General features: G+C 41.7%; 8 protein-coding genes and 1 long non-coding RNA gene across 21 annotated transcripts in view; 5 read left to right on the top strand and 4 right to left on the bottom strand.

The window, feature by feature from the left end:
• Positions 1–67,790, bottom strand: part of LOC133568828 (liprin-beta-2-like) — a 183,425-nt gene extending 115,635 nt beyond the window's left edge. For 6 of the 9 annotated variants that reach the window (XM_061920986.1, XM_061920990.1, XM_061920989.1 and 3 more), the window contains exons 1-3: positions 25,205–25,384; positions 13,338–13,430; positions 8,605–8,789 (exon numbers count right to left, since the gene is read on the bottom strand). In XM_061920986.1, the coding sequence (XP_061776970.1) occupies positions 8,605–8,789; positions 13,338–13,419 (267 nt within the window). In that variant the 5' untranslated portion in view covers positions 13,420–13,430; positions 25,205–25,384. Of the gene's footprint in view, positions 1–8,604; positions 8,790–13,337; positions 13,431–25,204; positions 25,386–48,519; positions 48,724–67,520; positions 67,584–67,703 lie in introns of those variants that run through there. The other 3 variants (XM_061920987.1, XM_061920988.1, XM_061920993.1) reach the window with 3 other exon arrangements.
• Positions 67,791–71,096: 3,306 nt separating this feature from the next.
• LOC133568826 (basic helix-loop-helix ARNT-like protein 1) lies at positions 71,097–117,053 on the top strand. Of its 4 annotated transcripts, none has more exons than XM_061920983.1 (20): positions 71,097–71,237; positions 81,527–81,684; positions 84,414–84,477; positions 85,593–85,740; positions 90,734–90,754; positions 90,837–90,869; positions 92,158–92,187; positions 93,976–94,133; positions 97,449–97,528; positions 97,831–97,923; positions 97,996–98,113; positions 101,169–101,318; positions 102,728–102,974; positions 104,382–104,488; positions 106,720–106,870; positions 106,944–107,023; positions 107,098–107,206; positions 110,942–111,035; positions 111,333–111,426; positions 115,842–117,053. In XM_061920983.1, the coding sequence occupies exons 3-20, from the start codon at positions 84,432–84,434 to the stop codon at positions 115,997–115,999; spliced, it is 1,917 nt and encodes a 638-aa protein (XP_061776967.1). In that variant the 5' UTR covers positions 71,097–71,237; positions 81,527–81,684; positions 84,414–84,431; the 3' UTR covers positions 116,000–117,053. The 4 variants fall into 4 exon arrangements, with proteins under 4 accessions (XP_061776967.1, XP_061776966.1, XP_061776968.1 ...); XM_061920982.1 differs by having other exon boundaries at positions 107,095–107,206; XM_061920984.1 differs by lacking the exon at positions 90,837–90,869 and having other exon boundaries at positions 107,095–107,206.
• A 3,018-nt stretch (positions 117,054–120,071) lies between these two features.
• Positions 120,072–156,577, top strand: LOC133568825 (uncharacterized). Its single transcript, XR_009809682.1, has 3 exons — positions 120,072–120,483; positions 146,513–146,653; positions 156,476–156,577. It is a non-coding gene; the product is annotated as an uncharacterized LOC133568825 (long non-coding RNA).
• On the bottom strand, positions 127,419–175,878 carry LOC133568823 (BTB/POZ domain-containing protein 10-like). 2 transcript variants are annotated; one of them, XM_061920980.1, is made up of 8 exons: positions 175,631–175,878; positions 163,682–163,893; positions 161,811–162,135; positions 153,108–153,210; positions 140,473–140,593; positions 135,049–135,246; positions 131,122–131,232; positions 127,419–128,193 (listed from the first exon to the last, which is right to left on the bottom strand). In XM_061920980.1, the coding sequence occupies exons 1-8, from the start codon at positions 175,711–175,713 to the stop codon at positions 127,736–127,738; spliced, it is 1,611 nt and encodes a 536-aa protein (XP_061776964.1). In that variant the 5' UTR covers positions 175,714–175,878; the 3' UTR covers positions 127,419–127,735. The 2 variants fall into 2 exon arrangements, with proteins under 2 accessions (XP_061776964.1, XP_061776965.1); XM_061920981.1 differs by lacking the exon at positions 163,682–163,893 and having other exon boundaries at positions 175,631–175,877.
• Positions 175,879–183,072: 7,194 nt separating this feature from the next.
• Positions 183,073–190,449, bottom strand: LOC133568822 (parathyroid hormone-like). Its single transcript, XM_061920979.1, has 3 exons — positions 190,178–190,449; positions 183,567–183,652; positions 183,073–183,488 (listed from the first exon to the last, which is right to left on the bottom strand). Exons 2-3 carry the CDS (start codon positions 183,635–183,637, stop codon positions 183,269–183,271), a joined length of 291 nt encoding a protein of 96 aa, XP_061776963.1. The 5' UTR covers positions 183,638–183,652; positions 190,178–190,449; the 3' UTR covers positions 183,073–183,268.
• On the top strand, positions 189,781–204,725 carry eif3f (eukaryotic translation initiation factor 3, subunit F). The gene is made up of 8 exons (XM_061920976.1): positions 189,781–189,939; positions 191,074–191,144; positions 195,403–195,482; positions 198,391–198,528; positions 198,596–198,687; positions 198,826–198,962; positions 204,339–204,452; positions 204,573–204,725. Exons 1-8 carry the CDS (start codon positions 189,828–189,830, stop codon positions 204,648–204,650), a joined length of 822 nt encoding a protein of 273 aa, XP_061776960.1. The 5' UTR covers positions 189,781–189,827; the 3' UTR covers positions 204,651–204,725.
• Positions 204,726–207,945: 3,220 nt separating this feature from the next.
• Positions 207,946–214,536, top strand: dnaaf6 (dynein axonemal assembly factor 6). Its single transcript, XM_061920978.1, has 6 exons — positions 207,946–209,571; positions 209,640–209,706; positions 210,066–210,171; positions 210,259–210,355; positions 212,837–212,922; positions 214,170–214,536. Exons 1-6 carry the CDS (start codon positions 209,473–209,475, stop codon positions 214,297–214,299), a joined length of 585 nt encoding a protein of 194 aa, XP_061776962.1. The 5' UTR covers positions 207,946–209,472; the 3' UTR covers positions 214,300–214,536.
• Positions 208,297–209,090, bottom strand: LOC133568820 (MICOS complex subunit MIC26-like). Its single transcript, XM_061920977.1, has one exon. It carries the CDS (start codon positions 209,073–209,075, stop codon positions 208,428–208,430), a length of 648 nt encoding a protein of 215 aa, XP_061776961.1. The 5' UTR covers positions 209,076–209,090; the 3' UTR covers positions 208,297–208,427.
• Positions 214,537–218,827: 4,291 nt separating the features above from the next.
• Positions 218,828–252,285, top strand: pip4p1a (phosphatidylinositol-4,5-bisphosphate 4-phosphatase 1a). Its single transcript, XM_061920975.1, has 7 exons — positions 218,828–219,000; positions 227,816–228,009; positions 234,870–234,976; positions 235,567–235,672; positions 242,147–242,199; positions 247,931–248,021; positions 250,004–252,285. Exons 1-7 carry the CDS (start codon positions 218,877–218,879, stop codon positions 250,145–250,147), a joined length of 819 nt encoding a protein of 272 aa, XP_061776959.1. The 5' UTR covers positions 218,828–218,876; the 3' UTR covers positions 250,148–252,285.
• The last annotated feature ends 22,715 nt before the right edge of the window (positions 252,286–275,000 follow it).

The raw sequence follows: 275,000 nt of genomic DNA, 5'->3' as shown, positions 1-275,000 counted from the left end.
CATTAATACTGTACATTACTACTGTACATTACTACTGTACATTACTACTGTACATTAATACTGTACATTACTACCGCACATTACTACCGCGCATTACTACTGTACATTACTACTGTACATTACTACTGTACATTACTACTGTACATTACTACTGCACATTACTACTGTACATTACTACTGTACATTACTACTGTACATTACTACTGTACATTAATACTGTACATTACTACTGTACATTACTACCGCACATTAATACTGTACATTACTACTGTACATTACTACTGTACATTACTACTGTACATTAATACTGTACATTACTACTGTACATTACTACCGCACATTACTACTGCACATTACTACTGCACATTACTACTGTACATTACTACTGTACATTACTACTGTACATTACTACTGCACATTACTACTGCACATTACTACTGTACATTACTACTGCACATTACTACTGTACATTACTACTGTACATTACTACTGCACATTAATACTGCACATTACTACTGTACATTACCACTGTACATTACTACCGCACATTACTACTGTACATTACCACTGTACATTACTACCGCACATTACTACTGTACATTACTACTGTACATTAATACTGCACATTACCACTGTACATTAATACTGTACATTACTACTGTACATTACTACTGTACATTACTACTGTACATTAATACTGTACATTAATACTGTACATTAATACTGTGCATTACTACTGCGCATTACTACTGTACATTACTACTGTACATTACTACTGTACATTAATACTGTACATTAATACTGTACATTAATACTGTACATTAATACTGTACATTAATACTGTACATTAATACTGTGCATTACTACTGCGCATTACTACTGTACATTACTACTGTACATTACTACTGTACATTAATACTGTACATTAATACTGTACATTACTACTGTACATTACTACTGTACATTAATACTGTACATTACTACTGTACATTACTACTGTACATTACTACTGTACATTACTACTGTACATTAATACTGTACATTACTACTGTACACTCTGTAAAGCTCAACCAGCTTCACTAATTGTATACTTCCTGTCTCTTAAGTGTGTACTTCCTGTGTTTGGCTCTAGTAAGAAGTAGAAGACAGTGGACTACAAAGCATGGATGTCTTTAACTCTTCCACTTGAAAAAGAAATAACTTGTATTGATCACATCTTATCAGGTATCATTTCACTCTCCTTGTGTATTTGGGTACTTCCTCACTTATTGCAAAATGACTTCATGTATTAGTCGTCCGGACACCAAAAATGTATTCTGACACTCTGATACTTTTCTAAATTAAGGGGACCACAACAAATATTGGCATCGTTGTTTTGATTTGAACCAAAAAGCGTATAATACATGAAACTTATGTTTCCTCTTGCAATCCAAGAAGAATGTTGGCATGAAATAAAATGTTGAACATACTAGACAACTTTTCTTTTAGTAGTAAGTAAACAAACAAAGACTCCTCATTAGTATGCAATAACATATTGTGTACTTTATACACCTATTATTTTATACACATTATGAGGGACAAGTGGTAGAAAATCAATTATTAATCTACTTGTTCATTTACTGTTAATATCGTGGGATCACACTCCTCAGCCTTCCCGGTAAGGTTTATTCAGGTGTACTGGAGAGGAGACTACGCCGGATAGTCGAACCTCGGATGCAGGAGGAACAGTTTGGATTTCGTCCTGGTCGTGGAACTGTGGACCAGCTCTATACTCTCGGCAGGGTTCTTGAGGGTGCATGGGAGTTTGCCCAACCAGTCTACATGTGCTTTGTGGACTTGGAGAAGGCATTCGACCGTGTCCCTCGGGAAGTCCTGTGGGGAGTGCTCAGAGAGTATGGGGTATCGGACTGTCTTATTGTGGCGGTCCGCTCCCTGTACGATCAGTGTCAGAGCTTGGTCCGCATTGCTGGTAGTAAGTCGGACACGTTTCCAGTGAGGGTTGGACTCCGCCAAGGCTGCCCTTTGTCACCCATTCTGTTCATAACTTTTATGGACAGAATTTCTAGGCGCAGTCAAGGCATTGAGGGGTTCCGGTTTGGTGACCGCAGGATTAGGTCTCTGCTTTTTGCAGATGATGTGGTCCTGATGGCTTCATCTGACCGGGATCTTCAGCGCTCACTGGATCGGTCCGCCGGAAAGAGAATCAGCACCTCCAAGTCCGAGTCCATGGTTCTCGCCCGGAAAAGGGTGGAGTGCCATTGCCCCGGGTTGGGGAGGAGACCCTGCCCCAAGTGGAGGAGTTCAAGTACCTAGGAGTCTTGTTCACGAGTGGGGGAAGAGTGGATCGTGAGATTGACAGGCGGATCGGTGCGGCGTTTTCAGTAATGCGGACGTTGTACCGATCCGTTGTGGTGAAGAAGGAGCTGAGCCGGAAGGCAAAGCTCCCAATTTACCGGTCGATCTACGTTCCCATCCTCACCTATGGTCATGAGCTTTGGGTCATGACCGAAAGGATAAGATCACGGGTACAAGCGGCCCAAATGAGTTTCCTCCGCCGTGTGGCGGGGCTCTCCCTTAGAGATAGGGTGAGAAGCTCTGCCATCCGGGAGGAACTCAAAGTAAAGCCGCTGCTCCTCCACATCGAGAGGAGCCAGATGAGGTGGTTCGGGCATCTGGTCAGGATGCCACCCGAACGCCACCCTAGGGAGGTGTTTAGGGCACGTCCAACCGGTAGGAGGCCACGGGGAAGACCCAGGACAAGTTGGGAAGACTATGTCTCCCGGCTGGCCTGGGAACGCCTCGGGATCCCCCGGGAAGAGCTGGACGAAGTGGCTGGGCTTACCTGCTTAGGCTGCTGCCCCCGCAACCCGACCTCGGATAAGCGGAATATGATGGATGGATGGATGGATCTGCTTACTTTCTCTTTGAACATGTTCTATCTACACTTCTGTTCAAAGGTAATAATCACTTATTCTTCTCTTCTTTGATACTTGACATTAGTTTTGGATGATACCACACATTTAGGTATGGCTCCGCTAGCAAGTCGTTACAGGATCATACATTGGAGATATTTAAAGATATTGACATGATTAAATTATGATATCGATATTTGAAGTCATCCTGAGTCCAGGTAGAAGGACACATTGATGGTACGTGCATACAAATGCTTCAGGTTGCATTTTCCTTTAATTGTATATACCTCTTCTTTTGTGGAGGAAAAATGTTGTACGTTCTTGGGTAGCAGGTTAAAGTTTTCTTTGTGCAAAATGTTCTCTGTTTGCAAATTGAACTGTATCGTGGAATATCAATATTTACCATTCTATAAATAAAGAATTCGAATGTGCTCCATATCCAGCATTGTGTATTATTCTAACTGACCTTCTTTGTAACACAGTTAGTGAATGAAGTGTACTTTTGTAGTGATTTTCCATCTTTCTACACAATAGCTCAGATATGCAACACTTGCAAGCAGTGAAGGATATGAAGAGATTTTTGGTCCAATTCATATTAAGCTTTTTGTTGCGATATTTTAGGCTTCATAATGCACCACACATTTTCGTTGGGAGACAGGTCTGGACTACAGGCAGGCCAGTCTAGTACCTGCACTCTTTTACTATGAAGCCATGCAGTTGGAATTGTCTTGCTGAAATAAGCAGGGGCGTCCATGATAACGTTGCTTGCATGGCAACATATGTTGCTACAAAAGCTGCATGTACCTTTCAGCATTAATGGTGCCTTCACAGATGTGTAAGTTACCCATGCCTTGGGCACTAATGCACCCCCATACCATCACACAGGCTGCCTAGAACACTTTCACTCTAGAACAATCTGGATGGTTCATTTCCTCTTCGTTCCGGAGGACATGACGTCCACAGTTTCCAAAAACAATTTTACACTTTGCATAAGTCCATTTTAGCTGAGCTCAGGCCCAGCAAAGCCAGCGGCATTTTTGGGTGTTGTTGATAAATGGCTTTGGCTTTGCATAGTAGAGTTTTAATTTGCACTTACATGTGTAGCGACCAACTGTAGTTACTGACAGTTGTTTTCTGAAGTGTTCCTCAGCCCATGTGGGGATATCCTTTACACACTGATGTCGGTGTTTGATGCAGTACCGCCTGAGGGATCCAAGGTGCCTACTATCATGGCTTACGTGCAGTGATTTCTCTACATTCTCTGAACCTTTTGATGGTATTACGGAGCGGAGATGGTGAAATCCCTAAATCCCTTGCAATACCTGCTTGAGAAATGTTGTTCTTAAACAATTTGCTCGGGCATTTGTTGACAAAGTGGTGACCTTCGCTCCATCCTTGTTTGTGAATGAGTGAGAATTTCATGGAAGCTGTTTTTATACCCCATCATGGCACCCACCTGTTCCCAATTAGCCTGCACACCTGTGGGATGTTCCAAATAAGTCTTTAATGAGCATTCCTCAACTTCCTCACTCTTTTTTGCCACTTGTGCCAGCTTTTTTGAAACATGTTGCAGGCATGAAATTCCAAATGAGCTTATATTTGCAACAAAAGAGAAGCAAGTTTGTCAGTGTGAAGATGAAATATCTTGTCTTTGCAGTCTATTCAATTGAATATAAGTTAAAAAGGATTTGTTGTTTTCTCTTTTTATTTAGCATTTACACAAGGTGACAACTTCACTGCTTTTGGGCTTTGTAGGTAAAACACTATAAAGAGACATTAGCCACTAGTTATTAGCTAGCTATTATTTAAAGCAGTGGTCCCCAACCTTTTTGTATCCGCGGACCGGTCAACGCTTAATAATTTGTCCCGCGGCCCGGGGGGGATGTCCTTTTTTTTCTCTTTTTTTTTTTCTTCTTTGTCATGAAAAAGGGACGTTTTTGTCATGAAAAGGGGAGTTTTTTGTGGTTGGTGCACTATTTGTAAGTGTATATTGTGTTTTTATGTTGATTTAATTAAAAAAAAAATTAAAACCTTTTTTTTTTTTTTTTTAATAAAAAAAATTCTTCTGCGGCCCGGTGGTTGGGGACCACTGATTTAAAGCACCATTTGCAGCGTGGCGCTTTAGTGTTAATAACTCCGCCTACTTTATCGCAAGTTTTAAAACCAAAAAATACATTCAGCCTCTTCTTTCTCCACACTATATCTGCTTGCAAGTGCTGTGTGTGTGTGTGCGTGTGTGTGTGTGTGTGGACTAACAGCATTGTCACTGCGGTGCGCATCATATCGATGAAAAAAAAAATACTGGTACTTTTCAAAGGCAGTAAAGTACCTTTTTCAATTCATTGATACCGTGGTATATATATATATATATATATATTTATATATATATATATATATATATATATATATATATATATATGGTATGATCATGGTATATGTATGTGATGAACCTGATGACAGGAGACTTCTTTAGAGTGGACATGTTAATTGTGCTCTAATACTGTAAAAAAAAAAAAAAAAAAAAAAAGGACAGCGGCCTCTGCAGGACAACAAAGGAACTGGCAGCAAAAAGCGGTCATGTCAAGAAAAGCCCAAATTCCTCATTCATTCCTCTTGTAGGACTTGACTGTCTTAAAACTGAAATGAAGGGTTTCCTTTGGCAATACAACCACAACAGAATGAGAAATGAAATAAATAAAATAATATCAATAGTATACAATAACTAAACAAAAACTAAAAGTATAATCTTCAAAATCATTTCTTTATCCCTTCAAAGTCTTGTCCATCATCCATTTTCTATCCCCTTCTTCTTAATTGGTGTCGCCAGGGGAACACTGGAGCCTATCCCAGCTGATGTGGGGTCTACTCCCTCCACACAACATACCATCACTCACATGGACTATTTACCCTAACCCTCATTTACCCAACATGCATGTTTTTGGGGTGTGGCAGGAAGAAGATGCAAACTCCACACAGAGATTTGAACCCACATCCTCTGGTCGACAGTACATTCCAACCACTTCAATTGGCAAATTATAAAAAATGATTAAAAATTGATTGAGTCTATCATATTCTGATACTACCCTTGGTATCAATCGACAATTCCGATATGTGGGAGGTTCTATTATCCTCTCTCTAACTTGTATCAGGGTTGCAAAGTACACTGGTACTCACAAAGTACACTGGTACTCACAAAGTACACTGGTACTCACAAAGTACACTGGTACTGACAAGGCACACTGGTACTCACAAAGTACAGAGGTACTCACAAGGTACACTGGTACTCACAGGGTACACTGGTATTCACAAAGTACACTGGTACTCACAAAGTACAGAGGTACTCACAAGGTACACTGGTACTCACAAAGTACACTGGTACTCACAAGGGACTCTGGTATTCACAAAGTACACTGGTACTGACAAGGTACACTGGTACTCACAAAGTACACTGGTACTCACAAGGGACTCTGGTACTCACAAAGTACACTGGTACTGATAAGGTACACTGGTACTCACAAAGTACACTGGTACTGACAAGGTACACTGGTACTCACAAAGTACCGGATCAGGCCCCTTCGGGACTGCCCAACGAGGGATGGCAGTTTTCTAACTTCTGGATCAGGCCCCTTCGGGACTGCCCAACGAGGGATGGCACTTTTCTAACTTCTGGATCAGGCCCCCTTCGGGACTGCCCAACGAGGGATGGCACTTTTCTAACTTCTGGATCAGGCCCCTTCGGGACTGCCCAACGAGGGATGGCACTTTTCTAACTTCTGGATCAGGCCCCCTCGGGACTGCCCAACGAGGGATGGCACTTTTCTAACTTCTGGATCAGGCCCCCTTCGGGACTGCCCAACGAGGGATGGCACTTTTCTAACTTCTGGATCAGGCCCCCTTCGGGACTGCCCAACGAGGGATGGCACTTTTCTAACTTCTGGATCAGGCCCCTTCGGGACTGCCCAACGAGGGATGGCACTTTTCTAACTTCCGGATCAGGCCGCCTTCGGGACTGCCCAACGAGGGATGGCACTTTTCTAACTTCTGGATCAGGCCCCTTCGGGACTGCCCAACAAGGCATGGCACTTTTCTAACTTCCGGATCAGGCCCTTTCGAGACTGCACAACGAGGAATGGCAGTTTTCCGACTTCTGGATCAGGCCCCTTTGGGACTGCCCAACAAGGGATGGCACTTTTCTAACTTCTGGATCAGGCCCCTTCGGGACTGCTCAACGAGGGATGGCACTTTTCTAACTTCTGGATCAGGCCCCTTCGGGACTGCCCAACAAGGGATGGCACTTTTCTAACTTCCGGATCAGGCCCCTTCGAGACTGCACAACGAGGAATGGCAGTTTTCTAACTTCTGGATCAGGCCCCTTCGGGACTGCCCAACGAGGGATGGCACTTTTCTAACTTCCGGATCAGGCCCCCTTCGGGACTGCCCAACGAGGGATGGCACTTTTCTAACTTCTGGATCAGGCCCCTTCGGGACTGCCCAACGAGGGATGGCACTTTTCTAACTTCTGGATCAGGCCCCTTCGGGACTGCCCAACAAGGGACGGCACTTTTCTAACTTCCGGATCAGGCCCCTTCGAGACTGCACAACGAGGAATGGCAGTTTTCTAACTTCTGGATCAGGCCCCTTCGGGACTGCCCAACGAGGGATGGCAGTTTTCCAACTTCTGGATCAGGCCCCTTTGGGACTGCCCAACGAGGGATGGCACTTTTCTAACTTCTGGATCAGGCCCCTTCGGGACTGCCCAACGAGGGATGGCACTTTTCTAACTTCTGGATCAGGCCCCTTCGGGACTGCCCAACGAGGGATGGCACTTTTCTAACTTCTGGATCAGGCCCCTTCGGGACTGCCCAACGAGGGATGGCACTTTTCTAACTTCCGGATCAGGTTCCTTCGGGACTGCCCAACGAGGGATGGCACTTTTCTAACTTCTGGATCAGGCCCCTTCGGGACTGCCCAAAGAGGGATGGCACTTTTCTAACTTCTGGATCAGGCCCCATTCAGGACTGCTGGTGGGTAAAGTGTCTTGCCCAAGGACACAACGGCAGTGACTAGGATGGCGGGAACGGGAATCGAACCTGCAACCCTCAAGTTGCTGGCAGGGCCGCTCTACCAACCGAGCTATGCCGGTACCAATCGGGCCATGGTGGTTGGGGACCACTGTCTTAAAGCACCTCTTCCTGAGGTACTTTTTAGAGGCGGTATAGTACCGCCTCTAATGTCTATCTAATGTCAGCTGAATTTCCCCCAGGGATCAATAAATTACTTTCTATTCTATTCTATTCAATTTTACAGTCAACAATTTGATTGATCATTTGTTTTGAAATCAGAAGTCAAGCAGATATTTAAATACAGTATTTATTTATCTTTATTTTAACAAAAACTATGTTTGGAATACATGATAATACAATATTTTGATTTTGCTAGTATTTCATTTGAAAAGATGTGCATGCAGTACATGATTTTTCATGTCAAAAGGGAAAGAATAAAAATCTATTTAGTCAGAAAAGATGAAGCATTTTATTATTTCCTGGCTTTCGCGGGCCACATAAATGAACGTGGTGGGCCGGATTTGGCCCCCGGCCCTGATGTTTGACACCTGTGTATTAACGGAACAGGCCATTTTCCAGAAGAAAAGAAGAGCGGAGAAGGAGTGGACAAATAGCAGTGCAGTACTCACAAGGCCACCGTGAAGCCAGGCTTGGAGAGTCTCAGCTGTTCCTGCAGGTAACTCTTCTCTCAGCTGCTCTCGGGCTTCTGGCTGAGGATGAAGCTCCAGAGCTCCTCTGAGGTCCTCGGCTAACTGCAGCACCGACGCCAGCTGGAAGACGCCGGCGGAAAGTTCCACTCGTGCTGCTTTTGACCCTGGAGATGCAACGCTCATCATTTAGGAGAAAAGCATCAGGAGGAAACGCAGCTTATCACATTCTACATTCTCCGTGTCTTTCAACAATTACTGATGATTGTGTTCAATGTTCATTATTGCAAATAATTCATACAATCAATTCTTTTTTTCCCTCCATGTAGCAAACTGTGGATGCATTGACTTTGTCATAGCAGCTAGTCGAGAGTTGTTAAGCTACCTTCCTCAAGAAGAGCAATGAGAAGTTTCTTCCGATGGTTACCAGGGTTACCCTAACCCTGGTAACCCTGGTAACCAGCTTACTACAATGTGCAAAACATTTGGATGGCAGTATTCCAGCACATGTCAATGTTACAAAAAACCTCCACCAGCCATGTGTGCCATGTTCCGTCTTATGTGGGCAAGGCAGCTTAAAGGTGCCAGGCTTTCCCCTGACAGTTTGTCTATGTGTTTGTTTTTTTTCCTCCGCATTTTTCTGTTTCCTCTGTGTTTACTATCTCCTGTCTAGTGCTCTTATTTTGTCAGCTTCCTGTCTTGTTCCCCTGAGTGCTGTGTTCCTCCTCAGCTGCGGCTGATTGGCACCTGGCCACACCTGTTGCCAATCAGCCCGCTCCTATTTGTACCTCCTTTGTCTTGTGTCAGTTGCTGGATCATTGTATTGTCGTTGCCACATATCACTCTTGTCGTGCTGTTTTGTTACAGCTACTACCTGTCATGCTACATTTTGTCCCGGTCGTCGTAGCGGTAAGCTGTTTCTGTTAGCATTAGTTATTTGCTCGGTTGGTAGAGTGGCCGTGCCAGCAACTTGAGAGTTGCAGGTTCGATTCCCGCTTGTGCCATCCTAGTTACTGCCGTTGTGTCCTTGGGCAAGACACTTTACCCACCTGCTCCCAGTGCCACCCACACTGGTTTAAATGTAACTTAGATATTGGGTGTCACTATGTAAAGCGCTTTGAGTCACTTGAGAAAAGCGCTATATAAATATAATTCACTAATTCACATTATTTCCAGTTTTTCTGTTTGCTATCCACTAGCTTTCATGCTAAAGTTCCTTTTTGTTTTCTAGCTTCCAGTGCTAGCTCCCTTAGTTTGTTATTCCGCCCACGTGCGTGCTTTTTGTTTGTTCTTGTTTAGTTTTAATTAAATCATGTTTTCATATTCTACGCCTGCCTCCGTCTCTGCATCTTGAGGTTCGTCGACAACAAATACCACTGACAAAAGGCCTACTGAAACCCACTACTACCCACCACGGAGTCTGATAGTTTATATATCAATGATGAAATATTAACATTGCAACACATGCCAATACGACTTTTTTAGTTTACTAAATTACAATTTTAAATTTCCCGACGGTTTTGTCTTGAAAACGTCGTGTAATGATGACGTGTAGGCAAGACGTCACGCGTTTTTTGGGAGTATGAGCGCTGCACACACACACAGCTAAAAGTCGTCTGCTTTAACGGCATAATTACACAGTATTTTGGACATCTGTGTTACTGAATCTTTTGCAATTTGTTCAATTAATATTGGAGAAGTCACAGTAGAAAGATGGAGTTTGGAAGCTTTAGCCTTTAGCCACACAAACACACGGTGATTCCTTGTTTAAAATTCCCGTAAGTGAAAATTTACTATGGATCACAGCGGACATGGATCCCGACCGAATGTCAACCAGCAGGTTTCTGTGAGAAAATTGTGGTTAAAAAGTCGCTTCTTACCGGAGAAAAGCTGAGCTTGGGCCGTCCATAGCTGCCGTTGACTTCCCTGAGACACTGGCGTCAACACTTACTTAATTGTGGTTAAAAAGTCGCTTCTTACTGGAGAAAAAAAGTCGCTTCTTACCGGAGAAAAGCTGAGCTTGTGCCGTCCATAGCTGCCCTCGACTTCCCTGAGACACTGTGCGTCAAGACACCCGTGGACACACCCTTCCGACTACCAGGTACTATTTAACTCACTAAAACACTAGCAACACAATAGAAAGATAAGGGATTTCCCAGAATTATCCTAGCAAATGTGTTTAAAAACATCGGAATCCGTCCCAATGCAATCGCGTTTTTTTTGTTGTTTTTTTTTCTAGTCCGTCGCTATCAATATCCTCAAACATAAATCTTTCATCCTCGCTCAAATTAATAGGGAAATTGTCGTTTTCTCGGTCCGAATAATAGCACTTTTTGTTGGAGGCTCTGTCACGCCAAATTTCTTCCCCCCTACAGAACCCCCCCCCCCCCTTTAACTTCCGGGGTCATGATTAATACAGACGTTTTGTTAACGCTATATTACAAAAAAAAAATTTGAACATTTTACAAACAAGCTATGGGATGACGCATTTACTTCTGGGGTCACGATTCCTCTTATGTCATCCCATAGCTTGTGTTTGTAAATTGTTTTATAATTTTTTTTATTTAATAGCGTTAACAAAACGTCTGTATTAATCATGACCCCGGAAGTAAATGGGGGGAAGGTTTTTGTAGGGGGGAAGAAATTTGGCGTGACAGCTCCCATTAAAAACAATGTGAATATGTGAGGAGACATCAACATGTGATGTCATCGTCTGCGACTTCCGGTAGAGGCAGGGCTTTTCTCTTAGCACCGAAAGTTGCCAACTTTATCGTGGATGTTCTCTACTAAATCCTTTCAGCAAAAATATGGCAATATCGCGAAATGATCAAGTATGACACAAAGAATGGACCTGCTATCCCCGTTTAAATAAGAAAATCTAATTTCAGTAGGCCTTTAACTATGGAATAGACCTCTGCTAATATCAAACAGTGGATCGTGAGATCGACAGGCGGATCGGTGTGGCGTCTTCAGTAATGCGGACGTTGTACCGATCCGTTGTGGTGAAGAAGGAGCTGAGCCGGAAGGCAAAGCTCTCAATTTACCGGTCGATCTACGTTCCCATCCTCACCTATGGTCATGAGCTTTGGGTCATGACCGAAAGGATAAGATCACGGGTACAAGCGGCCGAAATGAGTTTCCTCCGCCGTGTGGCGGGTCTCTCCCTTAGAGATAGGGTGAGAAGCTCTGCCATCCGGGAGGAACTCAAAGTAAAGCCGCTGCTCCTCCACATGGAGAGGAGCCAGATGAGGTGGTTCGGGCATCTGGTCAGGATGCCACCCAAACGCCTCCCTAGGGAGGTGTTTAGGGCACGTCCAGCTGGTAGGAGGCCACGGGGAAGACCCAGGACACGTTGGGAAGACTATGTCTCCCGGCTGGCCTGGGAACGCCTCGGGATCCCCCGGGAAGAGCTAGACGAAGTGGCTGGGGAGAGGGAAGTCTGGGTTTCCCTGCTTAGGCTGTTGCCCCCGCGACCCGACCTCGGATAAGCGGAAGATGATGGATAATATCAAACAGACAGAGGTGGGTAGTAATGCGCTACATTTACTCCGTTACATCTACTTGAGTATCTTTTGGGATAAATTGTATTTCTAAGAGTAGTTTTTATGCAACATTGTGTTGCTATTGTGTTGCTAGTGTTTTAGTGAGTTTAACAGTACCTGATAGTCGGAAGTCTACGTCCACGGCCGGGTGTTGACGCGCAGTGACTCGGGGAAGTCGACGGCAGCTGTACGGGAGGCGCAAGCTCAGCTGATATCTGGTAAGAGGCGACTTTTTAACCACAATTTTCTCACCGAAACCTGCTGGTTGACATTCGGTCGGGATCCATGTCCGCTCTGATCCATAGGAAAGTTTCAACTCCGTGAATTTTAAACCAGGAATCACCGTGTGTTTGTGTGGCTAAAGGCTAAAGCTTCCCAACTCCATCTTTCTACTGTGACTTCTCCAATATTAATTGAACAAATTGCAAAAGATTCAGCAACACAGATCTCCAAAATACTGTGTAATTATGCCGTTAAAGCAGACGACTTTTAGCTGTGTGTGTGTGCAGCGCTCATACTTCCTAAAAACCTGTGACGTCCTGCGTACACGTCATCATTACGCAACGTTTCCAAGACGAAACACCCGGGAAATTTAAAATTGCACTTTAGTAAACTAAAGCGGCCGTATTGGCATGTGTTGCAATGTTAATATTTCATCATTGATATATAAACTATCAGACTGCGTGGTGGGTAGTAGTGGCTTTCTGTAGTCTCTTCAAGTGGGACTAAACTCCACTGATTTCTCTTCACCGGTGGAGCATCGCTGGCTCCATCAGGACAACCACGGGTGGAATTCTTGCCGCATTGAAGCGAGGTTAGCCACCTATGTTAAAAATCAGAACGCATTAAAAAAAGACAGATGTCTCACATAGGGAGTGTGAGTTATAGGCTGCAATTGAAACAGATCGTAGTCCCCTTTAAGCGCAAAAGAGCAAATAATGTTTCATACAAGCCCAAAGGAGCGTTCCTAAACTGTAACCTCTTGCTATTGTTTTTTAATCATTTATATACCAAATAATATAGTGCATGAATCATTTTGATTCTGAATCAAATCGTCAGCCAAGAATCGTAATGAAATGGAACTGTGAGTTGTTCTACGACTCAGATCCTTAATGCTCAGCACCAATCAGAAATGAAACATAAAAAAAGATGGTTGGTGTTGGTCGTCCATACCTGCAATGATGTCATCCATCTGCTCCAGGGCTGCCTCCAGCATGTGACTGGCCTCCGTTTCCATGGTAACGGTGGCTAACATTACTCCTCAGACTGAAAGAAGAACAGAAAGAATATGGAAATCATTTAATAGTGCAAACAAATTCTCGGACGCTATTTATGTGATGACTCATCAGATTTAGGCTTCACGGTGGCAGAGGGGTTAGTGCGTCTGCCTCACAATACGAAGTTCCTGCAGTCCTGGGTTCAATCCCAGGCTCGGGATCTTTCTGTATGGAGTTTGCATGTTCTCCCCGTGAATGCGTGGGTTCCCTCCGGGTACTCCGGCTTCCTCCCACTTCCAAAGACATGCACCTGGGGATAGGTTGATTGGCAACACTAAATGGTCCCTTGTGTGTGAATGTGAGGGTGAATGTTGTCTGTCTATCTGTGTTGGCCCTGCGATGAGGTGGCGACTTGTCCAGGGTGTACCCCGCCTTCCGCCCGATTGTAGCTGAGATAGGCGCCAGCGCCCCCCGCGACCCCGAAAGGGAATAAGCGGTAGAAAATGGATGGATGGATAGATTATAAATAGAATAAGATCCATTCCTCCATTTTCTACCGCTTGTCCCTTATCATGGTCGCGGGGGGTGTTGGAGCCTATCTTAGCTTTGTTGCCAATCAACCTATCTCCAGGTGCATGTCTTCGGAGGTGGGAGGGGCCTATCCCCAGGTGCATGTCTTTGGAGGTGGGAGGGGCCTATCCTCAGGTGCATGTCTTTGGAGGTGGGAGGGGCCTATCCCCAGGTGCATGTCTTTGGAGGTGGGAGAGGCCTATCCTCAGGTGCATGTCTTCGGAGGTGGGAGGGGCCTATCCCCAGGTGCATGTCTTTGGAGGTGGAAGGGGCCTATTCCCAGGTGCATTTCTTTGGAGGTGGGAGGGCCTTATCCCCAGGTGCATGTCTTTGGAGGTGGGAGGGGCCTATCCCCAGGTGCATGTCTTTGGAGGTGGGAGGGGCGTATTCCCAGGTGCATTTCTTTGGAGGTGGGAGGGCCCTATCCCCAGGTGCATGTCTTTGGAGGTGGGAGGGGCCTATTCCCAGGTGCATGTCTTTTGAGGTGGGAGGGGCCTATTCCCAGGTGCATGTCTTTGGAGGTGGGAGGGGCCTATCCTCAGGTGCATGTCTTTGGAGGTGGGAGGGGCCTATCCTCAGGTGCATGTCTTCGGAGGTGGGAGGGGCCTATCCCCAGGTGCCTGTCTTTGGAGGTGGGAGGGGCCTATCCTCAGGTGCATGTCTTTGGAGGTGGGAGGGGCCTATCCCCAGGTGCATGTCTTTGGAGGTGGGAGGGGCCTATTCCCAGGTGCATTTCTTTGGAGGTGGGAGGGGCCTATCCCCAGGTGCATGTCTTCGGAGGTGGGAGGGGCCTATCCCCAGGTGCATGTCTTTGGAGGTGGGAGGGGCCTATCCCCAGGTGCATGTCTTTGGAGGTTCGGAGGGGCCTATCCCCAGGTGCATGTCTTTGGAGGTGGGAGGGGCCTATCCTCAGGTGCATGTATTTGGAGGTGGGAGGGGCCTATCCTCAGGTGCATGTCTTTGGAGGTGGGAGGGGCCTATCCCCAGGTGCATGTCTTTGGAGGTGGGAGGGGCCTATCCCCAGGTGGATGTCTTTGGAGGTGGGAGGGGCCTATCCCCAGGTGCATGTTTTGGAGGTGGAAGGGGCCTATCCTCAGGTGCATGTCTTTGGAGGTGGGAGAGGCCTATCCTCAGGTGCATGTCTTTGGAGGTGGGAGGGGCCTATCCCCAGGTGCATGTCTTTGAAGGTGGGAGGGGCCTATCCCCAGGTGCATGTCTTTGGAGGTGGGAGGGGCCTATCCCCAGGTGCATGTCTTTGGAGGTGGGAGGGGCCTATCCCCAGGTGCATGTCTTTGGAGGTGGGAGGGGCCTATCCCCAGGTGCATGTCTTTGGAGGTGGGAGGGGCCTATTCCCAGGTGCATGTCTTTGGAGGTGGGAGGGGCCTATCCCCAGGTGCATGTCTTTGGAGGTGGGAGGGGCCTATTCCCAGGTGCATGTCTTTGGACGTGGGAGGGGCCTATCCTCAGGTGCATGTCTTTGGAGGTGGGAGGGGCCTATCCCCAGGTGCATGTCTTTGGAGGTGGGAGGGGCCTATCCCCAGGTGCATGTCTTTGGAGGTGGGAGGGGCCTATCCCCAGGTGGATGTCTTTGGAGGTGGGAGGGGCCTATCCCCAGGTGCATGTTTTGGAGGTGGAAGGGGCCTATCCTCAGGTGCATGTCTTTGGAGGTGGGAGGGGCCTATCCCCAGGTGCATGTCTTTGGAGGTGGGAGGGGCCTATTCCCAGCTGCATGTCTTTGGAGGTTCGGAGGGGCCTATCCACAGGTGCATGTCTTTGGAGGTGGGAGGGGCCTATTCCCAGGTGCATGTCTTTGGAGGTGGGAGGGGCCTATCCCCAGGTGCATGTCTTTGGAGGTGGAAGGGGCCTATCCTCAGGTGCATGTCTTTGGAGGTGGGAGGGGCCTATCCTCAGGTGCATGTCTTTGGAGGTGGGAGGGGCCTATCCCCAGGTGCATGTCTTTGGAGGTGGAAGGGGCCTATTCCCAGCTGCATGTCTTTGGAGGTGGGAGGGGCCTATTCCCAGGTGTATGTCTTTGGAGGTGGGAGGGGCCTATCCTCAGGTGCATGTCTTTGGAGGTGGGAGGGGCCTATCCCCAGGTGCATGTCTTTGGAGGTGGGAGGGGCCTATTCCCAGGTGCATATCTTTGGAGGTTCGGAGGGGCCTATCCCCAGGTGCATGTCTTTGGAGGTGGGAGGGGCCTATCCTCAGGTGCATGTATTTGGAGGTGGGAGGGGCCTATCCTCAGGTGCATGTCTTTGGAGGTGGGAGGGGCCTATTCCCAGGTGCATATCTTTGGAGGTTCGGAGGGGCCTATCCCCAGGTGCATGCCTTTGGAGGTGGGAGGAAGCCGGAGTAGAACCCACACAGTCACAGGGAGAACATGCAAACTCCACACAGAAAGATCCCGAGCCGGGGATTGAACTCAGGACTACTCAGGACCTTCGCATTGTAAAGCAGACACACTAACCCCCTCTTCCACCGTGCTGCCCATCATGTCATCACGTCATGATGTCAAATGGCAGACCGTGATGTGATCATGCTGTGCGGGATAAAAAGACCCCACAGATCCTCCTAAACATTTGTCAAATAAGCAGTGGTCACCATGACAACTGGGTGTCTGCTATTTTATGACCAAGGTCAAATTGTGGTCATTTTATTCACTTCCCAACACAAAGGTCATTGAAGAATAGTCTCTCATATACAAAATTGGTATTTTAGTCAACATTTCTTTGATATGTCATTTCTTAAAGTCGCACTCCCATGCTGTCAATCAATCATCCACACAAAGTGTGTACTTCTTGAAAGATAGTGGCGATTATCCACAATACACCGCGTGCATGCGTTTAAAGATGTAAAGTTAGGACAAAACACTGAAAAAAATAAATAGTACCACAGTTTTGGACAATTGCGCGTACAATGGAGATGCGCGGATTGCGGACACAACCACGGGGTCGGGCGGGTGACATGACGAAAAAAATTGATTTTAAATACATTCAGGCGGGTGGCGGTTGAACCAATTCGAAAAATATTTATACATAGTTAAATGTTGTTAGCTCTCACTGGATCAGTTTGCAGCCGAGTGTGAAGCGACCGGAATGAGAATCAGCACCTCCAAGTCCGAGTCCATGGTTCTCGCCCGGAAAAGGGTGGAGGGCCATCTCCGGGTTGGGGAGGAGACCCTGCCCCAAGTTGAGGAGTTCAAGTACCTAGGAGTCTTGTTCACGAGTGGGGGAAGAGTGGATCGTGAGATCGACAGGCGGATCGGTGCGGCGTCTTCAGTAATGCGGACGTTGTACCGATCCGTTGTGGTGAAGAAGGAGCTGAGCCGGAAGGCAAAGCTCTCAATTTACCGGTCGATTTACGTTCCCATCCTCACCTATGGTCATGAGCTTTGGGTCATGACCGAAAGGATAAGATCACGGGTACAAGCGGCCCAAATGAGTTTCCTCCGCCGTGTGGCGGGTCTCTCCCTTAGAGATAGGGTGAGAAGCTCTGCCATCCGGGAGGAGCTCAAAGTAAAGCCGCTGCTCCTTCACATCGAGAGGAGCCAGATGAGGTGGTTCGGGCATCTGGTCAGGATGCCACCCGAACGCCTCCCTAGGGAGGTGTTTAGGGCACGTCCAACCGGTAGGAGGCCACGGGGAAGACCCAGGACACGTTGGGAAGACTATGTCTCCCAGCTGGCCTGGGAACGCCTCGGGATCCCCCGGGAAGAGCTAGACGAAGTGGCATGGGAGAGGGAAGTCAGGGTTTCCCTGCTTAGGCTGTTGCCCCCGCGACCCGACCTTGGATAAGCGGAAGAAGATGGATGGACGGATGGATGGATAAATGTTGTTACCCACATACGAAAAACGAGTAGCACTCTTTGAAAGTCAATTATTCATCAGGCACTGCAGCACAAAAAAACACAACACAACAGAAGAAGAAGAAAAAAAGAAAAAGACAACTCCCGCAAGTGAGCGCTCCTTCAGCGCAGCAGGGCGCATTTTAGAGGTCAAGCGCTCTCGCCTGAACGCTGGCACTGTAGATGCCATTTTATTCCTGCATGCTAACAAAAAAACAAGTAATTAGACATACGGTTGGATACGTTAAATGAATTAGTCTACGTTACCTATACCAAATAAGCCCATGTCTAACCTATATTGAGTTCGGTCAGCTGAATAATTGTGATGGTTACGTGTTGTTTGGGCGCACGACAATGCAAAGGAATTAAGGCAATTGCGTTTTTTATTGTGTTTTTTTTCTATCCGAGATATACTACTGTGTGGTAATTATATGGCCTCGCTTTAGAGTGAAGCGTATCTCCTTTGGCTACAATGTCATTAAGGCTATTTAGCCTGCTTTGTTTGTCGCGATTGTCTATTTTCGTTATAATTCAAGTTTGATGATAAAGTGCAGTCTGATGGGTTTGATTTCCCCCCTTCAGCTACTTGCCTTGGCCAATAAGTTGCAGGTAATTTATAACTATTATTTGTTTAATTTATTTTGGTTTAAATAGGGATGACATACATATGTCATCAATCAATCAATCAATGTTTATTTATATAGCCCCAAATCACAAATGTCTCAAAGGACTGCACAAATCATTACGACTACAACATCCTCGGAAGAACCCACAAAAGGGCAAGGAAAACTCACACCCAGTGGGCAGGGAGAATTCACATCCAGTGGAACGCCAGTGACAATGCTGACTATGAGAAACCTTGGAGAGGACCTCAGATGTGGGCAACCCCCCCCCTCTAGGGGACCGAAAGCAATGGATGTGGAGCGGGTCTAACATGATACTGTGAAAGTTCAATCCATAGTGGCTCCAACACAGCCGCGAGAGTTCAGTTCAAGCGGATCCAAGACAGCAGCGAGAGTCCAGTCCACAGGAGACCATCTCAAGCGGAGGCGGATCAGCAGCGTAGAGATGTCCCCAACCGATACAGGCGAGCGGTCCATCCTGGGTCCCGACGAGCGGTCCATCCTGGGTCTCGACTCTGGACAGCCAGTACTTCATCCATGGGAGGGGGGGCATAGGAGAAAGAAAAGAAGCAGCAGATCAACTGGTCTAAAAAGGAGGTCTATTTAAAGGCTAGAGTATACAGATGAATTTTAAGGTGAGACTTAAATGCTTCTACTGAGGTGGCATCTCGAACTGTTACCGGGAGGGCATTCCAGAGTACTGGAGCCCGAAATGAAAAAGCTCTACAGCCCGCAGACTTTTTTTGGGCTTTGGGGATCACTAATAAGCCGGAGTCTTTTGAACGCAGATTTCTTGCCGGGACATATGGTACAATACAATCGGCAAGATAGGATGGAGCTAGACCGTGTAGTATTTTATACGTAAGTAGTAAAACCTTAAAGTCACATCTTAAGTGCACAGGAAGCCAGTGCAGGTGAGCCAGTACAGGTATATATGTATGTATATATGTATATAAAGGTATATACAGTACAGGTATATATGTATGTATATATGTATATAAAGGTATATACAGTACAGGCGTAATGTGATCAAACTTTCTTGTTCTTGTCAAAAGTCTAGCAGCCGCATTTTGTACCAACTGTAATCTTTTAATGCTAGACATGGGGAGACCCGAAAATGATACGTTATAGTAATCGTATTACTGTGATTGTATAATTAATAATTAATCGTATTATATGTGATTGTATAATTAAGGTTTGTGCGCGTGATTGACAGCCTAAGGCTTATGAGGCACATTTTTTATTTATTTTTTTTATTTCAACTTAAAAACGTATGAGCTTATGGCTACAACATAGGCTATGTGTTTATCTTTATTTTCCTGCCTGTCGTTGACAATGGAGATTGTCTGATATTTTATCATGCCTGCAGATCAATCAAGAAAGGCTCAACTTTGTTGCAAATTTGTTCACTGTGCAACCCGCACTCGTCCCTACTTGAGCATTATAACGTTGACAAGTTAATATTCATTAAAATAAATTCAGAATTTTTTTTTTTTTACCTAATCAAAATATAGGCCTAGTCTTTCTAAAACATTTTTTTAACTTCTTAAAAGCATCGTTCTACTGCTGCGCACTCAAAGTGTGAGGAACACACTCCTGATCTGAGGGCAATGGCAACAATAGTCAACACTTTCTTAATGGAAATGAAAATAATATTATAATAATGATAAATAATATTATCATGCATTAATATCTCTTGGCCCCTAATGCGTGGCCAAGAGATATTAATGCGTGGCACGCATTGAATCTCTCTGCTGCATTGGATCAGTCTCCTTTCTTTAACAGGCAAAAGATTTCTAACATCAATAAGCTTTGCATCGTCTATATTAGAAATATAACAATGGGCGGGCGTGGTTATGATTAAATGTTGGTTCGGGTGGATGACGACTTTTGTGATACGGTTGCGGATGAAATAATTGCCTATCCGCGCATCTCTAGTGTACTAGTAATCTACAGGACAGTTTTCTAAAGAGTTGATGAGGAGCATTGTGACCCAAAAAGACTTGAACACAACAGCAATGTGTGTCTGTGCGTACACACCTGGGCGCTTGTGTCATAACAATCAACAATGTGTGTGCTTTTTCTGCTGATACAACCCCACTCCATCAACTACAGTCCTCTTCTGCGGAGACCTTAGTCCTATAGGGGAACTGCACTCACTCCTATAGGGGAACTGCACTCACTCCTATAGGGGAACTGCACTCACTCCTATAGGGGAACTGCATATATCTACACACACACACACACACATATATATATATATATATATATATATATATATATATATATATATATATATATATATATTTGTATATATATATATACACATACATGCATAATAAATACATATATTTACACATTCATAAATACATGCATACATACACTTAAATATACATACATATACACATATGCATATATACATATATACATACACATACACATCTATAAACACACACATACCTATACCCATACATGCACACACTTATACATACATACACACATTTACATACCTACATCCATCCATCCATCCATACACACACACACACACACACCTATGTATAGGACAACAAATCCATACACAGCGTTTAAGTCCCGGCACCCACTGCCCACTGAGAACTAGCCGATCTCCTCCCCCAAGCCCCAGAGACAACTCCCGACAAGCCCGCCCCAGACGAAGGCTTGACACCGGGCGTGAAGGGTGGCGCAGCAGGGCGCAAGGGCACCCCTGGCCCACACCCGACAAGCCAACCAACACGACAATAAAGGACTATGTGTGACGTTTGCCAGGCATCGTGATGCGTAGTCATTCTCCCAGAATGCAGTCGGGCTCGGACACAGCGTGAAGGTAAGAACCAAAGATGTATTTAATAAATAAAACAGACTATGAAACAGAAAGACTGCTACTAGGCACAAAAGGCAAAACAGACAGAACTAGCATGGGAGCTAGAAAAAATCAAAAGCATAGCGCTGAAGCTAGCAAGTACAAAACTGGTTATCAGAATAGGGAATTAGGGTTGTCACTGTTTTATAAAACAAACTAGGCAGCAAGGTCGAATCCACGGAAAAGGCAGACTTAAATAAGAACAGCAATCACAAGGACGGTGCGTGTCAAAAAACAAGTGGCAGGTGAAACTAATATTTAACTATGGAGACAAGATCAAACAAGGATGTGCAACCAGGAACTAAGGCAAACATTAGCAGAACATAGTACAAAATGACTCCCAACCAAAACATAATATGATCCGGGCAGCGGATCATAACAGTATGAAGTCGTCAAGCTGGTCACGCTCGCGCGCTGCCACCAGTCACAACATCAGTCACCCCCCTGCACCGGAGCCAGAAGCCACCAGTCACAACATCAGTCACCCCCCTGCACCGGAGCACGCTGCCACCAGTCACAACATCAGTCACCCCCCTGCACCGGAGCACGCTGCCACCAGTCACAACATAAGTCACCCCCCTGCACCGGAACCAGCAGCCACCAGTCACAACATCAGTCACCCCCCTGCACCGGAGCACGCTGCCACCAGTCACAACATCAGTCACCCCCCTGCACCGGAGCCAGAAGCCACCAGTCACAAAATCAGTCACCCCCCTGCACCGGAGCCAGAAGCCACCAGTCACAACATCAGTCACACCCCTGCACCGGAACACGCCTCCACCAGTCACAACATCAGTCACCCCCCTGCACCGGAGCCAGAAGCCACCAGTCACACCCCTGCACCAGAGCACGCTGCCACCAGTCACAACATTAGTCACCCCCCGCACCGGAGCACGCTGCCACCAGTCACAACATCAGTCCCCCCCCCCCCCCCCTGCACCGGAGCCAGCAGCCACCAGTCCCAACATCAGTACCCCCCCTGCACAGGAGCCAGCAGCCACCAGTCACAACATCAGTCACCCCCCTGCACCGGAGCCAGCAGCCACCAGTCACAACATCAGTCACCCCCCAGCACCGGAGCCAGCAGCCACCAGTCACAACATCAGTCACCCCCCTGCACCGGAGCCAGCAGCCACCAGTCACAACATCAGTCACCCCCCTGCACCGGAGCCAGCAGCCACCAGTCACAACATCAGTCACCCCCCTGCACCGGAGCCAGCAGCCACCAGTCACAACATCAGTCACCCCCCTGCACCGGAGCCAGCAGCCACCAGTCACAACATCAGTCCCCCCCCTGCACAGGAGCCAGCAGCCACCAGTCACAACATCAGTCACCCCCCTGCACCGGAGCCAGCAGCCACCAGTCACAACATCAGTCACCCCCCTGCAACGGAGCCAGAAGCCACCAGTCACAACATCAGTCACCCCCCTGCAACGGAGCCAGAAGCCACCAGTCACAACATCAGTCACCCCCCTGCACCGTAGCCAGAAGCCACCAGTCACAGCATCAGTCACACCCCTGCACCAGAGCACGCTGCCACCAGTCACAACATCAGTCACCCTCCGCACCGGAGCACGCTGCCACCAGTCACAACATCAGTCACCACCCTTCACCGGAGCCAGCAGCCACCAGTCACAACATCAGTCACCCCCCTGCATTGGAGCCAGCAGTCACCAGTCACAACAACAGTTCCCCCCCCCCCCCCGCACCGGCGCACGCTGCCACCAGTCACAACATCAGTCACCCCCCTGCACCGGAGCCAGCAGCCACCGGTCACCAGTCACAACTTCAGTCCCACCCGTGTCATTGATTTGTGTTCATCTAAAGACGGAACGCATTGATGTCCGATTTGTGGGACAAATATTTGCTTTGCACTTTTCCTTTGGCCAGGTTATTGTCATGTTGGCACTGTGCTAATGTGTGTTGGTACAGTCTATTATCCTGTGCTAAAATGTCTCCATTCTAATACAGAGCATATGTTTTGCTGTTTACTTCATATTATCAGTATTGTTATTGTTGCCTTTTGTGTACAGTATTTGGTTTCCAGTCTTTTTTCTCTCATTTTGGACATGGTACCACAACTTTGGAAGTTTAGACATGTTGAATGTTAAAAAGCCAGACACAGGGCATGTTTCGTTTGTGTTGATTATAATAAACGATCAAACTGAGCATGTTTTCTTTTCCTATTTGTTTTGAGGAAAGTTGTACATTAAGCTGAGATATATATTGAACTATATATGTAGTGTTGATTTACTGTAGCAAACTACCTTTGATGCTTGAAAGCTAATTCTCTGTGGGGACAGCTTTTCCTGTAGCTTAGCTCCGTTTAATCGCCACTAACTAGTAGCTTAGCTTACTACATTTTTCAAGTACCTTGCCCATCACTGCCGGATTGTAGTCAGCTGGAGGCGTGTCTTAATGAAATTAAACAATGGATGTCCGCTAACTTTTTGCAACTCAACGCCAAAAAAACGGAAATGCTGATTATCGGTCCTGCTAGACACAGAACTCTATTTAATAATACAACTCTAACATTTGACAACCAAACAATTAAACAAGGCGACACAGTAAAGAATCTGGGTATTATCTTCGACTCAACTCTCTCCTTTGAGTCACACATTAAAAGCGTTACTAAAAACGGCCTTCTTTCATCTCCGTAATATCGCTAAAATTCGCTCCATTCTGTCCACTAAAGACGCTGAGATCATTATCCATGCGTTTGTTACGTCTCGTCTCGTCTCCCCATGTCTAGCATTAAAAGATTACAGTTGGTACAAAATGCGGCTGCTAGACTTTTGACAAGAACAAGAAAGTTTGATCACATTACGCCTGTACTGTATATACCTTTATATACATATATACATACATATATACCTGTACTGTATATACCTTTATATACATATATACATACATATACAGTATACCTATACTGGCTCACCTGCACTGGCTTCCTGTGCACTTAAGATGTGACTTTAAGGTTTTACTACTTACGTATAAAATACTACACGGTCTAGCTCCATCCTATCTTGCCGATTGTATTGTACCATATGTCCCGGCAAGAATTCTGCGTTCAAAGGACTCCGGCTTATTAGTGATTCCTAAAGCCCAAAAAAAGTCTGCGGGCTATAGAGCTTTTTCATTTTGGGCTCCAGTACTCTGGAATGCCCTCCCGGTAAAAGTTCGAGATGCCACCTCAGTAGAAGCATTTAAGTCTCACCTTAAAACTCTTTTGTTTACTCTAGCCTTTAAATAGACTCCCTTTTTAGACCAGTTGATCTGCCGTTTCTTTTCTTTTTCTCCTTTGTCCCACTCTCCCTTGTGGATGGGGTCCGGTCCGATCCGGTGGCCATGTACTGCTCGCCTGTGTATCGGCTGGGGACATCTCTGCGCTGCTGATCCGCCTCCGCTTGGGATGGTTTCCTGCTGGCTCCGCTATGAACGGGACTCTCGCTGCTGTGTTGGATCCGCTTTGGACTGGACTCTTGCGACTGTGTTGGATCCATTATGGATTGAACTTTCACAGTATCATGTTAGACCCGCTCGACATCCATTGCTTTCCTCCTCTCCAAGGTTCTCATAGTCATCATTGTCACCGACGTCCCACTGGGTGTGAGTTTTCCTTGCCCTTATGTGGGCCTACCGAGGATGTCGTAGTGGTTTGTGCAGCCCTTTGAGACACTAGTGATTTAGGGCTATATAAGTAAACATTGATTGATTGATTGATATAAATTATTTTTAGTGATTCCACCAAATAAAGTACATTTTCTTCCAGATTGTCCTCATTAAGACTTAAGTCCTTCTTTGCATGACAGCAGCATTTTATCTCTGCACACCTGCTTTCAACTTACCGTAAACATCGGAAATGAGAATAATAAAATTCCTTTTCATTGAAAGTGTGCCATACCTGTTACGAGATGGAGCCCAATTCCCTTGTGGGTAAAAGAAAAATATAAATTTTGCATTTGCAGAATAGTCCCTTCTAAGGAGAGTTGAAGACTATCCTGTCGCTGTCTGTTGAGTTGGATGTTGTGTGAAGAAACACACACAACCCTTGCGTTCTATGTTGTGTGAAGAAACACACACAGCAGTTCCAAACCAGGAGGTTCATTCCGGAAATACCAGTTTGTTTGTTTGACATGATGACAGCTTTCTTAAAGTAACACTCACCTGACAATTAAACATGTTTGTTATCTATGTCCAACATCTTTAAACATACCACTTAAGATGTGACTTTAAGGTTTTACTACTTACGTATAAAATACTACACGGTCTAGCTCCATCCTATCTTGCCGATTGTATTGTACCATATGTCCCGGCAAGAAATCTGCGTTCAAAGGACTCCGGCTTATTAGTGATTCCCAAAGCCCAAAAAAAGTCTGCGGGCTGTAGAGCCTTTTCATTTCGGGCTCCAGTACTCTGGAATGCCCTCCCGGTAACAGTTCGAGATGCCACCTCAGTAGAAGCATTTAAGTCTCACCTTAAAACTCATTTGTATACTCTAGCCTTTAAATAGACTCCCTTTTTAGACCAGTTGATCTGCCGTTTCTTTTCTTTTTCTTCTATGTCCCACTCTCCTTTGTGGAGGGAGTCCGGTCCGATCCGGTGGCCATGTACTGCTCGCCTGTGTATCGGCTGGGGACATCTCTGCGCTGCTGATCAGCCTCCGCTTGGGATGGTTTCCTGCTGGCTCCGCTGTGAACGGGACTCTCGCTGCTGTGTTGGATCCGCTTTGGACTGGACTCTCGCGACTGTGTTGGATCCATTATGGATTGATCTTTCCGCGCCTCCAACCCCGCCCACCTTACCGACGCACGGGGGGTTTGCTGCTAGCGGGGTGTAAAATATATTCAGGAAGTGTCATGAATACAAATTATTATGGGTGATGGTTGTGTTGCGTTTATGTTGTGTTACTGTAAGGATGTTCTCCCGAAATGTGTTTGTCAATCTTGTTGGGTGTGGCTTCACAGCGTGGCGCATATTAGTAAGTGTTAAAGTTGTTTATATCACAACCATCAGTGTACTCTGTGTCACCCAGTATGCCTTTCAATCTTGAACGTGTAATTGCTGAAGCTGCACACAACATGTTGCCGGACCAACAATCGGTTCGTACATGTTGTTGAAGGTGTCTAAGGAAATGGCTTCACAGCACGCCCATATTTTTGTCACAGGATGAACGCTATTGAGTAGTCGCGAGAACATTAGCGGCTCCAATTGTCATCATTACTCTGTGAAACAGTTTTAAATAGCTCTGTGAGTGGTAAAGGTGGCCAACCTCTGACGGGCGGGTAGAGTCCAGATAGAATGTTGGTTCGGGTGGACGGCGGGTGGATGACGATTTTGGTGACGCGGATGCAGATGATATATTTGCCTATCCGAGCATCTCTATTGCACACACTTTGAATGGAGGAAAAGAAAACTTCAATCAAGTGATTCCATGGCGTACTACAAGTGGGGTACGTACCGCGGTTTGAGAATCACTGGATTACACCATTCTCTACCAAGAGGTAAATTCACATTTTTCGCAAAAGCGACGTATCTTTTTTGCATTTCACTGTTGAATGTTGTGTTTCACTTCAGAAAGAGACAATCTGTCTTTCTGTCACAAGCAGACAAAAGCATCAGTGCATGAAAATGAGATTACATCAATCAATAGCAGCGCTCATGGTTGCTCGCTTCCTGCCTGTTTGCTGATATTGTAACTCAATGAAAGCATCAATAATGACAAACTTTGATCAAATCAGTGAGTGCGCGGTGCTCTCGCCCACTGAGACGCTGTCCTAATGAATGTGAGGGCTGCGGGAGCAAGGAAGGTGGACACAGTCAGCTGGGAAAAATGGACATTAACTGCAGAGGTCAAACTTTCTGTCCAGAGATCACCCAAAAAAGGTATTTGTTTAGAAGGAATGAATGAATTCATTACAATGATGGAATAAGCATTCCATCCATCCATCCATTTTCTACCGCTTATTCCCTTTCGGGGTTGCGGGGGGCGCTGGCGCCTATCTCAGCTACAATCGGGCGGAAGGCGGGGTACACCCTGGACAAGTCGCCACCTCATCGCAGGGCCAACACAGATAGACAGACAACATTCACACTCACATTCACACACTAGGGCCAATTTAGTGTTGCCAATCAACCTATCCCCAGGTGCATGTCTTTGGGGGTGGGAGGAAGCCGGAGTACCCGGAGGGAACCCACGCAGTCACGGGGAGAACATGCAAACTCCACACAGAAAGATCCCGAGCCTGGATTTGAACCCAGGACTGCAGTACCTTCGTATTGTGAGGCAGACGCACTAACCCCTCTGCCACCGTGAAGCCGGAATAAGCATTCCTCTGAAAAAAAAAATGGATCTGTTTTTACTCATTTTTAGAGCCGGGCAATCTCGGATTAGCAGTAGTCTGTTTTTGTTTGGAGTTATTGCTTTTTGCTGCAAAATTTGTACATCATCATCGAAATGCCATTTTGTTAATAAATGTGCATTTTTAAAATTTGGACTATGATTTTGGTTGTTGGAAACGATGCAGTTGCAAGCCACATCTTTGCAACGCCACAAAAAACATCGACATTAGAGATGCGCGGTTTGCGGTCTCATCCGCGGAGTCCGCGGATGAGTGTGTGTGGCTTCCGCAGCAACACGCACACGACTGCAAGGCATACTGGGTGACAAAGAGTACACTAATGGTGAAGCCACACCAATTAAGAACGACAAACACTTTTCGGGAGAACATCCTCACAGTAACACAACATAAACGCAACACAACAAATACCCATGATCCTTTGTATCCGTGACACTTCCTGACTATTTTATACACCCCGCTAGCAGCAAACCCCCCGTGCGTCGGTAAGGTGGGCGGGGTTGGCGGCGCGGGGGTGTAAAATGTATTCAGGCACCTCACGGATACAAAGGATTATGGGTATTTGTTGTGTTGCGTTTATGTTGTGTTACTGTGAGGATGTTCTCCCGAAATGTGTCTGTCAATCTCGTTGGGTGTGGCTTCACAGCGTGGCGCATATAAATAAGTGTTAAAGTTGTTTATATCACAACCATCAGTGTACTCTGTATCACCCAGTATGCCGTTCAATCTTCTACGTGTGATTGCGGAAGCTGCACACAACATGTTGCCGGACCAACAATCGGTTTGTGCATGTTGTTGAAGGTGTCAAAGGCAAAAGCAATGGCTTCACAGCACGCCTATGTTCTTGTAATCAGGATGAACGCTATTGGATAGTCGCGAGAATGTTAGCGGCTCCAATTGTCATCATTACTCTGTGAAACAGATTTAAATAGCTCTGTGAGTGGTAGAGGCGGACTACCTCTGATGTATTTCAGCGGGCGGTTGGCGGGCGGGTACGGTCCTGATAAAATGTTGGTTCGGGTGGACGGCGGGTGGATGACGACTTTGGTGATGCGGATGCGGATGATATAATTGCCTATCTACGCATCTCTAATTGACATACTAAAAACAAGGAAAATGGAGAAATCTGTTTTTGTATCCGAACTCTTCATATATTGTTTATGAAGTTTATTTTTGATTGAAACAAAAAAACATTTCGGTGACGTTCATCTTCAAGATTTTTATCAGTGTACATTTCTAGAAGATACAGTCTGATACTTTTGTCATGACCTCCGTGACAGTTATGGACTTGTGTTGTTTTTGTTCCCTGTGTCTTCCTGTCCAGTGCTCTTATTTTGTAAATGTAAGCGTACATGTGTTCTAGAAGGACCACAGAAGCGTACGTGTGTTCTAGTAGGACCAGAGAACCCACAGACATGTGTTCTAGTAGGACCACAGACATGTGTCCTAGTAGGACCACAGACATGTGTCCTAGTAGGACCACAGACATGTGTCCTAGTAGGACCACAGAAGTGTACGTGTGTTCTAGTAGGACCACAGACCCACAGACATGTGTTCTAGTAGGACCACAGAACCCACAGACATGTGTTCTAGTAGACCCACAGATATGTGTTCTAGTAGGACCACAGAACCCACAGACATGTGTCCTAGTAGAACCACAGAACCCACAGTCATATGTTCTAGTAGAACCACAGAACCCACAGACATGTGTTCAAGTAGAAACACAGAACCCACAGACATGTGTTCTAGTAGGACCACAGAACCCACAGACATGTGTCCTAGTAGGACCACAGGCCCACAGACATGTGTCCTAGTAGGACCACTGAACCCACAGACATGTGTTTTAGTAGGACCACAGAACCCACAGACATGTGTTCTAGTAGGACCACAGACCCACAGATATGTGTCCTAGTAAGACCACAGACATGTGTCCTAGTAGGACCACAGAAGCGTACGTGTGTTCTAGTAGGACCACAGAACCCACAGACATGTGTCCTAGTAGGATCACAGAACCCACAGACATGTGTCCAGTAGGACCACAAACATGTGTTCTAGTAGGACCACAGTACCCACAGACACATGTTCTAGTAGGACCACAGACATGTGTTCTAGTAAGACCACAGGACCCACAGACATGTGTTCTAGTAAGACCACAGGACCCACAGACATGTGTTCTAGTAGGACCACAGAACCCACAGACATGTGTTCTAGTAGGACCACAGACATGTGTTCTAGTAAGACCACAGGACCCACAGACGTGTGTTCTAGTAGGACCACAGAACCCACAGACATGTGTTTTAGTAGGACCACAGAACCCACAGATATGTGTTTTAGTAGGACCACAGACCCATACATGTGTTTTAGTAGGACCACAGGCAAGTGTTCTACTAAGACCACAGAACCCACAAACGTGTGTTCTAGAAGGACAACAGACAAGTGTTCTAGTAAGACCACATAACCCACAAACATGTGTTCTAGTAGGACCACAGAAGTGTACGTGTGTTCTAGTAGGACCACAGAACCCACAGACATGTGTTCTAGTAGGACCACAGAACCCACAGACATGTGTCCTAGTAGGACCACAGACATGTGTTCTAGTAGGACCACAGAAGCGTACGTGTGTTCTAGTAGGACCACAGAACCCACAGACATGTGTTCTAGTAGGACCACAGACATGTGTTCTAGTAGGACCACAGAAGCGTACGTGTGTACTAGTAGGACCACAGAACCCACAGACATGTGTTCTAGTAGGACCACAGAACCCACAGACATGTGTCCAGTAGGACCACAGACATGTGTTCTAGTAGGACCACAGTACCCACAGAGACGTGTTCTAGTAGGACCACAGACATGTGTTCTAGTAAGACCACAGAAGCGTACGTGTGTTCTAGTAGGACCAGAGGACCCACAGACATGTGTTCTAGTAGGACCACAGACCAACAGACATGTGTTCTAGTAGGAAAACAGAAGCGTACATGTGTTTTAGTAGGACCACAGGCATGTGTTCTACTAAGACCACAGAACCCACAAACGTGTGTTCTAGAAGGACAACAGACAAGTGTCCTAGTAAGACCACATAACCCACAAACATGTGTTCTAGTAAGACCACAGGACCCACAGACATGTGTTCTAGTAGGACCACAGAAGCGTACGTGTGTTCTAGTAGGACCACAGACCCCACAGACATGTGTTTTAGTAGGACCACAGGACCCACAGACATGTGTTCTAGTAGGACCACAGACCCCACAGACATGAGTTCTAGTAGGACCACAGACCAACAGACATGTGTTCTAGTAGGAAAACAGAAGCGTACATGTGTTTTAGTAGGACCACAGGCATGTGTTCTACTAAGACCACAGAACCCACAAACATGTGTTCTAGAAGGACAACAGACAAGTGTCCTAGTAAGACCACATAACCCACAAACATGTGTTCTAGTAAGACCACAGAACCCACAGACATGTGTCCTAGTAGGACCACAGACCCATACATGTGTTTTAGTAGGACCACAGGCAAGTGTTCTACTAAGACCACAGAACCCACAAACGTGTGTTCTAGAAGGACAACAGACAAGTGTTCTAGTAAGACCACATAACCCACAAACATGTGTTCTAGTAGGACCACAGAAGTGTACGTGTGTTCTAGTAGGACCACAGAACCCACAGACATGTGTTCTAGTAGGACCACAGAACCCACAGACATGTGTCCGAGTAGGACCACAGACATGTGTTCTAGTAGGACCACAGAGGCGTACCAGTTTCCTAGTAGGACCACAGAACCCACAGACATGTGTTCTAGTAGGACCACAGAACCCACAGAGACGTGTTCTAGTAGGACCACAGACATGTGTTCTAGTAAGACCACAGAACCGTACGTGTATTCTAGTAGGACCACAGGACCCACAGACATGTGTTCTAGTAGGACTACAGACATGTGTTCTAGTAGGATCACAGAACCCACAGACATGTGTTCTAGTAGGACCACAGAACCTTACGTGTGTTCTAGTAGGACCACAAAACCCACAGACATGTGTTCTAGTAGGACCACAGAACCCACAGACATGTGTTCTAGTAGGACCACAGAGTGTACGTGTGTTCTAGTAGAACCACAGAACCCACAGACATGTGTCCTAGTAGGACCACAGAAGCGTACGTGTGTTCTAGTAGGACCACAGACCCACAGACATGTGTTCTAGTAGGACCACAGACATGTGTCCTAGTAGGACCACAGACATGTGTTCTAGTAGGACCACAAAAAGGTACGTGTGTTCTAGTAGGACCACAGACCCACAGACATGTGTCCTAGTAGGACCACAGACATGTGTCCTAGTAGGACCACAGACATGTGTTCTAGTAGGACCACAGAACCCACAGAGACGTGTTCTAGTAGGACCACAGACATGTGTTCTAGTAAGACCACAGAACCGTACGTGTATTCTAGTAGGACCACAGGACCCACAGACATGTGTTCTAGTAGGACTACAGACATGTGTTCTAGTAGGATCACAGAACCCACAGACATGTGTTCTAGTAGGACCACAGAACCTTACGTGTGTTCTAGTAGGACCACAAAACCCACAGACATGTGTTCTAGTAGGACCACAGAACCCACAGACATGTGTTCTAGTAGGACCACAGAGTGTACGTGTGTTCTAGTAGAACCACAGAACCCACAGACATGTGTCCTAGTAGGACCACAGAAGCGTACGTGTGTTCTAGTAGGACCACAGACATGTGTTCTAGTAGGACCACAGACCCACAGACATGTGTCCTAGTAGGACCACAGACATGTGTCCTAGTAGGACCACAGACATGTGTTCTAGTAGGACCACAGAACCCACAGAGACGTGTTCTAGTAGGACCACAGACATGTGTTCTAGTAAGACCACAGAACCGTACGTGTATTCTAGTAGGACCACAGGACCCACAGACATGTGTTCTAGTAGGACTACAGACATGTGTTCTAGTAGGATCACAGAACCCACAGACATGTGTTCTAGTAGGACCACAGAACCTTACGTGTGTTCTAGTAGGACCACAAAACCCACAGACATGTGTTCTAGTAGGACCACAGAACCCACAGACATGTGTTCTAGTAGGACCACAGAGTGTACGTGTGTTCTAGTAGAACCACAGAACCCACAGACATGTGTCCTAGTAGGACCACAGAAGCGTACGTGTGTTCTAGTAGGACCACAGACCCACAGACATGTGTTCTAGTAGGACCACAGACATGTGTCCTAGTAGGACCACAGACATGTGTTCTAGTAGGACCACAAAAAGGTACGTGTGTTCTAGTAGGACCACAGACCCACAGACATGTGTCCTAGTAGGACCACAGACATGTGTTCTAGTAGGACCACAAAAAGGTACGTGTGTTCTAGTAGGACCACAGACCCACAGACATGTGTCCTAGTAGGACCACAGACATGTGTCCTAGTAGGACCACAGACATGTGTTCTAGTAGGACCACAGAACCCACAGACATGTGTCCTAGTAGGACCACAGACATGTGTTCTAGTAGGACCACAGACATGTGTTCTAGTAGGACCACAGAACCCACAGACATGTGTCCTAGTAGGACCACAGACATGTGTTCTAGTAGGACCACAAAAAGGTACGTGTGTGAGAGTCCATTACATCCTCCACTGGGAATTAAAAAGTCTCTGCCTGCAAATGTATTTTGTATCTGAGTTTGATACATTTGGTATTATTTGCACAGCTATTTTATGTAGAAAGAATATGTTTCTATTCTATTTATATATTCTTTATTTCTCTATTTGATTGATGTTATGTAATTCTGTGCTACCCTAACAGTTTCTTTTCTGTGCTGTTAGTACCCATCTTGACTAAGTGTGTTCATAAAAGTGCCACTGACTGTTTACAGTACACTTGTCCTTCACTTCAATTTTTCCGAATATCGCTCAAAAATTAATATATTATAGAAATATTTTCACTGGAAAATATACCAAGATATATAACTAATACTGAGGTTAAGTAAAAATTTATGGAACTATACTTTTCCATCCGTATTGCCCAGCCCTACTTGAACCATTTATAGATCTGTGGAGCCAAATGTACACAAAATTTACACCAAAGCATGTCCAAGACATTTTATCTAGACCACAAGCAAGTGTGTTGGATGCACATTTAAATACAATTGTTTTAGCTCATTGAAAAAAAAACCTGCCTCAGAGCCAAATATGCAAAATATAAGATGACATGGCCACACCCCCTCAGCCACAAAAAGATTACTGCTCTGTGGGAAATACTGACACCAACCGGGTTAAACTGAAAACCCCCCAAGAAAGAAGAATCTTCACTTTGTGTTTTGTTTGGCCACTTGTCAAACATCTACAGAGATATCACTGATTTACAACCTGGGAACATATTGGAAATTCCAGTTTGACCAGAACCTCCACAACCGTTTAAACGTTAACAGAGAGAACATCCGCACTTGTAGATGTAGAAGCCGCCCCTTCTTATTCCCATCAGCCTGTTTGCATTATATCGTATATTGTAGATGTAGAAGCCGCCCCTTCTTATTCCCATCAGCCTGTTTGCATTATATCGTATATTGTAGATGTAGAAGCCGCCCCTTCTTATTCCCATCAGCCTGTTTGCAATATATCGTATATTGTAGATGTAGAAGCCGCCCGTTCTTATTCCCATCAGCCTGTTTGCGTCATATTGTATATTGTAGATGTAGAAGCCGCCCCTTCTTATTCCCATCAGCCTGTTTGCAATATATTGTATATTGTAGAGGTAGAAGCCGCCCCTTCTTATTCCCATCAGCCTGTTTGCATTATATTGTATATTGTAGATGTAGAAGCCGCCCCTTCTTATTCCAATCAGCCTGTTTGCATTATATTGTATATTGTAGATGTAGAAGCCGCCCCTTCTTATTCCCATCAGCCTGTTTGCATTATATTGTATATTGTAGATGTAGAAGCCGCCCCTTCTTATTCCCATCAGCCTGTTTGCATTATATTGTATATTGTAGATGTAGAAGCCGCCCCTTCTTATTCCCATCAGCCTGTTTGCATTATATCGTATATTGTAGATGTAGAAGCCGCCCCTTCTTATTCCCATCAGCCTGTTTGCATTATATCGTATATTGTAGATGTAGAAGCCGCCCCTTCTTATTCCCATCAGCCTGTTTGCATTATATTATATATTGTAGATGTAGAAGGGGCGTAGATGTAGAAGCCGCCCCTTCTTATTCCCATCAGCCTGTTTGCGTCATATTGTATATTGTAGATGTAGAAGCCGCTCCTTCTTATTCCCATCAGCCTGTTTGCATTATATTGTATATTGTAGATGTAGAAGGGGCGTAGATGTAGAAGCCGCCCCTTCTTATTCCCATCAGCCTGTTTGCATTATATTGTATATTGTAGATGTAGAAGCCGCCCCTTCTTATTCCCATCAGCCTGTTTGCATTATATTGTATATTGTAGATGTAGAAGCCGCTCCTTCTTATTCCCATCAGCCTGTTTGCATTATATTGTATATTGTAGATGTAGAAGCCGCCCCTTCTTATTCCCATCAGCCTGTTTGCATTATATCGTATATTGTAGATGTAGAAGCCGCCCCTTCTTATTCCCATCAGCCTGTTTGCATTATATCGTATATTGTAGATGTAGAAGCCGCCCCTTCTTATTCCCATCAGCCTGTTTGCATTATATTATATATTGTAGATGTAGAAGGGGCGTAGATGTAGAAGCCGCCCCTTCTTATTCCCATCAGCCTGTTTGCGTCATATTGTATATTGTAGATGTAGAAGCCGCTCCTTCTTATTCCCATCAGCCTGTTTGCATTATATTATATATTGTAGATGTAGAAGGGGCGTAGATGTAGAAGCCGCCCCTTCTTATTCCCATCAGCCTGTTTGCATTATATTGTATATTGTAGATGTAGAAGCCGCCCCTTCTTATTCCCATCAGCCTGTTTGCATTATATTGTATATTGTAGATGTAGAAGCCGCTCCTTCTTATTCCCATCAGCCTGTTTGCATTATATTGTATATTGTAGATGTAGAAGCCGCCCCTTCTTATTCCCATCAGCCTGTTTGCATTATATTGTATATTGTAGATGTAGAAGCCGCCCCTTCTTATTCCCATCAGCCTGTTTGCATTATATTGTATATTGTAGATGTAGAAGCCGCCCCTTCTTATTCCCATCAGCCTGTTTGCAATATATTGTATATTGTAGATGTAGAAGCCGCCCCTTCTTATTCCCATCAGCCTGTTTGCATTATATCGTATATTGTAGATGTAGAAGCCGCCCCTTCTTATTCCCATCAGCCTGTTTGCCTCATATTGTATATTGTAGATGTAGAAGCCGCCCCTTCTTATTCCCATCAGCCTGTTTGCGTCATATTGTATATTGTAGATGTAGAAGCCGCCCCTTCTTATTCCCATCAGCCTGTTTGCGTCATATTGTATATTGTAGATGTAGAAGCCGCCCCTTCTTATTCCCATCAGCCTGTTTGCATTATATTGTATATTGTAGATGTAGAAGCCGCCCCTTCTTATTCCCATCAGCCTGTTTGCGTCATATTGTATATTGTAGATGTAGAAGCCGCCCCTTCTTATTCCCATCAGCCTGTTTGCATTATATTGTATATTGTAGATGTAGAAGCCGCCCCTTCTTATTCCCATCAGCCTGTTTGCATTATATTGTAGATTGTAGATGTAGAAGCCGCCCCTTCTTATTCCCATCAGCCTGTTTGCATTATATTGTATATTGTAGATGTAGAAGCCGCCCCTTCTTATTCCCATCAGCCTGTTTGCATTATATTGTATATTGTAGATGTAGAAGCCGCCCCTTCTTATTCCCATCAGCCTGTTTGCGTCATATTGTATATTGTAGATGTAGAAGCCACCCCTTCTTATTCCCATCAGCCTGTTTGCATTATATTGTATATTGTAGATGTAGAAGCCGCCCCTTCTTATTCCCATCAGCCTGTTTGCATTATATTGTATATTGTAGATGTAGAAGCCGCCCCTTCTTATTCCAATCAGCCTGTTTGCATTATATTGTATATTGTAGATGTAGAAGCCGCCCCTTCTTATTCCCATCAGCCTGTTTGCATTATATTGTAGATTGTAGATGTAGAAGCCGCCCCTTCTTATTCCCATCAGCCTGTTTGCATTATATTGTATATTGTAGATGTAGAAGCCGCCCCTTCTTATTCCCATCAGCCTGTTTGCATTATATTGTATATTGTAGATGTAGAAGCCGCCCCTTCTTATTCCCATCAGCCTGTTTGCGTCATATTGTATATTGTAGATGTAGAAGCCACCCCTTCTTATTCCCATCAGCCTGTTTGCATTATATTGTATATTGTAGATGTAGAAGCCGCCCCTTCTTATTCCCATCAGCCTGTTTGCATTATATTGTATATTGTAGATGTAGAAGCCGCCCCTTCTTATTCCCATCAGCCTGTTTGCGTCATATTGTATATTGTAGATGTAGAAGCCACCCCTTCTTATTCCCATCAGCCTGTTTGCATTATATTGTATATTGTAGATGTAGAAGCCGCCCCTTCTTATTCCCATCAGCCTGTTTGCATTATATTGTATATTGTAGATGTAGAAGCCGCCCCTTCTTATTCCCATCAGCCTGTTTGCATTATATTGTATATTGTAGATGTAGAAGCCGCCCCTTCTTATTCCCATCAGCCTGTTTGCATTATATCGTATATAGTAGATGTAGAAGCCACCCCTTCTTATTCCCATCAGCCTGTTTGCATTATATTGTATATTGTAGATGTAGAAGCCGCCCCTTCTTATTCCCATCAGCCTGTTTGCATTATATTGTATATTGTAGATGTAGAAGCCACCCCTTCTTATTCCCATCAGCCTGTTTGCAATATATCGTATATTGTAGATGTAGAAGCCGCCCGTTCTTATTCCCATCAGCCTGTTTGCGTCATATTGTATATTGTAGATGTAGAAGCCGCCCCTTCTTATTCCCATCAGCCTGTTTGCAATATATTGTATATTGTAGAGGTAGAAGCCGCCCCTTCTTATTCCCATCAGCCTGTTTGCATTATATTGTATATTGTAGATGTAGAAGCCGCCCCTTCTTATTCCAATCAGCCTGTTTGCATTATATTGTATATTGTAGATGTAGAAGCCGCCCCTTCTTATTCCCATCAGCCTGTTTGCATTATATTGTATATTGTAGATGTAGAAGCCGCCCCTTCTTATTCCCATCAGCCTGTTTGCATTATATTGTATATTGTAGATGTAGAAGCCGCCCCTTCTTATTCCCATCAGCCTGTTTGCATTATATCGTATATTGTAGATGTAGAAGCCGCCCCTTCTTATTCCCATCAGCCTGTTTGCATTATATCGTATATTGTAGATGTAGAAGCCGCCCCTTCTTATTCCCATCAGCCTGTTTGCATTATATTATATATTGTAGATGTAGAAGGGGCGTAGATGTAGAAGCCGCCCCTTCTTATTCCCATCAGCCTGTTTGCGTCATATTGTATATTGTAGATGTAGAAGCCGCTCCTTCTTATTCCCATCAGCCTGTTTGCATTATATTGTATATTGTAGATGTAGAAGGGGCGTAGATGTAGAAGCCGCCCCTTCTTATTCCCATCAGCCTGTTTGCATTATATTGTATATTGTAGATGTAGAAGCCGCCCCTTCTTATTCCCATCAGCCTGTTTGCATTATATTGTATATTGTAGATGTAGAAGCCGCTCCTTCTTATTCCCATCAGCCTGTTTGCATTATATTGTATATTGTAGATGTAGAAGCCGCCCCTTCTTATTCCCATCAGCCTGTTTGCATTATATCGTATATTGTAGATGTAGAAGCCGCCCCTTCTTATTCCCATCAGCCTGTTTGCATTATATCGTATATTGTAGATGTAGAAGCCGCCCCTTCTTATTCCCATCAGCCTGTTTGCATTATATTATATATTGTAGATGTAGAAGGGGCGTAGATGTAGAAGCCGCCCCTTCTTATTCCCATCAGCCTGTTTGCGTCATATTGTATATTGTAGATGTAGAAGCCGCTCCTTCTTATTCCCATCAGCCTGTTTGCATTATATTATATATTGTAGATGTAGAAGGGGCGTAGATGTAGAAGCCGCCCCTTCTTATTCCCATCAGCCTGTTTGCATTATATTGTATATTGTAGATGTAGAAGCCGCCCCTTCTTATTCCCATCAGCCTGTTTGCATTATATTGTATATTGTAGATGTAGAAGCCGCTCCTTCTTATTCCCATCAGCCTGTTTGCATTATATTGTATATTGTAGATGTAGAAGCCGCCCCTTCTTATTCCCATCAGCCTGTTTGCATTATATTGTATATTGTAGATGTAGAAGCCGCCCCTTCTTATTCCCATCAGCCTGTTTGCATTATATTGTATATTGTAGATGTAGAAGCCGCCCCTTCTTATTCCCATCAGCCTGTTTGCAATATATTGTATATTGTAGATGTAGAAGCCGCCCCTTCTTATTCCCATCAGCCTGTTTGCATTATATCGTATATTGTAGATGTAGAAGCCGCCCCTTCTTATTCCCATCAGCCTGTTTGCCTCATATTGTATATTGTAGATGTAGAAGCCGCCCCTTCTTATTCCCATCAGCCTGTTTGCGTCATATTGTATATTGTAGATGTAGAAGCCGCCCCTTCTTATTCCCATCAGCCTGTTTGCGTCATATTGTATATTGTAGATGTAGAAGCCGCCCCTTCTTATTCCCATCAGCCTGTTTGCATTATATTGTATATTGTAGATGTAGAAGCCGCCCCTTCTTATTCCCATCAGCCTGTTTGCGTCATATTGTATATTGTAGATGTAGAAGCCGCCCCTTCTTATTCCCATCAGCCTGTTTGCATTATATTGTATATTGTAGATGTAGAAGCCGCCCCTTCTTATTCCCATCAGCCTGTTTGCATTATATTGTAGATTGTAGATGTAGAAGCCGCCCCTTCTTATTCCCATCAGCCTGTTTGCATTATATTGTATATTGTAGATGTAGAAGCCGCCCCTTCTTATTCCCATCAGCCTGTTTGCATTATATTGTATATTGTAGATGTAGAAGCCGCCCCTTCTTATTCCCATCAGCCTGTTTGCGTCATATTGTATATTGTAGATGTAGAAGCCACCCCTTCTTATTCCCATCAGCCTGTTTGCATTATATTGTATATTGTAGATGTAGAAGCCGCCCCTTCTTATTCCCATCAGCCTGTTTGCATTATATTGTATATTGTAGATGTAGAAGCCGCCCCTTCTTATTCCAATCAGCCTGTTTGCATTATATTGTATATTGTAGATGTAGAAGCCGCCCCTTCTTATTCCCATCAGCCTGTTTGCATTATATTGTAGATTGTAGATGTAGAAGCCGCCCCTTCTTATTCCCATCAGCCTGTTTGCATTATATTGTATATTGTAGATGTAGAAGCCGCCCCTTCTTATTCCCATCAGCCTGTTTGCATTATATTGTATATTGTAGATGTAGAAGCCGCCCCTTCTTATTCCCATCAGCCTGTTTGCGTCATATTGTATATTGTAGATGTAGAAGCCACCCCTTCTTATTCCCATCAGCCTGTTTGCATTATATTGTATATTGTAGATGTAGAAGCCGCCCCTTCTTATTCCCATCAGCCTGTTTGCATTATATTGTATATTGTAGATGTAGAAGCCGCCCCTTCTTATTCCCATCAGCCTGTTTGCGTCATATTGTATATTGTAGATGTAGAAGCCACCCCTTCTTATTCCCATCAGCCTGTTTGCATTATATTGTATATTGTAGATGTAGAAGCCGCCCCTTCTTATTCCCATCAGCCTGTTTGCATTATATTGTATATTGTAGATGTAGAAGCCGCCCCTTCTTATTCCCATCAGCCTGTTTGCATTATATTGTATATTGTAGATGTAGAAGCCGCCCCTTCTTATTCCCATCAGCCTGTTTGCATTATATCGTATATAGTAGATGTAGAAGCCACCCCTTCTTATTCCCATCAGCCTGTTTGCATTATATTGTATATTGTAGATGTAGAAGCCGCCCCTTCTTATTCCCATCAGCCTGTTTGCATTATATTGTATATTGTAGATGTAGAAGCCACCCCTTCTTATTCCCATCAGCCTGTTTGCATTATATTGTATATTGTAGATGTAGAAGCCGCCCCTTCTTATTCCCATCAGCCTGTTTGCATTATATTGTATATTGTAGATGTAGAAGCCGCCCCTTCTTATTCCCAACAGCCTGTTTGCATTATATCGTATATAGTAGATGTAGAAGCCGCCCCTTCTTATTCCCGTCAGCCTGTTTGCGTCATATTGTATATTGTAGATGTAGAAGCCGCCCCTTCTTATTCCAATCAGCCTGTTTGCATTACATTGTATATTGTAGATGTAGAAGCCGCCCCGTCTTATTCCCATCAGCCTGTTTGCATTATATTGTATATTGTAGATGTAGAAGCCGCCCCTTCTTATTCCCATCAGCCTGTTTGCATTATATTGTATATTGTAGATGTAGAAGCCGCCCCTTCTTATTCCAATCAGCCTGTTTGCATTATATCGTATATTGTAGATGTAGAAGCCGCCCCTTCTTATTCCCATCAGCCTGTTTGCATTATATTGTATATTGTAGATGTAGAAGCCGCCCCTTCTTATTCCCATCAGCCTGTTTGCATTATATTGTATATTGTAGATGTAGAAGCCGCCCCTTCTTATTCCCATCAGCCTGTTTGCATTATATCGTATATTGTAGATGTAGAAGCCGCCCCTTCTTATTCCAATCAGCCTGTTTGCATTATATTGTATATTGTAGATGTAGAAGCCGCCCCTTCTTATTCCCATCAGCCTGTTTGCATTACTGTCACTAGCAAGAGGACAAACCTTAGCCCTAGGGACTACTGACACAACCCTGTCTAAATGTGTGTGTGCGCGTGTACGTGTGTGTGTGTGTGTGTGTGTGTGTGTGTGTGTGTGTGTGTGTGTGTGTGTGTGTGCAGAGCCAAGCCAACACGTGACACAGAGTTCTAAAGCAATCATCATCAAAGAGGCAGCAGGACCTCTGACAAGAAGATATTCTCTGTTCTGTCCTTAAAGACCTACTGAAAGCCACTACTAGCGACCACGCAGTCTGATAGTTTATATATCAATGATGAAATATTAACATTGCAACACATGCCAATACGGCCTTTTTAGTTTACTAAATTGCAATTTTAAATTTCCCGGGAGTTTTTTCTTGAAAACGTCGCGTAATGATGACGTGTACGCTTGACGTCACGGGCTGTTAGGAAATATGAGCGCTGCGCACACACACAGCTAAAAGTTGTCTGCTTTAACCGCTTAATTACACGGTAATTAAGCGTCGGTTAGCATCCCGCTAACCGTGCCAAACAGGAGCTTTAACCTTCCTCTTGTGTTAGCTTTCTGTTACCATCTCGGTTTTGACCCATGTCTTAAATCAGCTGTAAAATACACTAAAAACAATTATCTATCATCCAATTTGTTTCTCATCTCTTGGTTACCTCGTTAGGTTTCCTTATCCATGAAAATATTGGTTTTAATATTTTTTGTGTGGGCCATTGGGCCTTTTTTTGTCAGTATACGCCTCGATTTCAATTGAAAAAAATGGTAAAACGAACCTCAAGAGAATCATATAAATAAAAAAAAGGTTTTTGTGTTACCTGACCATTACTGAGGGGTATTAGAACACATCTCTTAAATACATTTGTTTTATTTATTTTTTCATTTTAATAATTTTAACATAGTAACAACTGAATTGACCTCAAATGTCTGGACATTTTAGTTTTTAAATGCATAAAAGAACCACATTAATTTTGTTTGTTTTTGTACTGGATAACAAGGTAAAATGAGGATCCACTAAAGCTCACATGATTGGGAGAGGAGCTGGCTGTCAGTGTGTTCAGTTTTGGCTCTACTTAGTGCTTTATAGTCTTATTTTTTATAACTGGGTTGAAACCGACCCTAACAACACCAATGTCATAATTTCAACCAGAGCATTTTATAATTTAGTGAAACAAAAAAAACAAGTTTTATTTTGTTGAAATAGAGGTTCCTGACAAAGTCAAAAAGCCTTGATGCATAAAAATACATTTATGTGGTTCTTTTATGCATTTAAAAACAAAAACTGGTCGGTGCCGACCCTATCACAAGACGAAGGTTAAGTTCATTTATTAAAAAAAGTCTTGATTTTGGAAGAAATTGGTAAATTTTCCATTTTCCTAAACGACGATTCTGGCACATTGGTACCAGCACCGTTTCAAAAGTACTGCTTTGGCACCAGTATGATGTATTTATACCATTCAATGTGGAGCAATACACAACCCTACACCTCAGACCTGGCTCCAGTTCTGTGACTAGGATGTTTCCGAGTTGAGTAAATAAATATGTAAACATGGATGGATAATTACCGTGTAAGTGACATGACGGATATGCTTGGCAGGAAAATAAATATTTGTATTTATTATTCATATATCCATTGTATGAACCATCAAACACACTGAAAATGTTATCAATACATTTCAAAATTGCAATTAGTATTGATGGCCAACAATCAAACCACCAAAACATTACAACAAACAAGACCAACGTTGCAACAAACAAACCAGCCAATTGTGACAGCAAACAAACAAAGATGTCACAAAATACAAGACAAACTTACAATGACAAAAAACCAACAACGTTAAAACAAACAAGACCTTACAATAAACAAGACCAACGCTACAACAAACAAATGAACTGAATGTTACAATAAACAACCGGGATATGTATTACAACAAACAAGACAAACAGTAACAACAAACAAATAAAAGGTTACAACACATTAGACAAATATTACAACAACAAAAAACACCTTACAACAATCAAGACAAATGTTACATCATACACACAAGACAAACATTACAACAAAGAAGACAAAGGTTACAACAAAGAAAGAAGACAAAGGTGTATTAGACAAAGGTTACAACAAAGAAAGAAGACAAACGTTAGACAAAGGTTACAACAAAGAAAGAAGACAAACATTACAACAAAAAAATAAGACAAAGGTTACAACAAAAGAAAGAAGACAAATGTTACAAAAAACAAACAAGACAAAGGTTACAACAAACAAGATAAAGGTTACAAGAAAGAAAGTAGAAAAAGGTTACAAGAAAGAAAGAAGACAAAGGTTACAACAAAAAAAGAAGACAAAAGTTACAACAAAGAAGGAAGACAAAGGTTACAACAAAGAAAGAAGACAAAAGTTACAACAAAGAAAGAAGACAAAGGTTACAACAAAGAAAGAAGACAAATGTTACAAAAAACAAACAAGACAAAGGTTACAACAAACAAGACAAAGGTTACAACAAAGAAAGAAGACAAAGGTTACAAGAAAGAAAGAAGACAAAAGTTACAACAAAGAAGGAAGACAAAGGTTACAAAAAACAAACAAGACAAAGGTTACAAGAAAGAAAGAAGACAAAAGTTACAACAAAGAAAGAAGACAAAGGTTACAAAAAACAAACAAGACAAAGGTTACAACAAACAAACAAGACAAACGTTACAACAAAGAAAGAAGACAAAGGTTACAACAAAGAAAGAAGACAAATGTTACAAAAAACAAACAAGACAAAGGTTACAACAAAGAAAGAAGACAAACGTTACAATAAAGAAAGAAGACAAACGTTAAAACAAACAAACAAGACCAACGTTACAACAAAGAAAGAAGACAAATGTTACAAAAAAACAAGACAAAGGTTACAACAAAGAAAGAAGACAAACGTTACAACAAAAAAATAAGACAAAGGTTACAACAAAGAAAGAAGACAAATGTTACGAAAAACAAACAAGATAAAGGTTACAACAAACAAGATAAAGGTTACAAGAAAGAAAGTAGAAAAAGGTTACAAGAAAGAAGACAAAGGTTACAACAAAGAAAGAAGACAAAGGTTACAACAAAGAAGGAAGACAAAGGTTACAACAAACAAACAAGACAAACGTTACAACAAAGAAAGAAGACAAAGGTTACAAAAAACAAACAAGACAAAGGTTACAACAAACAAGATAAAGGTTACAAGAAAGAAAGAAGACAAAGGTTACAACAAACAAGATAAAGGTTACAAGAAAGAAGACAAAGGTTACAACAAACAAGATAAAGGTTACAAGAAAGAAAGAAGACAAAGGTTACAACAAAGAAAGAAGACAAAGGTTACAAGAAAGAAAGAAGACAAACAAACAAGACCAACGTTACAACAAAGAAAGAAGACAAATGTTACAAAAAACAAACAAGACAAAGGTTACAACAAACAAGATAAAGGTTACAAGAAAGAAAGAAGACAAAGGTTACAACAAACAAGATAAAGGTTACAAGAAAGAAAGAAGACAAAGGTTACAACAAAGAAAGAAGACAAAGGTTACAAGAAAGAAAGAAGACAAAAGTTACAACAAAGAAGGAAGACAAAGGTTACAACAAAGAAAGAAGACAAACGTTACAAAAAACAAACAAGACAAAGGTTACAACAAACAAGATAAAGGTTACAAGAACGAAAGAAGACAAAGGTTACAACAAACAAGATAAAGGTTACAAGAAAGAAGACAAAGGTTACAACAAAGAAAGAAGACAAAGGTTACAACAAAGAAGGAAGACAAAGGTTACAACAAACAAACAAGACAAACGTTACAACAAAGAAAGAAGACAAAGGTTACAAAAAACAAACAAGACAAAGGTTACAACAAACAAGATAAAGGTTACAAGAAAGAAAGAAGACAAAGGTTACAACAAACAAGATAAAGGTTACAAGAAAGAAGACAAAGGTTACAACAAAGAAAGAAGACAAAGGTTACAACAAAGAAGGAAGACAAAGGTTACAACAAACAAACAAGACAAACGTTACAACAAAGAAAGAAGACAAAGGTTACAAAAAACAAACAAGACAAAGGTTACAACAAACAAGATAAAGGTTACAAGAACGAAAGAAGACAAAGGTTACAACAAACAAGATAAAGGTTACAAGAAAGAAGACAAAGGTTACAACAAAGAAAGAAGACAAAGGTTACAACAAAGAAGGAAGACAAAGGTTACAACAAACAAACAAGACAAACGTTACAACAAAGAAAGAAGACAAAGGTTACAAAAAACAAACAAGACAAAGGTTACAACAAACAAGATAAAGGTTACAAGAAAGAAAGAAGACAAAGGTTACAACAAACAAGATAAAGGTTACAAGAAAGAAGACAAAGGTTACAACAAAGAAAGAAGACAAAGGTTACAAGAAAGAAAGAAGACAAAAGTTACAACAAAGAAGGAAGACAAAGGTTACAACAAACAAACAAGACAAACGTTACAACAAAGAAAGAAGACAAAGGTTACAAAAAACAAACAAGACAAAGGTTACAACAAACAAGATAAAGGTTACAAGAAAGAAAGAAGACAAAGGTTACAAGAAAGAAAGAAGACAAAAGTTACAAGAAAGAAAGAAGACAAAAGTTACAACAAAGAAGGAAGACAAAGGTTACAACAAAGAAAGAAGACAAAAGTTATAACAAAGAAGGAAAACAAAGGTTACAACAGAGAAGGAAGACAAAAGTTACAACAAAGAAGGAAGACAAAGGTTACAACAAAGAAAGAAGACAAAGGTTACAAGAAAGAAGACAAAGGTTACAAGAAAGAAAACAAAGGTTACAAGAAAGAAAGAAGACAAAGGTTACAACAAAGAAAGAAGACAAAGGTTACAACAAAGAAGGAAGACAAAGGTTACTTGGCATCCAGTAATTGCTTTGACTCACATTTTAGTTCCTCTTCAGAGTGCTAGATCTCCCATGGTTGTTGCTTACCACCATCAAATGACACAAACATTCCCAACAAGGTGTGTCGTGCACCACTTGTTGTACACAAGTAGTGTAGTACTGCTGTGTAGTACTGTCGTGTAGTAGTGTTGTGTAGTAGTGTAGTACTGTTGTGTAGTAGTGTAGTACTGCTGTGTAGTAGTGTAGTACTGTTGTGTATTAGTGTAGTACTGTTGTGTAGTAGTGTAGTGTTGTTGTGTATTAGTGTAGTACTGTTGCGTAGTAGTGTATTTCAGTTGTGTAGTACTCTTGTGTATTAGTGTAGCGCAGTTGTGTAGTAGTGTAGTGCTGTTGTGTAGTGCAGTACTGTTGTGTAGGAGTGTAGTGCTGTTGTGTATTAGTGTAGTACTGTTGTGTAGTATGTAGTGCTGTTGTGTATTAGTGTAGTACTGTTGTGTAGTATGTAGTGCTGTTGTGTATTAGTGTAGTACTGTTGTGTAGTATGTAGTGCTGTTGTGTAGTGCAGTACTGTTGTGTAGGAGTGTAGTGCTGTTGTGTATTAGTGTAGTACTGTTGTGTAGTATGTAGTGCTGTTGTGTATTAGTGTAGTACTGTTGTGTAGTATGTAGTGCTGTTGTGTATTAGTGTAGTACTGTTGTGTTGTAGTGTAGTGCAGTTGTGTAGTAGTGTAGTGCTGTTGTGAAGTACTGTAGTGCTGTTGTGTAGTACTGTAGTGCTGTTGTGTATTAGTGTAGTACTGTTGTGTAGTAGTGTAATACTGTTGTGTAGTAGTGTAGTGCAGTTGTGTAGTAGTGTAGTACTGGTGTGTAGTAGTGTAGTGCAGTTGTGTAGTGAAGTTGTGTAGTAGTGTTGTACTGTTGGGTAGTAGTGTAGCGCAGTTGTGTAGTAGTGTAGTGCTGTTGTGTAGTAGTGTAGTGCAGTTGTGTAGTGAAGTTGTGTAGTACTATTGTGTAGTAGTGTAATACTGTTGTGTAGTAGTGTAGTACTGTTGGTCATTAGTGTAGTACTGTTGTGCAGTTGTGTAGTGAAGTTGTGTAGTAGTGTAGTACTATTGTGTAGTAGTGTAGTGCAGTTGTGTAGTAGTGGTGTGCCGTTGTGTATTAGTGTAGTACAGTTGTGTAGTAGTGTAATGCTGTTGTGTATCAGTGTAGTACTGTTAAGTAGTAGTGTAGTGCAGTGCAGTTGTGTAGTAGTGTAGTGCAGTTATGTAGTAGTGTAGTGCAGTTGTGTAGTAGTGTAGTGCAGTTGTGTAGTAGTGTAGTACTGGTGTGTAGTAGTGTAGTGCAGTTGTGTAGTAGTGTAGTGCAGTTGTGTAGTAGTGTAGTACTGGTGTGTAGTAGTGTAGTGCAGTTGTGTAGTGAAGTTGTGTAGTAGTGTTGTACTGTTGGGTAGTAGTGTAGTGCAGTTGTGTAGTAGTGTAGTGCTGTTGTGTAGTAGTGTAGTGCAGTTGTGTAGTGAAGTTGTGTAGTACTATTGTGTAGTAGTGTAATACTGTTGTGTAGTAGTGTAGTACTGTTGGTCATTAGTGTAGTACTGTTGCGCAGTTGTGTAGTGAAGTTGTGTAGTAGTGTAGTACTATTGTGTAGTAGTGTAGTGCAGTTGTGTAGTAGTGGTGTGCTGTTGTGTATTAGTGTAGTACAGTTGTGTAGTAGTGTAATGCTGTTGTGTATCAGTGTAGTACTGTTAAGTAGTAGTGTAGTGCAGTGCAGTTGTGTAGTAGTGTAGTGCAGTTGTGTAGTAGTGTAGTGCAGTGCAGTTGTGTAGTAGTGTAGTGCAGTGCAGTTGTGTAGAAGTGTAGTGCAGTGCAGTAGTGTAGTGCAGTAGTATAGTACTGTTGTGTAGTAGTGTAGTGCAGTAGTGTAGTGTAGTTGTGTATCAGTGTGGTTGTTGTGTTGTCAACTGTGGGTGTAAAGTTTTGTTTTGGTGTGTGCCTCAACTCTCACTGTAATAGAATAAAATAGAAAGTACTTTATTGTTGTCAACTGTCAGTGTAATCGAATAGAATAGAATAGAATAAAAAGTACTCTATTGATCCCTGAGGGAAATTCAATGTTTTAACCTCGCGCTCGCTCACCTGCCATGTGACAGCAATGGTGCCTTCAAGTATTCCTCGGAAAAAAGAGCCCCGGAACAGTTTTGCCAGATAGGAATCTTAAAATGAATGATTGTATCCTGAGAAAAAAAAAGTATCGTGTATACCCGATTTGACGTTGATCGGGGCTATTTTCTCCAGTAGAATGTCACCACAGACCTTGTATGCTATATTTTATCAGGCAGTCCCATATTTAGTAGTGTCGCGAACAAGCTGCCACCAACACATCTCTCACCCAAGTGTTGTTAAAGCCAACGACGCGCATTACAAAAACCTTGAAACTGTTACTTTGTTAATTTTACTGCGTGACAGTCCTTGTCAACGATTGCTTTATTTAAAAAATGTCAACATGGGTTATAAAAATATGAATGCATATTTAAATAAAAAAAACGTTGAGATTTTCAGGGCGTTAGTATTTTTTTCTTTACTCAACACTGCCATCTAGTGGAAATAACTTTTCAATAACATTTGGATGTAAAAATGGCTCATTTATTTCCAAATGTGTGAAAAAATCTCATCTTAAAATAACACCAAACAGCCTTACTTCCATAACCCAGACAACAAATCTATTGAAGAAGATGCACGTCCACGATTGCTTGTGTATGTTTCACATTCAAAGTAGGACTTAGTACTTTGTTTACCTCCTGCTTGTGTATGTTTCACACTCAAAGTAGGACTTAGTACTTTATTTACCACCTGCTTGTGTATGTTTCACACACAAAGTAGGACTTACTACTTTATTTACCTCCTGCTTGTGTAGGTTTCACACAAAGTAGTACTTAGTACTTTATTTACCTCCTGCTTGTGTATGTTTCACACTCAAAGTAGGACTTTACCTCCTGCTTGTGCATGTTTCACACTCAAAGTAGGACTTAGTACTTTATTTACCTCCTGCTTGTGTATGTTTCACACTCAAAGTAGGACTTAGTACTTTATTTACCTCCTGCTTGTGTATGTTTCACACTCAAAGTAGGACTTAGTACTTTATTTACCTCCTGCTTGTGTATGTTTCACACTCTAAGTAGGACTTTACCTCCTGCTTGTGTATGTTTCACACTCAAAGTAGTACTTAGTACTTTATTTACCTCCTGCTTGTGTATGTTTCACACTCAAAGTAGGACTTAGTACTTTATTTACCTCCTGCTTGTGTATGTTTCACACTCAAAGTAGGACTTTGTACTTTATTTACCTCCTGCTTGTGCATGTTTCACACTAAAAGTAGGACTTAGTACTTTATTTACCTCCTGCTTGTGTATGTTTCACACTCAAAGTAGTACTTAGTACTTTATTTAGCTCCTGCTTGTGTATGTTTCACACTCAAAGTAGGACTTTGTACTTTATTTACCTCCTGCTTGTGCATGTTTCACTCTCAAAGTAGGACTTAGTACTTTATTTGCCTCCTGCTTGTGTATGTTTCACACTCAAAGTAGGACTTAGTACTTTATTTACCTCCTGCTTGTGTATGTTTCACACTCAAAGTAGTACTTAGTACTTTATTTAGCTCCTGCTTGTGCATGTTTCACACTCAAAGTAGGACTTTGTACTTTATTTACCTCCTGCTTGTGCATGTTTCACACTCAAAGTAGGACTTAGTACTTTATTTACCTCCTGCTTGTGCATGTTTCACACTCAAAGTAGGACTTAGTACTTTATTTACCTCCTGCTTGTGTATGTTTCACACTCAAAGTAGGACTTAGTACTTTATTTAGCTCCTGCTTGTGTATGTTTCACACTCAAAGTAGTACTTAGTACTTTATTTACCTCCTGCTTGTGCATGTTTCACACTCAAAGTAGGACTTTGTACTTTATTTACCTCTTGCTTGTGTATGTTTCACACTCAAAGTAGGACTTTGTACTTTATTTACCTCCTGCTTGTGCATGTTTCACACTCAAAGTAGGACTTACTACTTTATTTACCTCCTGCTTGTGTATGTTTCCCACTCAAAGTAGTACTTAGTACTTTATTTACCTCCTGCTTGTGTATGTTTCACACTCAAAGTAGGACTTTGTACTTTATTTACCTCCTGCTTGTGTATGTTTCACACTCAAAGTAGGACTTACTACTTTATTTACCTCCTGCTTGTGTAGGTTTCACACAAAGTAGTACTTTATTTACCTCCTGCTTGTGTATGTTTCACACTCTAAGTAGGACTTTACCTCCTGCTTGTGTATGTTTCACACTCAAAGTAGGACTTAGTACTTTATTTACCTCCTGCTTGTGTATGTTTCACACTCAAAGTAGGACTTAGTACTTTATTTACCTCCTGCTTGTGTATGTTTCAAACTCAAAGTAGGACTTAGTACTTTATTTACCTCCTGCTTGTGCATGTTTCACACTCAAAGTAGGACTGAGTACTTTATTTACCTCCTGCTTGTGTATGTTTCACACAAAGTAGTACTTAGTACTTTATTTACCTCCTGCTTGTGTATGTTTCACACTCAAAGTAGGACTTTGTACTTTATTTACCTCCTGCTTGTGTATGTTTCACACTCAAAGTAGGACTTACTACTTTATTTACCTCCTGCTTGTGTAGGTTTCACACAAAGTAGTACTTAGTACTTTATTTACCTCCTGCTTGTGTATGTTTCACACTCTAAGTAGGACTTTACCTCCTGCTTGTGTATGTTTCACACTCAAAGTAGGACTTAGTACTTTATTTACCTCCTGCTTGTGTATGTTTCACACTCAAAGTAGGACTTAGTACTTTATTTACCTCCTGCTTGTGTATGTTTCAAACTCAAAGTAGGACTTAGTACTTTATTTACCTCCTGCTTGTGTATGTTTCACACTCAAAGTAGGACTTAGTACTTTATTTACCTCCTGCTTGTGTATGTTTCACACTCAAAGTAGGACTTTACCTCCTGCTTGTGTATGTTTCACACTCAAAGTAGGACTTACTACTTTATTTACCTCCTGCTTGTGTAGGTTTCACACAAAGTAGTACTTAGTACTTTATTTACCTCCTGCTTGTGTATGTTTCACACTCAAAGTAGGACTTTACCTCCTGCTTGTGCATGTTTCACACTCAAAGTAGGACTTAGTACTTTATTTACCTCCTGCTTGTGTATGTTTCACACTCAAAGTAGGACTTAGTACTTTATTTACCTCCTGCTTGTGTATGTTTCACACTCAAAGTAGGACTTAGTACTTTATTTACCTCCTGCTTGTGTATGTTTCACACTCAAAGTAGGACTTAGTACTTTATTTACCTTCTGCTTGTGTATGTTTCACACTCAAAGTAGGACTTAGTACTTTATTTACCTCCTGCTTGTGTATGTTTCACACACAAAGTAGGACTTAGTACTTTATTTACCTCCTGCTTGTGTATGTTTCACACTCAAAGTAGGACTTTACCTACTGCTTGTGTATGTTTCACACTCAAAGTAGGACTTACTACTTTATTTACCTCCTGCTTGTGTAGGTTTCACACTCAAAGTAGGACTTCGTACTTTATTTACCTCCTGCTTGTGTATGTTTCACACACAAAGTAGGACTTAGTACTTTATTTACCTCCTGCTTGTGTATGTTTCACACTCAAAGTAGGACTTTACCTCCTGCTTGTGTATGTTTCACACTCAAAGTAGGACTTACTACTTTATTTACCTCCTGCTTGTGTAGGTTTCACACAAAGTAGTACTTAGTACTTTATTTACCTCCTGCTTGTGTATGTTTCACACTCAAAGTAGGACTTTACCTCCTGCTTGTGCATGTTTCACACTCAAAGTAGGACTTAGCACTTTATTTACCTCCTGCTTGTGTATGTTTCACACTCAAAGTAGGACTTAGTACTTTATTTACCTCCTGCTTGTGTATGTTTCACACACAAAGTAGGACTTAGTACTTTATTTACCTCCTGCTTGTGCATGTTTCACACTCAAAGTAGGACTTTGTACTTTATTTACCTCCTGCTTGTGTATGTTTCACACTCAAAGTAGGACTTTGTACTTTATTTACCTCCTGCTTGTGTATGTTTCACACTCAAAGTAGGACTTAATACTTTATTTACCTCCTGCTTGTGTATGTTTCACACTCAAAGTAGGACTTAGTACTTTGTTTACCTCCTGCTTGTGTATGTTTCAAACTCAAAGTAGGACTTAGTACTTTATTTACCTCCTGCTTGTGTATGTTTCACACTCAAAGTAGTACTTAGTACTTTATTTACCTCCTGCTTGTGTATGTTTCACACTCAAAGTAGGACATAGTACTTTATTTACCTACTGCTTGTGTATGTTTCACACTCAAAGTAGGACTTTACCTCCTGCTTGTGTATGTTTCAAACTCAAAGTAGGACTTAGTACTATGTTTACCTCCTGCTTGTGTATGTTTCACACTCAAAGTAGGACTTAGTACTTTATTTACCTCCTGCTTGTGTAGGTTTCACACAAAGTAGTACTTAGTACTTTATCTACCTCCTGCTTGTGTATGTTTCACACTCTAAGTAGGACTTAGTACTTTATTTACCTCCTGCTTGTGTATGTTTCACACTCAAAGTAGGACTTAGTACTTTATTTACCTCCTGCTTGTGTATGTTTCAAACTCAAAGTAGGACTTAGTACTTTGTTTACCTCCTGCTTGTGTATGTTTCAAACTCAAAGTAGGACTTAGTACTTTATTTACCTCCTGCTTGTGTATGTTTCACACTCAAAGTAGGACTTTACCTCCTGCTTGTGTATGTTTCACACTCAAAGTAGGACTTAGTACTTTATTTACCTCCTGCTTGTGTATGTTTCACACTCAAAGTAGGACTTAGTACTTTATTTACCTCCTGCTTGTGTATGTTTCACACTCAAAGTAGGACTTTACCTCCTGCTTGTGTATGTTTCACACTCAAAGTAGGACTTAGTACTTTATTTACCTCCTGCTTGTGTATGTTTCACACTCAAAGTAGGACTTAGTACTTTATTTACCTCCTGCTTGTGCATGTTTCACACTCTAAGTAGGACTTTACCTCCTGCTTGTGTATGTTTCACACTCAAAGTAGGACTTAGTACTTTATTTACCTCCTGCTTGTGTATGTTTCACACTCAAAGTAGGACTTAGTACTTTATTTACCTCCTGCTTGTGTATGTTTCACACTCAAAGTAGGACTTACTACTTTATTTACCTCCTGCTTGTGTAGGTTTCACACAAAGTAGTACTTAGTACTTTATTTACCTCCTGCTTGTGTATGTTTCACACTCAAAGTAGGACTTAGTACTTTATTTACCTCCTGCTTGTGTATGTTTCACACTCAAAGTAGGACTTAGTACTTTATTTACCTCCTGCTTGTGTATGTTTCACACTCAAAGTAGGACTTTACCTCCTGCTTGTGTATGTTTCACACTCAAAGTAGGACTTAGTACTTTATTTACCTCCTGCTTGTGTATGTTTCACACTCAAAGTAGGACTTAGTACTTTATTTACCTCCTGCTTGTGCATGTTTCACACTCAAAGTAGGACTGAGTACTTTATTTAGCTCCTGCTTGTGTATGTTTCACACTCAAAGTAGGACTTAGTACTTTATTTACCTCCTGCTTGTGCATGTTTCACACTCAAAGTAGGACTTAGTACTTTATTTACCTCCTGCTTGTGTATGTTTCACACTCAAAGTAGGACTTAGTACTTTATTTACCTCCTGCTTGTGCATGTTTCACACTCAAAGTAGGACTTAGTACTTTATTTACCTCCTGCTTGTGTATGTTTCACACTCAAAGTAGGACTTAGTACTTTATTTACCTCCTGCTTGTGCATGTTTCACACTCAAAGTAGGACTGAGTACTTTATTTAGCTCCTGCTTGTGTATGTTTCACACTCAAAGTAGTACTTAGTACTTTATTTACCTCCTGCTTGTGTATGTTTCACACTCAAAGTAGTACTTAGTACTTTATTTACCTCCTGCTTGTGTATGTTTCACACTCAAAATAGTACTTTATTTACCTCCTGATGCTTCAGTCACTTTACCAAATGATCATCACAGTTTCTACAAAAACATGAAATAGATCAAATCAGGTTTACAAATGAATGTAAATTTCTTCCCAAGACCACATTAACATAGTACTTCTTTGATACCAAAAGTTTATTGTACTTGTAGTACTTGTACAAGTGTGTCTGTAGTTTCTTATACTTGTAGTTTCTTATAATTGTGATACTTGTAGTAATGTAGTAGAAGTTGTTTGTCGTTTTAGTACTTGTAGTAAAGTACATGCAATTTATTGTAGTCACAGTACGTGCAGTAAAGTGTATGCATCTTCTTTTAATTGTAGTACTTTTACTTGTTTATTTGTAGTTTTTATACTTGTAATGCTTGTAGTAGTGTACCTGCAGTTTCTTGTATACGTATGTAGTACTTGTAGTAGTGTACTCGTACTTTCTTACACATGTACTACTTGTTTTAAGGTACTTGTAGTTTCTTATAGCTGTAGTACTTGTAATGTATTGTTGTTGGAGTACTTGTTTTAAAGTACTTGTAGTATTTGTGGATCCTTGTATTTGTAGTACTTGTTGTAGTGTACTTATAGTTTTTTTGTGTAAATAATACTTGTGGTAGTGCAATTGTATTTTTTTGTACGATAGGATAGACTTATTTCTTCAACAAAGGGGAATTGATGTGGATGCAGTGCCGATTTCTACATATATTAACAAAAGTAAACTGAATGAAAAACTCAAATTAGTAGTAAATAATACATATTGCATTATATTTGGATGAAAAAATACAAGAAAAAGACAAAAACAAAAAGTTAAAAAAAGAAAAAATGCGATTGCATTTGGACGGATTCCGATGTTTTTAGACACATTTACTAGGATAATTCTGGGAAATCCCTTATCTTTCTATTGTGTTGCTAGTGTTTTAGTGAGTTAAATAGTACCTGATAGTCGGAAGGGTGTCTCCACGGGTGTCTTGACGCGCAGTGTCTCAGGGGAGTCGACGGCAGCTGCATGGACGGCACAAGCTCAGCTTTTCTCCGGTAAGAACTGACTTTTTAACCTCAATTTTCTCACAGAAACCTGCTGATTGACATGTGGTCGGGATCCATGTTCGCTTGACCGCTCTGATCCATAGTAAAGCTTCACCTCTGGGAATTTTAAACAAGGAATCACCATGTGTTTGTGTGGCTAAAGGCTAAAGCTTCCCAACTCCATCTTTCTACTGTGACTTCTCCAATATTAATTGAACAAATTGCAAAAAATTCAGCAACACAGATCTTCAAAATACTGTAAAATTATGCCGTTAAAGCAGACTACATTTAGCAGTGTGTGTGTGCAGTGCTCATACTTCCTAAAAACCCGTGACGTCTTGCGTACACGTCATCATTACACGACTAAATTGTAATTTAGTCAACTAAAAAGGCCGTATTGGCATGTGTTGCAATGTTAATATTTCATCATTGATATATAAACTATCAGACTGCGTGGTGGGTAGTAGTGGGTTTCAGTAGGCCTTTAAAGTTGTATTATTAAATAGAGGTCGGTGTCTAGCTGGACCGATAATCAGCATTTCCGTTTTCTTGGCGTTGAGTTGTAAAAAGTTAGCGGACATCCATTGTTTAATTTCATTTAGACGCGCCTCCAGTTGACTACAATCCGGCGTTTTGGTCAGCCTTAGCGCATGTACAGTTGGCTGTCATCAGCATAAGAGTGAAAGCTAACATTTATGATGTCACCTAGTGGCAGCATTTAGATGCTGAAGAGTGCAGGGCCAAGGACTGAACCCTGGGGAACTCCACACGTTACCTTAACATAGTCCGAGGTCACATTGTTATGGGAGACTCACTACATCCTGTCAGTAAGATAAGAGTTAAACCAAGACAGGGCTGAGTCTGACATACCAATTCCGGTTTTTGTAACACTAGCATGGGCTAGGTGGGTTAAGAGTGTAAATTGTGTTACAGAAGATGGTTGGTCTAGGAGCCTGAGGTATGAAAGAGGACAACTTGTTATCTTGGTTTTGACTGCATTAAATGTATTGATACAAGAATATAAACACCATAGATCAGTGGTCCCCAACCACCGGGCCGCAGAAGAATTTTTTTTTTTTTTTTTTAATTAAATCAACATAAAAAACACAATATACACTTACAAATAGTGCACCAAACACAAAAAAACTCCCTTTTTCATGACAAAAACGCCCTTTTTTCATGACAAAGAAGAAAAAAAAAGAAAAGATTAAAAAAAAGGACACCCCCCGGGCCGCGGGACAAATTATTAAGCGTTGACCGGTCCGCGGATACAAAAAGGTTGGGGACCACTGCCATAGATGACACAATACAAAATTTAAAAAAAATGCCCAAAACAAAAGTAAAAGATACAGTCCTGCTTCCTTCTCGGAACCAGTCCACAGTTCAATCAATCAATCAATCAATGTTTACTTATATAGCCCTAAATCACTAGTGTCTCAAAGGGCTGCACAAACCACTACGACATCCTCGGTAGGCCCACATAAGGGCAAGGAAAACTCACACCCAGTGGGACATCGGTGACAATGATGACTATGAGAACCTTGGAGAGGAGGAAAGCAATGGATGTCGAGCGGGTCTAACATGATACTGTGAAAGTTCAATCCACAATGGATCCAACACAGTCGCGAGAGTCCAGTCCAAAGCGGATCCAACACAGCAGCGAGAGTCCCGTTCACAGCGGAGCCAGCAGGAAACCATCCCAAGCGGAGGCGGATCAGCAGCGCAGAGATGTCCCCAGCCGATACACAGGCAAGCAGTACATGGCCAACGGATCGGACCGGACCCCCTCCACAAGGGAGAGTGGGACATAGAAGAAAAAGAAAAGAAACGGCAGATCAACTGGTCTAAAAAGGGAGTCTATTTAAAGTTCAGTTCGAAAGGTACGCAAATGCAAGGACTTTTGCGTCAATCCAAAAGTTCAGTTCAAAAAACTAAAGTAATCCAAAAGGGTTCGCAGCGGAGGAGGAAAAAAAAATGCTTGTCCTACCGCATAGTTGTTGAGTTGAGTTTGAAGGTGGATGGGGAGCTCAGGTTGTATTCCTTCCCTGACCTCAAAGTCCAAAAAAACAAAGTGAGTTACCTAGTTACCTCTTCACTAGCAAAGTACATTCTATATGTACTTGAAAGCATAATATAAGCATTCGATTGTCCAGAATGACCAATTTTTTTGTACTAATAAACCAATTGATGGCATCATTTAACCATGTTAATTAATATACAATCATGAGTCCAATTAAAATGAACATTCATAATACATTTCTAATAATACAGATCGTGATTTCTTATCTAAAGTGATAAAAGTCAATCATGAATCAGATACAAATTAAATTACAAATGCACTTATATAACGTAGTTTCATAATAATACTCATTATTAGAAACTCAATGAATCGTGATTCAAATTCAAGTATTTGTCCAAACATTCCATCCATCATCCATCATCTTCCGCTTATCCGAGGTCGGGTCGCGGGGGCAACAGCCTAAGCAGGGAAACCCAGACTTCCCTCTCCCCAGCCACTTCGTCTAGCTCTTCCCGGGGGATCCCGAGGCGTTCCCAGGCCAGCCGGGAGACATAGTCTTCCCAACGTGTCCTGGGTCTTCCCCGTGGCCTCCTACCGGTTGGACGTGCCCTAAACACCTCCCTAGGGAGGCGTTCGGGTGGCATCCTGACCAGATGCCCGAACCACCTCATCTGGCTCCTCTCCATGTGGAGGAGCAGCGGCTTTACTTTGAGTTCCTCCCGGATGGCAGAGCTTCTCACCCTATCTCTAAGGGAGAGCCCCGCCACACGGCGGAGGAAACTCATTTCGGCCGCTTGTACCCGTGATCTTATCCTTTCGGTCATGACCCAAAGCTCATGACCATAGGTGAGGATGGGAACGTAGATCGACCGGTAAATTGAGAGCTTTGCCTTCCGGCTCAGCTCCTTCTTCACCACAACGGATCGGTACAACGTCCGCATTACTGAAGACGCCGCACCGATCCGCCTGTCGATCTCACGATCCACTCTTCCCTCACTCGTGAACAAGACTCCTAGGTACTTGAACTCCTCCACTTGGGGCAGGGTCTCCTCCCCAACCCGGAGATGGGACTCCACCCTTTTCCGGGCGAGAACCATGGACTCGGACTTGGAGGTGCTGATTCTCATTCCGGTCGCTTCACACTCGGCTGCGAACCGATCCAGCGAGAGCTGAAGATCCCGGTCAGATGAAGCCATCAGGACCACATCATCTGCAAAAAGCAGAGACCTAATCCCGCGGTCACCAAACCGGAACCCCTCAACGCCTTGACTGCGCCTAGAAATTCTGTCCATAAAAGTTATGAACAGAATGGGTGACAAAGGACAACCTTGGCGGAGTCCAACCCTCACTGGAAATGTGTTCGACTTACTGCCGGCAATGCGGACCAAGCTCTGGCACTGATCATACAGGGATCGGACCGCCACAATAAGACAGTCCGATACCCCATACTCTCTGAGCACTCCCCGCAGGACTTCCCAAGGGACACGGTCGAATGCCTTCTCCAAGTCCACAAAGCACATGTAGAATGGTTGGGCAAACTCCCATGCACCCTCAAGAACCCTGCCGAGAGTATAGAGCTGGTCCACAGTTCCACGACCAGGACGAAAACCACACTGTTCCTCCTGAATCCGAGGTTCGACTATCCGGCGTAGCCTCCTCTCCAGTACACCTGAATAAACCTTACCGGGAAGGCTGAGGAGTGTGATCCCACGATAGTTGGAACACACCCTCCGGTCCCCCTTCTTAAAGAGAGGAACCACCACCCCGGTCTGCCAATCCAGAGGTACCGCCCCCGATGTCCACGCGATGCTGCAAAGTCTTGTTAACCAAGACAGCCCCACAGCATCCAGAGCCTTAAGGAACTCTGGGCGGATCTCGTCCACCCCTGGGGCCTTGCCACCGAGGAGCTTTTTAACTACCTCAGCGACCTCAGCCCCAGAAATAGGAGAGTCCACTACTGATACCCCAGGCACTGCTTCCTCATAGGAAGACATGTTGGTGGGATTGAGGAGGTCTTCGAAGTATTCCTTCCACCTATCCACAACATCCGCAGTCGAGGTCAGCAGGATGTCCAAACATTCAAAGTTGGTAAACAATCAAGCAGAGTTAAAGGCCTACTGAAACCCACTACTACCCACCGCCAGTGTTCATTTTGACAGCAACATTTGATTTAGTTTTAGCCATAGTCTTTTGACTCAAATGTAATTTAGTTTCAGTCATAATTTAGTTGTTTAAATTGTTTGAATTTTAGTCTAGTTTTGGTTGACGAAAAATCATTAGATTGTAGTCGACGAAAACTACAGTAGATTTAGTCGACTAAAGGGTAATATGTAAACTTTCCCTTCAATTTCTGAAAAATCACCGATACAAGTCGTATTTTGATGAAAATCATGTCTGAAATTTAGTATTTCAAGAGTGAACCGTGTAATAAACGGGATTACGTCGAGTGAGTTGTATGTTGTGAAAAATGCTTACCTGTGTGCCGATTTCGGGGTGATTCGGCTGTAAATGTCGCTTCAAGTTTGTTGTGTTTTTCCCCCTAATCCTCGCGCTGCATTTCTTACACTGTGTCTTGTTATCTTTGACGTCAAATATAAAATGTCCCCATACGTCCTCCCCGGCGTTGACATGTTGTCTTCTGCAGCGCATTCCTGGGTCAGTCTCAAACGCAAACTACGTTTACGTAACTTCCTTACCACGTCGCTCTGATTCAATCAATGTTTATTTATATAGCCCCAAATCACAAATGTCTCAAAGGACTGCACAAATCATTACGACTACAACATCCTCGGAAGAACCCACAAAAGGGCAAGGAAAACTCACACCCAGTGGGCAGGGAGAATTCACATCCAGTTGGACGCCAGTGACAATGCTGACTATGAGAAACCTTGGAGAGGACTTCAGATGTGGGCAACGCCCCCCCTCTAGGGGACCGAAAGCAATGGATGTCGAGCGGGTCTAACATGATACTGTGGAAGTTCAATCCATAGTGGCTCCAAGACAGCAGCGAGAGTTCAGTTCAAAGCGGATCCAAGACAGCAGCGAGAGTCCCGTCCACAGGAGACCATCTCAAGCGGAGGCGGATCAGCAGCGTAGAGATTGGTTCTCTTCCCAACTCCTCCCGCCTCTTCCTAATGAAATGAGTTCCGATTGGATCTCAGCACCTCCAAGTCCGAATCCATGGTTCTCGCCCGGAAAAGGGTGGAGTGCCATCTCCGGGTTGGGGAGGAGACCCTGCCCCAAGTGGAGGAGTTCAAGTACCTAGGAGTCTTGTTCACGAGTGAGGGAAGAGTGGATCGTGAGATCGACTGGCGGATCGGTGCGGCGTCTTCAGTAATGCGGACGTTGTATCGCCAGTGAAGAAGGAGCTGAGCCGGAAGGCAAAGCTCTCAATTTACCGGTCGATCTACGTTCCCATCCTCACCTATGGTCATGAGCTTTGGGTCATGACCGAAAGGATAAGATCACGGGTACAAGCGGCCGAAATGAGTTTCCAGGTCTCTCCCTTAGAGATAGGGTGAGAAGCTCTGCCATCCGGGAGGAACTCAAAGTAAAGGCGCTGCTCCTTCACATCGAGAGAAGCCAGATGAGGTGGTTCGGGCATCTGGTCAGGATGCCACCCGAACGCCTCCCTAGGGAGGTGTTTAGGGCACGTCCAGCTGGTAGGAGGCCACGGGGAAGACCCAGGACACGTTGGGAAGACTATGTCTCCCGGCTGGCCTGGGAACGCCTCGGATCCCCCGGGAAGAGCTAGACGAAGTGGCTGGGGAGAGGGAAGTCTGGGTTTCCCTGCTTAGGTTGTTGCCCCCGTGACCCGACCTCGGATAAGCGGAAGATGATGGATGGATGGATGGATGGATGGATCTCGTCTCTGGCAGACATTTTCGTCTCGTCTTCATTTGTTGACGAATATGTCAATACACTTCGTCATCGTCTTAGTCCACGTAAATTCTTTTTTATTTAGTAATTGTCTCATTTTACTCAGAAAGAAAAGGTCGTTGACGATAACTATGACGGAAATTTTTCATCAACAACATTAACACTGCCCACCACACAGTCTGATAGTTTATATATCAATGATGAAATATTAACATTGCAACACATGCCAATACGGCCTTTTTAGTTTACTAAATTGCAATTTTAAATTTCCCGGAATTTTCTTCTTGAAAACGTCGCGTAATGATGACGTGTACGCGTGACGTCACGGGCTGTTATAAAATATGAGCGCTGCACACACACACAGCTAAAAGTCGGTATTTTGGACATCTGTGTTGCTGAATCTTTTGCAAATTGTTCAATTAATATTGGAGAAGTCACTGTAGAAAGATGGAGTTGGGAAGCTTTAGCCTTTAGCCACACAAACACACGGTGATTCCTTGTTTATAATTCCTGGAGGTGAAACGTTCCTATGGATCAGAGTGCGGTCAAGCCAACATGGATCCCGACCGAATGTCAACCAGCAGGTTTCGGTGAGAAAATTGTAGTTAAAAAGTCGCTTCTTACCGGAGAAAAGCTGAGCTTGGGCCGTCCATGAAGCTGCCGTCGACTCCCCTGAGACACTGTGCGTCAAGACACCCTTCCGACTATCAGGTACTATTAAACTCACTAAAACACTAGCAACACAATAGAAAGATAAGGGATTTCCCAGAATTAACCGAGTAAATGTGTCTAAAAACATCGGAATCCTTTTTTTTTTTAAACTTATTTTTATAAATTTTTTTTTCTAGTCCGTGACTATCAATATCTTCAAACACAAATCTTTCATCCTCGCTCAAATTAATGGGGAAATTGTCGTTTTCTCGGTCCAAATAGCACTTTTTTTAAAACTAGACAAACAAGTCAATGGCGTTTTAAAATTGTGTTTTTATCACCTTCATATTTTAGTAAAGGTTAAACCGTTTTTATCTTTTAACCTTTTTGAACAAGTGGTGCATGCTTTTATTTCAAGTGGCCTGGACTACTGCAATGCACTTTATGCTGGCATTAGCCAAAAAGCTCTCTCCCGGTTGCAGTTAGTCCAGAACGCGGCAGCAGGACTTTTAACAGGGGCCAGGAAACGCCAGCATATAACCCCAATTCTTCAGAGTTTGCACTGGCTCCCTGTTCATTTTAGAATTGATTTTAAAACATTGCTGTTTGTTTTTAAATCTTTACATGGACTGGCACCTCAATATATCTCGGACCTCATCCAAATTTACATTCCTGCGCGCGCTCTGAGGTCCGAGAGCCAGTTCCAGCTCGTGGTGCCCAAGACCAGACTTAAGACCAGGGGAGACAGGGTCTTCTCTGTGGTCGGCCCTAAGCTCTGGAACACTCTGCCGCTCCATGTTCAAACTGCTTCCACAGTGGAGTGTTTTAAGTCTCGTCTTAAGACCCACTTTTATTCTTTGGCTTTTAACACTACGTGAGTTGTGTGGTCCTCTGTTGTCCTCTGTGTTTTTTATACACTTTGATTTCTATTTTACTGTTTTAATTGATTTTACCCTTTAAAATAGTTTTTAATCATCCATCCATTTTCTACCGCTTATTCCCTTTCGGGGTCGCGGGGGGTGCTGGCGCCTATCTCAGCTACAATCGGGCGGAAGGCGGGGTACACCCTGGACATATTGTTTTTATTGGTGTTATATTTGTTTATTTTTTGTTTTTATTCAGTCATTGGTGGAGCATAATATATATATATATATACTTTTTTAATTCTATTTTATTTATTTTTTTTACAATTGTTTTTAACATGGCTGTGCAGCACTTTGGAAACGTTATTGTTGTTTAAATGTGCTCTATAAATAAAGTGGATTGGATTGGATTTTTGTTGGAGGCTCCCATTAAAAACAGTGTGAGGATGTGAGGAACCATCAACAGGTGACGTCATCGTCTGCGACTTCCGGTAGAGGCAGGGCTTTTCTGTTAGCGACCAAAAGTTGCAAACTTTATCGTGGATGTTCTCTACTAAATCCTTTCAGCAAAAATATGGCAATATCGCGAAATGATCAAGTATGACACATAGAATGGACCTGCTATCCCCGTTTAAATAAGAACATCTCATTTCAGTAGGCCTTTAAGTGAAAGTGTTGCGCAACAAAGCAAATACACGCACCTGCGTTCCATCTAGAGCGTGTGGAAAGAAGACAAACTGGGAAAAGCATTCACAAAGAGGCTAAAGAATATTAGCCCTTTGCCAATTTGCTAGACTAAATTGTTGCCTATAAATGGGCTGGATGGTCATAAGAGAATAAAAGGTCATTAAAGCTGCAAGCAGCGTTGGTCGGGCTCCGCTTGGGCTGCTGCCCCCGCGACCCAAGCCCTGGTCTTAGTCAGCCCTACATAGAGGTTTTTTTTTCATGTCTGTGCGACGTTCTTAACGAAAGTTACAAGTAGTTTTGTCTGTGTTTTTTCCTAGGGGGCGCTAGAGCGCAATTTTTATTTTTGGGGTTTGTTTTTTTTATTAGATGGCAATTTTCGCCAGTCCTGATGTGTGTGTAAAATTTGTTGAGTTTCAAAGCAGGGGCGTCACTAGACCTAATACTGTACTGGGGCACACCTGGGGCACAAATAATTCATGTGAGCGTGCAAAGCGCGCAAGCAAAAACATTTTTAGCACTTATTTATCATAAAAAAATACATAAAATAGTGCTTTAAACTATGAAATCATATCAGATGATGTTGTATGGATCTTTGATTAACCACCTGAAATGAACTAATGCATTTGGCCTACTTGTGCACTTTTTTACTCCAGACTTCTAAACTGCTACTGGTAAAAGCAAAAAGGAAGAGCAATGAATCTTTTTGAAATATTTATTGCAGTAATCATCTGCAAATTTAACATCTACAAAAGTAAAACAAAAAATGAAGCACCCCTACATCTCTGGGTTCTTTTATATTATTTAATTTCCATTTATGGCAATGAGGCTAATCCTATTTCAGATACACAAAACTATAAAATATACACAAAACAATAAAGCCACAGTAGTAGAATAAATGAACAACTGTTGTGTGTCTGCTCAGGGAATTATTTTCTGAGAAGTAAACTGTAATGTCTCCTTTTCATTTTTGCAAAGTGGTCAATCACTCTGGACAGACATGGAAATATTACAGTAACTGTTATACAGTTGACCAGGGGTTCCCAACTGCTGTGACGCGACATAAAAGTGGATTGTGTGTCATTTTCAGTGAGTCGCAGTCAGATGTGTGCGTGAAAAAAAAAACATTTTAGGGAGAAAAAAATAAAATTGTGGCAACAAACCCAGATATTTTTAGCCATTTTTCTAGTGACTATTAGTGAGTATTTTAGCAAAAGGCAAAGCGACTAACAAGTTGGAGGAAGACTCAGGACAGACATGGAAATATATTTTTTTAAATCTAAATGGGGCAACAAAACCTGATATTTTCAGCCATCTTTCTGAAAACGAATACTGAAATGTTACTATTTTTTCTGGAAACAAAACCAGATGCTTTAGCTGTAGCCATTTTTCTGGTGACAAAACAATATTATTTTAGTCAAAGTCGCACCGATTAACAAGACAAGTCTACTGTGCTATTTTTCTGTGAAATAAACTTGAATGATTTAAAAATTTGGCTCACGACTTGATGATATGGAAAAATGTTTTTCTTCCTGAAGATAAACCATTTGAGAAGCACTCAGCTCACACATGCTTACTCTAAATCATCATTGATGCAGAAGCAGCAGACAATAACCAACATTATGTTTCAGGGACGGCGTGGCGCAGTGGGAGAGTGGCCGTGCGCAACCCGAGGGTCACTGGTTCAAATCCCACCTAGAACCAACCTCGTCACGTCCGTTGTGTCCTGAGCAAGACACTTCACCCTTGCTCCTGATGGGTGCTGGTTGGCGCCTTGCATGGCAGCTCCCTCCATCAGTGTGTGAATGTGTGTGTGAATGGGTAAATGTGGAAGTAGTGTCAAAGCGCTTTGAGTACCTTGAAGGTAGAAAAGCGCTATACAAGTACAACCCATTTATTATGTTAGATCCACTATGGACTGGAGTCTCACTATTATGTTAGATCCACTATGGACTGGACTTTCACTATTATGTTAGATCCACTATGGACTGGACTCCCACACTATTATGTTAGAGCCACTATGGACTAGATTCTCACTATTATGTTAGATCCACTATGGACTGGACTCTCACATTATTATGTTAGATCCACTATGGACTGGACTCTCACTATTATGTTCGAGCCACTATGGACTGGACTCTCACTATTATGTTAGATCCACTATGGACTGGACTCTCACTATTATGTTAGATCCACTATGGACTGGACTCTCACACTATTATGTTAGATCCACTATGGACTGGACTCCCACACTATTATGTTAGAGCCACTATGGACTAGACTCTCACTATTATGTTGGATCCACTATGGACTGGACTCTCACACTATTATGTTAGATCCACTATGGACTGGACTCCCACACTATTATGTTAGATCCACTATGGACTGGACTCTCACACTATTATGTTAGATCCACTATGGACTGGACTCCCACACTATTATGTTAGAGCCACTATGGACTAGACTCTCACTATTATATTGGATCCACTATGGACTGGACTCTCACATTATTATGTTAGATCCACTATGGACTGGACTCTCACTATTATGTTCGAGCCACTATGGACTGGACTCTTACTATTATGTTAGATCCACTATGGACTGGACTCTCACTATTATGTTAGATCCACTATGGACTGGAGTCTCACTATTATGTTAGATCCACTATGGACTGGACTCTCACATTATTATATTAGATCCACTATGGACTGAACTCTCACTTTTATGTTAGATCCACTATGGACTGGACTCTCACTATTATGTTAGATGCACTATGGACTGGACTCTCACTATTATGTTAGATCCACTATGGACTGGACTCTCACTATTATGTTAGATCCACTATGGACTGGACTCTCACTATTATGTTAGATCCACTATGGACTGGACTCTCACTATTAGGGACGGCGTGGCGCAGTGGAAGAGTGGCCGTGCGCAACCCGAGGGTCACTGGTTCAAATCCCACCTAGAACCAACCTCGTCACGTCCATTGTGTCCTGAGCAAGACACTTCACCCTTGCTCCTGATGGGTGCTGGTTGGCGCCTTGCATGGCAGCTCCCTCCATCAGTGTGTGAATGTGTGTGTGAATGGGTAAATGTGGAAGTAGTGTCAAAGCGCTTTGAGTACCTTGAAGGTAGAAAAGCGCTATACAAGTACAACCCATTTATCATTTATTTATCACGTTGATTGGAAATTCCCCCGACAGCTCGTACAGCAAATGAATGTTTGTCTTGATACAAGGAATAACTCGCTTCTCCTTCCCTGCTGCGGGCGAATAACTTTTTTGAATCCATCTAGGAGTTACAGTTTGAGTCAAATCAAAATCAAAATAATATAATGAACAAATTGTTGTTGGCTAACGTCACCTCTCTCTCTCTCTCTCTCGCTCTCTCAACTGAAGTCTCGATCCACACGTGAATAAATTACCATATTAATTAGCCATGTGCTCATTGTTACGTGGAGTGAATACAGTAGCAATCAATTACCATACTAAGTAGTATGTGCGCTATTCTCTATGTTATGTAGACTTAAAACTCTGAAGCGTTTTTTTTTTATTGGTGAAAGTTTTACTGGGGCACTGCAGATCAACAGTGGGGCACGTGCCCCAGTGAAATATGTCTGGCTACGCCCCTGTTTCAAAGCATGTTAAGGGGGTCAAATTACAGCTAGGCGTTTCTGGATGTTGTTGATAAATGGCTTTCGCTTTGCATAGTAGAGCTTTAACTTGCACTTAGAAGCATTTTAAGGGAGTCAAATTACAGTTCATTTAGGAAACTTTGCGCAGGGGTTTTTTTTGAAGGCGCGTAAAATCAAAACCAACCGGAGCAGTCATCAAAACTGTGTGACTAACTTTTAATCAGAAGGCTTCAAACTCTCTCCTGTGCGAGTTTGAAGCCGACACAACAAACGCGGGAAGAGGAGATCATGTTTGAGAACAAAAGGTAATTACCTGAGTGATGGAGGGCAAAACAACACACCTGCACGGCCCGATAGTTCATCCAACATGTTGGCTCTATGGAGAAATAGCAGCGGTTAGCGCCTATGCTAAAACAGACGCAAATATAATATTGGCGACATGGCACATGATTGTGATTTTGGAATTCCGTTGATTATGCCATGGCTAAAGACTCACCTAATTATGAAGTTTGCAAAGTGTGGGGATGAGAAAATTTGGCGAGTTTCTTGTCCAGCGCGTTTCATAGCAGACAGGAGAGAGCGTGGTCAAGAGCGCAGCACTTCCTTGAGAGGAAGAGAGCGCCATTTGGGGGCAGGAAGTAACCCTCCACAATAAAAGTCTTTGCACTGTATGCATGTGTTTAATTGGTATTTTAAATATGAGTTACATTTTGATACGCTTTAATAAAATATTATGATCGACGGTATGGATCGTGGTCCTGATGGCTTCATCTGACCGGGATCTTCAGCTCTCGCTGGATCGGTTCGCAGCCGAGTGTGAAGCGACCGGAATGAGAATCAGCACCTCCAAGTCCGAGTCCATGGTTCTCGCCCGGAAAAGGGTGGAATGCCATCTCCGGGTTGGGGAGGAGACCCTGCCCCAAGTGGAGGAGTTCAAGTACCTAGGAGTTTTGTTCACGAGTGAGGGAAGATTGGACAGGTGGATCGGTGCGGCGTCTTCAGTAATGCGGACGTTGTATCGATCCGTTGTGGTGAAGAAGGAGCTGAGCCGGAAGGCAAAGCTCTCAATTTACCGGTCGATCTACGTTCCCATCCTCACCTATGGTCATGAGCTTTGGGTCATGACCGAAAGGATAAGATCACGGGTACAAGCGGCCGAAATGAGTTTCCTCCGCAGGGTGGTGGGTCTCTCCCTTAGAGATAGGGTGAGAAGCTCTGCCATCCGGGAGGAACTCAAAGTAAAGCCGCTGCTCCTTCACATCGAGAGGAGACAGATGAGGTGGTTCGGGCATCTGGTCAGGATGCCACCCGAACGCCTCCCTAGGGAGGTGTTTAGGGCACGTCCAACCGGTAGGAGGCCACGGGGAAGACCCAGGACACGTTGGGAAGACTATGTCTCCCGGCTGGCCTGGGAACGCCTCGGGATCCCCCGGGAAGAGCTAGACGAAGTGGCTGGGGAGAGGGAAGTCTGGGTTTCCCTGCTTAGGCTGTTGCCCCCGCGACCCGACCTCGGATAAGCGGAAGATGATGGATGGATGGATGGATGGATGGTATGGATCGACGCTAAGTGTTCATTTAGCTGCTCTGCAACAATTTTTTCCGAGGATTTTGGAAATAAAGGGAAGGTTAGACACCGGTCAGTAGTTTATAATGAGGTCAGGATCGAGGTTAAGTCTTTTAAAGGCCTACTGAAATGAGATTTTCTTATTTAAACGGGGATAGCAGGTCCATTCTATGTGTCATACTTGATCATTTCGCAATATTGCCATATTTTTGCTGAAAGGATTTAGTAGAGAACATCCACGATAAAGTTCACAACTGGAAAAAAGCCCTGCCTCTACAGGAAGTCGCAGACGATGACGTCACATGTTGATGGCTCCTCCTATATTCACGTTGATTTTAATGGGAGCCTCCAACAAAAACAGCTATTCGGACCGAGAAAACCACAATTTCCCCATTAATTTGAGCGAGGAGGAAAGATTTGTGTTTGAGGATATTGATAGCGACGGACTAGAAAAAACCCCCCCAAAAAACGTGATTGCGATCGCGTTGCATTGAGACGGATTCCGATGTTTTTAGAGACATTTACTAGGATAATTCTGGGAAATCTCTTATCTTTCTATTGTGTTGCTCGTGTTTTATTGAGTTTAACAGTACCTGATAGTCAGAAGTGTTGACACGCAGTGTCTCGGGGAAGTCGACGGCAGCTGTACGGGAGGCACAAGCTCAGCTGATATCCAATAAGTGCCGACTTTTTAACCCCAATTTTCTCACGGAAACCTGCTGGTTGACATTCGGTTGGGATCCATGTTCGCTGTGATCCATAGTAAAGTTTCACCTCCGTGAATTTTAAACAAGGAATCACCGTGTGTTTGTGTGGCTAAAGGCTAAAGCTTCCCAACTCCATCGTTCTACTTTGACTTCTCCAATATTAATTGAACAAATTGCAAAAAATTCAGCAACACAGATGTCCAAAATACTGTGTAATTATGCCGTTAAAGCAGACGACTTTTAGCTGTGTGTGTGTGCAGCGCTCATATTCATAACAGCCCGTGACGTCACGTGTACACGTCATCATTACGAGACGTTTTCAAGAAAAAAGTCCCGGGAGATTTAAAATTGCAATTTAGTAAAATAAAAAGGCCGTATTGGCATGTGTTGCAATGTTAATATTTCATCATTAAAGTCCCTTTTTAGACCAGTTGATCTGCTGTTTCTTTTCTTTTTCTCCTTTGTCCCACTCTCCCTTGTGGAGGGGGTCCGGTCCGATCCGGTGGCCATGTACTGCTCGCCTGTGTATCGGCTGGGGACATCTCTGCGCTGCTGATCCGCCTCCGCTTGGGATGGTTTCCTGCTGGCTCCGCTGTGAACGGGACTCTCGCTGCTGTGTTGGATCCGCTTTGGACTGGACTCTCGCGACTGTGTTGGATCCATTGTGGATTGAACTTTCACAGTATCATGTTAGACCCGCTCGACATCCATTGCTTTCCTCCTCTCCAAGGTTCTCATAGTCATCATTGTCACCGACGTCCCACAGGGTGTGAGTTTTCCTTGCCCTTATGTGGGCCTACCGAGGATGTCGTAGTGGTGTGTGCAGCCCTTTGAGACACTAGTGATTTAGGGCTATATAAGTAAACATTGATTGATTGATTGATTGATTGAAAGTTGTTTATTCGGCCACCCTCAGTGTGACCTGTATGGCTGTTGACCAAGTATGCTTGCATTCACTTGTGTGTGTGTATAAGCCGCATATATTATGTGACTGGGCCGGCACGCTGTTTGTATGGAAGAAAAGCGGACGTGGCGACAGGTTGTAGAGAACGCCAAAGGCAGTGCCTTTAAGGCCAACCCCCAATATTGTTGCCCCGGATGAAATTCGGGAGGGACACTGAACTTCGGGAGTCTCCTGGGAAAATCGGGAGGGTTGGCAAGTAAGAGTATTAGCGGTGAATGCGGTGTTACAGCTGCGGGCCAGCTCTAATGTTAATTTGATATTGCCTCAAATTTGGCCCGCGGGACAGAGTTTGACACCCATGCCCTAGGGTTCAATCGAACCCAGGTTGAGAACCACTGATTTAGTTATTATCTCAACATTTTAGCTTTTTCTCTGCTTGTACATCTTTGCAGCATGATTTTATTTATAATTCAAAAAAGTCCCGATTATTTATTATTGGACAAGCCTGAATGATTAGTCTTCCATTGCGCCATCTAGCGTGGAGAGTCAGCATAACAGTGTTGCCACACTCATGCAATCACCTCTGCGTTCCGTCTGACTGAAGGCTGTGATTGGTCAATCTGGGCCACACCGTCATCTTTTCCCAGCCTATTCTCGCTCCTGATTGGTCAGAGGCGCGCCAATGGCGGCTGCGCTGCTGCCATTGGCTGGAAAAGTAGGTTAGTGGTCCGACACGCCAGGCATGACGGAGCCTGGAGGAGAGAAAGTGGGTCAGCCTTCACAAGCCTTTATGTCACACTTTTCACTGCCATAACAGCCTTCTTCAATGGACACAAACATCACAGCAGACCACATGTAAGTATGCAACACGCCATTTGTCTGTGTCGCCGACTTGTGTGTTGATCCATCATCTTGCATGTCGTCGATGTTTTCCAGGCTGCCAAAGGAGGACGTTAGCGTGTGGTTAGCATTAGCATGCTGCTAATATTAGTCTAGTCAATGTTACCGCGCCGACATTTAGCTTCAATGACTTACTTACAATCCAACCAGTGTTGCTGTCAAGATAAATCTGCTTTTTTAGGCAGTGTGCCTGTCAAAGCTGCTACTAAGCATGCTAACTGGAGCTGAGAGGCTAGTAGATGTAAACAGGCCTGCTCTAGTGGTCCTGGCCAACCATCCTCACACCCGCCATTAAACAACACTTTTACAAACATATTCTTCATTTAACAACACATTTACAAACATATTGTTCCTTCAAAACTCTCACACCCGCCATTAAACAACACTTTTACAAACATATTCTTCATTTAACAACACATTTACAAACATATTGTTCCTTCAAAATCCTCACACCCGCCATTAAACAACACTTTTACAAACATATTCTTCATTTAACAACACATTTACAAACATATTGTTCCTTCAAAATCCTCACACCCGCCATTAAACAACACTTTTACAAACATATTCTTCATTAAACAACACATTTACAAACATATTCTTCATTCAAAATCCTCACACCCGCCATTAAACAACACTTTTACAAACATATTCTTCATTAAACAACACATTTAGAAACATATTCTTCATTCAAAATCCTCACACCCGCCATTAAACAACACTTTTACAAACATATTCTTCATTAAACAACACTTTTACAAACATATTCTTCATTAAACAACACATTTACAAACATATTCTTCATTCAAAATCCTCACACCCGCCATTAAACAACACTTTTACAAACATATTCTTCATTAAACAACACATTTACAAACATATTCTTCATTCAACATCCTCACACCCGCCATTAAACAACACTTTTACAAACATATTCTTCATTTAACAACACATTTACAAACATATTGTTCCTTCAAAATCCTCACACCCGCCATTAAACAACACTTTTACAAACATATTCTTCATTTAACAACACATTTACAAACATATTGTTCCTTCAAAATCCTCACACCCGCCATTAAACAACACTTTTACAAACATATTCTTCATTAAACAACACATTTACAAACATATTCTTCATTCAACATCCTCACACCTGCCATTAAACAACACATTTACAAACATATTGTTCCTTCAAAATCCTCACACCCGCCATTAAACAACACTTTTACAAACATATTCTTCATTAAACAACACATTTACAAACATATTCTTCATTCAAAATCCTCACACCCGCCATTAAACAACACTTTTACAAACATATTCTTCATTTAGCAACACATTTACAAACATATTGTTCCTTCAAAATCCTCACACCCGCCATTAAACAACACTTTTACAAACATATTCTTCATTTAACAACACATTTACAAACATATTGTTCCTTCAAAATCCTCACACCCGCCGTTAAACAACACTTTTACAAACATATTCTTCATTAAACAACACATTTAGAAACATATTCTTCATTCAACATCCTCACACCCGCCATTAAACAACACATTTACAAACATATTGTTCCTTCAAAATCCTCACACCCGCCATTAAACAACATTTAGACAAACATATTCGTCATTAAACAACACTTTTACAAACATATTCTTCAGTTATACAACACATTTACAAACATTTTATTCACTCAACATCCTCACATCCGCCATTAAACAACACTTTAACAAACATATTCTTCATTAAACAACACATTTACAAACATATTGTTCCTTCAAAATCTTCACACCCGCCATTAAACACATTTACAAACATATTGTTCCTTCAAAATCCTCACACCCGTCCTTAAACAACACTTAGACAAACATATTCTTCATTAAACAACACTTTTACAAACATATTCTTCATTAAACAACACATTTACAAACATTTTCTTCATTCAACATCCTCACATCCGCCATTAAACAACACTTTTACAAACATATTCTTCATTAAACAACACATTTACAAACATATTATTCATTCAACATCCTCACACCTGCCATTAAACAACACATTTACAAACATATTCTTCATTAAACAACACATTTACAAACATATTCTTCATTCAACATCCTCACACCCGCCATTAAACAACACATTTACAAACATATTGTTCCTTCAAAATCCTCACACCCGCCATTAAACAACATTTAGACAAATATATTCGTCATTAAACAACACATTTACAAACATATTCTTCAGTCAAAATCCTCACACCCGCCATTAAACAACACTTTTACAAACATATTCGTCATTAAACAACACTTTTACAAACATCCTTCAGTTATACAACACATTTACAAACATTTTATTCACTCAACATCCTCACATCCGCCATTAAACAACACTTTTACAAACATATTCTTCATTAAACAACACATTTACAAACATACTGTTCCTTCAAAATCTTCACACCCGACATTAAACACATTTACAAACATATTGTTCCTTCAAAATCCTCACACCCGTCCTTAAACAACACTTAGACAAACATATTCTTCATTAAGCAACACTTTTACAAACATATTCTTCATTAAACAACACATTTACAAACATTTTCTTCATTCAACATCCTCACATCCGCCATTAAACAACACTTTTACAAACATATTCTTCATTAAACAACACATTTACAAACATATTCTTCATTCAACATCCTCACACCTGCCATTAAACAACACTTTTACATATTCTTCATTAAACAACACATTTACAAACATATTATTCATTCAACATCCTCACACCTGCCATTAAACAACACATTTACAAACATATTGTTCCTTCAAAATCCTCACACCCGTCCTTAAACAACACTTAGACAAACATATTCTTCATTAAACAACACTTTTACAAACATATTCTTCAGTCAAAATCCTCACACCCGCCATTAAACAACACTTTTACAAACATATTGTGCCTTCAAAATCCTCACACCCGCCATTGAACAACACTTTTACAAACATATTTTTCATTAAACAACACATTTACAAACATATTCTTCATTCAACATCCTCACACCCGCCATTAAACAACACTTTTACAAACATATTCTTCATTAAACAACACATTTACAAACATATTCTTCATTAAAGGCCTACTGAAATGAGATTTTCTTATTTAAACGGGGATAGCAGGTCCATTTTATGTGTCATACTTGATCATTTCGCGATATTGCCATATTTTTGCTGAAAGGATTTAGTAGAGAACATCCACGATAAAGTTCGCAACTGGAGAAATGCCCTGCCTCTACCGGAAGTCGCAGACGATGACGTCGCAAGTGTGATGGCTCCTCACATATTCACATTGTTTTTATTGGGAGCCTCCAACAAAAAGTGCTATTCGGACCAAGAAAACGACAATTTCCCCATTAATTTGAGCGAGGATGAAAGATTTGTGTTTGAGGATATTGATAGCAACGGACAAAAAAAAAAAAAAAAGTATAAAAAAAAACGCAATTGGTACGGATTCTGATGTTTTTAAACACATTTACTAGGATAATTCTGGGAAATCACTTATCTTTCTATTGTGTTGCTAGTGTTTTAGTGAGTTAAATAGTACCTGATAGTCGTAAGGGTGTCTCCACTTGTATCTTGACGCCAGTGTCTCAGGGGAGTCGACGGCAGCTATGGACGGTACAAGCTCAGCTTTTCTCCGGTAAGAACTGACTTTTTAACCACAGTTTTCTCACCGAAACCTGCTGGTTGACATTCGGTTGGGATCCATGTCTGCTTGACCGCGCTCTGATCCATAGGAAAGTTTCAGCCCCGGGAATTTTAAACAAGGAATCACCGTGTGTTTGTGTGGCTAAAGGCTAAAGCTTCCCAACTCCATCTTTCTACTGTGACTTCTCCAATATAAATTGAACAAATTGCAAAAGATTCAGCAACACAGGTCTCCAAAATACTGTGTAATTATGCCGTTAAAGCAGACGACATTTAGCTGTGTGTGTGCGTAGCGCTCATACTTCCTGTCATCGTTACACGACGTTTTCGAGACGAAACTCCTGGGAAATTTAAAATTGTAATTTAGTAAACTAAAAAAGCCGTATTGGCATTTGTTGCAATTTTAATATTTCATCATTGATATACAAACTATCAGACTGTGTGGTGGGTAGTAGTGGGTTTCAGTAGGCCTTTAAACAACACATTTACAAACATTCTTCATTCAACATCCTCACACCTACCATTAAACAACACTTTTACGAACACATTGTTCCTTCAACATGACCCCTACGTGATTGAAGACATGGGAGCAGCACACGGCAGGCTCATATTCGCTCGTGAAAATGCAGACAATGTTTGCATTGTGTCGTCAAGTCCGATTATGTTCTGTCGAAGTCATCGGAAAATGCTCGTCAGCTATGTTATATTAACATATACTTCTTATTATTATTATTTTTGTTTGGTAATGAGCCACATCATTCATTACAGAAGTGTTTCAACTAACGAGTTTAACATGTGTTTTTTTGATTGTTTGAAACTAGTTTTAGTAGATAGCACAGTACAGTACATATTCCGTACAATTGACCACTAAATGGTAACACCCCAATCATTTTTTAACTTGTTTAAGTCGGGGTCCGCGTTAATCAATTCACTGTACAAACTTCTAATCCAAAATACTTGCGCCTCAAATCAGTGTTCCCCATTGAAATTCCAGTAGTGCAGCCCTAGTAGTGAGTTCCTAAACACAAACACTTTTAATATGTAACATTCTTTTTACTAAGTACAACCGGTTAACAAGGGTACTACATAAATCTACAGTACAATAGTTTATTGAAGTAACCACATATTTGCTCATATCTAAAAAAAATTGGTAAGGTGAGATACCTCTCTATTGTTATATACTATTGTTATCAAGACCATTAAAAAACAATAAATACTTGTAATTACAAGTCTCTTTTTCCTACAAGTCATGTCGAAATATATGAGTTTAGAGATGAATCTGTAATTTCCAAAATTGCTTTTAATAGACAGTGTTTTTTTGACGACAACTCTGTACAGCTTGTTTGGTGTGTTTTTATTTCCATTACTTTGTGGTTTTAAGTAGGGGTGGGCGATATGGATTTTTATTAATATCTCAACATTTTTAGGCCATGTCACGATACACCAGTATATCAGGATATTTTGCCTTAGCCTTGAATGAACACTTGATGCATATAATCACAGCAGTATGATGATTCTGTGTGTCTACATTAAAACATTCTTCTTCATACTGCATTCATATATGCTGCTTTTAAACTTTCAGGCAGAGAGGGAAATCGCAACTAAGTCAATTTAGCAAAACTGTATTTATTAAACAGTTATTAAGCAGTGGCGCAAACATTCATGTCATTCCAAAACAGAAAGTGCAAAACTGTCAGAGACATTTTAAAACAAGCTATTAGTGCCCTTTTGTGCATTATGTCACTAAAATGACATATCAAAACAACACTAAATTAAAGTACACTTTTTGTACAAAACTCGACTACAATAGTTTAAAACAAATAAAGTGCACTTTTGTACATGATTTCACAGAATATATTTCAATAACTGTCAAATAACAATGAGCTGCATAATAGGAAATCAAATAGTGAATGTCCTTCACTACTGCGGACGTTATTTCCTTCTGTTGTTGACTAATTGTTTCATACGGTGTTGATCTGGAAATGGTTGCTTGGGCATTTTGTTGGTGTGGCACCGAACGGAGATGCTGACATGCGGAATTTTAAGCACTCCTTATTTTCTAGCAGGTGACTTTTCAAGTCACTTTTCAAGTCCTGGCACAAATTAGCAGTGGTGCTACTTTTTGTAGCAACGCTTTTGCCGCATACTTGTTGGACATCTTCCAGCTTGAAGCTAAACCACTGCCAAACGATGGACCCACTGCTGTTGTTTTTCTTGGAAATTAAGTCCTCCTTCATTTGTTACCAGTTTCGCACCTTCTTTCTCTCGTATTGCCACTCGCACCACACCGCTAGCATCACAGCTAACGTTACCGTGCCGCTACTTCTCTCCCGAGCGATGTTGTATGACGTTGCACACGTGACAGTATGTGACATATGTAAAAAGGTGCGCTTGTTTTATGCCTCTACGAGGAGAGACAAGAAAGAGTGAGAAAAGCCTGTTGTGCAACGCCCGCAGCTAAAAGCAACTGCATGAGAACGTATACTCCAATATCACCATATAGTCATTTTCTATATCGCTCAGAGAAAAACCTGCGATATATCCAGTATATTCCCTATATCGCGCAGCCTTACTTTTAAGGTAACGTTAGTACTTTGTTGCATGCTAACACTCTCTGTACTGTGGTTCATGGTGTGTCTCCAAATGATAGGAAACGATAGCGTGTTCAAATTGTTAGCGACAACTTGTTGCTGGCATTTTTTGTAGATTCTTGTTTGGTCTGTGTCAGTTTTTTGTCTCCAGTTTCTTTTCCAACTTTTTTAGACCATATAATTTTCAGGTTTTGTTGGTTTAGCTTCCATTATGATTTCCTTCCTTGCAATTTTGTTGACATCGGCGATGTAAAAAACGCTACCACAAGGTAGCATTGTTCTTGCAGTGACATTAGCCGTAGCCCAGAAGTAAAATTACGTTACAAACAATAGGACATTTTATTGTATGACTGATATTTTTATGCCGTGTTACAATACATTGGATGTTCTCTAGATTGCCAAGATACCTGTGGCAGTGGGGGCGTGGTTACCATGGCATCGTCACACAATAAACATAATTTGCTATGATAATGATTTCTCAAAAAATGTATGCATACATTTAAAAACTAATGTTTTATATGTGTTTGAGGAAGCACAGAGACGAAAGTGAATGCACTGGAGCTAAAACCTGTTGAAGTGTGCTGTTTGTTGGCATAAGATTGGCAATAAAAGTTAAAAATATCGTCAGACTGTGTGACTTTATTTGAAGGGTACAATACATCATATAACTTTAATTTGTTTTCATGTAAAACAACTTATTTTGAAGGTGTGGTGGCTATGAAATTGCTGTGGTGGTGCGCCACATTTAGTTACATTAAGGGGAAAACCCTGATTTATATTGTAACATAACACAGCACTTAAGTTTTATTTAGTTTATTTAATCAGTGCATTGTTTTCCAAAAGATGGAAAAACTGGCGACTATGCACAATATCGTAAATGATTTGTAACTGCAGGATACTAATGATTTGTCATATCTCAGTGTCATGTCTGCTACAAATATTTGATCAAATACTTTCGCTCACATTCCATTTTTGAGTGCTAGTAGCTGTACTAGACACCTCAACATGACATGTCTTTCTTCATTTGTGATGAAGCAGCAGTGTTGCCAGATCTAGGATAATCCTTGTATTTATTTGTGTGATCGTTTCACTCTCTGCACATCAATAACTCCCCACATCTCAAAGTATATGTTTGAAAAGTAGTGATAGTTTGACCCCTTCATTAAATGACTATCAGCTAACCTAAACAGGATACACCCAGACGGCCCACTGTTATTTTTTTCAACAGTATTGTTAGTTTGAATAAAGTTAAAACTGCATTATCTGCTAAACTATAAGATCTGTGGTAATGTTTTACTATAGCAGAAGGCCCTCAGCGACATCAAATGATCATAGTTTTTCTCAAAATATAATTTTAAGCTTGGTAATTTGTAATTTTGCTTTTGGCAACACTGAAGTGGTGAATATTTTGCAATGATTGTTTTAGGTGTCAGTTATGTGCCTTTATTGCCAGACTTCAGATGCTGACTTTTGTCACAAGAATTTTACACACTTCTCATCTAAAAGTGCTGCACATCAGTTCTTGGTAAATCTTTTAGTACTTGCCTATCATATCAAAACAATGAATATGTTTTGGAGCAGTGTTTAAACGCCAAGTGAACCCAGGCCAAATGTGTGATTCACAACATATTGTGCCTCGTTTTTGTCTTCATTTAGTCCAGTGCAGTGTACAACATTTGTAGGAGTGTTTTTTTCTTCAACGTGTATTTACATGATTATTGCTATTTAGCGTGTGCTCACATTGATAATATTGTTAACCATGTCTATGGCCTCGTTCACACTGCAAGCCAATTCCGAATTTTTGCCCATATGCGACCTGTATCTCATTTTTTTATGTCAATGTGAACAGTCCCATTCCGAATTTTTCATATCCGACCCAGATCTTTTTCCTATGTGGATATAAATGGGATATTTATGCGATTCGACTGCCGTTTGGACGCTCCCAAGCGCCGGACACATTCATCCTAACAGAATGTCATCAAAAAACGATAAGCGTCACAGTTCTTCGCCAAAATACATGGTTACAAAATAAATAGTCAATGTTCAACCATTCATGTCTCCGACTACTCGATGACACGGAGCAGATGTGTAAGTAAAATGTCCTGCAAACTGCAAGAGCCAAAATACTTGCCTTAATCGTCAATGCGCAATAATTCAGTTCAGAAAATGTTGACTTTGGTTGCAAAAAAATCTTGAAATAGCTACACATGTACCAGGATTGAGACTGATGTTTACTTCTGTAAACACTGCAGCAGGTGTGACATCATGATCACATGTCTGCATGCAGATCAGATTGTGTTCCAATTAGACATCCCAATTGTTTTGTATTGTGAACTCCGACGCAAAAAGATCCTATTAGACCAAAAAAATCCTACTTGGCATCCTACCCTGCCGTGTGAGCGTAGCCTAAGGCATGGGGGAAACTTTTGCACTATCATTTAATTACCATGTTTGGACTTCATCAGTGTCTTTTTTGTTCAATCAGTGGAAACATAGTCTAGGCATGGGCTGATTATACATTTTGCTGGACCATATATTGTCCCACAAATTATTGCCAATAAACAATGTTATTGTCAGCATGGTTTGAGACTAAATCAAGCATTAATGTGATTGTAATTCATATGCATTGGCTGGTATTAAAAATTGACTGTTGCAAAACCACAAAAAATCTCCTTCATTCACAGTGGAAGTTACAAATCCTTCAGGTCACATGCGGCTACAGCACACAATTCTGCAGATAGTATGACAGATGAAGGAAGATAGTACCTCAAACTTTTTAAAATGACTATTTGGGAATACTTCAAATGGTGTACATGTACAGATGACCACGCTGGATCTTCCGACGTAGTAAACGTCCTTGCCATCATGGCGGAGGCGGGAAGAGAAGGTTGCACCTTGATCGAGAATCTATTGGAGCTCCACATATCGCTATATGCTAAATCCAAGATAAAGCTAAATTGGTCTTGTCGTGAACTAACTACCTTTTGCATCTAGTAATAGTAACACAAGTAGTATATTGTCCCTGAGGAAGCTATATCATGCTAACTTGGCCAATAGCTAGCTAACATGACACAAATAAGAGTGGTACATTTTGGTTACCATAACAACCTGCGTATCACCGAATAATGGTGATGAAGAAATGGTTTAAGACCGGCACTTGTCAAAAAAATGGCGCCTCCAACCGATTCAACATTAAAATGTTGACATACTATATCTAACTCATAAGTCACTCAATCAAACACATTCATTCATAACCATTTATTTTATTTGGTACGAAAATATTGTCTCTCGATCCGGACTAAGCATGTCTTTGCAAGGGGGTACATTTATTTGGGTGATGAGAAAAAAGCTTCAATTTATATTTTGTTGCTCTTATATCTGTTTGCGTATAGTAAAAGTGTATCAAGTCCGGACCGCATAAAGTGCACCGAACTTTTAATATGCCTACATATATTTCTCGCACAATAGGGCAGAAATGAGAGCGGTGGGGCTCTGTGATCCTTTTTTCACATTTTTATTGAGGCACACGTGTCAAAAGTGCAATTTCAATGTTTTTGATAGGTATTTATTAAGACAAAATTAAGGTTATGGCATACAGAAAAATCTGTTATTTCAGCTATTTTTCCAATGAAATGATTGTTAGTGCATGCTACCACCACTACTACTACTACCAATACAAATGTACAAATGATACGTAAAGAAACGTTCCTCAGAGAAAAAAGGTTTGCTGATCTCAAGTAGAGTCTGAAAAACCTCCAGAACTCCACAATATATGTCTTTCCTGGAGAGATGGGCTAAATTAGTACGTTTGAGGGCTGCAGCTATCAACCGTTTTAGGAATTGAGTAATCTGTCAATAGATTGTCGATTAATCAAGTTACCAAGTAAAACGCTGTTTAGCCTTCATGCTAAAAAACTGAATATGTTTGTATTTTTTGCAGAGTTTCACAGCAAGCACCTGCTATTTAGGGATCAGAGCAGATTACGTGGATGGAACTTGGCTGAGCTGAATCTACCAGAGACCACATCAAATATCAGCTGACCAGTCTGGGACAGATACAAGTCTCATTAGGGAGGCCTGTTGCTGTTTCTTATCCAGGTAATGAAGTGCCTCAGTCAGTCCCTTGATTCACATTGCAGACCTTTTTGTGATTGTTGCAATCTAAAATGCCTGAATCCACAGTAGCTTTTTACAGAAGGTTGTGGCAAAAGTCACAATGTTTTGAGGATTTTTTAAGGCAAATCTACTTGTGAAGTTACGAAGTGGTTATCAATGATTTTAAGCATTCATTTACCTAAAAAAGCTCAAGATTTTAACAAAAATTGGAAAATAAATACTGTATTGATGTTTTACTCTTTTTATACAACACAGACTTAAAATACTCAGAGCTCTTTGTCAAATTAATGTACTGTTTTGATTAATTACAACTAATCATTAAGTAACTTAATTATAACTAAAGAAAGAAACACCACCAACTTCCTTATTGTCCGCTATCTGATCTTGGTCCGCATTGCCGGCAGTAAGTCGGACACGTTTCCAGTGAGGGTTGGACTCCGCCAAGGCTGCCCTTTGTCACCAATTCTGTTCATAACTTTTATGGACAGAATTTCTAGGCGCAGTCAAGGCGTTTAGGGGTTCCAGTTTGGTGGCCGCGGGATTAGATCACTGCTTTTTGCAGATGATGTGGTCCTGATGGCTTCATCTGGCCGGGATCTTCAGCTCTCACTAGATCGGTTCGCAGCCGAGTGTGAAGCGACCGGAATAAGAATCAGCACCTCCAAGTCCGAGTCCATGGCTCCTTCCCGGAAAAGGGTGGAGTGCCATCTTCGGGTTGGGGAGGAGACCCTGCCCCAAGTGGAGGAGTTCAAGTACCTAGGAGTCTTATTCACGAGTGGGGGAAGATTGGATCATGAGATCGGCAGGTGGATCGGTGCGGCGTCTTCAGTAATGCGGACGTTGTACCGATCCGTTGGGGTGAAGAAGGAGCTGAGCCTGAAGGCAAAGCTCTCAATTTACCGGTCCATCTACGTTCCCATCCTCACCTATGGTCATGAGCTTTGGGTTATGACCGAAAGGATAAGATCACGGGTACAAGCGGCCGAAATGAGTTTCCTCCGTCGTGTGGCGGGGTTCTCCCTTAGAGATATGGTGAGAAACTCTGTCATCCGGGATGAACTCAGAGTAAAGCCGCTGCTCCTCCACATCGAGAAGAGCCAGATGAGGTGGTTCGGGCATCTGGTCAGGATGCCACCCGAACGCCTCCCTAGGGAGGTGTTTAGGGCACGTGCAACCGGTAGGAGGCCACGGGGAAGACCCAGGACACATTGGGAAGACTATGTCTCCCGGCTGGCCTGGGAACGGCTCGGGATCCCCCGGGAAGAGCTAGACGAAGTGGCTGGGGAGAGGGAAGTCTGGGTTTCCCTGCTTAGGTGCTGCCCCCGCGACCCGACCTTCGGATAAGCGGAAGAAGATGTATATATAAATTGAATATTAACCAAGTATTAGTGATATTGGTATTATAAGCGCTAACACAAAGTAACTTTTTGTAATTGTGCCATGATCACAAGCTTGCGTGCCAATGTTGACATGATCGACTGATGAGCTGCTTCCTCCTTTCCTTGCTGCTCAAACTTTATTCTAGGTCATAAACAAGGCCTTTCACCTGGAAAGTAGAAGGGCAAGATTGTATCCCGACAAGTTGGTATCATTTTACGGCAAATTTAGACCCTGAAATGGTAATATTGACACGAAAAGATGCTTGGTTTCACCGCCCATTTCTTAGTGAGTCATCTAAACAGAACTACAATAAGATTCTATCAGTCGGCACCTTAATGACAGCAGACATTTTTTATTGTATAATGTAACACAGGCCGTGTACCAGTGGCGTATGCTGGTCTTTTAAGTAAGGAAAGCTAATTTTCAGCTACTCTAAACCCATGTACAGTCTCCAAAAAAGATATAACGATGCTATATTTGACAAATTCTCCATATCAACAGGAACAATGAAATGAAAATTGAAAAATGCTATGGCAGTGTTTTATATTTCAAGATCCTTAATTGGCTTATTTTGCTATCATTGGAAAAGGGAATCAGCCTCAGGCAGATCATGGGGAAACCTGGCGTCTCGGCCAGTCGAGGGCACACCCACTTCTTGTTCATTTGGTGAGACGCTCGGCGTCCATGGGTGGGACGAAGCCAAGCATTTATCCAATGATTGTCTAGTTTCGCTGCAGTGGAACAACCCACTCCATGCTCTGAATGAATGAAAAGAAAGCTGTCACAAAAGTAGCTAATTCCAAACAAATGTTTAATGCATCCTCGCGCATATTTAGTTAATGAAATGTAAACACAAAAGTATATATTTGGCCACTTTTGGGCGTGATACTTTAGGGGACGCTGTCTTGCACTGTAGCATACCCATATCCTTGATACTTTTTATAAAATAAAATATCCAGTTACAGACATGTCCGCATCATTCACCTAAGTCATAAACTTAACTTCACTGGATCTCATGTGGTAACTGAAAGACAGCATAAGTCCATTCAAGATGGTTAATGATAAATATTCTGTCAGACTAATTTCACTTGATTCAACTTTTTCTAACATTCTACGCAACAAAATGTTAAAAGTATGTATGATTTTGCTGTTATTGTATCGAATCTGTATTGGTATCGGTTAGTACTCAAAACTTTTTGAGTATGATCAGAAGTGGAAAAGGTTGCGTGGGTTGCACCTCTTCCTATTCTTCCTGCACCTAATTTAGAATGACCTATGTGTTTTTTTACTCTGCACATTTTCTGAGCGATGCCTTATTTCTGTGTTCACAGTTGAGGGCTCGAGAGTGGATGGAAGGAGATGATTTTAACACAGAGGCTGTGATGAACATCTGTGGTGAGACTTAATTTCATTCTGTTATTTCCACGTTAGCTCAACATTGTCTCCGGCTAATAGTGTCCTATTTGTTAAGTAATGACCGGGCATCCTAGATGTCCTCTATTTAGTGGAACTCCACTATTTGTCTAGCCAAAGTGATATATTTTTTTAAATCTCCGTATCGCTAGCAGGCCAAGTACAACCGAGTGGAACCTACAGTAACTGACTTGTTCACACATTCCGGCGCACTGTGGCTCGCTGGCCACTTAGAGTCAAAGCTGGCTGCGCTAGCCACTCAGTAGGCCTAGTGCAGCCTGCGCTGACTGGTGTGTCCACGCTATCTAAATGAATTTATTATGCTTTTCTAACATGTAGAAAAACGCCCCTATAGCAGGAACAACCTCTCTAAGAAAAGTGTGCAATTCATACATGTTTTTGCCGGCGTCTGTGTGAAGGCATTTTGGCAATTACAGTGTTCCCACTTACATGAAAAAATCCGATACAGGTTGCATATGGTCAAAAAATCGGAATTGACCTGCAGTGTGATCAAGGCCTGTGTTTCGCTTTCCTGCCTGTTAGCTGTACAGTGCTAGTTTATAGAAACGAATAAAAGGCTGACTTGCGCACAGTCATTCTGCTTCCTTCATATCGCTGCCGCCATTATAGTGTGTTCATGAATTTATTAAGATTACGTATAATTAAAAGCTTCAAGTTATAATTTTACTAAAAATCTTGTGGCAGATACCATGAATTAATCTTAAACCCATGACTTTACTAAGTGACTCACTAGTTCAACAACAAATTAAATTTTTTACAATTAAAATGTATTTTTTGATGAAATATAGCCATACCATCTCATGCATGCATGAAATGTCTTATAGGGATGTAGTGAAAAGATATTGTAGACCAGACAAAATAGTGAACTAAGGACATAAACATTTTGGAATGACTTACATTAATATGGTGAAGATATTTTCTCCACAAAAACAATGAACTATTGATGATGTAATACAGTCATGCAATAGAGATGTGTTTTTCAATTTATATTATCTAACAGAAACCATTGGTAAGTGTTCTTGCATTTTTACAGAATTTATAGGAAGTATAATGGTACAGTGATTTTGCCTCTGCAGATGACCTAATGGCAGACCAAAGGATGGACATCTCCTCTACAATGACTGACTTTATGTCCCCCGGCTCTACTGACCTCATCTCCAGTTCTATCAGCACTCCAAGCATGGACTACACTCGAAAGAGAAAGGGCAGCACCACAGAATACCAGTAAGCAATTTTATTTGTACAGCATACATACAACATAGAGCTAGGGTCCCAAAACCTTTTGACTCGGGGGACTACATTCATTGGGTTAAAAATTAGGGCTGTCAATGGTAACTTCTTAACGCATGTGATTAATAATGTTTTATTGCGTTATAATAAATGGAAAATTATTACTCACAGTGTTTGTTTTGACCACTACAAGGTGGCACACATTGCACAGGCAGTCATCTCCTCACAGCCAGTGTGATGATAGAGCGATGAGCTCTGCGCCCTTCACAATAAACTCAGACGAAACTTTAGGTTAAACTGAGCTAATGCGTCTGTATTGTAGCGACAAACTCTTATCATCGGCGCACATCAAGTTTAAAATAGAATCTTAAAGCGAAACTTGAACGTTAGGATGGCGTCGCTAGCATGAATGCTGAATGGGCAACAAACAGAACAGTAAATTATGCTGTCGACTAGGAGTGTAACGGTACACCAAAATTTCGGTTCGGTACGTACCTTGGTTTAGAGGTCACGGTTCGGTTCATTTTGGTACAGTAAGAAAACAACAAAATATATATTTTTTGGTTATTTATTTACCAAATTTTGTAAACAATGGCCTTATCCTTTAAACATTGGGAACACTATAATAATTCTGCCCACGTTAATCCTCATTAAACTGCCTCAAGTTGTTGCTTTGATTAAATAAAATTACAAAACTTTTCTTCTACATATAAAAAGTGCAACATAAAACAGTTTCAAGTCAACCCATCATGCCTAATTTATTACAGCATTTGGGAATCCTGTAGTTGATTGGTATTATGTAAATGTTATATTTTTGTCAACATGTGATAGCAGGGACTCTGCCATTCAAAACTAAGCTGCTACATTACTAATGATTCAAGTAACTATTGCTGAAAAAATAGTACAATAGCATAGGAGAGACTATTCATCCCTGAACACCTTGGCTTTCAAGTGAAATAACAGAGAGACAGGGCTTTGCTGCCCCTAACACACAAACACACATAAAAATGAGCTAACGTTACGCTAAAAGCTAATTAGCCTTCACCTCAAGCCAGAACTGCGAGCGAGCTGAGCTGCAGTTTAAGTTTCTAGAAGGTCAACGGGCTCATAGTGATGTTAGTAATAGTTCTGACTGGGAAGTGTTTTTTATAATTTGGGGAGAGTACGCTGTTTTATGCTCACCTGCTAAACACTATTCTGCTCGACGCTGAAGCATTGACTAAATGCGCTCTGAATACGCACGGCTAATTGGCTGTTACATCGCTCTGAATCCGCACTGCTGATTGGCTTTGTATATAACCAATCAGATGGTTGTGTGTGTGGGACAATGCTGGGTGCAGAAGCAAAGCAGCTTGTTAAGACTTTAGCTTACAAACTCGTTCGGTACACCCCCGTAACGAACGGAAACCCCTGTACCGAAACCGTTCAATACAAATACACGTATCGTTACACCCCTACTGCCGACGTTTATTTGCGTTTACCGCTAACCACCGTTCACGTGCGTTCCATACTGTACATCTGTACCTAGTATGCTATACAGTATTATTGCAAATACTTTCAAAATGTGCACTTAATCCATACTATACTTAATGTCACCAAGTTTTGAGCAAATCAATGACTCGCAGTTCAGTAAAACATTTACAAAACGTTCCGGGAATGATTTCAGGGCATTCAATTGATTGCAACTGGACTTTTTGGTTTGTCTTAGAAGAAGTTTCGCCTCTCATTCGATTAGGCTTCATCGATCTAAGTCAATGAGCATGAACTGATGAAGCCTACCCAGATGAGAGGCGAAACGTCTTCTAAGACAAACCAAGCAGTCCAGTTGCGATTGATTGAATGCCCTGAGAATACAATGATTTGGATAAATGAGAACACTCATAGACATGATTCTGTATGACATTCGGACTACAAAAATGCATTTGTATTAGGGCTGGGCGATATATCGATATACGTGATATATTGCGGGTTTGCCTCTGTGCGATATAGAAAATGACTATTATGGTGATATTGGAGTATATGTTCTCACGCAGTTGCTTTTAGCTGCAGGCATTACACTACAGGCTCTTCCCACTTCTTCTTGTGTCTCCTTCTCACAGACCGCAAGCGCACAAACTTACACACGTCACATACTGTCACGTCATACGTCACATACATATACGCCCTCGCCCATCAGAGAGGTAGCAGACTGGCTAACGTTAGCTGTGATGCTAGCGAAGCCGTGCGAGTGGTAATATGAGAGAAAGAAGCTGCGAAAGAAGGAATAATTAATTCCCAAGAAAAACAGCAGGGGGTCCATCATCTGTTGGTGGTTGGGCTTCAAGTGGGAATATGTCGAGGAGACAACTTTAATTTGTCAAGTGTGGGGCACAAGCGTTGCTACCAAAAGTAGCATTACTGCTAATATGTAGCATCATTAGAAAAGTCACCTGCTAAGAACTTTAATAAATATAGTTTTGGTCAATTTACTTAGTTTTGATTTCCTTCTCTGCATGAAAGTTTAAAAGTAGCATATATTAATGCAGTATGAAGAAGAATGTTTTAATGTAGACACATAGAATCATCATACTGCTGTGATTATATGCATCAAGTGTAATTCAAGGCTAAGGCAAAATATCCACATATGTATTTTGTGTATCGCGATATGGCCTAAAAATATCGAGATATTAAAAAAAGGCCATATCGCCCAGCCCTAATTTGTATCCAACTATTGGGGTATTTTCTTCAGTGAATTTGATTTATGCAAGCAAACAAATAACTGGTAATTAATCATTATTAATCATAGTTCAAGTGTGTAGATGCGTGTGCATATGTATATAAATATAGATGTACCCATTCTTACATATGTGTGTATATAGTGGGTACGGAAAGTATTCAGACCCCTTTATTTTTTTCTGACTCATTGCAGCCATTTGATAAGTCATCATTAATTTTATTTCTCACTAATGTGTACTCAGCACCCCGTCTTGACAGACAATAAACAGAAATTATGAATTTTTTGCAAACTTATTAAAAAAGAAAAACTGGAATATCACAAGGTCATAAGTATTTAGACCCTTTGCTCAGTATTGAGTAGAAGCACCCTTTTGAGCTAGTACAGCCATTGGTCTTCTTGGGAATGGTCCAACAAGTTTTTCACACCTGGATTTGGGGATCCTCTGCCATTTTTCCTTGCCGATCTTCTCCAGTTCTGTCAAGTTGGCGAGTGAACATTGGTGGACAGCCATTTTCAGGTCTTTCCAGAGATGCTCAATTGGGTTTAGGTCGGTGCTTTTTGACTGGGCCATTCAAGTCACAGAGTTGTTCTGAAGCCACTCCTTTGTTATTTTAGCTATGTGCCTAGGATCATTGTCTTGTTGGAAGGTGAAAATTTGGCCCAGTCTGAGGTCCTGAATACTCTGGAAGAGATTTTCTTCCAGGATATCTCTGTACTTGGCCCTCTTCATCTTGTCCCATCAGCTGAAACACACCCTCATAGCATAATGCTGTCAGCACCATGTTTGACTGTTGGGATGAGCAGCGCCTGGTTTTCTCCACACATATTGCTTAGCTTTAAAGCAAAACTTTTATTCCTTTTCTCATCGGACCAGAGAATCTTATTTCTCATAGTCTTGGTGTCCTTCATGTGTTTTTTGACAAACTTTATGCGGGCTTTCACATGTCTTGCACTGTGGAGAGGCTTCCGTCGGGCCATTCTATCATAAAGTCACGACTGGTGGAGGGCTGCAGTGGTGGTTGACTCCGTGGAACTTGTGACAACATCTCTACTGCATCCCTGGAGCTAAGCCACTGTTATCTTTGGGTTCTTCTTTACCTATCTCACCCAAGCTCTTCTCCCACAATTACTCAGTTTGGCTGGATGGCCAGCTCTAGGAAGAGTTGTGGTCATCCCAAACTTCTTCCATGTAAGGATTATGGAGGCCACTGTGCGCTTAGGAACCTTGTGTGCTGCAGAAATGATTTTGTGACTTTGGCTAGATCTGTGGATTGCCACAATTCTGTATCTGAGCTCCTGCAGTTCCTTCGACCTCATAACTCTCATTTGCTCTAACATATAAGAGCTGTAATGTCTTATATAGACAGGTGTGTGCCTTTCCTAATCAAGTCCAGTCAGGCTAATTAAACACAGCTGGACTCCAATGTAGGAGCAGAACCATCGCAAAGAGGATCAGAAGAAATTGACAGCATATGAGTTAAATATAACTGTCACAGCAAAGGGTCTAAATCCTTATGGACATGTATATATTTTTTTAATATCCATCCATCCATCCATTTTCTACCGCTTATTCCCTTTGGGGGTCGCGGGGGGTGCTGGCGCCTATATCAGCTACAATTGGGCGGAAGGCAGTGTACACCCTGGACAAGTCGCCACCTCATATATTTGCCAAAAATTGTACATTAGTTTTTTTATGTTAAGATGGGGTCCTGAGTGTACATTAATGAGAAATAAAATAAACTTTTTTTACTTTAGCGTGCGTGCGTGCTAAGTCCAAGTTTGTTCTTGTAAGGGAATCGATCGATTTTTTGATATTTTGAAGATTTTCATTTAGCCTACTGATGTGTATTCATAAATGGTTGATTTATATAGGCTAGTAAGGTAAAGTTTTGTGCCTGACAAGTTTTGGCTACCTTTCTTCTGCAGCCTTCATCAGAGGCTAACATCAGGTATAAAACTTTACCTTACTAGCCTTTAAGTCAACCATTTATAAATAGATTTTATCGGCGTTAGAAAAAGGAAAACATAAGATTTACAAACAGAATCAAACTTTATTTTAAGTTAAGCACTTTTAATAATAAAGACATTAAACTGCACGTCTATTTTCCCGTCTGTGGCGTGCGTCATCAAAACAAAAACGGATGGTCGAGTCGTTGCAAACGCCACAAGACAATAGTGTAATATATTTTATCAAATATAGCCATCATATCTCATGTATTCATAAAATGTATATAGTGATACAAACTGACAGATGAATGTTTTCTTTTTCAGAATCGATGGCTTCCCATATGAGTAAGTGCAAACACATTAACAGTCAAATCAGGCTCAGTCTGACACACTTTCATTGCTGAATGAATTATCTCTCCTTCTTCAGCAATTTAGACCCAGACAAAGATAAACTGGGAAGGTAAGAGGCCACCGTTAATATTTATTAAACCTGCTTTGCCATAAACCAGATTTTCACCCAATTGTATGTTACATCAACACTTCATATAGTCATTAACAAATAAAGCAAAGCATGCCTTTTAAGATACTAAAGTTTGATTTTATCTCCAGGAATGTGGGGTTAATTGGTCTTTGATGATAATCTCATTCTGTAAAACTAAATTTGTTTACACTGATTACAAATTGGGTTAATTAGCAAAACTGGGTTCTGTAATAGATGGGTAGCGACACAAATTGTAGTAAGCAGACAGGGTGAAAAGGGTTTGCTATTGGTGCCGCTATATAGTGCTTGTTCTCGAGTCTTTTCAACTTCATTGCCAGCCTTCTGAACACGTGAACAGCTTTGCTTAGTTCTAACACCACACACACATTTCACTGTAGCACCCGCAGTAACAGCAACACAACACTACCCTTAGACGTAGCAATCAAGGTCATGGTAAGCAAGGTACATTCACAAACAATTACATTATTGAAAAGACACTTTACAGCATGTGGAAGTTTGCACATTCTATATTCTTTATTGATGCTGGTTTTACTGTACTAATCCTGACAATTTGTTGAATGTGTTAGTAATAAGGATGTAAGGATAAAGGGTAATAATGATAACTGCGGTAAAACTCTTGAAAGTTGGTGTTATCATTTCAAGTTATAATGATCGAAAAACCCTGATTGATAGCCATACTTTGATCAACTCACGGACACACTGGTACTGGCTTGCTAGCTTAAATTTTAACATGAAAACAAGAGACATTATTATCTCACCCCACTAAGAAATGGCGCACCCCAATCTAAACTTGTAGAAACACATTGCTGTCTAAACAACTAAAATATTGAATTATGCACATTGCACCTACAAACTGTGCTGTCTTAGCATAGTAATTGATAGAAACTCGGAGGAACATGACACGAAGGTGTATTTAAGGACTGCTGAAACAGTAGGACACCACAACGCCCACCAGAATACTCTTGCATTTGAAATGCAGAACAAACAAAAGTGGGATTTCTAACAGTAGGTCTATTTATTCAGGTTTTAAAAAAAAAAAAAATCAGGATTTCAGTGTGTAAAAACAACTTTTGAGCAAATTCAACAATACCTATTAATGATAATCGAGAACATTTTGGTTACATGCAATTTTGATAGTTACATCCCTACTTAGTGATCTTTGTAAATATGTTATTGACATTTGAAAGACTATTTTGTTTAACTTACAGCTACTTGTTCCTTAATAAATTGTATTTTCTCTTTTTAGTGACCAACCAGGACGGATAAAGAATGCCAGGTATGGGATATTTTGTTCTTCCAATGAAATGTCATTGCCTGATTTGAGGCAGACCCAGTGAATGAAAGAGAGTGTATGGACATAGCAATGCTCGTTTGCCCTGCCTGCTAAAATGGGTAGCTAAAGGTGAAGGTGTTTAGAAAGTTATACAAAATGTGCTTTTCTTGCCACAGTTGTATAGTAGTAGTAGTAGTTTTTGCCTGGTTAGATCAGTCTGTTTATCCTCCTCCTTGTTGCTTGCTTTGCTATAAGCTCTGAGATTTTTTTAAAGCTATGGCATAGCCACACTAGCTGGCATCCCTTAGGCCAGGGGGTCACCAACCTTTTTGAAACCAAGAGCTACTTCTTGGGTACTGATTAATGCGAAGGGCTACCAGTTTGATACACACTTAAATAAATTGCTAGAAATAGCCAATTTGCTCAATTAACCTTAAATAAATAAATCTATATGTATAAAAAAATGGGTATTTCTGTCTGTCATTCCGTTGTACATTTTTTTTCCTTTTACGAAAGGTTTTTTGTAGAGAATAAATGATGAAAGAAACACTTAATTGAACGGTTTGAAAGAGGAGAAAACACTAAAAAAATGAAAATTACATTTTGAAACATAGCTTATCTTCAATTTCGACTCTTTAAAATTCAAAATTCAACCGAAAAAAAGAAGAGAAAAACTAACTAATTTGAATATTTTTGAAAAAATTAAAAAAAAAAATTTATGGATCATCATTAGTAATTTTTCCTGATTTAGATTAATTTTAGAATTCTGATGACATGTTTTAAATAGGTTAAAATCCAATCTGCATTTTGTTAGAATATATAACAAATTGGACCAAGCTATATTTCTAACAAAGACAAATCATTATTTCTTCTGGATTTCCAGAACAAAAATTTTAAAAGAAATTCAAAAGACTTTGAAATAAGATTTAAATTTGATTCTAAAGATTTTCTAGATTTGACAGAATATTTTTTTTAAATTTTAATCATAATAAGTTTGAAGAAATATTTCACAAATATTCTTTGTCGGAAAAACAGAAGCTAAATGAAGAATTAAATTCAAATGTATTTATTATTCTTTACAATAAAAAAAAAATTACTTGAACATGGATTTAAATTGTCGGGAAAGAAGAGGAAGGAGTTTAAAAGGTAAAAAGGTATATGTGTTTAAAAATCCTAAAATCGTTTTTAAGGTTGTATTTTTTCTCTAAAATTGTCTTTCTGAATGTTGTAAGAAGCAAAGTAATAAAATAAATGAATTTATTTAAACAAGTGAAGACCAAGTCTTTAAAATATTTTCTTGGATTTTCAAATTCTACTTGAGTTGTGTCTCTCTTAGAATTAAAAATGTCGAGCAAAGCGAGATCAGCTTGCTAGTAAATAAATACAATTTAAAAATAGAGGCAGCTCATTGGTAAGTGCTGTTATTTGAGCTATTTTTAGAACAGGCCAGCGGGCGACTCATCTGATCCTTACGGGCGACCTGGTGCCCGCAGGCACCGCGTTGGTGACCCCTGCCTTAGGCACACCACATGCTTCTGTTAAAATGTTTTAAAAACATTTCAGAAATGGATTTTGTAATATTTTGGGACTCCAGGCTGTTTTTCTTTAGTGTAAAATGTCGCAAAATTGCTGTTTTGACCAAAATGTCGCCGACCTACAAATGAAGATTACAATTGTGGATTTTTGGGACTGTGGGAGCAATACAAACTAAATTGAGGGATACAAATGTCATGTTTCATTCACTATATAGAATATGTGTTCATGTCTACTTTTTCTCACACATCTTCACAGAGAGGCTCACAGCCAGATTGAGAAGCGCCGCAGGGACAAGATGAACAGTTTTATTGATGAACTGGCGTCACTGGTGCCCACGTGCAACGCCATGTCTCGTAAACTGGACAAGCTGACGGTTCTGCGCATGGCTGTTCAGCACATGAAGACACTTAGAGGTCAGAACAGACATAATTACCAGCAAAAGCTCTTACTTTGTTCTTAGGTTTGCACTTTTATTTTTTTACGTGCTTGACGTTATGCATGTTACTTCTTTTTATATTTTCCCATCAAGTCTGCAGATATGCCCACCCCCTAAGTTTGGTGAAAGTTTGTAGAAGTGCTGTTCGCAACTTTCTCACAGTACCATTTTGAAATAAAAAAACAAAACAAGAACACCACCTTTATTTAAGGGCACTACGCATATATCAACCTTGTTTGGACATCCTGTTAGTAATGGAAGTAATACAACGATTTCATCTGGATCGTTGTCATTGAACTGGATAGAAAATACATAAATGATAAATGATAAACGGGTTGTACTTGTATAGCGCTTTTCTACCTTCAAGGTACTCAAAGCGCTTTGACACTACTTCCACATTTACCCATTCACACACACATTCACACACTGATGGAGGGAGCTGCCATGCAAGGCGCCAACCAGCACCCATCAGGAGCAAGGGTGAAGTGTCTTGTTCAGGACACAACGGACGTGACGAGGTTGGTACTAGGTGGGAATTGAACCAGGGACCCACGGGTTGCGCACGCCGACACTAAAACATATTTGTTTTAGTGTCTATTAAGGCTGCACGATTAATCAACATCCTATCAACCTCAAGGTTTTAATTAGTTTAAGCAATAACCACAAGAGGCTGAGATTGTATTTTTCCCGTCGTCACCGCCATTTGAGTGACAGCCATGGTCACCAATCAGAATTGTTGAGCCTTGTGTTTGTTCACCTCTCGCTGCAAACAGGAAGAAAAACTGTGTGCATCGCTCTCAGCACCTGAACACATTTATTTAACAATAGAATTAACTGAACCCAATGCTCCCTATTTTCATTCATTCACAATCTTTATCAACGGCGTGGCTCGGTTGGTAGAGCAGCCATTCCAGCAACTTGAGGGTTTCTGGTTCGATGCCCAGCTTCCGCCATCCTCGTGACATTTGAGGTGTCCTTGGGCAAGACACTTCACCCTTGCTCCTGATAGGGGGTGGTTATGGCCGTGCATGGCATCTCCCGCCATCAGTGTGTGAATGTGGAAATAGTGTCTAAGCGCGTAGAAAAGCGCTATACAAGTATAACCCGTTTACCATTGTCTCTGTGGCAGGGGAGCGGGGTGCCAGCTTTACACACAGGAAGCACAGGCAGCCTTTCGACTTGCTGTAAAGTAACACAAATCAGAAGGACAAAAATTACGATAACAAAGCCATATGTTCCTTTGTGGTAATATTTCAGCTTCAGGTCAGATGGGTATTATGAGCCCATCAAAACAGACGTTATTTATTTAAGGCACATTTTTGCTTGCAGAAATAAGTCCACTTTATGTCTTGTTTTATCTACTTATTTAGGATAACAAAGTTGTTTACCTTCGAAATTGCAGCACAATGGTAAACAATTCTGCAGTCATAAAACAAATAAGTTTAAAAACCCTGTATATGGTTACTTGCAATATTATTACATATCATGATTTCATTACATTATAACTTTGTATATTTTTGGGGGGATTGTTTCTTCAGTTTAAGAGTATACTGTAGCCAAAGGCTCTGAGTCTGTCGGCATGAAGCCAAATATTGTTTTCAAGTAAATTATTGCATATTCTTCTAATCTGTGGCACCTTGAGACAAAAATAGGTTGATTTACAGTAGAAAAGAAACACTTGTTAGTTTTGCATTTTTATGTAAAAAAAAAAACAATAGCAATTTTTAGAGAGAAAAATTGGAATTTAGTTTTTTTTCTCGAAATCGTGCAACCCTAGCATCTATATCTCTCAATTGCTTTATTTTTCTTTTTTCAACACTCAAACGGTCAGCTGTACTCTGCGATTTGTGCACACACACATTCGAGGCACACACACATACCCACACAATTGTCCATACAAGCCTCTCTGACATGTCACTGCTTTTGTACTAAACATACATCTTAGCACACACACATACACACACAATTGTCCATACAAGCCTCTCTGACATGTCACTGCTTTTGTACTAAACATTCATCTTAGCACACACACATACACACACAATTGTCCATACAAGCTTCTCTGACGTGTCACTGCTTTTGTACTAAACATACATCTAAGCACACACATACACACACAATTGTCCATACAAGCTTTTTTGACATGTCACTGCTTTTGTACTAAACATACATCTTAGCACACACACAATTATCCATACAAGCCTCTCTGACATGTCACTGCTTTTGTACTAAACATACATCTTAACATCACAAATAACTTTAGGGTGAATAATAACAGGAAAATAAAATGTCATCCACTGAGTGACATCTACCCAGGAAGAATAAACTGTTGTAGTGTGCAGACACGCACTACATCACCATGGCAACACAAGTAAGTGCGGCTTGGATTCATACAGCCTTTTCATTTGACAGGACATGCCCACATTTAATGGTTGCTCGACCTAAAGTGTGCATCATGGATGAGGGCGCGCACTGACAAATTTAGATTGAAGGGCAGAATCATTGCAGTTGGAGAATAGGTTTTTAATAACTCGTCAACCCTCTGTTTGTCAATCATTTTTTTGGCTAATGTATATTCTGTGATACTTGTGATACATGGATATTCAATAAGATCATTGAATTGGACAGTGTTTTAAGCTTTAAAAAAAATATTTTTACGGATGTTTCCATCAGTTTTATGCTGATGAGTGAGATCGGCCGATAAATTCACATTTATTAACCGTCTTAATTCAGACTCAGCTTTCTGAGCTGAGTCTGCCCACTAGGCCACCAATTCTAGTCCTACCCTCCCACCCCTTAGCTTTAGTTTTATTTTTTCTATTTGTCGCACTTTTTATTACTATGATTTTTATTTAGCACATTTTTTACTTTTTATTCGACCCCTTTTACCGTATTGCTTTTTGCGCTATTTTGTTCAGCTCATTCTTTGTTTGTTTTTTGTTTCTGTTGCTCTATGCTCTTTTTAACCTGTAAAGCACTTTGGTTCAATTTAAAAGTCATCGTAAACGTGCTATATAAATAAAATTGACTTGACTTGACGTATTATGGTGAGTGCTATTGACGGTGTAACAATATCAAAAAATATTGAAACTGGTTCTTATGAGCTTGTATTACGTACAATTGTTTCAAACAGAAGTCAATACACAATAACTAAACAAAAGCAAAAACTACAATAACTTTTTTAACCTCAATGTCCTCCTGTGTCCAGGGAAGATTGATGAAAGTAGCTAATTAACAGATGGAAAATGAGTTGGATGCAATTAGTGAGATGTGTGATTGGTGTTGTATGCAGGAGCAGCAAACCCCTACACAGAGGCCAACTACAAGCCTTCCTTTCTTTCTGACGATGAGCTGAAACATTTGATACTCAGGGTGAGTACTATACACTTTATAATATGAATTTCTTCCATTTTTGAAATTGTGAATCTATCACAATTACAAATTGGCAGCCACATTAGGGGAAATCATTATTTTCTAACCTTTTTGTTCAAATCAATTTATCATGGTCACGTCTTCGTAACATTGAAGTCAATCAAACTGTTGGTCATTCATCAGATGAATAAAGATCATTTATACAGTAAGAATAATTTGTTTCTGCTCTTGAAGAAAGTATTACGGACATATTTGTTGGTACGATTTCTAAAATCTGAATTGTTGTCTGTCTGTTTTTGCAGGCTGCCGATGGTTTCCTGTTTGTGGTCGGCTGTGATCGAGGAAAAATTCTTTTTGTGTCAGAATCTGTTTACAAGATTCTTAACTACAGCCAGGTAAGTGGGCAAACACTTGATTTAAGCCAAGCAGTCTGAGGACAAATTCAATCTTTGATGTTTCTTTTTCAGAATGACCTGATAGGTCAGAGTCTCTTTGACTACCTGCATCCTAAAGACATTGCCAAGGTGAAAGAACAGCTGTCTTCTTCTGACACCGCCCCCCGTGAGAGGCTCATTGATGCTAAAAGTAGGCAAATACCTTCTTCTGGGGATAGCAATACGATACATTTCTGCTTCTTAGGATTGATAGGATATTTCAAACTATTATTTTTTTAAATGTGGATTTAAGTATGGTTTATGCACATCTGAAGTTAAGAAAGACTTTAACAAACTGTGCCTTTTTTAATTTATCCTGGCAAAAGCCAGTATCTTCAACAATGGTGAAGTGCTGGCCATCTCGGGCCATGATTTCCATGTAAAATCACAGATAGCTTTAGCCCTCGGGTCGTCTCTAGAAAACATAATGCACTTCTCAGTAGCCGCAGTGACAGAGACAAGCCTCTTGGTCTTACTTTGCGGCTGGCTTTGGGGCAGCTTCTTTGGCAGCGGGCATCTTTTTAGGCTTTCAAAACGCCGTGGCTAATGTGGTTCGATGCATCGTCACACAATGTTTTTTTCCCCTTCCTCATGGAATCTTTGCAGAACATTCTTCTTAGGGTGACGAGAAAAAATGAATAAAAAAATACTTTTTTTTTTTAAATTATGATTCTGGATCGATTAAAAGTTTTCAGGCCTCGAAAAGCTGACATATGAGCCATTAAACGCTGAAGACATACTTTTAAAATTGATACTTGAATATTTTGAATTGATTCAAAAATCGTTATAAGAGTCGCAAGTCGGATGTGAATCCATTTTTTTCGGCACCTGTAGCAGTCATCAATCAAGATTTTACTGTACATTTATTTTAAAACAGGAATACTAACCACAAGTTTTACAGCGGTTTATCATTAATACTATTGTTCCTTACATCCCTCATGCCAAACAATTTATTGCAAGAATCGTTTTGAAATTGGTAATGAATCGATTCGTCACCCCAAGAATCTGTATCAACTTGAATCAGGAGTTGTTGTAAGATTTTCTTTTCAAATCGTGAAGAAGTCCCTCACGATCGGCCTATGTTTATATATTGCTGAGAGGAAATGTATGACTGGTCGTTTAAAGTTCTTAGGAGAGCGCTTGATTTGCTACAGCACATCACGGGTTAGGGCTGCACGATTAATCACCGGCATTTGAGCGATAGACATGTTAGCAAGTCGGAATTGTTGAGCCTCGTGTCCTTGGCCTCCTGGCCAATTTGATTGATTGATTGAAACTTTTATTAGTAGATTGCAAAGGAAGAGAATACATTATATGAAACAGTACAGTACATATTCCGTACAATTGACCACTAAACGGTAACATAAGTTTTTCAACTAGTTTAAGTCGGGGTCCACATTAATCAATTCATGGTAATCAAAAGTGTTTAAGGAAACAGCAAGTTTGTCTGCGCTGCATTGGAGCCGGCTAATAACAAACACCAGGTGTTGGAAAAAGTTTTAATGGTGACTTGTCCTGGGCCGATGGTCAATAAGACAACCAAACACCAAATGATAATTGCTCTGTCCCTGTGTGTTTTTCTTAATCTCCCTCTAAAAACAGGGAGAAAGAGGTCTCAATCTCTGCATTGCTTTTAGCACCTGAGCGTGTTTATCTAACAGTAGAATTTACTGAACGCAGTGAGCCCTCTTTTCACTGATTCACAATCTGTGCCTAGGTGGGCGGAGAGGAAGACCGATGCTTACACACACAGGGAACACGTACAGAGAGCCTCGCGACTCACTAGTGTGAAGTTCCGCAAGGTTAAAAAAAAAAAAAAAAAAGAGGAAAAATATGATTACAACGCCAAATGCCCCGTTATGGGAATATGATATGTCGCCCAAAATGAGCCCATCTCCACAAACGAACAAGCGAGAATGCTGCGATCACGTGATGGCAACAACAAAACGACAATCCAAAGTAGATTTTTCAACTGGGAAAAAAATGCACTTTAAGGTGTTTAATATTAAAGTAAAATTTTTGCTTACTGAGATGAGTCCATTTAATTGTTTTTTTTTTGTTTGTTTATTTAGGATAACTAAAAGTTGTTTACCTTCCAATTACAGTGCAATGGTAAACAATTCTACAGTAATGAGAAATAAAAGTTGATATCGTTTTAAATGGTGACTTGCATTCTTCTCAGGCTTCAAGCAGGGGCAATGCAGAACACCGCCAGGGCCCTATTGAAATTGATGTGTATTTTATTCTTTATGTTTGGATACCTTTTCGAGGCCCTTAACATGCACAAAAAGTCCTCATATTTTGCAGCTGCGTCAGGTATAGAGAAAAGTGTTATATTTTCGGGGTTCCCGAAAATTACATTTCAAAATTGTCTCTTGAACGCCCCCTTTTAAAATGACCAAAAAATCATACCCTCCTACAAGTTTCACGTATTGCCACAAAAATTGCGAGACGTCTATCCTGACGAGACGCACAAAAGTCTCAGGAACCCATACCTGAAAACGGACAGGAAGTCCGCCATCTTTGTTTTCGTACAAAAAGGGTTTGTACTTTAACAAGCTCCTCCTATGGACTTTGACAAAATGAGTCTCGGTTAAGATTTCTGATACTGCACTTATAGGTGATGATAAATTGGGAACAAACTTTGTCTTATGCCACAAGATGTAGGCGTGGTATAGCGCCAAACTTTGCTTCAATGGTTATTAGCTAATTTTCAACAAAAAAAAGGGGTTGTACTTTAATGAACTTCTTCTAGGGACTTTGGCCAAATGAGTTGCGGTTACAATTACAGATACTACACATAGAAGCGATGATAAATTGTAAACAAATTTTGCCTACGCCATAAAATGTGGGCATGGCATGCCACCCAACATTGCTCTGATGGTTTCCCACAAAACACAAAACGTTAATAAATGGGCTCCACAAATTCAGATCTTGATCTTATTTAGTAGAAATGATGATAATGATGTTACCCGGAAGTGCCCAATGGGTCAGTACCTGTTTCTACCTCCTCTTACTGCAGCCATAGAACAAGTACTCTCGCCTCATTGGAGTGTTTTTTTTGTTCTTATTAAAGTAGTTTTTCAATGTTATTGGTATGACGGCAGAATTTCTCATATTGACACGATGATTTTTACCACTTTTTTTCCACACAAATACTTTACATTAAATTTTATCAATTCTGTTGTCTTTCTTTTGTATTGCAGCTGGTCTTCCAGTGAAGACAGACATCACGCCCGGTCCATCTAGACTTTGTTCTGGAGCCAGACGCTCATTTTTCTGCAGGATGAAGTGTAACAGACCCTCTGTCAAAGTAGAAGATAAAGACTTTCCCTCTACCTGTTCCAAGAAAAAAGGTAGAGTGCTTTTCAAACACGACATACACCGTTTGTAATCTGCCTTTGCTCCAAAACAAGCACTTTTTGTATTGTCCCACATTTGTTTCCCAGAACTTCACCTCACATGATTGTGAGGTGAAATAATGCAAAGGTCCCTCTTTCTATTTGAAAGGTCACATCCTTGCTAAAAGCAGGACTCTCACTTCACTTAGCACAAGGCATTACACAACTGAATGCATAAGTGCATCCAGTCTGATCCCCTGCTCATTAGACCTTTTTTTGTTTTACCACTTACAAACATACAAACATCATTGTTTGAAAAAATATATATATTTATAAATTTGCATTTGAGTGAAATAAGTATTTGATGCTACTACAAACAGTGATTTGTACTTGGGGTAGAAATCCTTGTTGGCAAGCAAAGAGGTCATTCTTGTGTGCATGTGGTCACTATGGTTGCACTCATCTCAGGAGGGATTTTGCTACACCCCTCTTTATAGATACTCTCTTAAGGTTTTAAGGCTGTCGCTTGGCAACTCGGGTGTTTGAGTTCCTTACACAGTTTTTGTATGGGATTAAAGTCCAGAGACATAGTACTTTGTTACGTTGCGTTAAACAGGTATTTCCCTCAATCAAATTTTCTAATTATTCAAATGAATTTGTAGCTTTTACAACAGTGCAAATAATGACAAAATCTCTCACTGATTTTATAAGTTCACCCACTGACTAAGAAATTAACGGTCTTCACTTTTAATGATGCGTTTATTTGAACAGTGAGAGACAGAATATCTAAAAGAAAATCCTGAAAATCATATTGGAAAAAAGATACAAATGTATTTGCATGTCACTCAATGAAATAAGTGTTTGATCCCCTAGTAATAGGGCTGTCTCAATACCAAAATGTTAGTAGTCGATACAGGGTACTGGTGTGTTTCCATTCTCATTTTATTCGATATCACTATAAAAATAAAAATAAACTGAATCCATGTCCATGTAAATCTATTACTTGGTTAAAAACAGTTGTAGTTTTCATGGGACAGCATAGCAAAATTGCCACCTGGTAAGAAACAATTAACACCACACACCCTGGCTTTAAAAAAACTGATCCTGTTTGAAGAAACTTGCAGTAGACAGCATAAATTGTGCTACACGGTTTGACAGGATAAAGCTTCTCGAGCTGGTGCTGAACTGCAGTCAGGGACAGAACAACTTCTCACCAGGCGGTCATTTTGCAACACTCTTCCAATGTCAATTGGTGAGCCACGGGCAAAGAAATGCAAAAGCCTAAGCTGTTCAATTCTGATGGCCTCATGTCTGTCTGAATGATAGCTAAAACCAAATAGAAAAAAGTATGTGTATAGTGACTCTCGGGACACAAAAGATGTAAACTTACCATTTTACACTTTCTTGTTGTATTTCCACCACAGCTGATCGTAAAAGCTTCTGCACCATCCATAGCACAGGGTATCTAAAAAGCTGGCCCCCCACAAAGATGGGTCTGGATGAAGACAATGAGCCAGACAACGAGGGCTGCAACTTGAGCTGCCTGGTCGCCATCGGCCGGCTGCATCCACATATTGTCCCGCAGCCCAGCCTGGCAGACATCAGGGTGAAACCCACCGAATATGTCTCCCGCCATGCTATCGATGGCAAATTTGTCTTTGTTGACCAAAGGTAAGTCAGTGTCTTGCAAATCGTCACTTGGAAAAGAACCGTATGTATTTAATGTAAACAATCGCTTATTCAATCCATAATCTTCTCACTTAGGCTACTGATTGAATCTATGCTTCATTTAGTTGTGCTGGTCTGAGCTATTATGAAACTGGGGACCACTGCTCTACAACCTGTTATCGCGCCCACCTTTACACCATGCTATTTGCGTGCCGGTTGGACGCATGCATATCTCTGCTTCTCATACAAGATTGCAATGCATACTTGGTCAACAGCCATACCAACTTTAACACTCGTACTAATATGCGCCACACTCTGTGAACCCACACCAAACACATTTCTGGAGAACATTGGCACTGTAACACATTATAAACGCAACGTAAGAATTACCCAGAATTCCAATGCATCCAGGACTCTTGGCTATATTATACATGCACCCCCAACCCCGCCCACCTCAACCGGCGCACGGAGGGGGGTGGGGTTGGTGCTAGCGGGGTGTATACAATAGCCAAGAGTCATGGATGCATTGGAATTCTGGGTAATTCGTATTTTGTTTTTATAATGTGTTACAGAGCCAATGTTTTCTAGAAATGTGTTTGGTGTGGGTTCACAGAGTTTGGCGCATATTAGTAAGAGTGTTAAAGACAAGTTGTTTTATATCACAACCATCAGTGTGATCTGTATGGCTGTGGAACAAGACCCCTGGTTTACACATAGTAAAAGCAAAAAAAAAAAAAAACTCAGCCATTTTGGAAATGACAACAGGGAAAACATCACTCGTGACGTCACGACTTTGACCCGGCGGTAAAAGTAAGCGTGCGCTAATAAATTTGGGGAGCGAATTTGACCCGGCAGTAATTCAAGGCAGGCGCATATTACATGCCCGGCAGCTAATCAAGGAAATACGGTATATATATTTTTTGTGTCTCAGCCTATCTCAGCTGCATTCGGGCTCAGGCGGTAGATTGTGTGTGTGTGTGTGTGTGTGTGTGTGTGTGTGTGTGTGTGTGTGTGTGTGTGTGTGTGTGTGTGTGTGTGCGTACAAAATTTGGATGTCTCTTTTCTACTTGTATATGCTGTATTACATGTGTTTGGAATTATATATATATATATATATATATATATATATATATATATATATATATATATATATATATATATATATATATATATATATATAGCCTGGGCCCCCGGCCAAATTGTTTTAACCCAATGCGGCCCCTGAGTCAAAAACTTTAGGGACCCCTGATTATGTGAGTCGACTTGGCAAAACTGTCTTTCACGAGGGTTGAAGCGATATAGATGATATGGATTCATAGCTGCATAAATGCTTGTAGCCCTACTTGTAAGCACAGCCTGCTACTACTTAACTTTTAGGTGTCTCCGCTAAAAACCTGATGTTGTTTTCAGGGCAACAGCCATCCTAGCCTACCTACCCCAGGAGCTGCTGGGAACCTCCTTCTATGAATATTTTCATCAGGATGACATTGGCCATCTAGCAGAGTGCCACAGACAAGGTAATTGGAAAGTACAGAAAAAAAGTCTGCTCCACACTTGTGCTACGTTGGATAATGTGCTTCATTTATCATCATTTACCATGAATTGATTAACGTGGACCCCGACTTAAACAAGTTGAAAAACTTATTCGGGTGTTACCATTTAGTGGTCAATTGTACGGAATATGTACTGAACTGTGCAATCTACTAATAAAAGTATCAATCAATCAATCTATCAATCACTTGATAATTGGAGTGTGCTGAAAGAGTGTGTGACCCTTGCTACCTCGGCCGTTTTCAATGAAATGAGATATTTGATTCAAAATGAGACGAGTAGAAGTGTGCAAACACACATTGGTGGTGTCCACCATGGAACCCGTTTAAGTCAGTCTGAGACGAGTAGAAGTGTGCAAACACACATTGGTGGTGTCCACCATGGAACCCGTTTAAGTCAGCCAGTCTGTGTGGACCAACTCATCTAGTCCTGGTTCACCGTCTCTTTCCTATTACTGAAAAGTGCCCGCTTAGGTCGACATCCGCGTGCATGTTCGGCCGCTTTTGTCGACATAAAACATGAGTCAAAGGGGCCAATTTCTTAAAAAAAAATAAAAAGAGGTCAGTTTATGTCGACGTGTTGTGCTGTTAACTTCATCATCATCACTAAGCTACTTTATAATTTAAGGGTCCTCAGCGTTTTGCAGGCCAAGGTCCACAGGACCCACATCTTTAGTGATGTTCAAAGTTTTGTTGGTCGGCAGCATAGCGTCAAAATAAAATCTAACTAAAAAACAGTTAAATGTAAGAAAAAGAGCAATAAGACATAATATAAAAAGAAAAAAGTTGAAATGTTAATACTACTAATAATAGAATGCTTCGTAACCAACAACACAAGCCTAAGAGTTTTGTTTACAAATACATGTAATATTTTATAGTTAATTTTTTACTTTTTTCTTTCAATATGAAAAAAGTTCAAATACCTAGGAGTCTTGTTCACGAGTGAGGGAAGATTGGATCGTGAGATCGACAGGCGGATCGGTGCGGCGTCTTCAGTAATGCGGACGTTGTACCGATCTGTTGTGGTGAAGAAGGAGCTGAGCCGGAAGGCAAAGCTCTCAATTTACCGGTCCATCTACGTTCCCATCCTCACCTATGGTCATGAGCTTTGGGTCATGACCGAAAGGATAAGATCACGGGTACAAGCGGCCGAAATGAGTTTCCTCCGCCGTGTGGCGGGGCTCTCCCTTAGAGATAGGGTGAGAAGCTCTGCCGTCCGGGAGGAACTCAAAGTAAAGCCGCTGCTCCTCCACATGGAGAGGAGCCAGATGAGGTGGTTCGAGCATCTGGTCAGGATGCCACCCGAACGCCTCCCTAGGGAGGTGTTTAGGGCACGTCCAACCGGTAGGAGGCCACGGGGAAGACCCAGGACACGTTGGGAAGACTATGTCTCCCGGCTGGCCTGGGAACGCCTCGGGATCCCCCGGGAAGAGCTAGACGAAGTGGCTGGGGAGAGGGAAGTCTGGGTTTCCCTGCTTAGGCTGTTGCCCCCGCGACCCGACCTCGGATAAGCGGAAGATGATGGATGGATGAAAAAAGTGTTAAAATTGCCCCCGTATGCTTTGACTTTTCAGTATTACAGTCCTTAGTGTACAAAATTTGGACGTTTCTTTTCTACTTGTATATGCTGTATTACATGTGTTTGGAATTAAACTTGTACTTAAAGTACCATTTTATTGTCCAGTACTAAAATATTCAAATAGTACAGTATAGCGGCGTTCACTTTTATCTGGCAACGAGAGCGCTAATCATGAGCTTTCTTAAATGCTGACACTCATATATTTGCAGGGTACAGTGAGTAAGGTGGCAATGCCACTGCCATTTATAAACTACACTCTTGGATTCATGTTAATGTATATTTACATTTAAATTTGTGAACAAATGGCCATGGAGAAATACATAAAAAATATATCATGAAAATGTATTCAACCAAAGATTTTATGACCCCCGTGCAGTACTTCGGCAGACACCATAGAGGTCACACTCTCTTAACCTGTTCAGTGCTAGTTTGGTTATGTCGATTCCACTGTACTTTTACCTATTTTTACATGTGCTATTTTGTCTTGGCTTTTCTTCCAACAAAGATGATTGTGGCTTTGACAATCTCTTCGTTGTTCGATTGATGTGAACTGAGAGGCTACTACTGCTTTTGTATCGCAGACACAACAAGAACTGAATGATTCCTTCTGTCCTCATAGTGTTGCAGATGAGAGAAAAGATCAACACCAATTGTTACAAATTCAAGATCAAAGATGGCTCTTTCATCACGTTGAGAAGCCGATGGTTCAGCTTCATGAACCCCTGGACCAAGGAGGTGGAGTACATTGTCTCCACTAACACGGTTGTGTCGTAAGTGTCAAAAGATCAATAGTGACGGTCGGAGAAGTGTGTGTTATGAAACAGAATGATTGTCTCTCTCAAGGTGTCCCATGATTGAAGGATCCGTGTACACTCAGTCGGCTGCCTCTCCACAGAGTATGGACAGTCTTCTCCCCTCAGAAGGTAAAAGGTTGCATTCAAACACAGTACTGACTTGTGTGCTAACCCTTCACTTCTTGATTGCTGTGGACTAGTAGGAGGAGGAAGGCGAGCCCTACAAACAGTGCCTGGCATCCCCGGTGGCACCAGAGCAGGAGCAGGAAAAATTGGAAGGATGATTGCGGAGGAAGTTATGGAGATTCAAAGGTAAGAGCAGATAACTACTGTTCTCCCAACTAGGGCTGGGCGATATTGGCTTTTATTAATATCGCGATATTTTTATGCCATATTGCGATGTACGATATATATTACGATATTTTGCTTTGGCCTTAAATGAACACTTGATGCATATAATCACAGCAGTATGATGATTCTATGTGTCTACATTAAAACATTATTTTTCATACTGCATTCATATGTGCTACTTTTATACTTTCATGCAGAGAGGGAAATCACAACTAAGTCAACTGTATTCATTAAATAGTCTTTATTCTCTCACGGGTGACTTTTTAAATGAAAGAACAAATTAATAGTGTTGCTACCTTTTTGTAGTAACACTTCTGCTGCATACTTTGCATTGATTGATTGATACTTTTATTAGTAGATTGCACAGTAGAGTACATATTCTGTACAAATGACCACTAAATGGTAACACCCGAACAAGTTTTTCAACTTGTTTAAGTCAGGGTCCACGTTAATCAATTCATGGTACAAATATATACTATCAGCATAATACAGTCATCACACAGGTTAATCATCCTAGTATATACATTGAACAGCATATTGCTGTTGTCTGCTGAATATCTTCCCACTTGGAGCCAAACCACCGCCAGATGATGGACCCCCTGCTCTTTATGTTGGGCGTTTATAGTTCTTCTTTCACTTGTGATAAGTTTCGCACCATCTCTCTCTCTCTGATCGGCGAGAGCTATGACGCTAGACTCGCGAGAGTATGTGACGTATGTAAGAAGGCGGGCTTGTTTTCCGTATCTGTCAGAATGAGAGACGAAGAGTGATAGAGAAACGCCTGTTGTGTAAAGCCCGCGGCTAAAATCAACTCGACCTGCCTCAGCTAACGTTAGCTCTCGGCGAGAGCGTGTGACGCTACATGCGCGACAGTATGTGACGTATGTAAGAAGGCGGGCTTATTTTACGTCTCTGTGAGAAGGACAGACGAGAAGGAGTGAAACACGCCAGTAATGTAATGCACGCAGCTTACAGCAACGGTGTGAGATCATATAATCGAATATTACGATATAGTCATTTTCTATATCGCACAGAGACGAACCTGCGATATATCGTATATATCGCCCAGCCCTACTCCCAACTGATTCATTGATACTGACCAATTCAACTGTTAGCAGACCTAGAGAAAGCAAACGAGGCTTGTCAAAAATATTGGTACCTCGATACCAAGTCAATGCCAAAAAATTACATGGATACCTGCTTCTTTTAGCATTGCCGGTACCAAATACTGTACAGCACTTTGACCTTGGTGAGCCTTGTCTTTTCTTGGGGTGTGAGCCCTGAGTCAGTGCCGAGGAACAACTAATGATAGTGTTTCTATAAACCTACTTATTTGAGGAAGTTTGTCACAAATGCGGATTTTGCAATTCCGCTTTCTAAACAAATGATGATGGACGTGTAGGTGTGGTGTAACCCTGCTTCACAACACACCTCACACGCACGTAGCAGAAATGATCTCTAGCCACTTTGGCGCTATATTTAGCGAGTAATGAGAGGTGTAGCTTGCCACATACATTTATTGGGTAGCCCCACTATGGACTGGACTCTCACAAAATGAACTGTATCCACTGTGCATCAATTGCACTGGTCACCCACGGGGTCCCCACTTCTGCGACCTCTTCCAAGGTTTCTCCTTGTTCCCATTGGGTTGACTTCTTTCTTGCCCGGATGTGGGATCTGAGCCCAGGATGTCGCTGTGGCTTGTGCAGCCCTTTGACACATTTGTGATTAAGGGCTATATAAGTCAACTGATTGATTGATTGGGCAATCAAATACAAGTCGTCACAAAATATTAGCCGTGCAAGTGAGAGCGGAGATCCGCCACCTCAAGCTCAGGGAGTGTGCGTTACCACAGCGTACAGAAGCCAACTTTGATCACTGCCATAAGTGCTAAGGAAACACGGTTTCGAGACACACTTCTGTCATTTGGCAACACTCTGAACTAGAGGTGGGAATCTTTGCCATCTCATGATTCCATTACAATTCAGGAGCTGTGATTCAATTAAAAAATCGATATTAATGCACCTTTATGTAAATTGATGCAGTTCTTCATTTCTTTCCGTTTCACCAAACAAGCGTTTGTCACTTGCAACTTTGAAAAACAGAGCATTTGTCAAAAACAGTTAAATGAGTTCCCACGTTTATTAAATTAATGGAAATGTGAGCAAAACTTTAACACAAGTACCTTTTAATGAAGGAGCTGGTCGGATCTCTTGCTGAGGTCTGTAGTCAAACAATTTTAAAAACTGTTTGCATTACTTTATTTACAATAAATACATTGATTAGCTACTTTTACTAACTGATTTTATGTTCCCAATTGCGATGCATGTAAAAATTGATTATTCCCTCCACCTCTACACCATTGCTTTATTTGTTTCAGCCAGCAGGAAGGAGAAGTGTTTGCAGAACGCACCTCCTTTTATGGCACATTGTTGAAATAAGACAAACAAACAAAAATAGCAAAAAAATACAAATAAAGCTTAATGTAATGGGGAAAAAATGGATATGTTTATACTATTAAAGAAAAGTTTGTCATTAAAAATGTTTGAACCTTTTTATTAGCTTATTTCATTCCAAATGACATGATGTGAGACTACGACCACATTGAAAGAATGGTTTGTTTTGTTTACATGTCGGGCCACGCCACTGCTGTTCTGTTTACACGGTCAAATAGTTGCTGCTGTCTATTTTTCAACGTAGAATTACCTCAGCTGATTTGATGTTTAAATTCTGTGCAAAAAAGATGTTTAAGCACAGTGATTGAAATACTTTGAAACACTTTTCAATGGTATTAGTGAATTTACAAATACATGGAACATGTGATCCTTGTGTTTGACAATACTTTCAACACCAAGTACTAAACCCCTTTTGTGTTGGATTCAAATATTTATTTAGCTCAGTGGAATACTAAATCATTTATAAAGTATATTTCTAGTTATTTCATTTATATTCTGACACTGTGCACATAAAAGTAGCACAACAATAAAGCACTATATTTACATCATCATCAGGGATCAAGTACCAGTAATCCTGTGAATGTGTGGGTCTGCTTAATTAAAAAATCACACTTAAGAAAACCGTACTTTTAGGTAATTTGAGACTAATTTTAGAGTGAATGGTGAAGTATATAACTATTTTAATGTACAGTTCAGGCCAAAAGTTTGGACACACCTTCTCATTCAATGTGTTTTCTTTATTTCCATGACTATTTACATTGTAGATTGTCACATCTTATGTACTTAACAAAAAAAGGTGAAATAACTGAAAACATGTTTTGTATTCTAGTTTCTTCAAAATAGCCACTCTTTGCTCTGATTACTGCTTTGCACACTCTTGGCATTCTCTCATTGAGCTTCAAGAGGTAGTCACCTGAAATGGTGTTCACTTCACAGGTGTGCTTGGAGCTCACGGAGAGAATGCCAAGAGTGTGCAAAGCAGTCATCAAAGCTATTTTGAAGAAACTAGAATATGAAACATGTTTTCAGTATTTCCTCTTTTTTTGTGAAGTACATAACTCCACATGTGTTCATTCATAGTTGTAATGTGACTATCTACGATGTAAGTAGTCATGGAAATAAAGAAAACACACTGAATGAGGAGAAGGTGTGGTGTCAAACTCAATCATGCAGGGTGCCTTCATTCAAAACAGTATTAATCACTATTACTATTAATTATGATGGAATGTTTCCATTGTAGGATTCGAGGCTCCTCCCCCTCCAGCTGTGGATCCAGCCCACTAAACATCACCAGCACACCTCCACCTGACACCTGCTCTCCAGGGGGGAAGAAGGTGACGCTCACACACACACACACACACACACACACACACACTCGTGGAGAAACCGTTCACAAAACCCACTGTTTGGTTGTTGTCACTTTTTTTAGATTCCATTTTTACACCTCTGAATATCATAAATCCCAACAATTCACTATTACTTGTGATTTTGACAGACTATCATAAATACATTTACATTTATCCAATTTTAAAAATCACTAAAGGTGTATGTTAATATTCATTCCTTGCTGTAAATAATGATTATTAAATGTCCAAGAGACCAAGTTGTTGAATGAATGTTTCCTCTGATAGATTCACAATGGAGGAACACCTGAGCTGGCCAGCACTGGGATCCTACCTGGTCCTGATTCTGTGGGATACCCCTACTCCAACCAGTCCATCATGAGTAGGTCTCACACACACACACACACACACACACACACACACACACACACACACTATTGTATTTGTTACCTTCTTCAGACCTGAGAAAAATGCCTACCTCTTTAGGACCAGCCTTTCTAGATATATAAAGATTTGCATTTAAAACATTAATAATATAGACATACTATGCAAATTTAAAAAGCTTGTAAAAAATGAGTTGGAATTTCACAAGAGATTGTTGGCAGTATTATAATAAAAGTTGTCATTTTACTCAACACAAGTCAGAATTTTACAAGACAAACTGAACTGTTGTGTAGTATTTTGATAAAAGTTGGAATTTTACTCAATAAGTAGCAATTTTACAAGAAAAGCTTGACATTTTGGCAACTTTATGAAAAGAGTCACAATTTTCTCAACAAAAGTACAAAACTTTAAAATGTTGGCAATATTATAATAATAATCAGTATTTTACTTGGCAGAAATGTCAGTATTTTACAACAAAAAAAGTGAAATATTGTGATAAGTCAGAATTTTATATGACAAATGTCACCATTTTGCATTAAAAAGTAATAATTTTACGATAAAATATTGCAATATTACAGAAACAGAGAGAATATGAGAAATTGTTCCCAATTTTATAAGAAAAAAGTCGACACTTTGTGAGAAAAAGACTGCTTTTAGTTCATTGATTTTTTTTTTGAATTTTTTGTTTGTAATTGGATTTTAATCTCCATTATTTACTTCGTTATTACAGTATTTCTCTATGTACACATTTATTTTTGAATACATCTTGGCCAGAGGGGGCACATTTCAATTTCTTACACACACTTGTTATTACATATGTTGGCCAGAGGGGGAGCACTTTTAAAAGCGACACACAGTCCATTTGAAAAATCCCTCCTTTTCGGGACCACCCTCATTTGGATAGATTTCACCAAATGAGATCTCTATTTTGTGTTATTTGTAACGTGCTTAAGGCTGATGACAAAGGAGTCAGGGCCCACAGATGGATCCTGTACCGCACTGTGGGCAACCTACCTGTAGAAGCTAACTGTTAATGGCCACCATAGTGTATTTATTCATCCTATGGTCACATATGGGACGCGGGTTGTCTTATGTCAGCACCGGAAGTGGTCAGATCACTGCGGGGATGAATAGGGAAGTCCTACTTTAGCTGCCGTCTTGTTTGATCATATATAATACATGGGTTTCCGATGACGTCACAACCGTCGCACAATTCCTTTGTCCGCCATCTTGTGTGTCAAAACAAACACTCGTAACCAAGGACGCCTCCATTGTTTGCTTCTTGTTCTGTCACTGTTAAGGTTTCAAACACTTCATTACTCCTGGTCAGTACATTTTCCTTGCCAGCAGTTGCATAGTTAGAATCATATAGTTCTGAAAATACTTTTGGGTGCTTTTTATCAAGTGCTTCTGGACGATAATCTTTAGCATATCCTGGAATCAGAGAAAGTAAGACAGGCTTAATTTTTCGTTTGGATTTTAATTCTCTGCGCAAGTCTGACAGTTCATCTTGTGTCCCCTTCTGTACCTCCAGTAGTTTCCTCTGTGTTAATGGTGCCGGTGTATCTCCAGATACGATTGCCTTGTCTGGCTTTCTCTTCAATGTCTTGGCAGATGTGAAGTTGATGTCCTGTATGGTCTTGTACCCTACTTTCTTGACTGCAGATGGAAGTAGCCAGTCAGATTTTTCCTGTGTGACTGTCGTGTTGTACCGCATCTTGACGCTCGCTTCAATGGCAAACAACAATGCAGAAACATGTGAACATATTTCGCCAATACCTGCCATACATGTACAGTGTCCTGATAAAACACGACCCGACTTCTCTGATATCTCCCGTCCAAGGGCAAAACACAGTTTTGGTCAAAACTGAGCTGATAATAATTTTGGAGTTCCTATGTGATATGCTTTACATTAGTGTATGCGATATTGTAATTTGTTCCGTAAGTAAGCTGTTACGCGCATGGCAGGACCTAGCAACTACCACATAACCCGCGTAGATACAACAGAAAAACCTAGTATCTCAAGGGACCAATCGGAGCTTCTTTGTCAGTCGCCTTATTGCAGGGGCGCTCACGCTTTTTCTGCAGGCGAGCTACTTTTCAATTGACCAAGTCGAGGAGATCTACCTCATTCCTATTTATAATTTATATTTATTTATTTATGAAAGAGACATTTTTGTTAACAAGTTAATGGTGTTTAATGATAATACAAGCATGTTTAACACACATAGAGTCCTTTCTTTCATGAAGACAAGAATATAAGTTAGTGTATTTGATTCTGATGACTTGCATTGATTGGAATTAGACAGTGGTGCTGATAACGTCCACATTTTCAAATGGAGGGAAAAAAAACGTCCTCCTTTCTGTCCAATACCACATGAAAGTGGTTGGATTTGGCATCTCATTTGTCCAACTTGCATACTCGTTTTTAAACACTTTGTTATGAGAGTAGCATATGTGTGTGTGGCCCTTTAATGTCTGGCAGCAGGTGAGTGACGTCAGTGAGTGTGCGGGTGGGCAAGCAAGTGAGAAAGCGGTCGCTGAGGGCGGGGGAGAAATACATTGGCATCAAACTCCGTAGCTTGCTAGCTTGTGCACGCTAGCTTTCTGAGACTCTTATTTTGTTAGCACAGGCAGGATGAAACAGGTCTTTTATGGTGAAGACAGGAAGTGTGCAGTCGGTCTTTAGAGTTTTGACAGTAGGTACGGAGTCTCTAGAAATAAAATGTGTTTCTCTGCGTCCGCCCTGTTAGTGATTTTTTTTTTTAAATATGAGCTCGCAGCAGCCAGCGTCATCTCACAAGATCCTCGGGTGCCGAGAATGTCAAACAGCTGACGAAAGTGAAGTCTTGGTATGATTGATGATTGCTCATTTTTATGCCTATTTTTTAATGCCTGGCTTGAGATCGACTGACACACCCTCCGAGATCGACGTAATGGGCACCCCTGCCTTATTGTCTTTAATGAGACATTTGCACGAATGGGGGCTGACGGTCAACCTGATTATGTGATATTATGGCACGAGGGGATATTTGGAAGATTGGCCCAGGACGTTGCAAGCACCTTCATTAAATGTATTGTTTTTGATTCTTCCCCCTGCATACTCTTCTGGGCAGATAACTGTGGAGGTCAAAATAAAAACTGGACGCTGTACACGGCTCTTGCCCAATGTGCAAACGCAGAATGGGGCCCACCCGAGATTGTAATAAAGTATCTGGAGAAAGGGCACATGTTCATGAGAGCAGATTCAATCCATGGCTCAATCAGCAAGAAAATGAAAGCTCAAGAAAACATCTATACGTTTGATGACTTTTTAGATCTTTGTAAGAAAGCATCAAGATAGATTGGTTTACCTTTGTTTTCTCGAAATCAGCTAGAAGGGAGTTACCAGGTTTTGCCTTTGGACGGGAGAGATGACCCATGGCACCAAACACGGATCAAGAGTGACCAACACGAGCGATGAGCAATGATCTTCCATTGTAGCCAGTTTAATTTCCTGGACCCATCCACACACAAAGTAATTGTACGCTTCGAGCGACTTGTAGCTCTTGAGCTCATCCAGAGTGTAGGCACTAACATTGTTCACCAAATAGTTGACGATGTCGGGGTAAGTTATGTCGGGATAACATTTCAAGTCCGTAGTCCATTCGCGCTTTCCCATCTCATACGGATCTTTATCGCCAATATCCTTCAATTTCTGTAAATACCTGGCTTTGCAAACCCCATCTAGCGTCTGTCTGTAGGGAACTTTTACGACTTCTTTCAAATTTCCCGAAGTGGATGTCATTGTTGCCGCAGAAGTGTGGGAAAATATTTCGGAAACTGCCGCAGACGAGTAAACAAAGTTTTGACACACAAGATGGCGGCTGCCACGAAGGATTATGGGTAATCGCCGCTAGCGGAAACCTTTGTTTTGCTGCCTTTGCACCTGTCAATCTTTACTTTTGTATGCATATTAAATCAACAAATAAATAAATAAATTAATGGGTTGTACTTGTATAGCGCTTTTCTACCTTCAAGGTACTCAAAGCGCTTTGACACTACTTCCACATTTACCCATTCACACACTGATGGAGGGAGCTGCCATGCAAGGCGCCAACCAGCACCCATCAGGAGCAAGGGTGAAGTGTCTTGCTCAGGACACAACGGACGTGACGAGGTTGGTACTAGGTGGGGATTGAACCAGGGACACTTGGGTTGCGCACGGCCACTCTTCCACTGCGCCACGCCAAAATCCTGACTTTGGAGCAATGTTCATGAACTGTAGTATTTGGTTCTGTATTAGATTCAGTGTTATTGGGAGCATGACTTATGTCCTTACATGTTGACGGTCCTCATACGGAAGCTACTTTTCCTTGTTGATGTCTCAAGGTGTTGGCCGCTCACAGTCAAGTGTAACTGTCGTCCAATCAGGTGACAACTCCCACCTGGGTATCGACATCATGGATGAGCCCGGTTCCAGCAGCCCCAGCAACGACGAGGCGGCCATGGCGGTCATCATGTCCCTCCTGGAGGCGGACGCCGGCTTAGGCGGCCCCGTGGACTTCAGCGACCTGCCCTGGCCTTTGTAAGAGGACTGTGGAGAGGAGCGCCAGGAGCCTCCCTCCTGCACCAAAGCCAGCGCTGGAGAGAGTTGAGCCAGGAGGAAATGTTTGTGTCTTTGCTGCGTGAACATGGCATGAATGAAGGCCTGCAAAGCCCCAGAAGAACTCTGAGATCATGGCTCCTTGTACTGTAGAACCGAGTAGTTGACCTCTTTCTAACACTGGCTCTGGAACACAGCCCACGCCGGAAGACTCGCCATCTGACAATTCCACTCGTGGATGAGAGAAAAGCATCCAGATGTTTCCGGAACTCTACAACTTCCACTTGCTGAAAGTCCAGTGCTGACGATGAATCTGGAAACCTTCCGGAAGGTTTGTAGTGGTCCTTAGCAGAGCATGTAGACCTCACCATTACTTCTCACTGCAGATCCGCCGGCATGGGTTCTGTTGCTCTTAGATGACCTTTTGAAAAGATGCCATATCTGCAGTACTGTACCTCTTACTCAAATAGGAACACTCCCGACTGCCATCCAACATGAAATACAAACATTTTAATGATCAAATATCTACTCGCCTGCTATATACTGTATGTGTGTGATATTGTGGAATATTTCTTATTAAAGGACGTGACCTGCTTTATACCGGTACATGTCAAAAAAGGCAGACTATTTTTCAATGATAAAAACTGCCTTGCACTGTCAGTAGCTGTGATGGACACGGAGCATCCTTAAAGTCGTCTTACTGGCCAGCAGCGCGGTGAAGGCCTGCTTAGCCCTCACACTAAAAAGGGGAGAGCAAGAAAAAGCCAGTAAATATTTGATTCCACTTGAGACGTAACCTTTGTGGTGAACTTTTTCTTCCAAGCCGGCAGCAATGGTGAGGTCTACTGTGCGGTTTAGTGTTTGACCTCGTTTTAATGTTAGACACAACAATAAAGTGTACCCATGTCTATATACCCTCCTCCCCCGTCACAGAATAATGTATCAAATATTATGTAAGTATACTTTATGCAAATATATGAGTGTATTGTATGTATCAGCAGTCAATTATTTTTTAAAATAAAACTTTGTTTCTGTCTTTTTTTGGCTGTTTCTATGATATGACTCATTTAGGTCACTGTACACATGGGTGTCAAACTCAAATACAAAGTGGGCCAAAATTTAAAACCGAACAAAGCAGCGGGCCGAGGTTGAACAAATGAACCTTTTAATAGGGACCCAAACAAGTTTTGCATTGAATCTTGAACAAGCAAGGCTTACAGTATATACATTTATAGTGACATGCAAAATGGAGTTTCAAATAATAATAATAATTAAAAAGATATCAATGGCATATCAAATAAAGTTTAAATAAAAATGGAATGCCTCTTTTCGGCGGCGGGGTTGGGGTGGACGGGGTTTGGTTTGGTTTTGTGTGGTCCTCTGTTCTCTGTTGTCCTCTGTGTTTTTTATACACTTTGATTTCTATTTTACTGTTTTAATTGATTTTACCCTTTAAAATAGTTTTTAATCATATTTGTTTTTTTTATTGGTTTTATATTTATTTTTATTTTTTTATTCAGTCATTGGTGGAGCATAATATAATTATATATACTTATTTTATTTATTTTTTTAACAATTGTTTTTAAAATGGCTCTGCAGCACTTTGGAAACGTTATTGTTGTTAAATGTGCTATATAAATAAAGTGGATTGGATTGGATTGGTGATAGCGGGGGGTGTATATTTTAGCGTCCCGGAAGAGTTAGTGCTGCTGGGTGTTTGTTCTATTGCGTTACAGTGCGGATGTTCTCCCAAAATGTGTCATTCTTGTTTGGTGTGGGTTCACAGTGTGGCGCATATTTGTAACTGTTAAAGTTGTTTATACGGCCACCCTCAGTGTGACCTGTATGGCTGTTGACCAAGTATGCCTTGCATTCACTTGTGTGTATGTATAAGCCGCATGTAGAATGTGACTGGGCCGGCATGCTGTTTGTATGGAAGAAAAGCGGACGTGGCGACAGGTTGTAGAGAACGCCAAAGGCAGTGCCTTTAAGGACCCACCCCAGATATTGTTGCCCGGGATGAAATTCGGGAGGGACACTGAACTTCGGGAGTCTCCTGGGAAAATCGGGAGGGTTGGCAAGTAAGAGTATTAGCGGTGAATGCGGTGTTACAGCAGCAGGCCAGCTCTAATATTAATTTGATATTGCCTCAAGGGCCAAATTAAATTAAACAGCGGGCCAAATTTGGCCCGCGGGCTAGAGTTTGACGCCCATGCTGTACATTGACTGACTTCTTGCAGGGATGGGAATTTTCCGCCGATTTTGGCGCCGCCAGGATCATTTCTGTGAATTGTTTAAATCCGGGGAGAAAATTATAGGGGGGGGTAGGTACTCGTGGTTTTTGTCTCTGCCAGGCATGTGATTTTTCTGTCTAAAGTCGGGATTCCGTCTAGGGCTGGGCGTATCGATATCAAGTATCGATACTTGCTGAGTATCGGTATCGTATCGATACTGGCGTGATGGTATCGATACTTCACCAAAATAAGCGAATCACTCCGATTTAAAAAAAATGTGAGCGCGGCGCAGCGCTCCTCACCACTCCACCCTCCTCCCTAGTGATGGGTCGTTCGCGAACGATTTGTTCGTTCGAACGAATCATTTGAGAACCAACCGAATCACTTAATGAAGTGATTCGTTCTTTTCTCAGTGCATTTGAGTTCAGCCGCGACTGTGTCATATGGAGGGATTACAAGACTCACTGATGTCTTAGTGTTTGTGAACAAGGGTCGCCTGAGCAAATAACATAAATATGAACACAATCAACAGATCATTACAAGTGAACGGACAGCCCAGTCCTCTGTGAACGGGGAGGGACCTGAGCCTGCATTATCTATTGAAATAAAGTTGTATTGGTGTTTAATAGATCCGTTGCGTTGAAAAAGGAGCTGAGCCGGAAGGCAAAGCTCTCAATTTACCGGTCGATCTGAGTTCCCATCCTCACCTATGGTCATGAGCTTTGGGTCATGACCGAAAGGATGAGATCACGGGTACAAGCGGCGGAAATGAGATTCCTCCGCCGGCTGGCGGGGCTCTCCCTTAGAGATAGGGTGAGAAGCTCTGTCATCCGGGATGAACTCAAAGTAAAGCCGCTGCTCCTCCACGTTGAGAGGAGCCAGATGAGGTGGTTTGGGCATCTGGTCAGGTTGCCACCCGAACGCCTCCCTAGGGAGGTGTTTAGGGCACGTCCAACCGGTAGGAGGCCACGGGGAAGACCCAGGACACGTTGGGAAGACTATGTCTCCCGGCTGGCCTGGGAACGCCTCGGGATCCCCCGGGAAGAGCTAGACGAAGTGGCTGGGGAGAGGGAAGTCTGGGCTTCCCTGCTTAGGCTGCTGCCCCCGCGACCCAACCTCGGATAAGCGGAAGATGATGGATGGTGTTTAATTCATGAATATGATGTTAGACACGTTATAATGACGTGTATGTGTGTGTTTGTTTGTTTTTTTCTTTTTATATATTTTTCGTATACTTATTTAAGCTATCTTCTTTTTTGACTTACACATTTAATTATGTATTTCCATTTGACTGTTTTGATAACAGTGTACTTTTTTAATTTGGGTTTCGGGCTCTTAATTTAATTTATTTTTAAGGTATTTTTGTTGGTATATTTAAGTATTATTGACGTAGTGTATTTATTTTTGTTTTTGCATTTCTTTAGGATTTATTTAAGATTTATTTTTGCATTTATGTTAATATAACGTTTTATAAATTTGTACGACTATTTTTCTCATCTTATTTGCATGACCATTTTTGAATGTTCTGTTTATTCTTATCGTTATTTTACTGCAATAAAATACTTTACAGTTTACAAGCAAGACATTAAGTCGCACTGGAAACGCACGCGTTTCAGATGACGACACTTCCGGTATCGATACCCAAATTTGCGATATTGCCCGACCCTAATTGCGGTTTTTTTAATCTCGGGGGGGAACAAGTGTCGACCAATCAACTACGGCGTAATATAATATCACGCCGTAGTTGATTGGTCGATATGTTCCTTGTGACCAATCAGGACATCTGTTATGAATGATGACGTCCTTACCGCCATTTTTCCAAATGTAAACGATGTCGGTTCTCGAGAAAAAGGACGCTTTACGAGTAAAATAAATTGATAAACGTCAACAATAAGTTTCGGTGGGACTGGATGGAAAGGGAAATCACGGATACTGTTGGGAAGAAGGAAGTTACGACTTTGTTCGGCAATTGTATTGTCCCGGAAAAGTTTTGTGTACGTGGTTTCATGATAATATTGACCATGGATCACGAGGTTTCAAGGCTTGGGAAGTACATGCGAAAGGACAAAAAAATAAACAACTTGAAGCAAGGAAAACAAACTTTTCACTAGCTGGTATTTTTGGATGTCAACCGAAAGTGAGCAACCCTTACGGACTTCATCCTTGACAACTGCCATCGACATCGAAAGGAAAGATCCACCCAAACAACCCACTTCAGTCTGCTCTTAATAATGAGGTAAGCTAAAAAAATATTTGCTTGCGAAATACGCTTGTTTGTTTTAAATATTAATATAAATGGCTTTATCTAAAAATAAAAAGCCACGTGAAAATATATTATGAAATTACAGATTCCAGTTAACAATTTATCCATCCATCCATTTCTACCGCTTATTCCCTTGTGGGGTCGCGGGGGGCGCTGGCGCCTATCTCAGCTACAATCGGGCGAAAGGCGGGGTACACCGTGGACAAGTCGCCACCACATCACATTAAAAAAAAAACCACGTGACCAATGCAACTGCTGTTTCTTTTAACTGTAAATACTTTTTTTCAAGCTTGTACCTAAAAGAAATTGGAGAAGTTCTGCATTTGTCACCATCGTCGATCTAAATGCAACTAAGAAAAACAAATCAAAAAATGACCGATCCTTTAACACCAAATGTTGTTTTTCTGTTTACGACTTGGCTCATTGACCAGAGCTGCATGTTTCATATTCCTGCCCACCCATCCATTTTTTGGTTGGAAAAAAATACACTTGCAGCTCAAATGTAGTGATTTTTGTAATCCTGCTGATGGCAGATGAACATAACGAAACCTAGTATCAGTGCCGTGTCAATACAGCTAGTGAGTGTACAACACACTCACTGAGGAATCACTTAGCCATCACTAGTTTTTGTGCAAGCCGACTTTCATCACTGTGGTAGCGTACATCAGTGTAAAACAGGGGTCGCCAACCTTTTTGAAACCAAGAGCTACTTCTTGGGTACTGATTAATGCGAAGGGCTACCAGTTTGATACACACTTAAATAAATTGCCAGAAATGGCCAAGTTACTCAATTTACCTTTAATAAATAAATCTATATATATATATATATATATAACAATGGGCATTTCTGTCTGTCATTCCGTGGTATATTTGTTTTCCTTTTACGGAAGATTTTTTGTTTTTTAAATTTTGATGACATGTTTTGAATAGGTTAAAATCCAATCTGCACTTTGATAGAATATATAACAAATTGGACCAAGTTATGTTTCTAACAAAGACAAATCATTATTTCATCTAGATTTTCCAGAACAAAAATTTTTAAAGAAATTCCAAAGACTTTGAAATAAGATTTAAATTTGAGTCTAAAGATTTTCTAGATATGCCAGAATATTTTATTTGAATTTTAATCATAATAAGTTTGAAGAATTACTTCACAAAATATTCTTCGTCGAAAAAACAGAAGCTAAAATGAAGAATTAAATTATCCATCCATCCATTTTCTACCGCTTAGTCCCTTTTGGGGTCGCTGGCGCCTATCTCAGCTACAATCGGGCGAAAGGCGGGGTACACCGTGGACAAGTCGCCACCACATCACAGGGCCAACACAGATAGACAGACAACATTCACACTCACATTCACACACTAGGGCCAATTTTAGTGTTGCCAATCAACCTATCCCCAGGTGCATGTCAATTTATTTGAAATCAATTTGCATATGATACTAGAGGCATAAGTTGGCAGTGAAATCCAAAAAAGAAGCTACAAAAGCAGAGACCTAAAGGAAAATGCAGGCTGCTCAGACATTTGCAAGGAAAGCTCATGTTAGGGCTCGCCGAGCAAGTAAATGTGTGAAGTGAACTGAAGTAATGTGGTAATACTGTAAATAAACTGTAGAAAATAACACTGATCTGTGAATGTGAAATGAAGACAAGATGTAAATACTAGTGACTAAATACTGTTGGGACTGAACCATACAGTTGTGATCAAAATGATTCAACCCCCTCACAATTTTGGTGTTTTAGCAAGTAGGACATTTATTCCGTATTTTGTTAATAGTCGTATCAAATAAAGATGTGTCAAATAGACAAATGCAACTTAAATTGTAACACTGTATTTTACAAAATACCACAAAAGGAAATTTTTCTTAATATCTCATTGACAAAATGATTCAACCCCTTGAAGATCATAACTCTTAAGAACAGAATTTGAATAAGGTCTTTTCAATCAGTTGTTGGAAACACCTGTAAATGGGATTAGAACCATAACGAGCAACAATTAAACTGATTGAAAAAGATTGTGACGCTCAGCTTCTTGTAGATCAGGGGTGTCAAACTCAAATAGAGTGGGTCAAAATTTAAAACTTAACAAAGCCGCGGGCCAAGGTTGAACACATTAACCTTTTAATAGGGACCCGAACAAGTTTTGCATTGAATATTGAACAAGCGAGACTTATATAACTTTACAGTGACATGCAAAATCAAGTTTCAAATAATACTAATAATTAAAAAATAGCAATGGCATCCATCCATCCATCCATTTTCTACCGCTTATTCCCTTTCAGGGTCGCGGGGGGCGCTGGCGCCTATCTCAGCTACAATCGGGCGGAAGGCGGGGTACACCCTGGACAAGTCGCCATCACATCACAGGGCCAACACAGATAGACAGACAACATTCACACTCACATTAACACACTAGGGCCAATTTTAGTGTTGCCAATCAACCTATCCCCAGGTGCATGTCTTTGGAAGTGGGAGGAAGCCGGAGTACCCGGAGGGAACCCACGCAGTCACGGGGAGAACATGCAAACTCCACAGAGAAAGATCCCGAGCCTGGATTTGAACCCAGGACTGCAGGACCTTCGTATTGTGAGGCAGACGCACTAACCCCTCTGCCACCGTGAGGCCTAGATCAGGGGTGTCAAACTCAAATAGAGTGGGTCAAAATTTTAAACTGAACAAAGCCGCGGGCCAAGGTTGAACAAATTAACCTTTTAATAGGGACCCGAAACAAGTTTTGCATTGAATATTGAACAAGCAAGGCTTATATAACTTTACAGTGACATGCAAAATCGAGTTTCAAATAATACTAATAATTCAAAAATAGCAATGGCATATCAAATAAAATTTAAATAGAAATTGAATGCCTCTTTTCTATTTGCAGCCTTCTCAGGTAAATATCAAAATAAACTTTTCCCACAGGCTAATAATACAGTTTTATATTATAGCGTCCAGTAAGAGGTAGTACTGCAAGGGGTTCTGTGTATTTGTTCTGTTGTGTTACAGTGCGGATGTTCTCCCAAAATGTGCTTGTCATTCTCGTTTCGTGTTGGTTCACAGTGTGGCGCATATATGTAACAGTCTTAAAGTTGTTTATACGGCCACCCTCAGTGTGACCTGTATGGCTGTTGACCAAGCTTGCATTGCATTAGCGTGTGTGTGTGTGTGTGTGTGTGTGTAAAAGCCACATGTGACTAGGCCGGCACGCTGTTTCTACGTAGGAAAAGCGGACGTGACGAAAGTTTTTAGAGGACGCTTGAGGCAGTGCCTTTAAGGCACGCCCCCAATATTGTTGTCCAGGTGGGAATCGGGAAAATTTGGGAGAATGGTTGTCCCCTGTGATTTTCGTGAGGGGCACTGAAATTTGGGAGTCTCCTTGGAAAATCGGGGGGGGGGTGTTAGCAAGTATCAGTATGTATTTTTTTCCAACCAAAAAATGGATGGGTGGGCAGGAATATGAAACATGCAGCTCTGGTCAATGAGCCAAGTCGTAAACAAAAAAACAACATTTGGTGATAAAGGATCGGTCATTTTTTGATTTGTTTTTCTTAGTTGCATTTAGATCGACGATGGTGACAAATGCAGAACTTCTCCAATTTATTTTAGGTACAAGCTTGAAAAAAAGTATTTACAGTTAAAAGAAACAGCAGTTGCATTGGTCACGTGGTTTTTTTTTTTAATGAAATAAAAAGTGACACTTCAGTGTTTCATGAATGCATCGATGCTTCAATATCAGCTAACAAAAACCTTTACTGTCATTGAATGGTTAAAATAGATCACTGATTGAAACAAATACCGTCTTCATTCTCTTTGTCAGTTTAAGGGTTATACCAGCACCCACCACCAGGTGGGAGAAAATGTGCAAATTCATGAACTAAGGCAGTTATCCGTCCATCCATCCATCCATCCATCCGTTTTCTACCGCTTATTCCCTTTTGGGGTCGCAGGGGCCGCTGGCGCCTATCTCAGCCACAATTGGGCGGAAGGCGGGGTAAACCCTGGACAAGTCGCCACCTCCTCGCAGGGCCAACACATATAGACAACATTCACACGCTAGGGACCATTTAGTGTTGCCAATCAACCTATCCCCAGGTGCATGTCTTTGGAGGTGGGAGGGGCCTATCCCCAGGTGCTTGTCTTTGGAAGTGGGAGGGGCCTATCCCCAGGTGCATGTCTTTGGAGGTGGGAGGAAGCGGGAGTACCTGGAGCAGGGGTAGGTAACCTATGGCTGTAGAGCCAGATGTGGTTCTTTTGATGACTGCATCTGGCTCTCGGATAAATCTGAGCTGACATTGCTTAACAGGATAAGTAATTAATAATTCCACTAGTAATCATATTGTTAAAAATAACATTCAAAATATAAAACATTCTCATGCATTTTTATGTTCAAGAAGTTGCGTTAATGGTAAGAAGTAATTTATTTATTATTGGTTAGTGTTGGGCTTGCCCTCCTGGGGGTTCTTCAGACCACCAAGCACCGACATGAGAGCCTGTTTTAGGGTAAAATATTGTTGTTGTTTTTTTTCAATTAGTCTCTCAGTTGCTTTCCAGCAATTGTCTTTTTCTCTTTCGTCCTCACTCGCGCTCTGGCTCCAGCCCCAACCCCGTCTCTCCTCCTGGCTGCTGCTTATAACAGAGCGACAGGTGATTAGATAAAAAGGCCCAGGTGGGCCGTCTACGCACGCACCTGTCGCTGATTTCGAGGCCGGTCCTGGCAACATCCCGCTTTGCTGCGGGCCCGCAGGCCACGCCCCCTCGACAGTTTGCTTCAGAATAACAATGGAATTACAAAGAATAAGAGACCTATTATACTCTGGAAATGTTGGTCTTACTTAAAAATGCACGCATTTAGTTGTGTTCAGTGTTAAAAAAAATATTATATGGCTCTTAAGGAAATACATTTTAAAATAGTTGGCTTCTTGGCTCTCTCAGCCAAAAAGGTTCCCGACCCCTGACCTGGAGGGAACCCACGCAGTCACGAGGAGAACATGCAAATTCCACACAGAAAGATCCCAAGCCTGGGATTGAACCCAGGACTGCAGGACCTTCGTATTGTGAGGCAGACGCACTAACCCCTCTGCCACCGTGAAGTCCCTAAGGCAGTTAAAGGCCTACTGAAATGAGATTTTCTTATTTAAACGGGGATAGCAGGTCCATTCTATGTGTCATACTTGATCATTTCGCGATATTGCCATATTTTTGCTGAAAGGATTTAGTAGAGAACATTCACGATAAAGTTCGCAACCGTCTGTGTTAAGAGAAAAGCCCTGCCTCTACCGGAAGTCGCTGACGATGACGTCACAAGTGTGATAACTCCTCACATATTCACATTGTTTTCAAATGGGAGCCTCCAACAAAAAGTGCTATTCGGACCGAGAAAACAACAATTTCCCCATTAATTTGAGCGAGGATGAAAGATTCGTGTTTGAGGATATTGATAGCGAAGGACTAGAAGAAAAAAAAAACGCGATTGCATTGGGACGGATTCCGATGTTTTAGACACATTTACTAGGATAATTCTGGGAAATCCCTTATCTTTCTATTGTGTTGCTAGTGTTTTAGTGAGTTTAATAGTACCTGATAGTCGGAAGGGTGTCTACACGGGTGTCTTGACGCACAGTGTCTCAGGGGAGTCGACGGCAGCTTCATGGACGGCACAAGCTCAGCTTTTCTCCGGTAAGAAGCGACTTTTTAACCACAATTTTCCCACCGAAACCTGCTGGTTGACATTTGGTCTGGATTCATGTTCTCTTGACCGCGCTCTGATCCATAGTAACGTTTCACCTCCAGGAATTTTAAACAAGGAATCACCGTGTGTTTGTGTGGCTAAAGGCCAAAGCTTCCCAACTCCATCTTTTTACTGTGACTTCTCCAATATTAATTGAACAAATTGCAAAAGATTCAGCAACACGGATCTCGAAAAAACTGTGGAATTATGCCGTTAAAGCAGACGACTTTTAGCTGTGTGTGTGTGCGCAGCGCTCATACTTCCTAAAAACCCGTGACGTCTTGCGTACACGTCATCATTACACGACGTTTTCAAGACGAAACACCCGGGAAATTTAAAATTGTAATTTAGTAAACTAAAAAGGCCGTATTGGCATGTGTTGCAATGTTAATATTTCATCATTGATATATAAACTATCAGACTGCATGGTGGGTAGTAGTGGCTTTCAGTAGGCCTTTAATAAGATCCTATATAAAAAAAGAACGGTGGAGTGCCATCTCCGGGTTGGGGAGGAGACCCTGCCCCAAGTGGAGGAGTTCAAGTACCTAGGAGTCTTGTTCACGAGTGGGGGAAGAGCGGATCGTGAGATCGACAGGCGGATCGGTGCGGCGTCTTCAGTAATGCGGACGTTGTATCGATCCGTTGTGGTGAAGAAGGAGCTGAGCCGGAAGGCAAAGCTCTCAATTTACCGGTCGATCTACGTTCCCATCCTCACCTATGGTCATGAGCTTTGGGTCATGACCGAAAGGATAAGATCACGGGTACAAGCGGCCGAAATGAGTTTCCTCCGCCGGGTGGCGGGGCTCTCCCTTAGAGATAGGGTGAGAAGCTCTGCCATCCGGGAGGAACTCAAAGTAAAGCCGCTGCTCCTTCACATCAAGAGGAGCCAGATGAGGTGGTTCGGGCATCTGGTCAGGATGCCACCCGAACGCCTCCCTAGGGAGGTGTTTAGGGCACGTCCAACCGGTAGGAGGCCACGGGGAAGACCCAGGACACGTTGGGAAGACTATGTCTCCCGGCTGGCCTGGGAACGCCTCGGGATCCCCCGGGAAGAGCTAGACGAAGTGGCTGGAGATAGGGAAGTCTGGGCTTCCCTGCTTAGGCTGCTGCCCCCGCGACCCGACCTCGGATAAGCGGAAGATGATGGATGGATGGATGGATAAAAAAAGAAAAGATTGACTTCATGACGTCAGCATGTGTTTGCATTTAATATTTCTTCAATATCATCGTCACATGTTTGAAAAAAAAAGGAGTACAATATGTCCAGTAAGTGTAAAATGGAGGGCGCAATGCCAGTGTGCTTCCAGTCAGGTGGACAGCGCCACCTAGTGATCAGACGTAACACCATTGGGTGGCTGGTGAAGAGGCGTTGACTCTTCCAGTGAACACACGACTTTGGTGTGCTGAATAAAAGCAAACGAGTTCCCTTTAAAGCACAAAAAGGCAAAGTGGTGTTTTAGTTGCAGGTCAAAGGTCAGTCGGTTCTCCACTCTCCAAAGCCTCAAAGTGCTGACGTGGCAAAAGCGGACAGGGACGGGGGCTCGGGGTGCGGCTGGTGGCGGTAAAGTGCCTGAGTGCGATTGCTTGGTGTCGGACTTTGGATCTCCTCAGACCGGTGAGGAAGGATTGTGTCCAGACCCTGATGGACCTGCTGGGCCTTCGCCACCTGGCCTGACCCAGGCGGCGGGTGCCAGTCGTGTGAGACATCCAGAGAGGGCGTGTCCAGCTCGTCCGCCTGCGGGCCCGTAGGTTGGAGAATCACCAGCTGGTCCCGGGGGATGTCTGCGGAGGCCAGGTTGCTGGTGGACTTGGACTTGACGCACTGGAAGTCCACATGACGACTTTTCCCCTCCTCCTTCTCCCAGGACATGCAAATGAAAGGACGCTGGACGTAGTTGTAGATCACCTCCGGGCGACTTCCAGGACGCCGCTTCACCTTCTCTTTGTAGGTTGGGTAGCCTGCAGAAGATTGTCAATATTAGTTATATTAGCCTACTATCAAAATGACTTTATAAGTCTTATAATGAAGACAACACATGATGTAAGTGTCTATATTAGTTATATTAGCCTACTATCAAAATGACTTTATAAGTCTTATAATGACGACAACACATGATGTAAGTGTCTATATTAGTTATATTAGCCTACTATCAAAATGACTTTATAAGTCTTATAATGAAGACAACACATGATGTGTCTATATTAGTTATATTAGCCTACTATCAAAATGACTTTATAAGTCTTATAATGACGACAACACATGATGTAAGTGTCTATATTAGTTATATTAGCCTACTATCAAAATGACTTTATAAGTCTTATAATGAAGACAACACATGATGTAAGTGTCTATATTAGTTATATTAGCCTACTATCAAAATGACTTTATAAGTCTTATAATGACAACACATGATGTAAGTGTCTATATTAGCCTACTATCAAAATGACTTTATAAGTCTTATAATGACGACAACACATGATGTAAGTGTCTATATTAGTTATATTAGCCTACTATCAAAATGACTTTATAAGTCTTATAATGACGACAACACATGATGTAAGTGTCTATATTAGTTATATTAGCCTACTATCAAAATGACTTTATAAGTCTTATAATGACGACAACACATGATGTAAGTGTCTATATTAGTTATATTAGCCTACTATCAAAATGACTTTATAAGTCTTATAATGAAGACAACACATGATGTGTCTATATTAGTTATATTAGCTTACTATCAAAATGACTTTATAAGTCTTATAATGACGACAACACATGATGTAAGTGTCTATATTAGTTATATTAGCCTACTATCAAAATGACTTTATAAGTCTTATAATGAAGACAACACATGATGTAAGTGTCTATATTAGCCTACTATCAAAATGACTTTAAAAGTCTTATGATGTAAGTGTTTATATTAGCCTACTATCAAAATGACTTTATACATCTTATAATGAAAACAACACATGATGTAAGTGTCTATATTAGCCTACTATCAAAATGACTTTAAAAGTCTTATGATGTAAGTGTTTATATTAGCCTACTATCAAAATGACTTTATACATCTTATAATGAAAACAACACATGATGTAAGTGTCTATATTAGCCCACTATCAAAATGACTTCCAAACTCTTATATAAGTGTTATAATGAAGACAACACATGATGCAAGTGTCTATATTAGTTATATTAGCCTACTATCCAAATGACTATCTGCCGCAAGCTGAAGCAAATCTTTGTTGACAGAAATGTTGAAATGTAATATTTATTCAACACATTTTTACAACATTAGAAATCATGACTAAAATTAAGGTTTCTCACCGGATTAGATCACTTCTGGAAATGAGTGTCTCAGAATGGCCAAAGGTATAGATGTGTGTGTGCAAGTTAAAGGTGACGTCAGGCTATCTTCGTCTGATGGAATTTTTACAATATTTAGCAAGCTAAGTAGTGTTTGCTGTGGTCTGGAACAACATGGCACTCTAACAACTATGATAAATGCAGCCAATAGCAAATACAGATAATGTGTCATGAGACATGCAAATACAAATACAAAAAGGATAAAAGTAAAGGAAATTAAATGAGCACAAATATAGCAACAAACGAGGTATCTAGCCTAAATAGCATGTTAGCGTTGATTAGTTTGCAGTCATGCAGTGACCAAATATGCCTGATTAGCACTCCAACAATTCAATAACATCAACAAAGCTCACCTTTGTGCATTCACGCACAGCAGAAAACATTTGGTGGACAAAATGAGACAAAGAAGGAGTGTGAGATTTGACATGTACAAAGTGTTGCGTCACAATCCACACTATGGTGAGTTCAAGGACCACCGAAATGAGTAGGACAAAACAATGTTGACCAAACAATGTCATCAGGGAAGCATACATACAAACATATTCAAGTGTGCTAGTTCTAACAATTGGGAAAAAACATACTAAAATAATATAATTATTTCCCCCCATTTTCAATCTTTTTAAAAAAATGCTCTTGGGAGCCACTAGGGCGGCACCAAAGAGCCGCAGGTTGCGGCCCCCTGGTGGTGCTTTGTAATTGTGCAAGTGGACTCACTAAGCCACAGTTCCATGATCATGCAACTTTCTTGTCATATCGTCCAACTTGCGGCTCTAAGTCTTGGACACTCGGGTGAAGGGAGGGGCTTCTTCTTTGGTACCTTGTACCTTGAAGTAGGACTGGGTAAAAAGAATTGATTTGATTGATTATGGATCCATTTCTTGACATTTTTAGCAATATCAATTTACAAGGGATATGATGGACTATTATCTTTGGCGGTCGACTCTCTGTATGATCGTGTCAGAGCTTAGTCTGCATTGCTGGCACTCGGATGGGTTCCTTTCCAGTGAGAGCTGGACTTTCTCTTTGTCGTTCTATTCATAGCTTTTATGGACAGAATTTCTAGGGATCCAGTCCGCTGGCCGGTCTACTTTTTGCATTTGATTTCATTGGGCTGTCATCTTCAGATCTCACTGGATGGGCTTGGAGGCTATGGCTTCTTGCCAGGAAAAGGGTGGAGTCAGCGCCATCGCCGCTTCAGGTATTCAGGTGTGAGGTTCTGCCCCATGTGGAGGAGTCCCAAATGCCCAGCATGTTGCACCGGCTGGAGGCCTTGTGGGAGACCCAGGAAAGGTTGGAGAGATAATGGTCTAGGAAGGCCTTGGGTTCCCACTGGAGAAGCTGGATAAAGTAGCTGGGGAGTGGGAAATCTATTTTTCTGTTTGAGATGCTGCCCCTACAATCCAACTCCAGATAAGGGGAAGAAGATGGATGGATATTACCATTGTTTACACTTTCTACCTGGCTTTGACTTGACAGTTTAGGACAGTTCATTAGAGCTATAGATCTGTTGAGTGGGATTGTACCTTCTATGCCCAGTCGGATCTTCTTCAGTCCTCGGTCTTTCAACACAGACTTGGCCACATCTCTGTTCTCAATGTATTTGAAGAAGCGGTAGAGTTTGGTGCTGTAGATGACTGTTCAGGAAAAAGGAAACTTTGCTTTAGCCTTCAATGAAGTTTGCTATGCAGATTACAAAACCTTGAAAACAAAAGATGCAAGGCTAGTTAGCATTCAAGCGTGCGTGTGTTTGCATTGATGTATAGCATGGGTGTCAAACTCTGGCCCGTGTAATTTCACTTGGCCCTTGAGGCAATATCAAATTAACATTAGAGCTGGCCCGCTGCTGTAACACCGCATTCACCACTAATACTCTTACTTGCCAACCCTCCCGATTATCCCAGGAGACTCCCGAAGTTCAGTGTCCCTCCCGAATTTCATCCCGGGCAACAATATTGGGGGTGGGCCTTAAAGGCACTGCCTTTGGCGTTGTCTACAACCTTTCGCCACGTCCGCTTTGCTTCCATACAAACAGCGTGCCAGCCCAGTCACATAATATATGCGGCTTATACACACACACAAGTGAGTGCAAGTCATACTTGGTCAACAGCCATACAGGTCACACTGAGGGTGGCCGTATAAACAACTTTAACACTGTTACAAATATGCGCCGCACTGTGAACCCACACCAAACAAGAATGACACATTTTGGGAGAACACCCGCACTGTAACACAACATAAACCCAACAGAACAAATACCCACAACCCCTTGCAGCACTAACTCTTCCGGGACGCTAAAATATACACCCCCCCCCCGCTATCACCAAACCCCGTCCACCTCAACCCCGCCGCCGAAAAAAAGCATTCCATTTTTATTTAAATTTTATTTGATAGGCCATTGATATTTTTTAATTATTATTATTATTTGAAACTCCATTTTGCATGTCACTATAAATGTATATACTGTAAGCCTTGCTTGTTCAAGATTCAATGCAAAACTTGTTTGGGTCCCTATTAAAAGGTTAATTTGTTCAACCTCGGCCCGCTGCTTTGTTCGGTTTTAAATTTTGGCCCACTCTGTATTTGAGTTTGACACCCCTCACACACACACACACAATTCCATAAACACACTAAATGTAACTGCAGAGAAGTGCTTACATTACTGTACTCACATCTACAAAAGCCAAAAGCAGTCAAGTTGTCACCTTGTGTGAATGCTAAATAAAAAGAGAATACAACAAATCCTTTTCGACTGAAATTCAATTGAATAGACATTAAGGTGCGGGCCGCGTGTTTGAGACCCCCTGCTGTACATGAAAACTGTGGCTGCCTGCTAAATTATGAAATAAATAAACGTCCCTACTTGGCAAGCAGGCATCCTTCTTTTCATTTTCTTACTAATGAGCAACACTTTGTCCCCAGTCACCATAGGCTTGCAAATCAAACAGGTCTATACTGTACATCAGTCTACTATCTACTCATTAATATCAATGGCCGACAGTGTTGTCGCAATGTGTGCATACAGTATATATTCGCATTTATTCATCCACTTGCTCATTTCTTCTTCTAAACTGCGGAGTTCTCCTCTTACACTTTCTTCAAATGTACAAAGGATGTATTTCTTTTCTGCTTTTACTACTTCACAGTCATTGTGTGTGTGTGTGTGTGTGTGTGTGTGTGTGTGTGTGTGTGTGTGTGTGTGTGTGTGTGTATCTGCACTAAACCATGTGTCTTACTTTGTTTAACAAACACACATTTAAATAATAGATATTTGGACATTTGTCTTTCGATTCAGAATTGCCAAAGTTCCAATCGTGATGCATTGAAGAATCAATCCTTTTTCCCCACCTCTACCATCTACACAACTGAAGTTTAAAGGGGAACATTATCACCAAACCTATGTAAGCGTCAATATATACCTTGATGTTGCAGAAAAAAAGACCATGTATTTTTTTAACCGATTTCCGAACTCTAAACGGGTGAATTTTGGCGAATTAAACGCCTTTCTGTTTATCGGTTTTGTAGCGATGACGTCAGAACGTGACGTCATCGAGGTAACACACCCGCCATATTCATTTTCAAAACATTACAAACACCGGGTCTCAGCTCTGTTATTTTCCGTTTTTTCGACTATTTTTTGGAACCTTGGAGACATCATGCCTCGTGGGTGTGTTGTCGGAGGGTGTAACAACACTAACAGGGAGGGATTCAAGTTGCACCACTGGCAAGAAATCTGCCGCCAGACCCCCATTGAATGTACCAAAGTGTCTTCATATTTGACCGGCGATGCTAAGACAGACATGGCACAGAGATGTATGGATAACCTGCAGATGCATTTGCAACGATTAAGTCAACGAAATCACAAAGGTGAGTTTTGTTGATGTTGTTGACTTATGTGCTAATCAGACATATTTGGTCGCAGCATGACTGCCAGCTAATCGATGCTAACATGCTATGCTAATCGATGCTACCATGCTATTTACGCTAGCTGTATGTACATTTGAAACTAGATACCCACATTTAATGCGAAACAAACACTTACCAATCGACATATTTAAGTTTCTCCAGTGTCACAAGATACGAAAGTCCTGATCGTTTGGTCCGCACATTTTACCGGCGATACTAATAAGGCAGCCATGCTATAGGCCACTTCATTAGGTACACCCATGCTATGGCTAAATAGCGTCAATAGCTATTCGCTCAATAGCTTCAGTTTCTTCTTCAATTTCGTTTTCGCTATCTGCCTCCATACTCCGACCATCTGTTTCAATACATGCGTAATCTGTTGAATCGCTTAAGCCGCTGAAATCCGAGTCTGAATCCGAGCTAATGTCGCTATATCTTGCTGTGGTAACCGCCATGTTGTTTGTATTGGCAGCCCTGTATGACGTCACAGGGAAATGGACAGTCGCATCGCAAATAGCGAAAATCAAGAACTTTAAAGCTTTTTTTAGGGATATTCCGGGAGGTGTAAAATTTTGAAAAAAAACTTCGAAAAATAAAACAAGCCACTGGGAACTGATTTTTATTGTTTTTAACCCTTTTGAAATTGTGATAACGTTCCCCTTTAAAAAACTGTCTGTCATGCACATTTTGTACAAGGCAGAAAAAGCAACCACAGATGACTGTTATCAAATCTGCGCTATGATGTATTAGATGTATGTTGTCATGTGACATTCATCCTCCACTCTTGCCATTTCTAATATAAAGTAGTGTCAAGTTCTTGTTTCTATCTGTCAGTGAACCCACCATGAAAGCACTAAAACATACCGGTGTAGTGAGTTGACGTTATTCACCCGAGGAACTTTAGTTATTAGAGTTCTGGTGGGACGGTTTTTCACGGGACACATTTTGGGCGTTGTTGTTTCTGGATGAGGAGATGCTGCTCCGTTATTGATTGAAGTCAAGTGTGAATGTCATTGAAACAGTTCTTCCACTCCCGTCCTTGCACGCTACACCGCTACAACAAAGATAACGGGGAGAAGACGCTGTCCAAGTGGAGGCACGTAAATAAGACCGCCCATAAAACGGTGCATCCTGAAGCCACTGTCAAAAAGTGAGTTGAAGATGAAAGTGTAAAACATCATCTATGCAAGATTTTGAGCAAAGAAGCAGTCTTTTACAAGTAGAAAATAATCATAATAATATGCCTCCTTTAATGCGCTTTATAATCCGGTGCGCCTTATATATGAAAAAAAGATCCAAAATAGAGCATACACCGGCAGTGTGCCTTATAATCCGGTGCGCCTTATATATGAAAAAAGATCCAAAATAGAGCATACACCGGCAGTGTGCCTTATAATCCGGTGCGCCCTATGGTCCAGAAAATACGGTATGTGCAATTGAAATGTTTTTCAAACAATATTAAATGAGTTTTTGTAAATTGAAAGGCATTTTGTATGTTATAATGGAGCTGTTTTAGGGGTTGACTATTCAAAGGCAAAACGTCTTACTTTGTGAGTTCTCCTCTCCCATCTGCGGAGGATACTCTTCATCCCAGTCCAGCACGTCGTCATCAGTCAGCACCACCAGGTGACACTCCCTCTCGCCGTTCTGTGCACTGGCCACCATCAGCGGCAGCAGCATCTCCTCCAGGTAGCACTCAAACTGACGTCGGGCCCCGTCATTGGACAGCTCGTGCATCAGGGCGCCTGGCAAAGGAGGGTTGGCTTTCTGATTGCTTGATGTTTCAACAGCTTCTGATATCACTTATTTGACACTTTTATTGATTTGTTTCCTCCGACACTAAACCTTGTCGTCATTGGAGCAAAACTCGTACGTAACCCACCTTCTGTGCTTGCAAGCTTCAGCAAATTGTAACGAGTACAAACTGGAGTTGGTGTTGTCAAAAGTATCCATATTTTGATACAAACACACAAAAAATACATTGATACCTGCTTTTTTCAGTATCGCCAGTACCCAAATCTGTACATGAGTTTTGCATAGCCGTGTCAATTCTCGGCGTGTAAGCGTGGAGCCAGCGACAAAGAAGGACGTCTGCTGTCTTATAGCCACACACTAAAAAATATAAGGTTAAAAAAAGAACCCAAATTTAACCCAACTGCTGGTACAACGTTTTGGGTAAATTTTTTTCAACCCAACTTTTGCGTTGAGTTCTGATAACTTAATGTTGAGTTATTCCCAACCAAACTATTGGGTTAAATTATTTAACCCAAAAGTTGAGCTATGCTGACTCAATGTTGACTGACTGTCCATCCATCCATCCATCCATCCATTTTCTACCGCTTATTCCCTTTCGGGGTCGCGGGGGGCGCTGGCACCTATCTCAGCTACAATCGGGCGGAAGGCGGGGTACACCCTGGACAAGTCGCCACCTCATCGCAGGGCCAACACAGATAGACAGACAACATTCACACTCACATTCACACACTAGGGCCAATTTAGTGTTGCCAATCAACTTATCCCCAGGTGCATGTCTTTGGAAGTGGGAGGAAGCCGGAGTACCCGGAGGGAACCCACGCATTCACGGGGAGAACATGCAAACTCCACACAGAAAGATCCCGAGCCTGGATTTGAACCCAGGACTGCAGGACCTTCGTATTGTGAGGCAGACGCACTAACCCCTCTGCCACCGTGAAGCCCTGTTGACTGATTGTAAATAATGTTAATGCAGTGGTTTTTAACCTTGTTGGAGGTACCGAACCCCACCAGTTTCATTAACACATTCACCGAACCCTACTTTAGTGAAAAATAAAATGTTTTTTTTCAAATTCAAGACAAAGTTATATGTTTCTATATGGGGAACATATTCTAAGTAACAAAGACTTAATTTAAAAGGGTTAGGGTTTGGGCCAGGGTTAAAGGGTTAGGGTTAAAATAAGGCCATGCTGAATAAGGCATTAATAAGTACTTAATAATGACTAGTTAAGAGCCAATATTGTTGCGATCCGCTACTTGGATCACCACATATTATTGTTTATACTTCCAGTTGTTGTATCACTCCGTCGTTCTACACTCTTACTTCCTGTTTTGTCAGTCACCATGGTTGCTCATTGATCCCACCTGCTAATCAGGGTTTCTGCACACCTGTCACTTTTGATTACTTCCCTATTTAAGCCCGTCCCTTTTCATTATTCTTTCTGGGTTCATAACTTGCTTTCACGCAACGAGTTACGCCTGCACTCTGTCACGTATGTACATTCTTTTCACGCTAAGCCTTTGTTTTATTCCAGCTCTCACGCTGATGAATTGTTTTTCCTTTTTATGTGCCTACGTGCCAGTTTTAGTTCTCATTGTTGTATATCCTAGCTTTTATGCTAGCGTCTTTGGTTTGCCTTTTTATTAGCACCAGTGTTTTGTTTCATAGATCCTTTTCGTTAAATAAATTGTTCATATCTTAGCTTTCCTGTGTTCACTTGTTGACGCATCCACGAGGGAATCAAACCCGGCACCACGATGCCAAAACAGACGTAACAAATATGTTACTAATTTTGCATGTTAATAAGCAACTAAGTGGCTGGGGAGAGGGAACTCTGGGTTTCCCTGCTTAGGCTGTTGCCCCCGCGACCCGACCTCGGATAAGCGGAAGAAGATGGATGGATGGATGGATAAGCAACTAATTAATTGTGAATATGATACCCATACTAATGTGTTACCATGTTTTTTTACTGGGGCATGAACATCACCTTGTTCAAAGAACAAAACCAACACAGTTCATAAACTCACAAAAAATTACACACCTGTAAATCAGTGTAACTTCTGCTGTTGCCGTAGCCGTAATACGCCGATAGGGAGAAGTTTTTATTTACACGATGAGTCGGGTGTGTTTTGACCTCCGCCGAACCCCTGAGGCCGACTCACCGAACCCCTAGGGTTCGATCGAACCCAGGTTAAGAACCACTGTGTTAATGAGATTAATCTATAATAAAATTCCCTTCAAAAATGTTTTTATTTTTTAATTACAAAAAGCATTTTACCCAAAAATGCGTTACTCGTTGAAAAACAACCAAAAATGGGTCATAATTTGGAAAACCCGGAAATTGAGTTAAAATAATACTTTTATTACCCCCAAAAGAGCATTGATATTCAGAAAAATAACTCCAAAATTTAACACAACACAAGCCACTCCTACATCGGGTTATTAAAATAACCTAGATTGTTAAAATTGTGTGCACTTTGTTGCCATATTTAGTGACTAGAAGTAAATATTAACATTGAAAGAGAGGTGTATGTTGCATCATGAATTTCTTGGGTAATCAAATACAATCCGCCACCACAAGCCCAGGGGGTGTGCATTACCACAGCTCGCAGAAAAGGTTCGTTAGCGTGCAAGCCAACTTTTCTAACTTCCAGAAGTGTTAAGAATACACACTACTTTACTTGTTTCACCAGGAAGGCAACGTGTGGCCTGGCCTCCATTTGCTGAACACTCCTCTTTTTATGGCACATTGTAGAAATCAAATAAACACAGACACAAATTTAAAAATAAAGCAAAAAGGCATAACGTATTGAGAAAAGGCTGACATGTTGATACTAATAATAAATACAACACAAAAGATTTTTTTTTAAACATATGTTTTAGCCTTTTTATTATCCTATTTCATTACAAATGATATGATGACGTCACACTACCACCATATTGAAAATATTTTTAATAACAATATGGTTTGTTTTATCTACTTACAGCTCCACGTCATTGCTGTTCCTTTTGAAATGTACAAACCCCGTTTCTATTTGAGTTTGGAAATTGTGTTGGATGTAGATATAAACGGAATACAATGATTTGCAAATCAATTTCAACCCATATTCAGTTGCTACAAAGACAGCATATTTGATGTTCAAACTCCTAAAAAAATTTTTTTTGCAAATAATCATTAACTTTTGAATTTGATGCCAGCAACACGTGACAAAGAAGTTGGGAAAGGGGGCAATAAATACTGATAAAGTTGAGGAATGCTCATCAAACACTTATATGGAACATCCCACAGGTGTGCAGGCTAATTGGGAACAGGTGGGTGCCATGATTGGGTATAAAAGCAGCTTCCATGAAATGCTAAGAAATTCACAAACAAGGATGGGGCGAGGTACACCCTTTTGTAAGCAAATTGTCGAACAGTTTTAGAGCAACATTTCTCAACGAGCTATTCCAAGGAATTTAGGGATTTTACCATCTACGGTCTGTAAAATCATCAAAAGGTTCAGAGAAACTGAAGAAATCACTGCACGTAAGCCATGATATTACAGACTTTTGAGCCCTCAGGCTGTACTGCATCAAAAACCGACATCGGTGTGTAAAGGATATCACCACGTGGGCTCAGGAACACTTCATAAAACCACTGTCAGTAACTACAGTTGGTCTCTACATCTGTAAGTGCAGGTTAAAACTCTACTAACCAAAGCAAAACCCATTTATCAACAACACTAAGCTTGGCTGGGCCCGAGCTCATCTAAGATGGACTGATGCAAAGTGGAAAAGTGTTCTATGATCTGATGAGTCAACATTTCAAATTATATTTGGAAACTGTGGACGTGGTGTCCTCCGGAACAAAGAGGAAAATAACCAACTGGATTGTTATCGATGCAAAGTTCAAAAGCCAGCATCCGTGATGGTATGGGAGTGTATTAGTGCCCAAAGCATGGGTAACTTACACATCTGTGAAGGCACCATTAATGCTAAATGGTCCATACAAGTTTTGGAGCAACATATGTTGTCATCCAAGCGACGTTATCATGGACGCCCCTGCTTATTTCAGCAAGACAATGCCAAGCCACGTGTTAAAATGGCTAATAGTTTATAATAGCTAATAGTATATAATAGTTAAAATAGTTTCGTAGTAAAAGAGTGCGGGTACTTTCCTGGCCCACCTGCAGTCCAGACCTGTCTCCCATGGAAAATGTGTGACGCATTATGAAGCGTAAAATACGACAGCGGACACCCCGGACTGTTGAACGACTGAAGCTCTACATAAAACAAGAATGGGAAAGAATTCCACTTTTAAAGCTTCAACAATTAGTTTCCTCAGTCATCAAACGTTTATTGAGTGTTGTTAAAAGAAAAAGTGATGTAACACAGTGGTGGACATGCCCTTTCCCAACTACTTTGTCACGTGTTGCAGCTATTAAATTCTAAGTTAATTATTATTTGCAAAAAAAATTTAGTTTATGAGTTTGAACATCAAATATCTTGTCTTTGTAGTGCACTCAATGGAATATGGGTTGAAAAGGATTTGCAAATCATTGTATTCCGTTTATATTTACATCTGACACAATTTCCACACTCATATGGAAACGGGGTTTGTAAAATAGTTGACTACTGTTGTTATTTATGATCATACTTATAAGCAGAGTATTGTTTGTTCTGATGTACTGGGAGGTTATAGAATGTATAATTAGCTCTTTGCAGCTACCAATGATATTTAAATTATGTGCAAGAAGACGTTGACGCACAGTGATCTTTAATACTTGACACTTTCAAACCCTTTTCAATAATGTAGTGAATTTAAAAGCAGAAGGGTTCAGTTTTTGTTTTTTTTCAACTGCTGTATCAAAAAAGTATCAAGAATTGTGGGAAATTCACAACTGAAATTCTGTTATCGTGACAAGCCCATAACAGTAAATCTCCCAAGTAATCATTACTTACTTTGGCTGCCCACACACGTATACACACACACACGCACACGTACACACACACATCTAGAAAGACAAGAGCTGCCATTAGTAGAAGTGGCCCCTCCCACACACTGTGAAATAAGAGGCAGCAGCAACCACAGTCAGAACGCAAACATGAGTTAACACCAAATATTCTGCACAAACAACCGCAACAATTCATTGACAACCCTCAATGTACGCAACTGGGTGTAAACACAGCATGTAAGACACTGCATCAACAACACCCGCAAGAAGAAGTGTGTACTCACCGAGGTCTGTGCACTTGATGGTGCTGCAGTTGAAGGAGATACACAGGTAGTCACATGCCTCCCTCAGCTCGGGAATGGAAACGCCGTCAGGGCAGCGGATTATCCCTGATTTGTAGTAATCCTGCCATTTTCAGCGCCATGCACACAGTGTGCAGGAAGGAGGGTGTTCCCACCCGCACACACACACACACACACACAAAGGATGACAAAACAAGACGCCATCATTGATGCTGCTTGACTCACCGAGGCTGCAGGGAGCGAGGAAGTAGAGGATTGGAGGGCAGGTGCGGTGCTGACAAAGTGAAAGTGGGCCAGCATCACGAGTGCTAAATAAGGCAGCGGGGGTGGGGGGGCTGATGAAGAGAAAAGCTGCTGTCGTCACTCTGCTCCACTTTGCAAGCTCTCCATGTCTGCCTGCAGCCTGTTAGCATGACCACAAGAACCACCTCCCTCGTTGCCACGGAAACCATCACGTTACCACTTCCAGCACAGATACAACTACTATCATCTCCAACTCTCCCATCCCCGCGGATATTAGCTAGCTCCTACATTTCTGAGGCACGTAAACAACAACACTGCATCTTGTGTCATTTGCTATGTTGGACTTACTTGATAGTTCCAAGAAAACAATGGGACAAAGTCCTCAAACTCCGACCCCAGCAAAACAGTCCTTGTACCAACACACCATGTGCTGTATTTTACAAACATGATGGCTTTGACACTGTCGGGTTACTTAATTAAATACGTGAGTCCAGCTGTACTCTGTAACGTGGATACATTTATTAGCCCAATCACACATGTGTCTCGCTCTCTAACTCACTCGCACTGTGTCCCCCGCTCCGTCGCACACTCGGGACGTCATAGCCTGTCGACTCTGTAGTTCTCCCATAATACAATCACACCACATCTCCCCTTTCTAGAATCAATGGGTAGACTGCCATTGATTCAACAGACCTTGAAGGGGAACATTATCACCAAACCTATGCAAGCGTCAATATATACCTTGATGTTGCAGAAAAAAGACCATATATTTTTTTAACCGATTTCCGAACTCTAAATGGGTGAATTTTGGCAAATTAAACGCCTTTCTGTTTATCGGTCTTTTAGCGATGACGTCAGAACGTGACGTCACCGAGGTAACACACCCGCCATTTTCATTTTCACATTACAAACACCGGGTCTCACCTCTGTTATTTTCCGTTTTTTCGACTATTTTTTGGGAACCTTGGAGACATCATGCCTCGTCGGTGTGTTGTCGGAGGGTGTAACAACACTAACAGGGAGGGATTCAAGTAGCACCACTGGCAAGAAATCTGCCGCCAGACCCCTATTGAATGTACCAAAGTGTCTTCATATTTGACCGGCGATGCTAAGACAGACATGGCACAGAGATGTATGGATCACCTGCAGATGCATTTGCAACGATTAAGTCAACGAAATCACAAAGGTGAGTTTTGTTGATGTTGTTGACTTATGTGCTAATCAGACATATTTGGTCACGGCATAACTGCCAGCTAATCAATGCTAACATGCTATGCTAATCGATGCTAACATGCTATTTACGCTGGCTGTATGTACATTAGAAACTAGATACCCACATTGAATGCGAAACAAACACTTACCAATCGACGGATTTAAGTTTCTCCCGTGTCACAAGATGCGAAAGTCCTGATCGTTTGGTCCGCACATTTTACCGGCGATGCTAATAAGGCAGCCATGCTATGGGCCACTTCATTAGGTACACCCATGCTATGGCCGAATAGCGTCAATAGCTATTCGCTCAATAGTTTCAATTTCTTCTTCAATTTCGTTTTCGCTATCTGCCTCCATACTCCGACCATCTGTTTCAATACATGCGTAATCTGTTGAATCACTTAAACCGCTGAAATCCGAGTCTGAATCCGAGCTAATGTCGCTATATCTTGCTGTGGTAACCGCCATGTTGTTTGTATTGGCAGCACTGTATGACGTCACAGGGAAATGGATAGTGGTTTCGAAGATAGCGAAAATAAAGCACTTTAAAGCTTTATTTAAGGATATTCCGGGACCGGTAAAATTTTGAAAAAAACTTCAAAAAATACAACAAGCCACTGGGAACTGATTTTTATTGTTTTAACCCTTTTGAAATTGTGATAATGTTCCCCTTTGAGGATTATTGTGCCTCGTGGTTGGAAGGTCTGCTCCTATATGAGCCTGAACCAGACAATCAAACACATAAACATATTTTACCCTTAGAACAATCCACTTCAACATCAATACTCAGACATCCATCCTATACTAATCCTGTACTGTCCTCAACCTAAGCCCTGCAACTGATTGAACATTTACAGTACAATAAAACATATCCAAAACGCTCCAATTATACTTTTCTGTCTTTTCCCACATACAGTAACATTCTTTTTTTTTTTCATTAGATTCTCTGTAATGTCTCTAGGAAACAAAATTGTAGGTCCAACTTAGTTGGTCTCACCGCAGCCCTCCCAGACCTGGTTCTAGGAGTAGGAGTAGATGGAGGTTCTGGAACACTCTGCTGCGATGTTTCTGCTGAAGGTTGTTCCGGAACGTCCCCTAGGAACTGCTCTGCTGCACCACGGCCACTCTGCTCCAGCGAGGATCCCAGAGAGATGAGATGACGAAGGTTCCGTTTGATGGTCCCATGGGGTCCTTCCACCAGATACGATCACGGAGTGGTGTGACGTCCGATGATAGCTCCGGCTTTCTTTTGGTCCTTGATCCACACGTCTTGTCCCGGATTCAGTCTGTCATGGTTTTAGCACTGCCACTTAGCTCCGGCGAGGATCCCATAGAGATGAGATGACGACGGTTCCGTCTGATGGTCCCATGTGGTCCTTCCACCAGATACGATCGTGGAGTGGTGTGACGTCCAATGATAGCTCCAGCTTTCTTTTGGTCCTTGATCCACACGTCCTGTCCCGAATTCAGTCTGTCGAAGTTCATTGCACGATGCCGCAGGTTGTAGCGTTGTGGATCTTTTGTCCTCTTCTCCCCTTCTTTCAGGCTAACAGCTTCACTATCAGGAAGAGCAGGATTTAGCAAAGCAGGAAGGATAGGGACTGTTGTGCGGAGCCTCCTCCCCATGAGAAGCTGCGCCGAACTATACCCATTGTCGAGAGGAGTAGCCCTGTAAGCGAGCAAAGCAAGATAGGGGTCATCTGCTTTCTTTAGGAGACCTTTCACCGTCTGTACTGCACATACAGCCTCTGCGTTACCTTGAGGATATCTTAGGCTACTGGTAGCGTGACGGAACTCGGCGAAGTCTGCTCCGGAGAACTGGGGCACTCCATCCGAAACGAGAAGATCTGGGATTCCATGACGTGCATAAATCGATTTTAGGTGTTGGATTACATCGTTTGACCTTGTGGAGGTCAGCAAAGCAATCTCCACGCACCTTGACATGTAGTCCACTACAAGCAGGTATGTCTTGGTACCGAGCATGAATAAATCAGCTCCTAACTTCTCCCATGGTTGCCCTGGGTATGGTGACGGCATCAGAGGCTCCCTGTGGTTATGTCTCTCCTTACAGCATGTTCGGCAGTTGAGAACCAAATCATTCAGCCGCTGGTTCAGCCCGGGCCGCCATACTGACTGTCGTGCCTGTTGTCTACACTTCACCACGCCTTGGTGTCTTTCATGCAATTTGGCGAGAACATAATTTCTCATTGTGGAAGGTATGACGAGCCTGTGTCCCTTCAACAAGACACCATCTTGAACTGTGAGGAACGCCTGCTCTGCCCTGTACAGCCTGAGTGCTGGTTTCTTTGGAACCGTGTGCTGGCCAGCCGTCAGTACACAGCTGCATCACCTGTGCACACACACTGTCTCTCTGCAGCTGCTCTCTCAGCTCCTCTAGGTAGTCAGCGCTTGCAGGTAAGTTCTCCAGTACCATGTCCACATAGATGTTGGTTTCTTCAAACAGCTCTTTGTCCGCTGCTGTCTTCTCTTTCTTAACAGGAGCTTGTGACAATGTATCAGCTGTCCACAGACACTTCCCTGGCACATGAGAGATAGAGTAAGAATAGCGCATCCGACGCATTCTGAAGCGTCGGATCTGTGGAGGTAGAGCATCCAGTGCTTGAGACCCCAGAAGACTCAGCAGAGGCTTGTGGTCCATATCCATCTGGAAATGTTTCCAGATGAGGAAGTTGCGAAACCTCTAACAGGCCCAGGTCAGCCCCAAAGCTTCCTTCTCTACTTGCGCGTATCTCTGCTCTGTTGGTGTGAGAGACCGCGACATGTAGGCCACTGGCCTCCACTCTTCGTCCCACTTTTGTAGCAGTACGCCTCCCAACCCGTACGACGACGCGTCTGCTGAGACTTTGCACTCTCTGTTGGGATCATACATGGCAAGCACCGGTGTAGACGTCAGTGCATCCTTTAGATCCTGGAAGGCCCCTGCCTGGTCGACGCCCCACACCCAGCAGTCCTTTTTCGACAGGAGATCTCGCTGAGGCTTTTCTCTCTCGGCCAGCTGCGGCACAAACTTCCCAAGTTGATTTATCATTCCAAGAAAACTTCTCAACTCAGTCACAGTTGTTGGCTCCTGCATGTTCCTCACAGCTTCTGTTTTGCTTGGGTCTGGGCTGATGCCACTGGTGGAGAGCACGTGGCCTAGAAAGGTCACCTCTGATTTTGACAGGTCGCACTTATCGACATTCAGAGTGATGCCTCCCTTGTGGATCTTTTCGAGTGTGGCATGCAGGTGAGCATCATGCTCCTTTTGTGTTCGGCCCCACACTAGCACGTCATCCATGTGGCAAACAATGCCCTCAAGCCCTTCTGTGATCTCCGTCACCATCCGGTTCTGAAAGTGTTCTGGGGCAGACGGACATTTATCCATGAAAATATGGAGAAGGTGTTGATGGTATATTTGATGGCGAAGCAGCTTGAAGGAGATACCTTAGAAGGCTAATCTCCAAGGTAAGTACTTATTACATTATTTCATAAAACTACTGTAGTCGTTTGTATAATGGGTCCAAGACTAATACCGCTATCGCTCCAATATAGTCAAACATATTTTTAGAAGTTATTTTGTAGTGTGTAATGTGTAAAAGTCTTGATGAAGAGATATGTTGTTGTGATCACATGGGGCTCTGCATGCTTTATTTTAGAGGCAGGCCCATGTGATCCCATTCTTTACAGATACTGAATAGCCATATTGGATCGGAACGCCTCTGGTTATTAGTACTAGAGCTGCAAGGTTTTGTCCAAAAATAAAATCCCGACTGTTATCTCTGAAAACTCAGTTTTGGATAAGAGTTTAGAGTTTTTTGTAACAACTAGAAAATAGTTTCTGATGTCCTTCAGAAGAGTGGATCGTGAGATCGACAGGCGGATCGGTGCGGCGTCTTCAGTAATGCGGACGTTGTACCGATCCGTTGTGGTGAAGAAGGAGCTGAGCCGGAAGGCAAAGCTCTCCATTTACCGGTCGATCTACGTTCCCATCCTCACCTATGGTCATGAGCTTTGGGTCATGACCGAAAGGATAAGATCACGGGTACAAGCGGCCGAAATGAGTTTCCTCCGCCGTGTGGCGGGTCTCTCCCTTAGAGATAGGGTGAGAAGCTCTGCCATCCGGGAGGAACTCAAAGTAAAGCCGCTGCTCCTTCACATCGAGAGGAGCCAGATGAGGTGGTTCGGGCATCTGGTCAGGATGCCACCCGAACGCCTCCCTAGGGAGGTGTTTAGGGCACGTCCAACCGGTAGGAGGCCTCGGGGAAGACCCAGGACACGTTGGGAAGACTATGTCTCCCGGCTGGCCTGGGAACGCCTCGGGATCCCCCGGGAAGAGCTAGACGAAGTGGCTGGGGAGAGGGAAGTCTGGGTTTCCCTGCTTAGGCTGTTGCCCCCGCGACCCGACCTCGGATAAGCGGAAGATGATGGATGGATGGATGGTCCTTCATCCCCAACATCCACCAGCAGGACCCTGTTCCTAAACTTACTTTGGTTGTGATACACTAACCAATACACAAAATATGTTCCTTGTTTTTATTTAACATGAAATATTGTACTTTTGTCAAAGATGATCAAAGGAGGACAGACCGGCTTCTTTGGAAGGTGACAGTCCAGTCCAATAACCTTCCAATGAGTACGCTATGATGTCATAGCTGTTCCAATGTTGTGGAGTAAGCAGCACCGGACCTCTGTCATTGCATGGAACAAGGTACTACATTTCAATCCAAGTTTAGATACGCCAGGTGTCACCAACGCGGTGCCCACGGGCACCAAGTAGCCCGTAAGGACCAGATGAGTCGCCTTCTGGCCTGTTCTAAAAATAGCTCAAATAGCAGCACTTACCAGTGAGGTGCCTCTATTTTTTTTAAATTGTATTTATTTACTAGCAAGCTGGTCTCTTTTTGCTTGATATTTTTAATTCTAAGCGAGACAAAACTCAAATAGAATTTGAAAATCCAAGAAAATATTTCAAGGACTTGGTCCTTACTTGTTTAAATAAATTCATTTATTTTTTTTACTTTGCTTCTTATAACTCTCAGAAGACAATTTTAGAGAAAAAAATACAACCTTTAAAATGATTTTAGGATTTTTAAACACATATACCTTTTTACCTTTTAAATTCCTTCCTCTTCTTTCCTGACATTTTAAATCTATGTTCAGGTATTTTTTTTTATTATGAAGAAGAATAAATACATTTTAATTTAATTTTTCATTTTAGCTTCTGTTTTTTTGACGAAGAATATTTGTGAAATATTTCTTGAAACTTATTTTGATTGAAATTCCCCAAAAAGTATTCTGGCAAATCTAGAAAATCTGTAGAATCAAAATTAAATCTTACTTCAAAGTATTTTGAATTTCTTTTAAAAATGTTGTTCTGGAAAATCTAGAATAAATAATGATTTGTCTTTGATAGACATATAGCTTGGTCCATTTTTTTTTAATATATTCTAACAAAGTGCAGATTAGATTTTAATTTATTTAAAACTCGTCATCAAAATTCTAAAATTAATCTTAATCAGGAAAAATGACTGATGTTCCATAAATTCTTTTTTTAATTTTTTCAAAAATATTCGAATTAGCAAGCTTTGCTTTTCATTTTTTTCTGTTGAATAGTGAATTTTAAAGAGTCGAAATAAAAATAAACTGTTTCAAAATTAAATTTTCTTTTTTTTGTGTGTTTTCTCCTCTTTTAAATTGTTCAATTAAGTGTTTTTTTCATCATTTATTCTCTACAAAAAACCTTCCGCAAAAGGAAAAAAAATGTGCGACGGAATGACAGACAGAAATACCCTTTTTTTTTTACATATAGATTTATTTATTAAGGGTAAATTGAGCAAATTGGCTATTTCTGGCAATTTAAGTGTGTATCAAACTGGTAGCCCTTCGTATTAATCAGTACCCAAGAAGTAGCTCTTGGTTTCAAAAAGGTTGGTGACCCCTGAGTTACGCTAACCATGGCCATGGATGTCACAGTCACTTTGAGACCTGAATCATTGATTTCAACCATTCTTTTTACAGGTTTTTTTACACACTGTACTTGTGGTGCAACCATTCATCAACATTGTTGACAAATATCCACAATAAAATTTGTCGCCAACAAACTCATTTGTTGACAATACTCGGTGACTGCATGGCATGTTTTTGTGGACACAACCGGGTCAGTGTGGCCATTTGCAACAAGTGTGGGAACATTCCCCTTTTATCTTGTAAAGACATTCTTACATTGCTCATTTTGCAAAGCGGACTTGGTTTTTTTACGCCTGCACATTTAAAGTGGAGGCGCCTTGTCGGACACCTGGAGTATGTGTGGAGTATCTCATTTCGGTAAGATAATAATCTTGTTACCTTCCTCGTGTGAGACAAGTTGTGTGAAAAATGGATTTTATTATTATTTTAGCCAAAGTGCACTAGCTAAAATTTGCTTCAGTCAATTCAAAGCAGTGCAATAAACGTCAATCATCAGTGTTTGGAGAATATTTTTTCTAGTAACGAGTCATCTAATGAATTACTTTTATGCAGGTTACGACACGGTTATCAATAAATTTGATTTGATTTACAACTCTAACATTTGACAACCAAACAATTAAACAAGGCGACACGGTAAAGAATCTGGGTATTATCTTCGACCCAACTCTCTCCTTTGAGGCACACATTAAAAGCGTTACTAAAACGGCCTTCTTTCATCTCCGTAATATTGCTAAAATTCGCTCCATTTTGTCCACTAAAGACGCTGAGATCATTATCCATGCGTTTGTTACGTCTTGCCTCGACTACTGTAACGTATTATTTTCGGGTCTCCCCATGTCTAGCATTAAAAGATTACAGTTGGTACAAAATGCGGCTGCTAGACTTTTGACAAGAACAAGAAAGTTTGATCACATTACGCCTGTACTGTATATACCTTTATATACATATATACATACATATATACCTATACTGTATATACCTTTATATACATATATACATACATATATACCTATACTGGCTCACCTGCACTGGCTTCCTGTGCACTTAAGATGTGACTTTAAGGTTTTACTACTTACGTATAAAATACTACACGGTCTAGCTCCATCCTATCTTGCCGATTGTATTGTACCATATGTCCCGGCAAGAAATCTGCGTTCTAAGGACTCCGGCTTGTTAGTGATTCCCAAAGCCCAAAAAAAGTCTGCGGGCTATAGAGCGTTTTCCGTTCGGGCTCCAGTACTCTGGAATGCCCTCCCGGTAACAGTTCGAGATGCCACCTCAGTAGAAGCATTTAAGTCTCACCTTAAAACTCATTTGTATACTCTAGCCTTTAAATAGACTCCCTTTTTAGACCAGTTGATCTGCTGTTTCTTTTCTTTTTCTTCTATGTCCCACTCTCCCCTGTGGAGGGGGTCCGGTCCGATCCGGTGGCCATGTACTGCTTGCCTGTGTATCGGCTGGGGACATCTCTGCGCTGCTGATCCGCCTCCGCTTGGGATGGTTTCCTGCTGGCTCCGCTGTGAACGGGACTCTCGCTGCTGTGTTGGATCCGCTTTGGACTGGACTCTCGCGACTGTGTTGGATCCATTGTGGATTGAACTTTCACAGTATCATGTTAGACCCGCTCGACATCCATTGCTTTCCTCCTCTCCAAGGTTCTCATAGTCATCATTGTCACCGACGTCCCACTGGGTGTGAGTTTTCCTTGCCCTTATGTGGGCCTACCGAGGATGTCGTGGTTGTTTGTGCAGCCCTTTGAGACACTAGTGATTTAGGGCTATATAAGTAAACATTGATTGATTGATTGATTGATTTAGCGTAGCACACAACTTTTGATGCGGGCAAAACAGTTTTAGGATCCCAGCAAGTTCACTTCAGGAAGTAGTTCTTTACTAGTGGCTGTGTCAGGCTATCCCCTGACAGTTTGTCTATGTTTTAGTTTTTTCCTCTGCATTTGTCTTTCCTCTGTGTTTAGTATCTCCTGTCTTTAGTTCCTGTCTAGTGCTCTTATTTTGTCAGCTTCCTGTCTTGTTCCCTGAGTGCTGTGTTCCTCCTCAGCTGCGGCTGATTGGCACCTGGCCACACCTGTTGCCAATCAGCCTGCTCGTATTTGTACCTGCTTTGTCTTGTGTCAGTTGCTGGATCATTGTATTGTCGTTGCCACATACCACTCTTGTCGTGCTACCTGTCGTGTCGTTTTGTTACAGCTACTACCTGTCATGCCAACACCATGCAGACCCTCTTGAGGTGAATGTAGCATGGATTATATATATATATTTTGTCTATTTTTCTTTAAAAATAAAAATAAAGAAAATTGCTATTCAAATAAGATATTCTGATCTTACCCAGACAGATAATTGTTTACAGATTCTGCAACATCCCGTGGGTGCTAAATTTAAGAATCGCAAGTTAAATAATTCTTGTTTTCAGAACAAAATGTCATGGTTGGGTCGCATGTTTATGTGTGGGTTGTTCTCCCAGGATGCAGATGAAAACTCCAGAGGCAATATGCAGCTAAGGAAAATGATGTATTCTTCACAAAACAGTCAACGTACAAAGAAAACAAAGCAAACGTGCTGATCTTCTCAGGTTTGCCTGTATTTTTTATGGCCTTGTCTGGCGTCCTTATTTTGTTCTTTGTTTTTCTGTTTTACTTCTTTCATGAAGTATTTTTCCTAGCCTTTTCTAGTGTCCATATTTTGTACTTGGTTTTTCTGTTTTACTTCTTTCATGAAGTATTTTTCCTAGCCTTTTCTAGTGTCCTTATTTTGTACTTGGTTTTTCTGTTTTACTTCTTTCATGAAGTATTTTTCCTAGCCTTTTCTAGTGTCCTTATTTTGTACTTGGTTTTTCTGTTTTACTTCTTTCATTAAGTATTTTTCCTAGCCTTTTCTAGTGTCCTTATTTTGAACTTGGTTTTTCTGTTTTACTTCTTTCAAAAAGTATTTTTCCTAGCCTTTTCTAGTGTCCTTATTTTCTACTTGGTTTTTCTGTTTTACTTCTTTCATGAAGTATTTTTCCTAGCCTTTTCTAGTGTCCTTATTTTGTACTTGGTTTTTCTGTTTTACTTCCTTCATGTAGTATTTTTCCTAGCCTTTTCTAGTGTCCTTATTTTGTACCTGGTTTTTCTGTTTTACTTCTTTCATGAAGTATTTTTCCTAGCCTTTTCTAGTGTCCTTATTTTGAACTTGGTTTTTCTGTTTTACTTCTTTCAAAAAGTATTTTTCCTAGCCTTTTCTAGTGTCCTTATTTTGTACTTGGTTTTTCTGTTTTACTTCTTTCATGAAGTATTTTTCCTAGCCTTTTCTAGTGTCCTTATTTTGTACTTGGTTTTTCTGTTTTACTTCTTTCATGAAGTATTTTTCCTAGCCTTTTCTAGTGTCCTTATTTTGTACTTGGTTTTTCTGTTTTACTTCTTTCATTAAGTATTTTTCCTAGCCTTTTCTAGTGTCCTTATTTTGAACTTGGTTTTTCTGTTTTACTTCTTTCAAAAAGTATTTTTCCTAGCCTTTTCTAGTGTCCTTATTTTGTACATGGTTTTTCTGTTTTACTTCCTTCATGTATTATTTTTCCTAGCCTTTTCTAGTGTCCTTATTTTGTACTTGGTTTTTCTGTTTTACTTCTTTCAAAAAGTATTTTTCCTAGCCTTTTCTAGAGTCCTTATTTTTTATTTGTTTTTTTCTGTTTTACTTCTTTCAAAAAGTATTTTTCCTAGCCTTTTCTAGAGTCCTTATTTTTTACTTTGTTTTTCTGTTTTACTTCTTTCATGAAGTATTTTTCCTAGCCTTTTCTAGTGTCCTTATTTTGAACTTGGTTTTTCTGTTTTACTTCTTTCAAAAAGTATTTTTTCCTAGCCTTTTCTAGTGTCCATATTTTGAACTTGGTTTTTCTGTTTTACTTCTTTCAAAAAGTATTTTTCCTAGCCTTTTCTAGTGTCCTTATTTTGTACTTGGTTTTTCTGTTTTACTTCTTTCATGAAGTATTTTTCCTAGCCTTTTCTAGTGTCCTTATTTTTTACTTGGTTTTTCTGTTTTACTTCTTTCATGAAGTATTTTTCCTAGCCTTTTCTAATGTCCTTATTTTGAACTTGGTTTTTCTGTTTTACTTCTTTCAAAAAGTATTTTTCGTAGCCTTTTCTAGTGTCCTTATTTTGTACTTGTTTTTTCTGTTTTACTTCTTTCATGAAGTATTTTTCCTAGCCTTTTCTAGTGTCCTTATTTTTTACTTGGTTTTTCTGTTTTACTTCTTTCATGAAGTATTTTTCCTAGCCTTTTCTAATGTCCTTATTTTGAACTTGGTTTTTCTGTTTTACTTCTTTCATGAAGTATTTTTCCTAGCCTTTTCTAGAATCCTTATTTTTTACTTTTTTTTTCTGTTTTACTTTTTTCATGAACTATTTTTCCTAGCATTGTGTTTTATTTCTCAAAGTAGTTTTTTTGCCTGGTGTTTTTTGTGTTTACCACCACAGCCTTTATGTTGCTACTTTGTGCTTCCTCCTAAATAAAAAGAAGCACTCTTGTCTGCAGTTAGAAATGTAGCGTCTCGGCATCCTTGGGATCCACTTCACCTACACGTCACACAAAAACCTTGTTTCTATATTAAAAGTCCTGATAATTTCTAGATAAACAAATCTTACTTTACGATGTCTTATCAACTGTAACTAGCTGCATGGACAGATCTTTTCACAAGTTTAAATTTTTATTTTTCCGTCTTTATGTATTGCATTTTGTCAGCTCTTTTTTGCAGTGCCCCTACACACTTGCAAAATAGTTCACCACATAACCTCATGACCAACTCTGAGGATGTAAAAAAAAAAGAATAGCATAGACTAGAAAATGGCCGAGAGTGTGAATGAGAACTGCAGCACGATGGTGGAGACCATACAACACTTGGACTTGACAGTTTCCACTCAGAACAGAGCTCACTCACCATGAAATTGATGTATGACATGGGTGCCGTAGTTGTGAATGTCAAGTAAATGTATGAGCATAGCTTCGTGTTTGTCTCTCTCCTTCTTCCTACTTCTACTCCTACTACATGTTCCATCTCGTAGTACAAACAATCAGTTCATAAATGATCTTCCAATTACTATCGTGCAGTTTGTTTTTCATTTTGTGAAACAATACACATGTCCAGTGTAGAAGAAGCTCAAAGTGTTAAAGATGTCAGCCTAAGGATCGGGATGTAATTCTTACCAGAATGGCTCTGAAGACAGAGGAGCTGATGCCATCCGCCACTTCAAACTCTCCTTTTTCATTGGGCCTTGTGAATTTGTTGTCCCACCCGGAGCTAAACATCCTACAAAGAAAGCAGAAAAAACAACAGGTGTCTTGAATCCAGAACCATAAGAAAACCGTGACGGTGCAGTGGCAAGCTAGGTTGCAACAGCTGTCGAGTATTTAGAGAAAACGTGTCAGTATGAAAAAAGCAACTAGCAGACACACACCACAAAATGCTGGGAGCGTGACCTCGTGCACAAACACAAAGAAAATGGAGGAGAAACTAAGGCAGACCATTTCTTTTTTTTTGTTCTGTTCAGCCTTCCCGGTAAGGTTTATTCAGGTGTACTGGAGAGGAGACTACGTCGGATAGTCGAACCTCGGATGCAGGAGGAACAGTGTGGTTTTCGCCTTTTCTAGTGTCCTTATTTTGTACTTGGTTTTTCTGTTTTAATTCTTTCATGAAGTATTTTTCCTAGCCTTTTCTAGTGTCCTTATTTTGTACTTGGTTTTTCTGTTTTACTTCTTTCATGAAGTATTTTTTCTAGCCTTTTGTAGTGTCCTTTTTTGTACTTGTTTTTTTCTGTTTTACTTCTTTCATTAAGTATTTTTCCTAGCCTTTTCTAGTGTCCTTATTTTGTACTTCGTTTTTCTGTTTTACTTCTTTCATGAAGTATTTTTCCTAGCCTTTTGTAGTGTCCTTATTTTGAACTTGGTTTTTCTGTCTTTCAAAAAGTATTTTTCCTAGCCTTTTCTAGTGTGTCCTTATTTTGTACTTGGTTTTTCTGTTTTACTTCTTTCATGTAGTATTTTTCCTAGCCTTTTCTAGTGTCCTTATTTTGAACTTGGTTTTTCTGTTTTACTTCTTTCAAAAAATATTTTTCCAAGCCTTTTCTAGTGTCCTTATTTTGTACTTGGTTTTTCTGTTTTACTTCTTTCATGTAGTATTTTTCCTAGCTTTTTCTAGTGTCCTTATTTTGTACAGTGGCAAGCTAGGTTGCAACAGCTGTCGAGTATTTAGAGAAAACGTGTCAGTATGAAAAAAGCAACTAGCAGACACACACCACAAAATGATGGGAGCGTGACCTCGTGCACAAACACAAAGAAAATGGAGGAGAAACTAAGGCAGACCATTTCTTTTTTTTGTTCTGTTCAGCCTTCCCGGTAAGGTTTATTCAGGTGTACTGGAGAGGAGACTACGCCGGATAGTCGAACCTCGGATGCAGGAGGAACAGTGTGGTTTTCGCCTTTTCTAGTGTCCTTATTTTTTACTTGGTTTTTCTGTTTTAATTCTTTCATGAAGTATTTTTCCTAGCCTTTTTAGTGTCCTTATTTTGAACTTGGTTTTTCTGTTTTACTTCTTTCAAAAAGTATTTTTCCTAGCCTTTTCTAGTGTCCTTATTTTGTACTTGTTTTTTCTGTTTTACTTCTTTCATGGGGTATTTTTCCTAGCCTTTTCTAGTGTCCTTATTTTTTACATGGTTTTTCTGTTTTACTTCTTTCATGAAGTATTTTTCCTAGCCTTTTCTAGTGTCCTTATTTTGAACTTGGTTTTTCTGTCTTTCAAAAAGTATTTTTCCTAGCCTTTTCTAGTGTGTCCTTATTTTGTACTTGGTTTTTCTGTTTTACTTCTTTCATGTAGTATTTTTCCTAGCCTTTTCTAGTGTCCTTATTTTGAACTTGTTTTTTCTGTTTTACTTCTTTCAAAAAGTATTTTTCCTAGCCTTTTCTAGTGTCCTTATTTTGTACTTGGTTTTTCTGTTTTACTTCTTTCATGTAGTATTTTTCCTAGCTTTTTCTAGTGTCCTTATTTTGTACAGTGGCAAGCTAGGTTGCAACAGCTGTCGAGTATTTAGAGAAAACGTGTCAGTATGAAAAAAGCAACTAGCAGACACACACCACAAAATGATGGGAGCGTGACCTCGTGCACAAACACAAAGAAAATGGAGGAGAAACTAAGGCAGACCATTTCTTTTTTTTTGTTCTGTTCAGCCTTCCCGGTAAGGTTTATTCAGGTGTACTGGAGAGGAGACTACGCCGGATAGTCGAACCTCGGATGCAGGAGGAACAGTGTGGTTTTCGTCCTGGTCGTGGAACTGTGGACCAGCTCTATACTCTCGGCAGGGTTCTTGAGGGTGCATGGGAGTTTGCCCAACCAGTCTACATGTGCTTTGTGGACTTGGAGAAGGCATTCGACCGTGTCCCTCGGGAAGTCCTGTGGGGAGTGCTCAGAGAGTATGGGGTATCGGACTGTCTTATTGTGGCGGTCCGTTCCCTGTACGATCAGTGCCAGAGCTTGGTCCGCATTGCTGGCAGTAAGTCGGACACATTTCCAGTGAGGGTTGGACTCCGCCAAGGCTGCCCTTTGTCACCCATTCTGTTCATAACTTTTATGGACAGAATTTTTAGGCGCAGTCTAGGCATTGAGGGGTTCCGGTTTGGTGACCGCAGGATTAGGTCTCTGCTTTTTGCAGATGATGTGGTCCTGATGGCTTCATCTGACCGGGATCTTCAGCTCTCACTGGATCGGTTCGCAGCCGAGTGTGAAGCGACAGGAATGAGAATCAGCACCTCCAAGTCCGAGTCCATGGTTCTCGCCCGGAAAAGGGTGGAATGCCATCTCCGAGTTGGGGAGGAGACCCTGCCCCAAGTGGAGGAGTTCAAGTACCTAGGAGTCTTGTTCACGAGTGAGGGAAGAGTGGATCGTGAGATCGACAGGCGGATCGGTGCGGCGTCTTCAGTAATGCGGATGTTGTATCGATCCGTTGTGGTGAAGAAGGAGCTGAGCCGGATGGCAAAGCTCTCAATTTACCAGTCGATCTACGTTCCCATCCTCACCTATGGTCATGAGCTTTGGGTCATGACCGAAAGGATAAGATCACGGGTACAATCGGCCGAAATGAGTTTCCTCCGCCGGGTGGCGGGGCTCTCCCTTAGAGATAGGGTGAGAAGCTCTGCCATCCGGGAGGAACTCAAAGTAAAGCCGCTGCTCCTTCACATCGAGAGGAGCCAGATGAGGTGGTTCGGGCATCTGGTCAAGATGCCACCCGAACGCCTACCTAGGGAGGTGTTTAGAGCACGTCCAACCGGTAGGAGGCCACGGGGAAGACCCAGGACACATTGGGAAGACTATGTCTCCCGGCTGGCCTGGGAACGCCTCGGGATCCCCCGGGAAGAGCTAGACGAAGTGGCTGGGGAGAGGGAAGTCTGGGTTTCCCTGCTTAGGCTGTTGCCCCCGCGACCCGACCTCAGATAAGTGGAAGAAGATTGATGGATGGAATCAGCTATTCATGCAAATCATATTGTTGGTCCATCCATCCAATTGTACCGCATGTCCCTTTCAGGCACGGCTGGAGCCTCCCAGCTGCACTTGGGCGGAAAGCAGGGTACACCCTGGACGAGTCGCCACCTCATCGCAGGGCAAACACAGATGGACAACATTCACACTCGCTCGGGTATGTTCACTTTCTGTTTCTGTATGTTTGTACAGTCAATGTGCATGTGGATGTATGTACTGTACTTGTTACAATAATAATGAACACATACAAACCCCGTTTCTATATGAGTTGGGAAATTGTGTTACATGTAAATATAAACGGATTACAATAATTTGCAAATCCTTTTCAACCCATATTCAGTTGAATATGCTACAAAGACAACATATTTGATGTTCAAACTGATAAACATTTTTTGTTGCAAATAATCATTAACTTTAGAATGTGATGCCAGCAACACGTGACAAAGACATTGGGAAAAGTGGCAATAAATACTGATAAAGTTGAGGAATGCTCATCAAACACTTATTTGGAACATCCCACAGGTGTGCAGGCTAATTGGGAACAGGTGGGTGCCATGATTGGGTATAAAAACAGCTTCCCAGTCTTTCACAAGAAAGGATGGGGCGAGGTACACCCCTTTGTCCACAACTGCGTGAGCAAATAGTCAAACAGTTTACGAACAACATTTCTCAAAGTGTAATTGCAATAAATTTAGGGATTTCAACATCTACGCTCCATAATATCATCAAAAGGTTCAGAGAATCTGCAAAAATCACTCCACGTAAGCGGCATGGCCGGAAACCAACATTGAATGACCGTGACCTCCCCTCCCTCAGACGGCACTGTATCAAAAACCCACATCAATCCCTAAAGGATATCACCACATGGGCTCAGGAAAACTTCAGAAAACCACTGTCACTAACTACAGTTGGTCGCTACATCTGTAAGTGCAAGTTAAAGCTCTACTATGCAAAGCGAAAGCCATTTATCAACAACATCCAGAAACACCGCCGGCTTCTTTAGGCCCGAGATCATCTAAGATGGACTGATGCAAAGTAGAAAAGTGTTCTGTGGTATGACAAGTCCACATTTCAAATTGTTTTGGGAAATATTCGACATCGTGTCATCTGGACCAAACGGGAAGCAAATTTAAAAAGCCAGCATCTGTGATGGTATGGGGGTGCATTAGTGGCCAATGCATGGGTAACTTACACATCTGTGAAGGCACCATTAATGCTGAAAGGTACATACAGGTTTTGGAAGAACATATGCTGCCATCCAAGCGCTGTCTTTTTCATGGACGCCCCTGCTTATTTCAGCAAGACAATGCCAAGCCAGATTCAGCATGTGTTACAACAGCGTGGCTTCGTAGTAAAAGAGTGCGGATACTTTCCTGGCCCGCCTGCAGTCCAGACCTGTCTCCCATCGAAAATGTGTCGCACATTATGAAGCGTAAAATACGACAGCGGAGACCCCTGAGTGTTGAACGACTGAAGCTCGACATAAAACAAGAATGGGAAAGAATTCCACTTTCAAAGCTTCAACAATTAGTTTCCTCAGTTCCCAAACGTTTATTGAGTGTTGTTAAAAGAAAAGGTGATGTAACACAATGGTGTACATGCCCTTTCCCAACTACTTTGGCACTTGTTGCGGCCGTGAAATTCTAAGTTAATTATTATTTGCAAAAAAAAATAAAGTTTATGAGTTTGAACATCAAATATCTTGTCTTTGTAGTCCATTCAACTGAATATGGGTTGAAAAGGATTTGCAAATCATTGTATTCCGTTTATATTTACATCTAACACAATTTCCCAACTCATATGGAAACGGGGTTTGTATTATCACACAACTTTAGTATGCTTAAAATCTGTTGCTATATTTATTAGCTATTGTGCTCAAGTTAGTCTAAGGTATCTGTGCAAGGATGAAACTTCTTGTCTGAGGGGTGGCCTCAGCCGCAGATGTTATCTTTGTTTTAGCCCGCTAACAGCCAATGACTTTAAGGACCTCAAGGCAGATAAGACGACAGTACGCAGACGAAGCAGGGACAAGGTGAAATCACAAGGCCCCAGCACATTCTGTCACGTATTGTGCGTCCTAGGACCTGCTTTGCATAATATATGTGACCACTCATTTTAGAGGCGGCCTCAATGATGTTGACTTTGAAACTCCTGAATAAATAGAGGGACGCGGGACCTGAACCTTAGAGCGTACCAAAAGTGCATAGGTGAGGTCACACATTGATGTTGGTGGAGAAGGCCTGGCTCTCAGTCTCCGTTCTAATTCATCCCAAATGTGTTCTATCGGGTTCAGGTCAGGACTCTGTGCAGGCCAGTCAAATTTATCCACACCAGACTCTGTCATCCATGTCTTTTTGGACTTTGCTTTGTGCACTAGTGCACAGTCATGTTGGAAGAGGAACTGTTCCTACAAGTTTGGGAGCATGGAATTATCCAAAATGTTTTGGTATCCTGGAGCATTCAAAGTTCCTTTCACTGGATTTAAGGAGCCAAGCTCAACTCCTGAAAAACAACCCCACACCATACTTCCTCCACCAAATTTCACACTCTGCACAATGCAGTTAGAAATGTCAATCAATCAATCAATGTTTATTTATATAGCCCCAAATCACAAATGTCTCAAAGGACTGCACAAATCATTACGACTACAACATCCTCGGAAGAACCCACAAAAGGGCAAGGAAAACTCACACCCAATGTAGCGTTTTTCTGGCTCTGTAGCAAGTGACTGGGCAGAAAGTCTTTGCACTATGCTGACTGCTCTCTGTCACTTTACCTGGCCTACCACTTGGTGGCTGAGTTGCTGTTGTTCCCGAACTCTTCACTTTTCTTATAATAAAGCCGACATTTGACTTTGGAATATTTAGGAGTGAAGGAATTTCATGACTAGATTTGCTGCACAGGTGACATCCTGTGACAGTTCCACGCTGGAAATCACTGAGAGCGGCCCATTCTTTCACAAATGTTTGTAGAAACAGTCTCCATGCCTAAGTGCTTGATTTGATTCATCGGTGGCCGGGCCAAGTGATTAGGACACCTGATTCTCACCATTTGGATGGCTGGCCAAATACTTTTGGGAATATAGTTTATTCATATATACACACACACATACATACATATACATATACATATATACATACACACAAACATACCTACAGTACATCCATGAACAATTACATACACATACACACACGCACACACACACACATGCACAAACAAATCCATGTATAAGCCAATGTAGCAGAGATTCAGCCCCGGAAGCAGAACATTCATAAGTGGGATCCAAATAGATTTTACCTTCTATTACGATAGTTTATTAATTGTAACTGTGGAGGAGTAAGTGCAATTGACATGATTTAAAATGTATATTGTATTTACCTTGGATAATGAAATGAATCTCAATACAATATTTGGCATGTAAATGATAATAGAACCATTTCAAAACAGGTTAAAAAGGCTCCTAATTTAGCTGATGGCGTATGCGCTAACATAGTGTCATTTCCAGTTGTATTATTTGGTCAAAACTATTATTAATTTACTTGCTAATTTTATTGTTGATATCCGGTTACTCTGTGTTGTAACATGTTTCTATCTACACTTCTGTTGAAATAAAAATAACACTAATTCTTCTTTTGTTTGGATACTCAGTGTTTCCCACAAGTCAGGCATCTATTTGGGGTGGTGTGGTCGGGCGGTGGGGGGGGTGAATGGGCGGCAGCGGCGATGACCAAGAAGAACGCGGAGTTGGAATATAACAACAACACTTTATGTATATATTTATATAGTATTTACATATTTATATAGTATTTACATATTTATATAATTTGTAACTACAAGCTCTCGCCTCGACTACTGTAACGTATTATTTTCGGGTCTCCCCAGGTCTAGAATTAAAAGATTACAGTTGGTACAAAATGCGGCTGCTAGACTTTTGACAAGAACAAGAAAGTTTGATCACATTACGCCTGTACTGTATATACCTTTATATACATATATACATACATATATACCTATACTGGCTCACCTGCACTGGCTTCCTGTGCACTTAAGATGTGACTTTAAGGTTTTACTACTTACGTATAAAATACTACACGGTCTAGCTCCATCCTATCTTGCCGATTGTATTGTACCATATGTCCCGGCAAGAAATCTGCGTTCAAAAGACTCCGGCTTATTAGTGATTCCTAGAGCCCAAAAAAAGTCTGCGGGCTATAGAGCTTTTTCCGTTCAAGCTCCAGTACTCTGGAATGCCCTCCCCGTAACAGTTCGAGATGCCACCTCAGTAGAAGCATTTAAGTCTCACCTTAAAACTCATTTGTATACTCTAGCCTTTAAATAGACTCCCTTTTTAGACCAGTTGATCTGCCGTTTCTTTTCTTTTTCTTCTATGTCCCACTCTCCCTTGTGGAGGGGGTCCGGTCCGATCCGGTGGCCATGTACTGCTTGCCTGTGTATCAGCTGGGGACATCTCTGCGCTGCTGATCCGCCTCCGCTTGGGATGGTTTCCTGCTGGCTCCGCTGTGAACGGGACTCTCGCTGCTGTGTTGGATCCGCTTTGGACTGGACTCTCGCGACTGTGTTGGATCCATTATGGATTGAACTTTCACAGTATCATGTTAGACCCGCTCGACATCCATTGCTTTCCTCCTCTCCAAGGTTCTCATAGTCATCATTGTCACCGACGTCCCACTGGGTGTGAGTTTTCCTTGCCCTTATGTGGGCCTACCGAGGATGTCGTAGTGGTTTGTGCAGCCCTTTGAGACACTAGTGATTTAGGGCTATATAAGTAAACATTGATTGATTGATTGATTGATTGAAGCTCCATTCACAGACAGAGTCCCATTGCTTTTATGAGCGGTCGAGCGAGTCAAAAGCCGGAAAAAAAATAAATAAAGTTTTTTTTTTTTTTTTTTTTTTGTGGCGGCCGTAATTCTTAAATGAATGTGTGGGAAACCCTGATACTTTACATTAGTTTTAGGCGATATCACAAGTTTGGCTACCAATCCAATACCAAGTAGTTACAGGGGCAGTAGTGGTCATTCCAATGCCGATACCGATACTTCAAATTTTCAACATCATTAAATGATTCAAGTTTTGATCTCAATATTAATTAGACGGAAACAAAAGTCATGAAAAAAGGTAGAAAATAGACCATTCATCAGCAGTGCGCCTTATGATACGGTGCGCCCCATGGTACGTAAAATACGGTGTATCGTCTGTATCGCGCAACACTAATTGCAATAAATGTGTGCTTCTTTGTGAATCCAATCACTAACCTGGCGCTTCGAAGTGTGCTAAGTAGGAGTGCAGGTATAGTTGTCACTGGATGACTGAATGTAAAGTCATGTTTGTGAAGTGTGATGCCAGCACTTTGTCTTTACCTTCCCAGCATGGTGTCGGGTTGGGCTGTAAAGATGGCGGAGTCCACCACAAATCTTGTATCGTCCACGACAAGCGTCAAGCACTCTCCTCCTCGGGCTCCACCGCGATGATGAAACTCGTTACTACTGAGGTCATACACAACCACTGTATCACATGGTCTTTGACCAAGGGTCTCGGGATGGAGGTTCCCTCTTGCGTGACTCGGGGTTTGGGATAGGGGTCCTGCAAATACCGCTCCTTCTACATTTGAACACGGAAGAGAGGCCCTAGGAGGCCGTGGACTGGAAGATCTGGAGGATGATCCGCCATCACCTCCTTCTCCATCTGCGGGGAAAAAGATCATGTGGATGGAATTAACACATTTCTAACATTGCCCAAGTGGCTTAAAAAGCTGTGCATCACTTCTTGTATCTTAGCAAAACTCTTCATCCTTGACCATCCACCGCAGTGTTTGTGGCGGCACATCTTGAATATATGTTTATTACTGCCCTCGGTAATAAACACATTATAACAGGACTATGTGTGAGTGCACAACTCTCGATAGTAGATGGCGTGGTAACTCACGTTTAAACAAAACGATCAGCTCAGGGATCTATTAGATTATTTGTCAAGATTACTGTGGCCCCTATCTATTGCCATATGTTTAAAAGTTGGTTGTTGTAAGTCAGCAAAAGGCATAAACCAGGGGTCTCAAACACGCGAGACGTTATTACGCGGCCCGCACCTCAATGTGAAAATTTAATGTTGGTACGGCCCGCGAGTATTATATGAATGGCGCTCGACGGCGTCATACTTGTATACCCTCAATTTTTCCGGGAGACTCCCAATTTACATTGGCCCTTCAGGGAAGATCATTCCCCCAAACAACAATAATAAGGGGGCTCCGTGAAGGCCCTGCCTTTATGGTCCTCTACAACCTGTAAAAACAACGTGCCAGCTCAGCCCCATGTTGTATTTAGCTTCTGTAGACGCAGAAAAAGCGACTGCAAGACATACTTTATCAACAGCCATACAGGTCACACTGAGGGTGGCCGTATAAACAACTTCAACACTGTTACAAATATGTGCCACACTGTGAACCCACACCAAACAAGAATGACAAACACATTTTGGGAGAACATCCGCACCGTAACACAACAGAACAAATACCCAGAATCCCATGCAGCCTTAACTATTCCGGGCTACAAAATACACCCCCGGCCCCCCCAACCCCACCCCCTATTGTAGCCCGGAAGAGTTAAGGCTGCATTGGATTCTGGGTATTTGTTCTGTTGTGTTACAGTAAGGATATTCTCCCAAAATGTGTTTGTCAATCTTGTTTGGTGTGGTTTCACAGTGTGGCGCATATTTGTAACAGTGATAAAGTTGTTTATACGGCCACCCTCAGTGTGACCTGTATGGCTGTTGATCAACTATGCCTTGCAGTCACTTCCGTGGATCTACAGAAGCCTCATACAATATGTGACTGGACCGTCACACTGTTTGTATGGTGGAAAAGCGGACGAGACGACAGTTTGTAGAGGACGCTAAAGGCAGTGCCATCACGGCACGCCCTTGATATTTTTGTCCGGGGGAAAACTGGGAGATTGATTGCCCCGGGAGATTGTCGGGAGGGGCACTGATATTCGGGTGTTTCCCGGAAAGATCGCGAGAGTTGGCAAGTATGTTGCTAGGGCGGGAAAGCCATTCAAAGAAGGTGAATTCATTAAAAAGTGCATGTTAGATTTTTTGAAGAAATCTTGTCTTGCGGCCCAGCCTCACCCAGTTTCTGCATCCAGTGGCCCCCAGGTAAATTGAGTTTGAGACCCCTGGCGTAAACGGTAGCAAACATTATGGATGTAACAAGGCCACTCCTTTAAGCCATCCTCACCATGCTGCCAGGTCGGGGATGTGACCTTCCTAATGCAGGGGGTCAGCTGACTCTCTTCTCTCTCACGTGAGCGGTCATCGGAGCGCCCGCCATTATCGCTCCCTCCTCCTGCTTGACCGCTGGTGTCACCCTTGCCGCACGGGCTCATGCTCCCGGTCCACCGCTGCTGCCCATGGTGGCAGTCCAACACTGACACGCCACAATGCCTGTCACTAAGACATCAATATATAAATACAATAGAAACATATTCTTTCTACATAAAATACATACCATAGCTGTGCAACAGATACAAAATACATTTGCAGGCAGTTAAAGTTAAAGTGCCAATGATAGTCACACAAATCAATGTCAATCAATGTTTATTTATATAGCCCCAAATCACAAATGTCTCAAAGGACTGCACAAATCATTACGACTACAACATCCTCGGAAGAACCCACAAGAGGGCAAGGAAAACTCACACCCACTGGGCAGGGAGAATTCACATCCAGTGGGACGCCAGTGACAATGCTGACTATGAGAAACCTTGGAGAGGACCTCAGATGTGGGCAGCCCCCCCCCTCTAGGGGACCGAAAGCAATGGATGTCGAGCGGGTCTAACATGATACTGTGAAAGTTCAATCCATAGTGGCTCCAAGACAACAGCGAGAGTCCCGTCCACAGGAAACCATCTCAAGCGGATCAGCTGCGTAGAGATGTCCCCAACCGATACAGGCGAGCGGTCCATCAACACTAGGTGTGATGAAATGTGTCCTCTGTATTTGACCCATCCCCTTTATGACCCCCTGGGAAGTGAGGGGAGCCGCGCCCGGGAATCATTTATGGTGATTTAACCCCCAATTCCAACCCTTGATGCTGAGTGCCAAGCAGGGAGGCTATGGCTCCCATTTTTATAGTCTTTGGTATGACTCGGCCTGGGTTTGAACTCCCAACCTACCGATCTCTAACCACTAGGCCACTGAGTAGGTAGGTAGGCAGACACTTTTTAATTCCCAGTGGAGGATGTCGCGTGCTGGACACAACTGACTTCTCTCTGACGGGTTAACGTTGCGTCCGGCAACTGTGACCCCTTCACGGACAAAGGTAGTTCTCCATGAGTTCTTTGATGTTGGTGGTGGCAGTGCGTTGATGTTGGATCGTTTTACCTCCAGTGTGGAAGCAAGGCTCTTCAAAACTTGGTTGTGGCGCCAAGTGTATCGCCCCTGAGTGAAGCTGGTTTTGCAACCTGAGAGTATGTGTCCAAGGGAGGCCGGCTTAGCGCAAAGGGCGCATGATGGATCTTCGCCAAACCACTGCTGGAGATTGGTTGGGGTCGGAAGGACATCGGAGGTAGAGGTAGATCTGATGGCAAAGCTTAAGCTCCTTGCTTCCATGCCCCATACATCCCTCCAGCTCAACTTCTTTCTTTCAACGCCTTCCCACCGAGTCCACCGACCCTGTTTGCCAAGGGTGACTGCCTTGGCCCATCTCAAGGCCTCCTCCTGACGCCGTACTTCCTCCACTACCATCTTCCTCCGTGTTGGTACAGTGGCACTTCTCCAGGCAGGGCGACTAGACGTAAGTCCAAGGCCTCCTCTACCTTGCTGAACATTCCCCACAATGTCAGCATGTCTGAGAGCTGCTGTTGCCTGTTCAACTGCTCTTGCTGGTGTCCACTTGCGCCCTGAAACCAATGTTGGTGCATTTTCCCTAACCGCTGGATCTTTGGATTCACTCAAGGTCAACTGCAGTCGTGTTTTGGCACACTTGAACTCCTCTGTAAGACTGGTAAGGGGCAACTTGAGCATACTATCACCGTAAAGGCCTATGGTGGTGAGACAGAGTGGAACTCCAAGCCACTTTTTTATGTAGCCGGTGACTCTTCTCTCTAGCTTCTCTACTGTTTAGATGGGCACCTCATAGACTGCCAGGGGCCACATCACCCGAGGTAGTAAGCCGAACTGGAGGCACCAGGACTTGAGCTTCCCAGGAAGTTGGTTCTTTTGATGTCATTGCACAACTGCTTCACCTGGTCTTTATCTCTTAGACTTGCATCATATTGCCTTCCTAGACTTTTGACTGGCTGATCAGATATAGTGGGGAGTGTAGAAAGAGTAGAAATAATCAACAAAATGTCAGCTACTGTCTTGTTGTAAAACCCGTCCATCCATCCATTTTCTACCAATTGTTCCCTTTGGGCTCGCGGGGGGCGCTATCAGTTAAAATGAAAGTTAGCATTTAGACAGGCTATACCAAGGGTGTCACACTCATTTTAGCTCAGGGGCCGCATGGAGGAAACTCTATTCCCACGTGGGCCAGACTGGTAAAATCATGGCATAATAATTTAAAAATAAAGACATGCACCTGGGAATAGGCCCCTCCCACCTCCAAAGACATGCAACTGGGGATAGGTTGATTGGCAACACTAAATTGGCCCGAGTGTATGAATGTTATCTGTCTATCTGTGTTGGCCCTGCGATGAGGTGGGGACTTGTCCATGGTGCACTCCACCTTCCGCCCTATTGTAGCTGAGATAGGCGCCAGCGACCCCAAAGGAAATAAGCGGTAGAAAATACATGGGTGGATGGACAACTTTAGATTGTATTCTTTGTTTTGCTTTGATCAAAAATAGAACAAGCACATTATGAAAATGTACATTTCACAAATAATTCCTTTGGCAAAACACTTCAAGTTTGTTGAAAATTCGGAGGAAAAGAATTGGTGCAGTTTCAAAAACGTTTTGAGTGTTTTTACACCTATGGTCATGAGCTTTGGGTTATGACCGAAAGGATAAGATCACGGGTACAAGCGGCCCAAATGAGTTTCCTCCGCCGTGTGGCGGGTCTCTCCCTTAGAGATAGGGTGAGAAGCTCTGTCATCCTGGAGGAACTCAAAGTAAAGCCGCTGCGCTCCCACATCGAGAGGAGCCAGATGAGGTGGTTCGGGCATCTGGTCAGGATGCCACCCGAAGTTAGGGCACGTCCAACCGGTAGGAGGCCACGGGGAAGACCCAGGACACGTTGGGATGACTATGTCTCCGGGCTGGCCTGGGAACGCCTTGGGATTCCCCGGGAAGAGCTAGACCAAGTGGCTGGGGAGAGGGAAGTCTGCTTAGGCTGCTGCCCCCGCAACTCGACCTCGGATAAGTGGAAGAAAATGGATGGATGGATGTTTTTATTTTATTTTAGTTTCTTTTTTGTTCAAGAAAATGTTTAGTTTTTTTTTGTGTGTTTTTTTTATTTATTTAAGGACATTATCTTCCCCAGACCAGGTTGTCAATGAAATGAGATTGCTTAAAGGGTTCTTAAAAGCAGGTCCAGTCCAGATTATGTCCAGGTCGGGCCCAGCAACACAGACCTTCATTTATCCATCCATCCATTTTCTACCGCTTAATCCATCTTTTGGGGTCGCGGGAGGCGCTGGCGCCTATCTCAGCTACAATCGGGCGGAAGGCGGGGTACACCCTGGACAAGTCGCCACCTCATCGCAGGGCCAACACAGATAGACAGACAACATTCACACACTAGGGCCAATTTAGTGTTGCCAATCAACCTATCCCCAGGTGCATGTCTTTGGAAGTGGGAGGAAGCCGGAGTACCCGGAGGGAACCCACGCATTCACGGGGAGAACATGCAAACTCCACACAGAAAGATCCCGAGCCTGGATTTGAACCCAGGACTGCAGGACCTTCGTATTGTGAGGCAGACGCACTAACCCCTCTGCCACCGTGAAGCCACCTTCATTTATGTACACTCTAGATTAGGGAACACAACAACAGATTGCATATAATATATAAACAAATTTACATTCAACAATAATAATTAATTAATAATAATAATGCACTTTACACATGTTAAAATCTCAAAGTGCTACAAAGTATAAAAAAAATTAAAAATAAAAGTTAGAACATATAATAGAACATAAGAATTTTCATGACATGCCAAGGGCCAATAAAATCGAGCTGCATGCTGAAAACGGGCCGCTGTTTGGACACCCCTGACCAGCCGCGTCGCCAGACAGATTTCACTGGGGCACGTGCCCCAGTATTGATCTGCAGTGCCCCAGTAAAAATGTCACCCAAAAAAAAAACGCTTCAGAGTTTTAAGTCTACATAACATAGATTACAGCGCACATACTACTTAGTATGGTCATTGATTGCTACTGTATTCACTCCACGTAACAATGAGCACATGGCTAATTAATATGGTAATTTATTCACGTGTGGAGACTTCAGTTGAGAGAGAAAGAGAGGATGAGAATCACTGTGTGAGGTAGGTAACGTTAGCCAACAACAATTTGTTAATTATATTATTTTGATTTTGATTTGACTCAAACTGTAACTCCTAGATGGATATCAGAAAGTTATTCGCCTGCAGCAGGGAAGAAGAAGCGAGGAATGAGAGATGTAAGTGAAGTCCTAGCTAGCTAGGCAACATCATTGTCTTAAGTTCATGCTAAGTTAGCTAACATTATTCCTTGGATCAAGACAAACATATTCATTTGCTGTACGAGCTGTCGGGGGAATTTCCAATGAACATGAAACATAATGTTGGTTATTGTCTGCTGGTTCTGCATCAATGACGATTTTGAGTAAGCATGTGTGAGTTGAGTGCGTCTTAAATGGTTTATCTTCAGGAAGAAAAACATTTCTCCATATCATCAAGTCGTGAGCCAAATTTTTCAATCGTTCAAGTTTATTTCACAGAAAAATAGAACAGTAGACTTGTCTTGTTCATCGGTTTGTCTTTGACTAAAATAATCTTGTTTTGTCACCAGAAAAATGGCTACAGCTAAAGCATCCGGTTTTGTTTCCAGAAAAAATACTAACATTTCTGTATTTGTTACCAGAAAGATCGCTGAAAATATCGGGTTTTGTTGCCCCATTTATATTTTAAAAAAATATATTTCCATGTCTGTCCTGAGTCTTCCTGGCCTACTGTGCAGCCAACCAGATCCCAGAGTCATGTACTGTTACCAGACAAAGGCCGAAGCAGAAACGGATGGAGGAGTATGTAGTGGAGTCTAGTTGTGGGGCAGTGAGTGACCTAGGTGATGCAGAGAAACTGAAACTTGTATCTACCTTGCCTTGACAGGATGGTTGCTGAGATGGATCAGCGTTTTTAGACCTTTTTAGACCAGTTGATCTGCCGTTTCTTTTCTTTTTCTTCTATGTCCCACTCTCCCTTGTGGAGGGGGTCCGGTCCGAGGGGGTCCGGTCCGATCCGGTGGCCATGTACTGCTTGCCTGTGTATCGGCTGGGGACATCTCTGCGATGCTGATCCGCCTCCGCTTGGGACGGTTTCCTGCTGGCTCCGCTGTGAACGGGACTCTCGCTGCTGTGTTGGATCCGCTTTGGACTGGACTCTCGCGACTGTGTTGGATCCATTGTGGATTCAACTTTCGCAGTATCATGTTAGACCCGCTCGACATCCATTGCTTTCCTCCTCTCTAAGGTTCTCATAGTCATCATTGTCACCGACGTCCCACTGGGTGTGAGTTTTCCTTGCCCTTATGTGGGCCTACCGAGGATGTCGTGGTGGTTTGTGCAGCCCTTTGAGACACTAGTGATTTAGGGCTATATAAGTAAACATTGATTGATTGATTGATTGATTTTCATCTCTTAACAGCCAAGTTCTAAAAGGTGTTCAGGCCTGTAATCCAGGATCTGACAACTTCCTCTGTAAGGAGGACCTCAGGGGTCTGGCAGATCATTACAATGTTGATCTATAACCTGAAGAGGTGTTAGTGGCCAAAAACTATCTGGCCAGGAAGCAGGAAAGCCTTCCAATCACAGACATGCAAAGTGTTTTCAGCTGCCTGGATCAAGTCACGTTCCCAACCTTGACACAGGTCATTCAGATCTCTCTGACCATCCCAGTGTCCAGCTGCAGTTGTAACCGGACGTTCAGTGTGCTGAGACGGCTCCACACTTGGCTGAGAAGCACAATGGGGCAGGATAGGCTTCACCATCTTGCCATCATGTCAGTTGAGAGGGAAGAACTTTCCAAGTTAAGTCAGAGTGAAGTGATTGACCACTTTGCAAAAATGAAAACGAGACATTACAGTTTACTTCTCAGAAAATAATTCCCTGAGCAGACACACAACAGTTGTTCATTTATTCTACTACTGTGGCTTCATTGTTTTGTGTATATTTTATAGTTTTGTGTATCTGAAATAGGATTAGCCACGTTGCCATAAATGGAAATTAAATAATATAAAAGAACCCAGAGATGTAGGGGTGCTTTATTTTTTGTTTTAGTTTTGTAGATGTTAAATTATGCAGATGATTACTGCAATATATATTTCAAAAAGATTCATTGCTCTTCCTTTTTGCTTTTACCAGTAGCAGTTTAGAAATCTGGAGTAAAAAAGTGCACAAGTAGGCCAAATGCATTAGTTCATTTCAGGTGTTTAATCAAAGATCCATACAACATCATCTGATATGATTTCATAGTTTAAAGCATTATTTATGTATTTTTTATGATAAATAAGTGCTAAAAATGTTTTTGCTTGCGGCGCTAGGGGTGTATCCATCCATCCATTTTCTACCGCTTATTCCCTTTCGGGGTCGCGGGGGGCGCTGGCGCCTATCTCAGCTACAATCGGGCGGAAGGCAGGGTACACCCTGGACAAGTCGCCACCTCATCGCAGGGCCAACACAGATAGACAGACAACATTCACACACTAGGGCCAATTTAGTGTTGCCAATCAACCTATCCCCAGGTGCATGTCTTTGGAAGTGGGAGGAAGCCGGAGTACCCGGAGGGAACCCACGCATTCACGGGGAGAACATGCAAACTCCACACAGAAAGATCCCGAGCCTGGATTTGAACCCAGGACTGCAGGAACTTCGTATTGTGAGGCAGACGCACTAACCCCTCTGCCACCGTGAAGCCCGCTAGGGGTGTAACGTACACAAAAATTTCGGTTCGGTACGTACCTCGGTTTAGAAGCCACGGTTCGGTTCATTTTCGGTACAGTAAGAAACTAACAAAATATAAATTTTTTGGTTATTTATTTACCAAATTAGTAAACAATGGCTTTATCCTTTTAACATTGGGAACACTATAATAATTCTGCCCACGTTAATCCACATTAAACTGCCTCAAATTGTTGCTTGGATTAAATCAAATGAAAAAACCTTTCTTCTACATATAAAAAGTTTATCATTTAACAGTTTCCATTAAAACTGTTTAATGTCAACTCATCATGCTTAATTTATTACAGCATTTGGGAAGCCTGTAGTTGACTTTTATTATGTAAATGTTGTATTTTTATCAACATGTGATAGCAGGGACCCTGCTATTCAAAACTAGGCTGCTACATTACTAATGATTCATGTAACTATAGCTGAAAAATAGTACAATTGCAATAGGAGAGACTATTCATCCCTAAACACCATGGAGTTCAATGAAATAACAGACAGAAGGCCTTTGCTGCCCCTAAAACACGCACACGCACGCACACACACACACACTCACACACACACACACAGAAAGAATAGCTAACGTTACGCTAGAAGCTAATTAGCCTTCATCTCAAGCCTATACTGTGAGCGAGCTGAGCTGCAGTTTAAGTTTCTAGAAGGTCAACGGGCTCATAGTGATGTTTGTAATAGTTGTGACTGGGAAGTGTTTAGTATAATTTGGGTAGAGTCCGCTCCTCCCCTGCTAGACGAATATCTGCTCGACGCTAAAGCATTGACGACATCGCTCTGAAGTCTGAATATGCACTGCTGATTGGCTGTTATATCACTCTGAATACGCACTTCTGATTGGCTTTGTATGTAACCAATCTGATGGTTGTGTGGGCGGGACAATGAGACAGAGGCAGAAAGCAGAGCAGCTTGTGAAGACTTCTGCTTCCCAATTTGTTCGGTACGCCCGCGTGCCGAACCGAAACCCCCATACCGAAACGGTTCGATACAAATACACGTACCGTTACACCCCTAGCTTGCGCGCTTTGCATGCTCACATGAATTATTTGTGCCCCAGGTGTGCCCCAGTACAGTATTAGGTCTAGTGACGCCCCTGCCCCTGACGTAAAGAATTTTCTTTTTACTGCTAATTTTCCAGTAGGAGCAGGAATGAAATATGATGAGTCAAAATGGTGAAGCAAGATTAGCCTGCTTGGCATGAATAAGTAGCAGCGATGTCCTTGAAGACTAGGGTTACACCAGCAGGATGACTGTCAAAAACCTCCACATTAGCTTGGAGAGGGAAATGTCTGATAGAGAAGTCAAGTGCTAACAGAAAGTGGATAGTAAAAAAGGTATCTGGCTACAGGAACAAAGAAATGGAGGCTCCTGCATTTTCACATTTGAAGCATTTTGCTGACTCCACTACTGCTGACCATTTATCTCAACGTGGGCTTGAAGAAGAGGGAAAGGACACAAACTGTCACGACTATCTGTTAAAGGCCTACTGAAAGCCACTACTACCCACCACGCAGTCTGATAGTTTATATATCAATGATGAAATATTAACATTGCAACACATGCCAATACGGCCGCTTTAGTTTACTAAATTACAATTCTAAATTTCCCGGGAGTTTCGTCTTGAAAACGTCGTGTAATGATGACGTGTTCGCAAGACGTCACAGGTTTTTAGGAAGTATGAGCGCTGCACACACACACAGCTAAAAGTCGTCTGCTTTAACAGCATAATTATACAGTATCTTTTTAGACCAGTTGATCTGCCGTTTCTTTTCTTTTTCTTCTATGTCCCACTCTCCCGTGTGGAGGGGGTCCGGTCCGATCCGGTGGCCATGTACTGCTTGCCTGTGTATCGGCTGGGGACATCTCTGCGCTGCTGGTCCGCCTACGCTTGGGATGGTTTCCTGCTGGCTCCGCTGTGAACGGGACTCTCGCTGCTGTGTCTTGGATCCTCTTTGGACTGGACTCTCGCGACTGTGTTGTATCCATTGTGGATTGAACTTTCACAGTATCATGTTAGACCCGCTCGACATCCATTGCTTTCCTCCTCTCTAAGGTTCTCATAGTCATCATTGTCACCGATGTCCCACTGGGTGTGAGTTTTCCTTGCCCTTATGTGGGCCTACCGAGGATGTCGTGGTGGTTTGTGCAGCCCTTTGAGACACTAGTGATTTAGGGCTATATAAGTAAACATTGATTGATTGATTGATTGATATTTTGGACATCTGTGTTGCTGAATCTTTTGCAATTTGTTCAATTAATATTGGAGAAGTCACAGTAGAAAGATGGAGTTGGAAACTTTAGCCTTTAGCCACACAAACACACGGTGATTCCTTGTTTAAAATTCCTGGAGGTGAAAACTTACTATGGATCAGAGCACGGTCAAGAGAACATGAAACACGACGGAATGTCAACCAGCAGGTTTCGATGAGAAAATTGTGGTTAAAAAGTCGCTTCTTACCGGAGAAAAGCTGAGCTTGTGTCGTCCATAGCAGCCGTCGACTCCCCTGAGACACTGTGCGTCAAGACACCCATGTTCCCGTCCAAAGGCAAAACCCAGTAAGTCCATCCATCCATCCATTTTCTACCGCTTATTCCCTTTCGGGGTCGCGGGGGGCGCTGGCGCCTATCTCAGCTACAATCGGGCGGAAGGCGGGGTACACCCTGGACAAGTCGCCACCTCATCGCAGGGCCAACACAGATAGACAGACAACATTCACACACTAGGGCCAATTTAGTGTTGCCAATCAACCTATCCCCAGGTGCATGTCTTTGGAAGTGGGAGGAAGCCGGAGTACCCGGAGGGAACCCACGCATTCACGGGGAGAACATGCAAACTCCACACAGAAAGATCCCGAGCCTGGATTTGAACCCAGGACTGCAGGACCTTCGTACTAACCCCTCTGCCACCGTGAAGCCCAGTAAGTCAATTTTGGTCAAAACTGAGCTGATAATAATTTTGGAGTTCCTAGGTGATATGTTTTACATTAGTGTATGCGATATTGTAATTTGTTCCGTAAGTAAGCTATTACGCGCATGGCAGGACCTAGCAACTACCACATAACCGCGTAGATACAACAGAAAAACCTAGTATCTCAAGGGACCAATCGGAGCTTCTTTGTCAGTCGCCTTATTGTCTTTAATGAGACATTTGCACGAATGGGGGCTGACGGTCAACCTGATTATGTGATATTATGGCACGAGGGGATATTTGCAAGATTGGCCCAGGACGTTGCAAGCACCTTCATTAAATGTATTGTTCTTGATTCTTCCCCTTGCATACTCTTTTGGGCAGATAACTGTGGAGGTCAAAATAAAAACTGGACGCTGTACACGGCTCTTGTCCAATGTGCAAACGCAGAATGGGGCCCACCCGAGATTGTGATAAAGTATCTGGAGAAAGGGCACACGTTCATGAGAGCAGATTCAATCCATGGCTCAATCGGCAAGCAAATGAAAGCTCAAGAAAACATCGATACGTTTGATGACTTTGTAGATCTTTGTAAGAAAGCATCAAAATAGATTATTTTTCCTTTGTTTTCGCAAAATCAGCTAGAAGTGAGTTAGTAGGTTTTGTCTTTGGACGGGAGCATGGACGTAGACCTCCGACTATCAGGTACTATTTAACTCACTAAAACACTAGCAACACAATAGAAAGATAAGGGATTTCCTAGAATTATTCTGGTAAATGTGTCTAAAAACATCGTAATCCGTCCCAATGCAATCGCGTTTGTTTGTTTTTTAAGTTTCGTTTTTTTCTAGTCCGCCGCTATCAATATCCTAAAACACGAATCTTTCATCCTCGCTCAAATTAATGGGGAAATTGTCGTTTGGTCGGATCGGTGCGGCGTCTTCAGTAATGCGGACGTTGTATCGATCCGTTGTGGTGAAGAAGGAGCTGAGCCGGAAGGCAAAGCTCTCAATTTACCGGTCGATCTACGTTCTCATCCTCACCTATGGTCATGAGCTTTGGGTCATGACCGAAAGGATAAGATCACGGGTACAAGCGGCCGAAATGAGTTTCCTGCGCCGGGTGGCGGGGCTCTCCCTTAGAGATAGGGTGAGAAGCTCTGCCATCCGGGAGGAACTCAAAGTAAAGCCGCTGCTCCTCCACATCGAGAGGAGCCAGATGAAGTGGTTCGGGCATCTGGTCAGGATGCCACCCGAACGCCTCCCTAGGGATGTGTTTAGGGCACGTCCAGCTGGTAGGAGGCCACGGGGAAGACCCAGGACACGTTGGGAAGACTATGTCTCCCGGCTGGCCTGGGAACGCCTCGGGATCCCCCGGGAAGAGCTAGACGAAGTGGCTGGAGAGAGGGAAGTCTGGGCTTCCCTGCTTAGGCTGCTGCCCCCGCGACCCGACCTCGGATAAGCGGAAGATGATGGATGGATTGTCGTTTTCTCGGTCCGAATAGCACTTTTTGTCAGAGGCTCCCATTAAAAACAATGTGAATATGTGAGGAGCCATCTACATGTGACGTCATCGTCCGGTAGAGGCAGGGCTTTTCTCTTAGCACCGAAAGTTGCGAACTTTATCGTGGATGTTCTCTACTAAATCCTTTCAGCAAAAAAATGACAATATCGCGATATGATCAAGTATGACACAAAGAATTAACCTGCTATCCCCGTTTAAATAAGAAAATCTCATTTCAGTAGGCCTTTAAAAGCAAGAGTCTCGTGGGCTCCATTGATTATTTAGCGGATGCTGACACGGGTGATGATGGGCAGAGGCAGGGGCGCCGAAAAGGGGGGGTAAAGGAGACGGATTTTAGGGGCCCATGATGGAGGGGGGCCCAGAGAGGCCCCTAATGATGATGAAATTATGTGTAGGGGGCCCTGTAAAGATTCTTTCCAGGGGGCCCATAATCCCTAGCGGCGCCCCTGGGCAGAGGAGAAAGCTGTTAATGTTGTATGAACTGCACACAGCGGTCATAATATATAATTGTGTTAGTTTCCCTCTCACCATACATGGGAATGAAAGACCGGTGGTGGAAAAGTGAGAATTGTAATGAAAAAAAAGGAAGCAGGCATCCTACCGGCTGTCCGCAGAGGAGCAGGAGAAGACAAAGCAGCAAAAGCCTCGTCGTCCTCCCAACAAAGCCTCAGCATCCTCGCTCATTACTTGACAACTTCATCCGCATCCTTCCTTCCTTCCAACTCAATCAACGCGTCGGCTCAAACATGGAGAGCGTCGGAAAAGACAAATGTTGGGAAAAGAAAGAGAAAAAAAAGGAGCAGCGGCGAGTCATCGTCAAGACACTTTCAAAGTCCGGATGACTGAGTCACAGCAATGCTGCCTTCAGGTGCGCCTCGGAAAAGACGGACGACACCTCCTTAAATGCCTCAGGGCAGCATCATGCTGGTAATAACTGCACCTTTTATTATTTATATACATCAACATGTCATATTTATTACACCATTCATTCTTCTTTCCCTATCAGAAAATGATCACATAGTGTAAAAAATGAATTCCTACTCCTTTTAAGAGCCTAAACATATCAAATGAAATGTGTTAAAGGCCTACTGAAATGAGATTTTTTTTATTTAAACGGGGATAGCAGGTCCATTCTTTGTGTCAATCTTGATCATTTCGCGATATTGCCATATTTTTGCTGAAAGGATTTAGTAGAGAACATCCACGATAAAGTTGGCAATTTTCGGTGCTAAGAGAAAAGCCCTGCCTCTACCGGAAGTCGCAGACGATGACGTCACATGTTGATGGCTTCTCACATATTCACATTGTTTTTAATGGGAGCTGTCACGCCAAATTTCTTCCCCCCTACAAAAACATTCCGCCCCCCCCCCCATTTACTTCCGGGGTCATGATTAATACAGACGTTTTGTTAACGCTATATTATAAAAATATAACGCTATATTATAAAAATACAGACGTTTTGTTAACGCTGTATTATAAATAAAATAAAAAAACAATTTACAAACACAAGCTATGGGATGACGCATTTACTTCCTGGGTCACGTTTCCTCTTATGTCATCCCATAGCTTGTGTTTGTAAATTGTTTTTTCATTTTTTTTTATAATATAGCGTTAACAAAACGTCTGTATTTTTATAATATAGCGTTAACAAAACGTCTGTATTAATCATGACCCCGGAAGTAAATGGGGGGGAAGGTTTTTGTAGGGGGGAAGAAATTTGGCGTGACAGCGCCTCCAACAAAAAGTGCTATCCGGACCGAGAAAATGACAATTTTCCTATTAATTTGAGCGAGGATGAAAGATTCGTGTTTGAGGATATTGATAGCGACGGACTAGAAAAAAAAAAAGTAAAAAAAAAACACGATTGCATTGGGACGGATTCTGATGTTTTTAGACACCTGGGGGTCCGGTCCGATCCGGTGGCCATGTACTGCTTGCCTGTGTATCGGCTGGGGACATCTCTGCGCTGGTGATCCGCCTCCGCTTGGGATGGTTTCCTGCTGGCTCCGCTGTGAACGGGACTCTCGCTGCTGTGTTGGATCCGCTTTGGACTGGACTCTTGCGACTGTGTTGGATCCATTGTGGATTGGACTTTCACAGTATCATGTTAGACCCGCTCGACATCCATTGCTTTCCTCCTCTCCAAGGTTCTCATAGTCATCATTGTCACCGACGTCCCACTGGGTCATTATTGTCACCGACGTCCCACTGGGTGTGAGTTTTCCTTGCCCTTATGTGGGCCTACCGAGGATGTCGTAGTGGTTTGTGCAGCCCTTTGAGACACTAGTGATTTAGGGCTATATAAGTAAACATTGATTGATTGATTGATTGAAGCTCCATTCACAGACAGAGTCCCATTGCTTTTATGAGCGGTCGAGCGAGTCAAAAGCCGGGAAAAAAAAAATAATAAAGTTCTTTTTTTATTTTTATTTTTTATTTATTTGTGGCGGCCGTAATTCTTAAATGAATGTGTGGGAAACCCTGATACTTTACATTAGTTTTAGGCGATATCACAAGTTTGGCTACCAATCCAATACCAAGTAGTTACAGGGGCAGTAGTGGTCATTCCAATGCCGATACCGTTACTTCAAATTTTCAACATCATTAAATGATTCAAGTTTTGATCTCAATATTAATTAGACGGAAACAAAAGTCATGAAAAAAGGTAGAAAATAGACCATTCATCAGCAGTGCGCCTTATGATACGGTGCGCCCCATGGTACGTAAAATACGGTGTATCGTTTCTCATAGTCATCATTGTCACCGACGTCCCACTGGGTGTGAGTTTTCCTTGCCCTTATGTGGGCCTACCGAGGATGTCGTAGTGGTTTGTGCAGCCCTTTGAGACACTAGTGATTTAGGGCTATATAAGTAAACATTGATTGATTGATTGACACATTTACTCGGTTAATTCTGGGAAACCCCTTACCTTTCTATTGTGTTGCTAGTGTTTTAGTGAGTTTAATAGTACCTGATAGTCGTAAGGGTGTCTCCACGGGTGTCTTGACGCACAGTGTCTCAGGGGAGTCGACGGCAGCTTCATGGACGACACAAGCTCACCTTTTCTCCGGTAAGAACTGACTTTTAAACCACAATTTTCTCACCGAAACCTGCTGGTTGACATTTGGTCTGGGTTCATGTTCTCTTGACCGCGCTCTGATCCATAGTAACGTTTCACCTCTGTGAATTTTAAACAAGGAATCACCGTGTGTTTGGGTGGCTAAAGGCTAAAGCTTCCCAACTCCATCTTTCTACTGTGACTTCTCCAATATTAATTGAACAAATTGCAAAAGATTCAGCAACACAGATCTCCAAAATACTGTATAATTATGCCGTTAAAGCAGACGACTTTTAGCTGTGTGTGTGTGCAGCGCTCATACTTCCTAAAAACCCGTGACGTCTTGCGTACACGTCATCATTACACGACGTTTCGAAGACGAAACTCCCAGGAACTTTAAAATTGTAATTTAGTAAACTAAAAAGGCCGTATTGGCATGTGTTGCAATGTTAATATTTCATCATTGATATATAAACTATCAGACTGCGTGGTCGCTAGTAGTGGGTTTCAGTAGGCCTTTAAGCATGTTTGACTGAAACAAACAATTATAAAACGATGTCCCCTACAATCTACATCTGTTTTCGTCTTTTTTCAGACGTTTGAAGGCTTCCTGGTGTTTAACGTGAGTACAATACCTCAAAATGTAACATTTTTACGCTGTACATCTTATGAAATCAAAGTAAACAGTACATTTTCTACAGAAATGAATGGCTTGTGTCTCCAGGAACCCAATTTAAGAAGTGCCTGATGTGTCAAAAGTCAGCCGCTTCTGTTCCCTAGCTGACGGTGTTCCCTCTAAAGCAGTGGTTCTCAAATGGCGGTACGCGTACCCCTGGGGGTACTTGAAGGTATGCCAAGGGGTAAGTGAGATTTTTTGTTTTAATATTCTAAAAATAGCAACAATTAAAAAATCCTTAATAAATATATTTATTGAATAATACTTCAACAAAATAGGAATGTAAGTTCATAAAGTGTGAAAAGAAATACAACAATGCAATATTCAGTGTTGACGGATAGATTTTTTGTGGACATGTTCCATAAATATTGATGAATAAATAATAATAAATAAATGGGTTGTACTTGTATAGCGCTTTTCTACCTTCAAGGTACTCAAAGCGCTTTGACACTACTTCCACATTTACCCATTCACACACACATTCACACACTGATGGAGGGAGCTGCCATGCAAGGCGCCAACCAGCACCCATCAGGAGCAAGGGTGAAGTGTCTTGCTAAGGACACAACGGACGTGACGAAGTTGGTACTAGGTGGGGACTGAACCAGGGACCCTTGGGTTGCGCACGGCCACTCTGCCACTGCGCCACGACTTAAAGTTTTGTTTTGTTAATTTAGACATGTACACAATTAAAATGCAAGCTCTTTCGAAAAATGATACATTTGCTTTGGATTTCATTCAGATTATCATTAGTTAGTAATGTCAATTAATGGGAAAAACAATGGGACTGGAGGAGGCTGATTTCAATACCGGTAATTTGAAATCGCATAAAGCAGTGGTTCTCAAATGGGTGTACGCGTACCCCTGTGTTAAAGATTTCTTTTTTTGTGAAGAAATGTTTAGAATGAGGGCTTCACGGTGGCAGAGGGGTTAGTGCGTCTGCCTCGCAATACGAAGGTCCTGCAGTCCTGGGTTCAAATCCAGGCTCGGGATCTTTCTGTGTGGAGTTTGCATGTTCTCCCCGTGAGTGCGTGGGTTCCCTCCGGGTACTCCGGCTTCCTCCCACCTCCAAAAACATGCACCTGGGGATAGGTTGATTGGCAACACTAAATGGTCCCTAGTGTGTGAATGTTGTCTGTCTATCTGTGTTGGCCCTGCGATGAGGTGGCGACTTGTCCAGGGTGTACCCCGCCTTCCGCCCGATTGTAGCTGAGATAGGTGCCAGCGCCCCCCTCGACCCCAAAAAGGGAATAAGCGGTAGGAAATGGATGGATGGATGGATGTTTAGAAGTAAGTTGATGAATCCAGATGGATGTCGATTACAATCCCCAAAGAGGGCACTTTAAGTTGATGATTACTTCTATGTGTGGAAAATCTGCATTTATAATTGAATCACTTGTTTATTTTTCAACAAGTTTTTAGTTATTTTTATATCTTTTTTTCCAAATAGTTCAAGAAAGACCACTACAAACGAGCAATATTTTGCACTCTTATACAATTTAATGAATCAGAAACTGATTTTTTCAACCAAAAATGATTTGCTCTGATTAGGGGGTACTTGAATTTAAAAAATGTTTAAAGGGGGTACATCACTGAAAAAAAGGTTGAGAACCACTGCTCTGAGCATATATTTATTTGACAAACTGCTGATTGTAGGAATCAGAAATAATGAACAAACACACTTTAAAAATGTGATACATTTTTATCCTCCACATTATACATTGGCAGTAAGTCGAACACATTTCCAGTGAGGGTTGGACTCCGCCAAGGCTGTCCTTTGTCACCGATTCTGTTCATAACTTTTATGGACAGAATTTCTAGGCGCAGTCAAGGCGTTGAGGGGTTCCGGTTTGGTGACCGCAGGATTAGGTCTCTGCTTTTTGCAGATGATGTGGTCCTGATGGCTTCATCTGACCGGGATCTTCAGCTCTCACTGGATCGGTTCGGAGCCGAGCGTGAAGCGACCGGAATGAGAATCAGCACCTCCAAGTCCGAGTCCATGGTTCTCGCCCGGAAAAGGTGGAGTGCCATCTCCGGGTTGGGGAGGAGACCCTGCCCCAAGTGGAGGACTTCAAGTACCTAGGAGTCTTGTTCATGAGTGAGGGAAGAGTGGATCGTGAGATCGACAGGCGGATCGGTGCGGCGTCTTCAGTAATGCGGACGTTGTACCGATCCGTTGTGGTGAAGAAGGAGCTGAGCCGGAAGGCAAAGCTCTCAATTTACCGGTCGATCTACGTTCCCATCCTCACCTATGGTCATGAGCTTTGGGTCATGACCGAAAGGATAAGATCACGGGTACAAGCGGCCCAAATGAGTTTGGGTCTCTCCCTTAGAGATAGGGTGAGAAGCTCTGCCATCCGGGAGGAACTCAAAGTAAAGCCGCTGCTCCTCCACATGGAGAGGAGCCAGATGAGGTGGTTCGGGCATCTGGTCAGGATGCCACCCGAACGCCTCCCTAGGGAGGTGTTTAGGGCACGTCCAACCGGTAGGAGGCCACGGGGAAGACCCAGGACACGTTGGGAAGACTATGTCTCCCGGCTGGCCTGGGAACGCCTCGGGATCCCCCGGGAAGAGCTAGACGAAGTGGCTGGGGAGAGGGAAGTCTGGGCTTCCCTGCTTAGGCTGTTGCCCCCGCGACCCGACCTCGGATAAGCGGAAGATGATGGATGATGGATGGATTATACATTGTTGAAATTTTAAGCTGCCCTTTTTTATCTTAGCTTTGACTCGCAGTGAATGTTGGTCATGCTCGGTTGGTAGAGCGGCCGTGCCAGCAACTTGAGGGTTGCAGGTTCGATTCCCGCTTCCGCCATCCCAGTCACTGCCGTTGTGTCCTTGGGCAAGACACTTTACCCACCTGCTCCCAGTGGCACCCACACTGGTTTAAATGTAACTTAGTTATTGGGTTTCACTATGTAAAGCGCTTTGAGTCACTAGAGAAAAGCGCTATATAAATATAATTCACTTCACTTTTCAAGCTAATAATTGAAATGCTCCATTTCTTGAAAAATACCGCTATGCAAATACTTTGAATGCACATACCTTGTTATTTTTGTTTTATGACTGAAAGTCGCAAACAGCAGGAAGTTGTTTACTATCAGGACTTCTCGCGGGACTTAACGCGACCTCTTAATGTCTCAGGGCAATCCCAAATTGTCAAGAAACGATTTTTGCTCGTACAAACAGGTATACTCGTAAAATCATTGGTCTAAGTCAGGGGTAGGGAACCTATGGCTCTAGAGCCAGATATGGCTCTTTTGATGACTGCATCTGGCTCTCGGATAAATCTGAGCTGACATTGCTTAACACGATAAGTCATGAATAATTCCACTTGTAAATCACAGTTTTAAAAATAACGTTCAAAATATAAAACATTCTCATGCTTTTTTATGTTCAAGAAGTTGCGTTAATGGTAAGTAGTCATTTATTTATTATTGGTTAGTATGGGGCTTGCCCTCTTTGGGGTTCTTCAGACCACCAAGCACCGACATGAGAGCCCTTTTCAGGGTTACATTATTGTTTTATTTTTCAATAAGTCTCTCAGTTGCTTTCCAGCAATTGTATTTTTCTCTCCCGCTCGCGCTCTGGCTCCAGCCTCCACCCCGTCTCTCCTCCTGGCTGCTGCTTATAACAGAGCGACAGGTGATTAGATAACAAGGCCCAAGTGGGGCATCTACGCACCTGTCGCTGATTTTGAGGCCGGTCCTGGGACCACCAAGTTTAAATAAATAAATAAATGGGTTGTACTTGTATAGCGCTTTTCTACCGTGGCCGCGCGCAACTCGAGGGTCCCGGGTTCAAATCCCACCTAGTACCAACCTTGTCACGTCCGTTGTGTCCTGAGCAAGACACTTCACCCTTGCTCCTGATGGGTTCTGGTTGGCGCCTTGCATGGCAGCTCCCTCCATCAGTGTGTGAATGTGTGTGTGAATGGGTAAATGTGGAAGTAGTGTCAAAGTGCTTTGAGTACCTTGAAGTTTGCTGCAGGCCCGCAGGCCACGCCCCCACCACAGTTAGCTTCAGAATAACAATGTTATTACAAAGAATAAGAGACTTATTATACTCTAGAAATGTTGGTCTTACTTAAAAATGCACGCGTTTAGTTGTGTTCAGTGTTATAAAAATATTATATGGCTCTTACGGAAATATATTTTTAAATACTTGGCTTTCCCGACCCCTGGTCTAAGTTCATATTTTTTTAAACGGATGAATACAAAAAAACATGTTTAAAAATAAAGATGTATTTTGAAATCAAGTCACGCAGGAAGAAAATAATTGACTTAGCATTGTATCAATGACATCGGTCCAATTCTTCACTTTTCATCTTGCAAATAAACAAATAGTGACCTACTTGAATCTCAGCTCGTACATATTGCGACTTGAACAACAATGTAATAAATACAACTACAAAATTAAATGGAATTAAAAATAAAAACACTGTGAATATCATTATGGATCATAAAAAGAGAGGAATTAATGACGGTACAATTCCAACTTCGGTGAAATCAAGACGGTTTGGGGTTGAGGAGCTTGTCGAACACGTCCAAGGCTTCCTGGATCTCCTCTGCTGTCAGGCCACCCAGTTCCTCCAGAAGGAACCTCCTCCTGGTCCACGGCGCGGTGTGGAGGCCTCGCAGCCTCACCTGCAACCAGTCGCGGCGCTGCTGCACCTGTTTGAGCTCACCGTGGTCGTGCATGAGCTGGACCTCGCTCACCGTCCTCTTCCTGCCACAATCATTGTTACTTGAACTTAACATCGACATAGAAAAGTACAAGCACAGCCTTCTCAAAGTGATCATCTACCTCAGCGGGCCGCCTTCCGCGACAGTGAAGATTTGTGAAATGCAGACGATAACCAGGACTGAACTTCTCATGATGAACTCTGCAGCCTGTTTAGAAACAAAGGCAATGTTAACACCGAAGTTTATTTCATTTGGACGCGATTTAACCGCACCATTTGTGATGGCGTCGGTCAGTGATGCTATAAACGGCGGAGTGCGGGTCTTTTATAAGCGGCGGGCTACCGGCCAATAAGGAGCTGTCGTCATGAGCGCCGATGACGTCACAGGACAGGAACACCTCCTTTTTGCAAACATGACCACCGACTCTGACCTTCTTGTGTGACTCAGCCTCGCACACAACACTTTCCATGGATTTACGACGGCCATTGATGGCCGCCGCGTCTCCCCGGTTACCACGGCGCAACAGCGGCCTCCCGAAAAGGAGCTTTGACGCTGATTTGACGTCAGAGAAGGTTTTCTCAATGAAGTATCTGGAGGAGTGTTTCCTAACCTTTATGGCGTCAGGGCCACATGTTTGGGGAGCTAAGGTCAATGCAGCCACTTTTTGTAAGTAATACCATCCAAAAGGTCAGAAGAAAACTGAATCGTTATCTAAGATTTTACACTTCATTCTAGGGACCAACTAGTTTGTTATGCAAAATGTTTGGCCATTTGATAAGGCGGTGCACAGACGTTTGGCAAACATTTTCAGAATCAGAATTGGAATCAGAAATACTTTATTAAACCCCGATGGGAAATTAAGAGTTTCAGTACAATCTCATTCAAGATAAGACAAACAGTACAGGGAGACAGAACAGGATCGCTGACGAGTCTGCCAACATCCGCCGCCCCTTACCAATAATGTGAGAAACGGGTAAAGTCTAAGCCTGGGTCCAGACTGAGGCCAAGGGGAAAAAAATCCTTCATAGCCACAGCACACATAAGCATGCGCGTAAGAGGGAAACATCAAAGGACACAAAGGAAATTAAAAGAACAAAGCTGATTTCTACATGAAAGTCTGGGCCTCCCTGCTTGGGCTGCTGCCCCCAAGATCCGGCCTCAGATAAGCGGAAGAAAATGGATGGATAATTTCTACATACAGCTACAAAAGTAAAAGCAACAACAACCAAAAAAAAAATAACAACCCACACACACTGTGGTGGCTTCTGCGGTGTTCCACGCCATGGTCTGCTGGGGTGGGGGGAGCATGGCCAGAAACAGGAGCAGACCCAATAAAGCAACCAAGAGAGCCCACTCCACCCTCGGCCGCCCACCAACTCTCTGCCAGTGTCCAGTTTTCTTGGATGAGCAAGGATGCGTCCAAGTAGACCGTGGTGTCTGATACCTGCTTATTCAGCCATGACACTGTGAAGCTTGTCCAACTACGCGATCCTGTCTCTTCATCCACATATCCTCTCCTCCAGTCTCTCCAAACTCTGCAGCCCTGTCCTTTCATCCATGTCTCCTCTCCTCCAGTCTCTCCAAACTCTGCAGCCCTGTCTCTTCATCCACATCTCCTCCAGTCTATCCAAACTCTGCAGCCTTGTCTCTTCATCCACGTCTCCTCCAGTCTCTCCAAACTCTGCTGCACTGTCTCGTCATTCACGTCTCCTCTCCTCCAGTCTCTCCAAACTCTGCAACGTTGTATCTTCATCCATGTCTCCTCACCTCCAGTCTCTCCAAACTCTGCAGCCCTGTCTCTTCATCCACGTTTCCTCTCCTCCAGTCCCTCCAAACTCTGCAGCCTTGTCTCTTCATCCACATCTCCTCTCTTCCAGTCTCTCCAAACTCTGCAGCCCTGTCTCTTCATCCACGTCTCCTCTCCTCCAGTCTCTCCAAACTCTGCAGCCCTGTCTTTTCATCCACGTTTCCTCTCATCCAGTCCCTCCAAACTCTGCAGCCTTGTCTCTTCATCCACATCTCCTCTCTTCCAGTCTCTCCAAACTCTGCAGCCCTGTATCTTCATCCACGTCTCCTCTCCTCCAGTCTCTCCAAACTCTGCAGCCCTGTCTCTTCATCCACGTTTCCTCTCCTCCAGTCCCTCCAAACTCTGCAGCCTTGTCTCTTCATCCACATCTCCTCTCTTCCAGTCTCTCGAAACTCTGCAGCCCTGTCTCTTCATCCACGTCTCCTCTCCTCCAGTCTCTCCAAACTCTGCAGCCCTGTCTCTTCATCCACGTCTCCTCTCCTCCAGTCCCTCCAAACTCTGCAGCCTTGTCTCTTCATCCACATCTCCTCTCCTCCAGTCTCTCCAAACTCTGCAGCCCTGTATCTTCATCCACGTCTCCTCTCCTCCAGTTCCTCCAAACTCTGCAGCCTTGTCTCTTCATCCACATCTCCTCTCTTCCAGTCTCTCGAAACTCTGCAGCCCTGTCTCTTCATCCACGTCTCCTCTCCTCCAGTCCCTCCAAACTCTGCAACCCTGTCTCTTCATCCACATCTCCTCTCCTCCAGTCCCTCCAAACTCTGCAGCCCTGTCTCTTCATCCACGTCTCCTCTCCTCCAGTCTCTCCAAACTCTGCTGCCCTGTCTCGTCATCCACGTCTCCTCTCCTCTAGTCTCTCCAAACTCTGCAGCCCTGTCTCTTCATCCACGTTTCCTCTCCTCCAGTCCCTCCAAACTCTGCAGCCCTGTCTCTTCATCCACGTCTCCTCTCCTCCAGTCTCTCCAAACTCTGCTGCCCTGTCTATTCATCCACGTCTCCTCTCCTCTAGTCCCTCCAAACTCTGCAGCCCTGTCTCTTCATCCACGTCTCCTCTTCTCCAGCCTCTCCAAACTCTGCAGCCCTGTCTCTTCATCCACGTCTCCTCTCCTCCAGTCTCTCCAAACTCTGCTGCCCTGTCTATTCATCCACGTCTCCTCTCCTCTAGTCCCTCCAAACTCTGCAGCCCTGTCTCTTCATCCACATCTCCTCTCTTCCAGTCCCTCCAAACTCTCCAGCCCTGTCTCTTCATCCACGTCTCCTCTCCTCCAGTCCCTCCAAACTCTGCAGCCCTGTCTCTTCATCCACGTTTCCTCTCTTCCAGTCCCTCCAAACTCTGCAGCCCTGTCTCTTCATCCACGTCTCCTCTCCTCCAGTCTCTCCAAACTCTGCTGCCCTGTCTTGTCATCCACGTCTCCTCTCCTCCAGTCTCTCCAAACTCTGCTGCCCTGTCTTGTCATCCACGTCTCCTCTCCTCCAGTCTCTCCAAACTCTGCAGCCCTGTCTCTTCATCCACGTTTCCTCTCCTCCAGTCCCTCCAAACTCTGCAGCCTTGTCTCTTCATCCACATCTCCTCTCTTCCAGTCCCTCCAAACTCTGCAGCCCTGTCTCTTCATCCACGTCTCCTCTCCTCCAGTCTCTCCAAACTCTGCAGCCCTGTCTCTTCATCCACGTTTCCTCTCCTCCAGTCCCTCCAAACTCTGCAGCCTTGTCTCTTCATCCACATCTCCTCTCTTCCAGTCCCTCCAAACTCTGCAGCCCTGTCTCTTCATCCATGTCACCTCTCTTCCAGTCTCTCCAAACACAGAGACCCAGCAGCTGGTCTCCACGGCCAAAAGGCTCCTTGGAGGCAGATACAGAAGTTCACAAAGAAGCACTGCAAAAGTGCCACCCCTTGTTTTACAGTTCCCAAAGGGTCCCGGACCAAAAGGCAAAAAAAAAAAAAAACACATGAAAACAAGAGGAAAAACCAGGAACTCAAAAAGATGACACAAGAGCACAGAGCTCCTGCCACCAGCAGCCACTACAGCCACACCATCTTGGGGAAAAAATAAAAATATAATTGAAAATCAAATCATAGGAAAGGTGATGTTGTGTCCTCAGTGTTTCAGTTCCTGGGACAGTGCCACTAAGTGCACGGTAATAATAATAATAATAATGGATTAGATTTATATTCCGCTTTTCTATTGTTGGATACTCAAAGCGCTCACAGAGAAGTGGGAACCCATTATTCATTCACACCTGGTGGTGGTAAGCTACATCTGTAGTCACAGCTGCCCTGGGGTAGACTGACGCAAGCGTGGCTGCCAGTTTGCGCCTACGACCCCTCCGACCACCACCAATCATTCAGTCATCATTCATTCACCAGTGTGAGCGGCACCGGGGGCAAAGGTGAAGTGTCCTGCCCAAAAGTGCATTATTTATCAATCTGCTTCAAAAACATTACTTGGGAAATAGACCGGATCCAGTCGCAGACTTTAAGGTTATGTTGTGGAGCTACTAAATCAACCCCAGTTGTAGCATTACAAATAGAGATGAACGAAAAACCTTTGGACATGAGGAAAGATCAACTCTCAGCAGATTATTGGGCAAACTTAAAAGGATCCAGGCAAGGACATCCAACCCGTCTAGTGCTACTAAACTGCCAAGAAAAAGAGAAGAAAAAAATGAATAGTTTTGGGTGGATAATAGGAGACGTATGTAACAGAGCTCAAATTGAAAATATTAGAGTTAGCCCTACAGTAACAATTCCTGCAATACCACCGTGGATGTATGACAACCCAAAGATAAACATGCAATTACTAAAGAATAGAAATTGAAAGGCCTACTGAAATGAGATGTTCTTATTTAAACGGGGATAGCAGGTCCATTCTTTGTGTCATACTTGATCATTTCGCGATATCTCCATATTTTTGCTGAATGGATTTAGTAGAGAACGTCGACGATAAAGTTTGCAACTTTTGGTCGCTGATAAAAAAAGCCTTGCCTGTACCGGAAGTAGCAGACGATGTGCGCGTGACGTCACGGGTTGTGGAGCTCCTCACATCTGAACATTGTTTACAATCATGGCCACCAGCAGCGAGAGCGATTCGGACCGAGAAAGTGATGATTTCCCCATTAATTTAAGCGAGGATGAAAGATTTGTGGATGAGGAAAGTGAGAGTGAAGGACTAGAAAGAAAAAAAAGGACGATTCAAATGTTATTAGACACATTTACTAGGATCATTCTGGAAAATCCCTTATCTGCTTATTGTGTTACTAGTGTTTTAGTGAGATTATATGGTCCTACCTGTACAACCTGAAGGCCGGCCCCGCACCTTTCTTTAGCACCAGTCAACTGGTGGTGGCGATGCCCATCTTTGCCCTTCGCAAGGGACCCTCTTCGACACACGATCTTTTGAAATGATTTTGTGTGTGGTCCAATCCAACCGTGTTCGCTTGACATCTCTGTTCCATAGTAAAGCTTGACTGTCATCTTTCGGGAATGTAAACAATAAAACACCGGCTGTGTTTGTGTTGCTAAAGGCGGCCGCGATACACCGCTTCCCACCTACAGCTTTCTTCTTTGACGTCTCCATTATTCATTGAACCAATTGCAATAGATTCAGCAACACAGATGTCCAGAATACTGTGGAATTATGCGATGTAAACAGACGACTGGTGCTGGAACAAAATGTCCTCTACAATGCGTGACGTCACGCGCACGCGTTATCATACCGCGACGTTGTAGCATGATACTTTCGCGCGAAATTTCAAATTGCAATTTCGTAAACTAAACCGGCCGTATTGGCATGTGTTGCGATGTTAATATTTCATCATTGATATATAAACTATCAGACTGCGTGGTCGATAGTAGTGGGTTTCAGTAGGCCTTTAAATAGTTACCAGATAGAACAATGGATTGAAGAAATTTTTTTGGACAACATATGATATATACACAGATGCATCAAAAAGTATAAATAGTAAGGTAGGCGCTGATGCAGTTATCCCACAAGGAAACATAGTATTAAATAAAAGAATCAGTGATAAACTATCTGTTTTTACGGGGGAATTGGTAGCAATTTACTGTAGGTGTAATGAGAGGAGGGTGTAGAAATAGGAAGGAAGAAGACATTATTACTAGAATGAGATTAGGACATACAAGTCTAAATAGGTCACTAAAACTGATAGGCAAACATACTACAAGGGCTGTGTGATTTTTGCCATCAGATAGAAAATGTTGACCATGTTTTAATACAATGTAGGAAATATAATAGAAAAACAGAAATACTGGAAAGTAAGTTAGCAAAATAAAATATTAGGTTAGCAGTGGCAGATATATTAGGATTGCATTCAGAAAACATAGGATATAAAGCAATACACACATATTTAAAAAACACTGGGTTAAATAAACGAATATAGAATAGGGATCCACCTAGGTCCACACTCCATTACAGTAGATGGCGGTAATGCACACCATAAGGTTGCTTGCCATAAAAACAAAAGAAGAAGAAGAAGGGTGGTATCGATTCGATACTGACGTTTCTGTTGGTATCGTCCCTATTGATATATGGATCGACTCGTATCTCCCTCTTTCCAAACATGTCGGTGTACGGCCCGGTCGTGAAGATCCATCCTGTGGTCCTCGCCTCCATTTGCGACTCGTACGAGCGACGAAATGAGGGGGCGAGTCGCGTTATTGGGACTTTATTGGGTGTGGACTCATTTTTTTTTTTCATTTTATTTCAAATCCTCATTTGGCGCACCGCAAACTAACCGCTGTTGTAGCCTAGCTGCTAACGCATGTTGCACCCGCTAGCCGCTAGTTAGCTTAGCATAGTCACTCAATCACACAGTGTATCAGTCATTGGTATTTATTGTTATATAAATATACATATACTTAAAAATGAGTTTCCTGGTCTTTTGGGCGATCAATATTGACTGTAGCTTACCGTCAGTGAGGTAAGGCTGTGTGTTGATGTTTGGTGCCATCACATGAATAGATTAACGTGGACCCCGACTTAAACAAGTCCATCCATCTTCTTTCGCTTATCCGAGGTCAGGTCGCGGGGGCAACAGCCTAAGCAGGGAAACCCAGACACTCCTCTCCCCAGCCGCTTCGTCTAGCTCTTCCCGGGGGATCCCAAGGCGTTCCCAGGCCTGCCGGGAGACATAGTCTTCCCAACCTGTCCTGGGTCTTCCCCGTGTCCTCCTACCGGTTGGACGTGCCCTAAACACCTTCCTAGGGAGGCGTTTGGGTGGCATCCTGACCAGATGCCCGAACTAGCTCATCTGGCTTCTCTCAATGTGGAAGAGCAGCGGCTTTACTTTGAGCTTTGAGCTTCTCACCCTATCTCTAAGGGAGAGCCCCGCTACCCGGCGGAGGAAACTCATTTCGGCCGCTTGTATCTGTGATCTTATCCTTTCGGTCATGACCCAAAGCTCATGACCATAGGTGAGGATGGCAACGTAGATCGACCAGTAAATTGAGAGCTTTGCCTTCCGGCTCAGCTCCTTCTTCACCACAACGGATCGGTACAACGTCCGCATTACTGAAGACGCCGCACCGATCCGCCTGTCGATCTCACGATCCACTCTTCCCTCACTCGTGAACAAGACTCATAGGTACTTGAACTCCTCCATTTAAAGAAGTTGAAAAACTTATTGGGGTGTTACCATTTAGTGGTCAATTGTACGGAATATATACTGTACTGTGCAATCTACTAATAAAAGTTTCAATCAATTCAATAAAAAAAAAAAAATAATAGTCATACCTCTAGTACTGCTAGCGTACTCTGGCTTACAATGGCTACCTTCTGGTACTTAACGTCTTTCTGTCCCCTTTTAGGTACAATCGACAAACACTCCATAGAAGTGACCAACTGCTTTTCTGTTCCCCACAATGAGTCCGAAGACGAGGTACGTTGTTGGTGGCTGTCAAACATTGGCTGTGTTGTTCTGACTGTACTATAGATCAGTGTTTTTCAACCTTTTTTGGCTGGGCGATATAGAAAATGACTATATCGTGATATTCGAGTATACGTTCTCACTGAGGCTGGGCGATATGGCTTTTTTTAAATATCTCGATATTTTTAGGCTATATCGCGATACACGATATATATATTGTGGAGGGAGTCCGGTCCGATCCGGTGGCCATGTACTGCTTGCCTGTGTATCGGCTGGGGACATCTCTGCGCTGCTGATCCGCTTCCGCTTGGGATGGTTTCCTGCTGGCTCCGCTGTGAACAGGACTCTCGCTGCTGTGTTGGATCCGCTTTGGACTGGACTCTCGCGACTGTGTTGGATCCATTATGGATTGAACTTTCACAGTATCATGTTAGACCCGCTCGACATCCATTGCTTTCCTCCTCTCCAAGGTTCTCATAGTCATTATTGTCACCGATGTCCCACTGGGTGTGAGTTTTCCTTGCCCTTATGTGGGCCTACCGAGGATGTCTTAGTGGTTTGTGCAGCCCTTTGAGACACTAGTGATTTAGGGCTATATAAGTAAACATTGATTGATTGATTGATATCTCGATATTTTGCCTTGCCTTGAATTAAAGGCCTACTGAAATGAGATTGTCTTATTAGCATCAAACTTTCATATTAAGGTGAGGGCCGTAAAATAACATTTCCGATTGTCATGTTCGGATGTACATTGTGGATGCCATCTTTGCTCCACAGTAATTATTTTGCTGTCATCCAGCATTCTGTTTTTGTTTACTTTGTAGCCAGTTCAGTTTTAGTTTTGTTCTGCATAGCCTTCCCTAAGCTTCAATGCCTTTTCATAGGGGAACTTACTCACTTTTATTATTTTTTGTTTAAGCATTAGACACCTTTTTACCTGCAAGCGGCCTCCCACTGTTTCCGACATTTACAAAGCAATTAACTACCGGCTGCCACCTACTGATATGGAAGAGTGTTGCACGGTTAATATGCCGAGCCCTAGACAGCACCGACACTCAACAAGAACAAGATTATAGCAAAATGGCTCACTTCCATCTGCAGTCCCTGGCAACCTCAACTAAAGAGATACAAAAATCATGCAATAAAGTTATAACATTAAAATTACACTATAGCGTGTATTCCGGTTACTTTTAGACCTCCACCCCAGATCACACCTCAATCCAACCCACTTCTCCAAAGTGGGCTGGCTCAGGGTGGAGGACAGAGTAAAACAACTTGCACTGAGCCTAGTCTATAAAATCCGCTACACCTCCTTGATACCGAAGTACATGTCAAATTACTTCCTTAACGTAAATGACCGCCATAACCACAACACCAGGGGGAGCTCCACAAACCACGTTAAACCCAGATTTCGATGTAACAAAGGTCTTAACTCATTCTCTTTCTATGCCACATCAATGTGGAATGCACTCCCAACAGGTATAAAAGTAAGTGCATCTCTATATTCCTTCAAAACCGCTCTAAAATAACACCTCCAGGCAACTTCAACACTTTACTAATACCCTCCTCCATTCACATCCCATTTCCCCGGATTATAAACAACTCAAATGTATTTCTAATGTATATACTTGTTCTTATGCTATCTGAACTCACTATGTTCTCTGCTGGCTGTACATATCCTACTAAGTAAGACCTACACTGTTTCAATGTCCACATTTCTCTGTTGATGCAATTGTTGATGACTGAAGTTCTGATATCAACCAAAGCTCCTCATCCCACCCCCCGGATTGTAAATAATGTAAATAATTCAATGATGATTAACTTGTGTGATGACTGTATTATGTTGATAGTATATATTCGTACCATGAATTGATTAACGTGGACCCCGACTTAAACAAGTTGAAAAACTTATTCGGGTGTTACCATTTAGTGGTCAATTGTACGGAATATGTACTGTACTGTGCAATCTACTAATAAAAGTATCAATCAATCAAAATTCAAATGACAAAAAGTCATAAAATGCCTTTTCAATGACACGCAATTATACAATATGACCACACAGTTCGAGATACATTTTAAAACTGCCACAAATTCAGGGCTCAGCTTAACTGAAAATTGATCCCCAGCAACTCTTCGAAGCATCAAGCAGGTCTATATGTGGTTATTGTGTAAATATATTTTCTCATTCTGTTTTGCACACTCTTGGAGTCAACATGTAGATAGCGTCATGTACATAGTGTATATACTCTCCCATTTTTTGTATGTATTGTTTTTCAAATCACCTGACATGTATACTGTGTATATGTACATAATTTATCAATTTTTTTAACATATTTTTTATATACATGTTACAGGTTATATCTTTTATTATTGAATGTATCTAATGTGATGAATATTTAATGGACTACAAGGGGCGCAAGCCTTTAGAATTTTTATGCCATCCATTTGCCTTTTTAAAGCATTACATGGATTCTTTGAGATGTCAATACACTTCTCAATCAATAAAAAAAAAACACAGAAATTACATGCTTTTGTTCACATCTGTCATTTGTAAAAACAACCATGATTTTAACACACACACCACAGTTTACAACAAAATGTTCTCATGCCTAAGTATAATAAACATTAAGTTGACATGTCAAACATGGTGCCCACCTCATTGACCGTGTGAGCAGCTTTGATTGCTCCAAAGCCACTTTTTAACTTCAATTGTGAATGAACAGTAATCTGTTAGACTTTTCAAGTTTGTTGCGAGGTTGTTCCATTCCCTTATTGCTTAATATGCAAAGGCTGATAGTGCAAACAAAACTTTTCAAGTTTGTTGCGAGGTTGTTCCATTCCTTTATTGCTTAAAGGGGAACATTATCACAATTTCAAAAGGGTTAAAAACAATAAAAATCAGTTCCCAGTTGCTTGTTTTATTTTTCGAAGTTTTTTTCAATATTTTACACCTCCCGGAATATCCCTAAAAAAAAGCTTTAAAGTTCTCGATTTTCGCTATTTGCGATGTGACTGTCCATTTCCCTGTGACGTCATACAGGGCTGCCAATACAAACATGGCGGTTATCAAAGCAAGATATAGCGACATTAGCTCGGATTCAGACTCGGATTTCAGCGGTTTAAGCGTTTCAACAGATTACGCATGTATTGAAACAGATGGTCGGAGTATGGAGGCAGATAGCGAAAACGAAATTGAAGAAGAAATTGAAACTATTGAGCGAATAGCTATTGACGCTATTCGGCCATAGCATGGGTGTACCTAATGATGTGGCCCATAGCATGGCTGCCTTATTAGCATCGCCGGTAAAATGTGCGGACCAAACGATCAGGACTTTGGCATCTTGTGACACTGGAGCAACTTAAATCCGTCGATTGGTAAGTGTTTGTTTCGCATTAAATGTGGGTATCTAGTTTCAAATGTACATACAGCTGGCGTAAATAGCATGTTAGCGTCAATTAGCATAGCATGTTAGCATCGATCAGCTGGCAGTCATGCCGTGACCAAATATGTATGTATATTACATAAGTCAACAACATCAACAAAACTCACCTTTGTGATTTCGTTGCCTTAATCGTTGCGAATGCATCTGCAGGTTATCCATACATCTCTGTGCCATGTCTGTCTTAGCATCGCCGGTCAAATGTGAAGACACTCTGGCAATTTCAATGGGGGTCTGGCGGCAGATTTCTTGCCAGTGGTGCAACTTGAATCCCTCCCTGTTAATGTTGTTACACCCTCCGACAACACACCAACGAGGCATGATGTCTCCAAGGTTCCAAAAAATAGTCGAAAAAACGGAAAATAACAGAGCTGAGACCCAGTGTTTGTAATGTGAAAATGGCGGGTGTATTACCTCGGTGACGTCACGTTCTGACGTCATCCCTAAAAGACCGATAAACAGAAATGCGTTTAATTTGCCAAAATTCACCCATTTAGAGTTCGGAAATCGGTTTAAAAAATACATGGTCTTTTTACTGCAACATCAAGGTGTATATTGACGCTTGCATAGTTTTGGTGATAATGTTCCCCTTTAATATGCAAAGGCTGATTGTGCAAACAATGTTTTACATCTGGGTACGCAACACTGCCCCCTGGTGGAGGCTCGTGTGTTTCTAGTTGTATAGCAGACGTAAACTGGACAAAGTGCTTAAGTGGCGCTGTTTCAGTGTTATTTAGGATTCGATGGGCCATTCGTATTGATGCTAATCTTTAAATGTTAGCAAAATTTAACAATCTATATTTTTGCTGACTGTTTCTCTTTGTCAAAAGGTTGCTGTGGACATGGAGTTTGCCAAGAACATGTATGGGCTCCACAAGAGGGTCTCTCCTACTGAGGTCATCATCGGCTGGTGCGTCAGTTTTAAAATCATATAAAGATTGAATGTCAGGGTTTCCCCCAGATTGCCGAGATACCTATGGTATTGGGGTTGTGGTCATCACAACGTCATTGAGTAAACTTCTATGATGCATACATTTTTTTTTAAAAAGGCTTAAATGTATACATGCTAGGGTTGTTCGATATACCGGTGTTAGTATAGTACCGCAATACGAATGAATCATATTCGTATTCGTTACTATACCGCCTCTGAAAAGTACCGGTCCGCCGCGCCCCCGTCGTTGTCACGTCGGGTCATTGCTGGTTTACGAGCAGACGACCATGTTCGGTAGCACACGGCGTACTTACAAGCAGACAGCGTGTGTGGACAGAAAAGGGAGAACGGATGCATTTTGGCTTAAAAACTTAACGGTAAAAATGAAGTTATAACACTGAAACGCCCTTAGAAAGAGGTGCTTTAAGACATTGGCAGTGTTTTAGCTACTTCCGAATCACTAATCCTCACCTCCATGGCGACAAATAAAGTACATTTTTTACAAGTATCATCCCTGCAGGACGAGGAATAGCTAAACATGCTTCACTACACACTTACCTCACCGGCGTCCAAATGTAAACAAACGCCATTGGTGGATCTACACCTAGCGTCCACTGTAATCATACCAAGTACAGGAGCGTTTCTAGTCGATACTACTATGATTACATCAATATTTTTCGGCATCATAACATCGTCTTTCATTTTTTTTTAAATTATATTTTGTTTATAAACTCAGAAAATATGTGTGTGGACACGAGGACTTTGAATATGACCTATGTATGATCCTGTAACGACTTGGTATTGGATTGATACCCTAATTTGTGGTATCATCCAAAACTAAAGTAAAGTATCAAACAACTGAAGAAAACATTCATTACATTTTAACAGAAGTGTAGATAGAGCATGTTAAAAGAGAAAGTAAGCAGATATGAACAATGAACAAGTAGATTAATAATTAATTTTCTACCTCTTGTCCTTATTAATTTCGACAAAATAATCGAATGGAAAATGACACAATATGTTGCTGCATACGTCAGCATCTAAATTAGGAGCCTTTGTTTGCTTGCTTACTACTAAAAGACAAGTTGTCGTATGTTAACTATTTTATTTAAGGACAAACTTGCAATAAGAAACATGTTTAATGTATCCTAAGATTTTTTTTTTAAAACAAAGCCAATAATGCAATTTTTTGTGGTCCCCTTTATTTAGAAAAGTACCAAAAATTATCGAAATTATTTTGGTACCTGTAGCAAAATATTGGTATCGGGACAACACTAATACATACATCTAAAACTTAATCTGTATTTTTAATTTGTATTGATATATACACATTTTATATTATAGCTAGGGTTTTTGCATTTCATTAAAAAGCCTTGAAAGTAATTGAATTGATTTTGTAAAAACAAGCCTTAAATGGTATTAATAGCATTAAATAAGATGTCCAAAGGTGTTGAAATATTTCACACAATTTACAGGCCTGGGCCTAGTCAACAAGTCAATTAATTGAACAGTTAATGGACATAAACTTGATAACTTTGTCAGCATCGATAAATTGCGATGTCTGTGTGTTTGAAGGGCTGAACAAAATCATTTAATTTTGATGTATACATTCATACTATAACGACCTGCTGGTGTAAAATGTTTGTGTGTTATGTTAATTTTCCCACGATCGTGAACACACTGTGCCTGAAGTGAAAGGGGATTGGCAAAGAATGAGGAAATGTTGTGTCAGTAGGGCTGCAACGTTAGTCGACAACAAAATTTGTCGTCGCCAATAGTCGCAACGTCATCGCATGTGTTTTTCTGGCCGGAAGTGGGTCGCTCGCAAAAACATTGTCCGTGATAACATGTAAAGTGTGAGGATATTTCCTCTTGGTCTTGTTAAAAACATGAATACCTTTCTCATTTTGCAACGAGGACCTTGTTTTTATGGCAGTACATCTGTGATACGCGACCATTTAAAGCGCAGACATGATGTTTGGAGGGAGGATGCGGACACAGACTACTGTTAGCTTCTACTTTGCTAGCCAGCTAACAAAAGTGAGATGAAGTTGTTTGAAAAATAACTCTCCAACTATCATTTTAGCCAAAGTCAGCCAGCTAAACTTTTCAAGTACGTTTTAAAAAAGTTTCCATTTACAATGCCGTAAAAAATAAGGCACACGCAGGCAGGCAAGAACCAATGCAGATGTATAATAAAATTAAACATATAATCTATTAAATAGTCAATATTTTGAGAATTAATCCAAGATTAATTTTAATATTTTAACTGTTTTATAAATACATAAAAAAGATTGATAAAACATTTTTTTTACCACTTTGCCTTTCCTTTCTTTTAAATGGACAGCACTTTTATTTTTAACAGCTGAATCAGCAGCACAGTTACAGTATAAATAAATATTGATAAATGAATGAGTCATTTGGTTGTTTGTGAGCACATGCCAAAATAACTTAAGCTGCATTTAGAAGTCGATGGAAAAATTTGAATTGTTAAATGTGTATGCTTAACGATCCGATTAGTGTACTAATCGTTAAGATAATCCTTGACTAATCGACAATCAAAATAATCATTAGTTGCAGCCCTAGTTATGTGTGAACAGAGACGGATGTATGTACGCAAGGGGGGAGGGAGGAGGGAACTTGGTGGATTTGGGCCGTCTGTTAGCATAAGATTGGCAATAAAAGTTAAAAAGGGCTTCAGACTTTGTGTGCCTTTTTCTGGAGATTAAGAAACATTACATTACAATTTGTTTTCACATTAAAAACCTCATTGTGGCTTTTTGTGGTTGTTTTTTTCGCGGCTAAGTTGTGCGCTACGATCAATTACATTAAGGGGAAACCCTGAATGTTCTCACGTTTACCTAAAATAAATTGTCTTGCACGACAGGTATGCCACAGGCTTTGACATCACAGAGTACTCTGTGCTTATCCATGAGTATTACAGCCGCGAGGCCTCTAACCCCATCCACCTGACTGCCGACACGGCCCTGCAGAGTGGCAAGATGAACATCCGCGCCTACGTCAGGTCTGTCACTCCGTGCACTCTTGGAGACTAAAAAAAAACATGCTGATGCTTACACCTTGTCTCACAGCGCACAGATGGGCGTGCCCGGGAAGACTGTTGGCGTGATGTTCACCCCGCTCACCGTCAAACACGTTTACTATGACACAGAGAGGATAGGAGGTATGCAGGCAATTAAGCTTACATGTTGACGTAAATTAACCTAAGACGTAAATGTTGCTGTGTTAATCCTCAATACATGGATGTCTATTGGTTTTGATTTAAAAAAAAATCACAGGGCACGTTGTCTATTTTTGACAGTGGACCTTCTGCAGAGAACACGCTTGGCGGTCACTCGCACCAAGGGCCTGACCTCCGACCTTTCTCAGGTGGCTTGCTCTGCCTCCCGCATCCAAGACATGCTGACCACCATGCTGGGCTACATTGAGGACGTGCTGGTGAGTTAATAAGCTCAAACTTTTCAGCACGCACTTCTTTGACAACAGCAGGGCTGGGCTTTAACCATGGCATTTGCCGCGACCCGCCCTTACGACTTGCTGTAATACCCTAAACAAATTGACTAGCATTTACAGCATGAACATGCCGTGACCGCCTTTGACTTTTTACCGTATTTTTCGGACTAAAAGTCGCAGTTTTTTTTCATAGTTTGGCCAGGGGTTCGACTTATCCTCAGGAGCGACTTATTTGTGAAATTATTAACATATTACCGTAAAATATCAAATAATACTCTTTAGCTCATTCACGTAAAAGACTTTCATCGGATTTATGGATTAGGAGTGACAGATTGTTTGGCAAACATATAGCATGTTCTATATGTTATAGCTATTTGAATGACTCTTACCATAATATGTTACGTTAACATACCAGGCATGTTCTCAGTTAGTTATTTATGCGTCATAACGTACACTTATTCAGCCTGTTGTTCACTATTCTTTATTTATTTTAAATTGCCTTTCAAATGTCTATACTTGGTGTTGGGTTTTATCAGATACCTTTACCCAAAATGCGACTTTTACTCCAGTGCAACTTATATATGTTTTTTTCCTTCTTTATTATGCATTTTCGGCAGGTGCGACTTATAATCCGGAGTGACTTTTACTCCGAAAAATACGGTATTTGTAAATGGACTAGGGATGTAACAATAAACGGTATAATGATAGACAGCTGTAAAATTCTAGACGGCTAATAACACCGTTTAAATTTTTCATTACAAAAACACCGTCATTTATTAATGCATTTTAGACAAATGCTTACTTCTTGAATACTCCATCAATCAATCAATGTTTGTTTATATAGCCTTAAATCACAAGTGTCTCAAAGGGCTGCACAAGCCACAACGACATCCTTGGTTCAAAGCCCACATAAGGATAAGGAAAAACTCACAACCCAGTAGGATGTCAATGTGAATGAATATGAGAAACCTTGGAGAGGACCACAGATGTGGGTGAACCCCCACTCCTCTAGGGAGACTAAATGCAATTGACGTTGTGTGGGTCTAGCACAATATTGTAAAAGTCCAGTCCATAGTGGATCAATCATATTAGTGAGAGTCCAGTCTATAGTGGGGCTAGCAAGAGACCATCCCGAGCGGAGACGGGTCAGCAGCGCAGAGATGCCCCCAACCGATGCACAGGCGAGCGGTCCACTCTGGGTCCTGACTGTGGACAGCCAGCACTTCATCCATGGCCACCGGACCTGTGCCCGCCCTTCCACAAGGGAGAGGGGGGCAGAGTAGAAAAGAAAAGAAACGGCAGATCAACTGGTCTAAAAGGGTGGTCTATTTAAAGGCTAGAGTATACAAATGAGTTTTAAGATGGGACTTAAATGAATACCGCAGCGTCTGCGTATGCGCACTAGATCGGTTCGACTCGAGGAAACATGGCGACTTCATGGAATTTGCTTTGAAATTGTTCCCTCCGAGCTAACGCAGCCGATCGCTTCGTTTCATTTCAATCGCTTCTACTTCCCTGGAATCTTGATGTGCGATTAAGAGCGCAATGCTATTAGAGGAGAACAATATTTAATGTTGCGGTTTCATTTTGAACGTGCAGCTGGCATCCTTCCGTCAGTTGCTGGGACTGCGAGTTAGCATGCAGAAGGCGATGTGTGGGTGCCACAACTTGTTTATAAAGTCTGTAGTTTGTTTAGTGGGATGCTCACTTGTCCTTTAATTTAACTGCTAACTTAGTTAGTGTTCGAATAACATCATTACGAGCAAAAATGTTTTGTCATTTAATCGAATTGATCGCTGGCTGAGTTGTCGCTGTGGCACAAAGATTGTGTATTGGATGTTGGAGGTATCACTCCTCTTTATTTTTGTTGGCCAAACTGTTGCACTAAAGTACGTGGTTATTGTTGAAAAACAAAGCTTGTTTTTTTTACTTAATCTTTGTGTTTTATATCGATATCAAAAAGTACACACCATGTTTTTTTGTTTTTTTTACATATGTTTTGTTTTTCATTCTGCAAAGTAATTACTTAAAATAACCATTCATGTGACCAAGCATTTTGTTAAGGTTTAATGGTGTATAATTAAATCCTACAGAACATTTTTCTGCTCAAACTCTCCATGGATGTGTCCTAACTTAAAAAATACTTCTCTTTATGAAAATGTAAAACTAGAAATAAAGACATAAAGTAATCTGACAAGCTTCTACTATTAATTAATTAACAATCCACTATTAATTAATTAATGATCCATTGTTTGCCAGAGGAATTGCGGGCGCCACTAACTGTGGAGTGTTTCAAACAGCACTTGAAGACATTTTTGTTTGAGAAGGCCTCCTTTTGTTTTGCACCACCTGTCTTTCATGCATTTTATACATGTGTTGTCAAGCTTTTGTTTTGTGTCTGTTTAAACCCTGCTGTAGCACTTGGAAATGTGTATGCAAATGTAAAGTGCGTTTATAATGAAAATGGATTATTATTGTTACTACACTTGGTATCATTACTGTCGATGTATGTATCGATCAGTCCACCCCGTTTATACGGAAGGGCTCCAGCTAAGCCGTTAGCGTGGCTTATTGTATCGTCCTAGGCTATAGACTACACACCTTAGGTCCTACGGCAGACCTGGGCAAATTAAGTCCCGGGGGCCACATGCGGCCCGTTAAGCTTTCCAATCTGGCCCGTCGGACATTCCCAAATATTTGCACTTTTGCTTATTATTTTAGTGACTAGTGTTGTCCAGATACCAATATTATTTTCATACTTTTCGGTACTTTGATACGTTTCTAAATAAAGGGGACCAGAAAAAATGCATTATTGGCTTTATTTTAACGAAAAATCTTAGGGTGTGGCGGACCAGTACTTTTCAGAGGCGGTATGGTACTGAATATGATTCATTAGTATCGTGGTACTATACTAATACCCGTATACCATACAACCCTACTAGCTACTATGGTAATCTACGTCACAGCAGGTCAGACGAGGTACCAAGCAGTGTGGGTGGGGAGCGTTTCTTTAGTGTTCTCGTGAGACGTGTAAAAACGCCAACTCAACACCAAGCCAAACCGGAGTCAATGAAGAGAACGTCGTTGTAAGCTTGACCATTTACTTTTGACAATTCCTTCATAGACAAGATGGTGAAAAACTGAAAAGAACAAGAGACACAACACGCAACACACTTATTGCCTCTGTACATATTCGTTTACAATGACATATAAAAATGTAACGGTAATGTCGGAAAATGTCCAGCAGAGGGAGACTCCCGTCTGCCTAAATGACTTGAACACATTGTATCTAGTTCGACAATTATATTTAACATATCGGCACTATTACACTTTTTTAACGTGTCTGACATGTTGTTAACTTATTAAAGACGACTTACGGCATTGCTTCTTCGCCGCTTTGTGTAGGATGGCAACAGAAAGTACTACAGAAGACCACAAAATGTATCTCTAGCTTTCGAACAAATACCGGAAGTCAACCAACAGGAAGTAATTTTGCGGAAGTGACATCATCTAACTGCTGTTTACCGATTATAGCGTGCAATAAATATAAACGACTTTAACTCCAAATTAAAGCATTGCGGTTACTAATACAAAATATTAAGTAATACAAAAATATTATCATGTAATTACGTAAATAATATTAACAGTTGACTTCAGGAGAACACAGTTTCCACAGAGCGTTTTAAGAACGGCCAGCCTGAAATGTGGGTGTCAGGGACAGACGTGGAAGGAGATTTTTACAAGAAAGTTCTAAAGCTTAGTGATATATCACATATATCAGATTGTAGATGTTGTTTTTGTTTTTTTACCCTTCACGTTCATATTTCGCTGTTTGTTGCATTTGGCTTGATTGTAAAATATGTCGATTGAGAGGGGCTGTGACGTTCATATGTTCTCAATATTCAAGGTTTTATCGTTCATAGAAAAAAATGTAATTCCATTCCGTTTTTAAGGCAGTCTGTCATAACATTTTCAGCATTCAATCAGACTTTATTGTGAAATTCTCTATTAGTTTTCCTAAAAATATATATACCGCTCCCAGACACATTTTTTTCTCTAAATTTCGCCCCCGGGTCAAAATAATTGTACGTGTGTAGTAGAGATGCGCGGTTTGCGGTGTCATCCGCAGAGTCCGTGGATAAACCGTGGGTCGGGCGGGTGACATGACGAAAAAATAGATTTTAATTTGATTCGGGCGGGTGGCGGTTGAACCATCCGGAAATATTTGTAATACATGGTTCTGGGATCGGTATCCTTTACCATTCAAAGAGCCATTTAAGACCCATGTCACAAAGCGAAGAAGTGAAGTGAAGTGAATTATATTTATATAGCGCTTTTCTCTAGTGACTCAAAGCGCTTTACATAGTGAAACCCAATATCTAAGTTACATTTAAACCAGTGTGGGTGGCACTGGGAGCAGGTGGGTAAAGTGTCTTGCCCAAGGACACAACGGCAGTGACTAGGATGGCGGAAGCGGGAATCGAACCTGCAACCCTCAAGTTGCTGGCACGGCCACTCTACCAACCGAGCTATACCGCCCCAAGAAGACAATGGGAGACGCTAATATTCTCTAGAATGACTGCCGGCAGTCACCCAGTTAATAAGTATTAGGGTGTGCTATGAAGCCTTTGGCTTTGTCGCCTTCTACAGCATTTGCGATCTGCTTGTCAGTCCAGCAACACACGAACACGAGTGCAAGGCATACTGGGTGACACAGAGTACACTAATGGTTGTAATATAAACAATTTTAACACTCTTATTAATATGCGTCACGCTGTGAAGCCACACCAAACAAGATTGACAAACGCGTTTCGGGAGAACATCCTCCCAGTAACACAACATAAACGCAACACAACAAATACCCATAATCCTTTGTATCCATGACATTTTCTGACTATTTTATACACCCCGCTAGCAGCAAAGTTCAGCGGGCGGTTGCCGTTCTGATAAAATGTTGGTTCGGGTGGACGGCGGGTGGATGACGACTTTGGTGATGCGGTTGCGGACGATATAATTGCCTATCCGCGCATCTCTAGTGTGTAGTGTAGCATTTCCTCCTAGTGATACTTGCAAGGAACTTTTTGTTTGTTACCATGAAAGTAAGGATTAGTTAGTCACGCTCTTGTGAGTGAGAATGTTTCATTACGTCGAGGACACCCTCGTTGGTGTCAAATTTGCACGACACAAAACTGTTTTATCAACATGCATAATCACGATACAAACTGTATTAGAAGCTGTATTGTCCGCCAAAGTTTTATCATTTATATAATGCAACCCTAACACTTAAAACGTAAGTTCTATCCAAATGAATCCATATCAGACAATTATTCTGTTAAACGGGACGCTGTTCAATCTGTTCAGTCTGGCAAGGTGGCAGCAGATAACAGCGTGGGCCGTTTCCTGATGGACCTGGTCAACAAGGTGCCCACCATTTCCGCAAAGGACTTTGAGAACATGATCAACTCCAACATCAATGTATGTGTCCTACAAGTTTGTACTTTTTTGAATGGACAATTATTTCACTGTCTTGTAAAAATCACTTGGTGTCACCACTTTAAGAGCTTCACATAACAACATGTCACTGTTGTCTCGCAGGACCTTCTGATGGTGACCTACTTGTCCAACCTCACCCAAGCACAGATCGCTCTCAACGAGAAGTTGGTGCTGCTCTGAGGCGCCGCTATTTAATTTTTATTCTGTTTTTTTTTTTTCTGAGATGAATAAACAATATTCTCTTGCTCATTACCATTCAAATGTCATTTATTTTTCTGTTAAGTTCTTTGTTGAACAAAAATTTAGGGAGTAATCCCATTTTAATGGAACCTGACTCTCGCCAGATCCTTGTAGTTTGCTATGCTCCACACAAGGATCTGGGACTTCTCAATAGATGTATTACAGAAGGCGGAGACTTGTTAAAAAAAATCATTGGATAATTCACTAGTCCGTTATCTTGAATGACGTGCTACTTTAACCACTAACATCCAAATCAACCAGTGACGCTGATGAGAGCGACGCTGGGCAATCCAAAACAGAACAGCTGACATATTGGATAACGACCGACCGAAAAGTTAGAGAACTTTTACCAAAAAAAACGCAGCAATGTCCGTAGACGATCGATGTCGCAAAACAGTTGCAATAGCAGAATCAATGGCAGCATGCAGCAAGGAGTCGTGTGCTGTTTGTATCAAACAGTCGCTTCGGCGCTACGTCACATCTATGAAATCCTGCCCGGCGATCCTGATTGGTTCGTTATTTTTTTGCTATCTTGAAAGAGTTTGCAATGCCCTCCAGCCCGGATCCTTGTGTGGAGCTCAGCTAACTACAAGGATCTGGCGAGAGTCGGGTTAAATTTATTGTGCTGTATATGGATCATTTTGAATCTGATTGTGATTGTAACTCCTAGGTACTTGAACTCTTCCACCTGGGGCAGTCTCCTCTCCAACCCGGAGATGGCACTCCACTCTTTTCCGGGCGAGAACCATGGACTCGGATTTGGAGGTGCTGATTCTCATTCTGGTCGCTTCACACTCGACTGCGAACCGATCCAGTGAGAGCTGGTTAGAGTGTCCGCCCTGAGATCGGTAGGTTGGGAGTTCAAACCCCGGCCGAGTCATACCAAAGACTATAAAAAAATGGGACCCATTACCTCCCTGCTTGGCACTCAGCATCAAAGGTTGGACTTGGGGGTTAAATCACCAAAACTGATTCCCGGGCGTGGCAACGCTGCCACCCACTGCTCCCCTCACCTCCCAGGGGGTGATCAAGGGGATGGGTCAAATGCAGAGGACAAATTTCACCACACCAAGTGTGTGTGTGACAATCATTGGTACTTTAACTTAAGATGAAGCCATCAGGACCACATCATCTGCAAAAAAGCAGAGACCTAATCCCGCGGCCACCAAACCGGAACCCTTCAATGCCTTGACCGCGCCTAGAAATTCTGTCCATAAAAGTTATGAGTCTTGTTCACAAGTGGGGGAAGAGTGGATCGTGAGATCAAAAGGCGGATCGGTGTGGTGTCTTCGGTAATGCGGATGCTGTATCGATCCGTTGTGGTGAAGGAGCTGAGCCGGAAGGCAAAGCTCTCAATTTACCGGTCCATCTACGTTCCCATCCTCACCTATGGTCATGAGCTTTGGGTCATGACCGAAAGGATAAGATCACGGGTACAAGCGGCCGAAATGAGTTTCCTCCGCCGTGTGGCGGGCTTCTCCCTTAGAGATAGGGTGAGAAGCTCTGCCATCCGGGAGGAACTCAAAATAAAGCCGTTGCTCCTCCACATGGAGAGGAGCCAGATGAGGTGGTTCGGGCATCTGGTCAGGATGCCACCCGAACGCCTCCCTAGGGAGGTGTTTAGGGCACGTCCAACCGGTAGGAGGCCGCGGGGAAGACCCAGGACACTTTGGGAAGACTATGTCTCCCGGCTGGCCTGAGAACGCCTCGGGATTCCCCGGGAAGAGCTGGACCAGGGGTGTCAAACGTACGGCCCGGGTACCGGATCAGGCCTGCAAACAGGTTTTATCCGGCCCGCGGGATAAGTTTGCTAAGTATAAAAATGAGCCAAAATTTCGGAATGAAAGAAACTGCTGTTCTAAATGTGTCCACTAGATGTCACAATAGCAATTATTTGTATCTGTAGATTATGCTACATATGTAAAAAAAAAAAAAACTACCCGATGTTAGTGCACTAGTCGAGGAAAATGAACAAACTACATAAATAACATCCTGTAATTTGATTTTGATATTTGTTTATCTTGATAGATTGAAAATGAACACCAATGACTTGACTGATGAACATTATCACAGAATTTATTCAGAAAGTATAAATAACGACTAATAACGATAAAATACTATTAACCGCATGAAAGTGCCATGAAGATCACTGGCTGCTCTCTCCCCTCCCTAGATGAACTGTACAGTGCCAGGTGCCTCAAAAAGGCCCAAAACATCATAAAGGACCCAGCTCACCCTGGACCTCAACTTTTTGAACTGATGCCCTCAGGTAGGAGATAGAGGACAATAAAATGCCGGACAAACCGTTTTAAAAACACTTTTTACCCGAGAGCAATAGTATCACTGAACACAAGATAACAATAAGGACTGTGCACGTGAGCCGTATGCTTGATATTTTTATGTATTTTTATCTATTTATCTATGTTCTTATGGTTTTAAGTATGATTTTGCATACAATTTCGTTGTACAAATGTACAATGACAATAAAGATATAGTCTTACATTCTAACATGTACGTGTGAAAAAAAACATTATTAAGATTTGTACATTTACAGAGTGTGCTAGTTCTATTTTTAAACAAAGAAAACAATCCGAAGTTGTCTTTATTTTTAAGTTATCATGCCACGATTTTATCAGTTGGGCTTCACGGTGGCAGAGGGGTTAGTGCGTCTGCCTCACAATACGAAGGTCCTGCAGTCCTGGGTTCAAATCCAGGCTGAGGATTTTTCTGTGTGGAGTTTGCATGTCCTCCCCGTGAATGCGTGGGTTCCCTCCGGGTACTCCGGCTTCCTCCCACCTCCAAAGACATGCACCTGGGGATAGGTTGATTGGCAACACTAAGTTGGCCCTAGTGTGTGAATGTTGTCTGTTTATCTGTGTTGGGCCTGCGATGAGGTGGCGACTTGTCCAGGGTGTACCCCGCCTTCCGCCCGATTGTAGCTGAGATAGGCGCCAGCGCCCCCCGCAACCCCGAAAGGGAATACGCGGTAGAAAATGGATGGATGGATGGATTTTATCAGTTCGGCCCACTTGGGAGTAGACTTTTCTCCATGTGGCGCTGTCACGCCAAATTTCTTCCCCCCCCTCACAAACCCCCCATTTACTTCCAGGGTCATGATTAATACAGACCTTTTGTTAACGCTATATTATAAAAAAAAATTCAAAAACAATTTACAAAAACAAGCTATGGGATGACGCATTTACTTCCGGGGTCACATTTCCTTTTATGTCATCCCATAGCATGTGTTTGTAAATTGTTTTAAAAAAATGTTTATAATATAGCGTTAACAAAACGTCTGTATTTTTATAATATAGCGTTATATTTTTATAATATAGCGTTAACAAAACGTCTATTAATCCTGACCCCGGAAGTAAATGGGGGGCGAAGGTTTTTGTAGGGAGAAGAAATTTGGCGTGACAGCCCCCCATCTTAAATGAGTTTGACACCCCTGAACTAGACGAAGTGGCTGGGGAGACGGAAGTCTGGGCTTCCCTGCTTAGGCTGCTGCCCCCGCGACCCGACCTCGGATAAGCAGAAGAACTGCCAAGTTGTAAAACAGTGGCAGTCATATTAGAACACTCCAGAATTTAAACAAGGGGGGGACATTTTATTACTTATTTGCATAAATATATATTCAAGTAAGAAGCATGGTGGCAAGCCATGTCCAGCCTGAGTTGTCAACAGTGTACAAAGTAACATTTGCATTGTCCAACACCTTCAGCGTCTCCCCCCTGAGTCGTTATTACCTCCCTCGGCTTTTTTGCTCGGGGGATGGAGCATCTTGTCCAGGGCAGCGTAGCTGTACACGGCACCATCATACAGGGCGTCCCCGGCGGACTTTGCGATGGCCGCTGCCCGCTCCGGGTAGTAGAGGGAGGCGCTGACTGCCATCAGACTCGCCGGGTAGATGAGCCTCTTCACCCGGGAACGTCTTCCGAGAAGCAGCCCCAGCACGCCGGTGAAGCCGATGATTCCAGCCCGCGCGTAGAAGTCCCCCGGTGGGTCTTTGAGGAACGTGAGAGTGTCACGACCGCACCGAACCACGCTTTGGACTTTAGGTTCCAGGTGGTCGTATGTGGTCCGACACCAAGCCGAGTACGGTTCCGCCAGCTGCCGGAGGGTGGCGATACTTCTCTCCAGTTGACCCCCTTCAGGCTCCTCGGAATCGGCGTCCTGCTGGCCCGAGGCGGGGTACACGGAGAGGTCGTCCCGGTTCCTCGACGCTGCTTGTTTCTTTCCGTCACCGGCCGCGGCCAGGACGGTAGCCGGCCATGAGGTGAAGGCTCCGGCCATGAGGACTCTGCCTGTCACCTTCAACATGATCCCCGGCAACCATGCGTGACTACGGCGTGTCAGGAGGGACATTAATCCTCAGCCAGGCTGTATTAAACACGCATTTATACCATCATAATTCATATAAATTTGACCAATATAGTTTATATTGTTTTACACTCATAAAACGCCCCTTGTAATATTAACCTTGTGTTAATTGGGGTTATTTTTTTTGCTGAAAAACGAATCCACCGAAGTGGTTTGCTTTAATTGTCACTCTTCGTATTTCCTCTTAAAAAAAGTGACGACTTGTATAATCTAAACTTTTTTTTTGTAATTACGTGCAAAAAAAAAAATCCCCTGTGACGTCATGGGTCACCACGGCAACCGCAGCGTCTACAGAAAACACAAAGCGCCAATGGCAACTGAAAAACACCACACACACTTTGCACGATTTATTTTAGTACAAAAAAAAACATATTTGTAAAAAATGGAATATCTTGGAGTATCATCCGCCCAGAATCTCCAGGCGCTGTCTGCCTTACTCTCCAACCAGCAAAAGGATGACGACGACGAGGACGATTATAAAGTACAGTTCTGCATTCTTTTATTTGCCATTGCTGTCATTTTTCTGACCAAACCTCCAAATGTCTGCAGAACGTGTCTCCGTATGCAAAGATGAGTCCAGGAAACATTGGCCCTCCCAAGAAAAAGGACAAAGAAGGTAACAAGTCGTAAAACCATGGAAGTAGAATTGTCTCACATCAACTTATATATATATATATATATATATATATATCAATATGATATTAATACATATGCATATATTAATAAATATACAAATACAAATGTGATGGACAAATACATAAATAATTTGGATTAATAAACGCAAATTTGTAAACATATTTTGGAGATTTGAATATACCGTATTTCCTTGAAGAAATACGGTATATTCAAATCTCCAAAATATATTTACAAATTTGCGTTTACTAATGTACTAGTATCATATGCTGTGAGACAATTCTACTTCCATATAAAATAAAATCAACGCCTGCCAGGTGAGAGCTTACTTTTGCATTTCAGTGCCGCCTGTCTACGCGAAAGAGAACAGCAAAGACGTATGGAGCGTGGACGAGGTGCCCGAGGGCCCTCAGTATGATGATCTCACAGACCCGCGACCACAGCCCGAGTCGGTTTTCAAAGGAGCAGAAACCAAAATATTACCTCCTTTTGTGTCCTGCACGGACCTCAACAAATGTTTTATGGGTGTTTGCAGATATGAAGTCATGCTCAAGCAGAGTGTGGGGACAGAAGATGTATTTTTGGGCCTCAACAGAAAGGATCCGTCCTCCATGTGCTGTGAAGCCATGCTGGTAAGTTAGGTTTTCACACAAAACACTGATTTCAATGACATTTTGCAACACTCAGTTTTTTTATTGAGGATCAGTATAAAGGTGCATATATAATATTTATTTTCACCTATTCATTTTCCCACTTCCAAAAACATGCACCTGGGGATAAGTGTTATGACTTGTGATCATGTTTTGTTTAGTTATGTTCTGTTTTGCTTAAGACTCCATTGTTTCCTGTTTTTGCACTTCCTTGTTTGCTTTGTTACCATGCCAACCAATTAGTTTTCACCTGTCCCTAGGTCACGCAACTGTTTTCACTAAATAATGTACCTATTATTTAAACCTGAAAGTTGCCAGTAAGTCAGGTACACTCCATAGTTTTTTTTCTTGCCATGCCACATAAGTTTTTGGTCATTTATGTCACAGTTATCGAGTTTTGTTTCATGTTCATAGTTTCTGCCTTTGTGCAAGTTTTTGTTCATTAGCCAAGTTTTGTACCTCCATTGTGAGCGCCTTTTGTTTGTTCCTCTTTTCGAGAGTTAATATTAAAACATGTCCTTACCTTCACGCCTTGCCCGCGCCAACTTTCCTTTGCCTTCGGGAAAACAAACCCCAAAGTCCACGCTTTGACTGATAGGTTGATTGGCAACACTAAATATGGCCCGAGTGTGTGAATGTGAGTGTGAATGTTGTCTGTCTATCTGTGTTGGCTCTGCGATGAGGTGGCGACTTGTCCAGGGTGTACACCGCCTTCCGCCCGAATGCAGCTGAGATAGGCTCCAGCACCCCCCGCCACCCCAAAATGGACAAACGGTAGAAAAGGGATAGATGGATGGCTTTTCTAGGACAAAATTAGGCCGTTTGGTCACTTAACTCGAAGGTTGTCCTCATCCATCCATCCATCAATTTTCTACCAAGATATTAATATTGGATGTCAGTCCGATATCGGCAAAAAAACAAAAAGTGTTATCATATCAGCTTGTATCCAACATCTTCAACACAAGCAAAGTGTTTACGACTATAGGCTACTATATTATTTTGACTCTGGGGCCACAATTAGACAAAAAAATGTGTCTGTGGGCCGGTATATCTATTTTTAGGGACACTAATACAAAACTTAACAAAAATGTCTGATTGAATGCTAAAAACGTTTTGACAGACTGCCTTAAAAACCGTAATGGAATTTTACATTTTTCTATATGTGTTTGGGGTCATTGTCCTGTTGGAACACCCAACTGCGCCCAAGACCCAACCTCCGGGCTGATGATTTTAGATTGTCCTGAAGAATTTGGAGGTAATCCTCCTTTTTCATTGTCCCACTTACTCTCTGTAAAGCACCAGTTCCATTGGCAGCAAAACAGGCCCAGAGCAAAATACTACCACCACCATGCCTGAGGGTATGTATGGTGTTCCTGGGATTAAAGACCTCACATTTTCTCCTCCAAACATATTGCTGGGTATTGTGGCCAAACAGCTAAATTTTTGTTTCATCCGACCACAAAACTTTCTTCCAGAAGGTCTTATATTTCTCCATGTGATCAGCATTGTCATGTCTTGTGATCATGTTTTGTTTAGTTATTTGTTTGTTTTTGACTCCATTAGTTCCTATTTTTGCGCACCCTGGTTTGTTTTAGTTTCCATGACCACTCATTAGTTTCACCTGTACTTATCTGGACTCACGCACCTCATTTTTTTAGGACTCACGCACCGGTGATAATCATGTCACTATTATTTAAGCTTGTAGTTGCCAGGCAGTCGGCCTGGCGTCATTGTTCTTTTCATGCTAGTTTTTTTCACCTCATAGTTTGTGCTGCTCTTTCCACGTCACAGTAAGTGGTTTTTTTTTTTGGTTTCATGTCCATAGTCTGTCTAAGTTAGTTTTTATTTCCCTACGCTAAGTTTGTGTCTCCGCCTTGTGCGCACCTTTCGTTTGTACTGTGCTAGTGTTAAAATTAAATCATGTTTTCACCTTCACGCCATGTCCCAAGTAGTCCGTCAGCCCCCCCCCCCCCCCCCATCTTGACAAGCAGCAAACTTAAGACGAGCCAAGTCTTTTGACCACAACTGTACAACGTTGTAGTCAAAAGTACAGTGCATATTATGTACATTTGACCACTAAATGGTAACACCCGAATGAGTTTTTCAACTTGTTTAAGTCGGGGTCCATGTTAATCAATTCATTGTCGTGAGCTTAACTTAATGAACTATTGTGACCCATAAAAACAATGAACACTCCACTTTAATTTAAAGACAGCATGAGTCCATTCCAGATAGTGAATGATACATAGGTTTGTGTTTTTTCATACCTACCACTTCACTTGATCAAGCTTTTTCTAACATTCCACACAACAAAATAGTAAAAGTGTGAATGATTTCTGCTGATATCGACCAATAACCAATCCAATATCGATATTGTATCGGAAGTGAAAATGATGTACCCTTACTTTTACACAACAGTCAAATATCCTGTATAAAGGTGACAATAAATATTTAACCTTTCAGGTGAAAATCAAACTTCCAGACAGCAAAGCGTCAGACGTTACCCTGGACGTGAAAGAAAAGTTTCTTGACCTGCGGACACCTAAGTAGTAAGAAGTGCTCTTTTAGTTGTCCTTTACATACGAGACGTTTCCATCTACATCAGGGGTCTCAAACCCCAATTGCGGCCCGCACCTTGACATGAAAAGGTTATGTTGGTGCGGCCCGCGAGTTTAATATGAATGCCGCTTTACAGCGTCATACTTGTATACCCTCGATTTTTCCGGGTGACTCCCAATTTTTAGTTTTCCTCGAGGGACAATATTCTCCTGACTATCACCCGAACAACAATGTTGGATGCACTGCCTTTAGCATCCTCTACAACCTGTACAAAGAGTGTGCCAGCACAGCAACATGTTGTATTTAGCTTCTGTAGATGTAGTAAGTGACTGCAAGACATAGTTAATCAACAGCCACACAGGTCACACTGAGGGTGGCCGTATAAACAACTTTAACACTGTTGCAAATATGTGCCACACTGTGAACCTACACCAAACAAGAATGACACACACATTTTGGGAGAACATCCGCACCGTAACACAACATAAACACAACAGAACAAATACCCAGAATCCCATGCAGCCCTAACTCTTCCGGGCTACAATAGGGGACAGGGTTGTATATTGTAGCCCGGAAGAGTTAGGGCTGCATTGGATTCTGGGTATTTGTTCTGTTGTGTTTATATTGTGTTACGGTGCGGATGCTCTCCCACAATCTTGTTTGGTGTGGGTTCACAGTGTGGCGCATATTTGTAACAGTTGTTTATAAGGCCACCCTCAGTGTGGCCCGTATGGTTGTTGATCAAGTATGCCTTGCAGTCACTTCCGTGGGTCTGCTGAAGCCCCATACAATATGTGCCTGGGCCGGCATACTGCTTGTATGGTGGAAAAGCGGACGAGACGGCAGGTTGTAGACAACGTTAAAGGCAGTGCCATCAATGCACGCCCTTAATATTATTGTCCGGGCGAAAACCAGGAGATTGATTGCATCGGGAGATTGTCGGGAGGGGCACTGATATTCGGGTGTTTCCCGGAAAGATCGCGAGAGTTGGCAGGTATGTTGCTAGGGCGGGAAAGTCATTCAAAGAAGGTGAAATTCATTAAAAATTCCTTGTTAGATATTTTTAAGAAATCTATTCTTGCGGCCCAGCCTCACCTAGTTTCTGCATCTAGTGGCCCCCAGGTAAATTGAGTTTGAGACCCCTGATCTACCTCCTTTCACTACACTCTTCCATCTTCTTTAAAGATGCACAACGCCTGATCTCTAACCTGCATATTATTGTCTTTTACCTTTGCAGTAAACTGGGTCTCCATCTCCCACACCCCGTCCTCCATCAGGAGGGGAAGGCCCAGTTCTTTAGCGAGAGGGAAGAGCTAGAAGTGACTCTTCTCATGAATCGACCGCTGGATGCTGTCAACATGCCGTGAGACAGAACCGCTCCGGCCCGTAAAAGTACGTCCGGCCTGGATCGGATTCAGGTGGAACCCTCTTGATGGTCTTGATTAGTGGTTCTCAACCTTTCTTCACTGATGTACCCCCTGTGAACATTTTTTTAATTCAAGTACCCCCTAATCAGAGCTAAGCATTTTTGGTTGAAAAAAAGAGATAAAGAAGTAAAATACAGCACTATGTCATCAGTTTCTGATGTATTAAATTGTATAACAGTGCAAAATATTGCTTGAACTATTTGGGAAAAAAAGATGTAAAAAAAACTAAAAACTTAAATCAAGTGATTTAATTATAAATAAAGATTTCTACACATAGAAGTAATCATCAACTTAAAGTGCCTTTTTTGGGGATTGTAATAGAGATCCATCTGGATTCATCAACTTAATTCTAAACATTTCTTCACCAAAAAATCTTTAACATCAATATTTATGGAAAATGTCCACAAACTAATCTAGCTGTCAACACTGAATATTGCATTGTTGTATTTTTTTTCACAGTTTATGAATTTACATTCATATTTTGTTGAAGTATTATTCAATAAATATATTTATAAAGTATTTTTAAATTGCTGCTATTTTTAGAATATTTTTTAAAAATCTCACGTACCCCTTGGCATACCTTCAAGTACCCCTAGGGGTACGCGTACCCCCGTTTGAGAACCGCTGGCCTAGATCAGGGGTGTCAAACTCATTTTAGCTCAGGGGCCACATAGAGGAAAATATATTCCCAAGTGGGACGGACTGGTGAAATCATGTCATGATAACTTAAAAATAAAGACATACTTCATATTGTTTTTGTTTGAAAATAGAAAAAGCCACAATCTGAAAACATACAAATAATAGGTTTTTTTACACTTACATGTTGCTGTCCGTGGTAGTCTTCATTTTTTATAATTTCCGAATAAATGATGTGATTATCGTGAGTCTGGCAGAGTTTTGAAATGCTCTCATCGGTATAAAATGTTAATCTATCATAAGATCTAATAAATAGTAATATCAAAATCAAATTACAGGATGTTATTATTATTGACTCATTTTCCTCAACTGATGTACTAACATGTGGTTTATTCTGTACATATGTAGCATCATCTACTACAAAACTTGTGAATTTTGTAAGAACTTGGACTTTGATGCAGCTTGCTGCGAGGGTTGTTTTCCCGGAATGCAAACGAACTGGACCGGACACAGCTTGAAGGTAAAGACATAATTTTGATTTCAACTCAAAAGCTACAAACAAAAGGCACTCACAGTGGAAGCACAAAACCTAATGCAGGGAACAAAACTTACACAAAGGCAGAGAACTATGAAGATGAAACAAAAACACTTTCGGTGACGACTATGGCATGGACTGAACAAACACAAGAGATCCAACATGGGCAGAGCAAGCGATGAATGATGTCATTAGAGTAATGTCGACTACCTGGCAACTACAGGCTTAAATAATAGTGACATGATTAACAACAGGTGTGTGAGTTCAAACAAATGAGGCAGGTGAGACTAACGGTTGTCATGGAAACAACGCAAAAACAGGAACTAATGGAGTCAAAAACTAAACTAAACAGAATCCAGACCACAGAACATGACACATTAGGACTAATTTCATGATTAACACATGGTGTTAGAAGGGGATACATGTTACTTCAGCATGTTTATGTGCGCCCAGATAATGTGTCCCCAGTCCTCTATCTTAGCTCCGCCCCCTCTGAAGTCATGCGCACTCCTGCGGCAGGGAATACAAAGAGATGCTTTTGCGACACCCAGTGGACACATTTAGAACAGCAGTTTCTTTCATTCCAAAAATTTCAGTTAATTTTGATACTTACCAAAATAATCTCACGGGCCTGATAAAACCTGTCTGTGAGTCTGATCACAGACAGGTTTTATCGCGGGCCGTGCGTTTGATGAAAGAAAAAACAAAGTATAATTTTGTACAACACACAATATTTATTTCATGCAAATCATTGAACAAAGAGCACAGTCTACCAAGTCACATCCCTTGTGTGTTAATCACACTTGGTCAATAAATCTGATTTATTTTCAAAATTCTGAATAGGAAATTTGTTTTCATGTTTTCTTATTCATGTGTGGATTATTTGCTGCACACTTTGCTACAATAAGCATAGGCTCGCCGAGAAGGGCAACATGTTTAATTCAGAAAAAAACACATAAACATTAGCGGTAAATGTTTAAAGTCAAGTTTCTTGAGAGCCAAGAACAACTTGAATAGAAAAAATCTTCAGCAATGCTAAGCCAGGTGTCCCCAATTGTTTTGACCGAGTGGTAATAATTTGGCCTTGTGGTTAGAGTGTCTGCCCTGAGATTGGTTGGTCGTGAGTTCAAACCCTGGCCGAGTCATACCAAAGACTATAAAAATGGGATTCATTACCTCCCTGCATGGCACTCAGGTTGGAATTTGGGGTTCAATCACCAATCTCGGGCGTGGCCACCGCTGCTGCTCACTGCTCCACTTATCTCCCAGGGGGTGAACAAGGAGATGGGTCGAATGTGTGTGACTGTCATTGGTACCTTAGGTTGGAATTTGGGGTTCTATCACCAAAAATGATTCCCGGGCGCGGCCACCGCTGCTGCTCACTGCTCCCCTCGCCTCCCAGGGGGTCAACAAGGGGATGGGTCAAATGTGTATGATTATCATTGGTACTTTACCTTTTTAATATATATACACACACACACACACACACATATATATATATATATATATATATATATATATATATATATATATATATATATATATATATAAAACCACCTCAGGTTCGGGCATCTGTTCAGGAGGTGTTTGGGGCACGTCCGACCGGCAGGAGGCCACAGGGAAGACCCAGGATATGTTGGGAAGACTATGTCTCCCGGCTGGCCTGGATCATCTCCATAGAGCTTTACAACAGATGGAAGCATGTACACAGCTGCATTGTATCTGGACTTGATGAAACACAGTGGACCAAAACCAGCAGCTGACATGGCTCCCCAAACCATTGCATTTCGTTGTCTAGAGTTCAGGAGTGGCTTGACCATGGGAATACGGCTATTGAAGCTGCATCTGTTGAAAAGCTCTATGGAGATGATGATTTCATTTTCCAGCATGATCTGGCACCTGTCCACAGTGCCAAAACCAGCAGTAACTGGTGTACTGACCATGGCATTACTGTCCTCCATTGGCCTGCCAACTCCCCTGACCTGAACCTCATAGAGAATTTGTGGGTTATTGTGAAGAAGCTGAAAGACACCAGACCCAATAATGCAAATGAGCTAAAGGCCACTATTGAAGCATCCTGGGCATCCATAACACCTCAGCAATGCCACAGGCCGATTGCCTCCATGCCCTGCCGCATTGATGCAGTAATCCGTGCTAAAGGATTCCGAACAAAGTACTGAGTGCATTAATTGACATTTTCAAATGTTTGATTTTGTTTTGCTGTTATAAATCTTTTTTTTTTTATCTCGGTCTGAGGAAATATTCTAATTTTCGGAGATAGGATTTTGGAGTTTTCTTAAACTGAATGCCATAATCAGCATCAATGAAATAATAAAAGGCTTGCAATATTTCAGTTGATGTGTAATGAATCCAGAATGTATGACATTTTCATGTTTTTAGTTGCATTACGGAAAATAAAGGACTTTATCACAATATTCTAATTTTCTGAGACAGTCCTGTACAGACCTCTGTCACAATTTTAAGTGGGAGAACTTGCACGCTGACTAAATACTTTTTTGCCCCACTGTATTTATATATATAAATATATATATATATATATATATATATATATATATATATAGTGTGCATATGGCTTTGCACTATATATATATATATATATATATATATATATATATATATATATATATATATATATATATGGTGGCAGAGGGGTTAGTGCGTCTGCCTCACAATACGAAGGTACTGCAGTCCTGGGTTCAAATCCAGGCTCGGGATCTTTCTGTGTGGAGTTTGCATGTTCTCCCCGTGAATGCGTGGGTTCCCTCCGGGTACTCCGGCTTCCTCCCACTTCCAAAGACATGCACCTGGGGATAGGTTGATTGGCAACACTAAATTGGCCCTAGTGTGTGAATGTGAGTGTGAATGTTGTCTGTCTATCTGTGTTGGCCCTGCGATGAGGTGGCGACTTGTCCAGGGTGTACCCCGCCTTCCGCCCGATTGTATCTGAGATAGGCGCCAGCGCCCCCCGCGACCCCGAAAGGGAATAAGCGGTAGAAAATGGATGGATGGATGGATATATATATATATATATATATATAGTGCAAAGCCATATGCTCACTCAAATGCAGTAAATAACTTAAATTTGGAATAATGCATCATCGTTTTCACAGCTTTTTGGTTGTTAGAGGTAGAGAATGTCTTAATATAGAGTTCTAAATCTTTTTTAAAGGCACAATAAAATCAAAACCAACCCGGTCGTGGCGGTTCTGGTGACGTCATGGTCACGTGACTGTCATTTCCGCCACAACAATACAAATCCCCGCACGAGTGAAGCGAGCTCAGCGCGCTTCTCTCACCCCCGCCCAACGCGCCTGGCTCTCTCGGTATGGCGGACGGCGAGAGGTCCCCGCTCCTGTCAGATTTAGGAGATGGTGCTCTCGGCGGCGGCGGCAACGGAGGTTTGTCCCCCGGCGCGGCGCCTTACGGCGTGGCGGGCAACAAGCCGCAGAGTGAGTAGCTCCGCCGCCACTGTGCTCGCCTTCTCTTCTACGCCCCATTCGGCGGCATCCTCCTTAGCTTAGCATCCGGCTAGCTCGATGTTTTCCCCCCTTGTCAGGGACGTTCTGTCTGGGTGTTCCCTTCCTGCCGACTGCAACAAAAGGTGTTCCTTCAATCGAGAACGTTCTCTACTGACCCGGAAGCCATCGATACACTAACTAGCTAGCCCTGTTGTTTTAGCCTGGGAGCTAGCTCTTGTTAGCACCCAGAAATGCTGAGAAAACGCCACACTTTGCGTCTCATCATAGTCGCGACTCAGCTGTAGGTAATTTTAACTCGGTTGTAGGGCTGGGCGATATGGCCTTTTTTTAATATCGATATTTTTTGGGCCATATCGCGATGCACGATATCCATCCATCTTATTCCGCTTATCCGAGGTTGGGTCGCGGGGGCAGCAGCCTAAGCAGGGAAGCCCAGACTTCCCCTCTCCCCAGCCACTTCGATCGCGAGCTACCGGGCGACCGCGGAGGATGTGTCAGTCGATCCGCCAGCCAGGCTTTTAAATAAAATAGACCTAAAAATTAGCAGTCATCAATCTTCACCAAGACGTCACTTGATTGACATTAACGGATGTGAATTCTCCCTGCCCACTGGGTGTGAGTTTTCCTTGCCCTTTTGTGGGTTCTTCCGAGGATGTTGTAGTCGTAATGATTTGTGCAGTCCTTTGAGACATTTGTGATTTGGGGCTATATAAATAAACATTGATTGATTGATTGATTGATTGATTGATTGAACGGCACCCGAAGGTCTTGTGAGATGACGCTGGCTGCTGCGAGATCATTATTAAAGGCCTACTGAAATGAGATTTTCGTATTTAAACGGGGATAGCAGGTCCATTCCATGTGTCATACTTGATCATATTGCAATATTGCCATATTTTAGTAGAGAACATCGACGATAAAGTTCGCAACTTTTGGTCGCTAATAAAAAAGCCTTGCCTTTACCGTAAGAAGCAGACGACGTCACGGGTTGTAGGGCTCCTCACATTGTTTAGAATCATAGCCTCAAGCAGCAAGAGCTATTCGGACTGAGAAAGCGACGATTTCCCTATTAATTTGAGCGAGGATGAAAGATTTGTGGATGAGAAAAGTTAGACTGAAGCACAAAAAAAAAAAAAAGAAAGAAAAAGCAAAGGCTCCGGGCGGCGGCAGTGTGAGCGTCCATCCATCCATCCATATATTTACTACTGCTTATTTCCGTTTGGGGGCGCTGGCGCCTATCTCAGCTACAATCGGGCGGAAGGCAGGGTACACCCTGGATAAGTCGCCACCTCGTTGCAGGGCCAACACAGATAGACACAAGTAGCCTCCTAAATCGCAGGGCCAAAACAGATAGCGTTTCAGATGTAATTAGACACATTTACTACGATAATTCTTGAAGAGCCCTTATCTGCTTAATGTTTTAATAGTGTTTTAGTGAGATTGTAAAGTCATACCTCAAAGTCGGATGGCTGCGGTGAACGCCAGTGTCTCTCAGAGAAGCAGAGTAGCCAAGCTCATAGCTGCTTTTTTTGACAGCTGCTGCAGGAAGTCCCATAATCCACTGATGTCTCCGGTAAGAGTCGACTTAATATCACAATTTTCCCATCCAAAAACTTGCTGGTTGACGTAGACAAACATGTTAGCTTGGCCGCTCTGTGTTAAAGCTTCACAACAAACAAAGAAACAGAGGCTGTGCCTCGGTTGCTAAAGGCAGCTGCAATCCGCCGCTTTCCACCAACAGCATTCTTCTTTATAGTCTCCATTATTAATTGAACAAATTGCAGAAGATTCAGCAACACAAATGTCCAAATTACTGTGAAATTATGCGATGAAAAGAGACGACTCTTAGCCGTGTGTGGTGCTGGGCTAATATGTCCCCTACAACCCGAGACGTCACAAACACGCGTCATCATTCCGCGACGTTTTCAACAAGAAACTCTGCGGGAATTTTAAAATTGCAATTTAGTAAACTAAAAAGGCCGTATTGGCATGTGTTGCAATGTTAATATTTCATCATTGATATATAAACTATCAGACTGCGTGGTGGGTAGTAGTGGGTTTCAGTAGGCCTTTAAAAAAATAGACCTAAAAATGAGCGATCCTCTGTCTTCACCAAGACGTCACTTGAGTGACATTCACGGCACCCAAAGGTCTTGTCAGATGACGCTGGCTGCTGCGAGATCATTATTAAAAAAAAAATGACCGAGAGGAAGGCGAGAAACACTTTTTATTTCAACAGACTCTCGCGCCGTACCTTCTGTCAAAACTCTAAAGGCCGACTGCACATTTCCCATCTTCACAATAAAAGCCCTGCTTCATGCTGCCTGCGCTAACGAAATAGGACCCGAAGGTCTTGTGAGATGACGCTGGCTGCTGCGAGATCATTATTAAGGGCCTACTGAAATGAGATTTTCGTATTTAAACGGGGATAGCAGGTCCATTCTATGTGTCATACTTGATCATTTCACAATATTGCCATGTTTTTGCGGAAAGGATTTAGTAGAGAACATCGACGATAAAATTCGCAACTTTTGGTTGCTAATAAAAAAGCCTTGCCTTTACCGGAAGTAGCAGGCGATGTGTGCGTGACGTCATCGGTTGTAGGGCTCCTCACATCCTCACATTGTTTATAATCATAGCCTCAAGCAGCAATAGCTATTCGGACCGAGAAAGTGACGATTTCCCCATTAATTTGAGCGAGGATTAAAGATTTGTGGATGAGAAAAGTTAGACTGAAGCACAAAAAAAAAAAAGGAAAGAAAAAGCAACGGCTCTGGGCGGCGGCAGTGTGAGCGTCCATCCATCCATCATCTTCCGCTTATCCGAGGTCGGGTCGCGGGGGCAACAGCCTAAGCAGGGAAACCCAGACTTCCCTCTCCCCAGCCACTTCGTCTAGCTCTTCCCGGGGGATCCCGAGGCGTTCCCAGGCCAGCCGGGAGACATAGTCTTCCCAACGTGTCCTGGGTCTTCCCCGTGGCCTCCTACCGGTTGGACGTGCCCTAAACACCTCCCTAGGGAGGCGTTCGGGTGGCATCCTGACCAGATGCCCGAACCACCTCATCTGGCTCCTCTCCATGTGGAGGAGCAGCGGCTTTACTTTGAGTTCCTCCCGGATGGCAGAGCTTCTCACCCTATCTCTAAGGGAGAGCCCCGCCACACGGCGGAGGAAACTCATTTCGGCCGCTTGTACCCGTGATCTTATCCTTTCGGTCATGACCCAAAGCTCATGACCATAGGTGAGGATGGGAACGTAGATCGACCGGTAAATTGAGAGCTTTGCCTTCCGGCTCAGCTCCTTCTTCACCACAACGGATCGGTACAACGTCCGCATTACTGAAGATGCCGCACCGATCCGCCTGTCGATCTCACGATCCACTCTTCCCCCACTCGTGAACAAGACTCCTAGGTATTTGAACTCCTCCACTTGGGGCAGGGTCTCCTCCCCAACCCGGAGATGGCATTCCACCCTTTTCCGGGCGAGAACCATGGACTCGGACTTGGAGGTGCTGATTCTCATTCCGGTCGCTTCACACTCTGCTGCGAACCGATCCAGCGAGAGCTGAAGATCCCGGTCAGATGAAGCCATCAGGACCACATCATCTGCAAAAAGCAGAGACAGTGTGAGCGTTTCAGATGTAATTAGACACATTTACTGGGATAATTCTGGAAGAGCCCTTATCTGCTTAATGTTTTAATAGTGTTTTAGTGAGATTGTAAAGTCATACCTCAAAGTCGGATGGCTTCAGTGAACGCCAGTGTCTCTCAGAGAAGCAGAGGAGCCAAGCTCATAGCTGCTTTTTTTGACAGCTGCTGCAGGAGGTCCCATATTCCACTGATGTCTCCGGTAAGAGTCGACTTAATATCACAATTTTCCCATCCAAAAACTTGCTGGTTGACGTAGACAAACATGTTAGCTTGACCGCTCTGTGTTAAAGCTTCACAACAAACAAAGAAACAGAGGCTCTGTCTCAGTTGCTAAAGGCAGCTGCAATCCGCCGCTTTCCACCAACAGCATTGTAATTTGACGTCTCCATTATTAATTGAACAAATTGCAAAAAAATCAGCAACACAGATATCCAAATTACTGTGTAATTATGCGATGAAAAGAGACTACTTTTAGCCGTGTGTGGCGCTGAGCTAATATGTCAGCTACAACCCGAGACGTCACAAACGCGCGTCATCATACGCGTAATCATTCCGCGACGTTTTCAACAAGAAACTCCGCGGGAAATTTGAAATTGTTATTTGGTAAACTGTTGCAATGTGAATATTTCATCATTGATATACAAACTATCAGACTGCGTGGTTGGTAGTAGTGGCTTTCAGTAGGCCTTTAAGAAAAAAAATGACAGGGAGCAGGGCGAGAAACACTTTTTATTTCAACAGACTCTCGCGCCGTACCTTCTGTCAAAACTAAAGGCCGACTGCACATTTCCCATCTTCACAATAAAAGCCCTGCTTCATGCTGCATGCGCTAACGAAATAAGAGTCTCGGAAAGCTGGCGTGCACAAGTGATTGCTAGTGCACGCCAGCTTTCCGAGACTCTTATTAAAGTTAAAGTACCAATGATTGTCACACACACACTAGGTGTGGTGAAATGTGTCCTCTGCATTTGACCCATCCCCTTGGTCACCCCCTGGGAAGTGAGGAGAGCAGTGGGCAGCAGCGGTGTCGCGCCCGGGAATCATTTATGGTGATTTAAAGGCCTACTAAAACCCACTACTACCGACCACGCAGTCTGATAGTTTATACATCAATGATAAAATATTAACATTGGAACACATGCCAATACGGCATTTTTAGTTTACTAAATTGCAATTTTAAATTTCACGCGAAGTATCCTGATGAAAACGTCGATATGATGACACGTATGATGACGCGTGACATCTCTGATTGTAGTGGACATGTTTTTCCAGCCCGATCCCAGCTATAAGTAGCCTGCTTTAATCGCATAATTACACAGTATTCTGGACATCTGTGTTGCTGAATCTTTTGCAATTTGTTCAATTAATAATGGAGACGTCAAAGAAGAAAGATGTAGGTGGGAAGCGGTGTATTGCAGCTGCCTTTAGCAACACAAACACAGCCGGTGTTTCCTTGTTTACATTCCCGAAAGTGAAGCTTTACTATGGAACAGAGCGGTCAAGCGAACATGGTTCCCGACCACATGTCAACCAGCGGGTTTCGGTGAGAAAATTGTGGTAATAAGTCGGCTCTTACTGTAGACATGTCAAAGAGGCAGGTGCGACTCTCTTGCCTCCTTCGTGGCTTCCCTCAGGGACACTGGCGGTCACCACACCCGTGGCCACACCCCTCCGACTTTCAGGTACGACAGTATAATCTCACTACAACACTAGTTACACAATAAGCAGATAAGGGATTTTCCAGAATTATCCTAGTAAATGTGTCTAATAACATCTGAATCGCTCCCACTGCCCTGTCTTTTTTTTTTTTTTCTTCTAGTCCTTCACTCTCACTATCCTCAAACACGAATCTTTCATCCTTGCTAAAATTAATGGGGAAATCGTCCCTTTCTCGGTCCGAATCGCTCTCGCTGCTGGTGGCCATGATTGTAAACAATGTGAGGATGTGAGGAGCTCCACAACCCGTGACGTGACACGCACATCGTCTGCTACTTCCGGTACAGGCAAGGCTTTTTTATTAGCGACCAAAAGTTGCGAACTTTATCGTCGATGTTCTCTACTAAATCCTTTCAGCAAAAATATGGCAATATCGCAAAATGATCAAGTATGACACATAGAATGGACCTGCTATACCCGTTTCAATAAGAAAATCTCATTTCAGTAGGCCTTAAAAACATTCTTGTTCATACTGCATTAATATACGCTCATTTTAAACTTTCATGCAGAGAGGGAAATCACAACTAAGTCAATTGACCAAAACTGTATTTATTAAACAGTTATCAAGCAGTGGCACAAACATTTATGCCATTTCCAAAACAGAAAGTGCAAGATTGTCAGAGACATTTTAAAACAAGCTATGAGTGCACTTTTGTGCATGATGTCACCAAGATGACATATCAAAACAACACTAAATTAAAGTGCACTTTTTGTACAGAACGCCACTATAATAGTTTAAAACAAATAAAGTGCACTTTTGTGCATGATGTCACACAAGATATTTCGATAACTTTCAAATAAAGATGAGCTGCATAATAAGAAATCAAATTGTGTACGTCCTTTGCTATGCGGTAGGTTCCTGCGGATGTTATGTCTTTCTGTTTTGGACAATTTTTTTCATACGGTGTTGATGTGGAAATGGTTGTCTGGGTATTTTGTTGGTGTGGCACCGAACGGAGATGTTGACATGCAGAGTAAGCACTCTTCATTCTCTAGCAGGTGACTTTTCAAATGATGTTACATATTAGCAGTAATGCTACTTTTTGTAACACCGCTTTTGCCCCACACTTGACAAATCACGGTTGTTTGTTCGACATATTCCCACTTGAAGCCAAACCACCGCCAGAAGGTGGACCCCCTGCTGTTTTTCTTGGCAATTAATTCTTCCTTCGTTACCAGATTCGCACCTTCTTTATCTCGTATTACCACTCGCACCACAGCTAACGTTACACATGCTGCTACCTCTCTGCTCCGCGAGGTCGTATGCATATGTGACGTATGTAAGAAGGTGCGCTTGTTTAGGTCTCTGTGAGAAGGAGATACACGAAAAAGTGAGAAGAGCCTGTGGTGTAATGCCCGCAGCTAAAAGCAACTGCGTGAGAACGTATACTCGAATTAGGGCTGGGCGATGTGGCCTTTTTTTAATATCTCGATATTGGGCCATATCACGATACACGATAGATATCTCAATATTTTTGCCTTAGCCTTGAATTAACACTTGATACATATAATCACAGCAGTAGGATGATCCTATTAAAACATTTTTGTTCATACTGCATTAATATATACTCATTTTAAACTTTCATGCAGAGAAGGAAATCACAACTAAGTCAATTGAACAAAACTGTATTATTAAACAGTTATTAGCAGGTGACTTTTCAAATGATGCTACATATTAGCAGTAATGCTACTTTTTTTTAGCAACGCTTTAGCACCACATTTGACAAATTACGGTTGTCTGTTCGACATCTTCCCGCTTGAAGCCGAACCACCACCAGACGATGGACCCCCTGCTGTTTTCCTTGGCAATTAATTCTTCCTTCATTTGTTACCAGATTCGCACCTTCTTTCTCTCGTATTACCACTCGCACGTCTCCGCTAGCATCACAGCTAACATTACACATGCTGCTACCTCTCTGCTCCGCGAGGGCGTATACGTATGTGACGTATGACGTGACACTATTTGACTAATGGGGCGGCATAGCTCGGTTGGTAGAGTGGCCGTGTCAGCAACTTGAAGGTTGCAGGTTCGATTCCCGCTTCCACCATCCTAGCCACTGCCGTTCTGTCCTTGGGCAAGACACTTTACCCACCTGCTCCCAGTGCCACCCACACTGGTTCAAATGTAAAAATTAGATATTGGGTTTTACAATGTAAAGTGCCTTGAGTCACTAGAGAAAAGCGCTATATAAATATAACTCACTAATGTAAGAAGGTGTGCTTATTGTCTGTGAGGAGAGACAAAAAGGAGTGGGAAGAGTTTTTAGTGTAATGCCTGCAGCTAAAAGCAACTGCGTGAGAATGTATACTCGAATATCACGATAGTCATTTTCAATATCGCAGATAAACCCGCGGTATATCGATAACATATCGCTCACCCTTACTCGGTTTCATGTATTTGAGCAGCTGTGCGGAGCGGACTGTAAACATTATTCGGCTAATTGTGGCGCTTCGCTAGTACTTGTGCATGCACCTCATTGTGTGGATGTGAGGGGGCATGCACCAACAATGAGGGTCCAGCAAACTAACCTGGATGCGTACACTTGGTGCAGTTTTGTCAATTGGAGGATACCACAAATTTAGGTATCAGTCCAATACTAACATTTCATATAAACATTAGAAAGGAATCATGCATGTTCACCAGGTTTGACTCATAACAATGCCCAAGTTACTTCCAATTTCTTCAGAATAGCAAAACGCCACTTGGAAATATACAAATTAGGGGTCTAGACAAATCCAAAAATAAAAATGAGCGTTCCAACACATTTCTAATTGTGAAAACACATGATAGAGACACCAAGTTTACATTTGTAGTTCATCTGTTTCAAATGTTGGAGACAAAAGCTATTACAAGTGGCGGTCATATTTGATTGGCCGCTGTGGTGATTGCAAAGGTCACCGGCGCGGGCGCCCTAGCTGAATCATTTAAATATTCCCTGAGCTACACCTGTGCAAAATTTGGTGCTTTTTGGACAAAAGTGAGCGAAAATATCCCTAAGGGCCTCCACTATAGCGAGAAAACACCTGTTTTGATTGACACACCAAACAGCCATTCAGAACACAACCCTGGGCGGGTTCAAAAGTGCTCTATACCAATCACAGACCGATTGTGCAATTTCAAAACGTAATCCTAAAACATTTGCCTGTTTTTTTGATTAGAAACATTTAAAAAAAACAATCAGTAATAATTCAGTCTTTTAAACCTTTTCCTCTTTCTCTGGGTTGGATTCCCTCTCAGCATTCCAGGAGTGTTTTTCTTCTAAAGCTGCTTTCAGCAGAACTCGAGACCAAATCTTATTAGCTTGTTAATCATAAGAGGTCACTTGTCATGGGAACTCAACCCCAGTCCATTGCACAACACTAATGTCTGCGCCATTGTTTGTCACTCCTGCTTACTACTCCATTTTCATTGTGTTCCGTTCAGGCTTCCCGCCGTTTCCCAGCCCCACTCAGCCTTCTGTGCTCCTCGGGGAAGACCCGCCACCGTATTCCCCTCTTACCTCACCGGAGAGTGGCAGCGCTCCTGTCATCAGCTGCAGGGTGTGCCAGAGTTTGATATCGGTGGAGGGGAAAATCCACCAGCATGTGGTCAAGTGTGGTGTCTGCAATGAAGCCACAGTAGGTGCCAAACCCTTCTTTTCAGGACTACCACATTCTGGGGTGGACCACAATCTATTGCCTCCACCGAGGAGTTTTCATTGCTTCATTTGGTTGTTTGGGTGGCAGGATTGCAAAAAATACATAACTTATTATTTTAAAGGGCTCCTCTAATGCAGTGTTTTTCAACCTTTTTGGAGCCAAGGCACATTTTTTTCATTGAAGAAATCCGGAGGCACGCCACCAGCAGGAATCATTAAAAATGAAACTCAGTAGACAATAAACTCAGTAGACAATAAAAAGTCGTTGTTGCAATTGTTGGATATGAATTTAAACCATAAATGTATCACTATAGCTCTTGTCTCAAAGTAGGTCTACTGTCTTTACCTGTCACATCACACCCTAACTTATTTTGAGTTTTTTTCTGTTTTCCCATGTGTAGTGTTTTAGTTATTGTCCTGCGCTCCTATTTTGGTGCAGTTTCATGTCTTCCTTTGAGCGCTACCCCCCGCACTTACTTTGTTTTTTGCGATCGCGAATATTTAAGTTGTTGCTATCTTTTTTTGCGTGGACATTGTTGTCATGTCATGTACAGATGTACTTTGTGGATGCCATATCTGCTCCACATGCTGTAAGTTTTTGCTGTCGTCCAGCATTCTGTTTTTGTTTACTTTGTAGCCAGTTCCGTTTTAGTTTTGTTCTACATAGGCATCCCTAAGCTTTAATGCCTTTTCTTAGGGACACTCACCTTTTTCTTATTTTTGCTTTAAGCATTAGACACCTTTTTTACCTGCACGCTGCCTCCCGCTGTCGTCTGCATATTGTGATCACGACAAACTTTTGTTGTCGTTCCCGACGTCTACAAAGCAATCAGCTACAGGCTTCCACCTACTGATATGGTATGTTATAACATGGTCACTCTGCCGATGTCTAGACAGCACAGACACTCAACAACAGCACATTATTGGCAGGTTATAGTTACTGGTTTGCAAAAAAATATTTTTAACCCAAATAGGTGAAACTGCTTAATCTCTCACGGCACATTGGTTGAAAAACACTGCTTTAATGATTTTTTTCTACATTTAAAAACCTTCACTGTGATCTACATAACATGTAATAGTGGTTCCTTGGTCAACATTTTCCATACATTGTTTTACAAACTGTTTCAAGCCACTATCAGACCGTCTCTTTGGGATGCGCTGTTTTCTGGAAAATTATATTTATGTGCCTCCACTTCGACAGTGTCTTTGCCCCGTCATCATTTAGTATTTTTTATCACTTTTATATGGAGTCTAGAAATGACAACAGCCCAGAAAACATGTGCATGTATGTGCCACTCTGGCCACAACAAGAAGATGAAGAAAAATAAGGAATTTATTGACCATGTCGACTACAATGGCGGACTTGCGCAAAGCACTTTGGATAAATCTCTACCATATACGGAGATATCCGCTAATGTCGCAATTGGGAAAACATTTACTTATGGGGCAAATTCCGAACAGCTTGTTTGGAGGAAGTATGAAAGAAGGCAAAATTGTTTTATAAATATATCTGCAATGGTTTAATGTCAAATCCCAATTAAACAAAAAAAAGGTAGCATCAGGTAAGAAAATGTGTTTTTGAATTATAGGTCCCATTTAAAACATTGGGAAGGGCTGGTTTTTAGGCCAAAGAAGCAGCCATGTAAGTTTGGTATGCAATCACTGCTTTAAATGTAAAAAAATAGATATTGGGTTTCACTTTGTAAAGCGCTCAGTCACTTGAGAAAAAGCGCTATATAAATATAATTCACTTCACTTCAATCAGGAATATTTAGCAACATAGTTAATGCAGCAAAAATGACATTTTTCTCATTTTCTTATTGATAATTTGTATAAACTCTCACAGACAGCAATCGTCAATCATGACAAATGTCATGTACTATATAAATCAGATAATGCCTCCTTTTTATCCCTAATTTAATTTAGTGTGACCTGATACTCTTAAGTGTTATACACTTTCGTATGTAACTATATGAAAATTTGACATCACTGTTATTGTGACCAACACAATCATGGTTATATCACAAAAGTTAAATCTGCTCAAAAAGTAGTTAAACACACAATACATTTAATATCTTAATATATATTACTCTGAAGATAAAAAAGCCTGTGGGTTTATTAGTGTTGTACGGTATACCGGTATGCGTATAGTACCGCTGTACTAATTAATCATATTCGGTACTATACCGCCTCTAAAAAGTACCGGTCTCCTAACCCCCATTGTCGTCAAGTTGCGTCATTGTTGGTTTTACGAGAAGAGGAGCATGTTCGACAGCGCACAAACACGCAGTACATACAGACACTGTAATGATACCAAGTACAGAAGCGTAACTAGTCGATACTACTATGACTGCTTCGATATTTTTTAGCACCACAAAACTTTTTTTTGTTTAAAAAAAAAAAAGTAAATTATGTTCATAAACTCAGGAAATATGTCCCTGTACACACGAGGACTTTAAATATGACCAATGTATGATCGTGTATATACTTGGTGATGGACTGATACCTAAATTTGTGGTAACATCCAAAACTAATGTAAAGTATCCAAACAACAGAAGAATAAGTAATTATTACATTTTAACAGAAGTGTAAATAGAACATGTTAAAAGAGAAAGCAAGCAGATATTAACAGTAAATGAACAAGTAGATTAATAATTAATATTCTACCGCTTGTCCCTCATAATGTTGACTAAATAATAGAATGATGAATGACACAATAATTTACTGCACATGTCAGCAGACTAACTTAGGAGCCTTTGTTTGCTTACTTACTACTAAAAGACAAATTGTCTGGTATTCACTATTTTATTTGAGGACAAAATTGCAACAAGAAACACAAGTTTAATGTACCGTAAGATTTTTTGTTTAAAAAAAAAAAGCCAATAAGCTATTTTTTTGTGGTCCCCTTTATTTTGAAAAGTATCAAAGTACCAGAAAGTATCGAAATACATTTTAGTACCGGTACCAAAATATTGGTATTTGGACAACACCAGATTGGAGTATGACGTTTCCAACAGGGAAATACGTTGATTTGTCTTGTGTTAATGTTAGCGTTTAAGATAGCTAGCGATAAGCGAGTTAATTGCAAGCTAGCAGTTAGTGGCGCTCGCTCCCAACTAGCTATTATTAGCGCTGGTCAACGGCGACTGCTGCTACCTAGCAATAAGTGGCTGCGATATAGTGTTGATAACACACCAGCTTTCTTTTCCAAGAAATGAGTGGTATCACCAGTAATTGAATTTATCGAATCACCCTCATCAACCACGGTTTTCCAATCATTTTAATTTTAAATGGAAGTACTAACTGCTAGTTTTATTGCGGTCTGACATTATTACTGGTAATCTGATTACATCTTTATCTCGACAGACACAGCTCAGAGAGCACATGGAGCATCTGTAAAGCTGAAGCATACAATTGAGTTCAAATGGAGTGTGCAACATCCTGGTGAAAAAGCCGCTCAGCTTTTAAACAGTGGGATTGCTCCGCATTGGTGGAGGTCCCTGCTCCACTGAGTCACATTCTAGCAAACAGCGTGACCAATCTTTGCTGCCTTAACCTTACCTAGCCGCGGATGAAAGTAAAGCGCTTGTGTGATCCTCTGCTCTTGGTTTTTACAAATCCTTGCGTGAGGCTCTGCGGTCGCAACTTGTCTGTAAAGCAGCTCACATGATCACATTGTTGCTAGACTTTTTTTTTTTTTCACCCTTTATGCAGCAGCAAACAAAATCCCTCAGTCCTTGCCTGCAGGCAGTGAGAAATGCAGGTGCACCATCTTTTTTTGCAAGTTCAGTGGCTGAGGTGTTCACTATGTCTTGTAGGTGCCACACTGGTGGATTGGAAGTACAAACCTCGTTTCCATATGAGTTGGGAAATTGTGTTAGATGTAAATATAAACGGAATACAATAATTTGCAAATCATTTGTAACTTATATTCAATTAAATGCACTACAAAGACAAGATATTTGATGTTCAAACTCATAAACTTTATTTTTTTTTTGCAAATAATAATTAACTTAGAATTTCATGGCTGCAACAAGTGCCAAAGTAGTTGGGAAAGGGCATGTTCACCACTGTGTTACATCACATTTTCTTTTAACAACACTCAATAAAAGTTTGGGAACTGAGGAAACTATATGTTGAAGCTTTGAAAGTGGAATTTTTACCATTCTTGCTTGATGTACAGCTTAAGTTGTTCAACAGTCCGGGGTCTTGTTGTATTTTACGCTTCATAATGCGCCACACATTTTTGATGGGAGACAGGTCTGGACTGCAGGCGGGCCAGGAAAGTCCCCGCACTCTTTTACTCCAAAGCCACGCTGTTGTAAAACGTGGCTTGGCATTGTCTTGCTGAAATAAGCAGGGGCGTCCATGATAACGTTGCTTGGATGACAACATATGTTGCTCCAAAACCTGTATGGACCATCCAGCATTAATTGTACCTTCACAGATGTGTAAGTTACCGATGCCTTGGGCACTAATACACCCCCATACCATCACAGATGCTGGCTTTTGAACTTTGCGCCTATAACAATCCGGATGGTTATTTTCCTCCGTGTTCTGGAGGACACCACGTCCACATTTTCCAAATATAATTTGAAATGTGGACTCGTCAGACCACAGAACACTTTTCCACTTTGCATCAGTCCATCTTAGATGAGCTCGGGCCCAGCGAAGCCGGCGGCGTTCCTGGGTGTTGTTGATAAATGGGTTTGGCTTTGCATAGTAGAGTTTTAACTTGCACTTACAGATGTAGCGACCAACTGTAGTTACTGACAGTGGTTTTATGAAGTGTTCCTGAGCCCATGTGGTGATATCCTTTACACACTGTCGGTTTTTGATGCAGTACCACCTGAGGGATCAAAGGTCTGTAATAACATCGCTTACGTGCAGTAATTTCTCCAGATTCTCTGAACCTTTTGATGATTTTACGGATCGTAGATGGTAAAATCCCTAAATTCCTTGCAATAGCCCGTTGAGAAATGTTATTCTAAAACGGTTCAACAATTTGCTTACAAAGTGGTGACCCTCGCCCCATTCTTGTTTGTGAATTACTTAGCATTTCATAGAAGCTGCTTTTATACCCAATCATGGCACCCACCTGTTCCCAATTAGCCTGCACACCTGTGGGATGTTCCAAATAAGTGTTTGATGAGCATTCCTCAATGGCCACTCTACCAACCGGTTTAGCTCGGTTGGTAGAGTGGTCGTGCCAGCAACTTGAGGGTTGCAGGTTCGATTCCCGCTTCTGCCAACCTAGTCACTGCCGTTGTGTCCTTGGGCAAGACACTTTACCCACCTGCTCCCAGTGCCACCCACACTGGTTTGAATGTAACTTAGATATTGGGTGTCACTTTGTAAAGCGCTTTGAGTCACTAGAGAAAAAGTGCTATATAAATATAATTCACTTCACTATCAGTGTTTATTGCCACCTTTCCCAACTTCTTTGTCACGTGTTGCTGGCACCAAATTCTAAAGTTAATGACTATTTGCAAAAAAAGAAACGTTTATCATTTTTAACATCAAATATGTTGTATTTGTTGCATATTCAACTGAAGATGGGTTGAAAATGATTTGCAAATCATAGTATTCTGTTTATATTTACATCTAACACAATTTCCCAACTCATGTGGAAACGGGGTTTGTATGTTTGCCTTGATGCTGGAATTTAGATCCACTTTTCAGTACAAGTGCACTCTATCTGCACTTTTATCAAATACAACTAACACTGCAACGATGAATCGATTAGAAAATAGCTTCCATTCATTTTCTGTTGCTTCCGGTAATTGTTGTGTAACTAATACACATTTATCAAATCTGAATCGCATGGAGTGCCCAGAAATTGAAATACAGGGCCATAGATCAAGGGTGATGGGTCAAATACCAAGAATAATTTCGCCACACCGAGTGTGTGTGTCACAATTATTGGTACTTTAACTTAACTTTATAGTTTCCGCATGACCACTGCAATAACACACACGAGAGCGGTGGTGTGTGGGTGCTGTGATCTGTCGGATGGCAAACGGCAATACGTTTTTTTTTAAATACAATTTTTAATGTGCATTTATTATGTAAAAAGAATGAAGGTTGTAGCAATCAGAAAAAAATTTTTTCGACTATTTTCCGTTTAACACTTTTTTTTAAACTTACGTTTTTTTTTTATTTTAGAGGGAACAAATATACAGTTCGTAGATTTGATAAGAATGCACATATATCATAGTTGCAAATCTTAAGAAAAAGACGGAAAAAATATTGTAATTTATTCAAAATAAATAATATACAAAACAAAATGCTTGTGGGAACAAAGTGGACAATTTAATAATAAAAAAATGTATGATACTTACGTTTGGTTGGAAAGCACCTTTTTGACACTAAGTAGCCTACTGGAAGGGTGAAGAAATATACATATATGTAAAGTGTGTCTTATTAAGCGAACAAACTAATCGATAGATTACTAAAATAATCTATAGCTGCAGCCCTAAAACACTAACTTTCATGAGTGGGACAGGAGGACACAACTGTTAGCAACAATAGCATTGCTAAGTGAGCTACATGCTAACATTACATCCACATCAAAAAACATGACCCAAATAGTTTGCAGGGTGTATTTCAAGATGTGTAGCCTGCTTTTTATGAAGTTGTCCTTTGTGAATTGGCTTCCCACTCTTGTGCACAGTGTGCAGTCTCATTCAGTTAGAGCCAGGTCAGTGTCATTTACAGCTAATGTTTAAATGTAGCTTTTTTTTGTAATAAAAGGTTTTGAGAAATGTAAGAGAGTTGGTGTTCCTTTGAAAGACCAAGAAATAGTTTAATAGTCTCATGTGTGTCTCTTTATTTTTGCAGCCCATTAAGAACGCTCCAGCAGGCAAGAAATATGTCCGCTGTCCTTGCAACTGTTTGCTCATCTGCAAAGTCACCTCCCAGAGGATCGCTTGTCCTCGGCCATACTGGTGAGATGCACTTTTTCAGCAAGGCATGTGTCTGTGTGTGTGAGAGAGATAAAGAAAACAAGGAACTCGGGGACGTTTACGGGCTACAAGGCTAAGCAAGCCGATGAGAGAACAAGCTCATTATGGCAACTGCTTTATTTATTCCTGCATCATTTGTCTCCTTTGAGATTTCTCTGCAACACTGAACAGAATTTTGAAAGTTGCTCAAATATGAACATATCATGTATTATAAACCGCTGACAATTTATAGTGCTGTGTTAAGTACAAGTAGAGCAGTTATGCATCACTAAGACTATACCAGGACTATCATGGTGTTTCGAAATTGCGTATGGAATTAATATTGAACATGGCTGAATTAATGAAGTGGTTTTAAGGCGTGAATTCAAATTTTTTTAATGAAGCAGCTACTTTTTACATTTCAAATCTGTGTCAGGAAATCGTTTAATATACATGTTCTGCCTCATTAATCTTGCTCCATTAGATTTATATTTTTAAGGTCAGTTTTTGAAGGATAATTATCTCCCGACTGGATTTCATCTCCACAATCTAACATTTGTGTGTGTGCGTGCATGTGTGTGCTCTCATTTTAGTAAGCGGATAATCAACTTGGGTCCGGTTCATCCCGGCCCAGCCAGTCCCGACCCCCAGCCAGCCGGGGCCCGGGTCTCGTGCGGACACTGCAGCAAAACCTTTTTGGTACGCAGCCTCTCTCTGATTTGAAACACTTTGAGTTTACACTCTTGTTATTATTCACAAATATGTCTAAATCTGTGATAGTGAGAATGTCTTCTTTGCCGAGATAATCCATCCCACCTCACATTTCTGGCATATCAAGATGCTGATTAAACAGCGTGATTATTGCACAGGTGTGCCTTAGGATGCCAACAATAAAAGGCCACTCTGAAATGCATAGTTCTTTTCTCACAGCACATTGCCACAGATGTCGCAAGTTTTGAGGCAGCGTGCAATTGGCATGTGGACTGCAGGAATGTCCACCAGAGCGGTTGCCCGTGAATACAATGTCCATTTCTCTAACATACGCCGTCACTAAAGGCGTTTTGGAGAATTTGGCAGTACATCTAACCGGCCTCACAACCGCAGACTATGTGTAACCACAACACCCCAGGAACTCCACATTCAGTAAGTGCACCATAATCGTCTCAAAACACCCAGCCGGACAACTGCTGCAACAATTGGTTTGAATTTCAGCACAACATGTGAGAAAACGTCTCAGGGAAGCTAATCTGCATGCTCGTCGACCTCATCGGGGTCTCGACCTGACTGCAGTTCGTCGTCGTAACAGACTTGAGTGGACAAATGATCACATTCGATGGCGTCTGGCACTTTGGAGGGATGTTCTCTTCACAGATGAATCCTAGTTTTCACTGTTCAGTGCAGATGGCAGACAGCGTGTGTGGGAGAGCGGTGTGCTGATGTCAACGTTGTGGATTGAATGGCAGATAATGTGGGTGGGGTTACGCTATGAGCTGGCGTACATTGACAACAAACGCAAGTGCATTTTACTGATGGCATTTTGAATGCACAGAGATATCGTGACGCGATTCTGAGGCCCATTGTTGTGCCGTTCACCCGAGACCATCACCGCATGTTGCAACATGACAATGCACGGCACGGCCCCATGTTGGAAAGATCTTTAAAGTTAAAGTACCAATGATTGTCACACACACACTAGGTGTGGCAAAATTATTCTCTGCATTTCATCCATCACCCTTGATCACCCCCTGGGAGGTGAGGGGAGCAGTGGGCAGCAGTGGCCGCACCTGGTAATCATTTTTGGTGATTAAACCCCAATTCCAACCCTTGATACCGAGTGCCAAGCACATAATGCCCTGAAGCTGAAAACTCACCAGTTAGACTTTTTTATTTTTATTGTCATTCAAATTTGAACTTAACAGTTCAGATAAGAACACATTTTTGCTGCATTAGCTCGCTGTAGTGTAGGCTAAACTAGCAATAAGGTGCAGATAAAAATAGATGGATTACTGTACAGATAAATATATTGCACTTTTTCATATGCATCCACGTTTGAGTATGTTTGGATGCCGTGGATCGGCGTATACGTGTTCCAGTTCCTACCAATTTCCAGCAACTTCGCAGAGTCATTGAAGAGAAGTGGACCAACATAAACCCCTAATAAAGCAAAACTGCACATTTCAGGGTTTCCTTTTATTGTAAGCAGTCTAAGGCACACCTGTGCAATAATCATGCTGTTTAATCAGCATCTTAATATGCCACACATGTGAGGTGGGATGGATTATCTTGGCAAAGAAGTGCTCACTAACAGATTTGAACAAATTTGTGAACAATATTTGGGATGAATAGGTCTTTTGTGTATATAGTAAATGTTTTAGAGCTTTGAATTAAACTCACGAAAAATGGGAGCAAAAACAAAAGTGTTGCGTTTATATTTTTGTTCAGTATAAATAAATGCAATCAAAACTCGGCTTGCAATGAAGCCTTTGGGAATCGCTCTAATTTGTCAATAGAGCGCTTAAAAAAACATCCAAACACTTCCATCAAGGTTTTATATACACGCTGTGTGTATATATGTAATGTAATAACAAGCACATTCCTAATAACATGTAATATTTATGTATTTTGTTCATTCTAAGCATACAGCGGCAAATTACATTTAAAAAATGCATCACTGTTTGCTTTTTCCTTTGACAACTTCACTGATTATTACTCACTGCGGACTTCATAGGAGCCAACAAATATAATAAAACATCACTTACTGTACAAGGTCTGCTCTCACTGGGATGTCGACTGCTAGGATGGTCATATATTTCTGTTTAGGTGATTGACTCATAATACTCACAAAGAAAGAAGGGAGTCAAACATAGTATCTTTTTGTGTCTGTCGCCATTTCTGCGTCTAAAGTAGATGCCAAAATTGACCAACTTGTCGGATCATATCCTCATCCTTGTAAATCAAAGTGAAAGACATTATGATCTAGAATAAAGTTTCCGCGGTACGAGGCGAGAAAGCAGCTCACCAGCTCATGACGTCAAAAAAGCAGCAACGAGCTTGTTTGCTCTCTGTGACAATGTGCCCCTAAAGTAGGGCGTATTATAAGAATATCACCGATACTTGGGTAATATTCAGGTCACAAAATGCAACTGGAGTATTGTTGGCGCATTTTGGTGGTTCTTTATAGGGTTTTATTGGCGGAATAGACCTCATTGTTCGCATACTTTTATTTACGAGTTAGACTGCATTAAAAATACTTATGTGTTCTTGTCACTCAATGATTAACGATAAGCAAAATTTAAAAAAAAAAGGTGCAGTTCCCCTTTTAAATTAGTTTGAGGTGTCAGGATTAGTGTTTCAAGTTTGAGTTATTATTGTTTATTTGATTTAAATTTTTTTGAATATTAAAATGTTAAAGGTGTATATTGGCTCCAATTTAGCATGCATATGTATACACTTTATCAGATTATTTCTTTATTCGCTGAGAAATAATGGAATAATTACAGAGGGTAAAAACCCCAGTGTGGGAGTCAATTCCTCAGTCTGGGCCTTTATCTGGACTTGTACCAAAATGGAATGTGTTTTTCCTTAGATTCTCCACAAATGGTTAAGTAGTTATTGTCTAGTTTTGCTAATTAACCAACAAATAGCAATGGAAACAAACAAAAAAAATTACCTATGTAGAGGCAATATAAAGCTCTGACACAGGTGGCACTGGTTGTTTAGCATTCACCGGGACCCTCATAAGTCTGAGACCGAGTTGACAATACAAGTTGTAATCTGTGCCCCGGCTGCTGTAGCACTGATCCTCTTGCCACTGATGGCCTGATAATGTTTTCTGTGCTTGCCATACAAATGATTTTCCTCCCAAAAAGGGAAGAATACACACAGGCGTGCATTGTGCACTTGTGCAAATGACAAATTCACCCCACTGCGGAGCAAATTGTATTATTTTTATTTACTCCTCATTTTTTTCCCCTTTGAAAGCCTCATTGCAGAACATCATCATTCAGAGTCCCTCTAATTTAGGTAGGAATTTATCTTGAAGCTGTCTCCTTGGGTTGCACACTTACCTAATTTAACAGCAGTCAAGCTGCGCAGTGCTCCCACTTAAACCAAAGCAGGCATTTTTTTCGCTATAATTACTGGCTATTTTTCCATTGAGGCAGGGGTGTCAAACTCATTTTCATTGAGGGCCACATTGAAGTTATGGTTGCCCTCAGAGGGCTGCGTTTAACGATGAGTAAAATATGAATATACATGTACATACCGTATTTTTCAGAGTATAAGTCGCTCCGGTGTATAAGTCACACCTGCCGAAAATGCATAATAAAGAAGGAAAAAAACATATATAGGTCGCACTGGAGTATAAGTCGCATTTTTTGGGGAAATTTATTTGATAAAACCCAACAGCAAGAATAGACATTTGAAAGGCAATTTAAAATAAATAAAGAATAGTGAACAACAGGCTGAATAAGTGTACGTTATACGACGCATAAATAACCAACTGTTATTATTATGGTAAGAGTCATTCAAATAACTATAACTTATAGAACATGCTATACGTTTACCAAACAATCTGTCACTCATAATTGCTAAATCCGATGAAATCTTATACGTCTAGTTTCTTACGTGAATGAGCTAAATAATATTATTTGGGACGGCTGTGTGACCCGAGGGTCCCTGGTTCAAATCCCACCTAGTACCAACCTCGTCACGTCCGTTGTGTCCTGAGCAAGACACTTCACCCTTGCTCCTGATGGGTGCTGGTTGGCGCCTTGCATGGCAGCTCCCTCCATCAGTGTGTGAATGTGTGTGTGAATGGGTAAATGTGGAAGTAATGTTAAAGCGCTTTGAGTACCTTGAAGGTAGAAAAGCGCTATACAAATACAACCCATTTATCATTTATTTATATTTTACGGTAATGTGTTAATAATTTCACACATAAGTCGCTCCTGAGTATAAGTCGCACCCCCGGCCAAACTATGAAAAAAACTGACTTATAGCCCGAAAAATACGGTATATATATTACATTAACAATATTTTTTTTTTACATGACCTGCACATTTAAAAAAAAAATGTACTTTAAAAACTGGCAGCTCAGTCACCAGAATGTTACAGTAAAAGCAGTGTTTTTTTTTAAAAGCATATAAAAAAAATGAACGAATGGAATGGAAAAATACCACTTTTTTTAGCAGTAAAATTCAAGCAAAAGAGCTGCCAGTTTTTTTTTTTGTACTGTGAAATCTTGTTTCAATGTTTTTTTTGTGTTAGTTTTTTATGTTTTAGTATCTTACTGTATATTGAAAAAAAACAGTACCAAAGTTGATTTTACGGTGAAAAACTCAAGTCGGCCGAATTTAACCGTAAAATCTATTGTCAATTTTACAGTGTACAATTTGATTGATAATTTGTTTTGAAATCATAAGTCAAGCAGATATTAAAGTCCAGTATTTATACTTATTTTACCCAAAAATATTTATGGAATACATGAGAATATAATATTTTGATGTTGATAATATTGAATTTTAAAATATATGCTACTGCATACAATACATGATTTTTAATGTCAAAAGGGAAATAAATAAGAATAGGAATAAAAAATCTTAAGCATTTTATTAACACATATTATTTCTATGCTTTCGCAGGGCGTATAAAATTATGTGTCGGGCCAGATTTGGCCCCCGGGCCTTGAGTTTGACAAATGTGCATTAAGGTCTCTACTGGGGTTGTGCTGACCACTATCGAATCTTTGTGAAAAAGTATGTGACCGCCATTTCAGATTAATTCCTTTTAATGCTGATCACAAACGCCGATCCTCTCTGGCGGACACTATTTTTCTTAGTTCCCTGGCCGGCAAACCGCTAGCACACTGCAAAAACGGAAATCTAAGTAAGATTAAATATCTCAAATAAGGGTGATATTTGCTTATTTTCTGTCTGATAGATCATACCTTCTCACTTAGCAGATTTTTTTGTCTGTTTTACCTGTTTATGTGTTTTGGTCCTAAATGATCTCAGTAAGATATTACAGCTTGTTGCTGAGATTTTCTGACCTATATTCAGTAAAACATGTTTGAAACTAGAATATCAACTGTTTCAAAGCTGTGTCATCAACACTCACAATTTTTTAACTACTTTTTTAAAGTAGTCATTTCTTATTTCAAACATGAAAAAAAAAAGATAATGACAATGACACAATTGTGTCTCATAATTAAAACAGATGACAGCCAAATGGACTTTGCTGTTTTATTTTCAATGAAACAATAGAACATACGTACTCACATAGTAGTACAGTTTTTATTAGTGAGAATATACTTATTTGAAGGTATTTTGGGGTTCATTGAGGTTATCTAATTTTACTTTTGGGAAAGTCTTGACAAGCCAAATCTTCTTGTTCTATTGGCAGATAATTTTGCTTAGTTCAAGTAAAATACCCCGCATTTTTGTATTTTTTTTTTTCTTGTTTTTGCACACTGACTTTTGCAGTTCAGCTAATTTTGTGTCTCCATATAGTGTGAAGCCGTATCACCTAAGATCATAATAATCATCTTCATTACGGCATATAAACTCTATTTCTTAATATCTTAAAAATCATTCTAAAGTATCATTATCAATGGAAGACGGGGCTGAATTTGTTACAAACTTAGAGCAAACCAGGAGCAGGCATTCTAATAGCTAAGGTAACTGCTAAATTAGCTTGAAACAACTCCAAGAAATAAGTGCTTGGTTAGAAAACATAAAGTTGTACGTAGAAATTAACAAGTAAAAAAAAAAAAAAGTCTAGAGAGAGGATAACATAAGAACTCTTAGTGTCAGTATTGTCACAGCCAGTACACAACATGAAAATGCTGGAATATACTCTCGCGTTACGTAGCTTGCATCCCTTTTTATCGATGTCTTGGTTCATTTATAGCTCTTCCGTGGGGGCTTGCACCTCAGAGTATGGAAGTATCAATGCAGCAAAATTATTTGCAAATGTGCATGTCAAACTGTGCGTGTGTATTCAGATCAGAATCAGCAACATAAAACCCTGATGGGAACATTTTTAGTCTGGACATGCTGGAATGTTGTATAGTAAAACAGCAATGGCAACATTTGTGAGATATCAGGTCATTATTGCATGAAAGCAATTGCACATCTCTGATGGTCATTTGCTGCCTTTCTTCTGTGCTTCCAGTGGACCGAGTTCACTGACCGCACGCTGGCCCGCTGCCCGCACTGCAGGAAAGTGTGAGTAGTAATTCATCTATTTAAAAAAACACTTTATCGCACCCAACTCCTCTGTCCGGTTTTACGTGCTGTTTTCTACCGAGCCAGCAAACAGTAGGGCCTAATCCAACCTGTGACGCTTTAATACGTCTTAAATCAACTCTGAATTCGCTTGCAAACACTGGCTAGACTTTGAAGTTTTCCACCCATTCCTTCCTCTTAGAAGCTTCTTATTCCAGAGTTAGACTTTGTATAGGCATCTGTTTCTTTCTGCATATTTAAAGAAGCTTCTATTTGCTTTGTGTTATCAGCTCGGACAGACCATAATTATAAACGCTTCAATTAATATCTCTATTCATTCAACCCTGGACTTTCCTGTAGTCAACAGTTTGCAATGTTATCAATAAACTCATCAGCACTATTAATGCTGACCAGGCATTTTTCTCCTTACTGCTCCGACAAAGTTTTTTTTTTTTTTTAAGGTGAATGAGGACTATCATCTCGACGTGTTATGTTTTGATATCCGAAAGGGACAAGCAGTAGAAAATGGATAGATGGATCTGCTTTCTATGTTAAATTTCTGATACAAGGAGTCCTGCTGCGCGTTTACTTGCTCTGTGTTTAGAGCCAGTTAACATTTAAAGGACCTTCAATAACCACAAAAGTTGGTCTTTTAGTCAGGTTATTTACAAAATATAAAGATGATAGGCTATGGACTACTAAAAGCTAGTGGCTACACAACAGCTAAGCACACAGACTACACCATTGGTTTTCTACCTTTTTTCAGTGAACATTTTTTTAATTCCAGTACCCCCTAATCCGAGCAAAGCATTTTTGTTTGAAAAAAAGAGATAAAGAAGTAAAATACAGCACTATCAGTTTCTGATTTATTAAATTGTATAACAGTGCAAAATATTGCTCTTTGGTAGTGGTCTTTCTTGAACTATTTGGAAAAAAAGATATAAAAATAACTAAAAACTTGTTGAAAAATAAACAAGTGATTCAATTATAAATAAAAGATTTCACCACGTAGAAGTAATCATCAACTTAACGTGCCCTCTTTGGGGATTGTAATAGAGATCCACCTGGATTCATGAACTTAATTCTAAACATTTCTTCACAAAAAAATAAATCTTTAACATCAATATTTATGGAACATGTCCAATAAAAATCTAGCTCTCAACACTGAATATTGCATTGTTGCATTTCTTTTCACAGTTTATGAACTTACTTTCATATTTTGTTGAAGTATTATTGAATAAATATATTTATAAAGGATTTTTTAATTACTATTTTTAGAATATTTTTTAAAAATCTCACATACCCCTTCAAGTACCCCCAGGGGTACACTTAACCCAATTTGAGAACCACTGGACTAGACATACGTGACATGTGTCCTATATTGAACAATATTGGAGATAAAAACTGCACATTAGTCAACATAAGCACATATCGAATAATAATAGTTGCATATTACTTACACAAGTCTCCAAGGCAGAAGTGTATTAAAAAGTATGTAGTAACAAACGTGTCCGCGTTATTCAACTTACTGTAGCTTGTGCAGCCCTTTAAGACACTCAAGATTTAGAGCTATATACAGTAAGTAAACTTTGATTGATTGATTGATACTGTGGAATTAAGTTAAAGGGCCTTTTTGCAACTTGCTCAAAGTTAAATTTTTCAAACCAAAAATATGAGATGAACGCCATTGGCCAGCTTATGTTACCATAAGTGGACTGGACTCTCACATTATTAACTGTATCCACTCTGCATCCATTGCACCATGCGGGGGGACACCCCACATCTGCGGTCCCTTCCAAGGTTTCTTGTTGTTCCCATTGGTTTGAGTTTTTTGTTTGTGTCATGGCTTGTGCAGCCCTTTGAGACATTTGTCATTAAGGGCTGTGTAAGTAAACTTTAATTGATTGATTAGTGGCATTGTCACTCATCGCTGCCACCTACATGCACATAGACAAAAGCCATCCAATGCAATGACATTCAATGATAGCTAATATTGGTAATTAAACTGAACTAAATCGATATTATTGGCTGACCACACAAAAAGCCAATGTGCCTGGGTGTGTTAGAAACAGGCGTAGTTTACATCATTACATGCTAAAAGCCAGAAGAGGCGAGACATGATGCTTACAACTAGGGCTGGGCGATATGGCCTTTTATTAATATCTCGATATTTTTAGGCCATGTCACGATACACGATATATATCTCGATATTTTGCCTTAGCCTTGAATTAGGGCTGGGCGATATATCGATATAAACGATAAATAGCAGGTTTGTCTCTGTGCTATATAGAAAATTACTATATCGTAATATTCGATTATATGTTCTCTAGGAGTGTAACGGTACACAAAAATTTCGGTTCTGTACGTACCTCGGTTTAGAGGTCACGGTTTGGTTCATTTTTGGTACAGTAAGAAAACAACAAAATATACATTTTTTGGTCATTTATTTACCAAATTTGTAAACAATGGCTTTATCCTTTTAACATTGGGAACACTATAAACATTCTACCAACATTAATCCACATTAAACTGCCTCAAGTTGTTGCTTAGATTAAATAAAATGACAAAACCTTTCTTCTACATATAAAATGTGCAACATTAAACATTTTCAAGTCAACTCATCATGCTTAATTTATTACAGCATTTGGGAAGCCTTTAGTTGACTTTTATTATACACACACACGCACAGCAAAATGAGCTAACGTAACGCTAAAAGCTAATTAGCCTTCACCTCAATCCAGAACTATGAGCGATCTGAGCTGCAGTTTAAGTTTCTAGAAGGTCAACGGGCTCATAGTGATGTTAGTAGTAGTTGTGACTGGGAAGTGTTTTTTATAATTTGGGGAGTGTACGATGTCCTGCTAAACACATATCTGCTCATCTCGACGCCGGAGCACTGACTGCATGCGCTCTGAATACGCACTGCTGATTAGCTGTTACATCGCTCTGAATACGCACTGCTGATTGGCTTTGTATATAACCAATCAGATGGTTGTGTGGGCGGGAAAATGCTGGGTGCTCACTGCTCAGACAGAGGCAGAAAGCAGAGCAGCTTGTTAAGACTTTAGTTTACAAACTCCTTCGATACACCCTCATACCGGACCGAAACCCCCGTACCGAAACGGTTCAATACAAATACACGTACCGTTACACCCCTAATGTTCTCACATAGTTGCTTTCAGCTGGGTGCATATACATTGCTGGCGTTTCTCACTCCTTCTCGTCTCCTTCTCACAGAGACTGAAAACAAGCCCGCCTTCTTACATACGTCACATGCTGTCGCGCGTCTAGCGTCATACGCTCTCGCCGATCAGAGAGGTAGCAGCATGGCTAACGTTAGCTATGCTGTTATCACACCGGTATGATGATTCTATGTGTCTACATTAAAACATTCTTGTTTATACTGCATTAATATATGCTCATTTTAAACTTTCATGCAGAGAGGGAAATCACAACTAAGTCAATTTACCCAAACTGTATTTATTAAACAGTTATTAAGCAGTGGCACAAACATTCATGTCATTTCCAAAACAAAGTGCAAGATTGTCAGAGACATTTAAAAAAAAGCTGTAAGTTCACTTTTGTGAATGATGTCACCGAGATGACATATCAAAACACTAAATTAAAGTGTACTTTTTGTACAGAACGCCACTTCCATAATTAAAAACAAATAAAGTGCACTTTTGTGCATGATGTCACACAAGATATTTCAATAACTGTCAAATAAAAAGAAGCTGCATAATAGGTTCCTGTGGACGTTATCTCCTTCTGTAGTTGACTTTTGTTTTTTATACGGTGTTGATGTGGAAATTGTTGCGATCCGTGACTCGGATCTTCACATGTTTATTTTTCCATCTTTGTTCCATTCTCTTCTGACCCACCTACATCCTGTTTAGTCCGTTACCATGGTTACACATTGATTTCACCTGCTCCTCGTTTTCTACACACACCTGGTTCTCCTTGATTACTCCCTAATATAAGCCTTCCTCAATCAATCAATATTTACTTATATAGCCCTAAATCACTAGTGTTTCAACGGGCTGCACAAACCACTACGACATCCTCTGTAGGCCCACATAAGGGCAAGGAAAACTCACACCCAGTGGGACGTCGGTGTCAATGATGACTATGAGAACCTTGGAGAGAACGAAAGCAATGGATGTCGAGCGGGTCTAACATGATACTGTGAAAGTTCAATCCATAATGGATCCAACACAGCCGCGAGAGTCCAGGCCAAAGCGGATCCAAGCGGATTCCTCTTTTCTTTGTTCAGTCTGGGCCCATAAATTTGCTCACATGCAACTAGTGACGACTGCTTCTTTTGGTACGTGTATTCTCGCTAGCTCATATGCTAAGCCACCTGCCTTTTCTTAGCTCTCATGCTAATTGTTTTTGTTTTTACATTTTGTGCCGTCGTGCCAAGTCTAGTTTTGTTTGTATATCCTGGTTCTCATACTAGCACTTTTGGTTTGCATTTTATTAGCTCCAGTATTTCTGTTCAGAGCTCCCTTTTTGTTAAATAAATCTTTTAAGATCTTACCTTTTGTTGCGTTCACGTTAACGCATCCTCGTAGGAATCGAACCCGGCACCTTGATGCCGAACAGTCATCACAGAAATAGTTGCTTTGGCATTTTGTTGGTGTCGCACCGGCCGAAGATGTTGACATACAAATTTCCGAGCCCTCCTCATTCTCTAGCGGGTGACTTTTCAAATGATGCTGCATTAGATTAGATTAGATAGTACTTTATTTATTCCGTCAGGAGAGTTCCTTCAGGAAAATTACAATTTTCAGCACAATCCCATTCAAGATCAGACAAACATTACAGGGAGACAGAACAGGATCGCTGACGGGTCTGCCGGCTTCCAGCGCCCCTTACAAAAAAAGATGACATACAGGTAAACGGGGGGGGGGATGGGAGAAAAGAATAGAAGATTAAAATAAAATTAAAAAAAAAAAATCGGTCTTAGCCTGGGCCCTGGAGTGGGGGTGCAGACTGAGGCCAAGGGGGGGGAAAAAAAAATTAGCAGTGCTGCTACTTTTTGTAGCAACGCTTTTGCCGCATAAATGTTGAACATCTTCCTGATTGAAGCCAAACGACTGCCAGACGATGGATCCTGTGTTTTTTTTCTTGGGAATTAATTATTTCTCCATTTTTTTTAACAGATTCGCACCTTTTCTCTCTCGTTTACCACTCGCACCTGCTAACGTTACCATGTCGCTACCTCTGTTCCGCGGGAGCGTGTGACGTTGCACACCTGGCAGTATGTGACATGTGTAAGAAGGTGCACTTGTTTAAGTCTCTGTGAGAAGGAGAGGCAAGAAAGAGAGTGGGAAACGCATGTAGTGTAATGCCCGCAGCTAAAAGCAACTGTGTGAGAATGTATACTCGAATATCACGATATAGTCATTTCTATATCGTACAGTGACAAACCCGCGATATATCGAGTATATCGATATATCGCCCAGCCCTACTTGTAACACTCTGGAAAATTAGAGGCCTTTAGGCATCCGCATAAAGCTTGCAAGCAGTCACTTTAATTCAATCAGTTATTGTAGTCACTAGGTGTTGCCAAATAGCCAATGACCACTTCAACTTAAAAACAATAGAAGTTCATTCCAGACCTTTTGTAATAAATAGCTTAGTGTTTTTCACACACCCATAATATTGGACTAAATTGTCTTGTTTGTAGCTTTTGTTAAAGATTCCTTTTGATATTCTGTTGCTGCAGCTCCTCCATTGGACAGAGGTACCCCAGGAGGCGGAGCTTGTGGTGTTTTCTTCTCTGCTTGCTGTTCAGCATCTCCACTGCTGGTTTGATTGTAAGTAATGTTGTTGTGCACCTCGGTGCTAACACACTAGTGTGCTGTTGTGGCCGCAGGCTTGTTAAAAAGAATCACTTTTTATTCAGCCACGCGAACAGCCCTTCTTTTTTTTTTTTTTTCCTAAACTCAAAACCTTGTCGCCGCATACAAAACAAGCTGATTACCATCACTGCCTCCATTTGTTGTGTCTGGCTTTTGAATTATTACGCTGCGACAAGAGAAGTCACCATAGTCCGCCCTCAATACCAAGCAGAGGCGTTTAATTAAACCTCCAGCCAGGCTCAACGTTTCACCTTTGAAATCAGTCAACGGCTATCATTTAATAGAATCATAATAGCTTTAAAGAGTACTAGATTGATCCAGAACAAAATGTATTAAGTTCCCACAAATTAAACATAACAAATTACATTATGCAGCGATATTAGTAGAAGAGCTAATCTTTGGGCACCTCACGATTCTATTACGATTACCATTCAAGAGCTACAATTCGATTTAAAATCGATTATTGATGCATCTCTAATTTATGTCTATACATATATGCAGTTTTGCATTTCTTTTATTTTCACTAAATTAAAAAAAAAAAAAAAAACATTGCATTTTTAATAGGAAACAGTTACATTTTTGGGGTGGTATAGCTCGGTTGGTAGAGTGGCCGTCCCAGCAACTTGAGGGTTCCAGGTTTGTTTCCCGCTTCCGCCATCCTATTCTCTGCCGTTGTGTCCTCGGGCAAGACACTTTACCCACCTGCCCCCAGTGCCACACACACTGGTTTAAATGTTATTTAGATATTGGGTTTCACTATGTAAAAGCGCTTTGAGTCACTAGAGAAAAGCGCTATATAAATATACTTCACTTCACATATTAAATCCCACATTTATTAAATTAATGGAAATGTGTGCAAACAGAAACATAAGTGCTCTATAATAAAGGAGCTGGTCGTATCTCTCAGTGAGGTGGCTCTTTGCAATCAGCCAAATTTTATAACTGTCTACATTACTTTATTTAAAATAAAAAAAAATACATTATCGATTACTGACGTTTTACTAATCGATTTTATAATCGTCCATGTCCGAGTTGTGACGCATCTAAAAATGGATCATTTCCCCCACCTCTAAATATTAGCATGAATATAGGGTTAGTGAATGTGCCTCACAATACGAAAGTCCCGAGTAGTCCTGAGTTCAATACCGGGCTCGGGATCTTTCTGTGTGGCGTTTGCATGTTCTCCCCGTGACTGCGTGGGTTCTACTCCGGCTTCCTCCCACCTCCAAAGACATGCACCTGGGGCTAGGTTGATTGGCAACACTAAATTGACCCTAGTGTGTTAATGTGAATTTGAATGTAGTCTGTCTGTCTATGTTGGCCCTGCGATGAGGTGGCGACTTGTCCAGGGTGTACTCGGCCTTCTGCCCGAATGCAGCTGAGATAGGCTCCAGCACCCCCCGCGACCCCAAAAGGGACAAGCGGTAGAAAATGGATGGATGTTAGAGAACATGTACAGTGCAGCAGATCCAGATTATACTAAATTGACATTGTATTGCTTTTCCATTGAACACTTTATTCAACTCAGATTGCATTTGAAAGAAAACTGTATATTGATTAAAAAAAAAAAAAAGACCATTTTATATTTGTAATACACATATTTTATATTTTGCTATCAATATTTTTACTGGCAACATTTTTGGAGCATTACCCCAGATTTGAAGCACTTGAGTGCATTTTGCCTGACGAGCAGCAGAGGGCGCAAGAGGATTACGTTCCACCGTGACATCTCTGACGTCTCTATCATGCAGCGTGCTAACAACCTCATTCAAATGCGCTTTCAAATGCTCTCACATCGCAACAAGCTACAGGCGTCTTGCTCTTGGTTTCATCATCACCTGTCTTCAAGTGGAATTTTAGTAGAAGCCTGTCTCATCAAAATCAACATATCTGACCCCCGCCCCCTCCATGACGGATGGACCGCCTTCTCTCCACAGGCCGGCACGTGGCTCCAGGCGCAGACTTACCCGGGCATCTACGCCTCGTGGGCAGTGCTGCTGCTTCTGGTGTTGGTGACGCTGGCGCGGGCCTTCTACTGGGCCTGCATGCGGGTCAGTCAGCCCCTCCAGAGCTTCACATAGACACGCCCTTGACCCCTTTCCTCCAAACATGAAGCGCCCTCTTCCTAACTGGCCAGGCTGGAGGATGAATGGCTTTAAAAACCAAGCACCAGATGACGATAACATATTTATTTCAACCGAGTCCTTAATTTTACTCACTTGCTGTTACAACTGGCTAATTCCTGTATTCACCTTCTATTTATTCCAGTCCTGTGACCTCTGCTGCTGTTTCCCCCCCCCCCCTTCAAACATCCGCTCTATCATTTTATCACGTAGAAGCATTTAACATTTCTAAACCAGCGAGGAAGCAAATCGACGCGAGCCGCCTGAGGGATGTTGTCCAACCTTCCCCGCTGTCGTCTTTGTGAATTAAAAGGATGAAGGAAGCGTTTGAAATGAGAAGTTTAGAAGCATATGAATTTTCCTTCCCCTCCCCAAGGGATCGACTTTGATGTGAGACCGCCTGAACGCCTTAAAAGCGACGGTAATGGAAGGAATTTTGCGTCCAAGTGCGCACGCTGTAAACAAAAATTGAGCAACTGTAACGCGCTCGCTTTTGGGTGCCATCATGAAGCCAGTCATCTCAACAGCTTTATTGTTTGTAATGTTTTTAAAGCCGGGGCATCCAAACTTTTTTCCACCGAGGGCCGCGTGCGGAAAATTAATGGACAGTGGAGCCACTTTTATTCTTCACTTTTTGCGTTTGCAAAGCCGATCCAACGTTGGTCTCGATATGCTAAGCAGTTTAATATACTTGACCAAATACAAAATATACTGCTATCTAAAATGTTCCCGATTGATTAATAAATATTTTTCAAATCCTACACAGGCCAATACGTTTTTTTCATTGATTATTTTATTTTGGACAAAGTCAAGTATCATAGACGATTCATTTTTTTTTTAATAAAGTGTTTTAATCTGAAATTAAAAAAACAAACACGATCCTGGCAAATGTGATTTTGGTAATTTTTTTGTCAATTAAATTGTATGGTTTTTTTTAGGTATAGTTTGCGCCTTTACTTATCCTATCCACTTAATTTATTGAGCTATTTTTTAAGATTAGTCTGCTGCACTGTCGTTGAGACAAATACACCTGAAACACACTCGAATACAAAAGTTTGTCGGTTATTTTTGAATATCCACACTTGTTTGTTTGCTTTTCAGTGTAACGCTAATCATCCTCGCTAATGTTTTGACGCAGGCTGTGTTCTGATGTTATTTAATATTAGAACAAAAAGATACACAAATGGCCCTCGGGCTGCGCGTTAAATACCACTGCTCTAATTGATACACATACAAAGCAAAACACGTTTTATAGTAAGTCACTGACTGTAACGTTTTGACTTTTCCCAACTTTCCGAATGCACCACTAGGGGAAGGCGACTTTATAAAGCTGGAGGTGCTAAGCTTCCTTATTGGTTGCTTGTGTTTCTAAGCTTCTGCTTTGACTGTCTTATTTAACGTAGTTAAGGATGTACCGCCATGGTAACCAAGCGCAAACTAGCAGAAGACCCCTCGGACCTCAGTGTGCTTAATTCAGTGATAATCGCAGCTTCATGTTGAACGGGATCATGTCGAGACCGCCTCCTCTAACGACATCCTGGATTGTTTGAATTTGGCAATGCAAGCCTCTGTTATCGCAGACTTTTTTTTTTTTTGTAAATAGTTGGGGTTTTTTTTGTGGGGGTTTTTTTCGGGACAATTATGTTGCACTTGGAGCGAGGAGTTAAAAACACTAACATGGTGATCGTTTTTACTTCTGTTACATATTTAATGAGCTACTAACCTGATGACCTGAACACACACACACACACACGCACACACAAACCTTGCACAGCAGTGTCAGACTGCATCCACCAGGTGATGCTACGACTCAGCCGAGGTCGCACATTGTTGTTTCCAAGTCAAGTTTGAAGCGTTATCATGCTAGCAAAAAGCCTTAATGTTTTACTGTCTTCAATCATGATCATGTTTTGTTTTTTTTATTATTGTTTGAAATCAGTGCGGTTATCTCGATGGTGTTTTAATAAACGAGTCAATTGTGTATCCGTGGCGATGATGTTTTATGGACGATGCTCATGAATAGACAAAAGGCCGCCTGACGCTCTTCTCGGAGTGTTTACACGCAAATAAAGACATGACCACGTGGGGAAAAAACATTTGTTGTCTGGGTTCTCATTCATCTGCCCATACCTGCCAACCTATACGCAAAACTCACATTAGTGCATTGAAGTACTGCATGCTGGAATCTTTAATCCTTCAGAACAACCTTTCTGCTCCAATTAATTAACCACAGAGTCTCTTATAGTCCAATACTTTGTGGTCTTAAAAAGTGAATAACTGCTAGGGTCTCTAATGTCAAAAAGCACTAGCATGAACAACTGTGGCTGTAGAAAACCTCCTTGGTATTAGCTGCATTCAAAGTATTATGGGTGGTCAACTTCAAGGATGCTACTCAGCTGTTAGTTGTTTACAATCTGTATAGCATTGTGTGATATACAAAACCCAAGACAAGTGAAGTTGGCACAATGTGTAATTCGTAAATAAAAAAAGAATGCAATGATTTGCGAATCCTTTTCAATTTATATTCAACTGAATAGACTGCAAAGACTAGATATTTAATGTCCGAACTGAGAAACTTTTTTTTTTTTTTTTTTTTTTTGCAAATAATCATTACTTTAAAATTTAATGGCAGCAAAACGTTGCAAAAAAAGTTGCCACAGGTGATTTTTACCACTACGTTACATGGCCTTTCCGTTTAACAAAACTCAATAAACGTTTGGGAACTGAGGAGACCAATTTTTTAAGCTTTTCTGGTGGAATTCTTTCCCATTCCTGCTTGATGTACAGCTTAGGTTATTCAACAGTCCGAGGTCTCCGTTGTTGTGTTTTAGGCTTCATAATGCACCAAACAACAGTCTAGTACCCGCACTCCTTTACCTTGAAGCCACGCTGTTGTAACATATGGCTTGGCATTGTCTTGCTGACATAAACAGGGGCGTCCATGATAACGTTGCTTGGATGGCAACATATGTTGCTCCAAAACCTGTATGTAACTTTCAGCATTAATGGTGCCTTCACACATGTGCAAGCTGTCCATGTCTTGGGCACTAATACACCACCATACCATCACAGATGCTGGCTTTTGAACTTTACTCCTGGAACAATCCGGATGGGTTTTTTCCTGTTTGTTGCTCAGGACCCGACATCCACAGCTTCCAAGAACAATTTCAAATGTGGACTTGTCAGACCACAGAAACACTTTTACACTTTGCATTAGTCCATCTTAGATGAGCTCAGGCCCAGCGAAGCCAGCGGCGTTTCTGGGTGTTGTTGATAAATGGCTTTGGCTTTGCATAGTTTTAACTTGCACTTACAGATGTAGCGACATACTGTATTTACTGACAGTGGTTTTGTGAAGTGTTCCTGAGCCCATGTGGTGATATCCTTTACACACCGATGTCGCTTTTTGATGCAGTACCGCCTGAGGGATCCAAGGTCACGGGCATTCAGTGTTAGGTCCAGTGATTTCTCCAGATTCTCTGAAACTTTTGATTTTTTTACAGACCTTAGATGGTGAAACTCCTAAATTCCTTGCAACAGCTCGTTGAGAAATGTCGTTCTTAATTTGTTTGACAATTTGCTCAGGCATTTGTTCACAAAGTGATGACCCTCGCCTCATCCTTGTTTGTGAATGACTGAGCATTTATTGATTGAAACTTTTATTAGTAGATTGCACAGTACAGTACATATTCCGTACAATTGACCACTAAATGGTAACACCCCAAAAAGTTTTTCAACTTTGTTAAGTCAGGGTCCACGTTAATCAATTCATGGTTAAGCAAATCATGGAAGCTGCTTTTATAGCCAATCATGGCACCCACCTGTTCCCAATTAGCCTGTTCACCTGTGGGATGTTCCAAATAAGCGTTTGATGAGCATTCCCCAACTTTCTCAGTCTTTTTTTGCCACTCGGGCCAACTTTTTTGAAGTATGTTGCAGGCATCAAATTCCAAATTAGCTAATATTTGCAAAAAATAACAAAAGTTTTCCAGTTCGAACGTTAAGTATCTTGTCTTTGCAGTCCATTCAACTGAATATAGATTGAAAATGATTTGCAAATCATTGTATTCTGTTTTTATTGACGATTTACACAATGTAGCAACTTCACTGGTTTTGGGGTTTGCAGAAGATATAAATCTGGCCACCCATAGAGCTTTTAATACTGTTGTCATATGGTGATAATGCATGTAGATGAAATATTCTAAATGTGTGACAGCTGACGTCCCTCCACAGTGTTCAGCCACTTTTAAAGGTCAGCAATCCTCACCTCATTGGTGGCAAATGAACGTTTCTTACAAGTAACATTCGCACTGGAAGATGAGGAAGAGCTAAACATGCTACACTACACATCGTAGAAGTATATGCTAACCATGAGCCAGAGATCTTGAATGTAAACAGAGATTGGGGAATAACTAAGAATATTGACAGTACCAATACAAGCATGGTATCATTATATGGTCAATACTACAATGGTAAGAGCGATATTCTTTTATTCTCAAACAATCTTTTGTTGTTTTTGTTATGGCTTACAAACTAGAAATAAGGCCCTGGAGACAAGAGGGCTTTAAGGGCAAATACTTTAAATCAGAGCCAAAATAAGGAAACAATTGTAATATTTAAGTTATATTGTTGCACTGCTATTCTGTGTTATCTGATTATGATTGTGATCAAAAAGCAAATAATTCAATGATTTTGAATAATTTGAAGTATCTCCAAAGGAGATACGAAATCTACTTTCATCTGAAAACATAACTTTGGACCACTCAGAAGCACTCCAGTCCTTTTTGTCTTGAGCCCAGGCTTGACGCTTTTGACGTTGTCTCTTATTCAGGGGTGGCTTTACACAAGGAATGCGATAGCTGAAGCCCATATCTCACATACGTCGGTGCGTGGTGGTTCTTGAAGCACTGACTCCAGCTGCAGTCCACTCTTTGTGGATCTCTCACACATTTTTGAATCGGTTTTGTTTGACAATCCTCTCCAGGGCGCGGTTATCCCCCTTGCTTGTACACTTTTTTTCTACCACATCTTTGTCTTCCCTTCGCCTCTCTATTAATGTGCTTGTGCTTGGACACAGTGCTCTGGGAACATCCAACCTCTTTGGCAATGACCTTTTGTGTTTTGCCCTCCTTCTTTGAAGTATCAATGGTCATCTTTTGGACAGTTGTCAAGTCAGCAGTCTTCCCCATGATTGTATGTCATACAGAATCAAAACGAGAGACCATTTAAAGGCTTGGCGCAGTGGGAGAGTGGCCGTGCGCTACCCGAGGGTCCCTGGTTCAAATCCCACCTAGTACCAACCTCGTCACGTCCGTTGTGTCCTGAGCAAGACACTTCACCCTTGCTCCTGATGGGTGCTGGTTGGCGCCTTGCATGGCAGCTCCCTCCATCAGTGTGTGAATGTGTGTGTGAATGGGTAAATGTGGAAGTAGTGTCAAAGCGCTTTGAGTACCTTGAAGGTAGAAAAGCGCTATACAAGTACAACCCATTTATTTATTATTATTTAAGTATCAGCATTAGTATGACCAATACTGCCCCTGTAACGACTTGGTATTGAAACGATAACCCACATGTGTACTATTACCCAAAACACATGTAAAATATCTAATCGGAAGAATAATTCCTATTACATTTTAACAGAAGTGTAGATAGAAAAATGTAACGGAAAGTAACCATATGTTAACAGAAAATTAACAAGTAGAATAATAGTAAACTTTTGTATGTAAACTTTTGACCACGACTACACATACAGTACAGGCCAAAAGTTTGGACACACCTTCTCGTTCAATGCGTTTTCTTTATTATCATGACTATTTACATTTTAGATTGTCACTGAAGGCGGCTTCACGGTGGCAGAGGGGTTAGTGCGTCTGCCTCACAATACGAAGGTCCTGCAGTCCTGGGTTCAAATCCAGGCTCGGGGTCCTTCTGTGTGGAGTTTGCATGTTCTCCCCGTGAATGCGTGGGTTCCCTCCGGACGCTACAGGGGTGCTAAAAGCGAGCACCAATAGACTAAAAAATAGCTTTTACCCAAGAGCCATAGTAGCACTAAACAGGCACTGAGTGTCCATATGTCCATCATGTCCTCATGTGTAATGTTTAAATGTTTTTCTATTTTTTTGGACTACAATGTGAAATAATGTTTTATGTATGTATACATAGATACATCTGTCATCTCTATCTTTTTTTTTTTAATTTATTTATTTTTTATTTATTTATTTTTTTTAATTTATACTACCATATTGTATATGCACCTTAGGAGGAGCTGCTCCAATTTCGTTGTTCTTTGAACCTGTTCATTGCAATAATGACAATAAAACTCTATTCTATTCTACTCCGGCTTCCTCCCACTTCCAAAGACATGCACCTGGGGATAGGTTGATTGGCAACACTAAATTGGCCCTAGTGTGTGAATGTTGTCTGTCTATCTGTGTTGGCCCTGCGATGAGGTGGCGACTTGTCCAGGGTGTACCCCGCCTTCCGACCGATTGTAGCTGAGATAGGCGCCAGCGCCCCCCGTGACCCCAAAAGGGAATAAGCGGTAGAAAATGGATGGATGTCACTGAAGGCATCAAAACTATGAATGAACACGTGGAGTTATGTACTTAACAAAAGGTGAAATCAGTGAAAACATGTTTTATGTTCTAGTTTCTTCAAAATAGCCACCATTTGCTCCGATTACTTTTCCGCACACTCTTGGCATTCTCTCGATGAGCTTCAAGAGGTAGTCACCTGGAATGGTTTTCACTTCACAGGTCTGCTTGAAGCTCATTGGGAGAATGCCAGGAGTGTGCAAAGCAGTAATCAGAGCAAAGGGTGGCTATTTTAAAGACAATAGAATATAAAACATATTTTCAGTCATTTCACCTCTTTTTGTTAAGTACATAATTCCACATGTTTTCATTCATAGTTTTGATGTACGTCATTTCAGGTAGCCAATTTGTAGTCCTAACGAAATCTGCCTTTTGTTTGACTTTTTTTCAACCGGATATCCACCTACGTTATATCCGGTTGCCATTTTTGTAGTCCTACAGACATCCGTCACTACTGTCGTCCTATTTTTTTACCGGAAGTCCACGTATGTCATATCTGTTTGCCATTTTTGTAGCTCTAACGACATCCTTGAAGACATTTTTGCAGCCGTAAAGACATCCACCATTGTTGTAGTCCCCCTAGAAATCCACTTACGTCACTTTTTTGTAGTCCTAAAGACATCCGTTACTTTTGTTGTCCTTTTTTCTACCAGAAGTCCACGTACGTCATATCTGGTGGCCATTTTTGTGGATCTAAAGATATCCACATAGACGTCTGCCATTTTATTTGTCTTTTTTCTACCAGGAGTCCTTATATTTCATATCAGGTAGCCATTTATGTAGTTCAACGAAATCTGCCTTTTATTTACTTATTTTAACTGGTCATCCACCTACGTTATACCCCGTTGCCATTTTTGTAGTCCTATAGACATCCGTCACGTTTGTCGTCCTTTTTTTTACCGGAAGTCCCCGTACATCATTTTTGTAGTCTTAGACATCCACCATTTTTAAGTCCTTTTTTTATCGAGAGTGTTACTATATTAGCGCTCAGCTTGCCGCGCCTGGGGTCGCTCCCACGGCCGCATCACGCCCACATCCCGGCAAGGCTGTGGGCGATTAGCAATCAGCGCACCTGGTTCTGATGAGAGGGAGCTGTAAAACGGACCAGTGGACCCATGGATCCAGGCGAGGACTCTGTTTACCCTTGGTGTACCGTATGCCAAAGACTTATGCTCTCTTTCTCTCTGCGTTTTCCCTCCTTGTCTGATATCCTTGTTTGTTCTCCTGTAGTTCCTTTCTGAGTCATACCAGTTGTTCCCCCCATGGTTTTGGACTGCCTTCCTCGATCCCTGAACCTCGCCCGGACACTGACCTTGTCACTCCTCTCCTACCCTGGACCACCTGCCTGCCCCACGGACTGCGTCATTCTTTCACTCCCAAACCTTTGGTAACACACACCTCAGCTAACTACACACACACAGACACACACACTCACTCTTTGGTTTTTGACACTCCATTTCCTTAGTGTAGTTTATTAGGTAGTATTGTTTATTATTATTATATATAATGACTATACATATATATATATGTATAACTATTGAATATAACCCCCCTGGTGTCTGAGCCGTCATCTCCCCTCTGTAAACCATAATAGGGAGTCCGTATACGTCATATCTGGTGGCCATTTTTGTGGATCTAAAGACATCCACAAAGACATCCGCCATTTTTGTAGTCTTTTTTTCTACCAGGAGTCTGTCTACTTCATATCAGGTAGCCATCTATGTAGTCCTAACGAATTCTGCCTTTTGTATACTTATTTTAACCGGAATTCCACGTACGTCATAACTGGCCACAATTTTTGCAGTCTTAAAGACATCCGCCTTTTTTGTAGTCCATTTTTAACCGTGAGTCCACATACGTCATATCTGGCCGCCATTTGTGTAGTCTTAAAGACATCCGCCATTTCTGTAGTCCTTTTTACCGGTAGTCAACACACATCATATCTGGTCGCCATTTTTTTTTTAGATCTAAAGACATCCTTGAAGAGATTTTTGTAGACTTAAAGACATCCGCCATTTTTGTAGTCCTTTTTTTCCCGGGAGTCCATGTACGTCATTTCATGTAGCTAATTTGTAGTCTTAAGATATCCGCCATTTCTGTAGTCCTTTTTCCCCCTAGAAATCCACTTACGTCATGTCACATTTTTGGATTCCTTAAGACATCCGTAACTTTTGTCGTCCTTTTTTCTACCGGAAGTCCACATATGTCATATCTGGTGGCCATTTTCGTAGATCTAAAGACGTCCGCCATTTTTGTAGTCTTTTTTTCTACCAGGAGTCCGTCTACTTCATATCAGATAGCCATTTATGTAGTCCTAACGAAATCAGCCTTTTGTTTAGTTTTTTAAACCGGATATCCACCTACGTTATATCCGGTTGCCATTTATGTAGTCCTTAAAGACATCCGTCACTTTTGTCGCCCTTTTTTTTACCGGAAGTCCACATAAGTCATATCTGGTCGCCATTTTTGTAGATCTAAAGATATCCTTGAAGACATTTTTGTAGTCTTAAATACATCCGCCATTTTTGTAGTCCTTTTTTCCCCCGTCCATGTAGTCATTTCATGTAGCCAATTTGTAGTCATAAAGATATCCGCCATTTTTGTAGTCCTTTATCCCCCGCCTAGAAATCCACTTACGTCATGTCACATTTTTGAAGTCCTAAAGACATCCGCCATTTTTGTAGTCCTTTTTTAACCGGGAATTCGCATATGTCATATTTGGTCGCCATTTTCGTAGATCTAAAGACATCCACATAGACGTCCGCCATTTTTGTAGTCTTTTTTTCTACCAGGAGTCCGTCTACTTCATATCAAGTAGCCATTTATGTAGTCCTAACGAAATCTGCCTTTTATTTACTTTTTTTAACCGGATATCCACCTACGTTATATCCGGTTGCCATTTATGTATTCCTTAAGACATCCGTCACTTTTGTCGTCCTTTTTTTTTACCCGAAGTGCATGTATGTCATATCTGGCCGCTATTTTTGTAGATCTAAAGACATCCTTGAAGACATTTTTGTAGACTTAAAGACATCCGTCATTTTTGTAGTAATTTTTTTTTTCATTTTAGGGAGCCAATTAATTGTAGTTTGTGTAGTCCTTTTTTCCCCTGGAAATCCACTTACGTCATGTCACATTTTTGTAGTCCTAAAGTTATCCGTCGGGCCAGGTCTGGCTTCTTAAAGGGACACACACCTAGACACTTTGGGAAATGTACAGCTTTTTTTTGTGACATCATTCATATAACTTTCTATAAGAAAGTGTTGTTAAAGTTAAAGTACCAATGATTGTCACACACTCACCGGGTGTGGTGAAATGTGTCCTCTGCATTCAACACATTCCCTTAATCACCCCCTGGGAGTTGAGGGGAGCAGTGAGTAGCAGCGGTTACCGCGCCCGGGAATCATTTTTGGTGATTTAACCCCCAATTCCAACCCTTGATGCTGAGTGCCTAGCAGGGAGGTAATGGGTCCTATTTTTTATAGTCTTTGGTATTACTCTAGGGTTTGAACTCACAACCTACCAATCTCAGGGCAGACACTCTAACGACTAGGCCACTCAGTAGGCAGTGTCTAAATCCAGACAAAACAGAATGGATTGCGTTCAATAGATTCCACGAATTGAACATCCTTGGTGTTAATCGGTCAACTTTATGCCCCCAGTTTGGATTTTTCTATGTAACCCTATGTGAAGATCAGCTTCATCCTCACGCCCTATGGCGCCCGGCAGCCTCTCAGATTTCCCTCTGGATGTTTTTTTTCTTTCTTTTTTGATAGGAGGTATTGAGGACACACAGCAGAAACCTTTAAGAGACCACAGAGTCCCACGAGGGACACCTGAACCACAGGCGGCTCTTGTAACCTTCTGCTGTCATCATCACGTCTTTATGGGCCTCTCTCACACACACACACACACACACACACACACACACACACACACACACACACACACACACTGGTTATCATTTGGAATGGGGACCAAGTTTTTGATCATGACTTGTAGGGACCACCCTTTCTACATGTTGCCCAGTTAGCTCATACATGTCTTTAAATCTCAGGATTGATGAAGTAATGTGCTGATCATTCTTACTGGGGACCCTGGGGAAAAAAAGTGTTAATATAGTTTATGGCATGGGTGTCAAACTCTGGCCATGTAATTTAATTTTGCCCTTGAGGCAATATCAAATTAACATTATAGCTGGCCCGCCGTTATTACACAGCAGCGGTGCCGCTGTAACACCGCAATTTCTCACACTTGCCAATCCTCCCGAAGTTCAGTGCCCCTCCCGAAAATCTCCCGGGGCAAGCATTCTCCCGATTTCCACCCGGACAACAATATTGACGTCGTGCCTTAAAGGCACTGCCTTTAACATTCTCTACAACCTGTCATTACGTCCGCATTTCCTCCATACAAACAGCGTGCAGGCCCACTCGCATAATATATGCGGCTATTACAAACACATAAGTGAATGGAAGGCATACTTGGTCAACAGCAATACAGGTCACACTGAGGGTGGCCGTATAAACAACTTTAACACTGTTACAAATATGCGCCACACTGTGAACTCACACCAAACAAGAATCACAAACACATTTCGGGAGAACATCTGCACTGTAACATAACATAAACACAACAGAACAAATACCCAGAACCCCTTGCAGCACTAACTCTTTTGGGACGCTACAATATATTTTGATATTTACCTCAGAAGGTTGCAAATAGAAAAGAGGCATTAAATGTGTAATTAAATTGACATTTTTTAATGATTATTATTATTATTATTATTTGAAACTCGATTTTGCATGTCACTATAAAGTTATATAAGCCTTGCTCGTTCAGTATTCAATGCAAAACTTGTTTGGGTCCCTATTAAAAGGTTCATTTGTTCAACCTCGGCCCGCGGCTTTGTTCAGTTTTAAATTTTGGCCCACTCTGTATTTGAGTTTGACACCCCTGCTTTATGGGGACCAAATTTAAATGATTTTGCATAATTCACACAAATTTGTACGTGACTACCGAAAATTAAATATGACATGATCCTCAGAATACAGCACTACGGCTGTCCTCTTATAGCAGGCGTCAGCAACCTCTACCACTCAAAGAGCCAGTTTGATCTGTTTCACAAAATAAAGAAAACAATGGGAGCCACAAAACTATTTTGAAATTTAAAATTAAATAACACGTCGTACAATTTTTTTTTTTTTTGCTTTGTGCTATGTGTAAACCAGGGGTCTCAGAAACATGAAAATGTATTATTAGTGCGGGCCGCGAGTTTTATTTGAATGCCGCTTGACAACATCACATTTGCCAACCATCCCAATTTTTCCGGGGGACTCCCGAAATTCGGGGCAATTATTTTGTCTAATGTCTGCTGATTTTCACCCAAACCACAATAATAAGGGCGTGCTATGATGGCAATGCGTTTAGCGCCCTCTACAACCACAACGGACAGCTTACCAACCCATTTACATGTTTTATGTGGCTTCTGCAAACACAGGTAATTGACTGCAAGGCATACTTGTTCAACAGCCATAGAGGTCACACTGAGGGTGCCCGTTTAAACAACTTTAACACTCTTTCTAATATGCGCCACACTGTGAAACCACACCAAACGAGAATGACAAACACATTTCGGGAGAACATCTGAACCGTAACACAACATAAACACAACAAAACAAATACCCAGAATCCCATGCATCCCTAACTCTTCCGGGCTACATTATACAAAGAACCCCGCCCACCTCAACCAACGCACGGAGGGGTTGGTGGTAGTGGGGGTGTATAAAGTAGCCCGGAAGAGTTAATGATGCATGGGATTCTGGGTATTTGTTCTGTTGTGTTTATGCTGTGTTACAGTGCAGATGTTCTCCCGGAATGTGTTTGTCATTCTTGTTTGGTGTGGGTTCACATTGTGGCGCATATTAGTCAAAGTGTTAAAGTTGTTTATATCACAACCCTCAGTGTGACCTGAATCGCTTTTGAACAAGTATGCCTTGCAATCTATTACGCGTGTTGACAGCAGCCGCACACTACATGTGATCGGACGGCACTCAGGGAGCATGGTATATATGCGGGCGCGACGACATGTTCTAGAGCAGGGGTGCCCACACTTTTTCTGCAGGCGAGCTACTTTTCAATTGACCAACTCGAGGGGATCTACCTCATTTATATATATCATTTATATTTATTTATTTATGAAAGAGACATTTTTGTAAACAAGTTAAATGTGTTTAATGATAATACAAGCATGTGTAACACATATAGATGTCTTTCTTTCACAAAGACAAGAATATAAGTTGGTGTATTACCTGATTCTGATGACTTGCATTGATTGGAATCAGACAGTAATGATGATAACGCCCACATTTTCAAATGGAGGAGAAAAAAAGTTGTCCTTTCTGTACAATACCACATGAAAGTGGTTGGTTTTTGGCATCTAATTCATCCAGCTTCCATACACTTTACAAGAAAAACTTTGGCGGCAAATTCCGTAGCTTGCTTGATTGACATTCACGGCACCCGAGGGTCTTGTGAGATGACGCTGGCTGCTGCCAGTTCAGTATTATGAAAAAATGACAGAGAGGAAGGCGAGAAACACTTTTTATTTCAACAGACTTTCGCGCCGTCCCTTCCGTCAAAACTCAAAAGGCCGACTGCACATTTCCTATCTTCACAATAAAAGCCCTGCTTCATGCTGCCTACGCTAACAAAATAAGAGTCTCGGAAAGCTGGCGTGCACATCACTTGTGCACGCCAGCTTTCTGAGGGATCGCTTGTGCACGCCAGTTTTCCGAGACTCTGTATTTAGTTAGCGCAGGCAGCATGAAGCAGGGCTTTTATTGTGAAGATAGGAAATGTGCAGTCGGCCTTTAGAGTTTTGACGGCGCGAGAGTCTGTTGAAATAAAAAGTGTTTCTCGCCTTCCTCTCGGTCATATTTTCATAATAATGGTCTTGCAGCAGCCAGCGTCATCTCACAAGACCCTCCGGTACCGTGGATGTCATTTAAGTGACGTCTTGGTGAAGATTGATGATCACTAATTTTTAGGTGTATTTTTTTTTAAAAGCCTGGCTGGAGATCGACTGACACACCCCCCGCGGTCGACTGGTAGCTCGCGATCGACGTAATGGGCACCCCTGTTCTAGAGGATGTTAAAGGCATTGCCATCACGGCACACCCTCAATATTGTTGTCCGGGTGAAAACTTGAGAATATTATCCTCGGAAGATTTCTGGGAGAGGCACCGGAAACCTCCCGGAGAAATCAGGTTGGTCGGCAAGTATGCAGCTGAGCGACATCAGAGTGATAAAAGAGCCGCGGGTTGCCGACCACGGTCTTATAGGAAGTTTCACCTCGTAAATGTGCAGTACCAGCTACAGCCTGATGAGGGGGCTGCTGTGCCAATGTCTCACACTCAAACTAACCAGTCCACATGTTTTATGGGCTAAAGCTCAAAAATCTCTTTCGAAATAGATTTGACTATCCCCTTTAGGGGACCTGTTTTTTTGTCCCCATACCGTCAGAGGTCCCCTAAAGGTGACCGTGTAAACAGAGCAATGTCCCCATTAAGTCAGCACTGCCAGAACACACACACACACACACACACACGCCTCTTCTTTCACTTCATGTGCCTCGGGTCTTTGTTTATTGTCCCTTATTTATTGACTTCATTTTTCACTCATCGTATGACATTACCTGATGTCACCAGCGGGGGCAGACACTTTATTGTGTGAGCGTCACACGCTACCACCACTTTCATTACCGAGGCGCATGCGACCGACGGCAGTTTAAATCACGCAAGAAATATCGTTCATTTTGCAGCCTGAACCAAAGCCGCCCGTGGCAAAGCAGACAATCTGCAAGATCATGACGAAGACACACACACACACACACACACACACACACACACAGACGCGCAAGCTGACACCGGAGGCTTTTAATTCCAGTGTAAACACAAATAGTCTCCCAGACAGCTATCAATTATGGATGCGGCTAATTGAGTTTTAGCAGCTGAGGGGTCACTGGAAAAAAAAAGTCCTGGAGCACATTTTAACATGATGTACATTCTGGTATTCCACTGGAATGTTCTAGTGGAAAACATATAGATATGAGGCGGATTAATGTTAATGTCCACCTGGAACACAAAATGCTCCGAACAAAACCACCCGCTCTGTTTTCGAAGAAAGAAATCCTGCATTATTAATAAATTGAATGGCAAATAAAAGAGGTTATTATCAATGTAAAAAGCTTTAATGACACCCTTGAGTGGGGCATAGACCACCCACTAAGCCAAACGACAAACAGAAAATATGCATCTGCATGATTTAAGATGGATTTGCACATAACTTTAATGGCCCCATTTCCTTAGATGAGCTTTTTTTTTTTTTTATAGAATATTATACAAGCAAACTGAAGTGAAAGCAAGCCACCAAGGCAACATTTGACTCAGACCCGCCTTCACTTCTGTAGATCACAGGTGTTCAACCCATGATCCAGGGGCCAGATCATTCCTCCATATCATTTTATTTAGTCTGGAAATACTAGTTTTTAACAAAATACTGCATCTTTTCTCACTAAATGTATTCATTCCTTCCATTTTGACAGAAAAAAAGCATGTTCTGCATGTGTTAGAATAATCATGTTTATATATATATATATATATATATATATTAGGGTTGTGAATCTTTGGGTGTCCCACGATTCGATTCAATATCGATTCTTGGGGTCACGATTCGATAATATATCGATTTTTTTTCAATTCGATTCGATTCTCGATTCAAAAATGATTTTTTTCTGATCCAAAACGATTCTGTATTCATTCAATACTTAGGATTTCAGCAGGATCTACCCCAGTCTGCTGACATGCTAGCAGAGTAGTTGATTTGAAAAAAAAAAGCTTTTATAATTGTAAAGGACAATGTTTTATCAACTGATTGCAATTATGTAAATTTGTTTTAACTATTAAACGAACCAAAAGTAACAGTTCGCGATGCCACCTCAGTAGAAGCATTTAAGTCTCACCTTAAAACTCATTTGTATACTCTAGCCTTTAAATAGACTCCCTTTTTAGACCAGTTGATCTGCCGTTTCTTTTCTTTTTCTTCTATGTCCCACTCTCCCGTGTGGAGGGGGTCCGGTCCGAGCCGGTGGCCATATACTGCTCGCCTGTGTATCGGCTGGGGACATCTCTGCGATGCTGGTCCGCCTCCGCTTGGGATGGTTTCCTGCTGGCTCCGCTGTGAACGGGACTCTCGCTGCTGTGTCTTGGATTCTCTTTGGACTGGACTCTCGCGACTGTGTTGTATCCATTGTGGATTGAACTTTCACAGTATCATGTTAGACCCGCTCGACATCCATTGCTTTCCTCCTCTCCAAGGTTCTCATAGTCATCATTGTCACCGATGTCCCACTGGGTGTGAGTTTTCCTTGCCCTTATTTGGGCCTACCGAGGATGTCGTAGTGGTTTGTGCAGCCCTTTGAGACACTAGTGATTTAGGGCTATATAAGTAAACATTGATTGATTGATTGACTTATTTTATCTTTGTGAAAACATTGGACACAGTGTGTTGTCAAGCTTATGAGATGCGATGCAAGTGTAAGCCACCGTGACACTATTGTTCTTTTTTATTATTTTTATAGATGTCTAATGATAATATCAATGAGGGATTTTTAATCGCTGCTATGCCGAAATTATAATTAATATTGATACTGTTGTTGATAATATTCATTTTTGTTTCACTACTTTTGGTTTGTTCTGTGTCGTGTTTGTGTATTTATTGCAGTTCTTAGTGTTGCTGGGTCAGGTTTGGTTTTGGAATTGGATTGCATTGTTATGGTATTGTTGTGTAGTGGTTTTTTGGATTGATTAAAAAAATAAATAAATAAAAATAAAAAATCGTTTTTTAAAAAATGAGAATCGATTCTGAATCACACAACGTAAACGATTCGATTCGTATTCGAATCGATTTTTTCCCACACCCCTAATATATATATATATATGTATATATATATATATATATCCATCCATCCATTTTCTACGGCTTATTCCCTTTTGGGGTCGCGGGGGGGCGCTGGCGCCTATCTCAGCTACAATCGGGCGGAAGGTGGGGTACACCCTGGACAAGTCGCCACCTCATCGCAGGGCCAACACAGATAGACAAACATTATATATATATATATATATATAATATTATCACACAACTTTAGTATGCTTAAAGTCTGTTGCTATATTTATTAGCTATTGTGCTCAAGCTGCATTTTTGTGTCTGTGCAAGGACAAAACTTCTTGTCTGAGGGGTGGCCTCAGCCGCAGATGTTATCTTTGTTTTAGCCCGCTAACAGCCAAGGACTTAAAGGACTTCGGCGAAGATAAGATGACAGCACGCAGACAAAGCAGAAACAATGAAATCACAAGGCCCAGCACATCCCGTCACATATTGAAGGTAATGGATCTGCTTTGCATAATATATGTGACCACTCCTTTTAGAGGCGGCCTCAGTGATGTTGACTATGGAACTCTTGAATAAATAGAGGAACACGGGAGCTGAACCTTAGAGCGTAGGGCGAGACTGTGACTCAGTGTGCAGCGCCATGCGTTCTCCTCATGCGCTAACTTGAACTCTGTCTCTGCATGGTTCCTTGCTTCTTGTCTGTTTAATAGATGTTATCAGTGTTTGAACCTGACAGCATGCAATCTTTTAAACTTGAATATGATTTAATAGAGGTGGGAATCAATCAATGTTGACTTATATAGCCCTAAATCACAAGTGTCTCAAAGAGCTGCACAAACCACAACGACATCCTTGGCTCAGATCCGACATCAGGGCAAGAAAAAACTCAAACCAATGGGATGACAATGAGAAACCTTGGAGGGGACCGCAGATATATCTATATATATATATATATATATATATATATATATATATATATATATATATATATATATATATATATATATATATATATATATATATAGATATATATATATATAGATATATATGCTCTGCTTCGAAAGAAAATAACGTTTGCCTTGGTGCCTTTCCAACTTGCCTTGGTACCCTAAAATTAGAGCCCTCCTTTAAGGCAACACTTGCCTTGACCTTAAAAAGTTAAAATTCGGGGCCTGATACAGTGCATCCAGAAAGTATTCACAGCGCTTCACTTTTACCACATTTTTCTATGTTAAGTTAATTTTTGTCCGTAAAATTCTACGGACAACAACCCATTATGACATTGTGAAAAGTTTTGGGTTTTCTTTGCCAATGTATTAAAGATGAAAACAATACAAACTCTAATCTACTAAACCCAAAATCAGTGAAGTTGGCACGTTGTGTAAATTGTAAATAAAAACAGAATACAAGGATTTGCTAAAATTTTTCCACCTATATTCAACTGAATGGACTGCAAAGACACGATACTGAATGTTTGAACTGGAAAGCTTTATTATTTTTTGCAAATATTAGCTCATTTGGAATGTGATGCCTGCGACATGTTTCAAAAAAGTTGGCACAAGTGGCAACAAATACTGAGAAAGTTGAGAAATGCTCATCAAACACTTATTTGGAACATCCCACAGGTGAACGGGCTAATTGGGTACAGGTGGGTGCCATGATTGAGTATAAAAGCCGCTTCCATGAATGCTCAGTCATTCACAAACAAGGACGGGGCGTAGGTCACCACTTTGTGAACAAATGCATGAGCAAATTGTCAAACAGTTTAAGAACAACATTTCTCAAGCAGCTATTGCAAGGAATTTATGGCTTTCACAATCTACGGTCCGTAATATCATCAAAAGGTTCGGAGAATCTGGAGAAATCACTGCACGTAAGCGATTATATTACAGACCTTCGATCACTCAGGCGATACTGCATCAAAAAGCGACATCAGTGTGTAAAGGATATCACCACTTGGGCTCAGGAACACTTCAGAAAACCACTGTCAGTAACTTGCTACATGTGTAAGTGCCACTTAAAACTCTACTATGCAAAGCGAAAGCCATTTTATCAACAACACCCAGAAACTAAGATGGACTGTTGTGGATGTTTTTGTTTGCCTGTTTACATGCTAAGCTTTTCTTGTCCGCTATTCTGTTAACTTCCTGTGCTATCGGCACTCTGGTGCTGTTTTGTTTGTATCCCGCATGATTAATGCACAATAAATAATTTCCTTGCCTGCACCTTGCATACGGAGTTCCGTCTCCATCCTGGGAGAACGATGTGACCCCGCCGTGACAACTATGACCATACACGGCAATTCTTGTAAAAAAATATATATATATCACTCATATCTTGCTTTTGAGTTTATTTCGATGGAATAAAAATAATTTTGATTAGTAGTTGTGAAGGAGTAGGACAAACCAGCAGTAAAATGTATAATTTTTAACCAAATATTGGGTCAAGGGGAGCTAAATTGCGCAACCCAATATTTGGGTTTGGAATAACCCAACATTCTAGTGAGCATAACTCAGCTTTCGTGTCAAATAATTTCCACCCAATAGTTGGGTTATGAATCAATTGAGTTAGCAAAACTCAACTTTTGGGTTAACTAATTTGAGCCAGTAATTGGGTTTGGAATAACCCAACATTGTAGTGATCATAACTCAGCTTTTGTGTCAAATACATTTAACCCATTGGTTGGGTTATCAATCAATTGAGGTAGCATAACTCCGCTTTCTGTGTCAAATAAATTCAACCCAATAGTTGGGTTATGAATCAATTGAGTTAGCATACCTCAACTTTTGGGTTAAACAATTCGACCCAGTAGTTGGGTTGCGAATAACCCAACATTGCAGTGAGCATAACTCAGCTTTTGTGTCAAATAAATTCAACCCAATAGTTGGGTTATGAATCAATTGAGTTAGCATACCTCAACTTTTGGGTTAAATAATTCGACCTCAGTAGTTTGGTTCGGAATAACCCAACATTGTAGTGAGCATAACTCAGCTTATGTGTCAGATCAATTTTACCCATTAGTTGGGTTGTCAATCAATTGAAGTAGCATAACTCCGCTTTCGTGTCAAATAAATTCAACCCAATAGTTGTGTTATGAATCAATTGAGTTAGCATACCTCAACTTTTGGGTTAAACAGTTCGACCCAGTAGTTGGGTTGGGAATAACCCAACATTGCAGTGAGCATAACTCAGCTTTTGTGTCAAATAAATTCAACCCATTAGTTGGGTTATGAATCAATTGAGTTAGCATAACTCAACTTTTGGGTTAAAACGATTCGATCCAGTAATTGGGTTTGGAATAACCCAACATTGTAGTAAGCATAACTCATTTTTTGTGTCAAATAAATTCAACCCATTAGTTGGGTTATCAGTCAATTGAGGTAGCATAACTCAACTTTTGGGTTAAATAATTTGACCCAGTAGTTTTATTGGGAATAACCCAACATTGCAGTGAGCATAACTCTGCTTTCGTGTCAAATAAATTCAACCCAATAGTTGGGTTATGAATCAATTGAGTTAGCATACCTCAACTTTTGGGTTAAATAATTTGACCCTGTCATGATTTGTGGTCACGTTCTATTTGGTTTTGGACTCATTGTGCACTCTTGTTTGTTTTGTCACCATGACAACTCATTAGTTTCACCTGTTATGTGTTCACGACTCACGCTCCTGATTTGTTTGGACTCACGCACCTGTCAATCACAATCATTTAAGCCTGTAGTTGCCAGGCAGCCAACCTGGCGACATCAATCAATGTTTATTTATATAGCCCCAAATCACAAATGTCTCAAAGGACTGCACAAATCATTACGACTACAACATCCTCGGAAGAACCCACAAAAGGGCAAGGAAAACTCACACCCAGTGGGCAGGGAGAATTCACATTCAGTGGGACGCCAGTGACAATGCTGACTATGAGAAACCTTGGAGAGGACCTCAGATGTGGGCAACCCCCCCTCTCTAGGGGACCGAAAGCAATGGATATCGAGCGGGTCTAACATGATACTGTGAAAGTTCTATCCATAGTGGCTCCAAGACAGCAGTGAGAGTCCCGTCCACAGGAAACCATCTCAAGCGGATCAGCAGCGTAGAGATGTCCCCAACAGATACAGGCGAGCGGTCCATCACCCTCTACACACTTCTGATGGCCCACTTCTTGCCATAAATTCATGCTTTTCACGTCACAGTAAGTGTAGTTTTGTTTCAAGTCCTTAGTCTGTTTATGTGTTAGTTTTGTTCCTGCGTTAAGTTTGTTCCCCGCCTTGTGCGCGCCCTTTGTTTTTATATTAATTTTGAGTGTTAAAATTAAAATATGTCTTTACTTTCACGTCGCGTCCGGTCCGGTCGCTTTGCACCACGGGAAAACAAACCTCACCTAAGTCCACGTCATCACAGACCCAGTAGTTTAGTTGGGAATAACACATTAAGTTATCATAACTCCACTTTTTTGATTAAATAATTCCATGCGAAAGTTGAGTTAAAATACCAGCAGCTGGTTTAAAATTGGGTTATTTTTTAGTGTGAAGAACTGTGTGCCTATAAATGATATTGATCATAATAAGTGTGTGTGTGTGTGTGTGTGTAGGATAGGGCTGGAGGCATGTTGGTGTGGGTGTGTGAGGTTAAGTCTGCTTCTGATCCGCGGCTAAAAAGACTGTTTGTTTTACAGCTGACGAGAGCTTGCTTTAATCTGGCGCTTAGCATCCTCATCTTCATCCTCCCCTTCATCTTAATCGTATCACTCTCTCAGCAGCCACAATCCCCCCAAGTCTCCTTCCCTTGCATCCTTCCATCCTCGTCATCTTACTGCCTTACTCCGTAGCGTTAAAGGTGCATTAAATGACCGTACACCTTATTGCCGGGTGAGTGTGTGTGTGTTCGTGCAAGTGTGTGTGTGTGTGTGTGTGTGTAGGACAATTGTGAGAATGGAAGAGGGTGATACCAGTGCAGCAGATAAGGGTCACGCTGCATGTCTTAAGGGTCAAATCCTGTTAGTGTAAGAAGGATGGAGACTTGAGAGGCTACTGTCTTTCTACCAATTCTGTGTGTGTGTGTGTGTGTGTGTGTGTGTGTGTGTGTGTGTGTGATGTATTTCTACCCTTCTTGAGACATCAACAAGGAAACGTAGCTTCCATATGAGGACCGGTGAACAGGTTAGGACATAAATCATGGTCCCAATAATTGAAAACCATTGCATCTCATAGAGAATGTCTCATTTGCACCCCTGGTGGTGAAATCTATGTAAATTAGGGTGGTCCCAAAAAGGAGGAATTTTTTCTGGTCAACATATGAAATAACAAGTGTGTGTACAAATGTGAAGGGCTCCACCTCTGGCCAACATATGGTGTTCTTTCTTACACACATACAAGTGTGAGTAAGAAATTGAAACACGCCCCTTTTGGACAAAAATTAATTTGAAAAAAATTAAATTGTATTTTGAGACATACTGTAATAACTTGAAGTTTAAAATGAAGATTTAAAACCAATTAAAACAAAAAATTCAAGAAAAAATAATAACTAAAAGCTCGCCTGTATCGGTTGGGGACATCTCTACGCTGCTGATCCGCTTGAGATGGTTTCCTGTGGACGGGACTCTCGCTGCTGTCTTGGATCCGCTTGAACTGAACTCTCGCGGCTGTGTTGGAGCCACTATGGATTGAACTTTCACAGTATCATGTTAGACCCGCTCGACATCCATTGCTTTCGGTCCCCTAGAGGGGGGGGGTTGCCCACATCTGAGGTCCTCTCCAAGGTTTCTCATAGTCAGCATTGTCACTGGCGTCCCACTGGATGTGAATTCTCCCTGCCCACTGGGTGTGAGTTTTCCTTGCCCTTTTGTGGGTTCTTCCGAGGATGTTGTAGTCGTAATGATTTGTGCAGTCCTTTGAGACATTTGTGATTTGGGGCTATATAAATAAACATTGATTGATTGATTGACCTTTTTTATATTTGCATGGTTTGTTGTTAATACAAATTTTTATGTATTCAGAAAAGGTGGTCCTAAAGAGGTAGGCATTTTTCGGAGGTCTCAAGAAGGTAAGGAATACAAGAATGTGTGTGTTGTATTTCTACCCTTCTCGACACATCAACAAGGAAAAGTAGCTTCCATACGAGGACCGGTGAACAAGTTAGGACCGAAATCCTGGTCCCAATACGGAAAACCATTGCATCTAATAGAGAATGTCTCATTTGCACCCCTGGTGGTGAAATCTATCAAAATTAGGGTGGTCCCAAAATGGAGGGATTTTTCAAATTGAGTGTCTGTTTTAAAAGTGCTCCTCCTTTGGTCAACATATGAAATAACAAGTGTGTGTAAGAAATTGAAACACGCTCCCTTTGGCCAAAATTAATTTTAAAAGAAATATGTATATAGAGACATACTGTAATAACTTGAAGTAAATAATGAAGATTAAAAAAACAATTACAAACAAAAAAATTCAAGAAAAAACAACAACTAAAAGCTTACCTTTTTTATATTTGTATGGTTTGTACATATTTTTATTGTTGTAAATACAAATCTTTATGTATTTAGAAAAGGTGGTCCTAAAGAGGTAGGCATTTTTCGGAGGTCTCAAGAAGGTAAGGAATACAAGAATGTGTGTGTTCTTGTATTTTTACCCTTCTTGACACATCAACAAGGAAAAGTAGCTTCCATATGAGGACCGGTGAACAAGTTAGGACCGAAATCATGGTCCCAATACGGAAAACCATTGCATCTAATAGAGAATGTCTCATTTGCACCCCTGGTGGTGAAATCTATCAAAATTAGGGTGGTCCCAAAATGGAGGGATTTTTCAAATTGAGTGTGTCTGCTTTAAAAGTGCTCTTTCTCTGGTCAACATGTGAAATAACAAGTGTGTGTAAGAAATTGAAACACACCCCCTTTGGCCAAAATTTATTAAAAAAATATATATGGAGAGAGAGACATACTGTAATAACCTGAAGTAAAAAATGAAGATTAAAAACCAATGACAAACAAAAAAATTCTAAGAACATTTTTTTTACTAAAACTTTACCTTTTTCATATTTACATGGTTTGTATGTATTATTAATGTAAATACAGAGGCATTTTTCGGAGGTCTCAAAAAGGTGAGAAATACATGCGTGTGTGTGTGTGTGTGCGTGTGTGTGTCTGTTTGATGTCACCTAATAGAGAAGATAGCTGGCCGTGGTCGAACTTTGAACAAAAGTTGAAAAATGAAAAGAAACAAATAGCATGGCTGTTGCTGTGTTGTGCTAGTTTGCGCAATCAGCCGCGTGCGCTCTGGCGAGAACGAGTCCACCAGTGGACACAAAAAAAATGTTTTGTAATTCATTTGTGCGTCTTACTCATGACCGATGTATATATTGAATGGCATTTTCCTTATTTACGTACGATAATCTTTGTTGTTGGTGTGTTTGTTTGTTAGTTAGTTAGTTTGCAAAACAATCTCAAAACGTTACGGGCGGATTTTGCAGCGATGGCAGGCGTAGCGCAGGAAAACATGACTTTAATGTCAAAATGCAGGGACAACAGGCAACAGAGTACAGGAGACAATCATCAAGCCCTCACTGGAGGGCGAGGCAGGCATAAATAGTCGCCTGATAGGCAATTTTCAACCAGGTGTGCCAGGCTGCCAATCAGGAACAGGCAAGGGTACACAAGCACACATGCAGGAAATGGAACCAAAATAAGAGAGCTGACAGGAAATAACCACAAACACAGAGGAAAACCCAAACCGAACTAAACTGTAGATGACAAGCGTTTTCCCTATATCATGGTTTTCCCTGCAAAACAGGCTTGTGTGGATGATATAGCCTCTATCTTCCCTACAAGCCTGTTTCATAGGGAAAACCATGATATAGGTTTTCCCTATGTCATGGTTTTCCCTGTGAAACCGGCTTGTGTGGATGATATAGCCTCTATTTTCCCTACAAGCCTGTTTCATAGGGAAAACCATAATATAGGTTTTCCCTATATCATGGTTTTCCCTGCGAAACAGGCTTGTGTGGATGATATAGCCTCTATCTTCCCTACAAGCCTGTTGCATAGGGAAAACCATGATGTAGGTTTTCCCTATGTCATGGTTTTCCCTGTGAAACAGGCTTGTGTGGATGATATAGCCTCTATTTTCCCTACAAGCCTGTTTCATAGGGAAAACCATGATATAGGTTTTCCCTGCGAAACAGGCTTGTGTGGATGATATAGCCTCTATCTCCCCTACAAGCCTGTTTCATAGGGAAAACCATGATATAGGTTTTCCCTATGTCATGGTTTTCCCTGTGAAACA

Source organism: Nerophis ophidion, linkage group LG14 (genome assembly GCF_033978795.1).
Source record: "Nerophis ophidion isolate RoL-2023_Sa linkage group LG14, RoL_Noph_v1.0, whole genome shotgun sequence".
NCBI classification, from domain to species: Eukaryota; Metazoa; Chordata; class Actinopteri; order Syngnathiformes; family Syngnathidae; genus Nerophis; species Nerophis ophidion.
The sequence above is the reverse complement of the archived record's forward strand: the minus strand, read 5'-3'. Positions and strand labels throughout refer to the sequence as shown.

What these genes read in the sequence shown, in the direction of transcription:
- LOC133568826 (XM_061920982.1), top strand. Translation starts at nt 84,432, where the DNA reads ATGGAAGGAGATGATTTTAACACAGAGGCTGTGATGAACATCTGTG. An exon ending in AGATTCTTAACTACAGCCAG is followed by an intron (nt 97,924 to 97,995) that starts GTAAGTGGGCAA and finishes TTTCTTTTTCAG; the next exon opens with AATGACCTGATAGGTCAGAG. An exon ending in CAGTCTTCTCCCCTCAGAAG is followed by an intron (nt 107,024 to 107,094) that starts GTAAAAGGTTGC and finishes GCTGTGGACTAG; the next exon opens with TAGGAGGAGGAAGGCGAGCC.
- LOC133568823 (XM_061920980.1), bottom strand. Translation starts at nt 175,713, where the DNA reads ATGAGCGAGGATGCTGAGGCTTTGTTGGGAGGACGACGAGGCTTTTGC. An exon ending in TGCTCCTCTGCGGACAGCCG is followed by an intron (nt 163,894 to 175,630) that starts GTAGGATGCCTG and finishes TTGATGTCTTAG; the next exon opens with TGACAGGCATTGTGGCGTGT. An exon ending in GATCCGACTGGGCATAGAAG is followed by an intron (nt 128,194 to 131,121) that starts GTACAATCCCAC and finishes AATCTTCTGCAG; the next exon opens with GCTACCCAACCTACAAAGAG.
- LOC133568822 (XM_061920979.1), bottom strand. Translation starts at nt 183,637, where the DNA reads ATGAGAAGTTCAGTCCTGGTTATCGTCTGCATTTCACAAATCTTCACT. An exon ending in GCGGAAGGCGGCCCGCTGAG is followed by an intron (nt 183,489 to 183,566) that starts GTAGATGATCAC and finishes TGATTGTGGCAG; the next exon opens with GAAGAGGACGGTGAGCGAGG.
- eif3f (XM_061920976.1), top strand. Translation starts at nt 189,828, where the DNA reads ATGTCGGTGTACGGCCCGGTCGTGAAGATCCATCCTGTGGTCCTCGCC. An exon ending in AACATCCGCGCCTACGTCAG is followed by an intron (nt 198,529 to 198,595) that starts GTCTGTCACTCC and finishes CTTGTCTCACAG; the next exon opens with CGCACAGATGGGCGTGCCCG. An exon ending in TGACACAGAGAGGATAGGAG is followed by an intron (nt 198,688 to 198,825) that starts GTATGCAGGCAA and finishes TATTTTTGACAG; the next exon opens with TGGACCTTCTGCAGAGAACA.
- LOC133568820 (XM_061920977.1), bottom strand. Translation starts at nt 209,075, where the DNA reads ATGTCCCTCCTGACACGCCGTAGTCACGCATGGTTGCCGGGGATCATG.
- dnaaf6 (XM_061920978.1), top strand. Translation starts at nt 209,473, where the DNA reads ATGGAATATCTTGGAGTATCATCCGCCCAGAATCTCCAGGCGCTGTCT. An exon ending in TGTGCTGTGAAGCCATGCTG is followed by an intron (nt 210,356 to 212,836) that starts GTAAGTTAGGTT and finishes TTAACCTTTCAG; the next exon opens with GTGAAAATCAAACTTCCAGA. An exon ending in GACCTGCGGACACCTAAGTA is followed by an intron (nt 212,923 to 214,169) that starts GTAAGAAGTGCT and finishes TTACCTTTGCAG; the next exon opens with TAAACTGGGTCTCCATCTCC.
- pip4p1a (XM_061920975.1), top strand. Translation starts at nt 218,877, where the DNA reads ATGGCGGACGGCGAGAGGTCCCCGCTCCTGTCAGATTTAGGAGATGGT. An exon ending in GTGTCTGCAATGAAGCCACA is followed by an intron (nt 228,010 to 234,869) that starts GTAGGTGCCAAA and finishes TTATTTTTGCAG; the next exon opens with CCCATTAAGAACGCTCCAGC. An exon ending in TCTCCACTGCTGGTTTGATT is followed by an intron (nt 248,022 to 250,003) that starts GTAAGTAATGTT and finishes TTCTCTCCACAG; the next exon opens with GCCGGCACGTGGCTCCAGGC.